At 53.9% G+C, this 225,544-nt stretch overlaps 14 protein-coding genes across 19 annotated transcripts; 8 read left to right on the top strand and 6 right to left on the bottom strand.

Moving 5' to 3' along the window:
- Nucleotides 1-1,839: 1,839 nt before the first annotated feature.
- Nucleotides 1,840-23,920, bottom strand: HAUS8 (HAUS augmin like complex subunit 8). 2 transcript variants are annotated; one of them, XM_055344268.1, is made up of 11 exons: nt 23,703-23,920; nt 19,030-19,097; nt 16,112-16,167; nt 10,145-10,226; nt 8,014-8,106; nt 7,810-7,904; nt 7,146-7,211; nt 6,881-7,039; nt 5,415-5,556; nt 3,299-3,440; nt 1,840-2,257 (listed from the first exon to the last, which is right to left on the bottom strand). In XM_055344268.1, the coding sequence occupies exons 1-11, from the start codon at nt 23,795-23,797 to the stop codon at nt 2,059-2,061; spliced, it is 1,197 nt and encodes a 398-aa protein (XP_055200243.1). In that variant the 5' UTR covers nt 23,798-23,920; the 3' UTR covers nt 1,840-2,058. The 2 variants fall into 2 exon arrangements, with proteins under 2 accessions (XP_055200243.1, XP_055200244.1); XM_055344269.1 differs by lacking the exon at nt 23,703-23,920 and adding an exon at nt 22,048-22,140.
- MYO9B (myosin IXB) lies at nt 22,412-111,545 on the top strand. Its single transcript, XM_055344267.1, is given in 42 exon segments — nt 22,412-22,507; nt 41,968-42,863; nt 69,101-69,195; nt 74,891-74,953; nt 75,386-75,485; nt 75,734-75,834; nt 77,828-77,957; nt 79,706-79,795; nt 81,514-81,630; nt 81,987-82,121; nt 83,280-83,401; nt 85,163-85,304; nt 85,581-85,785; nt 86,522-86,603; nt 89,118-89,231; nt 90,983-91,022; nt 92,101-92,223; nt 93,072-93,152; nt 94,170-94,280; nt 95,588-95,710; nt 96,939-97,088; nt 97,172-97,338; nt 97,977-98,891; nt 99,656-99,728; nt 99,923-100,047; nt 101,720-101,853; nt 102,072-102,259; nt 103,721-103,819; nt 103,939-104,112; nt 104,201-104,242; nt 104,430-104,541; nt 105,434-105,507; nt 105,954-106,146; nt 106,235-106,363; nt 106,604-106,709; nt 106,923-107,054; nt 108,118-108,241; nt 108,675-108,722; nt 109,068-109,210; nt 109,897-110,024; nt 110,145-110,255; nt 110,258-111,545. Coding segments are annotated over 41 exon segments (6,483 nt in total). The 5' UTR covers nt 22,412-22,507; nt 41,968-42,023; the 3' UTR covers nt 110,560-111,545.
- Nucleotides 111,546-112,937: 1,392 nt separating this feature from the next.
- On the top strand, nt 112,938-115,838 carry USE1 (unconventional SNARE in the ER 1). The gene is made up of 8 exons (XM_055343669.1): nt 112,938-113,086; nt 113,422-113,471; nt 113,629-113,707; nt 113,798-113,950; nt 114,446-114,458; nt 114,899-114,926; nt 115,223-115,397; nt 115,639-115,838. The coding sequence occupies exons 1-8, from the start codon at nt 112,946-112,948 to the stop codon at nt 115,819-115,821; spliced, it is 822 nt and encodes a 273-aa protein (XP_055199644.1). The 5' UTR covers nt 112,938-112,945; the 3' UTR covers nt 115,822-115,838.
- Nucleotides 115,839-116,394: 556 nt separating this feature from the next.
- OCEL1 (occludin/ELL domain containing 1) lies at nt 116,395-120,955 on the top strand. The gene is made up of 7 exons (XM_055344302.1): nt 116,395-116,461; nt 118,694-118,836; nt 119,180-119,356; nt 119,477-119,676; nt 119,902-120,067; nt 120,314-120,367; nt 120,550-120,955. The coding sequence occupies exons 1-7, from the start codon at nt 116,395-116,397 to the stop codon at nt 120,670-120,672; spliced, it is 930 nt and encodes a 309-aa protein (XP_055200277.1). The 3' UTR covers nt 120,673-120,955.
- Nucleotides 120,956-123,201: 2,246 nt separating this feature from the next.
- On the bottom strand, nt 123,202-133,138 carry NR2F6 (nuclear receptor subfamily 2 group F member 6). The gene is made up of 4 exons (XM_055343800.1): nt 132,644-133,138; nt 128,743-128,837; nt 125,198-125,785; nt 123,202-123,922 (listed from the first exon to the last, which is right to left on the bottom strand). The coding sequence occupies exons 1-4, from the start codon at nt 132,934-132,936 to the stop codon at nt 123,648-123,650; spliced, it is 1,251 nt and encodes a 416-aa protein (XP_055199775.1). The 5' UTR covers nt 132,937-133,138; the 3' UTR covers nt 123,202-123,647.
- A 3,844-nt stretch (nt 133,139-136,982) lies between these two features.
- USHBP1 (USH1 protein network component harmonin binding protein 1) lies at nt 136,983-146,165 on the bottom strand. 2 transcript variants are annotated; one of them, XM_055342649.1, is made up of 13 exons: nt 146,082-146,165; nt 145,615-145,800; nt 145,376-145,524; nt 144,724-145,162; nt 141,789-141,914; nt 141,482-141,618; nt 141,172-141,312; nt 140,523-140,696; nt 139,590-139,839; nt 138,821-139,042; nt 137,802-137,908; nt 137,490-137,690; nt 136,983-137,244 (listed from the first exon to the last, which is right to left on the bottom strand). In XM_055342649.1, exons 2-13 carry the CDS (start codon nt 145,666-145,668, stop codon nt 137,055-137,057), a joined length of 2,190 nt encoding a protein of 729 aa, XP_055198624.1. In that variant the 5' UTR covers nt 145,669-145,800; nt 146,082-146,165; the 3' UTR covers nt 136,983-137,054. The 2 variants fall into 2 exon arrangements, with proteins under 2 accessions (XP_055198624.1, XP_055198625.1); XM_055342650.1 differs by having other exon boundaries at nt 137,490-137,612; nt 145,615-146,158.
- A 2,181-nt stretch (nt 146,166-148,346) lies between these two features.
- On the top strand, nt 148,347-156,165 carry BABAM1 (BRISC and BRCA1 A complex member 1). Of its 3 annotated transcripts, XM_055344761.1 has the most exons (10): nt 148,348-148,432; nt 149,717-149,794; nt 150,163-150,516; nt 151,512-151,570; nt 152,224-152,344; nt 152,427-152,505; nt 153,265-153,289; nt 154,687-154,816; nt 155,014-155,100; nt 155,713-156,165. In XM_055344761.1, the coding sequence occupies exons 3-10, from the start codon at nt 150,214-150,216 to the stop codon at nt 155,914-155,916; spliced, it is 1,008 nt and encodes a 335-aa protein (XP_055200736.1). In that variant the 5' UTR covers nt 148,348-148,432; nt 149,717-149,794; nt 150,163-150,213; the 3' UTR covers nt 155,917-156,165. The 3 variants fall into 3 exon arrangements, with proteins under 3 accessions (XP_055200737.1, XP_055200736.1, XP_055200738.1); XM_055344762.1 differs by lacking the exon at nt 149,717-149,794 and having other exon boundaries at nt 148,347-148,432; XM_055344763.1 differs by lacking the exons at nt 148,348-148,432; nt 149,717-149,794 and adding an exon at nt 149,801-149,910.
- Nucleotides 156,166-157,580: 1,415 nt separating this feature from the next.
- On the top strand, nt 157,581-162,065 carry ANKLE1 (ankyrin repeat and LEM domain containing 1). Of its 2 annotated transcripts, XM_055344584.1 has the most exons (9): nt 157,581-157,648; nt 157,715-157,867; nt 158,147-158,252; nt 158,401-158,551; nt 158,772-159,569; nt 159,727-159,898; nt 160,197-160,356; nt 160,459-160,588; nt 160,838-162,065. In XM_055344584.1, the coding sequence occupies exons 1-9, from the start codon at nt 157,587-157,589 to the stop codon at nt 161,008-161,010; spliced, it is 1,905 nt and encodes a 634-aa protein (XP_055200559.1). In that variant the 5' UTR covers nt 157,581-157,586; the 3' UTR covers nt 161,011-162,065. The 2 variants fall into 2 exon arrangements, with proteins under 2 accessions (XP_055200559.1, XP_055200558.1); XM_055344583.1 differs by having other exon boundaries at nt 160,459-160,910.
- Nucleotides 162,066-163,887: 1,822 nt separating this feature from the next.
- ABHD8 (abhydrolase domain containing 8) lies at nt 163,888-170,842 on the bottom strand. Its single transcript, XM_055344585.1, has 5 exons — nt 170,653-170,842; nt 168,706-169,450; nt 165,988-166,158; nt 165,627-165,843; nt 163,888-164,576 (listed from the first exon to the last, which is right to left on the bottom strand). Exons 2-5 carry the CDS (start codon nt 169,440-169,442, stop codon nt 164,406-164,408), a joined length of 1,296 nt encoding a protein of 431 aa, XP_055200560.1. The 5' UTR covers nt 169,443-169,450; nt 170,653-170,842; the 3' UTR covers nt 163,888-164,405.
- A 1,771-nt stretch (nt 170,843-172,613) lies between these two features.
- On the top strand, nt 172,614-173,743 carry MRPL34 (mitochondrial ribosomal protein L34). The gene is made up of 2 exons (XM_055343962.1): nt 172,614-172,827; nt 173,046-173,743. The coding sequence occupies exons 1-2, from the start codon at nt 172,781-172,783 to the stop codon at nt 173,257-173,259; spliced, it is 261 nt and encodes an 86-aa protein (XP_055199937.1). The 5' UTR covers nt 172,614-172,780; the 3' UTR covers nt 173,260-173,743.
- A 1,029-nt stretch (nt 173,744-174,772) lies between these two features.
- Nucleotides 174,773-182,833, top strand: DDA1 (DET1 and DDB1 associated 1). The gene is made up of 5 exons (XM_055343897.1): nt 174,773-174,869; nt 179,448-179,528; nt 179,766-179,817; nt 180,672-180,733; nt 182,152-182,833. The coding sequence occupies exons 1-5, from the start codon at nt 174,867-174,869 to the stop codon at nt 182,260-182,262; spliced, it is 309 nt and encodes a 102-aa protein (XP_055199872.1). The 5' UTR covers nt 174,773-174,866; the 3' UTR covers nt 182,263-182,833.
- Nucleotides 182,834-184,824: 1,991 nt separating this feature from the next.
- On the bottom strand, nt 184,825-194,623 carry ANO8 (anoctamin 8). The gene is made up of 18 exons (XM_055343896.1): nt 194,287-194,623; nt 193,440-193,550; nt 193,179-193,311; nt 192,861-192,999; nt 192,684-192,780; nt 191,959-192,075; nt 191,745-191,872; nt 191,486-191,647; nt 191,092-191,244; nt 190,851-190,977; nt 190,675-190,730; nt 190,494-190,568; nt 188,869-189,672; nt 188,460-188,651; nt 188,215-188,346; nt 188,024-188,134; nt 186,356-187,022; nt 184,825-185,509 (listed from the first exon to the last, which is right to left on the bottom strand). Exons 1-18 carry the CDS (start codon nt 194,390-194,392, stop codon nt 185,139-185,141), a joined length of 3,681 nt encoding a protein of 1,226 aa, XP_055199871.1. The 5' UTR covers nt 194,393-194,623; the 3' UTR covers nt 184,825-185,138.
- A 1,901-nt stretch (nt 194,624-196,524) lies between these two features.
- GTPBP3 (GTP binding protein 3, mitochondrial) lies at nt 196,525-200,526 on the top strand. Its single transcript, XM_055342586.1, has 9 exons — nt 196,525-196,602; nt 196,996-197,249; nt 197,379-197,465; nt 197,554-197,756; nt 197,921-197,993; nt 198,082-198,225; nt 198,418-198,583; nt 199,112-199,390; nt 199,624-200,526. Exons 1-9 carry the CDS (start codon nt 196,550-196,552, stop codon nt 199,847-199,849), a joined length of 1,485 nt encoding a protein of 494 aa, XP_055198561.1. The 5' UTR covers nt 196,525-196,549; the 3' UTR covers nt 199,850-200,526.
- A 5,299-nt stretch (nt 200,527-205,825) lies between these two features.
- PLVAP (plasmalemma vesicle associated protein) lies at nt 205,826-217,395 on the bottom strand. Its single transcript, XM_055344845.1, has 6 exons — nt 216,933-217,395; nt 212,794-212,890; nt 211,982-212,694; nt 210,319-210,376; nt 210,088-210,169; nt 205,826-206,552 (listed from the first exon to the last, which is right to left on the bottom strand). The coding sequence occupies exons 1-6, from the start codon at nt 217,299-217,301 to the stop codon at nt 206,546-206,548; spliced, it is 1,326 nt and encodes a 441-aa protein (XP_055200820.1). The 5' UTR covers nt 217,302-217,395; the 3' UTR covers nt 205,826-206,545.
- Between the last annotated feature and the right edge of the window lie 8,149 nt (nt 217,396-225,544).

The raw sequence follows: 225,544 nt of genomic DNA, 5'->3' as shown, positions 1-225,544 counted from the left end.
TGTGAGTAGCTGCCAGATTCGATTGTCACTTAGAGTGCCCAACAAACAGCTCTCAGCTGATAAAGAGCTGCCTGGCTTACAGACAGCAGTGCCAAGGTGAAGGGACAACCACCCTATTTGGAAGGCCAGCAACGAACCAGTCTGGTGGGCTGAACTGCACATCTTTTTCTTGGCAGTAATGGAAGACTTGAACATAACAAGAGTCCCTCCATCTGGGTTTCTAGATTCAGGGGTCATGGCCAGTGGCCAAATGGCAGTGGAAAGCTGGCCTACAAAAGGGATGCCTTTGTGGGGCACAGCCCTGTGGAAATCACTAATGGGAATTTGAGGGGGGGGCATTAGAACAGGACAGACTAATGCTCATGAGAAGAAATGCCTTCCACATTTGGAAGGGAACTGAAATCGGCCCAGGGTCCTCATCCAGGGGTGGCTTCCTGGGCACAGTAACACGAGTGGATGGACGTAGGGGGTCTGCAGCAATGCAGAAAGGTGGTGAATCTCGCCATAGTCCTCTCGCACCCATGGAGGCACAAAGTGCCTACAAGAACTGTTCTGTCTGCCCACGAGACAGACAAATCCTGAAGATGGCTCGGGGCAGGTTCCCTGGTGGGACGGCCTGGATCACAGCTGGTGAGTGGTCTTGAGGACCACAGCCCTGGGGAGCTAAAATGGGCCCTGACAGGAACAGACTGGGATTCTGAGTGGGCTCCGTTTACCCGGTGATACATGAAGGCAGCCAGAATGCTGTAAACGAACCGGAACAGAACCCACAACCATTTGGATCCGAGTCACATTCTATCAGACGAGGGAACATACTGATATCTAGCCCATAATCTCCGACAACAGGAAGTGAGATTTCTGCAGGCAAACAGCTTGATAGGAAGCCAGAATGGGCATTGGAAACACTGACTGTCGAAAACTGGGAGACAGGGCCTGCAAGGCAGGAAGCATGTAACTGCTGACAGGACGGGGGTTCCTGGGAGTCCTCCCCCGCCCCGTCACAACGCTTTCTGCACATAAGTGGGGGAAAAGTGGTCAGGGGGTGGGAACAAAGTTTCTGGAACCCTGATCCAGGAGCTCCATGGGGAGCCCCAAAGTGGGCTTTGAATGGATGTGGAAACTGGAAATGTGCAGTTTGACAGGATTACAGGAGCAGTGGGGACAGAGACTAGAATGTTTCATAGGGCTTGATTGGAAGAGCTGGTGGCCGCTAGCACGTGTTTTGTGGGAACGGTTATTATGTCTCCCAGGGAGTGATTCCCTTGCCTGCCCATAGCTATAAATCCAAACCTGCTGGGGAGGCCCCAGTGAGGAGTGTAAGGGTAGGTGGGGCGCAGGGGGAAGCTGGACAGGTACAGCCCCATTTGAATGGCGTTTGCAACAGTAGCTGCATCTCTCTCACTTGGACACGTGATGGCAATGGATACTATCCCTCTCTGCGGACATTCCCCAACCCAGTGCTGTAATACAGGCTTGTAAATGGGAATCTGCCAAAGTCAATGGAGGCAGGCTACCTGGGAAGCATCAAGATGGCTGGAGCCCACACAGTGCAGACAGGGGCTGGGAGGCTGGCTGGGCTGATTTTGTGTTGTATTGGGTGTGGGGTGTCCTCCAGCAACAGTGCTGGGACTCGGCTGGGAGGGGAACTTCCACTGAAGGGTCAACTTCTAACCTGCTACAGGATAGTAAACAGAAGCACCTGAGTGACTGAAGGACATGAAATCATCTTGTAAGTGAAGTGCTCATAAGGTCTCAAAGGTCCCAAGGCTCATGACTAGTTGTTAGAAGAACTTAAGACAACATGTGTCTTCCACTGGCCTCGTACACAGAAATCAAGGCTTGAATGCAAAAGTTTTATTTTTTAACTATCAAGTGACACACTTATACAAAAAGAGCTACATTGCTAAACTAGTGTCTAAAGTGCTTGAGTTCCAAGGGTATCACACACACACTGCCTGGCACGCTTATGCCCTGAGCCAGTGGTAAGGGACAGGTTTCCTTCCGGGCAGTTTGCAGGAAGGTCCCCACTCGTGTGGGAGCCCATGGCTCGTGTATGGTTCATACTGCGTGTGGCTCATCAGTGCCTAACAGAAGCGGGGTCCTGACCTCTTCTGAAGCCTCCCCACAGGCGCCTTCTTGATTGAAGTACCACTGGTTGGAGGTTTCTAGGCCCTGGGCATCTTCCCAGACCTCCTGGTTGTCTAAAGCCGCCTCTTTACTGGCCTCAGCAGAGAGTTCCAGCACCTGGGCGAAGCTCCTGCAGAAACGACAAGACGGCTGAAGCCTTTTCGCCCTTTGTGCCCGGGAGCCAGACAGAAACAGGATGTCTCAGGCTTTGGGGTGGTGATGTGGGGAAGACGGCTGCTTCCTGGGCACACATGGGAAAGCACAGACAAGTAAGAACAGAACAAATCTGAATGGAACTCAGAGAGGCCTGCAAGAACAGGACGAGGCAGGCATGAGAGGAGATGCATTTATTCACCAAATATGTAGGGAACCCCCACACCGGGTCAGGAACCACACTGTGAATGTACGGGCAACCCTCACAGAGTAAATGGTGGTGGGGAAATACATACTAAAGGAGTGCATCTGAACCTGTGACCAGCTGAACCTGTGACCCTCTGATGCGTGTGGATTTCATTTTAGGGTACACTCACAGGAGGAGGAGATGTCATGATAGGTGGCAGCTTTTTTTTAGGAGTAACATTAAAATGTTTTAGATGTTTCGGAAAGCACGTTGAGCATTACAAAGTAAAATGACATGAGATTCTTTTAGGGAAGATGAGGAGGAAAGCCCCACAGGAAAAAAAAAAAAATCCCTGGAGGGAAACCACAACAGTTAGGTAAAGGTGCCAAGGGAGTTTGTTGGGGGAGCTGGGAATGGGGAGCACTGGGAGCTGGGGGCTGCTTCCCCGTGGCACACAGTCACAAAACCCCTCAAACTACACTGTTATGACCCATACCTTTCCTATATGTATTTTATGCTTTCAATAATAAGTTCCAAGAAGATCACCCCAAGCCCTTACCTCCAGAACACGTTTAAAGCATGAACAGATTCATCCAAGAGCACCTAAGATGCTGTTACTCTGCGGAAGTAAAGGATGGGTGACACTGGTGTCCCCTTTCTATCGTGGCTGCTTGAGAACACACACGGGGCTCTGAGCTGAGTTGAAGGTGGTTTGCCCCTGCCCTCTCCCTGCCCTAGTGGACCCTGGCACCCCCGGCTTCTTCAAACACCTGCCCGCTCTCCAGAGCAAAACATGCTGCTCCCATCTTAAAATCTTTTCTGAAATTTTACCTTCGGAGCTCCAGATCCTTCTTTTGGGTCATTTCCCTGATTTCACTCAGCAGGTCCAGGGCTTTCACGTTTTCTTCTAAACTGCTGATCCCAAGTTCTCCCAGCAGATGGCAGGTGGTCGTCAATTCTCGCTGCAAATCATCTGGAGGAGAAGGGGATGGTCAGCCAAGGGTTTCACAGTGCTCTGAGCAACGGATGCGCAAGTGGGGTGTCTGGCTAGATTTTTCTTGTTCACTAGAATGCTGGAATTGGGAAGAGCTCAAAGGCAGAGAGGGTCATGGGGGATGACATTCATGTGCTGGTCCCACCTCTGTGCCCCTGTGCTAGAGATCACGATGGCTGGAAATCCTGGGACAGGCATGTCCGCCAGCCTGGCAGCCACTGGAACAGACCTGGAAAGCCACTTTGACATCCCCAACAGAAACCAGTGGAAAAGGCCAAGGAAATGTGTACTGCAAGCAAGCTAAAAACAAGCCCATAGTCCCCACTCCCCACTCCTGGCATCTCTGTACCCCTCACCCCTAAGAGAGTATAAGGAAATACTCTTAGAGAGAGTATAAGGCATATAAGGAAATCAGCCCCTCTCCACTTTTGGCCCACACCAGGCCTATACATGCTACATGTCACAACCAGACACTGTAATATTTTGAGAACATTATTCAGATTCTTCCAAATACCCATCCTCTTATACTCCTCCCTGTGGTCTCAACTGCATCCTCCCAAAAAGACGTGTTCAGGACCTAATCTCAAGCACCTGTGAACGTGACCTTACTAGAAATGGGAGTCTTTGTAGAGGTAACTGAGTTATAGTGAGCTCTCTACCCTGGCATCCTACTAACAAGAAGGAAATTCAGAAGCAGTGATGTTCAAGGGCAAGGCCGTGGAAGACACAGGCAGACTTGAGCAATGCCACCACCAGCCAAAGACTGCCAAGAATTGCAAACAACACTGGAAGCCAGGGGAGAGACACAGAATACATTTTCCCTCAGAACCTCCAGAAAAGTCCAACTCTGCTGACACCCTGATTTTTGATTTCAGGACCCCTGCACCAAAGGGAATAAATTTCTGCTGTTTTAACCCATCCAGTCTGTCATTAATTCCAGGAGCTGCAGGACACCCCTACGCTCCCCAATCCCAACTCCTGGCAGCTCCCTATGCCACTTATCAGAGATAGAGCCCAAGAATCACAGATGCGCAGCTAACTGCAGTCATTATAAAACTGGACACCTGCACGCAGATAATCATTCCACAAGGCTCATTCTACAAGACTCCACGTGATTTGCTAATTGTTTCTTATTGGGAAAAGTTGAACTAAAAATCGTCTCTGAGATTACCAATACAGCAACAACCTATGTGGAAAGTGGTGGGGGGGGGGCGGGTCTTTGTGGGAAGTTCTGGAGGGAAAGTCCACCTGATTTTAGGTGGCGATCTTTTCCTACATCAGCCTCAAACAAATGTATTTAGATGGCTCATGAGCGCCATGCCTGGAAATAATGAGACTCTACGGGAGTTGAAAGGTTGCTTTGAGAAGATACTTGCTCTAAAGAGAATTTTAAGATCAACCATGCCTGCTGATTTCAAGTGAAGGATTAGGTGGGAACCCTATGCAAGAGAGGGATCCCATAGCTCTGCATAGAAGGCAGAACAGGGGTGGGTGACCTGGCTGACTTGGTCGGCGGAGCATGTGACTCTTGATCTTGAGTTTGTGACTTTGAGCACATACAGAGTGTAGAGATCACTTAAAAATAAAACCTTAACAAACAAACAAAAAGAAGACAGGACAGGGTGAGGATCCGCATCTCTGAAGAGACTCCCCACCTCAGGAGATTGCAGCTGCTCCCCAGGAGTATCTTTCAGCAGGGCTGGAAATTACTGGGCTGGTCCACAGACCTAGCTTCAAATCCCAGCACGGTCCTTACTCGGGGTGCAACCCTGGACAAACCACAGCTTTGCCGGCCCCTTTGCCCTCTGCCATTTGATGAGAGACACACCATCTACCTAAGAGAAGGCTGTGACAGGCCACAAATGGATAAAGGTGGCTGCACACAAGAAGCACCAACATGGACTGGCTGTTCACTGGATCTACCCTTTGCCCAGTAGCCGCCCTGTTTCCTACCTAAGAACTGCTGCCCATTCCCATCCAGGTGGACTGATTTTACAGGAAGCTCATGCCTTGTGGTATCCAGGGCCATGGCGAATGTCTTGTACTGTTCCCTAAAGCGTTCGGCCACAGCCTCGTAGGGGCTGAGCATCTCGATCTGCAGGCAAGATGGAAAGATGCGTATGAGATAAGACCCAGTTGGTCACACACTAGAAGTTCACAGTACATGAGTGGTAAAGATACAGCCCTATTCTTTCAGGATTACTAAGGAATCCTCCAGGAGGCTTCTGTGGGTGTGGGAGGTTCTCTTCTTACTCTTGGCTGCCCTCCAACGGCCCAGCTGATAGCAAGGTGGCCTAGGCCTCCGCATTAGGAACATGGCTTCCAGAACATTCCAGGGCCAGGCCCTCAACTGGGATCACACTGGACACAAGACAGCTGGGCCCTCCTGCTGCAGGGCATTGAGCTGAAATGCCTGCCCCCATAAGACCCCCTCCTTTTCCCTCATACACACTGTTAAAGTCTTCATGTGGGTTTGTAGGAACGTATTTGTTTACTTGTCTTTTTTTTCCTTCCACTGTGAGTTCTATGAGGACAGAGACCCAATCTTAGCCTAGGGCCTGGCCACTGGGTGTCCCCCCCCCACATACACACAGTATGATAGGCTGAATCATTGCCGACCCCACCTTGCCCCAATTCCTCTGCAGATGTCCCAATTCCTAGCACCTCAGAATATGACCTGACTTGGAGACAAGGTCTTTACAGAGGTAAAGTAAGTTAGGATGAAGTCATACAAGTCAGATCAGTATGACTGGTGTCCCCCTAAAAGGGGCTGGAGACAGACAAGCCCACAGGCAGAATGCCAAGTGCAGAGACACAGGGAGAAGGTGGCCCTCTACAAGCCAAGGATGGAGGCTGGGGACACATCCTTCTCTCTCGGCCCTGCTAAGGCAATGACCGCGCTGACCTCTTGGTCTCAGACATCCCACTTCCAGAACTGTGAGGAAACCCGGGCAGTCGTTTAAGCCATCCAATCTGGGGTACCTGGTATAGCAGCCCCAGTACACTCGTGCCCTGGAGGACTAGCCCCATCTCCCAATAGGCCCTTTTCAGGTGCCAGGGATTTGCTCATCCCAGTGCTGACCACATGGCACCAAGACGGCACCTCCCACCAGCACCCCAGCCTCACAGGGAGGCATGGATCACGTCATCATTATCACCTAGCACAAGTCTCAGGGGCCTGAAGGATATGTACATATGTGTGTCGAAGGGACAGGTCCCTCTGGCTGGTTAGTACTTGACATTACAGCTTCGTCCTCTTATAAACTGTCACATGCCAACACTCAGTGGTGTCAAAAGCTGGCCACAGAGTTAGAGCCAGATGGCAGTGACACCCACTGTCAACACTCCCTCTGACTCCTCCCATAGGCCCACCCCGTCTGTCCTTGGGACACAGCTCCGAGACTGCAGTCACTGCCAACCTGAGCGTCAAGGACATCTGCCAGTTCCCGCTTCCTCTGACAGAGAAGGAGTTTACGCTTTAGCTCGTGGGCCTTCTTCTGTAGCTTCTCCGTCTCTTTACACATTATTAACAAATTCCTCTCTGCCTTTTCTTCGAACAGAGCAAGACCATTCTCCATCTGTCAAGTGCACAGCAAGAGCTCAGGCTGGTGGGAACTCCATCCCCGGGGCCCACAGAGGCTGCCCTTCTCCCCACAGCGCACGTGAGCGAGGTTCTGTGGTCACCTTTACGGTCAGTAGAGTCAGAAGCAACGTTTGGGATTCCATCATTTCCATTGCCTCAGACAGGTCCTTGAGGAGGAGAAAAAGACACTTTTGGTTGACAATGAACTGGTATAAACCTAGCTCACTCTTCCGGGAGAGCAGAAGCCTAACTTTTACAAACCCTGCTTAATTCAGTAGTTTGATGTGTGTCAAGCTGCTGTTTCTATCTTCTCCTTTAGTCTTTTTGGGCGCTCTGCAAGAAGGAAGAGGATGGTCTGGCCCTGTCCTGTGGTTGGCTAGTTGAGGGCCAGGTAGGGGGCATGTATCCAATCAGCACCACACTAGAGGCAGGACTCAGGCCTCCCACTCTAGTGAGACCACAACCCCGGTGTCCTGGCCTGGCACCCAGGGCTTGGCCTAGTGTCTCCCCTAGCACAGCATTAGCAAACAAGGGCCCAAATCTCATTTTGCACATATCTCGCTTTTGTAACTATTCCTGTATGCATACTTGGGGCAACTCAAACTCTACGAATATTCTGAGAACATGTATGGTCTTGGGGTTGTCCTAAAATGCATGGCTGGCTTGCTCCATCTCAGAGCTTCGGGATCTGGGATGGCATGTGCGCAGGATGGGAACTAGGACCAGACCTGTCTAATTCAGCAGCTTCCCTTTCGATTCACTTACTGGGCTCTTTCTCTGTGAAGCAGAAAATGACATGGATTCGGTTTTCTTCGACATCGTTTTTTCTAATTGCGGAGTCTTTCTAAGCATACTTTTGTCTAAGATCGAGAAGAGCATTTTGAAAGTGAGAAGAGCACATTTAGGAAGCCCCCTGAGATGCACCATGAGTTCTAGCTGGGGAAAGCAGGAGCAAGGTGAATGACTTACCATTGATGGCCGAGAGGTCCAGGTCAGGGGGGGCCGTGCCGTGCCCTTCCAGCAATGTGGACTGCAGGTCGCCCTTTCCAACTCCACTGCTGTCTGTGGGCCCAGTGAGAACCCCCGGGGTCAGCACAGTCTGCAAGGTATTGCACGTCTATGCCGGGAAGTAGGCAACTTTTTGGTATACTACCACTTGCTTGCAAAAAGCCAGCATCTTGTGAGGCTAGCAGTACAGAAGAATGAAGTATCTCTGCAAATTCTGAGCCAGCAAGGTGAATATATTTCAGAGTAGAAGCAGAAAAGAGACACACGCTCTATAACCCAGGGATGTGAATACGCCTTGCTGCTCAGCTTCATAAAAAAACGCTGTTCTGGATAGGAGTCTGACACCTGCCACACACTTGTACTTCCTTATGCTTTTACCTTCTCTCTCCAGCAGCTTCTGGACTGTTCTTCCTTGGGGGTTCCCTTCATCTTTACCCTTTACTTAACAATGTGAAATTATGCCTTACATCACCTAAAATGGGCAGTGGGGTACCGCAGGCTTCTGCTAAGCCAGGGCTCCAGTGGGCCACAAATCAAACAAATGGCAAGCAAAATACTCTCCGTCGTGTTAATAACGAAATAGCAAGTGACTTAATGAGCACCCATGCAGCTGAGAAAATGAGTATGCGAAAATAAAGAGCGAGGCCATAGTAATGTGTAGGGCGTAGTACCCTTTGTTAGAATTTCTGAAGACTTCCAGATACACAGAAGTCTGTTAACATTCTGGATAAGAGGGTGGAAACTTGAGATGGGAGACTGGACTTTTTATTGCTAGTGCTTTTGCACTGGTTATATGTTTTGTCAAGCTAGTGTACAGCACATCCATCGAGAAAAGTAATTTCCTCTTGAGCTATACAATAGGACTCAGGCAAGCAGTCCCTGTCAATTCTCACAGTTATGTCTAAATTATGGTTTCTCAGCCTTAATGCTACTGACATTTGGGGCTGCACAATTCTCTGTGCTGGGGCTGTCCTGGGTGCTGGAGGCTGTTGAGGAGCATCCCTGACCTTACCCATCAGACATAAGTGGTATTATCTCCCCCATCAATCAAAACCACCAAGAGTTTCCAGCCATTTCTAAGTCTGAATCACCTGCAGGTGAGAACCCTGATTTTAAGATGTGGTTGACCCAATTTCTGACCCCTCTGAATTTTACAGCAGATTTCCTGGCCTGACACACAGCCTTCAACCCAACTGCATGGGGAAAGACTACAAAGCCAGCTCCAGTTCCTTGTGCTGCTTCTCAGTCATGCCTGGATCAAAGAACAGCACAGATGCTGAGCAAACATCCAAACCAGGACCAGCAATGTTCTAAACCCCAAAAACTTAACTACTAGTAGTCTGCTCTTGATTGGAGACCCTACTGATGACAAAAAGTCAATTAACACGTATTTTCCATGTTACGTATACTATAAACTGTATTCTTATAATAAAGCTAAAAAAAAGGAGAAGCGTTAAGGAAATCATAGAGAAAATACATCTACAGTACTGTTAGAAAAAACCCCTATGTGAGTAGACTCATGCAGTTCAGACCCATGTTGTCCAAGGATCAACTGGATTTCATTTTTCCCATGAGACTCACAGTTGTTGCCATCTTGAAGTGTTTCTTGTGAGCCAAAAAACAGTTTTGCTTTTTGTGAACTGCTTTCTTGCAAAAGCGCTGCCCATTATTGCTGGAGAAGTGGGCATGTGAGGGGCCGGATGGAGTTCTACTCTGGAGGAGGGGTCTTGCCATACGTCTAGGATGAGCATATTGACTACGACTGGACACCAAATACACAGGAATGATCTGAATGGCAACTCGTGAGTAAGTTTCCACCCTCCTTGTCTATATTTTCCATTTTTTGTTTTACAACGAACACATGTCTACGATCAGAAAAACTGCAGGAAAAAAAAAAAAGAAAAAAGAAAAACTGCAGGTTTTTAGATATCACTTTGGTGACAGCTTCTAGAACCATTAAGGGTTAGAAGGAAGAACAATTAACCATTAGAAGGAAGACCTAACCCAAGGTAGTGAGAGGCAGGAAGATGAGGCCTCACATGCTCTTGGAGTCCTGCCCTAGGAGTTCCACCCAGAAAATGGTCACACACACCTCTACTCCTCTGGAGCAGGTGAACTTTCCTTCCACCTTCAGGCATCTTCCCAATGGTCTTCAATGTATCTGCTGCAGAAGCCTGTTAGGGGAATACACGACCCTCAGGATTCAGGGGACAAGACCCCTCCCCTTCATGTGGCCTGCGCAGTTTGCATCTACTATTACTTTGAGGTCAGGGACAGAGTTCAAGTTCTGACGTTTAGTTATATATATGAGGAATTAATCCAAAAAGATACCATCATATGCATAGAATGTAAGGAACCCCCAAATGTTTGCAAGTGATGATTTCTGACATGGTTCCAGGTGACTGATCTTCTGCATACTTTATGGTATTTGCAGAGAATGTTACTACTTTGGTCAACAGAAAAAAACAAAGTTTTTTAAGTATCAACCTTCAAAACCTATTTAAAAAAAACCAGCAATGCATGGAGCTAGCAAGCCATTACAATAACATATATGGAAAAAGAAAACCTTATAAAGAGTAAGAATATTTCAATGTGTAGGCACTACTCCTATTTAACCACCTACTGGAGGTTTGAGTAAGAAATAGAAGGCAAACAGATTGAAAAGAAATAAAACTCTCTACTTACAGATATGGTTCACAAAGAAAATCCCAAATGCTACTAAAACTAGTAAGTAAGGGGTGACTGGGTGGCGCAGTTGGTTAAGTGCCTGACTCTTGACATTGGCTCAGGTCATGGTCTTAGGGTCGTGAGATTGAGCCCTATGTGGGGCTCCAGACCCAGCACTGAGTTCACTTGAGATTCTCCCTCTCTCCTACACTTGCATGCATGTACTCTAATAAATAAAATCTTTAAAAAAACAAACTAGTGAGTTTAGTAAGATTGCCGGATACAGGGGTCAATATAAAAAGATCACATTTTGGCACACCTGGGTGGCTCAGATGATTAAGCATCTGCCTTCAGCTCAGATCATGATCTCAGGGTCCTGGGATCGAACCCTGTGTCTGACTCCCTGCTCCATAGGGAATCTGCTTCTTCCTCTCCCTCTCCCCTCTGCTCATGCTGTCTTTCTCTGTCTCAAATGAATAAATAAAATCTTTTTTTTTAAATTTTATTTATTTACTCATGAGAGACACAGAGAGAGATAGAGAGGCAGAGACACAGGCAGAGGGAGAAGCAGACTCTACACAGGGAGCCCAACGTGGGACTCGATCCTGACACTCCAGAATCACGCCCTGGGCCAAAGGCAGGCGCTAAACCACTGAGCCACCCAGGGGTCCCATGAATAAATAAAATCTTTTTTTTTTCTTTATTTATGATAGTCACACAGAGAGAGAGAGAGAGAGAGAGAGGCAGAGACATAGACAGAGGGAGAAGCAGGCTCCATGCACCGGGAGCCCAACGTGGGATTCGATCCCAGGTCTCCAGGATCGCGCCCTGGGCCAAAGGCAGGCGCCAAACCGCTGCGCCACCCAGGGATCCCGAATAAATAAAATCTTAAAAAAAAAAATCACATTTCTGGCAATGACTAACTCTGGAAAGTACAATTTAAAGACAATATCATGTGCAATCTCTCAGCAAGAAAAAAACAAAACTATATATGGTGATAGGTGTTAACTAGACTTACTGTGGCAATCATTTTGCAACATACACAAATGCTGACTCACTATACTATATACAGTATACTATATACTATACTGTATACTTGAAACTAATATAATGTATGTCAATCATAAGTCAATTTTTAAAATTTCTTCATTTAAAAAGAAAGAAAAGACAGTATTATGTACAATAGCACTAAAAAACAGCAAATACTTAGGTATAAACCTAAGAAAATATAGGGAAGATCTACATGCTGGAAACTACAAAATGCTGATAAAAATCCAACATGATAAACTAAATGGATAGGGGTACCATGTTCAAACATGGAAAGGCTTGGTGTTTTTAGGATGTTTTTCTCCCTAAACTGATGCAAAGATTCAATACATTCAAAATCCCAGCAGAAATTTGGGTAGAAAATGGCAAGCTAAGTCTAAAACTTATGTAGAAAAGTAAAGGAACAGGGTGCTTGGGTGGCTCAGTTGGTTAAGCGTTCAACTCTTGATTTCAACTCAGGTCATGACGTCAGGATCAGGAGATCAGGCCTCGCGTCAGGATCCTCAGTGTCAGGATCCTCAGTGTCAGGATCCTCACTGAGCGTGTGGAGATTGCTTAAGATTCTCCTTCCTTGGGCAGCCTGGGTGGCTTAGCGGTTTAGCGCCGCCTTCAGCCCAGGGTGTGATCCTAGAGACCTGGGATCGAGTCCTGCATCAGGCATGGAGCCTGCTTCTCCCTCTGCCTTTGTCTCTGCCTCTCTGTTTCTTGAATAAATAAATAAAATCTTTAAAAAAAAAAAAAGATTCTCTTTCCTTCTCTTCCCTCTGTCCCTCCCCGCTCACAAGGTGTGGGCTCCCTCTCTCTCTCAAAAGGGGGGGGAGGGGAGGGGAACTAAGAGAGCCAGTTTTGGAAAAGAATAGAGTGGAAGAATTCATAAGACTATAAAGCTACAGTAATCTTGGCAGTATGGAAGTGTCCTAAGGACAGACACAGAGAACAATGGGAAAAAATGGAGTCCAGAAGTGATGCATACAAAAAAGGTCAATTGCTTTTCAACAGAGGTGATGAGATAATATTATCAGGAAAGGAAATTCATTTCAACAAACAGTACTGGCTCAAGAGGACATCCATACTCTTAAAAATGAACTTCAATTCCATCATCACACCAGATACAAAAATTGATGCAAAAGGGATCATAGATCTAAATGTAAATCTAATATTATAAGAGTCATAGAAGAAAACATGGGAGAAAATATCTGTGATCTTGGTTTAGGCAAAGATTTCTTAGATAAGACACCAAAAGCATAATCCATAAAAACAGAAATCTGTAAGGTGGACTTCATCAAAATTGAGAACTACTGCTTCTTACAAGACACTTAAAGGAAGAAAAAAACAAGCTACACCACCAGGAGGAAATATTTTAATATCACCATAAATGGTTGGTATCCAAGTTATAGAAAGAGCTCTCAAAACTCAACAATGAGAAAACAAATAACCCAATAAAAAATGGGCAAAAGATTTGAAAGAACATATCACCAAAGATACAGGAATGGCCAATAAGCACATGAAAAGATACTCAATGGGCAGCCCAGGTGGCTCATGGGTTTAGCACTGCCTTCGGCCCAGGGCCTGATCCTGAGAACCCAGGATCCAGTCCGAGTCGGGCTTCCTGCGTGGGTCCTGCTTCTCCCTCTGCCTGTGTCTCTGCCTCTCTCTCTCTCTCTCTCTCTTCTTTCTCTCTCTTATGAGTAAATAAATAAAATCTTAAAAAAAAAAAGATACTCGAGATCATTAGTTGTTATGGAAATATAAATCAAAACCACAGCAAGATACCACTTCACATTTACTAGAATGGCTTCAATCTTTAAGTACCAACTGGAACTCTCCTCTCTGGCTGGAAGGAATGTAAAGAGCTGCAGCCACTTTGGGTAACAGTTGCAATTTCCTACAAAGTCAAAAATACACTTACCCTACAATTCCTCTCTTAGAAGAAATGAGAACATGTCCTCACAGAATCCCATGCAAAAATGTTTAAGTTGGCTTTGTTCACTTTTGTCAAAATTGGGAATCAAACCAAATGTCCAGGGGCTCCTGGGTGGCTCAGTCTTCAGGTTAGCAGTGACCTTAGGCACGGGTCATGATCCCGGTGCTCCTGGGAAACCCCAGCACCGTTGGGTTTCCTGTTTCTCTCTCTGCTCCCCACCCCCATGCTTGCTCTCTCTATTGCACGTGTGCTCTAATAAATAAAATCTTAAAAAAAAAAAAAAAAAGTCCTTCACTGAGAAATGGCTAAGCACACTATGGCCCACTCACACTGTGGAATATTCTTCAGCCATCAGAAGGAACCCACACTGTGACAGGCAACCACAGGGAAGGACTTCCTCTATGCGAAAGAAGCCAGATGCTAGAGGCTGCATCCTGTGTAACACCTTTTTAATGACGTTCTACAAAAGGCAAGGCTATAGGGACAGAAATCAGATCATTGCTGGGAGGGGCTGGGGTCAGCTTCATTGGAGAACCAAGGGATCTTGGGGGTGACAGACTGTTCCATATCCTGATTGTGGTGGGTCTGTGACAGGATGCGTTTGTTTTGCCGAACTGTATGCCCAAGAGTGCCACTTAGTAAATTCTACATCAAGAAATGTTAAAAAAAGAAAATGGACAAACTCTTAGAGATTGAAAATACTATAATGTGAAGACACACAGAGGTACTGTAAACAAGTATGCAAGGCAACACTAAAATTATGAAGCATGGACTGTGATCTTTTGTTGAAGATTACTTCAACAAAATAAATCACAGGCTCAGTAGGTTCATCAAATGTCAATGTGCACCTCTCTGGTTGGGGATGCTGACAGTGGGGGACGCTGTGTTTGTGGAGGGGGCAGGAATTATATGGGAAATCTCTGGACCTTCTGCTCAATTTCATTGTGAACCTACTCTACAAAAAATTAAGTCCAGGGCACTTGGGAGGCTCAGTCGGTTAAGCATCCAACTATTAATTTAGGTTCAGGTTATGATCTCAGGGTCATGAGATCAAGTCCCACATCAGACTCCACACTTAGCATGGAGTATGTTTGAGATTCTCTCTCTCCCTCTGCCTCCCCCACCCCCTGCTCACATGTGCTCTCTCGTTCTCTAAAAAACAAAAATAATAAAAATTTAAAAATTCAAAAAATTAAATCCCCTGGAAAAAAAAATCACTCCTAAGAAGTGATATCAGTTTGTGTAAAGGTTTCCTTTTTCCTCAAGTTGGATCTTAAGTTGATTATTTTTTAAAATTTATTCATTTATTAAGTAATCTCTACACCCACTGTGGGGCTCAAACTCACGACCCAAGAGCAGCATGCTCTTCTGACTGAGCCAGCCAGGCGCCCCTTCAGTTAAACATATTATTAAGAACTTGCCATTCTGCCCTACCAGAGTAAAAGGGAGAGAGCAGAAATTAACTGTTCACTGAATTTTATCAAAAACCAAATTTGAAGGCAGCCTGAGTGGCTCAGCGGTTTAGCGCCGCCTTCAGCCCAGGGCGTGATCCTGGAGACCCGGGATCGAGTCCCACGTCAAGCTCCCTGCGTGGAGCCTGCTTCTCCCTCTGCCTGTGTCTCTGCCCCTCTCTCTCTCTGTGTCTTTCATGAATAAATAAATAAAATCTTTAAAAACAAAAACAAAAAACAAATTTGGAAAATGGAATAACACTACCTTACCACATTCTCAGTACGTACACAATGAAACAAGATACATAACTGGGTCATCTACCGAGTGTTCCTGTGAAACGCCACACAAGGCAGGTGCTCATGCTGTTAAGTGCTTCATCTCTCATCATTTTCAATGGCTGCATGATTTTCATGGTGTGGCTACAGGGAGTTCACTAAACCCTGCCTCTAATCCTGGGTGATTCAGACCTACCGTTTTTTTTCCCCCCATAGTCCTTCTTTCAAATCCCGGTGTTTTTCTTTTTTTTTTTTTAAGTTTTTTTTTTTTAATTTTATTTATTTATGATAGTCACAGAGAGAGAGAGAGAGAGAGAGAGAGGCAGAGACATATGCAGAGGGAGAAGCAGGCTCCATGCACCGGGAGCCCAACATGGGATTCGATCCCGGGTCTCCAGGATCGCGCCCTGGGCCAAAGGCAGGCGCTAAACCGCTGCGCCACCCAGGGATCCCAACCCCGGTGTTTTTCAAATGCCAGCCAAGGCCAGGGACTGTGTGCTGGGCAGCCGGCAGAAGCGCTTCAGGACAGAATCCAAAGGAATTATCAAGTTGAAAGAAATAATTTCAGGTTTTAAGAGAGATCATGTCTTTGCAAAAGGCATTCGGGACCATGCTGCACTTGGCTCGTGTGACTCGTGTCAGGATTCCAAATCTCACAGAACTCCATTCAGAACATTCAAACAAGCGTTGTTACCTTTTTGGTGGTTTTCTTATCGTACTGCAAGTAGCGGGACTCAACCACTCTTCCACCTGTGGGGAACACGCCGTTGCTTTCTAAAGAGACTGCAACAGTGGAGTGTGAGGCCCAGCACCCCCACCCTGCCATCAAGAGCCCAGTACTATGGGCCCTCCGTGATCAACAGCAGGAACACCGGAGCTGCTCTCAGATCCTGTCCTCCAGCGTCCTCGGGCACGTATGGGACACCTACTATATACGAGAACACATACGGGTTACCTATGGTTTATAAGTCCCTAGGCCAGGGACAGAGCCCCAGAGAGCTGCAGGAGCTATGATTAAGGAACGTAAGGGAATATACAAAAAGCAGAAAGTGAATTCAAGGGGCAGGGACAGGAAAAAAGACCCTTGCAGGGGGCACCTCTTTGCCACCTGCTCCTCCTCCTTTCCCAACTCACTCCCTGTGGTCAGGACCCCAACTACCCCTTCCTTTACCTGAGTCTACATATGCCCCACTCATGGTATGGGCCCTTCATACCTCTTTACTTCCCTACCTTGCTCAGGACCTCTTGGGAGACGTGTTCAACACCAAAGTCGTATACCTTGGTGACAGCCCAGCCCCAGGTCTCCCTCACTCCATGCCTGCCTCATACTAAGGGGCTTTCTCACAATGGCCCCAGTGATCACCCACAGTCGTCTGCTCTGTTCCCCCACCCCTCTCCCAGACCCTCCCTTGGACCTACCTTCTCTTCTCACTGCTCTCACACGGGGTCCATCCCTCCAGTTAGCTAGTGACCAGTAACTACTTCACTGGGAAGGCAGCAGAAGCAGCCCCAGGAGACTCTCCCACCTCAGCATGTAGCAGTCAAATTCAGGGCCATATCCTGGCCCCCACCATGTAGAGGGACATCAGAGTAGAGCCCAGCCCTCACCCCTCTCCCTCTGCCCTAGCAAACCCCACCCTCAGTTCCTCTCATCAATGGTCTTCTTGTTATTTCTCCCCCCACTACACCTGCATCCCCTACTTCTCCACTCTCCTTTACAATGCCGGCTCCTCTACCTCTACTCTCTCCTGAATTGCACTCGTCTGGACTGGCTCTCATGATCACCACTGTACCAAAGAAAAACTCCTTTCCACAAGACTGCTGAGATCTCCCTGCTCCAAAGCCCACCAAACCATTCTCAGTACCCACGGTGAACACAGCACTTGCTGGCGCCCTCCTCCCTGAAATATCCCATGTCCTCCAGGCTGGCTGCTCCGCTGGTGGCTGAGAATGGGCTGCCTTGCAGGTCCATTAGCTAGTGAAGCCTGAGCACCCCCACGTACCTCGCAGATCTCATACCCCTGAGGGACCCCCCTCTCACCTCACTGCCCCCACTCCTTCTGTTCCAGCCACCATGACCACTTTTGCTGTTGCTCCAACCAGAGGGGATACTCCTGCACCTGCCCTCCTTCCCAGCTCTGCTCAGTCCAGCATCTCCCTTGGACCAGGAAGTTATCCACGTCCTGCTGTTTTGCCCACATCATCCAACATACCCTGTGTGTCCTTACTTCTCCATCTGATGCACTGCCTGTGTCTCAGTCCACAAGCCCCGAGGGCCAGGACTTCTGTCTGTTTTGCTTGCAACTACAGCCCACCACCCAGCAGGGAGTAGGTGTTCAGCCATGCATCTAATGCATAGTTCTACACTTTTTCTAGGTACCTCCAGAGCTTAGGGCTCTTTTTAATGAAGAGACCCAGGAAGAGGCCATGGTTAATGTCATACAGATAGCTTAACAATTTGGCTAAGTGACATGGTGATTTCAACTGGATCTTCATGCCAGGATTTCATCTTTTGCTGGAGGTATGGTCACAATCCTGAGTGGAAAGGAGGTGCATCCATAGTTAATGGGCAGCATGAAGCTGGGAAAGGAGCTAGTGGTTGCTCTGAGCGAGCCCCAGGCAAGAAGAGCCAAGCCTGCTCAGTCAGCCTGTCTGAGTGGGCTAAGACAATAAGGCAGGAGGCACTTACGGGTCAGGGCCAAGACCAAGTGGGTATCCAGGGAAGAAAATCAAGACCTACCAAGGGTGGGCCACTGGATGTCCAGCAAGGGATCAGGGCAAATAACATCCCCATTTCTAAGCACGGGAAGCCATCGTGCTTTTAGCCTGATACCATCCGCAAAGGGTTCCCTCCTCTAGAAGGATCAGAGGCCTGGGATTCCCTGGACAGTTGAAAAGCAGTTTCAAGTTTCCAGAAACTAGAATGTACATATTTGTTTTAAACAGTAGTGGATTTTCCAGAGAAGCAATGTTATGACGAAGGATATAATTTGTGTTCAAGAACTAGACCACGTGTAAACATAATAGATGTTATAAGCAAGATCATCAAACAATGCTGTAACGGATGAACCTCCAGTCACTTGAACCAAAATGCTGCTCTAAGTTCTCTGAGACACGCACTGGCACACAGCATACTTGAAGAAAAATAGTTCTTTGTGTCAGAGGCTTCAGCTCCAATGAAGGAGATCCTTGAGTCTACTGCCCAAAGTGGCACTGCCAAGAGTCAAGGGAGGTTGTTAACAGTGACTCCAGACCCATAGCGGGACACCAGGTGATGTGTGGGCACCCCCGAGAAGTACCTCAGGGTGTACTCTGTAAGTACACAGAGAAGAAACCGAAGACTCTAATGTTTGCTAATGAATTCAGCTCCTGCTCTCCTCACCCATACTTCCTAGTGGTTGGTCCTGAATACAGCCTGTGACCCCCACTGCCCTGGATGACCTCCGCCAGGTCCTCTTGCACCCCTGGCTGCATGGCTGGGTGACCAGACTCAGAATCCCCCACGGTGTGACTAGAAGGAAATAAAGCCCTAGATCCCCTGCTCTGGCCTGTTTTTCTCTTCTCCAACAGCACTTAACTGAAGCTGGATCGTAAACTCAAAATTTTGCTCACCTTGTGGTCTTCTTCCTTTCACCTTAGCGCCACCACCGGGAGTACTGGGACCCCCTGAGGAAGGCTTCCTAGAAGAGGGAGATGGGGGTCTTGTTAGTGTAGTTACGTAGTTGGCTAAGCTCAGGGAAGGCAGCGAGGAGCCTGGGTTTCCTAGGGACAACTCAGTCTCAGCATCCCCAACAGCCCCCCGCCCCCACACTTATGTCTACAAGGCAGGGCCAACTTGACTGGAACAGACACACAGAGCCTCTGCCCAGCTAAATCTGAGAAGGGCCCAGAGCAAGGAGAGCGAGAAGAGCAAGCAGGTTTGCCAAGCCTTAAAGATCTCAACTTAAGTCGGGGGGGTTCATTAATTCATCAGGCATTTATGCCTACCGTATGCTCCTGGTGATGCTGAGGAACAAGAGATAGAGCTCCTTACCTGAGAGGGAAAAGCAGCATCCTCCTGTCAGGCAGTGTGAAGAGTACCCCAGACACGTAAAGAGGTGAGGGGAGATGAGAGACAAAACCCTGTTTGCTTGGGTACATGGGAAAGGGACAAGGGCAGAGGAGAATGTGGAACTAGGAACTGATCGGCCCTATGGCTTCACTGGAACCAGAGGAAGAGAGAAGGCGGCTGGGCTGGGCTGGCAGGATTCAGACTTCCCAGCTTAGGGTTTAGGCCTGTCCTTCTAGCCTACCTACTGGCAATCTTTCCCTGTAAAGGGCCAGACAGCAAATATTTTCAGCTTTGTGGGCCATGTATTCCTGCCAAGAAATAACAAATCCTGAGTGTTATTCACCCCTGAAAAGAAGTAAAATATGGATACATGCTAAAGCAGATGAATTCAAAAATATTATCCTGGGATGGGGGAACCTGGGTGGCTCAGTTGCTTAAGTATCTGACTCTTGATTTCTGCCCAAGTCATGATCTCAGGGTTGTGAGATAGAGCCTCAAGGCAGGCTCTGCCCTCGGACTTGGCTTGAGATTCTCTCCCTTAACCCCTTCCCCTGCTCGTGCACGCTCTCTCTCATAAATCAATCTTAAGGAAAAAAAAAAAAGAACCACTTAAATTAAAAAATATTATCCTGGGGGTACCTGGCTGGCTCCGTCCATGGGACATGCGACTCTTGATCTTGGGGTCATGAGTCTGAGCCCCACATTGGGGATAGCGTTTACTTAAATAAATAAATAAAATCCCTTAAAAAAAAAAAACTATCTTGGGTGAAAGAAAACAGCTAAATAAGGCCACATATTGTACGATTCCACATATCTGAAATGTCCAGAACAGGCAAAGTGAGACAGAAAACAGATTGGTGATTGTCAGGAGCAGAGGGGTGGATGAAGAACAGGGAGTGACTTCAAATGGATACAAAGTTTCCTTCTGGGCTAATGAAAATGTTCTGGAACAAGCCAGAGTTGGTGGTTGCACAGTGTGACTGTCTTAAGGCCATTAGATCCCTCACTAAAATGACGTTATATTGGGACGCCTGGGTGGCTCGGTGGTTGAGTGTCTGCCTTTAGCTCAGGGCATGATCCTGGGGTCCAGGATCGAGTCCCACATTGGGCTCCTTGAGGGAGCCTCTTCTCCCTCTGCCTGTGTCTCTGCCTCTCTGTGTCTCTCATGAATAAATAAAATCTTTAAAAATAAAAAATAAAAAAATAAATGACGTTATGTACATTTCACCCCTATTTAAGGAAAGAAAGAGCACAGACCAGTGCAATAGGAAAGAGGGAACCTTGAGGCAGGAAACTCGGGGATGCCTCCCAGGTGTCCAGTCTGAGCAACAGTGTCCCGCCACCAACAGAGGCCAGCAACTCAGGAGGAGCAGACTGAGGGGCGGGGCAGGGGCTTGAGTGCTGTATCCCTTGCCAACATCAGGACCCAAGCTCCACTGGTCACAAAGCTGTGGTCCCCTTGCTCAGCGCACTGCAGCCGTCTCCTGTGTAGCAGGTTCTGAGAACCCCAAGTGAGACCCAGGCAAGGAAGAGCAAGGCCTACCGGGTGAGTGGGCTCAGACAATCAGGCACGTGCTGGGCCATAGTGGGGAGAGGCAACCAACCAAATAAAGGCTCACTGGGTGTCGGCAGCTCTGTTTCTTCACAGAACCCTCCCAGTCCAACAAATAACCTCACTGTTGGCCTGCTTTATCCTCGTTTTCCAGACCAGGACCCAAGTGTTTGAACTGGTCACCCCTGGCAAGTCTCACCGCTGGCAAGGGACAGAACACGGATTCCCTATGGGGTCCGAGCCAGGGCTGTGGAGTCAAACCAGATGGGGGTGGTGGGTTCACTAACTACACCTGTACCAGCCTCAGGTACTAATGGCAATCTCACAGGGAGGGTAACTGACCCTGGAGAAAACACAAGTGATTTCACCTGGCCTATTAAACCTCAATTTGTACTGGCACAATAAACACCAGCCGAGTGAACAAATAAAATAAACCCGGCCCAGGAATCATGCCTGGCACCGGTAAGTGGTCAAAGTCTGTCTGTCTTGTTCTTGCTGTGTGACCCTGGACAAATGACCTTCTTTCTCTCTTTGAGTCTCCGTATCTCATTTTTAAAGGGGAAGCACAGAAAGGAGGGGTTGGCAGGATTAAAGGAGGTAACTTGAGTGGCCCAGCGCTCGTCCGCTATAAAATCGCTGCAATCGCGACAAATCACATTCGAGGGCCACGCACTGTTCTAAGGGCTTTGTAAGTTTCGCCGGCGCCCTACAAGGTTGAGCCGCGGCGACATTCTCCGGGTTTCGCGGTGGAGGAACGCGACGGCACAGAGGCTGAGCCGCTAGCCAGGGATCGCCCCGCACCCACACAGACCACTGGGGACTCGAGGTCTGGTTCCGCGCCCACGCTGCCGAGCATGCGCAGAAGCCGCCTCCCGCCCCCCAGAGCCCGGGCACCCTCGGTGGGTCCCGAAGGGGTCAGGTGCTCAATCCCCAACTCTGCCGTCCTTCTTCCTCCCCCAGTTCCCGGCCATGGCGCGGCGCACTGGGCGGCACCTCCAAAATCCAGACCCGCGGGGCCTCGACTCACCCAGCGCCGCGCCCTGAGGAATCCGCCATTTCCCGCCTTTAACTCAAAGGCCGGCTCCTCAAGCCCAGGTCCCCGCCCCTTCGCCCCGGGCCGGGCCATCCTGCGCCGCCCTAGCAGGGGTGGCCGCGGGCCTCGGGAGCGTGCCTGCGGGTGCAGCGGGCGGCCCCTGCGCGCGCGCCTCCCTGTCTTCCCCTCCCGTTTGGTTTCACCCACCAGCGGGAGGAGGCGGCGTCCCGAGCCCGTTGGGAGTGGGCGGGTCTTCGCGGCGCCCCGCCCCGCCCCGCGGCGCGCTGGCGTCACGCCCCCGCCCCGCCCCCCCGGAACCCGGAAGCGGGAGCGCGCGGGGGAGCGGCGGGCGCGGCGGGGCGGAGCGGCCCGACCAGCGGTGGGCGGTCGGGCGGGCGGGCGGCCGGGCAGGGACCCGGCCCGGGACCGGCGGCGCGCGGCGGCCGAGGCCCAGGTGAGTGGCGGCGTCCGCAGGGTTGGGGGCTCGATCTCGAGGCTCGCGTTGGCGGGTTGCCTGGTAGGGTACGGAGCTGAGGGCGAATACGGGGAGGCGCGAAGGCTGGGGTCGAGCGAGCGGGAACGAGCTGGGGGGTCGTGAAGGGGCTGCAGGAGACGGAGCGGGAGCGGGACGGTCTAGGAGAAGGGTGGTGGAACGGGCCCGGTGAGGGAGCTCGCGGATGCAGAGGGAGCAGGTCTGTGGCTTTGAGCGGCTTCTCTGAAGAGGACGTGGCTTTAGTGGTGGTTGAGGGGTCGCAGGAAACGGGGCTGGGAGGGGGAGAGGCGAGGAGGCGGGGTTGAGAGGCCCAGGCGGGGGACGTGGGGCAAGGCCGGCGGGGGGTTAGCCGGGGTGCGCCTGGGGGAAGGGGTACAGGACCGCCCTCGGCTGAAGGGGTAGTGGAATAGTGCCTGGGGCGGGGGAGGCGCCTGGGATTCTGTGGGTGCTCAGATTCTATAGGTCTGAGCCCGTCGGTGTGGTGGCCGGCGGAATGGGGAAGGGGGAGATGGGGGATGGGAGAGGAGGAGAAGCCTCGGCCACTGAGAGCCAGTTCAGAGGGGGCTGAGGACGAGAGCAAGGGACAAGAGCAGCCCGGTACAAACGTTGGGGGCAGCCCATGGGATTTTGGGGCCCCCTTCCTCTGGATTCATGTTTTCCAACTTCACTCCCCCAACCGCTGGGTAACTGGGGTGAGTCCCAGTGCCCTCTGGGCTGGTATTCTGGTATTCCAGACTAGAAAACCACACCGCTCTCCTCCTAAGACAGGGCTCTCCGGAGCCCAGGGGTTCCAGGGAGCAAGGAAAGAGCCTCCAGACCTCACGGGGGCCGGAACTGGGTTTGAGATGGGAGGGAGGGGGTGTGCACACATTCGCGTGTGCGAGGCTGTCACCACCTCCTCGGAGTTGCATCCTTGGACTTAAATGGGTAAAACGACATACAGGAAATCTGTCCCCCGGCGGCTGTGAGCTCAGCCGGGGAGAGGCAGGGCAGCCGGCAGCCACGGGGCAGCAAGCCGGCGTGCTCTCCCTTCTCCCCGCTCCGGGTGCCGTGTAGGCCAGGGGTCTTTAAGGGAAAGCCTCTCCTGCACCTCTTTGTCTGAGGTAGGAGCTGCTGGGGACATTGTGTCTTGAAGTTGGAGGGTCCCAGCTCCTACCTTCCTGAGGTGTATTCTGGTCTTGGAATCTGCAGACTTAAGGCATCCAGGAGCAGTGGGAGGCCTCGGGCAGCTGAGCTGGGAAGTTGTTCCATCGTCTGTTGGGCCCGGCTTTGGCAAGGGCCTTGCACTGGGCGGTTTTAATTGGCATTAATTTCTCTTCTTTCCTAACCGTGGGGATCCTTGTCCGGCATCTGCCAGAAGGGCCAGGGTGGGGGCCTGCATTTGTAGCTTGTTCAGGAGATGAATCCGGATAGATTGAATGTAAAGAGGGCCACAGAGAGATAACTTCTCTCTTTACTTCCAGAATGTTCTGGCCCTTCTGGAAAGTAGCTTTTGGCCCTGCTTGCTCCAGGGCACATGATCAGAGCCTGAAATCATGCCTCCTACAGACATTGAGTGTGGGCTTGCCCAGGGCAGGACACCCCTACCCCCCCCCCCCCCCCCCCACCAGTGAACAGGACTGGAATCTTCTGGGTGCATGGCCCTGGCCCTTGTCTCCCTGTACCAGGAGTGCAGCCAGGCAGGCTCTCTTGTCAGAGGTGCCCACCTCCGTCAAGTCTCTTTGTCTGTTTCTTCACCTGCTAAATAAATGGGTTGGCTTCAGTCAGCGTTTCTCAACCTTAGAACCCAAGCCCTCTTGAAAATCTTAGCATCTCTGGCACAGAGCTCCCTTGTATTTTATGCAGCCTCTGACCGGTGAATCCCGCTGCAGGATCCTGCTTTTGTTCCCATTGTATAGTTTGTATCCAAAAATGACTTTCTTTTACCATTCCTCTGTTCCTCCAGTCCTTTATCTTCTACATGGAAAATTCCACAAATTCCATGTTTGCTTTTGCACGCTATACCTGTTCACAAAGGTTCAGCTACACCTTTCTGGTGAGAAATCCCTGAGTGAGACCCCTCGCCCCCCTCAGTTCCAGGCCTCTGGCTCAGAGAAGAGGGTAGCAACTTGGGCATGTCCCCTCTCAATTTGGCTGTGTGATCTATTTTCTTTCCCCAACAGAGGCTTGTTAATTTGCCACTTCCCTTTCCTCATCTCCCCAAAGTTGTGCCTTGGGTGGGCTCAGGAGTTCAATAAAGCAAGGACTGATCCTCCTTCCAGTACTGGGAGCTGGGCCCTGGGGACAGAGATGAGCCTTCATGCCCTGGAGGAGGAACATTCTAGTGCTCTCACTGCCACAGGAATAATGAAATTCAGAGTGAGTGGTCAATGCAGCCACAGAGGTGGTGCAGGAAGTTGTGAAGACAGAATCAAGGATGACCAGTGCAAGCTTCAGGGCTTGGGGGATTCTGACAGGTTCCCTTGGAAGAGGTGGCAAGGTCCATTCAGGCCTTGATGGATATGGAGGTGTTAAATCAAACCAGGAAGAGGGAATTGCACGAGCAGATCCCTACACAGCTCTGCCCTTTATTGAGCATCCTTTGGGATGGGTGCTTTTATACCCATCTCTTTTATTCTGCCAACCAGCAGCAAGCAGCCCTGGTTCTTTTTTCAGTATGGAAACTGAAGCTCAGGCAGGTGGTGCCTCCAGAGATGGCTCCCTGGGCTTTCCCGAAAGATGAAGGATCATCAGTAACCTCAAATTGGCAAAGACCAAATTGCCAGAGCATAACTTCTCAACTGCAGCACCATCTACATTGGGGCTGGGCTTTTTTTTTTTTTTTTCTGTGGAAGCTGTCCCACGCCTTACAGGCCATCAAGCAGCATCCTGGGTCTCCACCCACTAGGCACCAATAGAATACACCCCTTGAGTCGTGACCACCAAAAAATGTCTCCAGATGTGACTGTGTGTCTCTTGGGGCGTAAGAACCACTGCTCTGTAGTGAGATCTGGTCATTGCCCAGGCTTACCTTTGCCTCAGTGGGTCTTTGGTGTTTGGTCAGTTCCCAGGGAACTGCTGCCAAGGGCAGGCATGGGGAAGAGCAGCTAGCAACTGAATCCTGCCATCTGGTCAGTTCTTAATCTAGAGTTCTGATAAAAAGAATGCACCATCAGGAAGGGATTGAGGGGGAGTTAGCATGCCCCAAGAATGGGTAGCAGAGGAGGAACAAGAGGTGAGCCAAGGCCGTCTTTGCTCACGGGAACAGCAAATGCCATTGTCTTTCTCTTTGTCTTACGACTGACCTGAATTTCTACAGGAACCGTCCCTTGTCTCAGAACAAACTGTTGCTTTTCTTCCGAGATTAGAGGTATTAGATTCTCCTCTCGAGAGCTACTTTGGAGGTGGCCCCAGATCCGTGTGGCTCTTGAAGCCACATTATCTTCTCCTGTTCGCCCTCTTGGCCCCAAGACACTGGCCTGTCCTCAAGCACAGACTGTGTAACTTTGGCTCTTCACGCGTCCTCCTCTGCTTGTTCCCCAACGAAGACATTGCTGTTTTAACTCCGTGGGAGGAAACAGCACGTTCTGGGGCCGCCCGACCCCTTCTGGACATTGCCCTCCCCCCACAACCAGTCCCCATCCACCAGCCCTTTGTGTGCCCAGCGTCCCCAACCCACTGTGCCAGGCAGCCCCTGCTCGGCCTCCCCGCGGAGCAAGACAGGCCCTTCTCTCTGCCCTCATCCGGGACGGACGGAGTAGCAGAACAAAGGGCTCTGTCTGAGCGCCACTGGGTCCCCGGCAGGCCCTGTCACTTCACCTCTTTTCAGTTTTGCCCAGAAAGGGCCTCAGAGATTAGACATGTCTCAGAAACACAGCCGGTGAGCTTGGGTTCTACTCATTTCCTCGGCGAGACTTTCTGAGCCCATGCCCGATGATAAATAAAGTAGTGATTCAAAGGTTGGGCCTGTGGGTTAGTCGAAGCAATGAATAAGCTGTCCGGGTCTGACTCACTCGTTTATGTCCCAGCTCTGCCCTGCTTCACGGGCTTATGTGTAAGAAGGGAGCCAGCTACAGGCATTTCATTACTGTCACTGCTGAGTGTAGGAGTTTCCCAGGGCCACTGGGATAAAGAACCACAGACAGTGCAGCTCAAGCAACAGAAATTTATTGTCTCATGGATCTGGAGGCCAGAAGCCCAAGATTAAGGTGTTGGCAGGGTCAGTTTCTTCTGAGGGGAGCATCTTTTCCAAGGCCTCTCTCCTTGGTGTTTAGTTGGCCGTCTTCTCCCTGTGTCTCCGGACCGTCTTCTTCTGCGTGTGTCTGTGTCCAACTCTCCTCTTGTCAGGACCCTAGTCCTGTTGAATCCAGCCCACCGTAGTAACTTCATTTTAACTCCATCACCTCTTTAACGATCCTATTTCCAAATACAGTCACATTCCACGGTGCTGGGAGGTTAGACTTCAACATAATGAATTGGGACGTGGGGGTGGGTGGGAGCCACTTCAGCCCATAACACTGGGTAAGGGACAAACTTCATTTTTATTAACAAAGAAGTTTTGGATAAACTGTTGCACCAACAGAGTTTGCTTTGTTGAGTCTTACTCATTTAAATAAACATCTTGAGGGAGGTAGGCAAGTTGGCCACATCAACTTCGGAAGCATCCCGTTAGGAATCTTCCAGATCTCGCACATGTCCTTACATTTGGGGTGCCTAGAGAGAGGTGATGACCCAGCTAGGGGAGGGGGTGGGGGAGAGGATCTCGTGGGCCTTTATAAGGGGTGTATTGGGATCCCTGGGTGGCGCAGCAGTTTAGCGCCTGCCTTTGGCCCAGGGCGCGATCCTGGAGACCCAGGATCGAATCCCACGTCGGGCTCCCAGTGCATGGAGCCTGCTTCTCCCTCTGCCTGTGTCTCTGCCTCTCTCTCTCTCTCACTGTGTGCCTATCATAAATAAATAAAATAAAATAAAAAAATTTATAAGGGGTGTATTTAGAGCCAGGCCTAGGAGACTATGCCTGCCTGGGGGCTGGCTAAGGTCTGTAATCTGGCGTACGGAGGTCTTGGTCCTCAATGTTGCCATGGTCATGGGAGGGGGATCTAAAAGCAACCCTGTTAATAAGCCAAAATGACTTTGGGACCAGCTGTTGCCTTAGGTGTTTGGACAAAAGAAGTTTCTGGAAGATCTGAAAATCATTCAGTGAAAAGTGTTAACGAGGCAGGTGCAGAGCTGGCTTTCAGGGTTACTGCGAGAACGTATGGCCCTTGCCTCTTTGCCTGGAGTGCAGATGTCAGGAGTTGTGCCCACAGAGAGGCACGCAGCGCCAGGCGAGCTTGTGACCAATCAGGGCTTGTTGGTGGAGGAAAAGACACATGAGAGCTCTCCCAGCAAGCCCTGGCAAAGGTCATCTCCCTCAAAGGCTAATGCCACTGCATCCTCACAAGTGGAGTCGGAGTGGTATATCTGCGACAGGCCTGCTGGGGCTTTGCCCCAAATCTTCCCACCTGTTTCTCTGAGCATCTCCATCCCGTCCTAGGATGGGAGGAAAGGAGGATCCTGAGGGATGATATTTGAAATGTTGCTTCTTTGGTCCCTGGGACGCCCCTGGGCCTTTTATTTCCTGGCAAGCAGGGTCTCTCGCCACAGCTTGTGAAGAAGATCGCTAGGGTCCTCAACTGTCATGTGGAGCTGTTTATCAAGTGCTATTGAGAGAGCAGGAGTCCCAAAGAAAGTGCCAGAGCTAAGCCCAGCCCATAGACCCTCAAAGAGCCATTCTCTCCCCTTGGCGGTCCCATAGGAGTCTGCCTGCTGGCTTCTCAGGGAGCAGAGATGAAGATGGAAAAGCTCTTGCTCCCTCATTCTAAATGTTACACAGTCAGGTGAACTTGGGCTTGGAATCTTGCTGATGTCTCCTGTGTCTGGGAGTCCCTGGGGACACCCTCGAGTGTGTAAATGTTGCTTTTCATATTTATTTAAATCACAGATTGTCACCCTCAGCATTAGTGATGCCTGGGCCTGGGTCATCCTCTGTGATGGGGGTTGCCCTGTGTGTTGCAGTGCATTGAACAGCATTCCTGGTCTCCACCAACTAGATGCCAGGTGCCCTCCGCCCCCTGCCCACACCCACCCCCCCAGTAGTGATAAGCCCAAAATGTCTCCAGATATCTCTTAAGTGTCCCCTTAGAGAAGAGTCAACCCTAGATTGAGAACTACTGATTTAGGGGTTCTGTGGGACCTAAGAGACTTTGTGTTCTATCATTATGTGGCTTGACTGAGATCCTAGGATGCTGCGCGCACACACGTAAATGCACCACAAGTGGGGAGGGAGAGAGGAGATAATTCACAGATGCTGAGAGGGGTCACCGTGTTTTGTACCATTTAACTCACCTGGACTTTATTCTGATGTGTTTATAAATTAGGGACCTAAATTTTAAAAAAATTTTTTTCCAAATAATTAATCCAGTGTTTCTCGAATCTCAGTACTGCCAACATCTAGGGCCAGATCATTTTCTGTAAGGGGAACTATTCTCTGGGATAGGATACTGAGCAGCATTCCAGGTCTCTACATACCCAGATGAAAGTAGCTCCCCTTCTCCTAGTCAGAACAATTAAAACTGTCTCTGGTCATTGCCAGGTGTCCCCTGGGGCCACAGTTGGCCTGGGAGAGAAGGCGGGTATGAAAGAATACTAAGCTCTAGGGCAAGAAGAGCTGGCTGAGACACTGTCAAGCCTGTGGCTGGCCCACGGGGACACTCCTGCCTCTGTGATGATGTCTGGATAGGCTGGAAGGGGAACCAGTTGGTGGCCGTCACCAAAGATGTTGTCAAGACAAAACCCTGGGCCGGGGACTGCCTGGGAGATCTCACTGGGTCCAAACATGGAACCAGATCATTATGGCAGAAACCAGGCCAGAGGGTAGGGTTTGTGGCCAGGAGGAGCCCTTCCTCAGGAGAAGACGGTGAGGCCCATGATCACAGGTGGAGGAGAGGAGAGGACTCTGGGGGCTGAGTACCCCACCCTGTACCCAGAAGTGTTAGGGGGACAGAGTGCAGCCCATGACACAGGCAGTTCAATGGGAACGAAAAATGAGGATAGGCTCTATGGTCTCATTGGTTACTAAAGGACCCAGGTCTTTAGTGGGGTGGGAACATTCTAAGGTGGACGTGGTGGTGACGGCCCACATCTGTGACCACGGCACAGACCGGCTGCTGCCTAGTGCAGTGCGAACGTGGAAACTGTGTGGTATGTGGATTCTACCTCAGTAAGTCCGAGTAAAAGGAAGGAAGAGTCTTATCAGACCAAAACGCCATCTTGACGTTAAAACCAGTGGGCCAAGGGGCCCCTGGGGGAGGCGAAGGGGATGTTGTTAAGGAAACCAGAATTAAGGGGGGCCCCCCCTCTGGGAGGCGATGTGGATTTTGAGGTGATAACAGCTCATCTGCAGAGAGCCCAGGAATGGCCAAGGGAGGAGCTGCTTTGTTCCAGGTTCCGGCTATGAAGCAGGACTTGCTCCCCAAGCCGGGTGTCCCTTGGACCCAAGTGGCCGACTCATGCTGGGCACTTAAGGAGTGGGTCCTCTCTGTCCCTTGTGGCCAGGCTGACACAGAAGCCTCCTTGGGGCCCCACTAGAGGCCCATGAGGATCCACACCACCTTTAAAAACAGAATGGAGCTCTGGGGAACCCTTCCCTTTTTTTAGGCGCCACTCAGCCAAGGTCTCAAGCAGGGCTTTTGTGTGCCGTCACTGTGGCCACCTGCAGGAAGTTCTCAAGGTGACTTTCCACCTGGGCATGATGGCAGATGGGCTGTGTGATTTGGAAAGGGGTTCCCAAAGGGCTTTCTTCTGCCCATCTAGGCCCTCTTCTCTGGGAGACTTCTGAGTCTCCATTTAGGGAGCCTACCAGTCACCGGGGAAGAACCGGAAGCATAGGTCCCCACAAGGCCTTGCGAGTTTGCTTTGCCCCTGTGACCAGAACCATCCTATGTCCCACTGGCCTGAACACATCAGTCCCCTCCCTCCCTGTCCCAGACCCCTGCTGGAGCTGTGGACCAGCAGCCCTCCCCTCCCCCACCGTGGTCCACCTGCCTCACACACAGCCTGGTTGACCCCTTCCAGATGTCATTCTCGTCCTGGTTCTCACTGCCTCCAACCAGCCCAGCTCCCCATCATACTTGCATGAAAATTGAAACTCCATCCCACGTTCACAAGGCCCCCGCAGGATCTGACCTTCCTGACCTTGGCCCCTCCCCCTCCAGCCTCGGCCCTGCTGGCCACACTGGTCCCCTTGTTCTGAGGCCAGCTCCAGCTGCCCCTGCCCTTGGCGCTTGCCGCCCTCGCCTAGGCGGCCCTCCTCAAGAGCTCGGCCCGTCTGGCCCTTCTCACTGCACAGGCCTCAGCAATGGGCCCCTTGAACACTTCCCTGCCTCCTGGATCATCCAGAATGACCACCCTGTCCTGGTCGGTTTCTGTCTCCATGGCAGCACTGCTGATGTTGGGGGCTGGATCATTCTCCATGGTGGGAGCCACCCTGTACGCTATAGGGTGTCGAGCAGCATCCTTGGTTTCCACCCTCCAGAGGCTAGTGGTGGTACCTCCCCACTTCCCCAGCAGTGACCAGAATGTCTCCAGCCATAGGCAGGTGTCCACTGGGCAGTGCACATGTGCCCTCGGGTGAGAACCACTGGTCAGATACTTTGCCAGATTTTTCTTTACACAAGCGCTATGTCGCTGTTGGAAATACTTCTCTGCTCATGGAGGGAGGTTTGGTTGCTCATGGTTGGTTTGTCATCGGGCCCTCAAAGCCAGACGCCTTTGGCCTCCTTCACTTCTACATACTCACACCCCTAGGCCTAGCATGGGGTGTGCACTGGAGAAACATTTGTTGACCAGAGAGGCATTGAAAGAAGACAGCCTGTTCTGTTTCAGAGGTGGTAGGGGTAGGGGAGGTAGTCACAGACCCCAGGGAGAAAGATCAGCCTCTAGGCCTCCGAGAGCAGCTGAACAAATGGAACGTGGTGCCCCAGTACATACCTGAGGGAGGGGCTTTCTCTAGGGCTCAGACCTGTTGGGCCAGACTGAAAGGTTTGGAGGAAAGGACTTGGCGGGGGTGGGGGGGGGCAGGAGAAAGGCAGTGGTCCTTCTCAATTGAGGCCTTGCTCAGAGCATCTGGTATCTTCAGCTCTGGACACCTGGATTAGCATCCTGGGGCTGCCATAAATGACTACCATAAACTCAGTGGCTTAAACTGTAGAAATTTATTCTCTCAAAGTTCTGGAGGCCAGAAGTCCAGAGAATCAAGGTAGCAATGGGGACTTGTTCCCTCCAAAGGATCCGGGGGTGGGAAGGGGTCCTTCCTTGCCTCTTCCAGCTTCTGGGGGCTCCAGGCATTCCTCGGCTTGTGGGCCACATCGCCCCAAGGTAAATGTTAAATTGTCCTCTAGCTCTGACCTGCCAAGCCTGAGAAACCTGCTTAGCATGTGGCTGTTTCTCAGCGTGTCCATCTTTACGATTGTTTCACGTGATCATTTCGTCTTAAAAAGTCTCCCCAGGCTCAAGGAAGCATGCATTGGAAAGTGGAAACGCGCAGAATCTTAAGTGGCGCTTCCATGATTCTGCTGTAATGCTGGCCTTCTCCTTTTAGCTTGAGAATGATTTCATCTGATAAACATGTGGCTTCAAATTATGGCCTTATATAAACGAAGCAGCTACACTACATTTTCTGGAGGCCCTGTCCGCCTTATTTTCCAGTAAATTCCGAATTATTCACCAGGCCGATAGGCAAAACCTTGCGTTTTTGAGCATAGGGCCTTGACCAGGCCTTGAGAGCAGCTCAGTCACATTTGTCCACTTACCCCCAGGGCTTAATTTTTGGTTGTGTTGTATGTACGTCCTCCCCCACCCCCCACTTTGTCTGCCCCTCCCTTCTCCAAGAACATAGGAGAAAAGCCCTGAATTTTCAAAGTGCAGAAAGTATAGAAGTGTGGTGTCGGCAAAAGCTTTTAATTTTCCAGCGTTTAGGTCTTTCAGCAGGAATTTCTCTATGGTAAAACGCACATAAGAATTAGCGTTAGTAGGGGATCCCTGGGTGGCGCAGCGGTTTAGCGCCTGCCTTTGGCCCAGGGCGCGATCCTGGAGACCCGGGATCGAATCCCACATCAGGCTCCCGGTGCATGGAGCCTGCTTCTCCCTCTGCCTATGTCTCTGCCTCTCTCTCTCTCTCACTGTGTGCCTATCATAAATAAATAAAATAAAATTAAAAAAAAAGAATTAGCGTTAGTAACATTGAGTGGATTCACAAGGTTGTACAACCCCCACCTCTATCTAGTTGTGGAATCGTTCCATCCCCCAAAATGAAACAGCATCACCATGAGCAGACCCTCCCCCTTCCCCTAGCCCCTGGCAACCACTCATCTGGTTTCTATCCTTGCATGTTCTGGACGTTTCACATCCATAGAATCATACCCTGTGTGGCCATTTGCGTCTGGCTTCTCTCACTCGGCTCAGTGTTTTCAGAGTCCACTCACATTGTAGTGGATGTCAGGCTTTGTTCCTTTTTATGGCTGAGTAATACTCCAGTGTATGGAGAGACCACATTTTATTTATGCACTCATCCTCTGATGGGCATTTTGTTTCTGCTTCTTGGCTCTTTCAGTGGGCAGTTTTAGAGTCGGCCAGTTTGGTTTCCATTTGGTGACGAGGGCATAGTTCAATTCACCCATGAAGTTCTGGGTGGATAGATCCCGTCAGTCTGGAAATGGGTTTTGCTTCCTCTTCACACACTATGAGTGCTTCAGTGAGCATCACTGGTGGGAGGGTAGAACAGTGTTATGGTTCGGGGGAAGGATGAAGACACAGGTTTTCAGGACCTGCCACCCTCAGCACAGCTGCAACCTGCCTGTGGTCACCAGTTGGCCAAGCTGTTCCCCGTCCAGGGACCTGCCGTCCCCTAGTTCCTCAGCCCCAAACCTACTTCCTTTCACTCTGGGCACAGTATGGGGATTCTTGGGGCATAAGTTTCATATCCACTTGTGACTAGGGCCTTGAAGACACAGTGTGACCAACTTCCAAGTCTCAGGCTCCATTAAGACTCAACGAGGAAGGCATACTTGGAAGCCAGAGAAAACAGCCTGGTACCTCCAAGAGAGATGTCACTGTTGAAGAACGTCCCCTGAAGCTGTGATAATTAGCAGTACGGCACCACACAGGCACCAACAGCCCAGAAGCAGACCCACTGTGTAAAATAACATAATATACTGTATTTAACAAACTGAGCAGACTCCCCGATCAGGAGAGGGGAGAAGAGTCTTTAATGAAAGAGATCATCAGGATCCCCATTTTACCTCCCACACTCTACTGGGTTGACTGGTGTCTTCCCCAAATTCATGTCTGCCTAGAACCTCAGAATGTGACCTTGGAGATATGATAAGTGAAAGATCTCAAAATGAACTTATCCTGAATCTTGTAACTGGTGTCTTGTAAGGAGACACAGAAACAGAAAATGACACTATGTGATGATGGACGAAGAGGTTGGAGTGACGCATTTACAAGCCAAGGAACACAGGGTTGCCAGAAGCTGGGGACGCATGGGACAGATTCTCCCTAAGAACCTTCAGAAGGAGCCAGCCCTGCCTGCCAACACCTTGATTTTGGACTCATCCAGAAATGTGAGACAACAAATTTCTGTTGTTTTAAGCCACCTAGTTTATACTACTTAATTACAGTGGTCTTAGGAAACTTCCTACGCCACCAAAATAATTTCCAGATGGTTAAGAGTTTAAATGTAAAGAATAAATGCAGGGAAGCAGAGGGATGCAAACCAAAAGTATTAGCTCCATGTTCATCAGACCTGGGAGAGGAATGAGCAGCAAACATGAAAGACATCACCCATGGATCCAGCTGCCTGGAAAATCCAGTATTTGTATCCAAAACTACTGTAAGTAAAAGCAAATTGCCCTTAACCCTGACAAACCATTAATACCCTTCCTATACAAAGAGCTGTTCCAAAACCATAAGCAGTAGGGAAAAAATGGGCAAAGGACACGAACAACTCAACAGAAACAGAAAAATCGTTGCTTGGGACACACAACCTTTTTAAAAGCCCCACCTGACAGTCAAAGGAATGTAAATGACAAGATGCTCTTTTGTTCCCACTAATGGCTGTGGGTTGAGAAAAATATTGACGCTTGGTGTCAGTGAGGAAGCTGGGAGGCAGGTACTCTAATACCACTCCAGACGGACCCCTCACTTGCACGGGTCTCTCAGGAAGACACTTTGGCAGAATGGATGGGGATAGGGGAGGCTTCACAGCGAGAATGCAGAGGGAATCGATCAGCCCAGTGTTGTAGTGGAAATGCTGCCACCTGTGGAACCAGGGAACTCTGGGTCTCTGCTTCTGCTGTCGGGGACCGACCATGCCCTGTGAGATTTTGCATTGAAAGCAGGGCTGTACTGGAGCTGGTGGAGGGGCTCAAGGGGCATTCTGACCTGAGGGAACAAGAACATCATCCCAGGGAAGCAATAGGGTGGGGCGGGCCCCTCATCTGGGGTGCGAATGAGGGAAAAGGTAGGAGGGGTGCCTTGGAGTAGGTGGGTGGCCAGCCCTCCAGGCCTGTGGTGAAGGCCTGGGGGGTGTCTCACAGGGATACAGCCCAGTCCAGAAGGAGTAGGCTTTCTCCAATGGGTCAGGGGCTTTGGACAGCTGCTTTCTCATTGCCTTGGAGAAGCCTGCAAGGTCTGATCTTTGATCCCTGGCCTGGTTGGGGAGTGCCTGGAGCATTTCCAGTGAGTCAGCATAAAAACCAAGAGATAGCCATGCTTAATCGGGGCCAATGGCCAGGGACTCTTGTGGGCTGGCCATGGGGTGCCCTTGAGGGGCTCTGTGCTGGGACATGCGTGTCTAGAGCAGTGCTTCCAGGGGCTCCCCTGCAGCAGCCCAGAGAATAGAGGCAAGGGGTTCTACCTGGGGCCCTCCTCATTGGCTAGTAAGAAGAGAGGGCAGCTCTGGGGACACAGCAATCAGGATGTGGTGAGGGAGGATGTGGGAGGGGGAGCAGGGAACCAGCCTTCTGGGTATTTGGGGCTGGGAGAGGTAGCTGCAGTAGGCTGGAGGTGGAGTGTGGCCCCTGGGAGTGTACAGAAGAGTGGATAGGCCTCAGGGCAGAGTCCTGGGGCAGCGGGGAGGTCCTTGCATAAGAGCAGATCCAGGTGATGCCTCCATCCCGAGGACTGCAGAGCAAGTGAGCAGAACCAGGAGAGGCCAGCGGCTAGCAGATGTGACTGGTGAGAGCTTGGTGGCAGCTTTGGGGAGAGGCATAGTGGTTTTTATGGTGTGTGTGTGGGAGATTGGATTGATGGGCAAGTGGGAGTGGGAAGGGCTGGCTCCAAATCATATGGAAGGGAGGAGGGAACCAGGCTTTACCATAGACTGGAAAAGGGTTTAATAGTGTCTTTGGCTTTAAATCACACAAACTCTTTTTTTTCTTTTTTTTAGATTTTATTTATTTATTCACGAGAGACACACAGAGAAGGCAGAGACATAAGCAGGAGAAGTAGGCTCCCCACAGGGAGCCTGATGTAGGGCTTGATCCCAGGACCCTAGGATCATGACCCGAGCCAAAGGCAGGTGCTCAACCACTGGGCCACCCAGGTGCCCCCATGTGAACTTTTTCAGTGGGAGGATCCTCCTTCAGATGAACCATTCAGGCAGCAGGGAAAGGAGAGTGTGGCACCCTGGGGAGAATGGCCAAGTGGAGGACAGGGAGTGCCCCGAGACAGAGACAGATCCAAGGCAGAGGAATTTCCCAGGATACAGAGGTGGTAGAGGTAGTAGACCCACTGGGTACTCCTGCAGGGGACCCCAAATGCTGTCCGTCCTACCCGCCCCTGCTCTTTGGTTATCCCCCCTCCTCACAGCCCTGGTGGTCAGCAGTCACTCTGAGCCAGTCTTTTCTCCTTCCTCCTGGCCTGGGGGGATGGGGCATGCATCAGCTGGTCCTATGACTGCCCACATGGCCCCCAGTCTGTGAGCACGGGAAGGTGGGGGAAGTCTCTGGAGCCCGGAACAAGATCACATTGGTGGGCTCTGATGGCTTCTCACTCAGGTCAGTGTCTCCTGGGAGGAGGAAGCAGGCGCGTCTGTGTGACCTTTCTACTACCCACATTCCTGCGTTTGGATGTGAGAGTCCAGAACCCCGAGTCCATGAGCCGGATTTCACCTCCAGAAGTTGGGGTGCACTACAAGTGCACCGTCACCCGTGTCTCTACAAGTGCAAGTCACAGAAGGGGCCGGCTCTGCCTGGAGCCCCAGCTCTGTGCATGCGTGTGTGTACATATTCGTATTAAAGTGCTGCGTATGCGCGTGTCCCTGTTTGTGCACATGCATGTGTTCTGTGCACACACATGTGTGTGTTTGTATGAAACTGCATGTACATGCATCCTGGTTTGTGCATGTGCTTTAGGATATGTGTGTGTGCGCACGCGCATGAGTGGGTGTATTCATATAAAAGCATACGTGTTGGGATCCCTGGGTGGCGCAGCGGTTTGGCGCCTGCCTTTGGCTCAGGGCGCGATCCTGGAGACCCGGGATCGAATCCCATATCGGGCTCCCGGTGCATGGAGCCTGCTTCTCCCTCTGCCTGTGTCTCTGCCTCTCTCTTTGTGGCCATCATAAATAAATAAATTAAAAAAAATTTTTTTTTAATTTTTTAAAAAAAAGCGTACATGTTCACATGTGTCCGTGTCTGCATGTGTTGAGTGCCCATGAGCCATGTGTGTGCATTTGTGTGGCTATGATGAAGTTGCATATCTATAGTTTGGGTTCTTGCATTCCTCACCTGGCTTGGAAGCAACTAAACTACCCACCTTCCACACCATGTGGTGTGTCCATGAAAGTTCAGTGATCATCTCCAGTTATGTCAGGGCACAGCCAGGTGGATGGCATCACCTGGCATCTCTGAACACCTGACACAGCTTCCCAATGGTTTCTTCGCTGTGGTGTCCAAGGAACTCAATCCCTGGGCTCAAGGGTTGGATATTTTGAGAAGAGAGCAAGGAGTCTTAAAAAGATGTTCAGGGAGATTCCTGGGTGGCTCAGTGGTTTGGCGCCTGCCTTTGGCCCAGGGCGCGGATGGCGCGATCCTGGAGTTCCAGGATTGAGTCCTGCATCAGGCTCCCAGCATGGAGCCTGCTTCTCCCTCTGCCTGTCTCTCTACCTCTCTCTATGTCTATCATGAATAAATAAATAAATAAATAAATAAATAAATAAATAAATAAATAAATAAATAAATAAATCTTTTAAAAAAAATAAAAAGATGTTCACCTGGGGGACCGGGTGGTTTCATGATCCACTTAATTTTTTTAAAAAAGCTTTATTAATTGTCACTGAAACATTATAAACACTTCTTTCAAGTGTGTGATTTGTAGCACATGCAAACACTCGTGAACCCACGACTGAGATAGTAAATACATTTGTCACTGGAAAAGTCTCCCCCGGCTCCTTTGTCAGCCCAAGCAGCCATTATCAACTTTCTGTCTCCATATGCTGCATTTTCTAGAATTACATATAAATGCAATCATACACTGTATACTCTTTTTGAAACTCTTTTGAACTCAAGGCCACCTGGCTGGGTTGGGTTAGAAGAGCATACAACTTGATTTTGGGATCATGAGTTTGAGCCCCACAGTGGGCGTAGAGATTATTTAAACGTAAGTAAATAAACTTAAAACTTTACTGAGGTGAAATTCACACAATGCAGAATTCACCATTTTAAAGTATGCAATTGAGTGGTGGTTTGTACACTGTCAGTGTTGCACAACCTCTACCTCTATGAAGCCACAGAATAATGTTATCCTCTACAGGGAACCCCCATCGCTGTTAGCAGTCACTTCCTATTACCTCCACCCCCTCCCCCAGCCATTGGCAACCACGATCTGCTTTTGTCTCTATGGATTTGCTTGTTCTGGACATTTCATTTAAGTGGGATCCTACACCATGTGGCCTTTTGTGTCTGGCTGCTTTAACACAACACAATGTTTTTGGGGTTCATCCATATTGTAGTGTATATCAGAGCTTGGTTCCTTTTTATGGCTGAGTAATATTCCATTGCATGGAAGGACTACAGTCTTCATCAGCTGATGGATACTTGGGTTGTTTCTACCTTTTGGCTGTTGTGAATTGTGCTACTGTGAATGTGCATGTACAAGGATTTCTTTAAACACCTATTTTCAGTTCTTTTAGGTCTATACCTAGAAATGGAATTGCTGTACCCCCCCCTTTTTTTTTGTCTTCTTTCACTCAGCACACAGATTCTGAGATTGTTGTGTTGTTCCATACTGTTGCAAGGATCAGAGATTGCTCCCCTCTCCTGGCTGAGCAGTGTTCCATTGTGTGGCCAGTTTGTTCATCCATTTGCAGATTGATACACATTAGAGTTGTTTCCAGCATGTAGCTCTTAGAAACAAATGCCATAGAACATTCGTGTACAGTCCCCTATAGGGACATCTGCTTCATTTTTCTTGAGTAATTCCTAGGAGGGGAACTGCTGGATCATGTGCTAGTTGTATAACTAACTTCTAAAGAAATTGCCAGTCATGTCCAAAGTATATGAGCCATGTAATCTAATATACTGTTCATGTGTCGTATCCTATGGCTGTTTGAAGACATTTAGCAACATTCATATCTGTTTATCTGCTAATCCTGCTTAAATGAATCAATGCCAAGGAAATGCTCAGAGCACTGCATAAAGATGTGTGTCCACAAAATCAGAAACCAACTGCCCATCTATAGCAAAAGGATCACATGCTTTACAATTTCTCTGTGTATAGTGACATGCTGAGAAGGCATTAAAAATCATGTTTCAGTATGTATTTTATGACATGGGGAAACATTCACAAGTGCCAACATATCACATAACAATCCAAGTTTCATATATATATATATATATATATATGTATATATATATATATATATATATATATAACATGTTAAACTAGAAGAAAATACCCCAAAATTACTTGATTTAGGAGAAAGTTTAAAAAAATATTCCCACTTCCCCCGGCCTTCCTACCTGTTGCCGCTACCTACAGCTGGCCATGTGAACTTTTAATAACAGCTTTATAATGTGTAGTTGTGTTTAGCTTCGCCCTCCCCTGCCCTCCTAATTCTGCTGTAGGACTTGGTCTCCCAGAGTCCAAATCACCTCAGCCTCTAGCAGCTCCTCACACTCCTGGTGCTGAGTCATGCTTCTGTCTACAAGCATGTCTAGTCAGCAAACTTTTTCTTTCCTTGTTTTTCTTTTCTTCAGCAAACTTTTTCTGTAAAGGATTGGAAAATAAGTACATTTGGCTTTTCTATGCCTTTAGGTTACAGTCTGTCACAACTGTTCAGATCTGGTGTTAAAACAAGCAGCCAGGGATGATATGTAAATGAATGGGCTACACACCAATAAAACTTTATTTACAAAAACAAGGAGTGGGCCTTATGTACCCTTTTCCTACCTTTTACCTTCCTGTTGAATGAACTTCTCTTCACCCTTCAGAACTCCTCTTAGATGTTGGCCACTCTCCTAAAGCATTCTGTGGCTCTCAAGGGGAATAACTTCTCCATTTACATGGTTGATACACTTTCACATTTGTTTGCATATCAGCTACTCCCGCTCAGCTTTGAACCAAAGTCTGGTTCATCTTTGTATCCTCAGCTGTGCTTAGGTGGCACCCACTGAGCCCATACAGGACCCACACTGCGTTTGTGTCTCTTACTCCAAGACACAAAATGAACTGCTGGCAGCATTGGCTTCATTTTCTCTTTTTCCTGCAATGTCTTAAGAAGCAAATGCATTTTTTTTTCAAATAAACTTTTTATTTCAGAGTCATTTTAGATCTACAGAAAAATTGTAAAGACAGCATAGAGTCTCCTATACCCTTACCGTAGCTTCCTCAAATCCTTTATTTTTTTAAGCTTTTATTTATTTACTCATGAGAGACAGAGAGAGAGAGAGCAGACTCCCTGCCGGGAGCCCAATGCGGAACTCAATCCCAGGACCCCGGGATCACGACCTGAGCCGAAGGCAGATGCCCAACCACTGAGCCATTCAGATGCCCCTGGCTTCCCCAAATCTTTTTTTTTTTTATTTTTTTAAATTTTTATTTATTTATGATAGTCACAGAGAGATAGAGAGAGGCAGAGACACAGGCAGAGGGAGAAGCAGGCTCCATGCACCGGGAGCCTGACGTGGGATTCGATCCCGGGTCTCCAGGATCGCGCCCTGGGCCAAAGGCAAGCGCCAAACCGCTGCGCCACCCAGGGATCCCCCGGCTTCCCCAAATCTTACGTTATCTTACAAACATCTTACGTTATAGGACCATGTTTGTACAACTAAAAGATGGACATTGGTACACTGCTGTGAATCAACCTCCTGATGTTATGTGGATGTCACCAGTTCTTCCATTCATGACCTCTCTCTGGTCGAGATTCTGTCCAAGGAGCCCCATTGTATTTAGTCACCATGCCTTTTCAGTCTCCTGTCTGGATGGTTCCTCAGTCTGTCTGTGTTGTTTAAGACCTTGGCAGTCTCAGGACACCTGGGTGGCTCAGTGGTAGAGCATCTGCCTTCGGCTCAGGTCATGATCCTGGGGTCCTGGGATCAGATCAAGTCCTGTATCAGGCTCTCTTCAGGGAGCCTGCTTCTCCCTCTGCCTGTGTCTCTGCCTCTCTCTGTCTCTCATGAATTAATAAATAAAATTAAAAAAAAAAAAGAAGAAGACCTTGGCAGTCTCAGGGAAGAGTGGCCAGGTGTACAGCAGGATGCCCCTGATCTGGGTCTGTCTGATGGTCTTGTCATGATTAGACTGAAGTGTGGGTTCTAGAAGCAAATGCACTCTGAACAGCTCTCCCAAACGAGTTTTTGGGGGCTCTCCTTTAGTCTTCCATGGAGTTTCAGAATCCCTGAGTTTCAGGGCAGGTTCAATCTTGCTCAACCCAACACACCTCCTGCTGCCCCTTGTGTGTTTTGGGGACATAACCAAGGCCCAAAAGGGAGCTTGAGGAGCCACTGGGGGAGGTTTTGTCAGAGAGGGGAGGCCAGGAAGGATGTGGGTTGGGAAGGGCTTAACCAAGAGATGGTCATGGCCATTGGACTTGCAAGCCTAAGAGGCTGACTGGCAGGTAGGTGGGGAGCAGGAACTGGGGCTGGGAAGGAGCACATTCCAGGGGAAGAGTCTGATCTTGGGAGGGGAAGGAGATCTGGTGAAGTCACTCTGCAACAGTCACAAACCTTAGGTTTGGTCACATTTAAGGACAGATGGAGGCTCTTCTGCCCTTCTGGCTTTTGGAGAGAGCTCTGTTAGGGGCAGGGGATTTCCTTCTGGCCGAGGGGTGGTGTCAGTGTCTCCTCCCCACCATCACTACCACTACCACCACTCTGACTGTGTCACCCCCTCCCTTCCAGCTCCAGGACACGCACCCCGAGCCCGGGAGGCATGCTGAGGCCAGGCTACCGGCAGGATGAGTGTGAACGAGGCAGGCAGCTCCGGCCGCGGGGGGCAGGCAGCCTACCACCTGCACATCTACCCGCAGCTGGCCACCAGCCAGAGCCGGGCCTCATGCCGTGTGACCGCCACCAAGGACAGCACCACTTCCGATGTCATCCAGGATGCCATCGCCAGCCTGCAGCTGGATGGCACCAAGTGCTATGTGCTGGTGGAGGTGAAGGAGACAGGTGGGGAGGAGTGGGTGCTGGATGCCAACGACTCCCCTGTGCACCGCGTGCTGCTGTGGCCACGGCGGGCGCAGGACGAGCACCCGCAGGAGGACGGCTACTACTTCCTGCTGCAGGAACGCAACGCCGATGGCACCATCAAGTACGTGCACATGCAGCTGGTGTCCCAGGCCACAGCCACCCGGCGTCTGGTGGAGCGCGGCCTCCTGCCCCGACAGGAGGCGGATTTTGACGATCTCTGCAACCTCCCTGAGCTGACTGAGGGGAACCTCTTGAAGAACCTCAAGCACCGCTTCCTGCAACAGAAGATCTACACGTACGCGGGGAGCATCCTGGTGGCCGTCAATCCCTTCAAGTTTCTCCCCATCTACAACCCCAAGTACGTGAAGATGTATGAGAATCAGCAGCTGGGCAAGCTGGAGCCACACGTGTTCGCGCTTGCCGACGTGGCCTACTATGCCATGCTCCGAAAGCGTGTCAACCAGTGCATTGTGATCTCAGGCGAGAGTGGCTCAGGCAAGACACAGAGCACCAACTTCCTGATCCACTGCCTCACCGCCCTGAGCCAGAAGGGCTATGCCAGCGGCGTTGAGAGGACCATCCTGGGCGCCGGCCCCGTGCTGGAGGTGAGCCAGGCCGCCGGCGGGAGGGGCCCTCTGCCTTAATGTGTGGGTTTTATTCTTGTTCAGGTATAGAGACACCTCTGCCCTCGAGATAGTTGGTTATACTCACAGTTCTCTAGAAACAGTAGGGGGCTCGGGGGTGCTCAGCAAGCTACACAGGGCCATGCTTGGGAAGCACCAGGGCTAGCGTGGAGGCAGGTAGACTAGAGAAAAGGTGGGCAGAGTCTGTTGTGGTTCTCATGGGAAGGAATGGGGAAACCAGTGTGTGCAGGCTTAGGATTGGCTAGATCAAATAATTCTGGGGATCTGGGACATAGGAGCTGCGCTGGTTGACTGGTACCTGGCCCTGGGGTAATCAGGGCAGGAGTTAGTGGCCCAGAGTGTGAGAGCCTGATAACAGAAGTGGTGGGGCTGTGGGCTCTGGAATGGTTGGTTTGCATGTGCAAGGCACACTCATAGGCAAGTTCTTTGCTCCCAGTGATTAGGTAGGTAGCCCTGGGAGGGGCAGTCCTTTCAAGGTCAGCCAGGTCCCCCTATATCAAAGCATAAGAATATAGGGGGAGAAAAAGGCCTGATTAATACACTCTTAATGTCTAGGAGGACAGCAATCTATACTCCCAATTCCGAGAAAGGAGAGTGGCGAGTCCAAACTGAGCAGTGGAGCCTGTAGTACAGAAGGGAGCCAGCAAAGCAGAGTGTAGCCCTGGGGGCTAGGCAGCAGTGATGCTGAGGGAGGGGGCCTCCTAGCATCACCATAAAGGCAGTGGGGGAGGAGGTGCTCTCCACCCTCTGTCCAGTGTCTCCATCAACCAAACTCCACAGAAGCCATCAATGCATCACCGTGGCTGAGCCTTCTGGATGCAGGGGCCCTGATGGTGACCACACAGCATCCCTTACTCTTGGGGGCATGGGACCAGATACATACACGTCTCAGAACATGGTCTAATTGTCATCACCTGGTGAGGCCTAGGATGATGCAGGGGCCTAGGGATTGGTGCCTATGGGTTTGGAGTCCAGGGCTCCACTCTTTTTTTTCTTCTAATTAGAATTTAGGGATAATTAAATATTTCTAAATAGTTGAGTTTTATTAAGTATAATAATATGTCACTATTATTTCTTAGAATATTTTATTATTTTTTTTTAATTTTTATTTATGTATGATAGTCACACACAGAGAGAGAGAGAGAGAGAGAGAGAGAGAGAGAGGCAGAGACACAGGCAGAGGGAGAAGCAGGCTCCATGCACCGGGAGCCCGATGTGGGATTCGATCCCGGGTCTCCAGGATCGCGCCCTGGGCCAAAGGCAGGCGCTAAACCGCTGCGCCACCCAGGGATCCCGAGAATATTTTAGATGTATAGAGATATGGAGTAGACAATACAGAGAGTGCCCTCCCCCCCCCCAACTCCCCATACTTTCTCCATTATGAACGTCTTGCATCAACGATTAGTGTGGTACATTTGTTACAATCGAATCCATTATTGACACATTATTAACTGAAGTCCATGATTTACACTGGGATTCACCCTGGATGTTGTATATTCTGTGGGTCTGGACAAAGGCGCAGTGTCACAAATGTACCATTATGCTGTCATACAGAGTAATGACACTGTCCTCAAGTCCTGGGCACCTCCTCTTCCTCCCTCCCTGGAGCCCTGGCAGCCACGCATCCTTTGACTGGCTCCATAGTTTTGTCTTTTCCCGAATGGCATAGAGTTGGATTCATCCTGGCTATAGCCTTTTTGGACCAGCTTCATTCACTTAGTAAATGTACATTTAAGTTCCTTAGTGGCATGAGAGCTCATTTTTTCAGATTGCTGGGTAACACTGCGTCATCTGGGTGTGCTGCATCTGTCCATCCACAGGACCCCAGACCATCCCTTCCATGGAGCAGTGAGGAGACCTATCCCCACCTCCAAGGTGAAGGCCTGACACAGCTACCTTGCTGTCATGCAAATTCACTGAAAGCCTATCTAGGCTATGCCTGCTGAGTACATTTCAGTTCCTCTTTCTCACTGATGATCTGTTAGATCATCAGCAAGAAATTAATTGGGGTTGTGCAGTCTGGCCCTGTGCCACCATGTATAGCCAGCCTATTTCTCCTATGTACATATAGTCGTCCTTTTTTTTTTTTTTTTTTTTTTTTTTTGTACAAACGTTTTAAAAACTTCAGAGTAATCAGCCACAGAGTGTGTTTTCCTCTTTAATGTTGTGTACCTACATGTCTCGCCTCCTTGGTTTTGATCACCTGTTACTTCTGCAAATATTCCGTGTGCACAGCTGCCATGTGCCAGGCACCATCCTGGGCCCTGGGCCCTGGGCTCTGTGGTGGCCCAAATCTCACAAAGGCCTGCTCTGGCAGAGCGGTTGCCCCAGGAACGAGGAGGCAGGCAGCAAAATAAACACCAGGCCTCAAATGCAAGCTCAGTGCCAATAAGAACAGCAGGCATGCCCAAAGAAGAAAGTTAAGGGAGCAGGAGGTGAGAGGTGTTGCTGAGCTGGGCCCAGAAGAGGTCAGGAGGACCATGCAGCGTCTAGAAGGAGGGCACAGCCAATGGAGAGCCTGGGAGGCTAGGCTGTGCCTGCCTGGAGTGTTAGAAGAAAGGTGGGGGGCCTGGAGGCCTCCAGATGGGGCCAGAGCAGAGTAAGCAACGGCCAGAACAAGAGGCAGTGGGGACAGCGAGGTGATAAGGAAGTGATGGCAGATCACTTGGGACCTTGTGAGCTCTGAGACTTGTGTGATGTGGGAGCTACAGATGATGTCCATAGAGTGATCCAACTCCGTCCCAGCTCCAGAAGTAGCCTCAACGAAGCTGCCTTGAAGCACCAATCAGAGGCCGTGGCAGGTGCTCCAGGCCAAAGCACTACAGTCCCAGATGAGATGGAGCAGGCCGTCCGTGACGGCAGAAGTTAAGTAAGTGAACAAGAGGGCAGATCCAGCATTTACCAAATCAGGTGTTTTGCCAAGTGGAGCTTTTACCCCCCACCAAACCAGGTAACTATGCCCATGCTTCATGTGGACTCTGAGCCCAGATGTCCCATCACAACACGGTGCAGAGGCAGGTTTGGCACCATGGTGCTGTTTCCTTTTCTGGCTAAGGATCATCCACGGCACCGGGATGAGGTCTGATGGTTCCTGTAACAAATTACCACAAACAGAGTGGCTTCAAACAACAGAAACCTATTCTGTCAGAGAGGTCAGTTCAGGGTGTCAACAGGGCCATGGTCCCTCTGAAGGCTCTGGGGGAGGATCCTTCCTCACCTCTTCTTCCATCTTCCAGAGGCTCTAGCATTCCTTGGCTCTGCCCCATCATTCCAATCTCTGCCTCTGGTCACGTGGCCTTCTCTTATAAAGATATCAATCACTGGGTTTAGGGCCCACCCTATCCAGGATGGCGTCATCCTAACTAACTACATCAGCGAAGACCCCATTTCCAAATAAGGCCACGTTCATAGGCGTCAGAATGTGGACAGTTTTTGGTGGCAGGTCAACCCTCAGCAAGCCTCTGTTGAGTGAGAGCTGGTGGCAACGATGCCTTCTTCCCTGAGGGCTGCCCCTGCTCAGTAGTTGTCCTGGGAGCTCCTCTGCTGAAGCTGCCCCAAGGGATTCTGGCACATTCTTTGAGGGCCATTAGTCACCCTTCTTGCCTAGTGTCTGCACCTCGTGAGTCAGATGCCTCAAACCCCGCCTGGCTGCCTCCCTCTAGCTCCGTGGTGTGAGCTGGCAAGGCCAGATTTCCCCAGCAGTGAGGAGCTGCTGGAGGGCGGTGCCCACGCTGGCTTCCAAAGCAGGCTAGAGCCAAATCCACGTCATGGCCATAAACGTGCTTCCTGGGGCAACCGCTTGGAAAGGGAGGAGACTTTTAGTTTAGAGCTGGGCTGCTCGGCCAGAGCCCCCACTGATGTCTGGGCCCAGGCCATTTCCTGGTGGAGCCGCCCCATGGACTGCATGGTCCTGAGTCCTGGCCTCCACCCACCAGATGCCAGTAGCATCACCTCCCCTCAGATGTGACAACCAAAAATGTCCCCAGGTATCACTAAGTGTTCCCTGGGGGTAGATTATTCCCCAGGTGAGAACCACTGTCTTAGAGTCACAGCTCTGGATACCATGAGACCAAGTCCTCTTTCCAGTGATGACCGTGTAGAAATTTTGCACCAAATTCCAGCCATTTCTGAGCTAAGCCAAGAGTCACTTTCTAATAACCAGAATAATTTGTTACTGTGCCTTCGGGTACAGATCCGTCAACATCCTTACAACATCTCTGCCCATTTTAAAGACAAGGGAAGAAGGTCCCAAAGAGGCGTGCTAGTGTGCAAGTGTCCTGGGGCTGCCATCACAAAGTACCACAAACAAAGGCAGGGGGGTGGGGGCGTGCTTAAAACAAACAGGAATTGATTCTGTCACAGTCCCAGAGGACAGAAGTCTGAAATCAGGTTGTGGGCAGGGTAGGTTCCTTCTGGAGGCTCTAAGGGAGCATCTGTCCCAGGCCCCTCTCCTGGCTTCTGGTGGCCACCGACAGCCCTTCAGTGTTCCTCGGCTTGTGGTAGCATCTCTCCGATCTCTGCCTCTACCTGCACATGGGCCTCTTCGCTTTGTGTCTCTGTGTCTCTAATTTCCTTCCTCATCTAAGGACACTTGTCACAGGATTTAGGGCCCACTGTAAATCCAGGATGATCTCACCTCAGGATCCTTATATTAATTGCATCCACAGAAACCTTATTTCCAAATGAGATCTTGTTCACAGGTTCCAAAGATTAGGACTTGGGCATATCTTTTAAAGGGACACCAGTCGACCCACTACAACCCAGGTTCCCCAGGCCACACTACAGGTAGCTGTGGCTGGACCATGGTGGGAACCTGGCCTGGGTCTGAGCCTAAGTTCATGGTACCTCTGTATGTCTTCATGAAAGATTTCTTCCCTTAAAAAAAAAAAAAAAAGGGCACCTGGGTGGCTCAGCAGTTGAGCACCTGCCTTTGGCTCAGGTCATGATCCTGAGGTCCTGGGATCAAGTTCCATATCCGGCTCCCCACAGGGAGCCTGCTTCTCCCTCTTCCTATGTCTGCCTCTCTCTGTGTCTCTCATGAATAAATAAATAAAATCTTAAAAAAAAAAAAAAAAAAGAAAAGAGATTTCCTCCCTTACCTTGGCCAGGGCCACAGGAGGCCAAAGATCGACATATCTTGTTAGCCTTTGGGACTTTTTCTCAGTTCCCTGAAAGGAGAAGTTGAATTGTTTTGAGGTTTGGGTGTCGCCAGGCTGCCCCCCCCTTCCTTGTGGGTTGCAGCCTCGCTGTGCAATTCTGACCAAAAAACAGGAAGGGGGCACTGTGGAAGCTAGTTCCAATCAGCTGATCTGCCTGCCCCTGCAGTTAACTGTTACTGTCACTTATTGTCACCGCTTCGCATGATGTTACTCAGCCCTGCTCTGCCATCCTGCAGCCTGGCCTCCAGACTGCCTTTAGACACGTGAGGTTTATTTGAGACTGTTGTTTTAGCAACAGAACACTGAAGGTGCACAAGGCAGGCTCCCCAGGGCAGTGAGCGGCCTGGGGTCCTCCCTCCTGTGTGCTAGGGTCCACTGCCCATCCTGGAGGCCCTCAGAGAACCTGGTGACTTTAGATGCAGAGACCGAGGCATCAGCCACGGGGCTGGCCACAGAGCATGCCTCCTCTCTGGGGGCCCACAGATCTCAGTATCAGGGCTGATAGTGTGGACCTCAAGGTTGGGGTTCTCTTTCCTGAACTGCGACAGTTGCCACCAGCAATTGCTGATGCGCACAGGGTTTTAATTTCGAAAGCAGAAATGAAACGAGGATGCTTGCTGGCCAGGCCATTTTCCCAAGCAGCCAAAGGCTGCTGTGTGCTGGGGTTCTGGACCTTTGCATAGCCACCATGGCCTGGCCAGTGCAGACAGGAGGCTGAGAGATTGTGACACCCTGAGCCACCTGCCACACACCCACAAGAGGCGAGTGACCTGGGATAGCGAGATATGGGACCAAGAGGAATCCTGGAGCTCGCTGCTGCCCCTGACTGCCTCTAGAGGTCCAGAAGGAGCCAGTCCTGGGCCTGGCATCTATGCCAACCTCAGTCCCGAGCACCAGGCCCCTAGGACCCACAAATCCAGTCTCGTGTGACCCTAGACAGCTCCCAGCCCCCCTCCACCCAGAACTACATGCCATTATCCACTTTGCCTTTATTCTCAGGAACACCTGCCCAGGCCATATCCTTCATTCCCACAACTGCATGAATCAGCCAGCCTCTGCCTGGCCAAGTGAAACCACTTGGCCAAGGTGACTAAGGTTCCAGAAGCAGGGGTTTGCCTCTGCACTTCAAATTTCTATAGAAGGGCTTTTTTGAGATATAATCCACCCATTTGAAGTATACAATTCAGTAGTATTCAGTGGATTCACAATGGTGTACAACCCTTACTTCTGTCTAGTTCCAGAATGTTCCCATCCCCTAAGGAAGAAACACCATGGGCAGTTGCTCTCTGCCCCCCTCCCCCCAGCCCCTGGCAATCCCCAGTCTGCTTGCTGTGTCTGTGGATTTGCCCATTCTGGACACTTGATGTCAGTGAGATCCTATGCTGTGTGGCCTTTTGTGCCTGGCTTCTCTCGCTCAGCACAATGCTTTTGAGGTTCACCCATATTGTAGCATGAATCACAGCTTCATTCCTTTCTATGGTTGAGTAATATTCCATCCTGTGGGTAAGACTGCACTTTGTTTCTCTTCACCTGTTGTCCCAGGACTTGGTTCCTTTGTATGGCCGAGTCTGCAGTTGGGTTTTCTCCCAAGCCATGGCCCCCTCCCTGCCCTGGCCAGGCCAGTGCTTTCCTGCCCCCCTTGGTGCCTCCCTGCCCCTCATCAGTGACAAGAGAATGGAGACAATGGGCACATGCGGAGTTGATTCCACTGGAGATTCTCAGGGTTGCCTGAGCCATGCCGATAGGAGGGAAGCAAAGTCTGGCCAGCAACCCACTTTGGATGTATGGGCCCTCCTGGGTGTGTCAAGGGCAGGGTGGGGCCAGTAGACACGCCTAGGTGGGTCTGTCTTGTCACCCACCTGTGTGTGCCTGCTGCACCTGCTAACAGGCTAGCCTGCTGGTGCTCAGGAGCAGGGCCTCCAGAAGCTGGTGGGAGCATTTGCATATGCTGTTAGGCTCCTACCCATGCCAAGGTGTCTGAGTGGGACAAGGTCAGAGGTGGCTGCACAGTGCCACCTGGAGCTGCTTCTGGCTGCTGATGCGGACTGCTGTCATGGGGGGGGGGGTAGGGGGGACCTCAGCAGAGGCAGCACAAAGACCCCCTTGACCCCAGGGCATGTTGGTCCTGAGAGGTTGTCCAGTCATGTGACCTAGCAGGCTACACAGGCAGAGGGGCCAGAAGCAGGTGGCCAACTTGTGGTTGCCTCCTGGCTGGGCCCTCCTCCCTGCCTGTTGTGTAGTTAGCCAAGGAGGGAAATTAGGCTTGCTAGGAGGCACGAGGGTTGAGAGAGGGAAAGGTAGCCAAGGACAGACCTCCAGGGGTCTACTTCAGGGCATGGACCATGCAACAGGGAGGAGGCTCAGGATGGGGAGGAAGGAGGACAGTGGCTGGTGTCACCCTCCCACGAAGGAGAGCCAGAGCGTTCACAGCAGAAGTGTTTGGGCCAGGAGTCTTTATCCAATACCTATCCATTCCCCAGATCTGAGGACCCCAAAAGCCGAGTTGCATCTGCTCTACATGAATGCAGAGGTGTTTTGAAGCAAGAGTCCTAAGTGCTTGTTCCTTTAGTCTGTTGGGAAGGTTGGCAGCTCGTAAGGGGTGGGGCCTGAGAGGGTCTAGGGCAGCAGCATGGGACACACGAGAGACATAGGCTGACCAGACAAGTCCAGGGCTGAGTCTGGCTGCACAGGCTGCCCTGGGCCTCAGGCTGGAGTCACCAGACGCTCCTGAGTTAGGGGTGAGCTGGAGTGGGCGTGCAGCTTGGGGTGGGGGTTGGGGGGGGCATGGGAGAGACTTAGAGCTCCCAAAAAGCATCCCCCACACCCTAGCTAACAGTCAGGACTTGAGCTATTCTGGGCCATCCTTGAGGCCGAGTGGCTGGAAGGTCACTGATGTGAACATCAGCCATCAACAGGGGAGGGAAATGGAGAGCCAGAGATAGAATCCTGGGCAGATGGGCATCATAGGGAGATATGGTGGTGCAGGAATGGGAGAGAAGGTGCTGGAGGCCGAGCTACCGAGAGCCCGTGAGGGAGACAGGCCCCCCTCAGGTGGCTGCATAGAGCAAGGACTCAAATCTCTGGCTGCTTCTGTCCCCAGTGTGGCCTCCCCAGCATATCTGGGGGAGTAGTTTGAAGGGCCCCGGGTTGGCAGAGCAGCCTGAAGGAAGGGAGGAGCTGAAGTCAGATGATGGAACAAAAGGGGGACAGGACACAGCAAATCACACAGGGAGCAAGTGGGTGAATAAGGCCTGTGAGGGGTTGGCTTCAGACCTTGCAGGCAGAAACGTAGAGATGAGGGCCACCGACACAGGCCGGATCACCCTCTGTAGTAAGGGCCATCCTGTCCACTGTAGGATGTTGAGCAGCATCCCTGGCCTTGACTCACCCCAAGCCAGTAGCAGCCCGTACCCCAAGTCAGGACAACCCATACCGTGGCCAGGCAACACCACGTGAGGCAGAATCACCCCCATTGAGAATAAGCTTTAGGTTGCCTGCCTGCAAGGAACAACTTCAGTATTACAGATGCTTTGTGCCTAAATAGCTTCAGAGGGTTTTTTGTTTGTTTTTTTTGGTAACATTATGCCATTGTACTTCCACATCAACCCAGCTATGTTCAGCACGGACACCCAGGGTGGCTGGCAGGCAGGGATGCAATCTCGGGCTGACTTTCTCCTCCCAGAAAGAGGAGGCCCATGCTGCTTCTTGCCCTGCCGGCAGTCAGAGCCAGGCAAACGGCCACGGCCCCCACCCCACCCCAAGACAGAAATCCCCTTACATGTTTATTGCCTCCCCAGCACACTTGGGTTTGGCCTTCCAGGCGGACTTTGAGCAATATCTCAAAATGACATTTTAAGAACTGCTTGTCGATAACCAAAAAATGCAGTTGCCCAACTCGAAGCCCCCCAGAGCCGAGTTTACCTGCTTCCTGCAGGTGTTCTTGCAGAGGAATTTAGTGAGAGCATGCGAGTGGGTTCCTGATGCAGTTAGTGCTGCTTCCTAAGCACTGGAATCTTGTCATCCCTCCATCCATTTGCCTGGTGTGACTTTCTGAACACAACGCAGGTGGTTTGGCCATGGTTTGACTCATGTCTCCTTTAAGTGGCTCCCTGACAGGAAGCACACCAGGGCCACCGTTGTGGTTTTTGCTGCTGGGTTATCTGCCCCACTTCGGCAATGTCATGACACATTTTATTATTACTTTTGGTTCTACCCTGATGCTTTTCTTTGCTTTTTTCATATAATGCTGTGGGTATTTTTTTGTTTTTGTTTTTGTTTTTTTTTAAGTATCTTTTTCCTTATTTGAAGTATAATTTCTTTTTGTACATACCAGGGATTTGGCAAACTACAGCCCACAGGTTAAATCTACCATGGCCTATTTCTATAAATAAAGTTTCATTGACACAAAGCCGTGCCCTTTCATTTACGTATCTTCTGTGGTGGCTTTCACCTTGCATTTCCATTTTTTTTTTAAAGACTTTATATATATTTATTTGAGAGAGAGTGAGAGACAGAGAAAGAAAGATCACAAGCAGGGGGGAAGGGCAGAAGGAGGAGACTCCCCACTGAGCCAGAAGCCGGATGCAGGACTTGATTCCCAGGACCCTGTGATCATGACCTGAGCTGAAGGCAGACGTCCAACCGACTGAGCCACCCAGGCGCTCCACCCTGCCTTTCACAAAGGCTGAACAGAGCCTTTGCAACAGAGGCCCTTTATCACCTGACCGTTTATAGGAACGGTTAGCTGACTTCTCATACCTGTACATTCACATAGAACATTCTGGAACTTTCCACAATTAACTTTCTTCATGCTCTCTTCTCACCTTTTGCTCAGCTCCCCATACTCAGATAGAGAAAACCAGATTCCCACCCTCATTCCAGAGACTGCTCTTGCCAACTGAAATCTTTCTACATTTTGTATCTATGCCAGGTGTAGATAGATACATGTGTTCATAAACATTTACCCACAGTGGAGTCTGTGGTATTGTGATTTATAATAAATATGTATTTGGTTTAACTTCTGTTCCTGGCACAGAACCCTAAAACCCTTAGAATTTCCTAACTGATGAGAATAATGGAGTTGTTATACTGCATTATATTAATGATGATTTTTGGAACACACCTAAGGATGGGGGCTGGTTGCCAGGGGAACCCACCATGTGATTAAAGGGTTGGAAGTTTCATCCCCATGCCCCTGACCTCTGGGGAGCCAAAGGTTGAAATCAGTCACCAATGGCCAATGATGTAATCAGCCGTGCCTATGTTATGAAGCCTCCATAGGAACACAAAAGGAGGGAGTCCAGTGAGCAAGCTTCTGCGCTGCTGAGCATGTGGAGGTGCTGGGAGGGTGGCGTACTCCGAGAGAGCATGGAGCTACCCACATACCCTGCCCTATCCATCTCCTCCATCTGGCTATTCCTGAGCTATAGCCTTTGACAAGAAGCCAGAAATGGAGTGAATAAACTGGTTTCCCAAGTTCTGTGAATCGCTCTTGCAAATAAATCAAAACCAAAGACGGGATTGTAGGAAGCTCTGACTGATAACCATTTCTCATGGATAACAACCTTTCAGTTGGCATCTAAAGCAGGGACTGTGCAGCCTTTGTGGAACTGAGCTCTTAACCTGTGCGATCTGGTACTATCTTGGGAGATAGTGTCAGAATTGAGTTGAATCGTAGGACACCCACCTGGTGTTGGAGGAGAGCTTGGTGTGGGGGGATAAAAACCCCACACATCCAAATTGGAGTCAAAACCCTAGAATCTTACAGTGGTTTGGATGGGTCAGGAAAGGAGGACTAGGATGAAGATGTTCCAGAAAGTTCAGCAGGGCCAGCTCTTCCCTGGGGCTCTGTGAGGGCTTCTTGCTGTCCTGCTCACCCACTCTGTCCTCCATGAGCAACTGGGAGTGATTTGGGTTTTTTGGTTTTTTGTTTTTTTCAGATTTTATTTATTTATTTAAGAGAGACGTGCGTATGATCAGAGAGGAGAGGTAGAGGGAGAAGCAAACTCCCCACTGAGCAGGAAGCCTGACGTGGGGCTCAGTCTCAGGACCCCAAGATCATGACCTGAGCCAAAGGCAGAAAGCCAATCAACTGAGCCACCCAGGCACCCCTAGGAGTGTTTTTATAGTCAGCATGTCTGAGCTCTGGCTGAGGGTGGCAGGGTGCTAGGGGGCCTCTGCCCAGCCTTGTATCTTCATACAGGGCCCTCAGAGGGTTTCCAACCATACCCTGGATGCTGAGACCTCCTGCACCCTGCCTGCAGAGCAACACCATCTGCCAGGGTTGTAGTGGGATGAGGACACAGAGTGAGACCCCATTGCCACCTGGGCCACCAGCTCCAGCACCAACAATCCCTGCATCTTCCAGGAGATGCTCAGGGAAGCAGCATGAAGGTGCTAGAGCTGATGGGGCCAGGCTGGAAGTGTGCACCCCATGCTAAGGCACCCCTGGAGGAAGCTTGCTAGAATCTGAAGTGTCAGATATGTGTCCAGGCAGACTCAGTGGGACTCACAGCTGGGGGATGACTCAGCCAGAGAGAGGAGCATGAGGACGAATTTCTTGCTGCCCAGGGCGGGGTCTGGCGGTGTTCCCAGCCCCAGGGCTTAATGCAGACCACCAGGTATGGGTATTCCCACATCACTACGAGGATGTCCCAAGACACAGAAAATGGGAAATGGGGAGCAGCTACCAGGAGCCACTTAGATTAGAGACAGGGAAGAGAGACAGTATTAGACAGTCAGGAGACTCAGCCCAGCTACAAAGTGGGAGGGGCTGCAGAAAGAAGAGAGGGTGTCTGGGGAAGGTACAGAGAGCATAGGAGTGCCCTATGGCCATGGGTGTCAGGGGAAGTGCCAGGGAAGGGGTGGCTGTCTGGAAGGTAGGGTTCACTGGCGCTCTCTGCCCATTCTGTGCCCTGCAGACCTGGGGCTCTCTTTCTGGTGTGCAGCATAAAAAAAGTGCAGAGTCCTGACACTGAGGGTATTTTAGACAAAAGGGGAACTTATATTTTTGGGAACGCTGTGTCTAAGAGAAAAGTGAAATTATGGGGTGTATTTTAAGCACCCAGAAAGGCTTCCTTGGAACTTACAGGAAAAGTTGATTAAAAGGCAAAGCATAGCTCAGGCCTGGGACACCCCTGCCACAGCCACCGCCCTTTCTGAAAGTTCTGGATACCGTTGCACCAGGACTAGAGAGGGCTGGGGAATGTCTGCCCATCTGTCCTCTGTATCCACCTTGCTATTTGGGGCAGGAACACAGCTGGACCAGGAGCAACCACACAACCTGGCAGCCAATTTGTTTCCTAGCAATTATTCAGGATGGAGGGACTCGGTGCCCCATCCCCAGTGTCACTGGGAAGCTGCCCTCTCAAATTTCCTCTGTGTCAATCAGCCACCAGCTGGCCACATCCAACTCCCAAGGCCAGGCCCTGCAAGACTCCAGGCCCAGAGTCCTCCATGAGGTGGACCCTTAGGGGATGCTATGTGATATCACCCCCATAAGGTAAATAACCCTTGAGAATGTACAGAGTTCATTTAGCCTTCTCTGACTGCACAGAGGTCTCCAGGGCAGCTGATTTTTTAATAGAGTTTAAGACTCCATTCTCAGCCGGGGTGATTCTACCCCGAGGGCACGTTTGACCACATCTACAAACTGACATCTAATGAGTAGAAGCCAGGGATGCTGCTCAGCATCCCCCAGTGCACAGGGCAGCCCCCTCCACAAAAAAGAATCTAGCGCCAAAATGCCAGCAGTGCCAAGGCCAAGCAATCTGCTGTAGTTCAGAAGCCTCCCAGATATGCAGTTAAAAATCTAGCTTGGGGCTCTGGAGCCATCACCTGGATAGAGCTGCTTGTCAGGGTTGCAAACATTGATTAGATGGTAAGCAGCAGGGAAGAGAGATGACAAGGACACACATGTCCACTGCGGGAACATCTTCAGTTGTGCCAAAGTGGCTGGACCAGTCCTTGCATTTCACCATGTAACTGTGTCCCCTTCCACCAGAATTGACCACTTGTGGAACTTCAGGGCCTGGAGCTGCCCTTGCCAAGACGACAGGAGCAGGACCAGGCAGCCAGCTCAGCTTGCACACACATACTGTGTGACCTGTAGCAAGTCTACCTCTCTGTTCTGCCTCCTGATCTCTAACCCCAGGACCTTTGCATGTGCTGCACCCTCCATCTAGAATGCTCTTGCCCCTGGTAATCTAGCTAAGTCCCACCCCCAGGGCCTTCTGGGAGAATCAAAGGTCCAGAATGTCATGTGGCCAGCAGAGTCACGCCGCAGAGCCAGCACAGTGTGGCTGCTGCCACCCAACATCCTGAGGCTCTGAGGGGCCATTTGGTGTTCAAGGGCCACTTGTTTGTAATAGCAAGCTGGTCTAGTTCAGCAGCGCTGTCAGCTCTGGAAGAGCAAGGAGTAAATGTGTGCTGAGATGAGGTCACAGTGACCCCAAGGTGGGGAGGAAGCCTTGTGGGGAGCCAAGGACAGCTCTCTGGTGCATGGGCAAGCTTCCACATCCATTCCAGGGTTGGGCCCATAAAGAAGATGGGAGATGCCAGGGAGGGAGCTTCAGGAGAAGCAAAGGCTAGAAGCAGGCCTGTGATGGAAAATCAAAGGGAGGATTGTGTCCACCTGAAAAAGAGGTGGCTGGAGCACTTGACCTCCCTGAGTGCTGGGGCCTTCAGATCCAGTGGTCCTCCTGGACGTGGGTCAGCATCAGTCATGGTTTCCCTAGGCCCCAATGAAGATTGAGTGACCCACCAAGGCAGGCCAGGATGTTGCTACTACTGCCCCCCTCCTTTTTTTTAAAGATTTTATTTATTTATTCATGAGAGACACAGAGAGAAAGAGAGGCAGAGATGCAGGCAGAGGAAGAAGCTGGCTCCTCTCAAGGAGCCCGATGTGGGACTCGATTCCTGGTCTCCAGGGTCACACCCTGGGCTGAAGGCGGCGCTAAACTGCTGAGCCACCAGGGCTGCCCACACTGCCCCTTTTCAAGGCAGAGTGGATATATTGGAGATTACTCAGTACAAAAAGGAATTCATCACTGACACATGCTGTAATGTGGACTAACCAGGAAAACACCATGCTGGGTGAAAGAAGCCAGACACAAAAGGCCACATAATCTGTGATCCCGTCCATGTCCCAAACAAGCAAGTCCATAGAGACAGAAAGATGAGCAATTGCCAGGGCTGAGGGAGGGGAATGACTGCTCATGGGGTGATGAAATGTTCTGAAACTAGATGGAGGCGACAGTTACACAACATGGGGAACATACCAAATGCCACTGAACTGCACATTAGAAGGGTTAAAATGGTGAATTTTGTGTTACATGAACTTTACAGTGAGAAATGCAGAGGGAAAAAAAAAAAAGAAAGAAATGCAGAGGGGCAGCCCTGGTGGCACAGCAGTTTAGCGCCGCCTGCAGCCCGGGGCGTGATACTGGAGACCCGGGATCGAGTCCCATATCGGGCTCCCTGCGTGGAGCCTGCTTCTCCCTCTGCCTGTGTCTCTGCCTCTCTCTCTCTGTGTGTGTCTCATGAATAAATAAATAAAATCTTTAAAGAAGGAAGGAAGAAGGAAGGGAGGAGGGAGGGAGGGAGGGAGGGAGGGAGGGAGGGAGGGAGGAAATGCAGAGTGGTCTGTATATATGTGGAACCCTGCCCACAGAGACCTGCCACATTGCCCTCTCTGATTTCCTCCTATAGGCCTTGCATCTTGCCACCATCAGTAACTAGAGCAGCAAGGGTTATAATAAGTACAAGTCTCAGACCAAATTCTACAGACACAATCTCTCAGCAGACAGGAGCCCAGACCTCCTAGAGCCTGGAGTTTGGTTGGCTCTGGCCTCTTTGGTGGCTTCATGTACACCTGAGTGTCCCCATCTCCCTGAGCCCCATCCCTAAAGAACAGGCCACAGGACCCTTAGTTGGACTTTCTCAAACAAGGGAGACAAATTTCTCAAAAAAGATTTTTATCCAGCCTACTTTTCCATCCATAGAAGCCCACTTTGGTTTTTTTGAGATTGTATTTATTTACTCATGAGAGAAGCAGAGACACAGGCAGAGGGAGAGCAGGCTTCCCGCAGGGAGCCCCGTGTGGGATTCGATCCTGAACCTCTGGATCATGCTCTGAGCCAAAGGCAGATGCTCAACCACTAAGCCACTCAGGTGTCCCATAGAAGCCCACTTTGAACATTCATGATGATAATTACTGAAACTCCAGATGCTGAGTGATGGTAAAATTGGCCAGAGTGGGTTGGCACTGGCCACTCCGGAAAATGTATCCTGGATTAGGCCACTGCCCTGCCTTGATAGACAGTTTTGCAAGCTGATTCTACCAGAGGCCCCATAGTCAACATTTCCAGATTTTTGGACCGTCGTGCAGTCTGTGTCTCAACTACTTTACCTTGCCCTCCTAAAGCAAAAGCAGACACAGATAATACATAAATGAATGGGTAGAGCCATGTGCCAGTAAAACTGTTTACAAAAACAAGTGCTGAGGGAGAAGCATCAGACAAACCCAAATGGAAGAACCTTCTGCAAAGTACCCAACTGGTCCTCCTCACAACTGTCCAGGTTTCGAAAACAAGGAAAGTCTGAGAAACTTGTTGTGGAGACGCCAAGGAGACAGGATGACTGAATGTGATAGAGGATCCTGGATGGGATCCTGGAACAGAAAAGGGACATTAGGGAAAAACTGAGGACATCCGAATAAAATGTGGACCTAGTTACTAATAACTTATCAATCAGTATCGGTTTGTTCGTTGTGTCAAAGGTAATGTTAACAGGGGAAACTGGGGCACCTGGGTGGCTCGGCTCATTCGTTAAGTGTCTGACTCTTGGTTTCGGCTTATGTTGTGATCTCAGGGTCCTCAGATTGAGCCCCACGTCATGCTCAGTGCAGAATCTGCTTGTGCCTCTACCTCTCCTTCTACTCCTCCCCAACTCTTTCTCTCTGTCTCTGGAATAAATAAATAAAATATTTTTTTAAAAAAATAGGGGAAACTGAATATGAGGTACACAGGAGTTTGCTGAAATAGTCTTGTAACTTTTGGTAAATCTAAAACTATTCTAAAATGGAAAGTTTATATTTTTCATAAAAAGACAGCCAGATTTGGCCTGTAGGGCATAGTTTGCAGACCTTGGGGCTTAAATAAGTTCCCACCACCTTGACAAGATGTTCACAGTAAATCTCAGGCAGGTAAGATCCTGGCAAATTAGACTTGGACCTCACACACTTCCACTAGACATACTTCAATCTTACAACAAACCCTAAAGCCATAGTTCTCATCCTTCATTGAATCAGAAGAACCCCCTGGTTTAAGAATTTAGATTCCTTGGCCTTTCCAGAAATTCTGCAGACCTGGGATGGGGCCCAAGATTCTGTATCTTTAACAAGCCCCTACAGGTCATATTTGGGGTCTCAACCCTTTCTCTCCCTCTCTCCAACCCACCAGAGCGGCATGGTTGTGGTGACCTGGTGTGGGGGAAGTGGGCACTAAAGTCTTGGCAACTCTGACTGGTTCCCTGCTACTGTAAGCAGGGAGCCTCAAGATTACAGGTTTGTCCACCCTAGGCATGGGGGGGTTGGGCTCAAAGGCAACCCCTTCCCCAGGGATGTGGAGAGAGTCTATAGTGCCTGCATAAGAGTGGAGAGAAATGTTCTGGAGACCATCCCACCCCTGGGAGCTCACATTTCCTCATGCATGCAAATGCTTGATTTCACTGCATAGAAAGTACCAAAAGCCCTTGCTATTCTCATCACTGGCACCAGAGTCCATGCAGTTTGGGAATTGGGTGGGGAGGCAGTCGTCCCCCCAAGGTGAAACTTTCCATAATGAACTGCCCACTTACAGAATGAGTCCCCTCCTCACACTGTCCTCTCAGCTCAGGAGCCCTAGAACGTGCTGTCTCCCAGGGGCATCCTGCCACATAAACACCACGCAAATCAGTTGCATAGTGTGGCTGAAAAGTCTTGCAAAAGGTGCAGGATTTCAGGAAGTCATCAAGTGACCCGGAGAATTGCTCTGACTCCCGTCACTCAGTCACACCCACAAGCAGCAGGTGAGGAAGAGAGCTAATGATGTCAGCTTGAGCTTCAGAATGAGTCTGCTCACTGCTAAATGTAAACGGATGCAATCAGCTTTGTGAAGCAAGCTGAGTTCTACCCTGTGCTTTATGAACAAGACACACTTAAACCAGAGCAGGCCAGGGAGCTAAAGATGAAAAGACGGGCCCAGGTGTGGCGGGCAGATAGAAACGAGCAGACAGACCTGCATGTCCCGTGGACACAGCCAAGGCAGAGATCAGAGCTCTGAGTGCTGCATGTGACAAAGATGATTTATCATAATACCAAAAGCATTAATTTACACTTAAGGTATAGTAGTTGGCAATATGCATGCACCAAACAGCACAGCTGCTGCCTTTACAAAGTGGAAATTATAGAAGATACTGGGAGAAACAGTCATAAACATGTACCACGAGGCTGGTTGAGTAGACAGCAAATTGGCAAGCGTGTAATATGTCCAAACCTGTGTGTTGAGACAGATCTATGGCCATATCATAAACCCTTCACTTTGATGTAAGACTAAATCTTAAAGTATTCATGGAGCATTCATAAGACTCATTTTCTCTATCAGGTCATGGGGAAAGCATCTAGAACTTCCAAAAGTAGAACTATTACAAGCAGCACTCTTAATTCAATGAAAGTAGAAATTAATTTTTTAAAGATGTATTTATTTATTTATTTATTCATTCATTCATTCATTCATGAGAGAGAGAGAGAGAGAGAGAGAGAGAGGGCGGAGACACAGGCAGAGGGAGAAGCAGGCTCCATGCCGGGAGCCTGACGCAAAACTCGATCCTGAGACTCCAGGATTGCGCCCTGGGCCAAAGGCAGGCGCCAAACCACTGAGACACCCAGGGATCCCCGAAATTAATTTTTTTAAAGACCCTTCTGTATGGAAATTTTCTTTCAAGAAGAAAATGTAAATCTCTGATAAACAATTCTTGGATGAAGGGGTATCTGTAAACCAAAATTACAGATTTTCTAAACATCAGTGACCAAAACTGTATGTTATGAGAATCCATAGGACTATGTAAAGCATGGGCAGCCTGGGTGGCTCAGCGGTTTAGTGCTGCCTTCAGCCCAGGGCGAGATCCTGGAGACCTGGGATCAAGTCCCACATCGGGCTCCTTGTGTGGAGCCCACTTCTCCCTCTGCCTGTGTGTCTCATGAATAAATAAATAAAATCTTTTTTTTTAATAAATAAAATCTTTAAAAAAAAAAGAAGAACTATGTAAAGCAGTACCAAGAGGACAATTCGTAGGCATAAGCACTTTGTATTCATAAATATGAATGAATGAAAGTGGATGAATTAATTTCCCAGCTCAAAAACCTGAGAAAAAGAACCAAGTAAATCCCAAAGAGAATGAGTTGGCTGTCAAAATGGATAAGATTAGCCCTTGGGGATCTTGAAAAATTCCTCAAATATTTTTGGTGCAGTGAGAACCAAGTAAGGCCTTCCCCCATCAAAGCTTGATCTGTTCTCTACTCTCTATGATCTGGCACATGGTTTCATTATAACCTAAACAAAAATTTAGTGAAATATCAGATACAATAAGTTGTTTCATACTTGGTTTCTTTTTCATCTTCCCCCCCTTTTTTTTTTTTTTTAAGATTCCCCGATCCCACGCCCCACACCCCAGCACAGTTTGCTTGAAACTTCGGCTCTTGGGAAGAATCATTCCGTTTCAAAGGGCCTGTTCAGGTTCCAGGACTGAAACCTTGCTGGTTTTCAGTGTTTCTGTCTGAGTCTGTGGCTAATCATTGGTGTCAGTCCAGTTAGAGTGATAGAGCCCGTTATAGACTGGGCGCATGGAGATAGGGTATAGGTAAGCATCCCATCATCACTTGGCTCTCTACAGATGCCTGCTGTCCATTCACCTGTCCATCTAACAACTGGCTGTTGAGACCCTGCTGGGTGCCCCTAAGCCCCATGGGCAACAGGAAGCAAACAGAATCCAGGCAGAGGCCAGGTGTCAGCAGGGCCCTGGAAAGCCTCCACTTCCTCATCTAAGAATTGGGAGCTCTGAGGTTGGATGTGACCCCTCCACTTCCTGCCCCACACCCACAGGCCAACTGAATCTGTCTTCCCTCCTGGACAGGCTTCCAGTGGAGGTGGGTAGTAGGAGGGTCCTGTCTGCCACCCTACAGCCACCTCCTCTCATCACCACCCCCTTCCCATCATCATCCTTGTCCTCACCTGCCGTCTTCCCTCCCTAGAACTGACCACCCTGTCCACTGCTTCCTGTGTGGCAGTTCTCTGGAAAGCACTTTAGCTATACTTTTCACTTCCCCACCTTCTGTGACCTTGCTGGCCCATCCAGCCCTTTCCTCTGTGCTTTGAGGTCCCGCTTCTCTGGGTCCCTGCTGTGCCCTGGGAGACCAGCCAGTCCAGATGACACACCCTCTTCTGTTCACCCGCCCTATGTCTGAGTGTCAGAGTCTCCTCCTACACGTGTAACTGGGAGTCCCTAGAATGGTGACAGCACGCTTGTCCTGTAAAGGACCCCGGGGTCGGTATTTTCAGCTCTGCTGCTGTAGTCTGAGAGCAAGCAGAGACAACACATAAATAGAGGTGGCTATACACCATGCAGAACTTTGTGAATGGAATTCGCAAAGGTTGAATTGCATATTCTAGGTATGTGTTGTGAAATATTATTGCAAGTTTTCTTTTTTTGAGAGTTTAAAAATGTAAAAACCATTCTTAACTCATGGACCCTACAGAAACAGGTAGCTGGCTGTAATTGGCCAACCTCGGTAGAGCCCAGAGCCCAAGACTGCCCTACCCCACCAGGTGTCAGAAGGGTGTCTCCCACACAGCCAGGTTCCATTCACGTACAGATTTTCTGTCCCTGCTTCAGGCTCTGAAGGCAGAATCGAGTCATTTTGACAAAACCCCAAATATTTATTATGTGGTTCTTCACGGGAGAAGCTGACCAGCCCCTGGCTCCCATGGTCTCACTTCATCTTTAAACAACCTGGGAAGCCAGAAGCTCTCTCCCTCATTTTAGAGAGGAATCTGAAACCTAGGAGCACTGAACACATCTGCCTTGGTCGGCCCTCCTGCAGGTCACCAGGACCCACTGAAATCCCCTGCAGACAGCCGGTTTCAAGGGCTCCTTGCCAGAAGCAGCCCTCCACCCCATGCAGGGTTATTTTTCTAGCATTTCCCCCACAGGAAAGCCCCAGGTTTGAGTGGAGGCCCCAGGGCTATTTGCTCAGCACAGGGCAAAGCAGACCGTCCCGGCGCCTTGGTCCCTGGACCACATGGGCAGAGACCCTGGCTGGGGAGCTTCTGTGTTCCCATCAGGCCCATGAGACACTTCTCAGGATGCCTCCTGCCCTGTCTGTCACCTGTGTTACCCATGGGCATAGCCTGTCTGTGGGTACAGACCGAGTGCTGTTTCACATAGCAAAGTATCCTTGAAACGTGGAGAATACTCTGGAGAAAAATCAGGCTGGTTCCAGCATGCTAATGCCAACTTCAGTTGCTCCCAGTGTCGTGTTCTCCCCCCCACCTCCCATGACTAGAATGAGCCAGCTCCTGTAGGCCAGCAACCATTGGCCTTGCAATGCTTGGCCAGCAACTATTTGGCCCCATCTTTAAGCTCCATTGCTGCCTAATTTATACTAATGTTCTTTTTCCAATGGCAGCCCGTCCCTGCAACCCCAGTCACTCCCCCCATCTCCATATGCCCAGTCTGGGCTTGGACGCGAGTGATCTGGAAGTCCCATGTGGTATGTGGTATGTGGTCTGAGGCAGGGGCAGAGGTTTCACCCAGAGGTGGCATTGCAGAGGGAGGGGCAGCATCAAGGCCCCAGAAGATGGTGGGCAGCCCACTCTGCTTGGGCCAACTGGAGGGCTCCTAGCGGTGGTGACACTCGATCATAACCAAGGAGATCCCCTGGGATGCAGGGCCTCCCCTTCAGAGTCCCACCATGCAGGGGGCTCTCTGAGGCTACAACAGTGCCAGGCACACAGCAGCCAAAAAGTAAATTGTTGTCAAGTGGATGGATGGATGGATGGACAGATAGATGGACGATGGCCAAATGATTGAGTGAATAAGACCACATGCTCCAAAGCCTCACAAACACTTGGGAAGTGGGGTCCCTGTGGCTATGAGGTCAGGAAAACAGAGAAGGCTGAACCTGCAACCAAGACAGAGCCATTAGAATGACCAGAACCTCCTTCTGAGAAAGGATAGCCACAGGTAAATCTGGGGGCAACGGAATTATCTTGGATTAGGCCACCACCTCAGCCTGGCTGGAAGGACAGCCATCTGGGGCGGTGAGGCTGGGGCACTTCTCCATAGGGGAATCCCAACTTGGGGCTCACCTGTCAACTTAAGAGTTAGGCAAGTGCATTTGCCTTTGTGAGCTCATCCCGTGGGACTTTCAGGGTCTGAAATCTGAAAGCAATACAGTTTGCCTGATGCAGTCCATCAAGGCTTGTTTGGTTTTTGTGAGGGATGCACAAGAGAGCCGATGTGAGCTCAGAAAGGGCGCAGGAGTAGTCCATCTATCTGCCTGGTCGCCGGGCCCAAGGTGAACAGCCTGAGCCAGAGCAGGCACCCCGAAAGATCCCAGGCCCACTCGCCTGAGTCCAGGCACTGAGAACAGGTCTGAAGAAGGAGCCCAGGCAGTGGGGACTGAGGAGCCAATGCATGGAGAAGGGCTGGGAGCAAGGACACTGGGTTCAGACGCAGAGTCATATCAACTGCTTGCCTTCTGTCAGACTTTAAGGAAGTCATTGGGCTTCTCTGTGCCTCAGTTTCCCCATATGAAATGGGAATAACACTCCTGTCTGTCTCTCAGAGGAGTAGAAGCAAAAAAACAAATTAAAAAACAAAAACAAAAACAAAAAGCGAGTCAGAAGCCCCATCACACCTGGTCATTCTGTGGCTACCACCATTTTTCCTTAAATGTTTACTGTGCATTTCAGCCAAGATCAGAGGCATCCTGTTGAGACAGAAAATGCATCTTCTAAAATTTCTGGCCAAGTAAGATGCTCAACCTCAATTTCTCTAAATTAAGAGAACTTTTTGAATATCCCAAAAGAAAAGCCTCAAAGACAAGGACAGGACAGTTGGAAGAAAGTCAGAGGTCCCCCAGCTCTTGTCATCCTTGGCAGGATGGGGGGACCATGCATCATCTGCCCCATCAGAGGAAGAGCAGGTGTGTTGTTTCTTCGTTTAGTTTTATCTAGAAACCTTGCCTGGAGAAGTTTAAACTATAGAGTTGTCTCTTTATGGTGTTTTTTTTTTTTTTTCTCTTCTATCATGATTTCTTTTTTTTTTTTCCAAATTGGGCAACTTATGTCAGAAATGTGTACTTTATGTTATATAAGAAGAGAAAAGTGTTTCCAAGAAATTAAAGGCCTCTCTCATTGCATTTTGCCAGTGCTGTAGGTTTTCTGGCCTAGTGGGAAGACAGCATTAACATGTAGCCTCTGCAGCTCCAATGCCAGATTATATCGCATCATGGCTGGTGCCTGGATCCCGCTTCCTCCTCCTGTCCACCCCTGGTCCCACATGATCACTGGGCACACCATCCTCCCTTGTGCTCTCATGTTCTCCGAGGCCATGCATGTACCCATCCAGCACCAGGAGCAGCTACATAATAGCTCCCCTGGCTGTGAGCGCCAGGCCAGCATTTCCTCCTCCTGGACATATAATAGCAGCAACCGGATATTTTTAGACTGGCTTTGAAAAGTCGCAGTGTGCTGAAACCGCATACCAGACGCATGAGGTCACTGCCCCCCGCCCCCCAAAGCCCAGGCTGCATGGGGCTGGTGGGCCCTCACATCCTGAAGACTTTCCCTCTTTTGGTCCCCAGGACACTAGCCCTGACTGTTTCCTTAGAAATCCCACAGAGACTTGTCCCGAGTTCAGAAGGGGGACTGCTGTGGGTCTTTGGGATGTGTGTGCACATTGCTGGGGGGCCTCTGCAAACCTGGATGCTGCAAAGGCCCCAGCACAGAAAGAGGCCTGTTCCCTGGGGAAGGAGCCCACACAGGCTCCGGCATCACTTCACCATCTGCTCATAGTTAGGCAGGCGGGCTTGCTCTCGGGGTTTATTTTAGTTTGGAGCAGGGGGAGGGCCTGGGCCTGTCCTCAGCTCAGATGGCACCCTGCGGGGTCTCGTGAGCCTTGAAGGAAAGGAGGAAATGGACCTGTTGCCTGCCGATCCCAGAGCAGAACTTCAAGAGTCCATGGGCTTTACTCCAAACAAAAAAAAACCAGTTCCAAGGCTGAACTTAGGGGAAAACAGAGATTAAACCTAGAAAGACAGTTTTCTTCTTCCCAGGACTCCTCAGGCCTATTGTGCACATGGGGGTCTTCACAACAGGATGAAGGGCCTGCAGAGCCCTTGACCACCCAACCCTGCAAACCCCTTTACCCCTTTTGCCTCCATCTGTAGATAGCAGTGCTTTTCAGCAATGCAGTCGGCTCTGGAAACATTTCTGGCTGTCACACGCCACTGGCCTCTGGCAGGTGAGCCCAGGGACGCTGCTCAGTACCCCACAGGGCCCAGAATGGCCCCAGCACAGAAATTGATCCAGCTCCTAGGATCAGGAGTGCCAAAGCTGGGGATCCAGCGCTGGGTTCTGTAGGCACTTGGGAGAACAGGCAGGCCCAGGCCTGGCCCCCAACTCTTGTCACCCAGCCACTGGCCAGTAGCTCAGTCACACACATCAGGATGTGGTCGTTCCCACTGGCAGAAGAGCCCCTGTGTTTAATCCAACTCTCCAAAGTCTTTCAAAACCTGGCAGTGCACAGGTCCTAAGGAAGTATTTGTGAAGAAGAGAAGGGGGCTCCGTGGCCACCGTCTGACTCAGGAACACACCTCCTCAGACTGGGTTCTGCCCCATGAGGCCACACAGAGCCCACTCCCCACCAAAACTACCCAGCCACCACCCTGCCCAAGCAGGTTCCCCCACTTTGTGCCACCAGGCCAAGTTGCTTCAGATCCTTCAGTGGGACTCATTCCTGGGGTCTGGAGCCCCTGGGCAGGGGGGCAGGAAGTTGCTTGTCCTGTGACCCCTTCCGCCAGCTAGAGGCCACTGTCCTGGTCCCGAGCTCTGCTGAATGGGGCCGTTTCAAAGGAAGTTTGAGGAAAAACCCCAGCAGAAGATTTTTTTTATGGGGCTTCTCCCTTCCGATGACCATACCAGAACCTCTGATCAGTGATCACCTGCATTCATTACCCTGTGGAATGAAGCTGTTAAGAAAATCCTGATCCCTCTCTGTGTCCATACATCTCCTGGTTCCTGAATCCCCTGCCAGCCTGGCCATCTCTCCCCTCCTTGCCATCATCCCTCTGCCCCATCGGATCCTCAGACACCCACATGAAGCCCCCAACCCCCTACAAACCTTGACAGTGCCACTTCCTCTCCATTACTCTCTCCATTACCCTCATGCCTCCCACACAGCCTCCCACTCAGCTCAGCCTTCTCAAACTGGAACATTATTGGCCCTTCTTGTGGCTACCAAGCTTCCCTTTCTGTGTGTGAGTGGGTTATTACCCCCTTCCCCTGCCATGTCACTCCTTCAGCCCCTGGAGCCCCAGGGGCTTGGACAGCTGAGCACCAGGCTCTGTGACTAGTTCTGTGTTTTCTCCCCACACCTGTCCAGCACCAGCACTCCCACCTCTGCCAGCATCTTTCTCCAGCACCTTCCCTGTCCTGCATTTCCCCAGGGCTTTATCATACCTTCTCCCTGTCTGTTCACCCCTCAGTGGTGTTGGGTACCTCATGGAGAAGGGACACCCCAGGAACCTGGGCAGGAAGTGTTCTTTGTCTTAATCTGGGTGGTGGGCACATAGGCCCCAGGGGGGACCCCAGAGTCACAGACTCCATGTATGGAAATGGAGTATTGGAAATAAAGCCCTGATTCATGCTGCAATGAGGATGAACCCCAAAAGCATCCTGCTGAGTGAAGGAAGCAAGACAAAAGGCCACATCATGTATGCTCCCACTTTGGTGAAATATCCCAAACTGGCAAATCCATAGCTACAGAAAGCTGCCAGTAGCTGGGGGAGGCAAGAGGGAGTATGGGGAGTGATAGCTAATGGGGATGGGGTCTCCTTTTGGGGTGATAGAAATGTTCTGGAACTAGACAGAGGAGATGGTTCCACAACACTGTGAAGGTACTAAATGCCCCTGAATTGTTTATTTCTAAATGATTAACTTTATGTCATGCTAGTTTTACCCCAATGAAAAAATTGGCAGTGAACTGGCTTGTCATCCCACAGAATTGCAGGACCCCTCTAGGATGGAATCTGTCTCCACATCTGCTCCCTCCCAACCAGCCTCAGATTCTTTGGGGGCCCAGAGCCCACAGCAGCCCAAGGCTCAGCAAACCACTTCTGGAAAGGGCCAGATAGTAAATATTTTCAGCCTTGTAAGACAGAATGTCTCTATCATGGCTACTCTGCTGTTGGCAGTATAAAAGCAGCCATGGAAGATCCATAAATGAACAGGCCTGGCTGTGTGCCAGTAAAACTTCATTTATGGACACTGAGATGTGAATAGAATTTTCATGTGTCAGGAAATATTACTCCTTTTGTTTTTTTGTGTGTGTATTTTTTTTTTTTAACAATTTACAAATGTGAAAACCACTCTTGGCTCGCCAGCAGTACAAAAATAAGCAGTGGACTGGATTTAGCCCATGGGCCAGAGTTCACCATATAAACAATTATAACTGAAAATGAATGCTGTTGATTAGCCTTTTTCATGTCTGAGACTTAAAACTTGAACCCTCACACAACCCAAACACGGAGGTAAAGAGTAAGTATGTTGGAATACACATGGGCTACACTAAGCTCTGTGTTTATCAGTCTCATCAGGGCCACTGCCTGACTTCAGGCAAGTGAATGCCCATGATGCCCAGAGGGACATGTGAGGCCCTGGGCTGCAGTGTGTAGAAATTTCATCCTCACCATCTGAAAATCTGCCTTTGATTTTCTCACAGGCTTTCGGAAATGCCAAAACGGCCCACAACAACAATTCCAGCCGATTTGGGAAGTTCATCCAGGTCAACTACCTGGAGAGTGGCATCGTGAGAGGGTGAGTTGGTGCCACTGGCCTCAGGCTAGGGTCCTGGGCATCCCTGTGAGGAGGAGCCAGCCTGGGAGCTCAGTGTGGAAATGTGGCTCTGCAGGCACTTGTGAGCCGTACAGGGAAGCAAGTGTGGTTTTATTTTAAGTCATTGATGTGAAGATCTGAGCTGTGGGTCAAAGTGGGAAGCATAGGTGTGGGAGGAGCGGGACTTCTGTCCCCAGGTCATCGAGTGTGGGCCGAGGTGCCCAAGAAGCAAGTACAACAACCTGAAGATGCATGGTGGAGCTTTCCAAGAACAGGCAAGGACACACCAACCTATGTCTTGGAATGAGGTTTCAAATTCAGTGGATCTGGGGATGCCATAGGCAGAGCTGATATAGACTGGCATTTGCCAAACATGTGCCTCTGTAGTTAGGGAAAGACGTAATACTGGGTAGCAAATTAAAGTGGTTTTCCAGGGAAGTACTGAAGGAAGGTGGGTAGGTGGGTAGGTGGGAAGAAGGTGGGTGGGTGGATAGGAAGTAGGGAGGAAGGAAGGGTTGATAGATGGATGGATGGTTGGATGTATGCATTCATTGGCTAGATGGGTGGATGGATGGATAGATTCATGAAGTAGGTAGGTGGGCAGATGGATAGATTCATAGGTTAAGTGGGTGGGTGGGTGGGTGGGTGGCTGGATAAATGGATGGATTCATGAATGGATGGATGGATGGATGAATTCATGGGTGGGTGGGTAGATGGACAGATGGGTAGATTCATGAGTTGAATGGATGGGTAGATGGATGGATTTGTGGGTGGGTGGGTAGGTACATAGATGAATAAATTTAATAGATCGGGTGGGTGGGTGGATGGACAGATTCGTTGCTAGGTGGGAAAATTCATAGATGGATGAATTTGTAGATTGATGAATTCATGGATGGGTGGATGGATGAATGGATTAGGTATATAGGTAGATGAAAAGGTGGTAACTGAATTGTGAAGTTGATTGTCTGGTAAAAGTTAAAACAGATCAGCATTTTTGTGGCAGAAATGTAATTTCCTTAGGTGGAAGCACAATTACTTCAGCTAAATATATAACGTTCAAATTGTTTTCATCACTGCGCAGTGATTGTGCTTATGAATGTCTGGCAGCTTTGTGCAATAAACTAATGTTTTCAGGAATTATCTATTTTGTCATAGTATTTAAGTCATAAGGTCATATCAGAATTCGGTGCTATAGCATTTCTTTCTCTTTAAAAAATATATATTCTCAGGATGCCTGGGTGCCTCAGAGGTTGAGCACCTGCCTTCGACCCAGGGCGTGATCCTAGAGTCCCAGGATCAAGTCCCACATCGGGCTTCCTGCATGGAGCCTGCTTCTCTTTCTGCCTATGTCTCTGCCTCTCTCTTTCTCTCTCTCTCTCTCTCTCTCTCTCTCTCTCTCTCATAAATAAATAAAAAATATTTTTTAAGGATTTTTAAAAATCATTCATTCATTCATTCAGAGAGAGAGAGGCAGAGACACAGGCAGAGGGAGAAGCACGCTCCATGCAGGGAGCCTGACGTGGGACTCAATCCCGGGTCTCCAGGACCATAGCCCGGGCTGCAGGCAGCGCTAAACTGCTGCTCCACCGGGGCTGCCCCAAAATATATATTTTTTAAGTATATATTCTGAGTAGTTACAGTTGGTTAAAAAATGTAATTGTGATTTAATACTGCATAATGTTTTGGGTATTTTGGGGGGGTATTTTTTTTTAATATACAGAAATCTTATGAATCAATAAAACTCTTTCACAGTTAAAAAAAAAAAGGCACTTTGGCACAGTCCAAGGTTACTCAAGGGGATCATACCTGCCTCTACATTCTGGTGCAAGTGTTTGCGGTGGCAGCAGGATTTACACCGGTTCCAGGTGATGCTCTGAGTAGCCCAAATGTTCCATGTGGGGAGACCCGAGCAACAGAGCTAGATGCCTGGAGAAGGCTCGGGCATTTCAGGAATGGAGAAGTCCTCGAGTGGCAGGGGATTGAATCCAGAGTATGTAGGTCTTCTGTTCATCTAACCTGACTCATGATCACTTCAAATGACAATGTATATTCAAGACACAAATAGAAATGTTGTTTTTCTCGAATCAGGATATTATTTTCTTGAATCCTTAGGCCTCTCTGCCCAGGCTCCAGCGGGCGGTGGTATGAGTGAGAAATCCCCAATAAATGGCAATTCTGCTTTGTCCCCTCAGCCCATAGACCATCCAGTGATCCCCCCATCACTCAGTGCTGCTGGGCATCTGCATAGACATGGCCACCGCTTACCCCTGTTGCAGGGCCTCTGACCAGCAGGAGTTGCCCAGAGTATCTTCTTGGGCAGATGACACAAAATCATACCCCATCTACAATCCTGGAAACTCCCTCACGGGAGCAGAGATGCCAGGAGGCTACTTCATGTTTTCCTGGGTCCAGGGATGCCTCTGCAGCCATGGGTCAGACACTGGAGCTTTGCTCTCAGCTTGCTCCTCTGTGTGGTCTCTGGTGTCCTAGGGCTCCCATAACAAAGTGCCACAAACTGGGGGGCTCAAGACAGGAGGAATTTCTTGTCTCAAAGCATTGAAGGTTGAAAGCCTGAAATCAATATGTAGGGAGGACAGCATTCCTTCCACAGCCTCCAAGAGAGGATTCTTTGTGCCCTCTGGCAGCTTCTGGTGACTCCAGGCCTTCCTTGGCTTATGGCCACATCACCCCACTCTCTGCTTCCATCATCACGTGGTCTTCTCTGCATCACTCGGTGTTCTTAGGACTTTGTCCCTGGATTTAGGGTCCACTCTGATCATGGAAGATGTTCGTATCTCCAGAGCCTTCCCTTAATTACATCTACAAAGACTCTTTTGCCATATAAAGTCACACTCACAGCTTCCAAGTGGGCATACCTTCTGGGGGCCACCGTGTGACCCAGTGTACCAGCAAGCGTTGGCCTTCAGCTAACTGGTCCAGCCTGTTCTGCCTGCCTCAGGCTCCCATCAAGCTCAGGGCCAGAGGTCCCGGGTGATTGTGTCTTACAGACCAACTTTTGAAAGTCCTCTCTGTGGCCTTGGATTCAGGAAAGGAAGTCCCACCTCAGCCCATGACCATGTGGCCTGCCCACGCTCGATGAGGAGGTACACTTCCTGTCCAGGGAGTGGTCACAGCCAGCTGGGGAAGAGCAGGCCCAGACCCAGTTCTGCTTTTGGGGAGGTGACACTTCTCAATGCCATTTCCTGTGGAGGCCAAGGGTCAGGGGCAGTCCAAGTCTTCCTCCAGTTCCCCAATTTGCAAGACCTCGTCTTCCTGTGGGTTCAGTGGCTCAGTGCCGGGGGATCCCTGGCCCCCTACAAACCCCAGTAGGGTCCTGGCATTAAGAATGATCAGGGAAGGGAAGGGGCTGTCATTGTCACATGACAGCTCAATGCCAGTAAGTGGTCGCTGTCCTCTCCACTATGCCGACACAGCACAGGGAATTGGCCACAGGTGGAGCTTCCAGCAGAAGTCTGATTCTAGAACCAGATGCGGCTTCCCTCCCTGGGAGAACAAACCAACAACAACTAAAATAGTTACTAGTTGGGGGAAGGAATAGAAAAAAAACATGGGTTTGAAAGATGAGAGGACGCAGTTCGAGTCCATGGAAACCCGCCCGTGCATGTTTTGTTTGCATGTGTCCCAGGCAAGTCTGCAGACAGGCAACTGCTGTCCTGGAGAGAGAGGCAGGTGGTGTCTAGTAAGCCCTGGACCAGGGGCCCAGGGATGTCCCCCAGGCCTACCCACCTCTACCCCTACCCTGGGTACCAGCTGCCTTTCCTATAAAACAGGATGGGTTCAGGTGAGGGGAGCCTGCAGAGCTATCCAGCTCCCACACGTGGTGGTGGTATAACCCATGAATGACCAGCCCCTCCAGCCCCACTGGGTGGGGTCCCTGCTAGGCTACTTCCCTCCTGGGGGGTCCTAGGCAGCAGGTGGCAGGTGACCTCTTCAATTTTAGGATCTCATCTTTCAGTTGGAGCCACAGTGTCCACCCCCAGGGTGAAAGGATTCAGGGCATTTAATCCCTACAAAACAGTGCTGAGAATAGTCCTTACTACTGCTAACATTGAGAGTATAGCTGTAGAGGTCCCTGGGCCCTGCCCCAGAGCCCACACAGCCTCATGGACGCCTGACCATCAAACGTCCGTCAGCTAATGAATGGGTAACACATTGTGGCATGTCTAGCCACAAAAAGGAATGAAGTTCTGATACATGCTGCAATGGGGCTGAATTTCAGAGTCACTGGGCTGAGTGACAAGGCAGACACAATATATATATACCAAAGGATTGTATTTCTTTAAAATTCTAGACAATGCAAACTAATCTATAGTGGGGCCAATCAGTGGCTGCTTGGGGTTGAGAGGCAGGGAGGGTTGACTAAGGGCCCAGGAAACTGGGTCATGGTGGTAGGCACACAGGTGCCTGCGTGTGTCACAACTCATCAGTTCACACACTTACAGCTTACTGTGCATCAGTGACAGCTTGTAAAGCTGGTGGAACAAAATAGGAAAGTACCCAGTCAAGACTCACCACGTGGGCAGCCCCAATGGCCCAACGGTTTGGCGCTGCCTTCAGCCCAGGGCCTGATCCTGGAGACCCGGGATCGAGTCTCACATCAGGCTCCCAGCATGGAGCCTGCTTCTCCCTCTGCCTGTCTCTGCCTCTCTCTCTGTGTCTGTCATGAATAAATAAATAAAATCTTAAAAAAAAAAGACTCACCACGTTGCATATATTAAGTATGTGCAGTTTATATCAATAAATAAGTTATTAAAAAAATAGAGGGGTGGCTGGATGCCCTAGTTGGTTAAGTGCCTTCTTCAGCTTAGATCTTGATCCCAGGGTCCTGGGATCAGCCCCCATGTTGGGCTCCCTCCCTGCTCAGCAGGGAGACCTCTCCCTCTGCCCCCCCACCCCCAAAGCTCACTTGGTCTCTCTCTCAAATAAATAAATAAAATCTTAAAAAAAATAAAAAATGAACCTATTATCTTGGATTTTTAATGGGAAAAGCATTTAAATGCTGAGGAGGTGGTGAATGCAAAGGGCGACCTTCCCCTGTTGTCCGTGAACACATGGGTACAATTGCCCCAGTTCCCGCTGCCTGAGGGGGGTACCCCAGGGTGCTTCTTAAGCTTCCGAACAGTGATCAACTCGTATCTGGTCCGGGGAGCAGAAGTGGCCAATCCAGTTTCCTTATTTTTATGGATGGCAGTCATAAGACAAGGCGACACTTGGGGGTGATTATATATACATGACATTTAGGGTAGTTATATTTATGACCACTTAGATTGATTGTATTTGTCACATTTAGATTGACGGTGATATTTAGGATGATTTTTTTTTTGTTTTTAAGATTTTAGTTATTTATTTGAGACAGAAAGTGTGAGAGAGAGAGCATGAGAGGGAGGGGCAAAGCAGACTCCTTGCTGAGCAGGGAGCCTGGCGCGGGGCTCCATCCCAGGACCCTGGGATCATGACCTGAGCCAAAGGCAGATGCTTAACCAATGAGCCACCCAGGTGCCCCAGGATGATTGTATTTCTAAAGGGTGATTTAGGTACCCTGTGTTTACCTTGTGTCAAAGGAAATTAATCCACAACTGGCTTTATTGTGACAAATTACGCTGTTCTAGAAAACTATCAAAATGTAACATTTTACTCATCTTCCTTTTAATAACAGGGCTGTTGTTGAAAAATACCTGCTTGAAAAGTCTCGCCTGGTCTCTCAAGAGAAGGATGAGAGGTAGGAGGAAATTTCCTCAGTGACCCACCACATCTGCCTTCTTCCCCACAAAGGAGTGAAGCAGGTGTCCTAGCCCTATGGGAGATGGTGGCCAATCTCCCAGGAGCAAGGCTGCTCTGTGGCTGCAAGCTTTGCAACTCATACCTCCTAAACCACCTTGTGTTTATTTGTGTGTCTACCCGGGCTTTTACCCAGAGTAATACCCCTCATCCCCAGACATCTCCTCACCGGAGAAGCTCACGGTTTAGTTTTCCTTTTAAGACATCATAAGAATCAACTTATTGTCTCAAATTGGTACATATTTGAGGTGTGTGGTTTTTTTTTTTTTTTCCTCCCTGGTGTGGTCCCCAAAGCAATATTAGTAGTGGTTTGAAGAGTAGCCGTTGCTTGGCCTCCAAAAATGAATTTTTTTCTCCTCCTTTTGACCCACAGGAACTACCACGTGTTTTATTATTTGTTACTTGGCGTCAGCGAGGAAGAGCGTCAAGAATTTCAGCTCAAGCAGCCTGAAGATTATTTCTACCTCAACCAGGTAAACAGCCCCGAGCCGCGGCCACAAACACTGCCTCTGTTCCCCATGGGCTGTTTACACACCAGGAGGTCAGAGGCTGTCTGCCTGGGCCCTCTGGCCCCCAGACTGACTCCAAGGAGGCGGCATAAAGGGGCCCATTCATTCCCTGTGTCCTGAGCCCTGCCCCACCAGTCCCAGCCAAAATCACTCTTGCACGCCACCCTTGCTAGCCCAGAAACGCCCAGAGTGCTCCCAACTTTGTTTTTCAGCATAACTTGAAGATCGAAGATGGAGAAGACCTGAAGCATGACTTTGAGAGACTCAAGCAGGCCATGGAGATGGTGGGCTTCCTCCCTGCCACCAAGAAGCAGTAAGTGGGCAGCCCAGCCCTCCTGCCTTCTCCCGTGTGGACACCCCTACCCTTCCCCATCTTTACCTAAGGCTACTCCCTGAGACCTGGCTAACACCCCATAGGGAACCCAGATACTAATAAGGGCAGCCCGATGGCAGCTAGCATGTGGAAAGGGACTCGTCATTAGTCACTGGGAGATGTAAAACCCCAGGGCTTTTGCCCAGCAGTGCAGATGTCCTTAATACCTGAAAATGGTTACGATGGTAAATTTTACATGATGTGTGTTTTACCACAATTAAAAATTTTTTAAATTTTTTGGAAAGCCACCCCAGGGAACTTGTCACACCTGCCCGATGAGTTCAGTATACCCAGAGGGAACCACTGCCCACTTCTGGGAGGGCACAGATCAGGCCAGCCCCCTTGGAACACTGTTGGCAGTTTCTACTAGACCTTTATGTGCCCAAAGCAATGTGTACTTGTGCTGACTTGAAGACTTGCACACGGCAGCCTCGTTATTAACAGCCCCAAAAAGTTGGGATACCCCCCCGCAAGACAAATGCTCACCAGCAGGAATTCAATAACTAAACAGCTATATATCATGCAGAGATTGGCAAACTTTCTGTGAAGGGCCAGATAGTAAAATCTTCCGCGTGGAGGGCCAAACGGTCATTGTTCCGTGTTCTGTGTTTTTTTGTTTTGTTTTGTTTTGTTTTTTAACTACCCTCTAAAAACTGAAGAGCCATTCTTGGGATCCCTGGGTGGCGCAGCGGTTTGGCACCTGCCTTTGGCCCAGGGCGCGATCCTGGAGACCCGGGATCGAATCCCACATCAGGCTCCCGGTGCATGGAGCCTGCTTCTCCCTCTGCCTGTGTCTCTGCCTCTCTCTCTCTCTGTATGACTATCGTAAATAAATTAAAAAAAAAAAATTGAAGAGCCATTCTTAGCAAAGACGCTATACAAGAATGGACTGTAGATTGCCATTCACTGGACTCCACACATAGCAGTGGTGCTCACCTGGGGCCAGCTCTAACCCCACGGGGCCACTGGCCACGTCGACAGACATTTTTGATGATCACACTGCGTGAGAGGGAGGAAGGACACTGCTTCTGGCAGCTAGTTGGCAGGGGCCAGGGATAGTGTCCCCTAGTGCACTGGACAGCCCTCCACAGCAAAAAATGATCCGGCCCCACATGTCAGCAGGGCTGAGGCTAAGAAATGCTAGGCTATAGCATTGAGTATGACCAAATTAGGACAATACATAGTAACACGCATAGCACCCCCACATCACGGTCTTCCAGTACTAGGCCAGATACAAGTACATATGATTTCATGGACATCAAATTCTCAGATAGCATTAGGACATGAGGACAGCCATTCCTCTGCAGGAGCTGGGGTGGCTTCCAGTGCCTGGAATGTTCTGTCTCTTGCTCTGAGTGCTAGTTACAAGGAGGTGTATATTTTGTGACAATTTATCAAACTCCACACTTAAGAATTTTTTGCTTTCTTTCTTTTTTTTTTTTAAGATAGATTGATTGATTGATTGATTGATTGATTCAGAGAGAGAGAGGGAGAGGGAGGCAGAGACACAGGCAGAGGGAGAAGCAGGCTCCATACAGGGAGCCTGACGTGGGACTCGATCCCAGGTCTCCAGTATCACACCACAGGCTGCAGGCGGCGCTAAACCGCTGCGCCACCAGGGCTCCCCTTTTTGCCTGTTTTTTATGCGTGGTTGGGGGATTTTTTTTTCACACACGTTAGGCTTCCATAAAAAAAATATTTAAGCACCCACGCCCCACCAAATAAATAAACAAACAAACAACCCCCAGGTGAGCCATTGGTCTACAAAGTCACATTCCACAGAGGGTCTGCAACAGTGAGATTGGACCTTTTTTAAATGTCATGTGTCCGACTGAACTTGGCTGGTTGTACAAATTCAGCCCAACTGGCTGGAAGATTCTGTTGCCTTATGATTCTGAAAACCACTCCAACCTAGGCTCCTTTGCTCTCACAGGATTTTTTCCGTCCTCTCAGCCATCCTGTACTTGGGCAACGTCACGTACAAGAAGAGAGCTACAGGCCGAGACGAAGGCCTGGAGGTCGGGCCCCCCGAGGTGCTGGACACGCTGTCACAGCTCCTGAAGGTACTGCCCTTTGCACCCAGCCTCCGTGGCCAGCAAGGACCCAGAACCTCCTGCCTTGGCCACACTTCAATAAACCAGGGCCTTTCTGCCTGCTTCCACACTGCTGCCCCACCCCACCCCACCCCACCACCACCACCATCTGTGCAACACCTCTTCCTTGTTTCTCTTTTTCTGTCTTTTCTTTAAATTGAGGTATAATCGTCATACAGTATTATGTTTCAACATTACAAACATAACAATCCGGTATTCGTATGTATTGCAAAATGATGACTACAGTAAGTCCCGTTAACATCTGTCACCACACATGATTACAGAATCAGTTTTTTCTAGTGAAGAGAACTTTAAAGATCTACCCTCTTAGTGACTTTCATTTATGCCACCCAGTATTCTTAACTAAAGTTCCCCTGCTAGACATTACATTTTCAGGACTTCTTTATTTTATAACTGGAAGTTCATTCCTTCTGAACCTCTTTATTACCCAGCTTACCAATCCCTGTCTCCTGACCCTGGCAACCACCAATTTGTTCTCTGTATCTGTCAAGCTTAGTTTAGTTTGGGGGGGTTTGGGGTTTTTTTTTCTAGGTGGATTTTTTTTGTTGTTTTTTTTTTGTTGTTGTTGTTGTTGTTGTTTTTCAGATTCCACATACAAGTGAGATCATACAGTATTTGTTTTACTCTGTCTTACTCTTGTCTGATTTATTTCACTTAGCGTAATGCCCTCAAGGGCATCCCATCCCTTCCTCATTTCTGAAGGACTCCTTCCTGAGCATGGCTGCCTCCCCTCTCAGCCCCTCATGTGAAAGGCCCTTCAAAACCATACTTTGATCAGCGAGATCATTTGCTCTTTGAACCTGCCATCCCCTTATCCACTGGCACTCAACCCCTAGGGGCACTGGGCAGTGTCTGGAGGCATTTGTGACTTGTCACAACTCCGAGGGGCTACTGTCCTCTAGTGCATGAGGCCAGGGATTCTGCTTAACATCATATAATGCACCGAACAGATTCCCCAAAGCAAAGAATGATCCAGCCCCCAGTGGTGCCATATCTGAGAAGTCCTGCCCTCATCTTTTTTTTTTTTTTAAGGTTTTATTTATTTATTCATGAGAGACACAGAGAGGCAGAGACACAGGCAGAGGGAGAAGCAGACTCCCTGCGGGGAGCCTGATGTAGGACTTGAGGACCCTGGGATCACAACATGAGCCAAAGCCAGATGCTCAACCACCGAGCCACTCAAGAGCCCTCATCTTTCTGTTTCCTAAGTTTACATTGCATCTATGGCTTTTCTTAAGGAATATGTGCCTGGTTGCAAGGGTCCAGCTTCTGTTGTGTTCATGTGGATGAGTATACACATCTGCCAGGAGTTTGGGGCAGCTTCCCCTGCCCCTACTCTGACTACTTGTAGCTTGTGGAGGGGGCTTGGCAGTTAGGAAGGAACAGGCCAGGAACCTACTCTAACAGCAACATCCATAAAGGCAGGCAGCACATAGACCCACAGTGACACCCAGGTCTATGTGGCCATACTCCCAGGCCATTGACCGAGCCAGTGGGTATGATCACTGGGAGACATACTGAGCATAACACTCATCACAGGGTGGGCTTTAGACCCATATCCTGGTGCAGCTGCTGGAGGTCCTCTTCTCACCTTCCTCAGGCTTCAGGCCTTAGCTCAGTGATGTGAGGAACACCCCCCCCCCCAGTAACCCTTCTCTCCCCTCCCCCCTTTCTCTCCCTCCTTGACCTTGACACAGGTGAAGCGAGAAATCTTGGTGGAGGTCCTGACCAAAAGAAAAACGGTGACAGCCAATGACAAACTCATCCTTCCCTACAGTCTCAGCGAGGTGAGTACTGCCCTAGGCTCTTTCAGGGCACCGGGGTGGGGTGGGGGCTCCAGAAGCAGCCGGCCTGGATAGTCTTCTTCCTGTCTTTAAAGAACTGTGACAGTATCTCTTGTCTTCACATGAGCTCAGGCACAGCACAGAGCAGCTCTTACAACACACTTGAGCCCTAGGGCCAGAACTTGAGGCCACATGTGTTTCCATGCCAGTTGTCATTAGCAGAGGATGGCCACTTGCAGCCCACAGGCCAAATCCAGCCCACTGCCTGCTTTTGTAAATAAAGTTTTATTGACATACAGCCACACTTTTTTTTTTTTAATATTGTAGGTTTCCTACTGTATTGGCAGAACCAAGCCATGATGCCAAAGACCATCTGGCCCTTCAAGTTTGTTGACCCCCCCAGGCTAGAGTATGACCTTTACAACCATTAAGTGGGTCCCTGAATCTTGACAAGTTGCCTCTCTTTGGCCCCAGCCTGGATGTTTTCCTTGTGATGTGTTTTTCTTGCGTTTCTACATCTCAAGAGCAATATGACTTGCAGCTGGCAACTTGGATGGCCTCAGGAAAATACCTAGCCATGGGCTGGGTGGGGATTTATGGAATTTTAGTTAGTGGTAGAAGCTGCTTGGGTATCTTAAACAGGTACCATGGACATTCTGAGCTCCCATAGGCAAAGGTCCCCTGCAGTGTTCTGTAAAAGTTGCCACAGGATACCTGAAACCCCAACAGCCTGGCTGTCCCTTAGGGGCGTGATGCCGAAGAAAAGATACCAGGTGTGGGGCTTTAAATCCCTTGCGGCCCCATTTCCACAACCTTCCGGGAAAGGCAAAACCAGAAGATGTGTTCTAGATCTTAATTATAGCCAAGTGCATCTGTCACAATATATCTGAGGACATAAAAACAATTTATTATATGTAAATTAACCTCTATAAGCCTTTTTTTTTTTTAGGTTTTATTATTTCTTTATTTGAGAGAGAGTGAGAGAGCACAAAGCAGGCAGGAGGGGCAGAGGGAGAAGCAGAGTCCTCTTGATCCCAGGACCCTGGGATCATGCCTGAGCCGAAGGCAGACACTTAACCAACTGAGCCACCCAGGTGCCCCCGTTTTTGTTTTGTTTTGTTTAAGATTTTACTTATTCACAAGAGACACACACACAGAGAGAGGTAGAGACATAGGCAGAGGGAGAAGCTGACTCCCAGCGGGAAGCCTGACTGGGACTCAATCCGGGACTCCAGGATCACGCGCTGAAGTGAAGGCAGATACTCAACCACTGAGCCACCCAGGGATCCCCTTTTTTGTTTGTTTCTTTAATTTAAAAGCTGTTACTGCTTTTATGTACACGATGGCATCTCCACAATGCTCCCAGAACCGTAAGGGACCTGGCTTTCAACCCAGTTTGTCCTCCTGGCTAGTTCTCCCCATGTGCTGACCGGTGCCCTCTCTAAACCCGTGTTCCATCCTCAGTGGGCCCCATGTTGCTCGGAGGAGCAGGCCGGCTGGTGAGAAAGACTTTGCTAACCTTAGGCTGCCAAGTCCAGGCTGCATAGTTCATGTTCCGATGTGTCGGGGCATTCCAAGCTGAAGGTGATGTGCAGAGTGAGAGCGGCCATGTCCAGTGAGCTGGGGGTTTAAACACACCCTCGAATTTCCCGTGAGTACAGACCTCTGGGTACTGCAGCACACCTTGCCAAGGTGTGACGCTCCCCATCCTATGCCCACAGGCTATCACTGCCCGTGACTCCATGGCCAAGTCACTGTACAGTGCTCTCTTCGACTGGATCGTGCTGCGGATCAACCACGCCCTCCTCAACAAGAAAGACATGGAAGAGTCTGTATCGGTGAGAGCCCCTACCCCTGCCTGCTCCACCAAGCAGAGCTGGGGAAGACCAGGCCCTTAGGGTCACACATCCTTGGCAGGTGGCCTGTGACATCGGGAGCCAAGGTGGCTGTGGTTGGTGTCACCAAAGAGGCCAGTTTCTCCAAGGGGCAGGCCCAGGGAACAGGATGGGGTGTAGTCAATACCCCATCCTGTGCGTAGTGAACACACAGCATATTATAGATTCCATAATTTGCATATTATAGATTCCAAGGCAGTGGCAGCAGAGCGTTCAGCAGAGCACAGAGCCCTCACAACCAAACGGCTCACTTCCACGGAAGGACCCACCAATAATAACTGTTTTCTCCGTATTCCCAGTGCTTGTCCATTGGGGTCCTCGACATATTCGGATTTGAAGACTTCGAGCGGAACAGTTTTGAGCAGTTCTGCATCAACTATGCCAACGAGCAGCTTCAGTATTATTTCAACCAGCACATTTTCAAACTAGAACAGGTAAAGAAATGCCATCTTGTTGCCCATGCACCCTGAGAGAGTATGGAATGACCCCAGCCCTGGACTCTTTCTCTATGGAAGAGAAAGTCTGGGAGACCTCTGCCCGGCCTTGGATGAGGCAAACACTAGGCTTATTTTTGTCCCCGGGTCAATCTTGTACCTTCTTTCTGCTCAAATGTGAAAATCCATCCGATGGGAGAGAAATGGAGCTGCCTCATAAGGATTTGCTTTGGCAAACCGTTTTAATAATCTGTCTCCTGTGTCTCTTTGCTACACACTCAGCCATCTTTACCCATGTGTTATTCTTCACATTGATGATCTAGGCAGAAAAAAAAAATGATAGGCTTATATAAATATCTAGCTGATTTTACTATTAAACTTTCCTTCTGGCTGCTGAGTAACTCAGTGCGGACCGCATTGAGTTACTGTGGCAGTGGTGAGACACAGCAGATGACAAACACATCGTGCAAAAGGGAAAGAATATAAAATGCCTCATTGATAATTTTTTTTTATTGATCATACATTGACAAGATCCTATTTTGAATATATTAGGTTAAATTAAGTGTTTTATTAAAGTTAATTTCACTTGTTTCTTTTTACCTTTTTTAACTGAAAATTTGGAGTTAGGCAGGTCGCTCGCACTACATGGCATTATATCACACATTATTGGACATTGCAGTTCTAGAGCAGGGGACGGCAGATGGCAGCTAACAGGTCCAATCCCACCCCACAACCTGTTTTTGTAAATAAACCTTTACTGGCACATGGCCACGCCCACTTGCCTACGTATCATCTGCGGCCTCTTTCCTGCTATGACAGCAGAATCATGAGAAGACTCTTTCTAGCTCATAAAGCTTAATGTATTTATTATCTGGCCCTTGACAGAGAAAGTTTGCTGGCCCCCGGGACATGTTAAGTGTGGTTTTAAGCATCTCGTGTGACAGATATTTAAGCATATACATTCTTGTTTCTTGTTATTAATAATTTTATGTAATTATGAATATATTTCCACTGATATATCAATATGTATTGGTATTTACAGATGCATGTATAAATATGTATGTGCATACATAAATATGTTTATATAGACACATGGTGTGTAAATATTAGCATAGCCCTGAGGTAGTGAAATTACCAGCTAACCCCCAAACCCTGCAGGAGGAGTACCAGAGCGAAGGGATCTCGTGGCACAACATTGACTACACAGATAATGTCGGCTGCATCCATCTCATCAGCAAGAAGCCCACCGGGCTCTTCTATCTGCTGGACGAAGAGAGCAAGTGAGTGTCCGTGGCCCAGTGCCCCCCACAAACCTGATTCCCCAGCCCCCAGAGCCTCGCCCTGAAGCCACACCATCCCCAAGAACTTCTGCGTTTGTCACGCTCATTTGGCCACTAATCCTGACCTCACATTAGCAAAGTGCATGTAGCATTTATCAAGGAGATATTAACACGTGCGATAAATCTGGATCATGCATACCTTGGAGCTGTTAAGAAACTAGGGGCCCAAGTCTCGAAACTAGGCATGAGGTTGGTGCATGCTTGCAAAGGGCAACACATGGAATCAGAGACCCAGACACCAGACTTCCTGCTAAGCCTGGCACCCCTCGTCCATAGGACACCGTGAAGGCTAGAAGAGGTGTTGCTAAAGTGCCTCATGCTTGGCCACCCTGCGGCAGTTACTGAAATTCACTCACCAAATTTATTTCCTGTGGCTCCTGTAATAAATGACCACAAAGCACAGGCAGCTTAAAATAACAAATGTATTCTCTCATGGTCCTAGAGGCCCAAAGTGGAAAATCAGTATCACTAGGCTGAAATCAAAGTGTGGGCAGAGCTGCACTCCCTCTAGAGGATGATCCTTCCTTGCGTCTTCCAGCTGCTGGGGGACCCTAGCATTCCATGGCGTGTGGCTACATCACCCCAGTCTCTGCCCTCTGTGTGCACATCGCCATCTCTTCTGTCTCTGTCTCATCTCCTCTTATAAAGATTCCAATCCACTGGATCAGTGTCTACCCCCCAACTCCATAACTTCATCTTTACTAATTATATTCATAAAGACCCTATTTCTGAATCCGGTCACTTTCACAGGTTCTCGGGGTCAGCACACAGAAACCTCTTTCTATCAACAACCTTTTTTCAGCCCCTTGTCTGCTTCTAAAGTCCTGGGAGGGGGCTGGGTTGAATCAGGCTCACCTCCTGCCTCAGACCCAGGCCCATGGACACATCCGTTCATAGCTGGGATCCAGGGAGAGAATGTTCAGATAAGAGAACGGTCAGGGTGCTAGGAAGGACTAAATCATCACTTCCAGGAAACCCAGAACTGGATCCCGAGGAAGAATATGAGGCATGGCCAGGCTGAGCAGGGTTGGATCTGTCTTTGTTTAAAATCTAGCTATTTTGGTTCTTTGTAGATTTTTTTTTTTAATTTGCATTGATTTGGATTTTCTAAAATAGCACATTAAAATGGTATTTATCCCAATGACTGAATGAGCAGGTTCCTCGTTCCACACCATTTCCCCAGCCCTGGAAGCAGCATGCTTCGTAGCTACAGCTTCTGCCCTCCCCCCCACACCCCATCCCCATTAAGCTGTAGAGCCTGGCATTGGGATTCAGAGGCAAATTGCTCTGTGTGTATTGGTGGTGAGGCTGGGCAGAGAGACAGGGTGTGCCAAAGCCAACTGCAGCATTTCCTTCCTGGGAGGCAGAAATAGCCAGGTACAACGGGTCCCTTATTCGGCCCTCCTCATATCCCGGTCCCATCCTCATCTCCCGGTCCCTCCCTGTAACAGGGGAGCTAGGGCAAGACCCCCTCCAAGACACAGCGTCCAGATACACACAGACCTGAAACTAGGAGTCATGCCTTCCTGGGATTATTCCCGGGAGCTGCCCACAGTGGGCCCCGGGCCCAGTCTTGCCCGTGCCAGATGTTTGCATTGGCCACGAGGGCCCGGGCTTCATCCACCAAGGGCCTATGACCGGATGCTGAGCAAGTGGTCGCCGCTGTTCCTGCAGCTAAAAGTTCCAAACCCTCTTCCCCAGCTTCCCCCATGCCACGAGCCAGACCCTGCTGGCCAAGTTCAAGCAGCAGCACGAAGACAACAGGTACTTCCTCGGCACCCCCGTCATGGAGCCAGCATTCATCATTCAGCACTTCGCAGGGAAAGTGAAATATCAGATCAAGGTATGTGTGTTCCGTTGCCATCATCAGTCCAGGGTGGGAGGCAGGAAAGGCAGGAAAGGTAGATGCCCCCAAGGCCCCTTACCTCCAGCCATCCCTTTTACTAATGGCCCTCAGACCCAGCCCTACATCTCTGGCTCTTACTATCGAAGACCCTAGGGATGGGACCCCCCTCTGTGTTGTTGAGATGGGTCCCACCCCCCAGCAGCCGTTGCGTGCTGGCTCCCAGGACCTTGGCAGTCACTGGCAAGTGACCACCCACCTCCGTTCCCCCACCAGGACTTCCGAGAAAAGAACATGGACTACATGCGGCCAGACATCGTGGCCCTCCTGCGGGGCAGCGACAGCTCCTATGTGCGGGAGCTCATTGGCATGGATCCTGTGGCCGTGTTCCGCTGGGCCGTGCTCCGGGCCGCCATCCGGGCCATGGCCGTGCTCCGGGAGGCCGGGCAACTGCGGGCCGAGAGGGCCGAGAAGGCTGCAGGTATGGGGCCCACTTGTCACCATCAAGGGGGAATACTAAGTCCACTTTAAAGCATATATTTCTGTAGCATTTAGCACCTTCACCGTGTCACGTAACTACCACCTGTCTCACTCCAGAACTTTGATCATCCCAAACAGAATTTCTGTACCAGGGTATATAATATACTCTCCTCATCCTCACAAGGCAGAAAGACATGCTCCTGTGTTTCTATAAAGATAGTCTGAGGGCAGCCCCGGTGGCTTGGCGGTTTAGTACCGCCTTCGGCCCAGAGCCTGATCCTGGAGACCCGGGACTGAGTCAGCACAGGCTCCCTGCTTGGAGCCTGCTTCTCCCTCTACCTGTGTCTCTGCCTCTCTCTCTCTCTCTCTCTGTCTCTCATTAATAAATAAATAAAATCTTAAAAAAAAAAAAAGATAGCCTGAAGCCCAGAACAACTGAGTGACTGTCCACAGGAGCTTGGCTCCAGATACCAGCCACGGGGCTCCATTTTACCAAGGGCCTTCATTAAAAGCAGGACCAAGGAGATAAAGCCTTCATGAAAAGTAGGAATAAATAGTGCTGCTTAGGGAGGAATTGAACACTTCATAGTTCCTGGCTGTGTCCAAATGTGAGCATCAGACTTTTGGTATGTTTTTTTAATGAGTTCAAGTCAGGATCAAAGCCTCTGTGGCAAAGACAAAGCCTCCAAGACCCCAGGCAACCCTCGCCTCCAACTCCATGTGCTCTGTGTCCACAGCCGGTATGGGCAGCCCTGGCACCCACGGTCACCTAGGAGACCTGCAGAGAGGATCCAGCACCCCATCAGAAAAACTGTACCGGTGAGCGAGACCTTGATTTGTCCAAACCAAGGCTGGTAGACAGCAGTATTGTTTAAAATAATGCCAGAAATCCTACACCCTTGAACCAGGTTGGGGTTGACCTGAATAAGGAACCCGGCAACCACTTGAATCCAAAGGACCCAGAAACAAATGGCATCTGGTTGCCGCTTTTCTGCACACAGAAGGCAGGCCTCAGTGCATCATCTGCTTTAGGGAGATGCTGGACGGCTCACTTTACAAAGGATTCTTTTCAGGGCCATTGGCAGGTGAGGCCAAGGAGCCACTAACTAGTTGCACCGAGCAACAGGCTTAATTTAAGAGCACTTTCTCCCTTAGCCTGGGCAGAGTGGTCCGAGAACAGATAGGCTGAGTTACTTTATTTGCTGTCGGAGATAAAATATGCCTCGTTGCACACAATATGATGAGGGTATTTTGTGGCCACCCTGGCAATGACCAAGGGCCTTCTACATATCCCTGTTTGCCCTGGGTATGAAAGTGGGCAGCATGTGCCACACTGGACACACATCCAAGGCAGTGACAAAGCTAGAGGAGGGACACTTCTGATATCTTGAGAGGGCCAGACAGGCTGTATTAAAAAGGGACCAGCTGAGACAGACAGGCCAGGCAAGGTATGTTCACAGTTGGGGAGGCACATGCCAATGCTCCGTGGCAGCCAAGTTCCCAGCTTCTTCCTCAGTACCCCAGATTCCCAAGGAGCAAGTTAGTAAATATTTAAACTTGAAAAGGTCATTTTATTTTTGAGCCCTTCATAGTAAAAACTTCAAGAGATTCATAAACATTGTATATATGGCGGTATAGTGTTAGCACCTAGGTAAGTGACCATCCATAAGTGATTTCATGTGTCGTTTCCCTGTTTTTTAAGAGGTGCATTTTTTTTAAATCCGCTTTTTCACCCAAAAAGGGGCAAGAGAAAAAGAAAGCATCTCTTGATTTGCTTGTGTATTCCCACCCTACAAGGACTGAATGTGGACCTGGAGCCACATTGGCTGGAGTGATGTCAGTCTCCCCAGGGCCTGGCCCCTAGGCTGCGGGTCCCACTCCAGGAGCGTGTTTAGTTTATACAGATTCTCCCTTTCAGCTGCTCAATGCTAGATTTCTCATTTGACGGCTCTGAGGAGTTCGATATTAACGCTTTTGAGGACATCATTGCTTTCTATGAAAGCAAGAAGTAAGTAGAAGCAAGGGCCTTCGAACCCAAGACCAGGGAGGCACATCAAGAGGAGCTGCCAAACCCCAGGCGCTCAGCGTGGCGTCCAGGGCCAGGAGCGGGAGACAGCAGGCTGGGGACACCAGGGCCCACTGGGCCAGGGGCGGCGGGTGTGTGTTGAAGTCATAGGCCTTGTTCAGAGCTCCGGCCGCTGTGCTGACCGCTCAGGGTATGGAGGTGAAACATGACCCTTCTGTTGTCTTTGCTCTGTGCCTCCCTGGAGGGCGAGGGAGCAGAGGTAAGTGAGGGTCTCCAGGCCCTGGGCATGGTGCATGGACACAGATGAGGGGCTGCCGATCGGGGTCTTTCCAGGCCACCTGCCCTGAGCTTAAACATGTATTTGAAATAATACATGAATGAGCGTTTTTTAAAAAGAAACACACAAACCAGAACCTCCCGTCTCACCCTACAGTCCCTGCTGCCTCAATTCCAGAAGTTCCATAAGGACATTTGTCATCTAGACATCCTTCATGAATAGTCCCTTCCATAGCATCTGATTTTTATCTCTGATCCATTCTTGTTCTCACACATTAGTGCCAAAGTTTGGGCTTAGAGCGTATGCTCAGCCTTGGGACCCACAGTGATCAAACAAAAGGCAGTGAAGGAGATTGCATTATTTGGGGTAAAGCTCTCCTTCCATAAGGTCTCCTACCCTCACTGCTGAGCTAGGTCACCCTCTGTGTGAGCATCCCTCACGCTGTAGGGTGTTGAGCAGCATCCTGGCCTCACCCCACCCGATGCCAGTAGCACCCTCCCCACCCAGTAATGACAACCAAAAATGTATCCAGACATCGTCTGGAGGGTAGCATCATCTTGGTTGAGGACCACTGTGTGAATTCCCATCCATTCCTCCTGAGGCCTTTCTAGAAGCCAACAAGGAGATGGACACGTGGCCACAGAATCAACCAGAAAAACTGATGAGCTACTCCCACATGTACCCTCGGGTCTAGCCCTCAATGCTTGTTATAATAGAGTCCAGAAGGCTGTTCTATATGAGGCCTTTTTGGTGATCTGTGATGCTGTGTTGCAAACCCCATTCTGCAGAAGCCTCCCTGGCCCTCCCTGAGAAAAGGGGAGCCTCCGTGGGGTGGTCAGTCACTCTCAGCTGAACCCCCTCTCAGTCCAGAAGGGAGAGACAGCAGGCGTGCAGACTCTCCAGCTGCATGTTTTGGCTCCAGTGGCCTGGGGATGGTCCCGACCGTGCTGGGGACCCCAAGGTGGCGGGCCTGCTGCTCTAACTTGGTCTTCTCCCTGTCACTGCACCCCCTACCCCACCCCACTCTCAGCGATTTGCATGACCAAATCATCAAGACCATCAAAGGATTGCCCTGGCAGGGTGAGGACCCCCGTAGGCTTCTCCAGTCCCTCAGTCGGCTCCAGAAACCCCGCACCTTCATCCTGTGAGTCCCCCCAAGGCTGTGGCACCTCCCCCCAACCCCCCCGCAACAAGTGCAACGACCGCCTCCCCGGCTCCCAGGACCCTGGCTGCGGGCTTCCCATAATGCTGAATTGGCTGCTACAAACGTGCTGTCTTGTGGTTCCATTCTTATGCCAACCTTTGCTAAATGGCCCTCATAACACTCCTGCCCCAGTGTCTGCCCTGTGGCCCAAATCCTTGCCAGCTCCCCAGTGGCCAGCACGGCTTCACAGGAACGCTCCTTCCACAAAGCATCTCTTTTTCTGTCCCTAAACATGCAGAGCAAGGCTTGCTTCACCACTACCATCCCTACTCCTTGCCACTGTGAGCTTATAAAGAAGCTGTCGAAAGTAGGGCATCCAATTTCTTGCACATCCGTGGCCCTGCTTTGTGTGGACGGCAGTGCGATATGGTGGGAAGGGCCCAGAAGCCACACAAACCAGGTTTGGACCTGGTCTCACTCTCGCTAACTTATCATGTGGCCTGAGTGCTCTGAGCTTTCCAGCTTCTGTCTGCAAAGCGAGGGTGATGACTTGCATCGCACCTGGCGGGCAGCAGCCTTGGCCAATGGGGCACTCGTAGCCACTCAGGGCTCAGGCCGGCCAAGAGCAAAGCTTACGTCCACAAGAGAACGGTTTTCAAATTCATTTTTATTATGCCTTATTCATCTTCACGTGGATTAAGATAGAACATGACAGGGCACCTGGGTGGCTCAGTTGGTTAAGCATCTGCCTTCAGCTCAGGCAGGGTCCTGGGATCGAGCCCCACATTGGGCTCCCTGCTCGGCAGGAAACCTGCTTCTCCTTCTCCCTCTGCCCCTCCCCTCTGTTCCTGCTCTCTCTTTCGTATTCTCTCTTAAAAATAAATAAATAAAATTGTCAAAAAAAAAAAGAAAAAGGATGAAACATGACACACATAGAACCTCACAACTAAGCATCTTGCTGATCTGTGGGGCACTATTTCCTCAGCTGGTTTTTGTAGATTTTTTATTGTTTTTTGGGGTTTTTTTTAAGATTGTATTTATTTGAGAGAAAACAGAAGCAGGGTAGAGGGAGAGAATCCAAGGAGACTCCCCTCTGAGTGCGGAGCCCGACATGGGGCTGGATCTCACAATCCATGAGATCATGACTTGAGCTGAAAGCAAAGGGTCCGTTGCTTAACCAACTGAGCCACCCAGGCGCCCCTCCTCAGCTGGTTTTAAAAATGAGCCAAGCTGCAAGTTTTTTAAAAAATTTTTTCTTTTGTCTGCAAGATTCCATAGTGTCTGAGAACGAGGGCCATGCCCCCCTCCCTTGCCCACAAGATCGGCTTTTGTCTTTTCCTTTGCACCAGCGTGAGTCCAAAATGTACTCCTACCTGAGCCCCATTTCAGTTCCTTACGGGGCAAGATCCGCCCCCTGCACAGACGCACCTTCTGCCCTGCCGATTACCAGCGGCCCCTCCTGCTCCCTGGACACCCGAGCGGCCCCGAGCGAGATGCTCCTGCCACCTCCAGGGCAGCTGCTGGCCAGTGAAGCTCATGTGCAGTCACAGAAGCACCCCACGTGTGCATGGGGTGGACCCGCCCAGGCCTCGGAGAGGCGGTGCGGCGGCCTCGTTGCACTTGTGCGCGCCCCAACTCTGCTTTCTCTGCTCTCGCTCCATCTAACCCGCGAGGCAAGGCTTTGCTGAACTAACCCAGATCCAGACACCATGTTCTTTCTGTTCACAAAACCGTTTTTAATATTTTGACAGGAAAAGTAAAGGTATCAAACAAAAGCAGCTCATTCCAAAGGTAAACGTTCGCGACACCGCCCGAGGCCGCCTTGCTTTTTGCCCAACTTGAGAGCGCCTGGCTCAACTTGCTTTCTGGAAAATAGGGGGCCAAGGGTGTTGGTGGAGGGAGGCACTCTTAACATCTCTAGCTTTGTAGCTCCTCCCTCTTCCTTCCATCGCCCTCTACCCCCACTCCCCTCCAAAAATAATTTCTCTGATCAAAAAGCTTTGTAGGTGTCTTGGGGTTTCCTGGAAGCGGGGTGTGTGGTGGGGATATTTGCACAAGCATGTTGACAGGAGTTTCCCAGGAGGAAGCAGGCTGGGTCAGGGGGAGGACTGAGCCAGGAGGTGGGCTTGGCCCAGTCCCACAGGAGTGTGAACAGCACCAAAGAGCTTCTCCCATCCAGAGGCAACAGGACCCTTCGGTCCTCTCCCCCTTTAAGGTCCTTAGTTACCTACCATTTCTGGAGGGCAGAATGGAATGCAGCACCTCCCGGGTGTTTCTGGGAGGCTGGGAGAGGAAGTCCCACCAGAAAGGTGGCAACTGTGTGTTGCCAGTAGCCAAGATCCCAGTAGGTGGCCTTGGGGAAAGTGCACCCAGCCTGTCTATCTCCACGTACAGTGTACAGACAGATCATGAATTTGCAATAGTGAGAAAAAACCTCTCAGTCTGGCCAACAGATGACCAGTGCTAGTTCCTCTGGTGAGCTGATACTAAGGATTGGCACACATTGGAAGGCCCACCGGATAAGCTCATGCAGAAGTGCCGAGGACTTGGCACTCCTGAAGCTGTGCAGGAGGAAGGTGGCCCCCTGGAGCTTTCGGGCTTCTGGGCACTCAAGCTACAGAAGAGGCCATAATCAGGCCTCCCAGGGCTGGTGGTGCCATGTGCCAGGCACAGCTCAGGCTCAACTCCAGGGTCACCCCTGCCTCCTGCCCAGCCCACCACCCCCTGCCTCTAGCAACACTGTCCCAAGACGGATCCTAAGAGCTGTCGCACCCAGCAGCATAATCCTGGCTCCGGGGCATCTATGAGGCCTCCTAGTGCCCTCTGGTACCCCAGGAGGGCAGGCCAGACCCCCATGTGTCTGTCGTAGAACCTGCTGGATTCCAAGTCCCTGAAGCTCATCATCAGCATGACTCTTCACGATCGAACCACCAAGTCCCTGCTGCACCTACACAAGAAAAAGAAGCCGCCAAGCATCAGTGCCCAGTTCCAGGTAGGCAGCCTGGGGAGCCCAGGGCAGGTGCTGAACTCGACCTGATGCTCTCGTAACTTGGCCACAACAAACCCAACAAATGGCTATTCTAGGGCTCCTGACCTTGGCATTGTTTGCCATCTGGGACTGGATGATTCTCCGTGGCGGAAGCCATCTTGTGTGTTATGGGATGTACAGTAGCATCCTCCAATTCTGACACCCAAAAATGTCTCCAGACATTGCCACATGTTCAGGATGGGTAGGGGTAGAATCACTCCTGTTGTGAACCAGTAGTTAAAGTAGCAGGTTAGCGCCTTAAGGCAGCCACTGAACTGTGTTGTTTGGGCTTGTTTCCCTTTTCCCCTGGCTGCCGGGAAGCTCAGAGGCACTTTTTTTAAGGGGCCCAACGGCTGCTGCTGACCCTTACTTACCAATCCTTTTTTTTTGTCCTCTTCCTCTTTGCTCACTCTGAGTCTTTTGTGACCACTTTGGCTTTTTTTTTTAATTCCCTAACCTGGGAGCTCCTACAAATTTTTGTACAGAGCAGGCCAAAGACCAAAATCATGGCATCTGTGCTGCTTCTGAGGCTGACCAGCATTTTAAATCCCCAGAAGGCATTTATCTGGTCCCACCCCACATTCCCACTGAGACAAAGGGCTGAGAGAGCCTGGGAAGATTATCAGTCAGCTCTGAGGACCCAACAGATCTCTTTGGGGCTCCCAGAGATAGCACAGCCTCCAGTCAGAATGTCCAGCTACAGCCTCCCGCATCCTGCGTCAGTGCCAACGCCAGTGAGTGACTGGGTCTCCTCCCACTGAACGGCCTGCCTCTGGGGGTCCCATCTCAAAACCTTCTCCCTGTTTCCCCAGACGTCCCTTAACAAGCTCCTGGAGGCACTGGGAAAGGCAGAGCCTTTCTTTATCCGCTGCATCCGCTCCAATGCCGAGAAGGTAAGTGGCTCCCATGTCTTGGGGAGGTGGAGCCCAAGGTCTGGCTGCTCAGCAGGGGGTGCTCCTGTGTTGCTGTGCCCCTTGGAGGGCCAGGAAATGTCTCAGGGAACCAAGTGTTCACACAGGTTCTGGGAACTGTAAATGGTGTGCCATGGCCAGTCCCAGGTAGAGGGGGGTTGGCAGGAGGCAGTTAGGGCAGCTGGGTGGCCAAGCAAGAGCAGGGACATCACTTGAAACCTGGAGGAGCCCTAGGAAGGATAGGTCAAGCATGCTCTTTGGTGCATCCCCACATGGGCCAGTGCAGAAAATGTACCAGAAGGGAGGGGCTGAGGTCATGCAGCAGAGGCATAGATCCTACTGTTCATTTGATCTGAATATTTCTGGAAAGACTCATGGAGCATCAGTGGGTGCCCCAATGGCGGGCTCAGTCCTTACTGCTAAGTTTCCTTTGCCTGAGGCGTTCACTGGCTCTTCTGCGCCCTTGGAGACTTTGCTGGGGGCTGTTCAGGATTGGGCCTGCCCGCTTCATCTCTCCTTTTCCCATTTCCCTGGCCTTCCGCTACTCCTAGGAAGCTCTATCAAAATCCAGAACCCAGCTTCTCCCTGCCAGTTTCTGTAGCTTCTGTCCTCCTGGGCAAGGAGCTGGATTCCTCCTCTGGGCCTTCACCTGGCTGTTTCCTGCCCATTCCTTCCTCAAAACTCGGCCCAGGGGGGCCCTGGCATTGTCTGACCCATTCACATATGTACCTGGCTTCCACCTCCAGACCCTGTTCTCCTCTTGGCCAAATCCCTAGTTATTTACCCCAGGGCCTGGCACAGAGTGTGAGCTCAGCTCAGGTTTTGATCAGAGCCCTTAAGAACTAATTATTTGCAGCAAATTATCTTAAATTAAGCAGTAAGAAATGTCCTGGGTCTTCCAGACACCAGGGAATAGAGCAGATCAGATGCCACATTTTTCCAGAAGAGATAAATACCTTAAGCACTGCACATGTCTTGATCGCTCATACCCCGTTTCAGAAAGAGCTGTGTTTCGACGAGGAGCTGGTGCTGCAGCAGTTGCGCTACACAGGCATGCTGGAGACGGTGCGGATCCGGAGGTCAGGCTACAGTGCCAAGTACACGTTCCAGGTAGGTGGCACAAGCATGACTGTCGTCACATGGCAGAGGGCCAGTCACCTCCCTCTTTCAGAGAGAGCACTTCTCTGGAACGGGAACCCAGGGGATTACTTTACACCAGGGTTTCTCCACCCTAGCACTGTTGGCATTTATACCAGATTATTCTCTGTCATGGGGGAGTCCGGGGGAGGCAAGATTCCTCAGCAGAGGTGGCTGGGCCCTGGCCAAGCCTGGAAGGATACAGAGGGGTCAGCCCAAGCTGGGAAGAGGGAATTGCACGAGCAGATCGCTGTACAGCTCTGCCCTCTGTTGAGCATCTTCGGTGACGGATGCTTTTATACCTATCTCTTGTGTTCTGTCAATCAGCAGCAAGCGGGCCGAGCTCCTCTTTTGCCAGGGAGGTGATGACTTCAGAGATGGCTCCCTGGGGTTTTTAGAAATGCAAAGGATCATCAGTAACCTCAAATTAGTGAAGACCAAACAGCTAGCGCAGTTTCTCAGCTGCAGCACCATTGACACTAGGGGCTGCCCGGTCATTCTTTCTGTGCGGGCTGCCTTGTGCGTTGTGGGATGTTGAGCAGCATCCCTGATCTCCGCCCACTCAATGCCAGGAGCACCCACCCCTCCCAAGTTGGGAGAATCCTGGATGTCTCCAGACATCACCAGACACCCCCAATGGTAAGCCGGCCTGGGTTGAGAACCCCTGGCTCATGCCGTGAACTGGCATCACCTGTGTGAGCCCTGGGCCTGAAGCCACAGATGGTGGCACCGGTGGCACCTGGTCCCCAATCCAGCTGTACCAGGACACGGCCTCGGGGTCATGGCTTCATCATTGCATGCCTCCCTTTTTCTCATCCACAGAATGGAAATAGCACCTCTCTGACCCTGCATAAATAGAAAAAGCGAAATCACAGAAATGGGAGGACATGCTGGTGTATTTCACTAATGCTTGGTTCTTAAAAATTTGAATTAACTGTTTACTTAAAAGCTGCATGTGTCCAGCTATGATTCAGCTCTAATGAGCCATAGAGCCTGAGCTCCCCCACCAAAGGCAGCCCTGTTTCCTGGCCACCCCCCAAAACTGCCAGTACCGATAGGCCCTTAAGAGCCACTCGCGAAGTGCCTGGAAGACCCAATACTCTGTGTGTGGTGGTCTTTCTCAAGGTTTAAGTCCTTTCAGAGAGTCTGAGATTTTATCTTTGTTGGTGCCATTCTGGCTCTGGAAACTTGGCTTGACTAGGGAATCGCTGGAGCACCATATCCTCATGGGTGGCGGAAATCTCAACAGAGATTCTCTTTTCTTGGCCAAAATCACCCAGGATTTCACAGAGCAGTTCCAAGTGCTGCTGCCCAAGAATGCCCAGCCCTGCAGGGAGGTCATCTCTGCCCTGCTGGAAAAGATGGACGTCGACAAGAGGAACTACCAGATCGGGAAGACCAAGGTCAGGGCTCCCGCACCTCAGGGGGCCACAAACCCATACCCTACCTACCGCTGCACGTAGGGTCCTCCCATGGCCCAACGTCCCGAGCTACATGCCGAAAGACAGAGGGCTGTGCTGAGGAAGTGTCTTTCTTGGGGCCCAGCACATTCTTTCTTCCCAGAAAGCACAGAAGTGCTTCTAAGGGGTGAGGCTTGGGCATCACGCTGGTTCCTGGCTTCCTCACACATAGCCTAGGGTTACTGCAGGATGTCTGGTACCATTTGCTAGCTCTTAATGTCTGGCAGAAGGCTTCCTTTCAGACACCATCTACCACCTCTACGTATGTGCTGATTGCTTCTTATGGTTGGGGCACCAGCTGCTGTCCTTGTCCAATAAGCGCTAAAGTCAACTCCTGTTAGGGCTTCATCTGATATGGAAACCCCCCTCACCATTCTCCAACAAGCTAATCCTAGAGTTACCATGTGACCCGGCAATTCCGTTCCTGGGTATGGACCCCGAAGAACTGAAAATAAAGCATTCAAACAAATCCTTATACTTGAATGTCCATAGCGGCACTAGCCACAACAGCCAGAAGGCAGAAACAGCCCATATGTCCATCAGCTGATGAATGGATTAAAAACCTGTGGTCTGTTGGGATCCCTGTGTGGCTCAGCGGTTTAGCGCCACCTTCGGCCCAGGGTGTGATCCTGGAGTCCTGGGATCAAGTCCCACATTGGGCTGCTTGCATGGAGCCTGCTTCTCCGCCTGCCTGTGTCTCTGCCTCTCTCTCTCTCTCTCTCTCTGTGTGTGTCTAGCATGAATAAATAAATAAGACCTTAAACTGGGCCATTCACATAATGTGATGAGCGAAAAGCATGACACAGAAGCCTGCATAGTGTATGATCCTATGTATATGAAACGTTCAGGAAAGATCCACAGAGAGCAGATCAGTGGTTACCAGGGGCTGGGGAGTGACTGCTCATGGGGATGGGTCTCTCTTCAGGGTGATGGAAATGTGTTGGAGCTAGTGTTGTTTGCACAATGTTGTGAATGTACCAAATGCCCTGATCTATTTGTGTTAAAATGGTTAACTTCACATTACTAGAATTCTCTCAATATATTAAAAAAACAAAAAAACAAAAAACCTCCCCTTGGTCTGGTCAGGCAACACACCAGCTTGGTCTGTGCACTTACGGGGCATAGGGATTCTGGGGGCTGCACTGACCCCTCCTGTGCCCACACCCCCTAGGTTTTCCTGAAGGAAACAGAGCGGCAAGCCTTGCAGGAGACGCTGCATCGGGAGGTCGTACGGAAGATCCTGCTCCTCCAGAGCTGGTTCCGAATGGTGCTGGAACGCCGGCACTTCCTGCAGATGAGGCAGGCAGCCATCACCATCCAGGTACTAAGGAGGCCCTGCAGGACCAGGGACGGGGCAGCCGGGGTCACACATGCCCAGTCCCTGACTGCCCACTGCACCCCCAGGCCTGCTGGCGATCCTACCGCGTCCGGCGGGCATTGGAGAGGACGCAGGCTGCCGTGTACATCCAGGCTGCATGGAGGGGCTACCAGCAGCGGATGGCCTACCGGCGCCGGAGACAGAGCATCATCCGCCTACAGAGCCTCTGCCGGGGTCACCTTCAGCGCAAGAGGTGAGCAGAGCAAGGCCCCACCTCCCATCCCTCCCCCAGCACCCCTGGCCCCAGGAGCTGCCTGAGATGCCACCTGGCCAGTAGAGCCATCTGGGCACATGATGCCCCAAAGAGACGTTCCAGGGCTGGTGGGCAACACCTGTAGATGAAGGCTGAGGTCACTGTTGCCAGGACTTGCTCTCTGGCAGGGACCCCTCCCCACTTCACTGAATCCACGCACCCTGAGCCCATTGATGAAACACTTGGCTTCAGAGTTGGAGGGTTCAGGCTGCTAAGTAAGACCAGCCCATAGCGGATTCCCCTCACCCCATGCTTATATGTAAAGCTCAGGCATCTACCCAGCCAGCGACCCCCAAAGAAATTCAGGAGTTTCTTAACAGTTCCCTCTCACAGCAAGGAGACTTAGGGCAGAGGTGGCCATGACAATAAATAGCCATTTCTTGTATCTCCCTTTTCTAGCTGAGGCATTTCTGCTTTTCCAGAACCATCCCTGAGGGCCAGGGTCACCCCACTTGGCAGGACAGAGCCTAACTGCCAGCCCGCGGGTAGCACAGGGGGTCCCCGATGCCCTAAGTGGATTCTGGAGGTGGCAGTCATGTTTGTTGCTGAACCTACCTGCTTTCCTCTTCTCACACCAGCTTCAGCCAGATGGTCGCAGAGAAGCAGAAGGCTGGAGAGGAGAAGGAAGCCCAGCAAGCCTTAAGGGAAGAAACAGCAGAGGGCGGGCCAGGCCAGGCGGCCAAGCAGGAACAGGTGCCCAGGCAGGACCCAGAACCATCAGAGGACAGGGAGCATTTGGCGTTGGAACCCGAGGTGTGGCCAAATGATGAGCCCCTGGCAGAGAGCTCCCAACCAGAGAAGGAGGTCCCCAGCCCAGAGAAGGCTCTCCTGCCCCAGAAAAATGCAGCTGAAAGTCACGAGAAAGTGCCCAGCAGCCGAGAGAAGCGTGAGTCACGGCGGCAGAGAGGGCTGGAGCACGTGAAGCTCCAAAACAAACACATACAGTCCTGCAAGGAAGAGAGCGCTCTCAGAGAACCTTCTGAAAGGACTGTACCAGAGCAAGAGGAGAGCCTCCCGGAAGACAGAAAGGAGAACAGAGAAGATGAAACTCCTTCAGACTTGGGGACAGAAACAGAGAATGCTTCCAAGAAACAACCCGAGGAGCCACTGCAGGCCATGCCAGCCAGCCAGCTCTCAGGAGAAACCCTGAAGATGCCCCAGGGCGGGGACCCAACGCCTGGCCACGTGGAACGGCCAACCAGCCTTGCCTTGGACAGTACGGTCAGCGTGCCCACCCCCAGCACCACCCCTGAGACCCCCAAGGACAAGAGCAAGCTGGGTGGTGACCTGAGGACACAGGACAGGCCTGAGAGCCCTGGAAGCTCCAGCCAGATCCAGCGGTACCGGGACCCAGACTCTGAGCGGCTGGCCAGCGCCGTGGAGCTATGGCGGGGCAAGAAGCTGATGACTGCTGCTTCTAGCACCATGCTGAGCCAGTCCCTGGACCTCAGCGAGCGGCATCGGGCTGTGGGGGCTGCTCTCACACCTACAGAGTAAGCCCCGGGCCCTCCTTTGTCTGAACACCGTGGTGCCCAGCTGTGTTGGGCAGGTAGGGTGGAGGGACGCACAGAGGCCTGCCTGGCAGCAGGACCAGGGCAGTGCCACGTGTCCCAGAAACACGCGAGTGGCTCTGTGCCTGGGAGCCAACACCAGGCATGTGGGAGCCCCGAGGAGGGAGGGAAGAAGCAGCAGGAAAAAGTGAAGATTTGGCATCTGCTGGGAGCTGCAGAGCTTGGTGGCAGCTGGGACCCTGAGTCTTCCTCCTCTCCCCCCCACAGCCCCCAAATGAGCTATGTTTACACAAAAATCCCTGGCTTTGTGGGAGGCAGCCCTCGGGGCGACATCCCACTTCCCGGCCTGCCTGGGTCTCCCTGGGTCTCCATTTTCTCATCAGAAAATAGGGGTGGTTACTGGTTACCCTCACCCAGGAATTGAAGAAGGGGCCCAGCTCTTGACACTTTGCCTGACCCTTAGTTAGCTACACACCAGTGACTCCAAGTCCCCAGCCCCTCCTCCCAGAGGCCTGTGCGGCCAGACGCAGAAAGAGCTGGAGAAAGATGCAGGCCTTCTGCTAGGCCGGGCTTTCTCGGCCTCGCACGCCGACGCTTGTGGCCAATTTGTTCTCTGGGCTGGGCTGTCACGTGCCCTGTGGAGCGTGGAGCAACATCCCTGGCCTCCTCCCACCCGAGTCAGGACAACTAAAAATGTCTCCTAACTCACTCTTGGAAATAAAAGCCACCTTTCTGTGATCTCGCAGGGACAGACGCATTTCCTTATCCACGAGCGACGTCTCCAAGCTCCTCCCATCCCCATCCCAGACCAAGATTCAGGTAAAGCTTTAGGCTGCAGCTCCCACCCCTCCAGGTCCAAACCCTCTTCCACCCCGGCTGCCCTGGCTCTCCCCAAAGTGCAGCTTAAAAAAGAAGGGAAGTTGGTGGATGGATGGTGTGGTGGGCAAAGCACCCCTGCTTTCCCTCCAGCAAGTCCCGCCGTCCTCTGCTTACCCAGCCCTGTTCTCTGGCAGCCTTCTACGGAAACCGTGGACGGGGAGCCCAGCAGCAAGAAGCTGGCCGTCCAGAAAAAGAAGTCAGGCGACACATCTGCCGGCACAGACTCCGGGTTGTCCCCAGGTGCCCAGGCCGACTCTAAGTAAGTGTGAGCTTTGCTTTGGGAGGTGGCTCAGGTGACCAGAGAGAGGCTGCCCAGGGTCCCTGCCAGGGCCTCCCGTCTCAGGACGATCTGGTCTCCTAAACTGATGGCATTTATGAAGCGCAGTCGGCAGGTGTCTGCCTGGGCTAGGAGGAGAGATCCCTCACGGAGCCCAGGTCATGACCTCCTCACGTGCGGTGTGGCTGCGTGCCAGCCTAATGATTCCCACTAAGGTGAGAGCCAATCTGGGTCACTTCCTCTGGGGCCACAGGTAGACAGTTTCCATTTGGCTTTTTATGGTATCGAAACCAGCTCCCTGCTTCCCCCTACCTCTGGAGATGTTCCTGGGTCCATGGCTAGAAGGAACTGGGCCAAGGCTCTGTCCCCAGAAGCCCCTGCAGAAATGCTCCAGGTGGTTCCATCACAGAACAGAGAGCATGGGCCGTGGGACAGGGGAGCTTTGAATGCAGGGACTGGAGGCTGAGGAAGGTCCAGAACAGGCTGGCAGAGGGAGGCAGAGAGCCCACCACTACAGAGACACCCCACCACCAAAACAGAGCACCTCAGACCAGGGGGGCTTCCAACAACCCTCTCCTGGTCCCAGGGGGCCAGGAGTCCAAAATCAGGATGTGGGCAAGGCCACCTGCTCGGAAGGCTCTAGGGAAGGGTCCTCCGTGCCTCTTCCGGTTCCTGGGGGCTCCAGGCATCCTCAGCTGTGGCTGCATCACCCTAGTCTCTGTCTCCATCTTCACGTGACTTTCCTCTTTCCTGTGTGTTTTCTCTTTCTCTCTTATAAGGATGCTTGAACCCAGATTTGAGGCCCATCTGGGTAACCCAGGATGACCTCATCTTGAGGTCTTAGTGCGTTTGGGCTGCTGTAACAAAGCCACCACAGGCTACGTGGCTTAAACTATGGACATGTCTTCTGGGGGCTAGAAGTTCAAGATCGAGGCACCAGCAGATGTAGTATGTGGTGGGGGCCACTTCCTGGTTCACAGAGGGCAACTCACGGGGGCGTCACATGGCAGGAAGGGCAAGGGCCCCTTTTGTAAGGGTTCTAGTCCTTTTTTCTTTTTAAGATTTTACTTATTAAGAGAGAGAGCGCGAGAGAGCACAAGCAGAGGGAGGGGGAGAGAGAGAAGCAGACTCCCCACTGAGCAGGGAGCCTGATGGGGGCTGGATCTCAAGACCCCGAGATCATGACCTGAGCCCAAGGCAGACGCTTAACTGACTGACCCACCCAGGCGCCCCTGCAAGACCTTTTCCCCAAATAAGGTCGCACTCATGGGTCCTGAGCATTAGCACATGGACACATCTTTTGTGGGGCGCACCATTCGTTGCACGATTTGGCATTTGTTCCTTCTGATTTCCTTTCCTAATACTTGGGCCCGTAAAAACACATAAGCAGGCAGAGGGTAGTTTTACTTCTTTTTTTTTTTTTTTTTTTTTTTAAGATAATAAGGTCATGCTGTGATATCTGCTCTGCATCTTGCTTTTTCACCTGACTCCCTGTCAGTTCACACATATGAATCTCATTTTTAGTAGCATTTCTTTCTAGTGATAACCAAGACAAGAGTTATTTTTCTTTTTATAGTAAGACCACCTTTTCTTCAGCCTTGCTTCTGTTGTCACTTCCTGAGGCTTAAAGGAAACCCCTTACTTTCTCCTACAGATCCACTTTTAAAAGACTTTTCTTGCATAAGAATAAGGATAAAAAATCTAGCCTGGAGGGTGTGGAGGAAGCTGAGAACACAGTACCCGGGCATACCATGCTGGAAGCCGCCACCACCAAAAAGAATCTAGAAGGTTGGTCCCAGGCAGCCTTGGGGACTGAGGGTGGAATGAGCCACCAGGGTCCCTGGGGACGGGTTCTGGGCACAGGGCCTCGGGGCTGATTGGTCCCCCCACTGGGGTGCTTTTTGTCTGCAGCCCCCAGTTAAAGCAGGGCAGGGTCCTGGTCCTCTGTGTGTGTGACCCTTGCCTCCCCTAGAACCCACCTCACTGGCTATTCCTTCTCTGTCCAGCCTCTAGCCACCAGCACCGCCACCCAGCAGGTGAGAAGCATGCCAAGGAGCCAGGAGGCAAAGGGAAGAAAAACCGCAACCTTAAGATTGGCAAAATCACAGTGTCAGAGAAATGGCGGGAGTCAGTGTTCCGCAAGATCACCAATGCCAATGAGCTCAAGTACTTGGATGAGTTTCTGCTCAACAAGGTGGGTCTTCTGAGGGCAACTATGAGGCTGGGGGAACATGCAGAGTCAGGCCGGGGCATCCCCAGAAGGGTTTTCATCACCCGGCAGTTTCTGGAACCCTCGGCATGCCGGGAAGAGACAGTCCAGATGCACAGTTCCAACACAGAAAATTCCAGAAACCAGATGCTTATTATTAAACTTGACATTAGCTCCTTTACTGTAAAATTCTACCTGGGCTCACCTAAGAACATCTGTAGCCTATATTCATGTTGCTCCTCGTGGACATTTACCTTTCGTGTGAAAAGTCAGTGGGTGTTGGAGCCCCTGGCTGGCTCACTTGGTAGAGCACATGACTCTTGACCTTGGGGTCATGAGTTCAATCTCCATGTTGGGCATAAAGCTTACTTAAAAAAGGTGGGGGGGGGGGGAATCCCAGGGTGGCTCAGCGGATCCATACCTGCCTTTGGCCCAGGGCGTGATCCTGGAGTCCCGGGATCGAGTCCCACTTCTGGCTCCCTGCGTGGAGCCTGCTTCTCCCTCTGCCTGTGTCTCTGTCTCTCTTCTTTTTCTGTGTCTATCATGAATAAATAAATAAAATCTTAAAAAAAAAAAAAGTTCAGTGGGTCTGATTACAGGGACTGCACAGAACACGTGGAACAGTGTTACATCCAGAGTGCCTACTTCTGGGACATACCTGTCCTGAGAGCCTCAGGCGAGGGGGTGTAGCCTGGGCCAGAGTCCTCTCCTGCAGAGGTGTGTGCACTTGTGCGTGCAGGTGGGCACCAGGCAAATGAGTTTTATCTGGCAGTACCTGCCCAGGAAGTTCAAAATCTAGTGTTTGAAGACACTTTCTCTGTTATCTCTCAGCACCCTTAGGGGTAATTGCCCCACTTTCATCCTTGAAATGGAAGTGCTTGCAGCCAGGAGGGCGCCGGACATACCTGCATCCCCCAGTGGCCTCACTGTGGCCATCAACTTATTTTGCTTCAAATACACTTTTACAAAATGCATTGGGTCTCAGAGCAGATGCTGATTAAGCACTTGTTGTATATGGTGGCCGTGAATCCGTAACCATGACATGCATCTGGGGCGTGGCTCAGTGTCGGCACCTGTGTAGGGTGGAAGGAGGGGCCCGGGCTAGACCACTGGTTTTCAGTCAGGGATGATTGTGTTCCAGGGGACCGTTGCTACATCTGCAGACATCTTTGGCTGTCATGAGTGGGGAGTGCTACTGGCATCTGGTGGGTGGAGGCCAGGGATGCTGTTCAACACCCGCCCCTAGCGTAATCCAGCCCCAGATGCTGGGTGTTTAGTTTAAACCTGGACTGAAAGGATTGGAAAGACTAGGATTGGCCAGAGGGCCTGGATTTTTTTGCTGGGATCGTAGAGGAGTGAGGGAAGGACCTGGAATGGAGCAGAGCAACAACCAATCAGATGCCAAGCCTCAGGTAACTCCACATCAGGGCATCTCTTTTTCTCCAGATAAATGATCTGCGTTCTCAGAAGACTCCCACCGAGAGCTTATTTATCGAAGCCACTGAGAAGTTCAGGAGCAACCTCAAAACCATGTACTCTGTCCCCGTACGTGCAGCCCCCAGCCCTGGGGAGGGCCCCTGTGGGGATTCCTGAGCCTTCTTCAGGGCACCCCCCCACACCCCACCGCTGTCTGTCCCACCGGGGTCACACCTGCATCCCCACAGAACGGGAAGATCCACGTCGGCTACAAGGACCTGATGGAGAACTACCAGATTGTGGTGAACAACCTGGCAGTAGAGCGGGGTGAAAAGGACACCAACCTGGTCCTCAACCTCTTCCAGTCGCTGCTTGACGAGTTCACCCGCGGGCACACCAAGAACGACTTCGAGCCGCCCAAGGTTGGTGGTGCCGCCTCAGGGACGGTGCGCGGGGAGGCAGGGGTGCTCCCAGGGCCGATCCAGACTTCACTTCTGTGCTCCCTCACAGCAGAGCAAAGCTCAGAAGAAGAAGCGGAAGCAGGATCGCGCTGTGAGTATTTGTGCGTGTGTGTGTGAGCGTGTGTGAGCGTGTTTGCCTGCTCGGCCATACGGAGCCCTAATGGTGACCACGCACCTCAGCCCTGAGATGCCACGTGCTATGATCACACTGAGTAGCCGCGTGGTAAGACCGTGGAGGGTCCCCCTGGCCACTCAACACCCTCCCCTGTGGCCCCCAGGCCCAGCACCACAACGGGCACGTGTTCGTCAGCTACCAGGTGAGCATCCCACAGTCGTGTGAGCAGTGCCTCTCATACATCTGGCTCATGGACAAGGCCCTGCTCTGCAGCGGTGAGTGCCCGCCCCCCTCCAGCATTCCCTAACTCCCCCACCACTTCCCCTCATACCCCACTACCCTCCACCAAACCTCCTAACCCTTCACCATGTCCCCAACCCCTCCCTGTGCACCTGGGCCTTCATGTGAGCCACAGAGTGGAACTTTCTGGAACACTTCCCTGGCCATGCCTCACCCTCTCAGTCCTCCCACCATCACCCTGGGGTAAATCCCGATTCTCAGCCAGCCCTGAGGCCCCCACCCTCCTCTGCAGCCTGCCCTCCACATGACCCCCCCTTGGCAGGCTACCCCATGTCCCACCTCCCAGCTTAGGAACCCACTGCTTCTGCTGCCTGCACCACTAGCACCTCTCCAGACCCCCAGAGTCCCCCCCTCATGTGGCAGGCAAGGCCAGGCACCCCCATAGGAGCCCTGAGACACAGACAAAGTCCAGGATGACCCAGCTGGCAGGAGGGTCTAGCCCTGGGCCAGCTCAGTCAGGTCTCTGGCAGTTGTGTTTTCCCTCCGTGATCAGCCCCCCTGTCTTCTGCCCGGGTCTCCTATCTCCTCAGTCCTCGTGTAAGGAGCAACCTATCCGCCTGTGTCCGTCACAGATACTCCTGAGACCAGGACACTTGGTGCCCCCTCTTTTTTGGTCTCAGCTAACTTTCTCTCTCAAGTATGGCTCCCCAAACCCCTGCTCCTGTCCCATTGGCCGGGCTCTAAGGCCACTAACAGTCACCAGCTGTGAACATCTGCCCATGTGGCTTCCTGTCGTGGGAATCAAGGCAGAAATTCTTAGACTCAAGTTCAGAAGCCAGTCAGCGGATCCCTGGCTGATAGGGCAGGTGGCCCCAGGGACCTGGGGCCCTTGATGCACCATCTGTGACACCCCCCATGACCTCCTAGTGTGCAAGATGACCTGCCACAAGAAGTGTGTGCACAAGATTCAGACCTACTGTTCCTACACATGCGGGAGAAAGGTGAGCCCCTGCAGGGCCAGGAACCTCCCCAGAACACCTGGGTGAGGCCATCCTAAGCCATAGGGGGAGAAGGTGTGCTTGGTGCAAAGCCAAGGTTAGGTGTCAGGTAGGAGCAGGGAGCTGGCAGGAGGGGCTGGTCTGGTGTCAGCAGAGCACACTCTGGCTCTGTCAGAGACCCCTGGAGTCCCCCGAGACAGGACTGGGCTTCTGTGTGCATCTCAGACCTCCAGCCCTGCTCCTCCCTCCTCCAGAGGGAGGGAAGCACAAGGGAGGAGGGTCCCAAGCACTGGGGCTGCAGCAAGAGCAGGACCATCTGCCCTGCGGGAGCTGTGGGGAACCCCTGCCCGGCGATCAACAAGCTCACCTTCCCAGGCAGCCGCCCCCAGCAGCCTGCAGGGAGGGATGGAGCCCACACGGGAGGCCTGACCCCACCTCTGGTGTTGCAGAGCGAGCCCGGTGCCGAGCCAGGCCACTTCGGCGTGTGCGTGGACAGCCTGACCAGTGACAAGGCCTCAGTCCCCATCGTGCTGGAGAAGCTTCTAGAACATGTGGAGATGCATGGCCTATACACCGAGGGCCTCTACCGCAAGTCAGGCGCCGCCAACCGCACTCGGGAGCTAAGACAGGCACTGCAGACAGGTGGGTGTCGAGGGTGGGTGGGCACCGTGGGGGCGCGGGCACGGCCCCCCTGCCTGTCCTCACCAGCCCCGCCCTGGCCTCCACACAGACCCCACAGCCGTCAAGCTGGAGAACTTCCCCATCCATGCCATCACCGGCGTGCTCAAGCAGTGGCTTCGAGAGCTGCCCGAGCCCCTCATGACTTTTGCCCAGTACGGCGACTTCCTCCGAGCTGTAGGTGAGTCTCGGCAGCAGCGAGGGTGGGCAGGTGGGCAGGGTCGGGGTTCGAACCACAGGTGCTCACTGTGGCCGGTCCGAGAGGTGCAGGTGCCTAGTCTGGGGCAGGGCCAGGACCCCCGTGGGGCTCTGCATCTTGTCACACACCCAGCCCAGCCCCCACTCAGTGGGAGGCTCCCGGGCACCCTGGGAACGTGTCAGGGCCAGGCCCACGGGGAACTGACGCGCTGGGCCCTCCTAGAGCTGCCAGAGAAGCAGGAGCAGCTGGCTGCCATCTACGCCGTCCTGGAGCACCTGCCTGAGGCCAACCACAACTCTCTGGAGCGGCTCATCTTCCACCTCGTCAAGCAAGTGCCTGCTGCCTGCTCTCCCTGGGGTGGGGGTCCCCATCAAGAGCCCCGCTGCAGTGTTCCCTGGGTCCCTCAGGTGGGGGGCCCCCAGACTCTTCTGTGTGCCTCTCGTGCCCCTCTCCCAGCTCCAGGGTGTGGTGCCACAACCCCAGGGCTCTGGCCTCGGTCCAGGAGCTTCCTGGCCACCCCTAACTGCCGCTCACCACGCAGGGTGGCCCTGCTTGAAGACGTGAACCGTATGTCACCCAGCGCTCTAGCCATCATCTTCGCACCCTGCCTCCTGCGCTGCCCCGACAACTCAGACCCACTGACCAGCATGAAGGATGTCCTCAAGGTCACCACGTGAGTGCTGGGTGCCAGGGCTCCCCACCCCATGTCTCCTTCAGCGGCCAGGGCATCACTGCCAAGTGTGTTTGAGGCTGAAGAACTTGGGGAAAAAGGAGGAAGCCCTCCTCTCCAGTCGCAGGGTGCGGGGCAGACAGTAAAGCCCCATGTTCTTGGCCTCTGGCAGCAGTGAGAACTGTCGGGAAAGAGGCAGCTGTCTGGGGGTCCCTTCTGCCCCCTGCGCCGTCTTCAAAAGTTTTCAGAGTTCTTCAGAAGAACTCAGAAGGAAGTCGTCAGACTAATGGGACATTATTCAGGCTTCGAGTTGTAAAAAGAAGAACCTGTCACCCTAGGTTGTTTCTTGTGCGGCCCTGACACTACCCAGGTAGCGGCGTGGTGATGACAGATTTCCTTCCAGCCTCTTCCAGCACATTCTTTGCTCCCATTTTTTCTTATGTGGGTGTGATGATGGAAAACCTGAATTGTGACTGCCTCTCCTGGGCTGAGCTGCCGCACACCCTTAGCACTCACAGTGCACCTGCTGGAGCCCCCGGGGGCTCAGTGCCTGCAGCCCCTGCAACCTGTCGCCCAGGCTCCCTGTTCATACTCCTGCGTGAGGCAGGATGACTGTGAGGGATTGGTTCACTTTGATCCAAGATGCCAGACTTCTTCCTTCAAACCAGGAGCCTTGGGATCCCTGGGTGGCGCAGCGGTTTAGCGCCTGCCTTTGGCCCAGGGCCGATCCTGGAGACCCAGGATCGAATCCCACGTCGGGCTTCTGGTGTATGGAGCCTGCTTCTCCCTCTGCCTGTGTCTCTGCCTCTCTCTCTCACTGGGTGCCTATCATAAAAAAAAAAAAAAAAAAAACAGGAGCCTTGTTGAGACAGGGACTCAGGCTCGGAAAGGTGGCACAAGCCACATGAGGTCACACGGTGAGCTGGCACAGAGATGAGGGCCACCGCCCATGGCTGTGTCTGCAGCCCTGTGTGGCCTCTATCTGGGTCTCCAGCTAGGGCCTCTCTAGACCCCAGGCCCCAACACCGCCATCCTGGGGGCAGTAACTGAGTCCCCTTCTCCGCAGCTGCGTGGAAATGCTGATCAAAGAACAGATGAGGAAGTACAAGGTGAAGATGGAGGAGATTAACCAGCTGGAAGCTGCGGAGAGCATCGCCTTCCGCAGGCTCTCCCTCCTGCGACAGAACGCTGTAAGCACGCTGGGTGGGGCGTGGTCAGGGGCCTGGCTGGGGCGGTGGGGCGAGGTCTCACTTTTCCACCCCTTGAGCTCCCAGCCCACCCTTGGCCACAAGCCTTCCTGCCAGGGGCCTCATGGGAGCACGGTTGGGGGCCAGTTCCCCCACTCAGCTCAATGACCGCCTTCTTCGCTCAGCCTCTTGCCAACCAGCCCTCAAAGGGCAGCAGGGGACCTGTCATCCACTTGGTGATGTTCACATCATCCTCCACCCACACCTCCAGGGAAAGTGGCCATACGGTGGGGGTGGGGGCTTGGGGAGGCAAGTCCTGGTTCCCCTGGGAGGGCCCTGTCCTTATCCCTACAGTCAGATGTGGCTTGGTGCCCGTGACATGCCTGGGTGGTGGTCATGGCCCTGGGTGGTTACCCTCTGTTCGTCTCTTCCCCAGCCATGGCCTCTCAAACTGGGGTTCTCGTCTCCCTATGAGGGGGTCCTGGTATGTACATGTTCCGTGGGCCCACCCTGCATGACTCCGGGTGCGGTGCATGCTGGGTTCCCTCCGTGCCCATGGTCTCATAGGATAGACCGAGCACGTGCTAACCTTCTGGAAGTGCATGCTGGGGGAGGCCCACTGCTGCTGACCACCTGTGCGGAGGATGACTAATCAGCTGAGCACCAGCCACGCGGCCCCCATGTGATCCTTGGAACAGCCTCACTAAATCCACCTTCCACATCAGAACTAACCTCTCCCAGAGCTGTTCACACCCGACTCTCCCCTCCTGAGAGCACCGGCCCCACCCACCCGGAGGGGCCAGCCAGACCTGCCACTTCTCTGTTGTAGATCAAGAGCCCCAAGGCCCGAGGAAGCAGTGCTGGCAGCCTGGAGGAGCTGGGGGTGCTGCCAGAAGAAGAAGTGCCCAGCGGTGATGAGGACCGTGAGAAGGAGATCCTCATTGAGCGGATCCAGTCCATCAAAGAGGAGAAGCAAGTGTCTCTGCCCCCTTTCTGCCCTCAGCTGTGCCATCTAGCCCCCATCCCCAGGCCCCTCTGCAGAGCAGACCTGGCTGTTAGGAGGCTGACGGGCTAGATTCCTTCCCGTCATCCAGTACCTCCCTCATGGGGTGCTACTGTCCTAAAATGCAGCCTAGGGCTCTGTTTAAACCCCATGCTTGACCATGGGAAGCCACGTGGTCCACAGGGAAAGAAGGGGCAGCAGAGGGATAATGCCCAAACTTTGTCTTAAAGTTGGTCTTAACTAGGGTAAACAACGAATCTGTCATCTGGTCAAGATGTGACTGTGAGTAGGGCTGCCACTAACATTATGCCAGTAGAACAGGTGTGACCTGGGCCACCTGGCCACCCCAGTCCTAGGAACAGGGTAGAGGACTCCCTCCGGGCAGAGGGAATAGCACTTGCAAAGGCCCTGAGGCAAAAACATATCACTAGCTGAGTATAGGGCGAGGTGGATGGCTTCCCTCAGCAGCCTGACACATTGCTCCTCGGAGTTTCTCTGGGCCAGATGTGATTTGGGGATGGGTACTAAGGGCAGGGCCTCCCACCCAGGACCAGGAAGTTCCTATTCTTTCCCCTGCTGGCCCCGCACTATTGTTGGGTGGTCTTTGACCTTGGGAACAGCCTTGGACACCGTGACACCCTCCCCCTACCCCCAGGGAGGACATCACCTATCGGCTGCCGGAGCTGGACCCTCGGGGCTCCGATGAGGAAAACCTGGACTCTGAAACGTCAGCCAGCACTGAGAGCCTGTTGGAAGAGCGGGCCGGGCGGGGGGCCTCCGAAGGTCAGTATTAAGGCAGCGTCTGCTTTGCTCCTTCCCATGTTCACCACCGGCAGGCCCTGGGGCAAGGGTCCGTCTCCTGGCCCCGAAGCTGCAGTAACCCTGCCGTCTGTCTCTCAAAAGGGCCCCCCGCGCCTGCTCTCCCCAGCCCCGGCGCGCCTGCCCTGAGCCCCCTCCCCGTGGCAGCCGCCCCTCCACGACGAAGGCCGTCGTCCTTCGTGACGGTCAGAGTGAAGACCCCCGGCGGACCCCCATCATGCCCACAACCAACATCAAGCTCCCACCCGGCCTGCCCTCCCACCTCCCTGGCCGGGCACCGGGTGCCCAGGAGGCTGCTGCCCCAGTGAGGCGCCGAGAGCCGCCTGCCCGCCGCCCGGACCAGGTACACTCTGTGTATATCACACCCAGCACTCACCTGCCCGTGCAGGGCATCCGGGAGCCCCTGGATGAGGACAGCCGGCTTCCTGGGGCCAAGCGGAGGTACTCAGATCCCCCAACCTACTGCCTGCCCCCCACTTCGGGCCAGGCCAATGGCTGAGGACCACCCAGTGCCAGAGCTGGTCACTGAGCTGAAGAGCCAGCATCTGGCTGAGAAGGATCCCAAATGAAAAACTCCAAGACAATGTGAGGTGGGCACTAGCCCCAATTGCAGAGTCCTAAGCAGGGAGAGGCCACCCAAGGCTCAGCCTACCCACATCATATAGATGCGCCCACTCAGATCACCAAATCATGGTGGGCAGCCTGGCATTGGCATCCCCCACCTCTTTTTTTGTTTTTATGGTAACTGTTTCTTTGTGCGCGGTTTACATAACTTTAAACTGTTAACAGCCTTAACCAGAGACCAAATTGTTTTTTATACATGTATGTACAAACTTTTATATTAACGCCCTGCATCTCCCTTATAACCCGGACATGAGTCTTCAGAGCAAAGCCTGCACAGCTGCCACATGTCAGAGGCCCGGACCTGCACGAGGACGGCTTGGGGCCCAGGGTCTGAGGGCCAGGACCTTGCCCAAGGGATCTGGACACTTGGGGCACATGACTGCCCCCAAGTCTTTCTCAGACTCATCCTCTGCCCGGCTGGCAGCCACCTGGCTGGCATGCCTTGGAAGGAGTATTGGGGCCCCTCTGGGGTTCAAGGCTGGTGACTGGAGTCAGGACACAAGGTGGTAGGCAGCCTCCACCTGCAGCACCACAGACCTCACATCCGAGGGACACTTGAATGTGGCCATCACTCTTCTGTCCACCATGCCCTGGACTCAGGAGGCTGGAGGAGGCCGCCCTCGGCACACTGCCCACTCCACGTGGCAAACAGGAGCCGCGACTCAGGACCACTCACAGGCAGGGAGGGCAAGGTTGTACATTCCTACTGGACAACAGTGACAGCCTGGGGCTCTCCGGAGTTGGGCTTCCCCTCTCTTAGGCTTGGCTCACTCCCCAGACACATGGCCACAGGTCTGGGATGAGAGGTGGGTGCCCCGGGTGCCCCGCAAGCCGTGCAAAATAAAAAGTGCCTAAAAGGTATTTGTGTGCAGTTCCTCTCAGACTGGTTCAGAGTCAGTTGTGGGAGGAGGGGCTGGCAGGTGGGGGGGGGTCCACCCTGTGGCCTCAGCCAAGACAGATGCAGGGCAAGGGGCTATGTCCCTTGTCTGGGAGGACCTGCCTTGACACCCCCCGCCCCCAGCAAACACTGCTGTTGGAATTTCACATTACTCCTCACTCTGGAGTGGTGTGCTTCCTGGAGGTGCTTATTTATTAATCTGGAAATGGGGCCAGGGGTGGGGGTGGGGGGACTGCCTCCTGTTGCCATGTTTTAGCACCCACCCTATCCCTACTTAAGACTTAAATGTCAGCTAAAAGGGTCATCTCATTATGAAGAGATCAGTTCCCATTGGACCCCCAAAGCCAGAAGGTACACACCCCATCCCCACCCCCACCATCCCCTCTCAGACCAACTCCCAGTCTGCAATAAGATGGGCAGCTGTGGGAACTTGCTGGCAGGTGGGGCCCATGGGGCTGGCGGGGGGTGGACAGTGAAGAACCCTAGTCCATGTGACACACGAGAAAGAGCTGGGAGGCTTGTCCGAGGCCACATATTTGGGATGGGGCAGGGCTGGGATTCAGAGCCTGCCCCAGCTGCCTCTAGTGCCCTATTTCATTCACCCTGGGTTTAGTCTCCTACATAGTATTTTGCGAGGACACCAAGCCCACTGGTGTGACCAGGACACAGGTGACGTCAGGGGTGGAAGATGGATGAGTGCTGCGTGCCAGCCAAGCTCCAGTACCTCTGACGTTCCAATCCCTACCCTGCCCTCCGCAGGCCAAGGGGTGCAGGGAGGTCACAGGATGGGCCTTGACTGCCTGAGGACCCAGGTGGGGTTCTTTCCATGGGGGTCTGACTGTCCCACCTCTCACCCCGAGAGCTAATGTCCCCCCTTGAGGCAGGCTTTGTCACACTGTGCCTTTCCCAAAGAAGGAACCGGGCCCAGAAAATAAACTTCCTCAGGGCCACTGCGGTGGGGGGGATGGAGTCGGTGTCAGGGCCGGAAGCTCATAACCGTAAACTCTGGATGGGCCCCTAAGCCTCGGATTCCTGCATCCCAGGCCCGTACCCAGGCAAGAACCGGGTAGGGCTGCCGGGGTACGGAAGAGCTCGGCGTGCGAAGAACCGAGCAGGAGACGGCGTGAGGGACGAATGGACCGGGTCCGTCTAACCCCTCCGGACGGGTTAAGACGCTTGAGAGGGAAAAAACGCCATTTAGTCTCGAGTAGATACGGACAGTACAGCGCCTCTCCCTAAAACAACACATTAGTCCCCCCCGCCCCCAAAAAACACGTTAGTTCCGCCCCCAAGACGAAACAGCGAACGAGTGGCGGACGCGCCCGGAAGAGGCCCAAAGAGGGCACTTCCGCCCTTCTCCAAGATGGCGCCGGCGGAAGGGGCAGGGTACGGCCGGGAGATGATGGCAGCGTCGAGGCTGGAGCTGAACCTAGTGCGGTTGCTGTGCCGCTGCGAGGCGATGGCAGCGGAGAAGCGGGACCCGGAAGAGTGGCGTCTGGAGAAGGTGAGGGAAATCTGCACTGTCAAGTGGAGCTTGACTTCCGGGGGGTGGCCTCCGCGGTAGCGGCCACCGGGCCCCGCTCCCCCGGCCCAACAACCGCTCTGGCCACGCCCCTTCCGGTCGGTCCGCCACGTCCACCTGCAGCGCCTGCCCCATTCCCTAGGGTTCATCTGGCCCCGCCCCCTTGACGCGTGTCTCCTCCCCTTTCGGCCCCGCCCCCATCCTGGCCCCGCCCCTTGTTGGCCCTGACAACACTCCACCATTCCCCCTTTGGGCAGGAGAGGGAGGAGTGGAAGGGTATGGGGGACCAGGCTGACACCCCCACTTTCCCTTCCCAGTACGTGGGAGCCCTTGAGGACATGCTGCAGGCCCTGAAAGCCCAAGCAAGGTGAGTGCAGGTGGCTACAGGGGCTTCAAATCTGGGATGGGAATCAGGGCCAGGGCCAGCTCCTGTTGGGGAATCCCTGGGCCCCAGCCCCTGCCGAGATCCTTCCGGGAACTAGAGACAGTGGGCAGGTTTTCTTTTTCCTCTTCTCACCTTCCAGCAAACCAGCCTCTGAGGTGATCAATGAATATTCCCGCAAGGTGGATTTCCTGAAGGGGATGCTGCAGGCAGAGAAGCTGGTGAGCAGGGGTGCTCTACTTCCTCAGCCCTCATCACACTCACCTGCCCTGGACCTGCCCCTCCGGTGACCCCTCTTCCCCCTTCTGCAGACCTCTGCCTCAGAGAAGGCACTAGCCAACCAGTTCCTGGCCCCTGGCCGCGTACCAACCACAGCCAGGGAGCGGGTGCCTGCCACGAAGACGGTGCACCTGCAGTCACGGGCACGATACACTAGCGAAATGAGGAATGAGCTGCTAGGCACGGTAGGGCTGCCTTCCTCCCTGGTCCCTGGGAACCCTCTGGTCAGGGACAGTTTAGTGCCTGGGTGTGGCCAGAACAACAAATGCTGGTAGGCATAGGGACCCTAGGGAGCCCAACAGCCTCTGCCCTGGGCCATCAAGAAAGGCCGAGCCAGGACTTTGCTAGATAGATAGGAGTTTGGTCCGAGGCAAAAATGGCACCTGTCTAGTTGGCACCCCAGAGTTGGCCCAGAGCATCAGATGAGTTTGCCACAGTTACATGACTTTATCTCATCTTGCCACAAATAGACAAGTTTTTCCATCTGCAAAATAGGACGGCAAGTATCTTTTTGAGCCTTTTATGTGGATCAGCTAAACCCTTCAAAATATGAAGAAACTGAGATCCTGAGGTCATGGGAATTGCCGGCGGGGTTGTGGGGGCGGAGTCTGAGAGCAGAAAGGATAGTTTGGGGTGCAGGACAAGGCAGGTGACTTCATGGCTCTCTCTTTTTCCCATAGGATTCTGCTGGAGGTGAGTCACCCTGAGTAAAACAGGACTTGAGGCTTAATTGTCACGCTGCCTCACATCCTGCGCCTGGCTCCCCTGGGGTCTCCCACAGCCCAGGGAGTGTAGCCCCAGGGGCGTCACCTAGGTGTGCCTGATGGGGATGCCAGGACAGAGGAGCTGGCCCCCAGAGGGAAGAAAACTGGATACCCCCAGGCCGCAGGGCCAAGGGTAAGCCAACAGAGGGGGCCTGGGGCCTGGGGGAGCCCAGATAGGAGTGAGGGAAACTGCTTAGAAGAGAGGACTTTTGAGCTAGAGCTTTGAAGCATGATCAGGAGCTCACTGGGAAGCAGATAAGACAGGAAACGACATGATGAGTAGCAGACACATCACAAGCAACCATCAGGAAGCTGGGAAACAGGAAACCAATCTTCTCCTTCTTCCTGCTTGGCCTTTTTTGCTTCCAGAGCCCAAGCTGGATGTGAGGAAGAGAACGTGAGTGTCTTCAGCCCTTGGGGGGGGGGGGGCATGGGGATGGGGAGGGTGGGGCGGGATGAACCTGGGACCACTGAGGCACCAAACCATGAAGGCCCCCACAAGCATCTAAATCACTGATCAGAAGCCACTTCTGGGGATGCTCTTCCAAAAAGCCAAAGTGAAGAAGGGGAAACGGAATCCTACGCAGGGCAGGGGCTGGAGCCATAACCTCTGGGCTCCCTGGGAATGTGTTGGTCTCTTCCCACTCCTCCACCCTGTCTCCTGCCCACCCGTCCACCTCTGTGTGAGGTCAGCGGGGTGGCAGGGCCCAGATCAGGGGATGAGAAACAATCAGCAGCCGAGCTAGACGTCGTCCTGCAGCGGCATCAGGACCTCCAGGAGAAGCTGGCGGAGGAGATGCTGGGCCTGGCCAGGAGCCTCAAGAGCAACACGCTGGCCGCCCAGAGCGTCATTAAGAAGGACAACCAGGTGTGAGGGCCGGGGGAACTTCCTAGCCTCTGCCCCGGGACACCAGAGAAGGCTCCCCAGCAGAGGGGCCTCGTGTCCAGGGCTCTCTTGGATGATAGAAGTTTGAAAGAAGGCAGACGTGGACCCCCCAGCAGAGAACATAGTACTAGCAAGGGTCAAGAGGAGCAGACTTGCCCCCAGGCGGCAGGGAGAGGCCACACTTGGCCATAGTCCCATTGACACCTCCCCACCTCGCCCACAGACCCTGTCACACTCCCTCAAGATGGCTGACCAGAACCTGGAGAAGCTGAAGACCGAATCGGAGCGGCTGGAGCAGCACACACAGAAGTCGGTCAACTGGCTGCTCTGGGCCATGCTTATTATCGTCTGCTTCATCTTCATCAGCATGATCCTCTTCATTCGCATCATGCCCAAACTCAAATAAAGACCTGTGCTGGCCCAGCTTGTCTAGCCTCTGTCTGCCCTCCACCCGTGTCCAGGGCTGCCCTTTGGGCTGGACAACAATATGGAGGCTCTTTGCAGGTTCCTGAGAGCCACGGGGAACGCATGACCAGGAGAGAAAGGTCAGTATGGGAGGAGTAGTGACCCAGCAACACCCCCCACTTCAGTCCCTCCGTGGTACCTACCCCACACTGAAAAAGGCCAGGTTCCAAGAAGCCACAGGAGCCCCCGGCTTGTAGGGTCAGAGCCAGGTGCCTTCAGCCTGTCTGGTCGCGGTGAAGCCCGGAGGGTGGGAGGGGAATGGGGCTACCTCTGGACGTCAGCCTGGAGGAGAGAGCATCAGTGCTGGGCCTTGCTTGCGACTGAAGGTGAGAATTCAGAGACAGGACTTAGTCCAGCCACAACCTGAGCTCTCAGGAAACTAGAGAGCCTTCACCAAGCCATTCAACAAACACACAAGGGTCTGTGGGAACTCTGCCCTGCCAAGGACATAGCCTGATCATTTCAGGTGAGAACTGCGTGGGCACTACTCCAGAGTTGGACCCTGGAAGAGGTCATGGAGTGGGAGTCCCAGGAGAACCATCAGTCCTGGGCTCTGCTCACCCTCCCTCCAGATGTCAAAGGTGAAGCCTGTGAAGGAGGTGACCAAGGGAGCTCAGTGAGAGAGTCTGGGCAGGTAACAGGTGCACTAGGATGTTTGTCCCAGGCCTGTGAGAGTGGCCACCGTGGGGATATACATGGAAGTACCCAGGTGGAGGGTCAACGTCAACATGGGTGTAAAAACACCAACTAAAGTTTTTTATAAGCTCTAGTGGCAACTTGCAAAAAATAGATCTTAAGGGGCACCTGGCGGGCTCAGTCTGTAGAGGATGCAACTCTTGGTGTCAGGGTTGTAAGTTCGAGCTCCACTTTGGGTATAGAGCTTACCTAAAGTCTTTGGGAAAAAAAAATCCATCTTAAGAAGGCTCACACAAGATGCAGAAATGGTTTGATAGGAAGTTTGTTAATAGCCACATTCATGCATCAGGAAGCAAAATCAGAGGGTAAAATCGTACTTTGTACTGTAGAGTATCCGTTACTCAATATCCCTCAATAAACAATAAGCAAAAAAATAAATAAAATTTTTAAAAAATAATAATAAGCAATGATAGATATTGCCCTCATTTAACTGCAGAATCTCAAGCCAAAGACAGCACTCAATTTAATGAACAAATACTGGCAATCCTGCCACCAAAGACAGGAGGGTGGAGGGGGATGCCCACAGAATCCACCCAACTCCCCCAGAGGTTTAACATCGTCTGGAAGTGCTGGTCAATTCAACTAGACAAGAAAGAATTGAGATTTAAAAATGAGGACAGGGATGGGATCCCTGGGTGGCACAGCGGTTTGGCGCCTGCCTTTGGCCCAGGGCGCGATCCTGGAGACCCGGGATCGAATCCCACGTCAGGCTCCCGGTGCACGGAGCCTGCTTCTCCCTCTGCCTGTGTCTCTGCCTCTCTCTCTCTCTCTGTATGACTATCGTAAATAAAAAAATAAAAAAAATAAATTTAAAAAAAATAAAAAATAAATAAAAATGAGGACAGGGCAGCCCGGGTGGCTCAGCGGTATAGCGTCACCTTCGGCCTAGGGTGTGGTCCTGGAGACCCAAGATCGAGTCCCATGTCGGGCTCCCTGCATGGAGCCTGCTTCTCCCTCTGCCTCTGTCTCTGCCTCTCTCTCTGTCTCTCATGAATAAATAAGTAAAATCTATAAAATATATATAAATAAATAATTTTTAAAAATGAGGAGAAAGGCAAAGTTAATTTGCAGATGATAGGACTATATGAAAAACTCAAAGTAACTAAAAAAAAGCTATTTAAACCAGAGAATTTAGTAAAACAGCAAGGGCTTAATGAATATTTAGTTTCCTTCATGCGGGGAAAAAAAAAGCTGCAAAATGTATGGGACGATCTCACCTATAGTAGTAAAAGAAGAGATACACTACTTGGTTAAACTACATCCTTGGTATACAAAGAGCTCCCAGAAATCAACAAGAAAAAAAATGTGCAGGAAAAGAAAAACATATCGTCTTTGAACTTTTTCTCTCACCAGATTAGTTAAGATGTAAAACTTCTTGTGGGAAACCGTAATAGCCCTGGAGTTAGAAAAGTGGGGGACTGCCTGGGTGGCTCAGCAGTTGAGCATCTGCCTTTGGCCCAGGGCATGATCCTGGAGACCCAGGATGGAGTCCCACATGGGGTTCCCTGCATGGAGCCTGCTTCTCCCTCTGCCTGTGTTTCTGCCTCTCTCTCTGTGTCTCTCATGAATAAATAAATAAAATCTTTAAAAAATTTTAAAAAGTGGGACAACCAGAGTTTCTCTCATATTTTTAAAATATAGTTTTTGGGGATCCCTGGGTGGCTCAGCGGTTTAGCGCCTGCCTTTGGCCCAGGGCGCGATCCTGAAGTCCCGGGACAGAGTCCCGCGTCGGGCTCCCTGCATGGAGCCTGCTTCTCCCTCTGCCTGTGTCTCTGCCTCTCTCTCCCCCTATGTCTATCATGAATAAATAAATAATCTTAAAAAAATAAAATATAATTTTTGAGTAAATAGATAAGTACAAGTTTTTTTTAATAAATTTATTTTTTATTGGTGTTCAATTTGCCAACATACAGAATAACACCCAGTGCTCATGCCGTCAAGTGCCCCCCTCAGTGCCCGCCACCCGATAAGTACAAGTTTGCTAAAACCACTGGTTTTTCAGGCCAAAAAAACAAAAACAAACACTGAGGGTCAGAGAAGGTGAGCGGCCAGCTCCAAGCACCAGCAGGTCAGGTTCCCACTTCCCTTACCGCGGGGTGCCGCCCCCTCCCCGCCAGCCCCGCCCAGCCGCGCTAGGCCCCGCCCCACCCTGTGGAGCGACCCCGCCAGTTGGGTCCAACCTTTGAAGTTAAAGCACAACCTGGACTCGGGCGCGTCTCTGGGAGCGGACCCAGGTTCGGAGACCCGGACGCTGGGACAGGTAACCCCGGACGGGAGCCGTCCGTGCGGCCGGCAGCTGGGGCGGAGGTCCCGGGGGGCTTCCCGGGGGTGGTGTCCGCGGGCTTCACGCGCCCTAAGCAGGCGAGGCTGCAGCAGCGCGGGGGTTAACTGGAGGCGGGGCCCACCCGGGATGCGCGCTGACGTCACGGGCGTAGCGCCTTTCCGGGTTGCGCCGCCGGGGGCGGGCTGCTGTGTGAGCCAATCGGGTGCGTGTATGCAAATGACGGAGTGGGCGGTGGCGGCCGGTGCGCGGCTCCGGGGTCCGTCCCCCGGTGCTCCCGCGGCCCCGCCCGCCCCAGGCGCGCGCCTCTCCGGCTCCGCAGGCCGCTCGCCGACCGCCCCCGCCACGCGCGGGCCACGGCGCCCCCCGCAGGACCAGCTCGCCGCCCCGGGGACGCCCCACCGGCGCCTCGCCGAAGCCGATGCCCACCCGGGAGCCGCCCAAGCCCCGCGGCCACCGTGGGGACCTGCAGACCCGCCCGCCCGGCCCTGGGCCCCCGGTGAGTCGGGGCAGGAGGGCGCCCAGGTGTGGGGGGCCGTGGCTTCCCCACCCTGGTTACCGAGGGGGCGGCACCCCGCGGCAAGGCAAGTGGGGAACCTGATTCCTGCGGCACCTGCAGCGACTGGTGCCCCCAGGCCGGGAAGCCAGCGCCCCCCGCGCTCTGTGCGAGCCTCAACTAGGAGCCCCCAGGGCAAGGCCCAAGAAGATTGTATTTGAGGATGAGCTGCCCTCCCGGGCCCTCTTGAGCACCAGGAAGCCTATCGAAGCCATCCCCAGGGGGCACACGCCAAGGCCCCAGCCAGTGCCCGACTATGAGCTGTGAGTGTCCCCCCACTTTGTTCCTGATGCCTGGGAACAGGGAAGGGGCATAGAGGCTGGGGTTCGACAAATGTATAAGAGTTTACCGAATAGTAAAAAGAGAAAAGGGGCTTTTGGGGCCGGGAGTCCAACATGGGCAAAGTAAAACAAATTAAACTGATTAAACTGATTGGGGGAAGGGTCGGGCTCTTCCCACTCCCGCTCTGACCCACTTGAACCCCGCAGGAAGTACCCACAAGTGAGCAGTGAGAGGGAACGCAGCCGCTACGCTGCGGTGTTCCAGGACCAGTACACAGAGTTCTTGGAGCTCCAGCAGGAGGTGGGCTCGGCCCTGGCAAAACTCCAGCAGCTGGAGACCTTGCTGAACTCACTGCCCAGGCCCCGAAGCCAGGTCAGCCCCAGCAGACACCCCTGGCCCACAGCCCTTCCAGGTGGTGGACCCTGGGCTCCGGGACCCCCTCTGGGTCCAGGTCTCTGGGCCCCTTCCTCTTCTGGGCTGGTTGGGCACCACAGCATAGTAACCAGGGTCAGCCCTGGAAGTCTGCACCCCCGGGTCACTTTGTCTGAGCCTCAGTTTCCCCATCCATCCTTGAGTTCAGAATCCTCTGAGCACCCCCAACCCCTTCTCTACTCACAGAAGGAAGCCAACGTTGCCGCCCGCGTCTGGAGGGAATTTGAGAAGAAGCAGACGGTGAGTTGTGCCCCCGAGCCCCACAGGCCCGCCTTTGCACACCCCATCCTCCCAAGAGGCTCAGTGAGCCCAGTTTCAAGGAGAGGAAACTGAGGTCCAAAGAGGAAGATGTGAAGGGTTGAGCCTCCGAGGGCCAGAGGCCAAAGCACCACAAGGACTCTCCCGGGTCTTGCCCTGCCCAGGACCCCAGCTTCCTGGACAAGCAGGCTCGCTGCCACTACCTGAAGGGCAAACTCAGGCACCTCAAGATGCAGATCCAGAAGTTCGATGAGCAAGGAGACTGCGAGGGCTCTGTGTACTTCTGAGCGCCCTGGAGGACAGGCGGAAGGACACCACGGGGTGGCCCCCTTGCCCTGTACTTGCCTCTCTTACTACCTCCTGGCTCTAGCTCCTTCTGTTACCCCTTCCTGGGGTAGCTTTGGCAAATGCCTCAGCCTTTGAGACCCAGCTCGAATGGCACCTCCTCCAGGAAGCCTTCCCAGAACCTCCACAGGGACCACTGGCCCTGAGCCCAGATCTCAGCCCATCCCCTGGAAGCAGGTCTTGCCTGAGTCTGTGTCTCGGTGCAGTAAATATTTATGAAATGCCTACTGTGTACAGCCGCTTAACACTCCTGATTTCACTCAGTTGGCACCAAAAAGTTGTTCTTCCATCTAATGGAGTTAAAAATCAAAATTCCAGGAAAGCGACTTATCCACACAGGGTGTGAACTCTGGTCTGTCCAGAGGGCCCCCTCTCCACCAAGAGCCATCATGTGACCTGGATGCTGAGGGGCCGACATCCAGCATTACTTGCTCAGCCAGGCTTGGGCTGGGGGAGCTCCAGGGCCCAACAGTTTCCAGTAACCGGGGCACCTGGGTGGCTGTCAGTTGAGCATCTGACTTTTTTTTTTAAGGAGATAGTGTACCTGCTTCAAGATTTTATTTATTCATGAGAGACACAGAGAGAGAGGCAGAGACATACGCAGAGGGAGAAGCAGGCTTCCCCCAGGGAGCCCGATGCAAGACTTGACCCCAGGACTCCAGGATCCCACCCTGAGCCGAAGGCAGACACAACCGCTGAGCCACCCAGGCATCCTGAGCATCTGACTCTTGATTTCGGTTTGAGTCATGGTCTCGGGCCCCAGGCTCTGCTGAGAGTCCACTTCTCCCTCTCCCTCTGCCCCTCCCCCTGCTGACAAGCGTGTGCTCTCTCTTTCTCTAAAATAACTAAATAAATCTTTTTTCAAGTTTCCAGCAACAGGACTGTAGAGGATCCTCCCTAGTCTTGCTCAGTGGGCATCACGCAAAATTCATGTGACATAATGCTGGGGACCTCCTGAAGGGGTCAGACTCAGCCCAGGGGCCCTGCTGGAGTCCCTGAGGCCCACCCAGATAAATGAGCCCTTAAAAATCTCCACTTCTGGGATGCCTGGGTGGCTCTGCACTCAGGCCTAGACAGGCATCCAAGTCTCTGGCCTGGGGACTGGACAGCAGGACAGACAGGATGGTCTGCTCAGTTCCCAGATGTGCTAGGAATCTAAGAGGTCATCACTGTCCCACCCAATTGGAGGGGACATACATTTGCTTCCCCAGAGGACACTGTGGAAGGTGCTGACTCAGGGCAGTCTGCATTCCAATGGGAGCCCAGTATCCTCTCAATCCCATTCCTACTTTAGGCCCTGCTGGGGGGCAGAGCACACCCCTGAGACCCTCCTATTCATTCCACAGGAAGTGGATTCAAATGCCCAGTCTTCCCTCTCAGGCCTCTTCCAAGATGGACATGGAAGAGGCTGGGTGCTCATGGGGAACATTTTGGAGGGTTAAGGGCTGAGCACAGGCCAGCCTGTGGGGCAATACCTGAGTTCTGTCCCATAGATGCCTTTCCCATCAGAGACGCCAGGATGGTGGGGCCCTGCCTCCCCCCAAATCAACTTAATTGGGTCCCCATTTCAGCTGATCCTTAGCTGTCCTTACCTGTCCCACAGTCCAGATCCCAATCTCTGAAATGGGAGGTTTTATTAGTTACATGTGAGAGGAAACCAAACAGGCTCAGGCACAAAAGGGTAAATCTGGGATCATGAGACTGAAGCACCCAAAGGTTTTGGATATGACAGGCTCCAGGGACTCCAAAGGCATCCTGGGAAGTTGGTCTACCTATTTTGACTCCTTTTTATTTTATATATCTGTCAGAGAGCAAGTGAGCACACACACAAGCGGGGGGGGGGGGGCAGGCAGGCAGAGGGAAAGGGAGAAGCAGGCTCCCACCTGAGCAAGGAACCCCATGCCAGACTCCATCCCAGGACCCTGGGATCACGACCCGAGCCGAAGCCAGATGCTCAGTCAGCTGAGCCAGCCAGGCGCCCCTTGGCTCTGTTTTCAGCTCCATCCTCCTAGTTCCAGATCCCGCCGAGTCTCAGTGGCCAGCTCTGGGCTGCGTGCCCTCCCTGAACCCATCCCTGTGGCCAAGGGAATGGAGGGCTGTGTCTGGGGTGAGATCATGTGGCAAGAACTACACGGAATGTTTCTCCAGAGGACACTGGGGCCCAGACACCATGATCAAGGGCTGACCAAAGGGAATAGGGTGTTTGGTCCGGGGCACGTGTGCATCTATGAGGCTCACCGTCATAGCCCAGAGCTTGAACCTGAACCTGAGCCATCTGCAGGATGCCACCCACCCCTGCAGACTCACTAGCTGACTGCAGGGCCCCCTCCCTGCCCCCAGCCGTTTCCCCACAAAAGCAGCAAGGCAGGCTGTTGTGTGAGGTTGTGGGTGTTCCAGATGGCTGGGGGTGGGCAGCCATGGTAGGGTGCCCCCCCCATCCTGCCCTCCCCTCACAAAGATGATGGGGGCCGTGCAGGTAGGAAACGTCTTTATTATTGGCCTTGATTCATTCCTCATGTAGTGTCCATGGATTACGTGTCCAGAGGATCTGCCTGGCAAATACTACCCCTGCCTGGCTGCAGCTGCCCCTCGAGCCCAGACACCAGGCCTTTGTCTGTCACACAAGGGAAGCCAACCCCACCATCCCAAGAGCTTACGCTTGGGGTGCCCGGCTCCAGGCTGCCCCAGAAATGAACTGGACCATCGGTCCCTCCCCCTCTATTTTGGCCAGGAGTCCTGGGGAGGCCGAGGCTGGAGTCTGGACAAGCACTCTCTTTTTGGTTTCATGATCATTTAAAAAACAGAGAAGACAAACATTTCACAGTCTTTAAAAAATAGTAGGAGTCTGGTGAGAGAAGCCAAGGTCCTCCACTCGGGGGGGCCCCCCGTGAGGCCGACACATCCAGGTCCCGTGGGGTCACTGGCCTGAGCCATAGGGCCAGTTGAAGGTACTTCCCGACAGCAGCATGTCTCGGATCAGCGTCTCAATGGGCGTCTTGCCCACCAGGCGCATGAAGAACAGCTGGGAGATGAGGGAGGCAGGGACTGCGCGCAGGGCGGGGAGTCGCAGCAGCAGGCGACCGAAACGCTGGGGCTGGGACGGGTACTGAGCCCGCACGTACTCAGTAAGGGCCACCTGTGCCTTTTCCTGCAGGCTTTCCACATGTGCTGGGTCCGAGAGGCCGCAGGCATCTGGGGAGACAGGGCAGGGTCAGGAGGGTGGGGGAGGTGGGAGGACACCAAGCCCCCCACTCAGGGCTCCGGGTGCTGGGAAATGGAGTCCTGAGGCACAAATGGGGTCCTCTCAGGCAGTGTCAGTCCTCGAGAGACTGAGGTGGCCCCAACTGAGGATAGTGACACAAGAGTGTGGACACTGGTGTCTCCAGGACAGGGGAGCCCCAGCTGAGGCCTTGGGCAAGGTGACAAGTTCTAATCAAGCTCAAGGGGAAGAGGAACTAGGGAGGGGACTCGAGGAGTAAGGCAAAGCCAGAGGGGGTGTTCAGCCAGAGTGGCCTGGAGTGGGAGACCCATGAAGGGTGGGGCAGAAGAAGAATCTTCTGGGGGCAAGAGGCACAAAGCCGCACTTATCAAGTGAAAGCCACCTCTCAGAGTGGCCTGCGTCTCATTCCTGCATCCCTGGCCCCAAGAAGACCCCTAGTGGGATCTGGAACCTTCCAGATGCAGAACCAGCTGCGCCACCAGTCTCTGGAGTGAGGTAGGGCATTCAGTGGCTAGGTGGTTAACTAAAGACTAGGAAGGTCCTGGCCGGCCCCGCCCACAGCGGGAGGGACTCCAAGACCCGCCCCTGCCCCGTCCCACGCGGCCCAGCTGCCAGAAGGCTAACTAGGGGGCGTTTGGGGAGCCCTGGGTCAAAAGTCTGGGGGCCCAGGAATCAGGGAGTGGAAAGCTCAAGGGGGGCCAGAACCAGGTGTCAGGGTATCCCCGCCTGGCAGGCGTCTGTAACTGCGCAGTAAGCAGGAAGGCCTGAGTCGGCAGAGGAGGGTCAGGGGTGTTGGGGAAGACGAAGATGGGGGACCAGGTGGTCAGGGACCTCCCCTCCCTCATCCTCCGCCTCTCGATCTGCTCACTGAGCACCAAGGGCACCCTGATGAGGGGGTAGAGGCTGGGGTCTCAGGAAGCCTGGGAATCCGGGAGAGAGGCTGTTGGGTGACCTGAGCCACGCGTCCAGGCCCAGCTGTGGGTCTGGAGAGCAGGGCTCAGGGTTCTTAGGGAGCCCTGGGATCAGGCGTTGGGGGCATCAGGGCGTCACACCGCCTGTCTCTCCTCCACTGGCCCCGCAGCAGCGCCAGGCCCGCAGGCTGAGGGTCAGGGAGGGGGGGTCCTCTGGGGGCCGGGGTCAGGGTCCAGGTCGCCCCCCACCGCCACCCCCATCCCGCCCCCGCGTCCTGGGAGACAGACACACACGGACACGGACACGGACACGGACACACGCGCGGCGCATCTCACCGGGCGTGAAGAGCGCGATGGCCTTGAGGCAGCCGTACTCGGCCGAGTCGACCTGCAGGCGGCCCAGCTTGTCCACCTGCTCCTGGAAGGCGCGCACCTGGTCCATGAAGGCCACGGCGCGCTCGGCGGCCATGGGCGCGGCGTGCAGCCCGGCGGCGGCCAGCAGCGGCGCCGTGTGCAGGGGCAGCGCCGCCTGCGCCGCGTTCAGCACGAAGAGCTCGCTCCAGCTGAGGCGCAGCAGCGCCACCTGGTCGGCCACCGGCAGCTCGGGGAAGAAGGGCGCGTGGCGCGCCCACTCCACGGTGCTGAAGAGCAGCCGCGCCGCCAGCTCGCACACGTTGTCGATGCCCAGCACCGCGCCCGCCGCGCCGCCCCCCGCGCCGAACGCGCCCGCCGCGCCCGCCCCGAAGCGCCCGGCCGCCGCGGGGTAGGGCTCGGCGCGCAGCAGCTGCGCGATCAGCTCCGACACCGGCTGCCCCGGGAAGAGGTCTCCGCCCGCCGCCGCCGCCAGCGCCGAGCCCGGGGGGCTGCCCGAGGACGCGGCCACGGCGCCCGGCAGCGAGTGCGGGATGCGGCCGCGCTGCACCGCTGGGGGGCGGAAGGGGGACGCGGAGGGGGCGGGGGAAGGGGGCAGGCGGGTGACGAACACGGGGTGCGGGACAGGGATTGAGGGACACGGGGAGAGACACCAGAGAGGAGCGAGGGAGGTGGCAGGGAGAGGGAGGGACGGAACAAGGGGGAAAGTGGGTAGGCGTGGGGGGGGGGCAGGTGGAGGGAAGAAAGGGGGGGAAGATAAAGTCATCACAGGGTCACTCAGCCCCTCCCCCAAAGGCTCCCCACACGCAGCCTTTCCCTGGTCCCCCAACCCCCCCCATGCGTGCACAGAGGATTGGGGGACCTGCAAGGACCTGCAGGCCCCACCCTGCTCTGCCCTGTGCCCCAGCGGAAGGCCATTTCCAGCCACCAGTCCCACCCTGCTTCTTGCAGAGGAGCATAGGGGGTGGGATGGGACCCTTGGGTGAAGACTAATTTAATTCGCACCTGGCCCCCTCCCTCTGGACGATGTGAGCTCCACTCAGCAGCCATGGAGGCCTGACCTGTCAATCATGCCCCCATCTGCCCATCATGGAGATCTCAGAGCTGACCATAGGGCCAGGGAGGGGTCACTTTCATTCTGCTGGGGCGGAGGGCGGCCCTGGCCAGCCTAGCCTTGAAGCAAGTGATCTCTCCTACAGAGATGGGATCTTTTCTCTAGCTCCCGGCCTCATCCCACCCCCAGATCACAGCTCCAGAGGGACCCCAGAGCTGGGAGTGGAATCCCAGCCTATAATAGGTGCTCAATAAACATTAACTCCCATCAGTAGCCTTGCCTGTTAAAGGAGAGCACCCACTGCTGGCTTCCCAGGATTCAGGTGAATAGGAAGAAGGAAACTGAGGCACACAGAGCAGGGGTAGCCACAGGTTTACCTGACCTGTGCCAAGGGTGGTTGGGCTGAGGGCAAGACAGAAACTAACTAATGATCTTTAATGAATTGGCATGCCCCATCTCATCTTCATGAACTCCTGGTCAACCGGCCATAGAATGAATGGGGAACAGAATGTGGGTGGAAGTCAGGGCCTGAACAGGTTAGTGGGGGCTTTAGGTTCGAGGCTCCTTGTCTCAGAACCAACTGTCAAAGATCAGATCCCAGCTCAACTCCCCGGCCACAGCCCCGCCAGGGTTGGGTGGAGGACCTATTCCTTCCGCCTTTGCTCACTCAGTCCTAAACCCTATCCCCACCATTCATCCATCACCCAGCCATGTTCCTACCTCAGCGCCTTTGCACTCACTGTTCCTGCTTCCTGAGATCCCCTCCCCCAGCTCTTCCTCTTTATCCAGCCCAACCTGTGTGGGTTCAAGTCCCAACTCTAGTGCTCTCTGACCTGGCAAATGGCTTCACCTCTGCATTCTGTGCTCAATGTCCTCATCTGTAAGATGCAGGTAGTAATGACAGTGATGACACCAATCACTAAATTAATGAGAATCTAACCTACTTAGAACAGCACTAGGCATAGAGGAAGGGCTCAATGGGTAGTAGTAATTCAAGCCAAGAACATGTATTAAGCACCTTCTATGTTCTAGGCCCTGGACTAGTCACTGGGTATGTGTCAGAAAACAAGACAAACGCAAGTCCCTTCCCCCAGGGAGTGGACATCCTGGTGGGGGAGCAAGTAGATAGTGCAAAATAAAGGGGGATGGTGAAGAGTAATCAGGAGGGCTTCTCTGAGGAGGTGTTCTTTGAGCAAACCTTAAAGGAGGTAAGGGATGCTTGGGTGGCTCAGTTGGTTAAGCATCTAACTCTTGATTTCAGCTCAGATTATGATCTCAGTGTTGTGTGATTGAGTCCTGTGTTGGTCTCCACACTGGGCATGAAGCCTGCTTAAGACTCTCTCCCCCTCCCCTGCAGTCCCTCCCTCCACCTCTTTAAAAAAAAAAAAAAAGGTAAGGAAGCCATGCAGGTATGAGGTAAGAATGTTCCAAGAAGAGGGAACAGTCTGTGCAAAGGCCCTGACGTAGGACTGTGCTTGGGGCATGAGCTGTGATTATTTCCCACTCCTGACACTTTGGAGAGCTGAAGTACATCAGGACTTCAGGTCATGGACAAGCAGAAGCAAAGGTTGTGGAGGGCGAGTCATCCCCGGACTTGAAAGGACAAGAGAGTAGTCGGGCAGTTTTAAGAGAGAGACCGAGCAGCCACTGCCAGCTTCTTTCACAGAGGCCAGCAGAGAGGAAACTAACTTTAGAGCAGGAGAGACCTAAGATGCAGGGAAGAACTGCCAACCTGCTCCTGGGGAGGCCGGCAGAGACAGGAGCCCAGCATGGGGTTCTCAGCCAGTGAGCCAGGTCCTGCTCCCAAGCCCACCAGGCTCCACGTGGAAGTCTCTGGGTTCCAACTGAATTCTAAGAGTGAATTCTAGAGCTTGGTAGAGCTCTAGGCCCAGCTGCCCGGCACGTGTCCACTCAAGTCCCCAGGGCAGAAACAAGGGGCTGGGCCTCCCTCTGGCTCCCAGTGCCCAGGGTCAGGCGGAAGGGTAAGCTGCCCTTTGCCTTAATCGGGCAAGTTCCTGCCTTGGACAAACACAAAGCAGGGGGTGGAGGATGGAAGAAAGCAATCAAAAAAAAAAAAAAAAAAAAAAACCCATCCTTGTTCAGTGTTGGCCAGGCTAAGGGGCACAGGGGTCACTGAGGTGTCAGGGCCAAGGAACCTGACTCTGAGGCCAGGGGCCCTGTCGGGAAGGGGCTGAGGGGCAGAAGAGTCCTGACATGGGCCTGAATCAGGGTGTCCCCTGCATCCCCAGCTCCACCGCAGCCACCAGGTGACTATGGATAATTGGATTCCTCCAGCCTGGGGCCAGACTGAGGCCCACGAGATTGTGGGATCGGTGGTAACGAGGTTAGCAGGCGCCAGGCCCCACCCTCCTCGGCTCCCAGACCCCCAAGAAACGGAGTGAAGGCGAAGGCTGTTTGCTCGCCCTGTGCCTGCCCCACGCCAGCAGGTACTCACCCTCCTTCCTCATGCCCACCCGGAAGCACTTCTTCAGGCGGCAGTATTGGCACTGGTTCCGGTGATGCTGGTCGATCTGGCAGTCACGGTTGGACCTACAGGCACGCAAGGGGTCACCGTGACACCCACATCCTGCCCCCTGAGCCACCCTATAAGTCACCTTTGAAGGCCGCACCTGAGAAACATCCATGGCCCCTACCCCGGGCTGGGCAGGTACCCTCCCCAAGGGGCACAGGGGCTAAGCCTGCAGGTCTGCAAAGGGGAAGAGGACAATGGACGGTGGGGACGAATGGAGTCTGCGGCAGAGTACATTAGCACGCCAGGGAGGGTATGTTGGGACTGGGTTTTGAAGGATGAACAGAAGTTCAGAAGAGCTCCCTACTCAGTGGGTAGTCCGCTTCTCCCTCTCGCCTTTCCTCCCCCTCCTCCCTGCACCTGTGGCACGCGCTCTGTCAAATAAATAAATAAAATCTTAAAAAAAAAAAAAAGTTGCCCTGAACAGAGAGGCAATTCCACGCAGAGAGCACGAGGTGAGCTGTAAAGTTGGAAACGTGCAAATATGAAAGCCTCAATGGTCTCATTTTACTTGGTCATTGCTGGGCCGAGGGTGAGGTCTTTGTCCCAAGGGCAATGTGAGAACAGCAAAGGTACACGCTCAGGGAGCCGGGCTTCGGGAGTTACCTAAGAGGCTTGGGGCCAGGCCAGGGCCTATCCTCTACGGTCACAGTAGGGCCGGGGTATTATCACCCCACACAGGACCACCACCAATGAACAAATGAATGAACAAACCCCTGTGCCCCCTTTAAGACCTCAGACCTATGTCCCCTACTCTGGGAAGACCTTCCAGACTCCTAAGTGAGCCAAAGAAGCTTCCCCTGGGTGGCCCTCAGGGATCACTGCCTCTTGCAGGGATGGGACAGGGCGCCCCGCCCTGCAGGACACGGAGCTCCCCATCCAGGGGCAGCCCCCAGCCGGCAGGTTCAGGCCCTCGTGCTTCACATTTCTCCAGCGCTCCTTCCCCCCGGCCCCTGCCCCTGCCCCTGTGCTCCCTCGGTGTCTCTCCACCCCAGCCTCGAGGCTCTCCGAGGCCCGGCCCCGAGGACAGAGAGACACCCCCAGCGTCCCAGCTGGGCCACCAAGAGGGTACCCAGAGACAGCGTAAAACACTCGATGCAGTTAAAATCTCAACACCTCTCAGCCGCAGACACTCAGCCCCAGCCCTGCGGTGGCAACTTCTCCACTGAGACTCAGTTTCCGCATCTGGAAAGGGGAGGCCAGATGCCGGTTCTCTGTGGGATGCACTGGGCCTGGGGGGACCTGAGGGGCTTTCGGGGAGGGCAGCAGAACCCAAGCCCAAGCTGGGAGCAGGGGTCTCAACGGCAGGCTCAGGACAGCGGAGACCCTGGGGATCTCCAAGGGCCCAGGTCCCACAGCGCCAGCCTCGCAGCCCAGGCCGCTGTCCCCTGCCCAGCCCGAGCCCCCAGGAAGAGGCCCCGCTAGGGTGGAGGGAGTTCAGGCAGAACCAGAACAAAGCCCAGCAGGCAGGCAGTGGGAGGGTCCTGGGCAGCCGGGTGGAAAGAGCCAGGCCTGGGGCAGGCAGGCAGGCAGGCAAGGGCCCAGCTCCGGGCCCCTGACCTGGGGCGGGGGGCGGCGGGGGGGGGGGGTTCCTGGAACCTCCTGCCTCGACTTCCCCAGCTGTGGATTTGGGAACAGATCTCCTGTCCCTCCAGATGGGGAAAAAGTAAGTTCCACCTGTTATCCCACCTAAAGAGCACATGCTTTGCCTAACCCTATGGTCCAACGCAGCCTCCTCCCTGGGCTTCTGGCCTCCGGTCCAATTTGATCACTTGCCCTCCCTTGCTCATGTACCCTCCTCGGCTCCCTGTCATCCTCAGTCTAGGACTTCAGATCCACTGGGTTCCAGGTCCTCCCAGGCCTGGGTGGTCTCATCTTACCACACTGCTCCCCTAACCTGCCACTGAGCCTTTGCCTGGGCCACGCTCTCTACAGGAGTGCCCTTCACCTCCTCTACCTGCCAAACCCCTCCTGCTTCAAGGCCTACTTCCCATGGACCTCCTCCAGGCAGCCCTCCCTGAACCTCGCGCAGGGCCAGCCCCGCTCTCCCCGGGGACTCCAGACCCATCCTTCCCTCTGGCACAGCCCAGACTCCACAGGCAGGCAGCATCTGTGTCTCACTGTGTCTCCTCCAGACTGGGAGGGCGCCGGGATTGGACTGGGGTCTCTCGGGGCGGGGGGGGGGGGGGGGCTGGCCTCCCCGGCTAGGCCCTGTGGGGACTTTGCGGAACCAATCTGAGGCTCAGAAGGGGCAGTGATTTCACCAGGTCCCACAGTGCAGAGCTTCTGCGGCGAACGACCTGCCGGCCCCAAACAGCACCCCCCTCTCCTGTCTTGTAGCTCCCTGCTCCCTTCAGAGGCCCCTGAGACCCCAGAACCACCTAAGCTCCTCCCTTGCCCTCCCCAAAGACCCGGCCAGAGAGCAGGCAGCTATTCCAGCAACAAGAATGAGGCCAAAGTCTGGTGGCCCAGTTACCACTGGAGGAGGGAGCAGGCCAGCTCTCCCACACACACAGCTACCCCAGACCAGGCCCTGACCGCAGACCCGGGGCCAAACTCCAGCCTCTGGTGCCCGGTGCCCCGCCCTGTGGCCTCACCAACAAGCCCGCCATCAGCTGCCCTCTCCCTGGGGACACCCTGAACCAGGACTCAGCCGCTCCCCTCTTCCCAACCCCAGTTCCCCTTGCTAAGCCCCAACTGGGGCAGGGTCTCTCTCTGGGGGCCCCGGGGCCTTGCCAGGACCTCTCTGGGCCTCAGTTTTTCCTATCTGGAAAATGGGACTCTCCAGACTGACTCTGCAGAGCCTGTACACGTTCATGTTGGGGTGCAGGGCAGGAGGTCGGCAAGGAAGCAAAAGGACACTCGCGGAGGACTGGTGGGAAAGGGGGCCCTGGGCTAGACACCCCAGCCCAGCATCAACCCCTCAACCGGAGGAAACTAGGAAGGCCACACCCTGTCAGTGGGGCCTCCAACCTAGGAGGGCCCGGGGCTCCTTCTTTGGAAACATTCACCCCCCACCCCGACGGGCCGACCGAAGTTTCAGGGATTTTCCAGGAGCCCTAGGTCTGCGCCCACTCCTGATGGGGGCAGGGTTGGAGCAGCCGAGGTGTGGTCAAATCCAGGCGCCCTCCCAGCCCTCCCAACGGCGGTTTCCAGTGACCCAAGGCCCAGGGTGAGCCCAGGGTTGGGGGGGAGGGGGGCAGCTCCCCGCTGATGGGCAAGCCCGGCTCCCCCCACAGCAGGGCTACCCATGCGAAAGAGGCCGGAGGCCGCCCACTGCCACCCCTGCCTCGCTCCCGCCGCCGCCGCTGCCGCCTCGGTGGCCAGGGCGACTTTGGAAGTGATATTTGACCCCAAGGGCGCGCCGTATCGATCCGCGCGGCCGCAGACAATGGCCCCTGGACGCTGCGAGCCTCGCAGTCCAAGTTCCACGTTCGATTCCCGCAGGGTCCCCTGCGCGCCGAGATCCCCAGGAGAAGGGATGCCCTGAGGTTAGGGCCCCACCCCTGACAGCACCCCCAACCCCTCCCTGCGCGGAGACGACCCCTCCCGGGAGAAAAGGAAGGGAGGGAGAAGGAGCAAGGAACTGGGGCGGAAGCCGCCAGGGACCACCTGACGGGGGGGACCTGCATCGATACAGCGCCGACTGTATACACAATCCCAGGAGTGGAAGGGAGGGGGGCGGAGGGGAGCTGTGCCCCTACCTCGGAGGGGGGAGTGGAGGCCTGGAGAAGGTCAGCGCCAGGCCCAAGGTGACCGAGCAGGTCAGAGGCCCGGCCCAAGGCGGGCCCGGTGCACAGCGGCCGTGCGCGGATAGGGGGCTCACCGGCAGGTGTAGCTGAGGTTGCGGCGGATGCTCCGCTTGAAGAAGCTCTTGCAGCCCTCGCAGGTGAAGACGCCGTAGTGCTTGCCGCTCGACTTGTCCCCGCACACCACGCAGTCCACCTGCAGCCCCGGCCGCTCCTCGTCGCCCGGCTCGGCGTCGCTGGCGGCGCCGGGGGGTGAGGCCGAGTCTTCCTCGGCCGCGCGCGGGTAGCCGCCAGCCTTGTCCACGCCGTTCGTGTCGCCGCCACCGCCGCCGCCGCCGGGGCCGCCCCAGCCGCCGGTCACCATGGCCATAGCCCCAGGGCAGCGGGGCCGGGGCGCCCCCTCCGCGCTCCTCCCTCCGGGCACCCCTCTCGGCCCGGGGGGACCCTACCCGGCGCGCATCCGGGCCCGGCGCGCGGGGGGCACCGGCTGCACCCCCCAAAAAAGTTTTGCAGCAACTTCCTGCGGCCGGTCCGCGCGCCCGGGCAGAACTGGTCGGGCCGGTTCCAGGCCAACTTTCCCACGCGTGCGCGGGGCCGGGCCTGGGGGCGGGAGGGGGGGCGCGCTAGAGGCGCGAGCCGGGGGCCCCGGGGACTCGCGCCCCGCCGCCCTGGGGCCCCGGCGGGGGCGCGCGGGCCATGGCCCGGCCCAGGCTGCGCAGGGGGCGCCCTCTGGCCTGGCCGCCGCGGGGCCGGGGGCTGCGGCCAACTTAGCGGGCCGCCATCCGAGCGCGGGAGGCCGGGGGGAAAGTTTGGCCGCAAGTTACGCGGCCGCCCGCGGCGCGGGGGAGGGGCGGCGGGCGCGCGCCGGGGCCGGTCGCCGCGCCCCCCGGCTCCCCCGGGCCCCCAGGCGGCCGCTCGGGGCCTGCGAGGCTGCGGGCCGGCGCTTCCCGAGCTGCCGCCCCCTCTGCGGCCGCGCCTGCCCGGCCTGGGCCTGCGCCTGGGCCCGAGCCTGGCTCTCGCCGCCGCCGCCGACCCCGCGCGCCGGCCTCGCGCTGCGGCCGGTTTGACACACAACGTTCCATTCGCGGGGCGGGCGGGGGGCGGGGGCGGGGGCAGGGGCGCGCGCCGCGGGCTGGGGGCGGGCGCTCGTTGCCCCGGCGACGGCCACCCTTATAAGGGCATGGGTGGCCTCGCTCGGCGCCCGGCGCCCGGGCCGGCGGGAGGGGCGAGGGCGGAGCACGGGGCCGCTCGGCCTGACCCTCCCCCCCTCCATCCCCCCACTGCCCCCGCCCTCGCCCGACTCCAGCCTTAACCCCTGCCGGGCCGCGGCGGGAGCCCGGGCCGCCGCTGCCCTCTGCCCTTCCGCAGCCTGCACAAGATGTCTCTCCGAGGCCCTCCCCTCCGCCTCCGGCCTTGGACGATGCCTCGCTCAACCGCCCTCGAGGCGCACCTCGGAACCCTACCCCTGCATTCCCTGCAAAAGCAATAATGGGGGCCGGTTGCACCCGGGGGGCACGCCCCTGCGCAGTACACACACACACACACACACACACACACACACACACACACCCTGGGGCATTTCTTTGCACAGTTGCATGATGGATTGTGTTTGCTTCCTCTTCCAGAAAGTCGCCGCGTCCGACCCTCACCCCACCCTTTCTCAGCTCGGGCTAACACCTGGTGCTGGAAATCTCCAGGGCCAAGGGATGTTGTGGTCTGTGGCCGGCGGGGGTGCGAGGTCAGGGGCCCCCTCGCCAGAATTTTAGGCCTCTGGGGGCAGGGCACCCACCCGCCCAGCTAGGCTCCAGGCAGCAGGAATGCCCACCATCCCTACTGGGGCCTGCCCCCCTTTCCTCTCTCATTTCCTTTTCTTTCTGTGCTTCACATAAAGGGCTTGGCCAGGCCACCGGCTGGACTGCAGATGTCTCTTCCAGGCTCCCAGGAGCCTCTCAGTTGCCGCTGGCTTACAGCTTCCCCTGCCCCCCTCACTCACTGGGGACTACCAGCATTTATTAAGTGACATTTGTTTGTCACCACACACAGACACACACACACACACACACACACACACACACACACATCCCGCCCAGGCAGCACTGGGCTGGGCAAGCCTGAGCTTCTAGCTCTGGGCCTGTTAACGTTTAACCAGCTGGAAAAGCCCTTCCTATGGTGACCTTTCACCTTGGAGTCCCGCAGGTCCGGTGTTGGGCCTTATCTCCTGCCCTGCCCTAGGCCCCGGGCCCAGAACTGGACACCAGGGCACGTGGCTGGGCCTCTGAGAGCTGCCAGCAGGAAAAACAGTGCCCTCTGCCCCCACAGGCCCTCCCCTTGCAGAAAGAGGCCTTGGGAAAAGGCATGTCCTCCAGATTACATCTGAGGGAGCAGATATACCTTGGCTTCGGTGGGGGGGAGCTGGGAGATCTGGGAAATCTTGGAGATCATGCAACATTTAAAAGGCGACCAAGGTAACGTAAAAGCCAGGTACAATGCACCCAGCCTGGGCCTCTGGGGCCCCCAGGGAAAGTCTGGCTGGGTGCAAGTTGGAGGAGTCTTTAGCAAGTGGAGGAAGCCAAAAGACTGTGGTTAGACATGAGCAAGGACTTTCTGTCGGACTGACTAGAGTGGAATTCCCAGCCCTGTAAGTCCTGCTGGAGATGGGGGTCTGGATGGTTAGAGAGGACCATTTTGTTCTGGGATTGCCTGGAAATGTTCTGGAGGTTCTGGCTGGTTATTTGGGGTTGAGGACAGCGGTCCCAGGTCTCTGGTCTGCACTTTCCAGCATTCTTGGGCAGGGGAGAAGGAAGGCATCTTGGGAGACCAGGTTCAGGGAAGGGAGTCAAGGGGACCTGAGAGTGGAGGGGCAGGGACCTGGGGCTTGAGGGACACCAGTTGCGGGGTACTATGGCCGGTTTGGAGGCAAGGGGAAATATCCTAGAACCTCCGGTAGGTCCCACCCCTCGAGGGCGGCCCTGCCCCCTTCCCCAAGCGCCAAGGCCCCGAGCCCCCTGGGGCCCTCCTGGGCTGGGGGGGTGGGGGTCGAAGTCCTGCCCTGCCCCCTTGACCCCTGCCCGCGGCCCCGCGGTGACATTTGACCTTGTGGCGGCTGCAGACCGGGGACAAAGAGCCCTGGGCCCATCTGCCGAGGGGGCACCCGTGGGAACGGCCAGACCCCGCTCCCGGCGGCCTGGGAAGCGGCCCCTGCCCCCCTCCGACAGCGCAAACTCTTCCCCACCCTTTTGCAGGTGACCTTGTCTCCTTCTGCGGACTGGGGAGACTGGTGGGACTTGGGGGGCCTGAAGTCACTCTTGCATTCTTGGCAAGAGGAGATAAGGTCAGTTCCCCTGACCCTCCTCAGCACCTTGCCCTCCTCAGTTTCTCTGCTTTCTTCAAAGCTGGCCTTTGTCCAGCGAGATTGCACCGACCGAAGGTCACCAGCCCCCACGATCTCTAAGGAGTTGTGCGTCAGTAGGACCAGGTCGAGTCCTGGGGCCCGCCCTGCAGCAGGCAGCCACCGCGCACACCTGCACAGGTGTGGGCTGGAAACCACCCCGCACCACCACCACCAGGCTGGGGATGAAAACCTTTCTAATCCCCGTCTTGGATTTCAGCCATCACCCAGGAGGCAAGCGCCAACCGGGTCCCACCCGGTCCCCCTTTCCGGAAGGTGTGGCTTACACAAATGACATGCTAATCAGTTGCCTGCTATTAACCTAACACTAACTAACGGCTCGGAAGCCCGGCCAGGAAAAGCTGGAATTTAGCCCGGTCAGGTCCAGACCCTCAGGCCCCAATGGGCCTCCCTGCCCGTGAGCGCGATCTATTAGTTGCTCATTGCCCCGGAGTCACCACTTGCAGGTTCTTACCTTTGCTTCCCCACCCACCCAGCGTCCTTGACCTTGGCTCCATATTCTTTGAATGCAAGTTACAAAGGCCTCTGATTCCTCCTCTCCTCCACCTCCAGCTGGGAAGCCATTGCAGATTGCTTTTCCAGCTAATTTTCCACACCCTGAACCATTAGGCCTTCAGTTTTCCTCCTGGTATATGGGTATTTTCCTGTTGGGAGCAGCTACCAGGCCAAATCCAGCAGCTCCCTGTGACGGGGATGGGCAAGGGAAGGTGTGTCCTATCCCTCTGGACCCCTTCCAGGGCCTCGGGAGGCAGATGAGTGTTGGAATTTCGGTTCTGGCCAAATAACCTCACTGACCCCAAATCCTTCAGCCAGCCCCAGATTTGGCATGAGCTCTGGCACGATCCCGCTGACATATCACAGTCACATGCCACATGGTGCCAGGCCGGAGACAGGAGGCCTGTCTCAAATGCCCAGCCACCCCTCCATCAGCTCCCAGACACCCAGATGCAACAGCCCCCATCCCACCCAACAGGTCCCAACATTCAAGGTCACACATGATATAACATCACTCCAGGACGGTTTATGATGTGGCCCGCCATAAAACTGTCCGGCACATCCAGAAACAGCCAGGATGGGGCCTACAGAAAGGTCTCCCCCAGCCTGGGAGGCCGGTGGGGTGGTCTGGGCCCCCCCAGTGCCCTTGCGGTGGCTTCTAGCACCTCCAGCTCCTCTGCCTGTCGAGCCTCCATTAATGCCACCTGCTGCTCCAGCTTCCTCTGTTGCTCTTCCTGCTTCCTGTGGGCACCTCGGAAGGCCAGGACCAGGGCACTGGAGGAGGGTGGAGGGGGGATGGGGCCGAGCCGGGAAACAGCCTCCCATCCCACCTTCGTCAGGAGCTATGTATTCCCAGCCCCAGACAGGAACTCTTTGAATCTTCCTGGGGTTCCATCCGGTAAAGGGGCAGTATGGGATGGATGGAACTTGCCACCCACCTTACAGTGGTGGGGGGGAGGCTGAGGCTCAGAGAAAGCCAGGACACTCACTTCTGAAGTCACCAGAAGAGGGGGACCCACCTGTGAGCCTTGCATAAGTCCCTGTTCAGCTCAGCACTCTGAGCACATCTGGCTCGCCCCTTCTGAGCCACGTGTTCTAGTTCCTCCCGCAGAGACCGCAGCTGCTCCCGCAGGCCCAGGGCCCTGGTGCAAGGGTGGGGAGAGAGGAGCTTGTGGCCGTAGCCAATCCTTCCCATCTCCCGCAACGCCATGTGAACACACCTGTACACAGAAGTGCAGCCAACCCTCCGCTGCACACAGTGCCCCCACGGATTCTCATGTATACCCCCCGCCCCGCCCATCCATCCCCCAGCCCAGGGCCGAGACACACACCGGTTAAGTGATGCTGCCAGTTCCTGGGCTAGAGTCTCCGGGCCCTGCACTTTGCCCACCTGGCCTCCATCAATGCCCCTGCCACCCCTGCGGAGAGCAGGAGGGCCCTGTGGGAGGCAGAAGGGAGGGAAGTGACATTGGCCTAGGTGGAGTGTGGACTCAGCCCAAGCTGGACATGGAAGTCACCCAGACAGTGGCGGCCACAGCCCCTGCCCTCACAGAGCCCCCAGTCTGGTGAGATACCCCAAGAAAGGTAAAATGACTCCCAAACCAGAGAAATAAATAACAGGGGATCTCATCTGGAGGCAGGCAATGACTTGCAAGAGATCATGGGCTTAATCAGACAAAGAGGTAAGTGACCAGTGTTCTTGGCAGGGGCACAGCATCTACAAAGGTGTGAAGGTGGGAGAGATGATTTAGAGGAGGGTTCCAGAAGCTGCTGAAGGCTTTAAGCAGAGGGCAGTCTTGATGAGATAGGAAAAGGCAAAAGGAAAGGCCTCAGGGAGAATGCTCGAGCCAAAATTTAGGAAGAGATGAAGCCTGGGCTTGGGCTATTGGGGAGGAGATGCTGGAGTGGGACTAAGGAGGAGGCACAGGTTTGAGTGGAAGACACTAAAACTCCTTGGGGCTTACTGGGCTTGATACCCTCAGAGAAAAAAACCCCAAGTACAGGTATGAACTTTGACAGGCAGTTTAACCATTCAACTCATTTCTTTGTGGGTTTTTTTTTTTTAAGATTTTGTTTATTCATGAGAGACACACAGAGAGAGGCAGAGACATAGACAGAGGGAGAAGCAGGTTCCCTGCAGTGAGCCCAATGCAGGACTTGATCCCAGGACCCCGGGATCACGCCCTGAGCCAAAGGCAGACACTCAACCACTGAGCCACCCAGGTGCCCCAAACTCATTTCTTCATGCAGAAATGCCAACTGTGGCTCCAAGGGGGCTGTGATTGACGACCAGGGCCACAGACCTGCTAGTATACTGCTAGCCCCACCAGGCCCAGGAAGGGCCACTCACCTGAGACAACTCCTCTTCGTCTCCACTGCTCCTGCCTCCACTGCTGTCCCCACTGCTACTGTTGGCCCCACCCGTCCGGAGCTGTGCCCGCTCCCACCGCAGCTGCTCTAGCAGGAGCACGTGGGCTGGGCCCTGGGCTCGGAGGGCAGCCTCTCGAAGCTCCAGACCCCGCTTCTCCCGCCGTACCAACTGGAGCCGCAGCATCAGGTCAGCCAGAGTCTCCTAAGAGACCAAGGAGTGGGCAGAGAATTTGGGCCTCTAGGATCTGGGGAAACTGAGGCCCCAGGAGGTACCCAGTGAGGACTGGTCAGGCAAGAACTCAAACCTTCACCATGATCTTGTATGATGAGAATTATCGTCTCCTAAAAATGACAGCTGTAGAAATGGCAGTTCAGAGAGTACCAATATCTTAGACAAGATCAAGTAACATCTCAGTGGAAGGGTCTGGAGTTTCTCCAGCTCTAGAACCTCAGGTCTTTCATGCCAGGGTATAAACCTCAGATTATGTCCCCTGCCTCCATCTCCTTTCCACAGGCAGGAAATTTTGGAAAGCCAGATCCAGAATCTTATGAGAAATTGAATTCCGGAAGACAAACTCCTCTTCAACCCTCAAAATCCCAGTTCCAATTCTCCTCCCTCCAGGAAGTCTGCCCCCAGCCAAGTAGAACTCTCCTTTGTTACTCAGTTGCCCAAACACATCCCTCTCAGCCTCAGCAAAGGGTTTTGTCCCACCAGAAAGACTAACACAGTGACCACTGCCCATATGTACCCGTGTGGCTGCCAAGTCTCGCTGGATCTGCATTTTCTCCAACCGGGGTAGGGCCGGGCCAGGCTGGGTCCCCAGAATGGCCTGCACCAGAGCTTCTGCATGGGGCACAGTGGGCATGGGTGCCAAAGTTGGGCCCGGTTTTGGGGGAATCTTCACCAGAGCACGGCGCTCCCGGAGACGCTGGATATAGCCCCAGAGCTGGGTAGCCACCTCCTGTGGTGTGGGCCGATCCACACTACTGCCCTCAGGGCTACAGGAAACAGAAGAGGGGTCTAATGTCAACACTGGTGGCCATAGTCGTGTTAACCTCATGCCAACTCTGGTAGGCTCTATCAACTTCCATCTTACTGACCATGATGGATTCTATGCCATCTGTGGTGAGTGCTATCATACCAACATGGTGGACTCCATAATATAAACCCCAATGGGCACCATCATTCATCAAGACAACATAGTGAACACCAACACATCAACGCTTACTGTTGCTCACGCCGTCATGGTGGAAGCCATCACACCAACTCAGTAGGTGCTATCACTTATGGCAACACAGTGGATGCCACCACACGATGGGCACCACTGCTCAGCTGGCCAACCCAGTTTGGCAACATCATGTTAACTCAATGTGTACCAACATCAGGCCAACCCCATTAAACACCATCATGCCAGTTCTAATCAGTGGGCACCATCATCCATCTTCATGCCAACCCTGGTGGATACTATACCAATTGCAATGGCTGTCAGCCACCATGTCAACTTTGCTGAGTAGCAGTCAGACAATTCTAGTCAGGCCTCATGCCCATGAACCATGGAGCATCCTACACCAACCCTGCTGGGGCTCAGCCATGCCAAACCCCAATGTGGAGGTGTGGGAGCCCCATTCTCTAACAAGGACCCCACTCACTGGCCCTCCCAGTTCTCAGCTTCCCAGGGTACCTTGGCCGTGTATCCCGTGGTGTCTCTCCATCCATGGCAGCCTCCTCTTGTGCCAACAGCCTCTGAGCTTCCTTCTCAGCTGCCTCCAGGTCACCCGTAGGGGCTTCCTCTCTTGCTCCTGAGTCTGCCTCCAGGAGAGTGAGCAGGACTCCATATGCCTCCTCACAGTGCTCACTGTGAGACACCGATTCTGAGTGCTCTGGGACACCCAGCTCCATCTCATGGTGTGGGTGACATACCCACTTGCTCTGCGATCCTTCACTTCCTCCCCCACCTCCACCCGTGGGAGCTTGTAAACTCCTTCAGCACCCTTGGGCTAAAACTGCCTTAAAAGAATTTCTCTGGAGATGCCTGGGTGGCTCAGTGGTTGAGTGTCTGCCTTCAGCTCAGGGCATGATCCCAGGGTCCTGGGATTGAGTCCTGCATCAGGCTTCCCTCGAGGAGCCTGCTTCTCCCTCTGCCTATGTCTCTGCCTCTCTCTGTGTCTCTCATGAATAAAAAATAATCTTTAAAAAAATAATTTCTCTGGTTGGAAAGGGATTTCCTGCAAGGGCCCTGACTCTCGCTGCAGATCATCCTCTGAGCTGGCACATCCTCAGAGTACTCATTCCCTTCCAAGCTGGCAATGTCACGGGTGGGATGCACTCACCTGTATTGCAAAGCCAGACGCAGTGCTGTGGCTTCAGCCTCCCGCTGGCCCAGCTGCATGCTGAGGCCTTCACACCGGCCCTTGTACCCCTGCAGCACAGCTGAGAGCAGACGGTTGAAACATTTGAGTTTCTCGATGCTCCTGCCTCAGAAGTTCGGGAAGAGGGAAAATGAGAGGCACCGTAGGGTAGGTGGGACCCAGCTGACTTCCACCCTCCTCCCCACTCCACTCCAGCTCCAGACTCTCAGGTTTAGAGCCCAGCACGGGGAGGCACCAGTGCCCTTACGAGCTCAGCATTTATGGCTCTTACGCCTGGAGCTGTTCCATCTGAGCTTCCATGACGTGTATCCCTGGGGTGGGGGGTTGAGTGGGAAGAGGTCCAAGCATCTGAGTGCTGGAATCACTCCGGAGGCGTCGGAGCAGGGGATGAGTCAGAGAGAAGGGGTCCTGCCAGAGAAAGGTGATTTGATTTGCCCAGATTGTCACTGAAGAGCCTAGTGTCATGGGTTTAAGCCTCTTCTAATCCCTGAAGCTACCGGACTGTAGGACCAGGATTTGAGTCCCATCACCCAGAATCCTAAATCTCAGGATCGTGGTTTTAAGCTTCCTGTACTCACCTGAGTCCCCCAGGGCTCCTCATCTACCCCAGAACTGCTGGAGCCGCTGCCTGAGCCACCTGCTTGGCCATGGGAGGGAGGTGGGAAAGATTCCAGCCTCAGCAGCGAATCCTGCAGCTCCTGGACCTGGGGTGGGGGTGGGGAAGGAAGATGGAGTAGGTCAGGCCTGGGAGCTCCAACCACCCACCAACCCTCCATCAGACCTGCTCCTGAGACAGTCACAAGGCCCCAGCTGAAAAGCAGGAACCCAGCTACTGCCTGCCCCCTCCGAACTCCTCACTATTCAGCCTTGGGCAATTCACTTAGCCACTTAAGAATCTTCTATCTTTATTTATTTATTTTTTAAAAGATTTTATTTATTTATTCATGAGAGACACAGAGAGAGACAGAGACACAGTCAGAGGGAGAGGCAGGCTCCCTGCTGGGAGCCTGATGTGGGGCTCGATCCTGAGTCTCCAGGAGCATGCCCTGGGCGGAAGATAGGTGCTAAACCGCTGAGCCGCCCAGGGACCCCCATCTTCTATCTTTAAACATATAAAATGGCCAGTTGGTACAGGAAAAGGTGCTCAACATCACTAATCATCAGGGAAATGCAAGTCACAACCACAATGAGATATCATCTTATACCTATTAGAATAGCTACTGTCAAAAAGATGTTGGGGTGCCTGGGTGGCTCAGTTGGTTAAGCGTCTAACTCTTGGTTTTAGCTCAGGTCATGACCTCATGGGTTATGGGATCAAACATTGTGCTCAGTGAGGAGTCTGCTTGAAGATTCTCTCCCTCTGCCCCTCCCCCCACTCATGGACACATGTGCTTGGTCTCTCTCTAAAATAAATAAATCTTAAAAAAAAAAAGAAGCACAAGTGTTGGGGAGGATGTGGAGAAGAGGAAACCCTCATGCACCGTTGGCGGGATTGTAAATTGGTGCACCCATTTATGCAAAACCACAGAGTGCATCCTCAAAACTTGAGAATAGAACCATCACACGATTCAGCTATTCCACTTCTGGGTATTTACATGAAGGAAATGAAAAAAGAGTAGCTCAAAAAGATATCCGCACCCCTATGTTCACTGCGGCATTACTTGCAATAACCAAGACACTTAGGAAGCAACCTAAGTGATCATCAGTGGATGAATTGCTAAAGAAGATCTGGTGTATAGACAATGGAATGTTATTTGGCCTTAAAAAAGGAGAAAAAAATAATAATAAATAAATTTAAAAAAAAAGAAGGAGGGACACCTAGCTGGTTTAGTCGGTGGAGCCTCTGACGTTTAATCTCAGGGTGATGAGTTCGAGTCTCACATTGTGTGTACAGACTACTTAAAAAATAAAATCTCTTGGGATCCTTGGGTGGCACAATGGTTTAGCACCTGCCTTTGGCCCAGGGCGTGATCCTGGAAACCCGGGATCGAATCCCACATCGGGCTCCCGGTGCATGGAGCCTGCTTCTCCCTCTGCCTGTGTCTCTGCCTCTCTCTCTCTCTATGACTATCATAAATAAATAAAAATTTAAAAAATAAAAAAATAAAATAAAAAATAAAATCTCTTAAAAAAGAGAGAGAAGGAAATCCTGCCATTTGTAATAACATGGATAAACCTTGAGAGCTTTGTGCTAAGCAAAATAAGTCAGAGAAAAGCAAGCACACCATGACCTCACTTATATTTGGGATCTAAGATAAAACAAAATGAAAAATTGAACTCACAGTTATAGAGAACAGAGCGGTGGGTGCCAGAGGCGGTGGGGATGAGGAGAGGAATGTGGGTGGGGGTGAGGAGAGGAATGTGGAGCAGGGATCATCTTTCCCAGCCAGGAAGTGGGCCCCATCCCTCAGGCTGGGCTCTGGTGGCCCCATATCTTGCCACCTTGTCCTGCCCAAGATGAGGGCCTGTTCCCCCATCTCCTTCAGCCACATGGCTTTAGATTCCATCCACATGTTAAAGAGGTCGGGATGTGTTTCTCTTGTCCTGACATCTCCCCTGAGCTCTGGATTCTGACCCCAGAACTGTGTCTTTGATGGTCCTACATGGGTGGCTCAGGGGGTTCTTGAACTCATTAGGGTCCCAACAGCTCCTGGTCCTGCATTTCTGGCTCCCAGTCCCGCAGGCCCCCAGACCAGGACTTGTCCTCAACCCTTCTCTGGCTTTCACACCCAAACCTGCCAGCTCCACCTTCGACACCACCCAGAATCTGCCCACTTTGTGCCACCTCCACAGTTTCCACCATCTGGTGTCTGGACCAGTGCCTCGTGGATCCGCCGGCTGTTCCTCCCATGCCTACCAGAGGGCGCCTGTGACGCCGGCACCAGGTCCCGCCCCTTTCTGCCAAGGGGTGGGGGGACTCCCAGGAGCCCACCAAGCTCAGGGCCAAAGCCCAACTCCCAGAAGCCCACAGACCATGTAAATCTGCCCCCATCACCAACCTGCCCTCCCCTCACCCCCACACTGGCTTGCTCACTGTTCCCTGACTCACACTCCCACCACTGGAAGGGAGCTCCTTCTCCGCCTGGCATGCTCTTTCCCCAGATCCGTGCATGGCTCCTCCCTCACCTCCTGGCTCAAGTGTCACCTCCTCAAGGGGCATGTCTGACCACCTTATCTAAGAAGGCAAGGCACCTTTGTTCAGGGCTCTGCAGCAGTCAACGCTCCATAAAAGTTTTTCTCTTTCTTTTTTTAGATTTTATTTATTTATTCAGAGGAGACACAGAGAGAGGGGTAGGCTCCCTGTGGGGAACCTGATGCGGGACTCGATCTCAGGACCCTGGGATCATGACCTGAGTCAAAGGCTCAACTCAAGTCAACCACTGAGCCACCCAGGCGTCCCTCCGTAAGAGTTTTTCTAATGAACAAACAATGGAAGGTTGCCTATGCCAGGCCCGCCTCCCCCTTAGGCAGAGAACCCTCAGAGGTAGAGCACAATAAGTCGGAGACCCTCACCTCTCTCTGCAGCATCTCCTTCTCCCCCTGGATGGCCTGCAGGGAGGCCTGTGTGCGAATCAGCTCCTCCTCTCGGCTGCCCAAGGCCAATCGTAGCCAGTCATTCCTCTCTGCCAGGCTGGCTGCCTCCCTCTGGCAACCACTTGCCCCCTCCTGCTCCAAGCAGGGCCTTGGTCCCACCTCACTTCTGTCCTCTGCCTCCCCGGGCCCAGGACAGCTGGAGGGCCGGCGGCGCCAGGCAGCCGCCGCCGCCTCCAGGGAGCTCAGAGCATGCTGGAGAACCTGAAACACGTCAGAGGCTTCAGGCCTGGGGGGGACAGTCTCCCCATCCTGTGGAGCTACATCTGTGGCCTGGTGGCCTTCCTCTGCAGGCTTGCGGGGTCCCTCGGGAGATGGGGCCAGTCCTCTGCTAGAGTGCCCCTCAGCCTCTTTGTTGGTCCTGTGGTGAAGTGAGAGACAGAAGCTTCTGGAAATGGGGTCATCTGGGGTGGCTGGCTCACAGAGGGTGCATTATCCGGGGCCTTGAAAGTTGGGCAAGGAGGGCAGTGGGAAGCTACGGCGTGTGTGTGAGCAAGGGAGGAACACAGGTAGATCTATGGGGAGGAAAGACACACCAGGGCTGGAGTGGGAGCCCGGACAGAGTGGGCCTTACCTGTTCCCCAGGCCCTGCCCACTGGCCTCTGCCTCTGGCCCCTGCAGCCTCGGCTTGCAGCTCTCCTGAGATGGCACAGGGCCCAGCTCAGAGCTCCCGCTGGCTGCCTCAGCCTCCTCTGAACTCTCCACCACGGGATCCAGCTCCCCCTGAAAATGACCCACAGGGCCAAGCTCCGAGCCAGGCCGGGGGGTGAGTGACCCCAAAGAGCTGGATGCGGCAGGGAAGGGGGCACTTACAGGTGGCGCATGCCTCCCTCGCCGGCTTCGGGGTCGCGTGGCCCGGGCACTCATTGCTGTCCAGAATTCAGTCCTCTGATTCTTCTTCTGAAAGCCACAGCCTGATCGCGGCTCTTGTCTTTGTTGGTCTGGGCGAATGACAGCCTTAATACCTTCTTCTATGAAATGAGCATCGATCTCCTCCCACTGGGAGGGATCTTGAATTACCAATGTTGAGCTGGCACATTTGAATACCCCTCCTGACAGGCAGCTCACTACCTACCAAATTTGTTCCTACCTCCCCTTGTCTTTTGCCTCCTTTATTTTTCACTACCTCTGTGCTCCCCTCGGTCCCCAATCTGGACCTGGCTTGAGGACTTCAGGAATCACCTCTCCTCCCCAGGGTCCTCTTGAGTCAGAGGCCCCAATCTTGGGGTTGGGTCCCCTCAGCCTGCTCTAATGCTACTCCTCTGTACCTCTAGGAATACCTTGGTCAGCAGGTATCCCTGGACACTCTTGGGGTAGCTCTGGCCACTGCTTGCTTAGGCCCTGGGCTGGCCAAGGCTGGCTTGGGAGAGGCCGGGAAACAGGAAGCCCCCTCCCCTGGTCATGTGACTTGTTATTGTGCTATTTCCTCCTCAAGGACATCAGCTTCCTCCAGTCCCGGTGGGACACACATGTCCAGCTCCTGAGCTGTTGGTCCTTCCTTGCCCCAGCCTCCAATCTCATGTCTCTTCCACCTCTGAGCCTCAGTTTCCTTATCTGTAAAATGGGGGGGGCTTTAATTATAGGATCTGTCTACAGTGTCATGGGAATTTTAACAAGCAATTTGCACATGACCGAGCACCATCCAAGAACTGAATTGTAACACACCACTCTTGTTCGGTGCCTCTCCAGCTCCCATCTCTGCTTCCTCTGCCAGCTGCTGTTTTTCCTGGATTCCTCAGGGTGCAGATCGCCCCTACATCCTGCCCATTTTTCCTGCATCCATCTCTAAAGGGCCTCCTCATTTCCCTCCATAACAGCCCAACCCTCTCCCCTCTACTTGGATGCCAGCCCCTCTCTCTCCCTGGACTCTACAGCCACCCACCCCTTGACTCCCTTCTCCACCCAGGCCCCAGAGACAGAGACCTCATTGTTCACCTCTTCTGCTCACACACCCTCCATGACTCCCCATTGCCCTTGGGAAACATTTCAAGCTCTTCTACTCGGCATTCGAGGCCCTTAAAAATTATGCCCGCTGTCTGTACCCACGTATACTCCATGCTTTAGCCACGATGACCCCTCTGTGAACAGGTGAAGGTTCACAATTCTCACATCCCAGGGCCTTTGGTTATGCTGTAACCCTTTCCTTGTTTCTGCACTTGGCTTATTTTTTATTTATTATTTTTTAAAGATTTTATTTATTCATGAGAGACACACAGAGAAGCAGAGGCATAGGGAGAGGGAGAAGCAGGCTCCCTGCCGGGAGCCGGATGCAGGACTCAATCCCAGGATCCCTCGGGATCACGACCTGAGCTGAAGGCAGCCGCTCATCCACTGAGCCTCCCAGGTGCCCCTGCACTTGGTTTAAACTGCGCAGAGCCTGGAGTAGCCTGAATCTTCCTCATTCCGCTGACAGACACAGGAGGCTGAATCTTCCTGCTTCTGCGACCCCAAAACTGGTAAGGAAATAAGTTGCAATTCTCTGACTTGCGGGCACCCGGGCACATTGAAATCTACACTCTTAGCCTCTGCTCCAGCCATTTTTTTTTTAAGATTTTATTTATTTATTCATGAGAGACACAGAGGCAGAAACAAGGCGGAGGGAGAAGTAGGCTCCCCGCGGAGAGCCTGATGTGAAACTTGATCCCAGCATCCTGGGACCACCACCTGAGCTGAAGGCAGATGCTCAACCACTGAGCCACCCAGGCGCTCCTGCTCCAGCCATATTAACCTCTTAAAGGCTCCATCACTCCAAGGCTCTTGCAAGCCTCAGGACCTTTGCCAAGGCGATTCCTTCTTTCTGGAATGCCTTTCATATTGTTTTTCTAGCAAGTTCTTCATTCTTGTAGACTTAGCTTGCATAGCTCCTCCTGGCTGTCGGTGACCAAGAACCTGGCTCCTGAGGGCTGGTTTAGTTGATCCTTTTACACGTAAAGAAACTGAGGCGGCTCAGAGTGGGTTTTATTTTTTATTTTTTATTTTTTCAGCGTTTTAATGGCTAGGGGGTAAGAGAAGAAGTGCGCGTGAAGAAGAAAAGGTGGTTTGAAATAGTTTGGGCTTAGTATTTTGGGGGGTTTGCAAATATATGCAAAATAAGGGGCAGAATTAAATAACTGGGCAGGGCCTGGGGCGTGGGCCACTCCCACCTCAGCGCACAAAAACCCACCCCTCGCCGAGGGCCAGGTCGGCTCCACCAATCATCAATTAGCCCTACCTCTTCGTCTAAATCCCGCCCAAGTCACTCGTATTCAGTTAATCACATTGCAAGTGAGGCCTTCTCCATCCCTTTGAGCCTAGTCCATAGAAAAGTCCACTCCACTAGGCCTCGTCCCAGCCTATCAGGGCAAAAGCGCTGACCACTGAACCCTGATTTGGCCAGAAACATCAAAGCCCTGGCACGTCTTGCTTTAACCAATCACACTTCAAACCCCACCCCCTAGCGCTGTCCCAGCCTATCAGCTTCCAAGGCTCTCCAGCCTTTTCCCCCGCCCCGTTCAGTTATCCGCTTGCCTTACGGCTTGCTGAACTACATTTCCCAGGAGGCTTCGCGGCCGCGCCGCACCACTTCCGGGCTGCGAAAGATGGCGGCTTCCTAGTCAGTTCTCCGCTGAGTTGGAGGGAGGCTCAGCCTACGGTGAGAGGTGGTTGGGTGGTTGCGGTCCTGTCCCTAGAGGTCCAGCCCCTAGCCTTCCCGGAGTCTTCCGCTTTCAGCTCTGGTTTCTCCTGCAGGCTAACCTCCATCCCTCTTGAAACATGGTCTTCCTTAGAGATCGAGGGGATTGCAAGCCACTCAGACCATCCTCCGCAGCCCACACCCAATCCCCGAGAGGAAAACTGTGGGCGTCCCATCTTTCCTCAATGGGACTTTTAACAGCTAGATTCGTGCCCTTCTGCGCAGACAACCCCTGGGCAACCCAGTGCCCACTGCGGGGAATCCTAGAGCTAATTAGTCTTATGTTGTCTTTTAAGCAATCTGTGCACCCGAGGAGGGGCTCGAACTCACAACCCCAAAATCAAGAGTGGTACGCTCTACCGACTGAGCCAGCCAGGCACCCCGGCGAATTACTCTGTTAACCTTCACACTAAAACTGTCAGTTACTTTACCCGCAAAGGGAGGTTGGTTTGGGAATAGCAGAGAACTGCAATTTAGGACACACAAGCTGTAGCAAAGCATTAGGCAAGTCCTGAACGAAGGAGGGGAGTTGGGAGGGGCATAAACCTAAAGTCTATTGGAATACTTTGGGAATTTGAAGTTTAGTGGCTTTCCACTGGTTGAGCTGTGACTGTCTGTCATTGGCTGCGCTGTTGCCAGGCAAGGAGAAACTCTTTCCTTTTCTTGCTAGGTTAGTATAGTCTTCTTTCTTTCTTTCTTTCTTTCTTTTTTTTTTTTAAGATTTTATTTATTTATTCATGAGAGACACAAAGAAAGAGAGCACGTGGCAGAGACACAGGCAGAGGGAGAAGCAGGCTCCATGCAGGGAGCCCGATGTGGGACTCGATCTTGGGTCTCCAGGATCAGGTCCTGGGCTGAAGGCAGCGCTAACCCGCTGTGCCACCCGGGCTGCCCTATAGTCTTTTTCTGTTGGGAATGCAAGATCTATCTTCCCGTGGGGGTCTGCGGTTGTGGTAGGAAGTGAGAGCTTCCCCTTTTGGCCTCCCTCCTCCATTTTTTATTTTATTTTAAAATTTTATTTATTTATTCGTGAGAGACACACAGAGAGAGAGAGAGAGAGAGAGAGAGAGAGGGAGAGAGGCAGAGACACAAGCAGAGGGAGAAGCAGGCTCCATGCAGGGAGCCCAACGTGAGACTTGATCCCGGATTTCCGGGAACATGCCCTGGACTGAAGGCAGCACTAAACCGCTGAGCCACCCAGGCTGCCCTCCCTCCTCCATTTTAAATGAGGTGTCCTTTATTCAGTTTCCTACAGGCATAGCTGGTTCCAGGTGCACAGAGGTCTAGCTGCTGGGTTTTCTGAGTGAGCATCACTTCAAGCAGGTATTCTTTCCCGTCTTGGAGGCAAAAGGCTCCTGGCAGCTGCTGACTTCCATCCTCCCAGCTCTGCAACTCTAACGAGTCCCTCTTCCCTAACAGCGCTATTGGAAGCCCCACAGGTGCCCCTCACTGACCTGTATTGGGTCATGCCCCATGTCTGAGCCAGTCCTGGTGGCCAGTCTTGTTCATTGGCCAAGGAAAGGGGGGGGGGTAGCTCTATAGAAAAAATGGGAGACTTTAAGTCAGAGGGGGTGCCAGGCACCTGTTCTGCAGATGTGGAAACTGAGGCCTGGAAAGGATTGATTTTTACAACCATTACGCAGTTCATGCCCTGTCCTGCACAGTAACCAAATGTTTTTAAAACCCTTAAGGGGAGGATCCTGGCTTCTCCCAACCCTGCTCCATCCAGCCACTTAGGGGCCATGGAGGTGGCGGAGCCCAACAGCCCCACCGAGGAAGAGGAGGAGGAGGAGGAGGAAGAAGAGGAAGAGGAGCAGTCAGCTGAGCCCAGGCCCCGCACACGTTCCAACCCTGAGGGGGCTGAGGACCGGGCACTGGGGGCCCAGGCCAGTGTGGGCAGCCGCAGCGAGGGTGAGGGTGAGGCGGCCAGTGCTGATGATGGGACCCCCAACCCTCCAGGAGCTGGCCCCAAGCCCTGGCAGGTGCCCCCAACAGCCCCCGAAGTCCAGGTGCGGACACCGAGGGTCAACTGTCCAGAGAAGGTGGTAAGTGAGGGGCTTGGCCTGTGACTGTGAAGGATGTTAGAGAACCTTAAAGTTTAACACTCTTGCTTTTTTTTGGGATTCACCCTGCAGTCACTTCCTATGCGTTTTCTGGGGTTACCACCACAAATTACCACAAACTGAGTGGCTTAGAACAACAGAAATTGATTCTCTCACTGTTCTGGAGGCCAGTAGTCTGAAATCAAGGTATGGGCAAGACCATGGTCCTTCTGAAGGCTATAGGGAGAGATCCTTCCTCACCCTTTCCAGCCCTTGGGGGCTCCATGCATTCTTTGGCTTGCGGCCTCATCACCCCAGTTTCTGCCTCCTCCTCTTCGCACGGCCTTCCCACCTGTGTCTCTGAATCTTCTTTCTCTTATAAGGACATTTGCCATTGAATCAGATCTCAAATCATTTATTTGAGATCAAGAGAAAGAGTGTGGGTAAGGGGAAGGGCAGAGATAGGGAGAGAGAATATTAGGCAGACTCCCTGCTGATAGGGGAGTCCAATGGAGGGCTGGATCTCATGACCCTGAGACCATGACCGAGCTGAAATCAAGAGTCAGATGCTCCTGTCAACCCAGCCACCCAGATACCCCTGGATCAGGATATTTATCTTATCTCAAGATCTGTATCTTAGTTCCATGAGCAAATACCGTGATTCAAAAAGAAGGCACATTCTGAGGTTCTGGGTGAGCATATCTGGGTGGGGGCTGGGGCATAGTTCAATCCACTCCACCTTTTTCTTGTTCTGTGTCAGACATCCTCTGGTTCCTTTATTCTCTCATAAACCTGGACTCCATGTCTAGTGTTCTTTTCCCTGAACCACTGTCTTCAAAAGTAGGTTGCTTGGCTGGGAAGTGGGGGTCATCCCACCACCTTTTCAGGCAGAAGTGCTAGGAGAAGGGCTGCCAGAGCGCAGCAGGGGCTGGTGTTGATGTCTAGTCGCTAGGTTCTTCCACTCACGGTGCCCTTGCCTCCCTCCAACCTTCTTGCAGATCATCTGCCTGGACCTGTCAGAGGAAATGTCCCTTTCAAAGCTGGAGTCATTCAATGGGTAAGAGGAACATCTGGGGGCTTGAATAATGCAGCCACGGCTTGGGGTGGGTGGGAGGAAGGCAGCTCAAACAACTCAGGGCTGTCCCTCTTTCTGAGACTCATAGCAGCTTGGCCTGGCCTGGGGCCTGGTGCTGTCAGAGAGTAGTGATGGCAACCAAGCATGATAACAGCTGTAACCCCCCAGGGCTCTCTTCCAAGCCTTTGAGAGCTACCATGTGACACCCATGGCACAGCAATAACTCAGAAACTCCTAAGAAGTGAAGTGACTTTCCCAAGGTCTCAGAGCGGGGACTCAGACCCAGGCCTAGCTGACCCTGAAGCCCCTGCCCTGAGCTGCTGGGACTCTGGGGTTGGTGACCAGGCTTGGATAGGGTCCAAGGGGATGCCGAGGACAAGCCCGTCTTCCCCTCGCTGCCACCCGTAGCCATCTGTGGCTCTGTGAAGGCCTGGGGGAGACCCAGGCTGGCCAGAGGAACTCACTTGGAGAGGCCAGAGGCTGGAGAGAGGTGGCTGTGGACTCTGCCACCTGCCTGCTGCATGGCCTGGGCCTCCAGTGCCTAGTGGAGGGCTCCCCAGGATTGGCAGCTGAGGAGACGGCCTCCAGACTAGGAGGCCTTGCCTTAACCACCCCCTCCTTCTGTGCCTCCCCAGCTCCAAAACCAATGCCCTCAATGTCTCCCAGAAGATGATTGAGATGTTTGTGCGGACAAAACACAAGATCGACAAGAGCCATGAGTTCGCGCTGGTGGTGGTGAATGATGACATCGCCTGGGTGAGGTTGGGGCAGGGCCTGGGTGCCTCGGGGCTCCCTAGGGGCAAGGAGGCACCTTGCTGAGATTTGTGCTTCCCTGCAGCTGTCCGGCCTGACCTCTGATCCCCGGGAGCTCTGCAGCTGCCTCTATGACCTAGAGACGGCTTCCTGCTCCACCTTCAGTATCCTTTCAGGCAGGGGTGCCCTTAGAGGGGCCTGGGCTGTTCTTCTGGTCTTGGAACCCCTGAAGCCTGAGCTGTGGGGGGCTGGCTGAGACTGGCTCAGCTCCAGATCGCAGTTCTGCTGTGACAAGCTTAGGCAAGTCACCTCTTTGAACCTGTTTCTTCATCTGTAAAAGGAGAGGCATGAAACCTCTTTCCTCAGGGGGTTGCTGTTAAGATAAAGTCAATACAAAAGCCAAACCAACTGATTTGGACCCTAGATGGCAAAACCACACACATGGGGAGCTTTCTATACAGGGCCAAGTATACAGTTTGTGCTCAATAAATGGTGATATGTGACTGGAAAGTCACAGTCACTTCTACAGCCCCTGTAACCTGGGCACAGCACATTTTATGCTAGTTTGAACACAAAAGGCTCATGTAAAGCCCCAAACTTAGAAAATGATCCTTGTGCATTAGGAAACAAGGCTGAGTGTCAGGAGGCAGGCTCTTCCATTGTGAGGGCAGCTGCCCTGTCTGTGAGTCAGGAAGAGTTTTCAGGGCATCCAGTGCTGGCCTCCTGTTTTCTGATTTGTGCTGAGGGAGCACAGGCTCAGACAGGGCAAGCAACTGGGCCAGCGTCACCCAGCACATCTGCACGGTGGTACCCGGCACTAGGCATGAAGGCGCCCAGGCCCTCCTGACATCAGGATGAGGGAAGCCACCCGCTGCTTCCCACCCATGCTCTGCCACCAGCCTTCTCCTTAGCATCCCTGCCAGATCTGGAAGGTCTCTTCAGCCTCATGTAAGTACTGCCTTCCCCGCACTTCGCCTTCCATGTTAGTCCCATGGTGGCCCTGAGGTCCCCCATTCTGTGTTTTTTTGTTTTTTTTTTTTAAGATTTTATTTATTTATTCATGAGAGACACAGAGAGACAGACACACAGGCACAGGCAGAGGAAGAAGCAGGCTCCATGCAGGGAGCCCAATGTGGGACTCCATCCCGGGTCTCCAGGATCACACCCTGGGCTGAAGGCGGCACTAAACCGCTGGGCCACCAGGGTTGCCCCACTCCATGGTTTTAACCCACAGGGCAGCACATGTTTTCTGTGAAGGGCCGGACAGTAAATATTTTCGGCTCTGCAGGCCACGTGGTCTGGGTCACGATGACTGGATTCTGCCCAAGTGGTCTGAAAGCAGTCCCAAAGCCTACCCACATGTGTGGTCGTGTCTCAATAAAACGTAATGTCATGAACACTGAAATTCTAATTTCATGTCATTTCCACAAGTCACAAAACTTCTTTTGATTTTTCTCCCCAGCCATGTTAAAAATATAAAAACCATCCTGAGCTTACAGGCCCTTAATAGTCCAAAAACCCCTGTTTTGACCTGCCTCCTCATGGTGGATGCGGATCTTGTGTTGCCTTTTCCATCGTGGTTAACCTGGAACAAGTGTCCTGGCAAAGTTTGCAAGTGAATGCATCCTGTAAATTCCCAATGGAAGACATGCTGGATCAAAGGGGTGCATATTTTTGATCTGCTCGAGTTTACCAGAGCACTTTCCAAGGAAACTAACTCTGTGTGCTCCCCACCGACACTGGGGCCCTTCCCACTGCTGAAGGTTCCTCTTGTCTGAGAGTGGCAAGCGGGCCCTGGTACTGTCACCGTGCTTTCTTTGACTTGTAAGCCACTCAGTATTCTGGCATTGATTTGTCCATTTGTCCCGTTTGCCTATTTTTCTAGCGAGGTGTCAGCTTTTTTCTTACTGATGATCAGATTTGCTTTTCATATATTAAAGACTCTAGCGCTCTGTCTGCCTAATACCCTCTGCTGGTATGAGATCCAGCCGTGGCTACTTAGGGACCTGGGTGCTAACTTAGCAGATAGGATTGGGTAGACTGTTCTGGCCTGGTGGGACAGGTCCAGCTCAGGTCAATGATTGGGGGATGTTCAGGATGGAGGGAGTGGTCAGAGTGGACTCCAGCTTTGGAGTCAGCAAAGTCTCCCTGATAGAGCAGGAGAGGTCAGGAGGAAGGGTGAGGCTGTGGAGGCACTCAGGGCAGAGGGATCAGCATGCGGGGAGGCTCAGAGGCAGCAGTGAACTTGGGCTTTGGATGCCCAAGGAGGGCCCGAGCTCTCCGAGGGTGACGAGAGGCAGATCTCAGGAGTGTGCTCTGACCTGTCCCCCACCTTTGCTACGCAGCCAGCAGAAGACTGAGCTGCCAGTCACTGAGAATGTGCAGACAATTCCACCCCCATACGTGGTCCGCACCATCCTTGTCTATAGCCGTCCGCCCTGCCAGCCCCAGTTCTCCCTGACGGAGCCCATGAAGGTGAGTGAGGCCCAAGAAAGGGAGGGATATCTGCAGCCAGCAGCATCATGGTTAGACACCAGGAGGAACTTCCTGATTACAAGAACTGGGGTGCCTGTGGATAGGTTCCCATAGTCCCAAATCAGACGCCAGGGAATCACAGGCATGGGGGTATGGGGTGATTCAATCCCCGAAGGCTGGTGTTCTTCCCCCCACAGAAAATGTTCCAGTGCCCCTACTTCTTCTTCGACGTTGTTTACATCCACAATGGCGCTGACGAGAAGGAAGAGGAAATGAGCTGGAAGGTCAGAGGCTGCTGTGTGTGGGGGTGGCAGGGGGTATAGGTGGGGTGTCTCTGAATGCATCTCCGTGCTGCATGCAATGCCCGGTGCCCTGGCCTTGCTGGATCATGGTCCATAGGTCCCTCAACAACCATTTCCACCTGTCTGCTGTGAGCTGGTAGGGGCTTCTCTCCATTTGCCTTTGCCCTTGCAGCATGCTTCCCTCCCTGCCTCCCCAGGCCCTATTGGTCCTTCACATCCTAGCCCTGACCTTGATTAGGCCACTTACCTCTGAGCCTCAGTCTACTGTGAAGAGGGGGAGTTGAAATGGGCTCCTACTCATACTTCAGCACCCAAACCAAAAGGCTCTGATCCTTGGGGATCACTAGCATGGGAGCCGGGGGAAGCCAGCCTCTAACTGTCTCTCCAAACTAGGGTCTCCAGAACTGAGACCTCTTGGGTCTACCACCAGGTGGGTGGCAAGGAATATGTGCTGAGTGTGGGAATGTTTTCTTTCTGGGAAACTCCTCTCCAGGCTTCAGAACCCATCCCTGATGCCCCCTCCTCTGGGAAGCCTTCCAGGGGCAGAGAGGGATCTATCAGGGGAATCCTGATAGCCCCTCCCTGGCCCCACAGGACATGTTTGCCTTCATGGGCAGCCTGGATACCAAGGGTACCAGCTACAAGTATGAGGTGGCGCTAGCCGGGCCAGCCCTTGAGCTGCACAACTGTATGGCCAAGCTGCTGGCTCACCCACTGCAGCGGCCCTGCCAGAGTCATGCCTCCTACAGCCTGCTGGAGGAGGACGATGAAGCCACTGAGGTTGAAGCCACCGTCTGAACCATCCCTGTGCGTCTCCGCCTTCCCGTGCAGTGAAGGCCTGGGCTTGGAGAATGGGTCTCAAAGTAGGCTGTGTGGCACCTTGGTAGGGAGGGTTCCAGGAGGCTCCTGGGGACTCTGGGCACTCATTCCGCGTGTTTTCCAGCCCTCCTCCCACTAGCAGTTTGTCCACTGTAAGTTTTGTTCTCCCCTGTGTGACTTTTGTCATCAAAATAAAAATCTGAGAATCCCTAACCCAGGTCCACAACAGTTACCTTGTGTTAATTTGGATCTTTTTGATTACAAGTGACAAACTTACCCACTGAACAGAAAAGAGAATCATTTGGTTTTTGTGAAACCAAAAGAGTGATAAAAAGTGAAGTGGGGTTTCCCTGGGTGGCTCAGCGCTTTAGGGCCTGCCTTCCGCCCAGGGTGTGATCCTGGAGTCCCGGGATCGAGTCCCACATTGGGCTCCCTGCATGGAGCCTGCTTCTCAACTCTGCCTGTGTCCCTGCCTCTGTGTGTGTGTGTGTGTGTGTGTGTGTGTCTCTCATGAATAAATACATAAAATAAAAAATTATAAATAAAAAAATAAAAAGTGAAGTTTTAGGGTTGGCTATATTCAGTTGTTCAGACAATAATGCCGTTGGGGTGGGCTGAAATATCTTGCAATGATTGGTGTTCAATGTGCCCTGCTTTTCTCCCAGACCACGGAAAGGGCTGTGACCCCTCCCCAGACTACAGCCCAGGTGAAGAGAGGGCTCCCAACATTTCCTCCCAACTGGCCTTGCCTGGGTGGGGTAACCTTACATTGGTCCAATCCCGGGCCAGAGCTGTGGGATGCTCTAATTGGCCAGGACTTGATCAAGCCTCTCTTCTGGGAAGGGACTATTGGTCTTTCAGGAAATCATATGGGTTTGCCCCAGAGGAGGGGAGACCAGAGACAGATACAACAGGTCTACCACTCAACTATCTTCCTGGATAATGAGCGATTGTGAAAAAAAGTTTAGCGGTTAGGTTCTCGTACAACAGGAACAGCTTTTGTGGAGCAACAGCTTTTCCTCCCTATGAACATTTATTGGGCACCTATGTGCCAGGCCCCTGTGGTGAAACTCGTTCAATTTCACATCAGCCTGGGTCTATCCTCCCATCGTGCAGATGGGAAAATGAAGGCCCCCAGCGGCCCAGCGCTCCAAAGTAATGAGCCCCCGTTTCCCCGGGGAGTGATAGATAATCAGCGACACAGGGATGGAGACGAGAGCTGTTCACTGGAGCCTTACATAGTTCCGAGGCCGTGCGCGTCCAGGGAGGCGGCCTGGGCAGGACGTTCCGGGAGACCTGCTGCCCGATGCGCACCTCCGCACCCAGGACGCGGTTCCGCCCCGCCCATCAGGGGAGTTCGCGTTTCCCCGCTTTGACACGAGATAACGGCACGCCCGGCGGCCTCCACCCGCCCGGTGTTTATCGGCGGCCGCAGCCCCGGCTTGAGCGCCACTCGGCGTCACGGGCCCCGGAGGCACCAGAGCTCCCGACCCCGCCGCGGACGCCCCTGCGGCGGAGGTCGGCTCGGCGGACCCCGCGTGGCGCCGGCCCGCGCAGACCCGAGGCAGGGGAGGGGCGGCGCGTGCGCACCAGGGCGCGGCGGGAAGTTGGAAGCGGGCGGGCGAGGCCGCGGGGCTGCGGGGCGCGGCATGGACGCGGGGGCCGGCCTGGCGCAGCGGCTTCGGGCGGCGCTGCGGGAGGAGCAGCCGCGGTGAGGGCGCCCACCGGGCGGGGCCGGGCGGAGGCCCGGGGCCCCCTCTGACGTCCCCGTCCGCAGGGCCGTGGAGGAGCTGCTGAGCCGCGGCGCCGACCCCAACCGGCTGCTCGCGGATGGCGCGGCAGCCATGCACCTGGCCGCGGGAGCCCGGCACCCGCGCGGCCTGCGCTGCCTCGAAGCCCTGCTGCGCCGCGGCGGGGACGCCAACGCTCGGTGAGGCTGGGCCTGGGCCCGGGGCGGTGAGCCGCGCGGGGGAGGGGGCTCCCGAGCCCGAGGGCGAGGCCTGGGAGGCTTGGAGAGGGCGGCCCACAGCCCGGGGGCGGTTCCTGGCCTTCCAGGGGGCGCGGGGCTAGAGGTTGGAGTCTGGCCGAGGGCGCAGAGGCTAGGATCCAAGGTTGGGGTACCCGGCTGGGGGATGGCGATGGGTTCCGGGGCGCGGAGGCAGAGATCACATTCCCTCTAACGCTGGCCGCTCCTCCCCTCCTGTCCCAGATCGGTGGAGGCGCTGACGCCGCTGCACGTGGCTGCCGCCTGGGGCTGTCGCCGTGGCCTGGAGCTACTGCTGGGCCATGGAGCCGACCCCGCGCTGCGCGACCAGGTGGGAGCCCAGCGCGGGCAGGGGCCGGGCAGATCTGGAATGAGGAAGGGGGGAGAGCGAGCGAGGGAGGGAGGGAGGGAGGGAGGGCGGCAAGGAGGGAAGGAGGGAGGAGGGAGGAGGGGGCCCCCTGCTGACCGCGCCGCCGCAGGACGGACTGCGGCCGCTGGACCTGGCCGAGCAGCAGGGACACCGGGATTGCGCGCACGTCCTTCGCGAGTTCCGGAGGCAGAGGCGGACCAGGACCTCGACCCCGACCGGGGCAGAGAGGGAGGAGCCTGAGCCTGAGCCCGAGCCTGGCGGTGAGGGGGACCTGCGCGTCCTCGGGGACTCAACCTCTCATCCACTGTTGCGCGTCCCTCTCTGGTTCTGTCTCACATACGGTGTCTCCTGCAAGCTGTCTCCGACTTTCCCTCCTCCCTGCGACTCCAGCTGCCTCCTCCTGTCTGATCCAACCTCCATCTCTGACTCTGGCTCTCTTCACCCCTCCTGTCTGACCCTCACTCTCATCCCTTACTTCAGGCCCAGACCCCTGGGGAAAGGGACTGGACACCAGCCGCTCTGCACCTCCCTGTGTGACACCAGATTCCACAGCAGTGGGCAGAAGTGATGGCAGGGACATGTGCCTGGAGGCCAGCCCCAGACTGTCCAGCCTGAGATTGCTGGATAGCCTCCTTGTCCAGCCTGAGATTGCTGACAGTGATAGCAGCTTGGAGTCCCCCCCAGGCCAATGGGACTGCAGCTCAGATACGTCCTTTGTCACCGCGATTGAAGCCTCTGGAACTGAAGACCCAGCCCTGCACACCTCCTCGGGGGCTGGGTCATTACCCAGGGCCGAGCAGGGACTCCTGCCTGATATTCGATCTTCCCAGAGGATGCCAAGGTCTCCAGGTACCCCACAGCCAGTGCATCGAGCCGCCATGGCAGACAGGGAGGCAGAACTAAATACCCGTCTTCGGTCTTTGACTCTGACCTCTCCAGATGCCTCCCCCACCCCCGTAAACGTCCCTGTTGGAAGCCCTGCCCAAAGCCCTCCTCTGGAACCACTGCCTGGACTCCCTGACTCCCCCTCCCTAAAAGATGAAGAGGTGTCCCTTGACAGTGATGTGGCTAATCTCTGGCTGACAGAGGATGAAGTAAGCTCCACAGGTGACAGGGACTCTGTCCCCTCTTGCTGGTGCCCTCCGGTCCCTGCCATGTCTGACCTGGAGCTGTTGCGAGGGCTCCAAGCACTTGGTGAGAGCTTGGGCCCCATCACACCCTTCACTCGGCCATACCACCTCCGACGGCTGGAAGAAGCCCACCAAGAAGCTGCTCCTGGTTAGTCTGTTCAGGGCATCCCGTGTCTAAGGAGCCTCCAGGAATTCCTGGGACTTCTGTCTCTTAGTCCTACCTGCTTTATTTGTCTCTGGGAACAGCCCCTTCTGTCTGCCTTGACTCAGTCCTCACTGCACCCCCACCCCAACCCTGGGCTCAGACTTTTCAGGGCACAGCCCAGAGCTGGCCGAAGCCCTGCGGACAGGCTGTATCCCAGATGCCCAGGCAGATGAGGATATGCTTACCCAGCAGTTTGAGCGTCCAGATCCCAAGAGAAGGTGGCGGGAGGGGCTCATAAAGTCCAGTTTCACGTATCTACTGATGGACCCGAGGTACTTGGGGCAGGGATGACCTGGAGGTGGGAGCTGGAAAATTCTGGGATTGGTTCTTATTTGCTTTGTATCTTTAAAAGGGGGACTGGCCCTATCTGGTCATCAGCTTCTTTATCTATATCTATAAAAGGTTGTTTAGACCTAGTTCAAGCTGAGTCCTTGGGAAGCACCCACCAGTCTCTCTGCCTTACCAAATGGGGATCACTGGACATAGATTCAAGTTGCTCTGGGAACTTAGAAACTGTCTCCCAGGCAACTCTCATCACTTCTTCCTCTCTGAGCAATTCCCTTCATCCAGGGAGACTCAGGACCTGCCAGCTCGAGCCTTCTCACTGACCCAGGCTGAATGCCTTCGGACCTTTGTTCGTGCCATCTTCTACGTGGGGAAAGGGACACGGGCCCGGCCAGATTTCCACCTCAGGGAGGCCCTCAGGCTCCGTCGGCGGCCAGGAAAGCAGGTGTGAGGTTAAGGATCAGGGTCATGACGGGCACCTGGGCCATGGGGAGGTGAAAGAAGAAGGGATCAGAGGGCAGTCCCCTAACCCACCCTGGCCACCTAGGCCTGCCCCAAAGTGCGTCAGATCTTGGAGATTTGGGCCAGTGGTCGTGGTGTTGTCTCCCTGCATTGCTTCCAACACGTGATTGCTGTGGAGGCTTATACTCGAGAGGCGTGTCTTGTGGATGCTCTAGGTAAGTGCCTGGCTTGTGGGGTGGGGTGGGATCACATGTGGGGCACTTCATCTACTGATTACCTCACCCCTTTCCTCTCAGAGCTGTTTATTTATTCATCCAATGAGCAATCATTGAGCACCAACTATGTACCTGCACACGTACATATTCTGCTCTATTGGTTTGTCCCTGCTTACGAGCGATATGCAGTGGGTTTGCAGTCACATCTGCCAGGGGTTTCCAAGGATGTCTGACTCTTAATCTTTCCAGGGATCCAGACGCTGACCAACCAGAAACAAGGACATTACTATGGAGTAGTTGCGAACTGGCCAGCCACCCGGCGCCGTCGCTTGGGGGTGCATCTGTTGCACCGTGCCCTCCTTGTCTTCTTGGCTGAGGGTGAGCGAGAGCTGCGGCCCCAGGACATCCAGGCACGTGGCTGAGTACTGGGGAGTTGGCCATCCAGCCTAGGTAGAGATCAGGGTGTTTGAATGTTTCAGCCGCCCCATGCTGACAGCAGCCGCCCATCTCCAGAAGGCTGCCAGGGGCAGTGGGCTGTGGGGGTGACAGGGAGGCGGGTAGCAGGGTGGATCTTCCCCTCAAGCTGTGGGAGGACTTTGTTACAGATAGAACTGTTGGAGCTTCCTGTCATGAGTGAACAAGTAGGGAACCAGAGGATCTTTGGAACATTCCAGTGCTTCAGAACATGCTAGTGCTTTGGCAGCTTGGTCCTGTCTGTGGAGTCTACTTTTATCTCCCAGACACAGGGGACTCACATGTGGGATGGGCTGGGGGAATCAGCCAAACTCAAGAGCCAGATTTCTCTGCTTCCCAGCTCTGGGACCTCAGACCAATAACTTGTCTCTCTGAGGCTTAGTTTCCTTTTTTGTACAATGGAGACAGCGACAAGTCCTACCTCAGCGGGTCATTGTGGAGATGGGGATAAATGAAGGTGTGAAATACATTGTGTGGCTCAGAGCCCTGCAGGTGGAAAGTCTCTGGGGAAAGGGAGGTGCCGTGATGCTGTTGAGAGGCCAACTGTGTGTGGTGACGTGTGGGCAGAACCGGGGAGGTCGGCTGGGGTGTGGGCGAGCCCTCCTCAGGATAGCAATGCAACTCGGGTCTCTGTTGCTTCTCTGAAACTGTTTCTTCCGCTGTAAAATGCAATAAATAACAGTGACTTCCTGGTGATGCTATGCAATTTCAGACTTCACATATGTTAAGAACTTTAGTAAATGCCAAGCTGCCATCCTGGTGAAGTGTTGATGGGATCATTTTATTTTCTGGAAGTTGCTTCTTCAAAGCCTTTAGTGTATTTAGAGTTGGGAGGATCTGTCGCCTCATTGGGTTGACCATCTGCCCATCATCGTGGCTCAGCGAACCAAGTCCTGTGGGGGTGGGATGTGACCTGGGCAAAGGTTCCCCCTGCCTCAGTTCCTCCAGGTTGAGCCCCTGGCTACTCTTGTGGACTAGCAGGTATGGTAATTAGGGGGCAGGCCTCTGGAGTGCATCTGGGCTTTTATTTATTTATTTATTTATTTATTTATTTATTTATTTATTTATTTTAAATTTTTATTTATTTATGATAGTCACACACACAGAGAGAGAGAGAGAGAGAGAGGCAGAGACACAGGCAGAGGGAGAAGCAGGCTCCATGCACCGGGAGCCCGACGTGGGATTCGATCCCGGGTCTCCAGGATCGCGCCCTGGGCCAAAGGCAGGCGCCAAACCACTGCGCCACCCAGGGATCCCACTTATTTATTTATTTTTTAAAAATATATTTATTTATTTAGGGACAGCTCAGGTGTGGGGGTTGGGAGTGGCAGAGGGAGAGAGGATCTCAAGAGGACTGCTGAGCGGAGCCAGCACAGGGCTTGAACCCATGGCCCTGAGATCATGACCTGAGCAGAAATGAAGAGTCCGTCACTTAACCAGCTGATCCACCCGGGCGCCCCTGGGCTCTACCATTTAACCCAACTGAAGAAACTTCTCTGAACTTTCCTTTCCTCATGTATAAGACCGGAAGGCTTCCCAGCCACCAAGTCTCTAGATAAAGTGATAGCAATTTAAAAGTGTGCCATATGCCCAGGAATTCACAAGTCACTGGTAGAGAATCCAGAGACACCCCCGCCTCCAAAGACCCAAAAGAGATGAGATTCAGGGATCCCTGGGTGGCGCAGCGGTTTGGCGCCTGCCTTTGGCCCAGGGCGCGATCCTGGAGACCCGGGATCGAATCCCACGTCGGGCTCCCGGTGCATGGAGCCTGCTTCTCCCTCTGCCTGTATCTCTGCCTCTCTCTCTCTCTCTCTCTCTCTCTCTCTCTCTCTCTGTGTGTGACTATCATAAATAAATAAATAAATAAAATTAAAAAAAAAGAGAGATGAGATTCATCTAATAGGACTTCCCAGTGTGCACCCTACTGACCTTTGAGGCCAAATTATTCTTTGCGGTAGGGCCCATCCTGTGCATTGTAAGGTATGAGGGCAGCATCCCTGGTGCTCCACCTGCTAGGTGCCAGTGGACTCCACTCACTTACCCCCACCCCTACCCCTGGCTGAGGTAATTTAAAAAAAGTCTCTGGAATTTGCTAGTGGAAAACAGCACCCCCAGAGAACTCAAGTCTAAACTAAAGGTGGGCTTACAAACCAGTGGGGAAACGACCAAAGATGCAGTAACTAAAGAGACTATGCTCCCTTCCCTCTGTTCACACAAGCCACAGGTGTACCTCGAGATACATACATTAATAAATATACAGGAGAAGGAGCATGGCTGCAGGGCAGAAAATCCTTCTGCAGAACATGAAAAGACTGATTTGTTGGCTTAAAAAAAAGAGCCAAAAACAACAACAACAACCCACCAGTCTTCATGACAAAATCGATCTTCAACCAAGTTGAAAGATAAAATGGGATAGTAAGAGGTACCAACTTGCTGAGTGGCATGGGATAGAAGGGATTCAATGAACCGATGGTGCCAGGCACTTGGCACAGGGCTTCGTATACAGGTGGCACTCAATTATAGCCTCTCCAACCCATGCAACCTCTACTGATCCTCATCTTAACCGCTGTATGAACCTCAGTTGGACGGCTTCCTGCCTTCCAGGGACAGGAGCTCGCCATCTGCCTCTGCTCCGGGAATCCTGCCCAAGCAGCCCCTGTGTTCCGAGGGAGGGAGCGCGAACTCGGAAGCGAGCCTGGCCGGCCAACGCCCTCACTTGGCGAGTCAGCCCTGAGGGGGTGGCGCCCGCATCAGCCCGGGCTGCAGGTGGGGAAACAGGCTCACGACGGCCCTGCCCTGCGGTCACCCAGCACAGGTGCGGAGACTCAGATTGTCACTTCTTTTTATTGAGTTACAAGTTGAGATGTGCAGGTTCGGTGGCGCCAGCCCCCCATCCCTCCCCCCGCTTGGGCAACAATAGCTCCCAGCGCCAAGAACTGGGGGGTGGGGAGGGGCTCGGGCAATGAGGCAGGGCCGCTAGGGTCCCAGGATCAAGCACGGCTGACACGGAAGACAGAGCGGGGTGGGGGGGCCTGCCTCGGCCGTGGCGTTGAGAGGCAGGGGCTTCTGTACAAGGTCATCCTCCACGGGGGTTCCGGCCCCGGCCCCGGCCCCAACACACCGATGGGTCCGGCAGGATGGAAGCGGAGAGCGGTGTGTATCCACTGGGGGCTCCCGAGAATGCCGTGCCCTACCCAGCTGGCCTGGGGGCGTCCCCCTGGCCTGACTCCGCCCACCGGAGCGAACAGCCCGCCCGGGTGGTCCGCGCTGCGGCCGTGGGGCGGCTCCTGGCTTCCTCCTGCTGCTCCTCGGCTCACCAAGCGATGCCCGGCCGGCCCAGCGGCTACTTCTTCTCTTCCAGGGGCGCGGGCAGGGGCTCGGGCAGGGCCTTGGGCGAGGGCTCGGGCTCCCAGAGCAGGAATTCGTGGAGCAGCGTGTTGACCGTCTCCGGACACTCCAGCATCACCATGTGGCTGCCTTCATCAATGAGCTTCAGGAAGGCCAGGAGCAGGATCTGGGGGGAGGGGGGAGGGCGGATGGGAAGGCACAGGTTTAGGGTGGCAAAGGCAGAATGGTGCCGTGGGGGGCCAGGCTGCCCTGGGATACCCAAGCCCATCCACACCAGACCTGCAGCTTTAGGAAGTCCCTCCTGTGGTCTACCCTTCATTCCTCTACTTCCACCCAAGGGGGAGCTGGAGGACAGCCTGTTGCCCCAGTGGAGCTCAACTCAATATTCATTCAACATTTATGACGTGACTACAATATATCCAGAGCAGGATTTCTCAACCTATTGACATATAGGGCAGGATCATCATTGGGGGGGCAGAGGGGGGGCACTGCCCGTTGTACTGTGGGATGTTGAGCAGCACCCCTGGCCTTGACCCACTAGATGCCAGTAGCAGTGTCCCATGCCCCCCACCGCACAGTGTGATAACTTAAAATGTCTTCAGACCTTGATGGATATCCCTAGGGAGCAAATCTCACCACTGGGTGAGAACCACTGAGACAGAGAGGAAGACAAGGTCTCTCATGCCAGGGTTCTTGACCTTGGCATTACTGACATTTGGAGTGGGAACATCCTTTGCTGTGGAGCCATTCTGTTCATTAAAGGATGTTGAGCGGCATCCCTGGCATCCACCCACTATATACCAGAAGCCCCTCCCCCCCATTCGTGAAAACCAAAAAAAGTCTGCAGATATTTCCAATGTCCCCTGGGGGTTAGAATCCCTGCTGGTTAAGAACTACTGGTCCAGAGCTATTCCAAGTGCTGCGGATCCCAAGACACTTTCTTGGTAGTCTCTGATCTAAAGATCCTCTGACCCACCCTCTCCCAGAATTATGTAGTGTCCCTGATCACTTACACAAATCCCAGCTGTGAAGAGCACCTTTGATGTACAATGGGGAAAGCACAGAATCCTAATACCCGTTCAGGGCAGCCCCACATTCTGGATTCCACTCTCAATCTAAGCTTTCCCTTCCCTGGGGCTGGAGCACCAGCGGAATCCTCCAGGGGTGCATGAGCAGGGGACTTGGGGGGTGTGGTGGCTCAGGTGCCAAGCCCTACCTCGGCCATGCGCTGGTCTTCCTCCACGGGCACAAACTTGTCGTGCATGCCATGAACGAGCAGGACGGGCACAGTGAGCTCAGCATGGTAGACCTCGTCACCTTCAGGCCAGTACTGGCCACTCATCATGGCTCGCAGAACGAAGGATGACACATTGAACGCATTGCCTTCCTTCAGCAGCTGCTTCTCTTTGGCTCCTTGGCGGGCGAAGCCAGCCCTGGTGGTGGGGAGGCACTCCTGGAGCCCTCGTGCCAGCTTGGCCACCAGGGGTGCCCCCAATACCTGTCCCAGCAGCAATACAGCCTCCCCTCCCACCCAACTCAGGGAGATGCCAGGGTCCGCCAGGGCTGGGGTGACTCACTTGAGAAAGCTCCAAGCCAGGCAAGGTGACAGGCAGTGCAGGACACATGTGGGCATGTTGAAGATGGAACAGAAGCTGGGTTCCAATGCCGTGGGGCCCCCGCCATTGATCATGATTACCTTGTGCACCAGGTCTGGGTACTCATGTGCCAGGAACGTGCAGAAGGAGACACTGCCGGTGGGTAGTGGGTGACGGGAGGGTTGAAGGGTGGTGGTCAGCAGGATACAGGCAGTGAGGGAGTTAATGCCCTCCCCTCACCCAGAGACAGGTCCTTGAGAGCCAATATCCTTCCCCTGGAGCCAGAACAGGCACCAGATGGGAGTGAGGGATGGGTGGGGCATCTTGAGTGCCCCCAAATATAAGACTGTATATGTTGAGAGTGAATTTTTTTCCTTCTTTTTGGAGAGAAGATCCAAATCCAGAACTTTCATCAGATCCTCAAAGCTGCTATGATCCCCAAAGGGGTAAGAATTACTTATTGTCATTGTTAAGAAAGCAATCCAATCACACTGTGACTCTGGTTTCTCAGAGAACGTCCTTATTTCCTACGCATCCCTTCCCCATAAAGATCCTCTGTCTCTGGCCTCTGGACATGGCACATCAGCCTGCCTTATGCAGGGCAGAAAGGTGCAGCCTGAAGAGCACCCAGGGTCCAGCTCCTCAGTCCTTCTAAAGCTGGGTTCATTTGGCAAACGGCCTGTGCTGCTAGCCATTTGGTTTATCTAAACTAAGTTTATCATTTGGTAAATTTGTTTTTTTTTTAATTTTTTAAAATTTTTATTTATTTATGATAGTCACATGAGAGAGAGAGAGAGAGAGAGAGAGAGAGAGGCAGAGACATAGGCAGAGGGAGAAGCAGGCTCCATGCACCGGGAGCCCGACGTGGGATTCGATCCCGGGTCTCCAGGATCGCGCCCTGGGCCAAAGGCAGGCGCTAAACCACTGCGCCACCCAGGGATCCCTCATTTGGTAAATTTGTAAATTATTTAGTAAATAAAGTTTTATTGGAAGACAGCCACACCCATTTGTTTACAATTATGGCTGCTTTTTTGCTATGACAGTAGAGTTGTGAAGCTCCAACAGAGACGACCATATGTCCTAGAAACCTCAAATATTTAGTACCTGGCCCATTAAGAAAAAAATTTGCCAGGCAGCCCGGGTGGCTCAGCAGTTTAGCGCCTGCCTTCAGCCCAGGGCGTGATCCTGAAGACCCGGGAATCAAGTCCCACATCAGGCTCCCTACATGGAGCCTGCTTCTCCCTCTGCCTGTGTCTCTGCCTCTCTCTCTCTCTCTCTCTCTCCCGCTTTGTGTCTCTCATGAATAAATAAATAGAATCTTTAAAAAAAATGCATTTGTAAAAAAGAAAAAATTTGCCAACCCTGGCTGTAAAGAGGGACAGGATACAAGCAGGAGTCCGGTGGACTTAACTGTACCAGTGACTCCCTAGGTGCCCTTGGACAGATTGCTTAACCTCCCTGAACTTCCGTTTCCACATCTGTGAAATGGTAACTGGGCTGTCCTCATAGCATTGTTATGGGGTCACAGGAACTACCACAGATAGGTGCCCATTTAATTGAAGGAAACATTTAGCATAAGCATCTACTTTTGGGGGTGTTCTCATATGAACAAAGAGGAGCTATGTTAGTACCCAGCCTGGCTTCCTTTCAGAAATATATGTAACATTTCTTTCTCTTGTCTAATTGCATGGGCTACACTGCTAAAACAGTGGTTCTCAAAGTAGCTGGCTCAGGGACACCTGATTTGGCTCAGTGGTTGAGTGTCTGTTTTTGGCCCAGGGCATGATCCTGGAGTCCTGGAATTGAGTCCCACATCAGGCTTCCTGCAGGGAGTCTGCTTCTCCCTCTGCCTATGTCTCTGCCTCTCTCTGTGTCTCTCATGAATAAATAAATATTTAAAAAATATTAAAAAATAAAGCATTAAAAAAAAAGTAGCTGACTGATCAGATCCTGCCTTTCTTCCTGGGTCAAAGAGAGAATGGTACCAGTTGGCAATGGTCAGGCACCCAGGCACAGAGTCTTCAAAGCAGTGGGCACTCACCTAAATGCTAAATGGTATTATCTATCACCCTTTTAAGGGGGAGTGAATTAGAGTAACCAGTGTCCTTGTAAAAAGACTTTACAGGATTCTAATTAGCCCTTCCTTGGAGGCCTTGGTATCTCCAGAACAAGTGATTTTTTAACTTAAAAGACAGTGGTTCTCAGCCAGGTATGATTCTGACTGGCAGGGAACCTAGAGCAGTATCTGAAGATACTTCTCTCCTCTCCTCTCTCTCTCTCTCTCTCTCTCTCTCTCTCTCTCTCTCTCTCCAGGGAACCTAGAGCAGTATCTGAAGATACTTCTCTCTCTCTCTCTTTTTTTTTTTTTTTTGAGGATACTTTTGATTATTGTGACCATCACTAGGTCATTGTGCCAGCAGCAACCGGTGGGTACAGGCTAGGGATGCTGCTCAACATCCTAGAGTGCACAGGAAAGCCCCTCACAGAGAGGAATGACCTAACCCAAAATTTCAGTAGTGTCGGGGCTGAGAAACACTGCTTTAAAATGGTATGAAACAATGGCAGAGGTGGCGGGAATCCCTATCTTGTTACAGATGTTAATGAGAGTGTTCAAAGAGAGAAATCAGTGATGGCAAGTGGGTGTCCAGTCCCTGCCACCTGCCACCCCTCACCCTCACCCCCACCCCAGCATTGGCTTACCCGTAGGAATGCCCAATGAGCACGTTTCGCTTCTTGGCATAACGCTTGAAGATGGCACGCATGTCCTCTGCCAGCGCATAGAAGGTGTAGGCTGCGGCCACCTGGGGTGCCGAGCTGGCCCCGTGACCGGCCAGATCGGGTGCCACCACCTCATAGCCCAGGCGCACAAAGAAGTCCAGCTGCTCCTTCCAGATGGCCAGGGAGCCGCCAACGCCGTGGATGAAAAAGAGCACCACGTCGGCCTGGGCACCTTTGCAGCTCGTGATGCGCTTCTCACAGTCAATGTGGATGGTGCGCTTGGGGCGCCGGGCTCGCCGCCGCCGGCCACCACTGCCACTTCCAGCGCTGCCTGAGCCCGAGCGGCCATCGCTGCCCGCTGGGTCAGCCAGCTCCACCTCTAGGGCGGCCGGTGGCTCGCCAGAGCCATTCTGCCCATGCAGGAGGTCAGCTCGAGGTGCCCGGCCCAGGTTCTCCACCAGTAACCGCCCGTTGCGGTACACGGTAATTCGGCGCTGGCAGCGGACCAGGCCAGACCGGTCCCCGTGGGCAGCATCTGGAAGTGGTGGTGGATTAGGCGACGGAGCAGGCCCAGCATGCTTCACCCGCAGCACACGGCCAGGCTTGACCTCCACAAACGTGTAGCCATCACTGGACTCGACGCTCTCCAGCGGCCCCACAGCGTTGGGTGGTGTGCCTAGCAGGCAGCAGAAGATCCCGTCCGTCACCCCAGTCAGCATGGTGTGTCCTGCAAGTAGTGCCACAGTCATCTCAGGGGCCATCTAATAAATGAGGAGCCCTCCACCCCCACAGCACCCAATCCCTGCACCTGGGTCAGGTGAGCTGCACCAGGGGGGCGCCTTCTGGGCTCCAAGTTTTTGGAGGGCCAGAGCCAGCCAAGCACAGTATTTTGTCTAGCCAGTGCCTGCATGCTGGTCGGCCACCCTCCTAGCTTATCCTAGAGAGAATGACCTGGCTATGGCTGACCCCAAGAGGTGTCCATAGGGAAGGTGGTATAGTCAAGCACTGCTTCGTGGAGGAGGAGACATTGTGGCATATGAGGACCCCCTCCAGTTCCAGGTTATAGCTGCGATGGCTTTCATAACCCACGTATTCATCCATCCATCCATCCATCCATCCATCATCCATTCATGCACATTCTCATTAACTTACTTTCACCAAATGGGCACATTCTGACTGCCTCTGAAGGCATCTGGGAAGGTGCAGATTCCAATGAGCCCCCATCCCAGGTCTGGGAACCTGGCTCCTGAAAGGTGAGGCCCTGGGCAAGGGGGTTAGGGACTGAGTTCCAGAAGGCCTTGTCCAGCTCCGCAAGACCCAGACTGGATCAATAACACAGACGGACAAGCGGAAGCCCAGACTATCTGTACCCATGTCGGTACCCTGACTTCCGGGGGTCTGACACACAATCCCCAAAGGTGGAGATGAGGATGGAGAAGGTAAAGCCCCCCTTGGGGGCCCCTCCAGGCCTCTATCCTGCTCCCTGGGCCACCCCCCCCGTGTCCATGGCAACCACAGGCAGTTACATAACTCAAGGGGGATACCCGTGCAGCGCACCCCCATTGTCTAGGGCCTGGAGATGGGACCGACCCCTCCCCCGTCCCCATCCTGGGCGCCCTGGGGATGAGACACGCCGAAGGCACGGCCAGGCCCGTACTCGGTGATACAGGGGAGGCAGGTCGCGCCCCCCCACTCCAGTGGAATCCCAGCCCCGGATTGCGGAGGGGGACGCAGATGCGCCACGCCAGGTCCCCTCCCCAGAGCCACATCCCTGCCTCTCCGGTGCTAGGAAGCCTCGCGGCGGGGGTCGCAGCCTCTGGGGCTCCGCGGCTTCCTAAGCGCCGGAGCACTGGCTTTGTGCACACCCCCTTCCTAAGTGGAAGCCCCAGGGACCTCGATGCCCCCCGCCGGAGCCCACTCCCCGCTCACCTCATCGAGGGCCCCGTAGCCCGGGGCAGGGCGGAGGGGTCCCGGGCGGGGAAGCCAGCGTCCGCCTGCGGCGCCGTTTTACATGGTGGCACGGGGTCGAACCAGCCGCGTCTACGCGGGCAGGCTCGGGCCCAAGGCGGTCAGCGCGGGGGCATCCCGCGGCCGCCGAGAGAGCCGGCCCTTTAAGTCTCTCCCCGGGGGGAGGGGTCGTATGCCGACGGATGGGCGTCTAGACCAATCAAAGCCGAGAAGTGTCCTGGCCTAGTTAGACTGCAAATCCTAGGGGGAGCTCCGGGATGGAGGCGGGCTCAGGGAACAACGGCCCCACCCCCTCAGAGGCTTGCCGAGGTGGAGGGAGGGATTGGGCCTGGCCCAGGGCCGAGAAGGGGTCCCAGACGGGTCTGCGGAGCCCTGGGGGGAGAGCAGCCGGAGCCCCTTACTGCGAATGGGATCCCCCTCGTCTAGCCCCTGCCTCCGACCTGCTTTGTGCCCTCCAAACCGGGACCCCAAAATCCTGTCTGTGCTGACCTTTCCGTTCTAGAGACTCCCAGATCTTTCCAATTTCTGGTGGGGAAACTGAGGCTCATAAAGGCCACAAGGTCACAAGGCAAGGTCGGGGCGGGGGCGGGGGGTGGGGGGCTGCGGGGCAGAGGCGGAACTTCAAACCACGGCTGTGTGGTATCAAGTCCTGGAAGTCGTTACTCGTTAAACCTTTAAACGGACGACTTGAAGCTATGAGTAATTAGGGAACTGGAGTTTCCCAGATCGGCCAGTCTAACCGGTGACTCTGTGGTGTCAGCCGGAGTCAGAGATCCCAAGGTTCGAATCCAGCTTCTGCCCTTCGTTGATAGTGACCTTGGCCAAACCCCTTCTCCGAGACTCCACTTATTCACTCTGTGAAATTGATCCCTTCGTGAATTTGCTATGCAGGTAAAAACACCCGGCGCAATAAGTGCTCAATACATCACTGGCGTTATTATCGTCCTGGTTTAGTGGTATAATGCTGTACTGGGTTTGCTAAGTGATGGTGCAGGTAGGATGGGCTTCAGAGGACAAGGGGTTAACCGTTCCTTGCCCACTCCCAACTCCTGGAATTTGCTGCCAGAGCTGGATTAGGTCCCACCTCCCACTCTTGCCCACTCAGGGTGCTCCTGGAAGACTACAGTTGATTCATGCAGAAACCACCCCCCACCCCCCGCCCTCCAAGTTGGGAGATTCTGGGGCCCCTGCAGAGACTCAGCCTCAAGCCTGGCAGCCCTGAGGGCCCCCCAGACTTTTGGGGGAGTCTGGGGAGAATCGTAGGGTTGGGTCATAGGGAGGGATGGGGCTGGGGGAGAGGAAAAAAATCCGAGGATTTTAAAAGATGAATAAAGAATCAGGCATAGGAGGGTGTGGCTGAAATTTAGTGTGTGTGTGTATAGAGGGCTTCATACGCTTGCCAGAGGAGCTGAATATCTTCCCTGGGGCAACGAGGAGCTGTAGAGGCGGTGAGAGGGGGGAAGGGGCTCTGAGTATTAGAAACATTTTTCTAGAGCTCGAGTGGAGGTACCACCAAGGGCAAGCTTGCAACACATGAGGTTTAGATTGAGAAACCGAATCCCCGAGAGAAGCAGGGACCACCCCAAGGACATCCAGGCAACCCCGACTCAGGTCTCCTGGGCTCCCCGCCAAGGAGCAGAGACTTGGCTGGGCCCAGAGAAGAGCTGCCAGCCAGCTGTGTGCCATCTGCCTGCCGCCTGCTGGGGGAAGGAGGCTCGACCCAGCCGTTTCCTGAGGCTGCCACCAGCTGCGCCACGGTCACCTCCGGGCACCCTCTGCCGGTCGGCAGGAGAAGGAACCACAGTTCCCAGCGGACCTGGGGACACAACGTCTTCTACGCACGCGCATGCCTAAAGGGTGTCGTTCGCCTGCCACCTGCTGGCCGGCGTGAGGACCTACACGCCCTTGCGGAGAAGGACGCTCCCGCCGATGCGACGCAGGCGCAGAACGACCACTCCTGGAGGACCCCGCGGCCACGCGGACTCGATGTAGGACAAACTACATTTCCCAGGAGTTTTCGTTAACGCAGCTGCGGAGCCTATTCTCTTTGGAATAGCTGGCGCGAGGACGTCGCGCCCGGCGGCCGGACATGGCTCTCCTGATGGGATCCGTAGGTCGCCAGTTGGGTCGCGTCGGGTGAGTCCCCACGGGGACCCTTCCCCAAATCCGGGAACAAGGGCGGTGTCGGGGGCTGGTGTCTGCTGTTGACCGACAACACGACTTGCCAACGCCTCGCGCCTTTGCTCCGTCCCGGCACGGGCGGGGGCGCCGAGGCTCCAAGAGGTTAGGGTTAGGGACCGAGCGCCCCCTTTGACCTTTCTCGCCGTCTCTCCGCCCTGCCCCCGTGCCCGCAGGTGGCTCCAGCCCCGGGCCTGGCCCGGGCTTCCCGACGCCTGGGGACTCCTCGCCACACAGCAGAACCGGGGTAAGGCGCGTGGCAACGAGTATCAGCCGAGCAACATCAAGCGCAAGCACAAACACGGCTGGATCCGGCGCCTGAGCACGCCAGCCGGCGTCCAGGTCATCCTTCGCCGCATGCTCAAAGGCCGCAAGTCGCTGAGCCACTGAGGAGCGCGAAGCTGCCGGCGGGACCCTACCCCGCCCCCCACGGCCCCGCCCCACTGGAGCATTTCTCCTTCCTGGAACCTCTCCTGCTCTTGTTTTTGTGGGGAGCTGGGACAACTCAGACATGAGCGCTCCTCGAACTGGGGAGAAGTCTAGGGTTGTACCGAAAGTAGAAGCAGGAGCTCAGACCTTGCCGAGTCTCTTTCTACGATACTGAATTAGGAAGAATTCCGGACATACAGTAGTGGTCACCAGTGAACCCCGTGGATTCTGTTCACGGCTCTCACCACCAGTTACCCACAACCCACCTGCGCCCTCCTGTGTTATTTGAGAGCAGATCTCAGACATGGGGTTATTTCTTAAGTATTTCAGAATGCGTCTCTCCAAGAAAAGGGCTCTTAAAGACATAATCACAAAACTTTACACACCTAAAAAAAGTGCTTAAGAATTCCTTAATATCATTGCCTAATAAATGTTGAAATTTCCATTTTTTCTTATTTACGTCATTACTTTTCACAGGTCTGGGGGTCTTGTGGGGAGTTGGGGTGTGAATCCCCCTGCTCCTTGGAGATGGGTTGTGTGACCTTGAGCAAGGCCTTGGCCCTCTGAGGCTCATTTAGCTCCTATGAAATGAGGTGCTTATTTCCCCTTGGCCGCATTGTTGGAATAATAATACCCAGTAGCTTCCACTTAGAACTTTTGAGTGCTTCCTATGTACTGGGTGCTGGGTCCTTGTCTGACCTTGCTGTCTTCAAACTTAAAGGCAGTTTGGAGACCAAGTAGTCAGGGCTGAGAGGAGGATTGTGAGGGCCATGGGAGCCCAGAGGAAGTTTGGCTTGGCTTGGATTTGGAAGAACGTAGTTACAGAAGGCTTCCTGGAAGCGGTTAGCAGGACCTGGGAGGGCCCAAAGGGAGAAAGGATTAGATCCAGGGGTCAGGATAAAAGGTGGATGAGAAAGGCCCGGAGGGTCCCAAAATTCGGGGCCAAAGGAATGAGACTGGGTCCTTAGGTGGCTGGGGAGCCACAGGGGCATATGAACAAGAGAATCTGGGCTGTCAATTCAAAGAGGAAGCAGCAAGTACAGAGCAGCTTAGATATGCCGAAACCTAGGGTTCGGATTCTGCGGAGGATGCTGGGAGTGTTGCGGTAGGTCCCTCTCTTCCGGGGCTGCTGTGCAAATTGCATGACACACCATATGAAAAAGTGAAGTAAACACTAGAAAAAGAAGAGACCTGCGGAACTCCCGGAGTTGTGGACTACAAGTCCCAAGAGGCCTCGGGGACAGGGCCTCCGCCCACTTCCGGATTTTGCTGCTTTCGCTTCCAATTCCCGGGCGGGGTTTTGCTTCCTCAACCGAACTTGACCACAAAGGAGGAGGTGGGGTGGCCAATGGACGCGTGACTTACGGGATCTGGCCAATGGGAGTGCGCAGAGGCCGCTACTTTGGAGGCGGGGCTAGAAGGCAGGCCAATGAGGGGGGGCGGCGGCGCCATCAGTGTGCGCTGTGCCGTGGCTGGAAGTTACTGTGCGGCGGCGGCTAAGAAGGCGGCTGTGGTGGCGGCGGCGGCGGCTGAGGCGGTGGCTGAGGCAGCGACGGAGGAAACAGAAGATGGTGAGAGAGGCTGCCGGGCCCGTACTTCCCCTCCCTTCGACAAAATGGCGCCGCGGGCCCACCCGCCTCTAGTAATCCCTGAAGCCCCTCACCTCCCTGCCCGGCCCCCTCAGGCCCCGCCCCGCCCCTCGCTCTGCCCTATAACCTTCAACCTTGGGACCCTGCTGTGAGCTTCCTGCTGACCCCGCCCCGGCTCCTCTCTCCGACCCCTGACCCCATCTAGGCTTCCAGGCCCTGACAATCCATTCATTTCCGGGTCGCTGGTCCCCCGGAAATCGGTGGGGGTGGGGACGGGGTCCCCCGAGACCCCCGTTTCAGGCCTAGTCCTTGGCTTACCCGGCCTGGGTCTCTCCAGTTCAGGAGGGTTTGGGAGCCCGGGCTGGGCGTTGGGGCGGGGGAGGGGGCTTGACATTGTGACATGTGGGGCTTTGTCGCCAAAGGAAGTGCGACATCACAGACTGCCCAGGTCCCCCAGAGCCCTGATCCCACCCCCAGGATTCCCGGCCCTGACCTGCCCCGAGGACAGAGTAACTTCATCTCTCGGGTCCCCAGCCCTCTTCCCTGTTAAATGGAGGTAGCAGTAGTCCAGACCTCATAGGGTTGTGACAATTCAGAGAACCGATGTCATAAAGGGCTTAGGACAGTGAACGCTCAACAGATGAGCTGGGTGACTTGGGGCCTGGGGCATCTTCTCCCATCTGGCTTCCCATCTTGAAGTGGGAATAATGCCAGCGGTTTGGGCCATTTACTCATCCTGGGGTTTGTCTCTAATGATTCTTTGGGGTTCTGTCCCCCAACCTGTAAAGTGTGGGATATCAGACTTGTGCCCAAGGCCCCCCCCATCCCCCACTACTTGGCATCCCCAGGACTGACGGGTGATGCAAGCTTTTGTCAGGGCAGGTCAAAACGCCATTGTCGCTGGACCCAGAGTCCCAGCCCACAATCCAGAGCTCATGGGATGTGGTGGGGGATAGGCAAAAGAAGGAGATAGGAAAGTGGGTTCTGAGCCTGGGGGTCCCCAGGCCTGGGTGTTGTCCTTGATTCACTGCTGCAACTTCATCCCCCATGTCCAGTCTGTAAGAAGTTCTAATGGCTTTGCCTCTCGAATGCATTATGAATTCATCCACAGTTGTGTGCCCTGCTCCAGGCACTGCCACCTTCTGCTTGGATGCCTCTCCCAGCCACCTCCTGATCTCCTTACCTCCATCCTGCCCTGTTGGCAGTCTGTAATTCACCTGGAACGAGAGGGAGCTTGTAATTTAAAATACAAATCTCATTATACAACTTTCCAGCATATAAGATACTCTAAGGGCTTCTTGTAACCCAGATGAAACCCCAGCTTCCCCTTCAGTCCCCAAGACCCCTGTCTACCTTTGTGACCTCATCTCTACCCTCTTCACTCCTCCCTCTCCAAGCTTCAGCCATACGGGCCTTGTTATCATGTCCTCACACTGCTAAGTCCCTTCCACCGCAGGCCCTTTGCACCTGCTGCTTCTTTTTTTTTTTTTAATTTTTATTTATTTATGATAGTCACAGAGAGATAGAGAGAGGCAGAGACACAGGCAGAGGGAGAAGCAGGCTCCATGCACAGGGAGCCCGACGTGGGATTCGATCCCGGGTCTCCAGGATCGCGCCCTGGGCCAAAGGCAGGCGCCAAACCACTGCGCCACCCAGGGATCCCTGCTGCTTCTTCTGCCTGGAATGTTCTTCCTGTGAACATCACCTTCTCGGAGGATCCCCTCCTGACTTCAGGAGGCCCTTTGTGTCTCCTCTCTTGACACACCTTTTCTTTTCATCCCCCTTTGATTGGATCGCTTATGGGCTGCCTGCCCCAGGGATGGCACACACATGTTCAGTGAGTGTTTGCTGAGGCTGTGGACAGCTTCTGGGCCTAGCTGTGGCTAGGATTTGTCTGGCTGGAGTGAGGATTCCTTCCCTGTGTCCAAGGCCTTGTTTTCCTGCTTAGTTGACAGGAAGTACTAGTCATACTGTCTTCATTCATTTATTCAGCACAAACGCATTGATGTAACAGCTGGCCTTCCAGGGAGCTCTCTGAGAAGCTCTTTCCAGGCTGGGAGGCCACTTCCCCCAGGTCATACAGCCAGTGAGGGGCCCGGCCAGGATTGAGTGTGGGCTTGGGGCTTCCATACCTCTCACTCCATATGAGCCCTGCCAGGGGTCCAGCATTGAGACAGCCCTGCCCTGCCCTCAGGGAGCAGTCAGTCCAGCAAGGGAGGTGGATGTGTCAACAGATGACCTCGCTGGGGTGTGATCTTGGCTCTGGCAGAGGTCCCCAAGGTGTGGAGAGAGGAAAGAGGCAGAGGGGGATTTTGAGCTGGATGGAGCGGCTGGTGGGTGTTTCCCACATGGGGAGAGGAGGGGCATTCTGGGAGGAAGGCACAGCACCAGCAGAGACTAGGGGGTTTGTGGCAGGAGAACAGCATAGGCCAAGTTGAGCCAGACCTGTGGAGGGCTTTGACAGGGACGGGAGCCTCTCTTCACCATTCAGGGCTCAGTGCCTGCATCACTGCCTCTGGGCAGCCCTTCCTGACCCTCCAAATCAGCCACATCTTTCCCCAGTGCTGTCCTGGGTCTCGCATATCACCTCACGGCACCCTGTCTTCATAGCCACTCTGTAGTCACTGTACAGCTCTTTAATGCGCACCTGTGTCCTTGTGTACTAGATGCTTCCCAGGGCCAAGAACCACTCTTGTGGCTGGTGCCAGGCCTGACACGTAGTTGGAGCCTGAGGAAAACCTTGCGGGCTGGATGAAGCTGGCCCCATAGTCTGGGGTGGAGTTGGGGCAAGGGTCCTGAGATGAAGGAGGCAAGTTAGAGGGGTTTTGAGCTGGCTCCAGAGTGGTAGGTCTGTAGGTCTTCTTCGAGGGCTGGGCCCTGCAGAGGTGGGGACACCTGCTTCTGCTTGCCCTAGAGGCTGGTGGGAGGGATCATCTGAACAGCTGCTTCCCTGAGGTTGCCTAGCTTGGGCTCAGGTATGGGGATGGGTCTCCCAGAGCAGGGTTAATGTAGCCTGCAGGGGCTCTGGGCCTTTGGTTTTCAGGCAGGGAAACTGAGGCACTGGCATGGCATGTAACACAAAGAGCTTGGCTTCTTGAGGTTGGGTGAACTTGGGTCTGTCTACTTCCTTGTTTTCTTGTTGGGGCCGGGTGACCTCAGACAAGTACCATGTGACCCTTCTAAGGCCTCAATTTCCTCATCTTTATTATGCGGTGACTTCAGCCCTTGGCGGGCCATTTGGGGAACCCCTCCCTAGCTGCCCCACTCCAGGCCTGATGACAGCGTTGCCCTCCTGTTCTGCTGAGAAGTCACTCCCTATCCCAGGCTCTCAGCCATCATTCCTCTCTGAGCATCCTCAGGCTCTAGTGCCTCAGTCTCTTGAGGTGGACATAGCTCTCATTGACCTTATTGCCCCTATCTTATGGCTGAGAGTCCCATCCTATGCAGAGTCGGAGCCTTTCCCCTCCAGAATCCTTGCCCTTTTTTGCCCAGCTCATGCCGGAGTATCAGTGCAAAAGGACTTTTGACGAGTCAGGGCTGTGAATGAAGTCAGTTGCTGGCTCCTGGCAGCCTTGTGGATCTGCAGAATCTGGCCTTCCCCTTGAGAGGCCAGGCTCCGCACATGGACAGGGCATGCTCCCCTTCATGGAGTGGCCTCTGGGTCATGCGCCCCAGGAGCAGCCCCTGAGCTGACCCCTGTTCACAGACCTGTTTGCTTTGGTCTACACAGCATTGTATAAAAAGCCCAGCCAACTTGGAAAACCTGGTGACGGCACATTAAGACTTGGATTTCTGAGTTTTCTTACGACTTGGGAGTTCAGTTGACCCTGGGCTCCAGTTACTGTAGAGCCGCAGCCTGTGTCCTGGCCACTCTCTCCCCTTTACCGAAGGTCCTGCTCCCTGTTTATTCATCACTCTGGCTCACAGGGTTTTTAAGGATAGATGAGTTTTTCCCATTCTAGATCCAGGCCAAGGTGGATAAATGGAAAAGAAACCAGGAGTTTATTTTATTTTATTTTAAAGATTTTATTTATTTATTAATGAGAGACACAGAGAGAGAGGCAGAGACGCAGGCAGAGGGAGAAGCAGGCTCCACGCAGGGAGCCCGACGCAGGACTTGATCCTGGGTCTCCAGGATCATACTTTAGCTGAAGGCGGTGCTAAACCGCTGAGCCACCAGGGCCGCCTGAAACCAGGAGTTTAAGATTCAGCAGGCATAGAGGCTGAGTCCAGGTCCAGCTTCCCACCCTGCTGCTTGTTCTTGACTTTGAACAAATGGTCTGTCCTCTCTGAGCCTCAGTTTTCCCGCCTCTCGCCTGGTTACAGGGCTGTTGGAAGGACCCCAAAAGAGAATGCTCACTTCTCCCAGGGCCCTCTAACTTTTTTCTGGTCGCCACGGCATGCACATCAGGTAGCCAGCTTAAGGGTAGCATTCTGGAAAACTTAACAGAAGAACACAAAGATGGAAACTGGAAGTCACCCAGAAGCCCAGTCTCATGAGTACTCCAGGGGTGACCTGAACTGTGCCTGGTCTCACTTACCATATTCCCTGTCTTCTAGGCAGATTTTTTGAAAGGACTGCCTGTCTACAACAAAAGCAATTTTAGTCGATTTCATGCTGACTCTGTGTGCAAAGCTTCGGTGAGTGCGTGCTCCGGGCACTGGAAGCGGTTGGGGAGCTGCCAGAGGGAAAGGGGTGATGGGCACAGCCCATTGGGGTCTCGCGGGGAGCAGAGACTGGTCGTTAAGCTAGGTGCCGCCCAACGTCTTTGCACATTGTTCTATCTTCATTGGAGGGTGGGTGCCCAGTTGAAGGGTGAGGGGGCCCCAGTCAGCCTGCATGCTCTCCTAACCCATGTCTCCCCAATTCTCCTGCAGAACCGGCGTCCTTCAGTCTACCTGCCCACCCGGGAATACCCATCTGAACAGAGTAAGTGGCCTCTATGAGTCTGTCTCAGCCTGGCTGCTGAGGGGAGGGGCCGCAGGAAGGCAGCATAGGTGGTGACCTATGGGATGCCACTCAGCTCCCAGCTCCGGGGAGTAGTGGGAAGCCTGGCTTTCTCTGGAACTGTCCTAATCTCCACATGCTGGGATCCACGTCCAGCCCCCAAGAGGGCCCTCATTTGCCCTTATCTGCTGCTCACCAGCCCTTTCCCCTTCCTCTCCCATAAGTTTGGGTGTCCCCTACCAGCACCACATCACAGACCCCGAGATGGGTACTGTGGGGAGGGATCCCACCCAGACTGGGGCAGGCAACTCAGGGACGTAGAGGCGACCAGGTAGAGGGACCTGCAGAGAAAGGCCCAGAACCTGCAGCGCAAGAGGAGCTTAATTAAGGTTATCGTGGTTGTGTTTTATTTAATTGCGAAGAAGAATCTACCTGAACCCTGCATGGTGGGTTCTGTGGTCCCTGGGGCCCAGCTGTACAGATCTGTGTTCCTGGTCTGCCTGGACCTGTGTGCTGGGGCTCATTTCCCTACCCAGGGGTGGTATCCCACTTGTGGCAGAAGGTTCGATCTCTCCCTAGAAAGCAAGGGCCCAGATGGAGTAGCCGGCTCGGTTCCCTGGTAGTAACTATGTATTTGGGAGCAAAAACACTAGGCTTCCCAAAAACCTGTGTGTGTGGGATGCAGACTTGGGGTCCCAGCAAAGCCACCCAGAGTAGAGGTGGGCAGGAGACCTGGGAGGGGTGAGCACCTGTCCTGGTAGGAGCAATGCAGGCCAGGGTGGGGGCTGGGTCACCTGCAGCCTCTGCCTGTAACTTTCTCTGCCTTTTCTCCTCAGTCATCGTGACAGAAAAGACAAACATCCTTTTGCGCTACCTACATCAGCAATGGGACAAAAAGGTAAGACACATGGGGTCAGGTGGTAGAGCTCATGGGGACGGTAGTGGCCAGCAGCGGGTTTTTTTTTTTTTTTTTAATTATTTGTCCGTTTTTATTTTTTATTTTTTTTTAATTTTTTTTTAATTTTTATTTTATGATAGTCACTGAGAGAGAGAGAGAGGCAGAGACACAGGCAGAGGGAGAAGCAGGCTCCATGCACCAGGAGCCCGATATGGGATTCGATCCCGGGTCTCCAGGATCGCGCCCTGGGCCAAAGGCAGGCGCCAAACCGCTGCGCCACCCAGGGATCCCGCAGCGGGGGTTTAAGTGGGGGAAGGACACAGGTGGCTGGGGGACCAGGTGTCTGGTAGCTGAATCAGAGTTTGCCAGGTCAGCCAGGGGAGGGAAGAGCATTTCAGAGGAGTGGATGGCTGCGTGGAGGCTGTAGGGTTCTGGTGCTCAGGGACAGGCAGAGGCTTGTCAGGGAGTGCCAAGGTCTGGGTACCACGGAGGCCTGGCTCCCCACAGCCTGCCAGAGCGGCCCTGGCAGCAGATAGACCGCATTATTACCTAGAGTCACTGTTCAGTGCTGAAATGTACACATGGTTAAACTTTAGGGGATACGAGCAGGCGTAGTTGCGGTGAGAAGCTGCACCCCCACTCCCCTGAGGCTTCCTTTCTGACACAGGACTTTTTTTAAAAAAGATTTTATTTATTTGAGAGAGCATGTGAGAGACAGAGCACGAGTGGAGGGGGAGGGGCAGAGGGAGAGGGAGAAGCAGGCTCCCTGCTGAGCCCCGATGTGGGGCTCTATCCTAGGATCTTCGGATCATGACCTGAGCCGAAGGCAGACACTTAACTGACTCAGCTACCCAGGAGCCCCCAATTTTTCTTTTTCTTGAATGAAGATGTTCATGTGTTGTTCTGCATCATAGTCGGTTTGGGGATTTTTTTTTTGCCTAACATTGAACATGAGACAGAGACCTGCTCTGGGCCAGGCTGGAGGGGGACCCCATGACGAAGTGACTGCTCAGAAAATCTGAAGCTACTTAGCCCACCCAGTCCTCCTACCCCACAGACCTTACTTCCCACCTTGGAAAGGAGAGTTCCCCACCCAGGCCCACTTTCCTATTCTGCAGCAATGCACGTCTCCCCTGGGTGGCTCCTGAGTTCTCTCTGCACCCCCTGGCTGGGCAGCTTGCTTCCCTAGGTGTTTTGGATGGGGTGTGGGTCGTTGCCAGCGGTGGTGACTTCTCACGGTGCCCAGGAAGTGCCTGGCAGTCCCAGTCTGGCGGCCCCTCAGACTGTGGCTGGGCAGGGAAGTCTGGCGGGCAGGAGGGACCCTGGATTGACTGCCCTGCTCCAGGCCCAGACACAGGATTTCAGGAGCTCACTCCAGTGAAGACTTAACACCCCCTCTCCTTTCCCGTGCCTCTCAGAACGCCGCAAAGAAGAGAGACCAGGAGCAAGTGGACCTTGAGGGTGAGAGCTCTGCACCCCCCCGCAAGGTCGCACGGACCGATAGCCCGGACATGCATGAGGACACTTAAGACTCTCACTCCCCAACAGGCGCCTCCTGTCTTGTCTGCTCCTCGCCCGCCCGCCTTGTGTAAGCGCCCCCTGCCCTGCCCCTACCGGCCCACCCACACCTGACCATCCATACCACTTCCAACCTCATAGGAGCCGATGTATTTATTTTCCTTGAGTTTTTATTTATGCTGTAAAATGTACCAAGCGATGGTTAAAGGGGACGTCAGACCCAGTAGTGTGATGTTGGTAGATGCTTTTTAAAAAACATTGTTATTCACAAACCCCACTACCCAGAACCCCCTTTTATTCCCCCACCCCCCTCCAATTCTCCTCCGGAAAAACCAGAGCGTGTCTGCAAGGGTCTAGAGCCAGGGCCCTGCTGTGGCCCAGCAGCATGGGTGGGAGCCTTTCTCCCTGCTCCTGCTCTCCAGTCCGGGCCTTAAAGACTTGCCTGGGACCTATTCTGTGCCCAGGCTTTGCTCTGAATGTGTGCCAGGGGGAGAAGTCGGCATTTCCGGATCTTTCTCTTAAGTCATTTTATCATGGACTAGTGCGTGCTCCGTGTCCACCCCAATAAAAGGATCTTTCCTACTCGACCTCGCGTCTTTGCTCCGTGTGCCTCAGCCCCAGAGGACGGAGCCACTGAGAGTCGACTTGTCATCACCAAGAGGAGCCAAGAGGGGCCCCCACGTGCCAGGGCCCTGGGACCCACTGGATTCTCTCATGGGCCTGCCATGGCCACCTCGCTCAGAGCCAAGACCTGTCTGGACCCACCCCCATGCCTCACCTGGCAAGGTGTCCCAAAGGACCAGGACACCCCTGAGAGATGGTCCATGTCGCCAAGGACATAACTGTGGTCAACATGCGCCCTGGATGCCTTGGGTCAGGGTGGCATGCCCACCAGCCACTGTGGAGACAGCCCAGGTGGCCTGGCCTCAAGTGCACCTGATTCAGAGACGAGGTGCACAGAGCTGCAAGGAACACCCAGCCCAGGGGCTGTGTCGGTCAGCGAGTTCCACAGCCACTCGTGGGCTGTCAGCTAGGCTGAGTTGGGCCTGAGCTTGGAGACCTAGGGGGCGTTCAGGCTCCAGGCAGAAGGTTTGAGGCTTTGAACACTGGGCCTGGGGCCAGGGGGAGCTGTTTCTCCCTCTGCACCAGTCTCAAGTGGGGGCCATGTCTGGGAGCTGAGTGTTGTGGCTTTTTGGGGAGATGAGTGGTTGGGCTATGGAGCTGGAAGGAATACCAGGCCTTAGGGGGCATCCACCCCAGATTATCACTGTGGAGGGTGCTGAATGAGCCAGACTGCTCCAGAATGGGCCACCCATTGCCTCCCAGGTGGAAGGTTCTAGGGTTCACCACCTAGGTGTGCCCTGGGGCCAAGGAGCTTTTCCTCCTAGCTCTGGGTGGCTTTTATACCTCTGTTGAGTCCTTTCAGTCACAAATACAAGCTGACCTGGGTGGTGCTCTGGTGGGCTGAGTCCCCAGAGGCGCTCAGACGCCTTGGAATCTCCAGCCCCAGGGCTTGGTCTGATGCTAGGCAGGCATGTGGTGTTGCTAATTATTAGCTTCAAAGGCCACAGGACCATGGGAACAGGTGGCACTGCTGCCCTTGCCTCTCGCCCTGGTTCCCCCGAGAGACTGGGTTCGTCTCCTGTCAGCATAATCCGTGGCTCAGGCAGTGGTCCCAGAGCCAGGGACCACCGAGGTCTCCTGAGTGCGGGCTCCTCAGCCAGCCTTTGCCCACTTTTCCTGCCTTTGGGACCGCCCCTTATTCCTCTGCTCCTTCAGACACCAAACTCTGCCTTCCCACACCTCTGTGCCTTTGCACAGGCTGCTCTCCTGCCTCCGGTGAACCCTGGTTTCTCTTTCACAACCCTCCAAAGTGCCCCTTCCTCACACTGGCTCCCCCAGGACCCCCCAGCCACCTGGCAGGGCCCACTAGGCTCGGAGCCTTTGGCTGTGGACACGCTTGAGGATGGGAGGGGCTGCACCCCCCACCACCACCACACAAGGTAGAAGTAGAGTCCCAGCAACTGGGTCTGACAGCAACCCCCACGGTAGGGTGTCACGGCCGCTCCCCAATGCCATCCCTGCAAGTGCCATCCCCTCAACATACAGACGTGGGTGCCAGGTGCCTTCTGATTTTCATATACCCCAAGTTCTTTCCACCGCATGTGGCTCCTCATGGCAGCCGGGGAGGCAGTTAGGCTGGAAAGTGGGGCCAACAGGACTGTATCACTCCTGTCACCCTACAGGGCCAAGGCCAACTCAGGACCCAGGCCTGGCACCCAAACTGCTGAGTCTGTTCAACACTTTGAGATTTCTTCCTTTGTCTAGGAGGCTGAAGCCAGGGCCTGAGGCTCTGCAGCTCCTCCCAGGGCCCCCAAATCTGGGCCAACTCAGAGTTGGTGCAGTCTGGAGTTTTCCATCTGTGGCCTCAAGACCCAGTTCTTAGGAGGAGGCCCCCAAGGGTCACGGGATGGGAGGGGCACCCACCCTAGGCCTGCTAGGTCCCTGGAAAGCCAGCACCAACTACAGGTCACTGGGCCCCCTGATCCCCCTTCCACTGCTCTGTCCTCGGGCACTGTTGAAATATACTTTTTATTGCATTTCTGCCGTTTTACAAAAATATGACAAAATAAATTAAAAACAAATAAATAATCGCCTATTCTGTGTTTTCTGTTGGTTTTTCGGGGGGGTTTCCTTTCGTTTCCCCCATCCCGGTTGGAAGGAAAACGGCAGATAGGGGAGGCCCGGCCCCCGGCCCCGCCCCAGGAGGGGGCAGCCAACACTGGGGGGCCGTCGGGCCGAAGCGCGTTTTCTGGGTGGCGGCCGCCGCCCGTCCCCGGTCCCCGGTCCCCGGACTGGTATTGCATATGAGAACAGGAAGGCGGAGCTAGTGCCAGCCGCTGGGCCAGCACACGGCCTGGGGGCTGGGGCTGGGGCTGGGCGAGGGCGCCGGGGGCTCCGGGGACTCGGAGGTGGGCGGCGGGGGGAGGCTGTAGAAGCTGGCGTCCCCCGGCAGGGGCTGCGGGGCGGGCGGGGGCCCCGCGAGGGCGCAGGGCGGGCACTCGGCGGCGGCGGGGGCGGGGGCCTGGCGGGGGGCGGCGCCCTCGCCCCCGCAGCCCCAGGGCCCGTCCCACTGCCAGCAGCCTGCGGGCGGCGTCGGGGGCCGGGGCAGCGGCGTTGGCGGCGGCGGCGGCGGCGCGGGGCTCCGGCTGCGGCGGGTGCGGAGGGCAGGGGCGCCCACGGGGGCCAGCGCTGTCCCTGCGGAGGCGAGAGGGGCCGTTCCGGGGGGGTGCCGCCCCCGCCGCCGGACCCCGCTCGGACCCTGCCCGCGCTCCCTCCCGGGCTTCCAGGCACATCGAGGGCCTTATTGCTTCTGATCAGTGACAAGGGGTGGGCGTCTTCTGGTGCGTCCCCTGCCTCTGGGCACTGGGCCCCTCCCCGTCATGGGGAGAAGGACGGTCTGAGGAAGTCCCTCTGATATCTGACCTGTGTCCCTGGTGCTGCAGCTGCCACCTCGGGCTCCCAGGGGAGTTAGTTGCTGGAGCCTGGGGCTGGGTGGGGCTGGGGTTGGGACTGGCAAGGTAGGGGTGGGGGTGGGGAGGAGCATGAGACTGGCACCTCTGCTGAGCACAGATGTGGGTGTGGCCTGTGGCCAAGCACCCCGAGCTCCCGGAGTGGGCAGCTCCAGCCCTGACCTCCAAGGAAGGCCTCCTCAAACAGCTGGGCTGCAGGTAGGGACTTGCATAGAGGCCTGGGGGGTCCAGTCCCCCCAGAGTGAGCTGGGTGTGGGGTCTTATAGGAACAGGAGAGGCTGGGCCAGGTGGTGAATGAAGAAGCCTCCTTCATCTCTCCTGGCCCCAGAGCAGGGTGGGCAGGGTGCCCTGGGAGAGGCACTGGGACAGGGGGCTTTGGCTCTCAGGGGTCCTGGAGACACTGGGCAGGCTTGGACTGAGAGGCTCCACATACCACATACCCAGGTTCCCAACCGGTACCAGAGACCGGGCCTCCTCTGTCCCCTGCAGCCCCTCTCCCCAGGCCTGGCCACCCCACCCCTTCCCACAGAGCTGGGCCCAGAGTCCCCACCCCCGAGTTAAAGCTTGTGACCTGAGCCTTCCTCTTCAGGCCGGGGGGCGTCCGGCTCCTCAGCCGCAGCCTCGTCCACCGGCCCACTCCGCTGGGCTCGGCCTCCTCCACCGCCGGGGGTCCCGTCCAGCCGGGCCTGCCCGCCTGCCCCGTTGGACCCGGTGTCAGCCCGGGCCCCGCCGAAAGGGAAGAGCTTGCTGGCGTGGAAGGCCTTGGGTGGTGAGTGGCTGCGCTCTGGGTCCCGCCGGGTCTCAGGCGACTTGAGGAACTTGAAGCTGAGGAAGGCTGGCAGGCGGGTGTCGCTACCCGTGGGTGACTGGGCAGGGGGTGGCCGGGCGGCAGGGCCGGCCCCCGCACTGGCCAGTGAGGACGTGGCCCCCGACGACAGGAACTTGCCCTGCAGCGGGATGATCTGCTTCAGCTTCATGACGTTGTTAGGTGCCAGCAAGGACCCCGGGCGCTTGGGCCGCTCCTGCCCATGGCTACCTGCCCCACCGCCCTTGGCCTTGGTGGAGGCCTTCTCGGGGGCAGCGGGGTCCAGCCCTGAGCCTTCGGCCCGAGTCTCCTCCCGGCCACTGGCATCGCGCTCTCGCCGGGCATGGTGCTCCGCGTGGCGCTGGCGCTCCTCCTCCTCCCGCCGCCGCCGCTGCTGCTGCTGGTAGCGGTGCTGGGCCTGGCGTTCGTGTCTCTGTGGGCAGAACAGAGCCATTACAGGGACCGGGCAGAAAATGCGTATGAGCTGAGCAGGTGCCAGCTGCGTGTGAGCTGAGCAGGTGCCAGCTGGGGCCCCCACACCCCCGCTGGTGCTCTCTGTAGCAGGGAGGAGAGAGCCAAACACCTTTTGGGCACCAGCTGCATTCCTGACCCACACTGGGGCTCTCTGTGCAAGTGGTGAGAGATCTAACCACTTATTGGGTCCCATGTGCATCCCTGGAACCGCCCTGGGGCTCTCCAAGGAAGCAGGGAGACATCTAACCACTTATTAGGCACCGACTGCATTCCTGGATCTGTGCCAGTGCTTTCTGAGAATTTAGAAAGCGAACATTACTGGCCACCAACTCTGTCCCCCGCCATGTGCCAGACACTGTCTTAACAACTGGGAGAGCAGTAAACACGTATCGGGCCTCAACAGTTCTCTGCGTTCTGGAGACCCAGCGATAGAATCACGACTGACACAGACCAGAGTCCATGCTGGCCAGTCTAGGAGCCACATGTGGCTTTGTCAGTGTTGATTTAAATCATTAAAATAAAATAAGAATTGCGTTTCGCAGTTGTACCAAGCCCATGTCAAGCGCCCGCCAGCCACCTGTAGTGAGGGGCCACGCGAGCAGCGCGGAGACACATTCCGTCATCGTGGAGAGCGCCGCCTGGCGCTGCTGAGCTCCTTGGCCCACTCCGCAGCTTTCCGAGGAATGTGGCAGAAGCTGGGCTTCTAGGAAGCATCAGCTGTGTCCCTGGCCCCAAACAGGGCACCGCCAGTGAGCTGGCGATGACTAAAGGCCCACAAGTGCCAGCTTGGTGCTGGATGCCACCAGGGATTCCGGGAGGGACCGGCCTGTTCGGAGTGCTAATTATTACACTGGGCTCTGCACCTCTTCCCTGCTGCTAGGAAGCGGGCTGCCAGCCAGGCAGGCCGGAGGAGCCCCACCGAGGGAAGGCGTGAACCGAGCCCAGCCCCCGCCAGCGTACCTTGAAGGCCTCCCGCCGCTGGTACTCCAGCTTGGCCATCTCCTCGGCCACCCAGCCTGGGATGTCGGGGATGGCCACGTGGATGAGGTACTTGAGGAGCAGCGCGAAGTGCTGAGGCGACAGAGGAGGAGGCTGCAGGCTCGGGGACGCCCTGCCGCGCCCCAGCTCCTCCACCCAGCCACCGGCCCCACCTCGAGCACCACCACGGACACGATGGCCGCCTCAGGGCTGAGCCAGGGGAAGAGGCGCTGCAGCTGCCCACACTGGCCGATCAGGTAACAGTTGACCACAATCGCCAGGACGCCCATGGCCTCCATCACCTTCTGCAGGGGAACACGGGGGTGGGGCGCTCAGGTGGGGTCCGCCTCCCCTTCCTGGGCCTCCCGCCCCTCCCCGGCACACCCTGACTCCCTTTGGGCCTCGGCCGTCCCCACACCTGCCACTGGCCGATGCTCTCGACCCGCTGCCCGAAGGGCCGCTGCAGCCCCGTGCACAGCTTGAGGGCGTCGCTCCGGATCTCGATGAGGTTGTTGACCAGGGCGCACAGAGCAGCCAGGGGGAAGGCAGACGAGAAGAGCACAACATAGCCGAACTGCACGAACATCTCCTGATAGTCCTGGAACGTGTCCTGCAGGCGGGTGCCTGGGTGTGGCCTTGGGCCCTCCGTTGGACCAGGCTGCCTCCTTCCTTAGACTACCTTCTTCTCTCAAGCCCACCTCCCTCTGATTATGCTGAATGGACCCAGAGCGCCCCCTCCAGCAAGCTTCCAGCCCCCTAGCTCCACCCTCAGACTGCCTGCCCTGCCCTCAGAGGGCCGGGCCTTGATCCTCAGATGCCCTCCTCACCTCGTACTTCTTCATACAGCTCTCAAGCTCGGCCTGGGTGAGCTGCGGCGAGTGGTCCTCCTCGGGCGGATCAATCCAAGATGACCGATTCTGCCGCCGCTGCCTCCGGCCCGAGTCTCCCGAGCCCGGCTCTGGGTCTGGGCCCCCATCTGGCCCCTGGTCACGGCCCTCGCCCCCAGCCCGGCGGAGCAGGACGGCCGGAGGCTCCCGCTCAGGACTGCCGGGAGCCCCTTCGGCCTCATCGTCGTCTTCGGCCAGTGTGAACACTCCCGGCTCCAGCCCCTTCTCCACCATCGTGGGGCTCCCCTCCTCCAGGAGGGCCTCCGGGCCAGGCCGCCGCCGCCCAGCCCCTCGTTCAGCAAAGCTGACTTTCTTCAGCCTGAGCCCGCAGTCCAGGAGGCCACTCTCCTCACCCTCCTCCTCGTCATCTTCCTCATCCTCCTCCTCCTCCTCCTCCTCTTCCTCTTCCTCCTTGCCCCCTCGAGGGACATCCCCCACCTCCCCACCTTCCCCTGCAGGCCGCCGCTCCACTGTGGCCTCCTCCTCCTCCTCAGGTGCCCCACAACCCCCACTGAGACACCTGCGGCCCCCACTGCCACCACCACCACCACCCTCTTCAGCCTGGGGTTCCAGGTGGCGGGGCGCAGGGCGCTGGAGGCTCAGCAGGCCAAGCAGGGCACGGGCCAGCTCCCAGGCTGCCTGCAGGCCGAGCTCGCCTCGGCCCAGCCGGCGGTACAGGTGAGGCTGCAGGACCTCGCGCACATTCTGCAGGAACTGGCGGGTGATCAGCAGAGTGGCCAGCATCTGGGGGCAGGAAGGGGGAGGAGAGAGGCCACGTGGGGCGCGGGCGGGGCCCGGGGCACCGGGGCGGGCTGCTGGCACTGGGCACCCGCCCTCCGGGAGCAAGTTTCCAGATACATGCCCTGAAGCCAGGAGCTAATTCCAGCCCTTTAGTTGTCCCCGGACGGACGTGGAGGCCCCAGCACTCAACCCTGGCAGCCTCTACCACCATTCATCTGCCACAAACCATAGCCCAGTGGGCCACAGCGTTCCTAGCCAACCTCCTGCAGTTGCAGCGCATGTTGCAGGGAGGCCTACTGTGGGATCCCCTGCTTGCAGCCCTGCCCAGGAGCTCAGCTGGTACCCAGGGCCTCGAGAGGCCCCTGCCATCTGTACCCCATCAGCAGGGCCCCGGCGCCTTGGAACATGCACCCGAGGCTCAGGCAGCGTGAGGCCCCAAGCACAGCCACACTGCCCGCCCTGGCGAGGCCTGCAGGCCTGCCGTCTGCCCATACTTTGGCCCGGGCCATGAGCAGGAGGCCCCGGAGGGAGAGGAGGAGCAGGTGGAACCGCAGGGCCGCGAGCGGGACCAGCACCGCCCGAAGCTGCCGCTCGAGGCTCTGGGACAGGGACAGGACGAGCAGGAGCTGTGGAGGGACCGACGGACAGGTGGACGGACAGATGGGGGGACGACAGGCAGAGAGAGGACACACGGACGGACGGACAGAGAGAGAAGGATGGAGGGTGCGGGGGAGGGGCTGGAGAGCCCGTGGACCCCTTGGGCCAAGTCCGGCCCCCCACTGGCCGCCACTGGGGGGCACTGCCTTGGGCTGGGGGGATCTCACCTCTTTCAAGCGCTCCATGTCCTTGAGGTAGAAGCCAATGTAGAAGAGGCTCAGGTAGGAGTTGACAAACTGGAACTGTGGGAAGTAAGCAGGTGGGCAATCGCTCTGCTGCCTGGTCCCCAGGAGCCCCTCCCATGCCCCCTGCAGCCTCCCTGCTGCCTGCCTGTTGGTCACCGCTCACCAGGACGACTTTGATGATGAGGTGCTTCTCGTAGGCGCTCTCCAGCCGGTAATTCTCTGGGGGCCGAAGGGGTGAGTGAGGAGGTGGCCCAGGCCCCCTGAAAGCAGCAGGGGGCCCTGTAGGGCAGTAGGGACCTCCCTCCCCAGGGCAGCAGGACCTCCCCTGGCAGGGCATACCCATGTCGTTGAGCCAGATGGCGAGCTTCTTATAGCCCTCAGCACTTGCGCTGACCAGCAGGGCCAGCACAACCTTGGGCAGGAAACGGGCAAGACGGGGCAGCCCCTTCACGCTCAGCACCAACTCCTGCAGGGGCAGGGGGTTCACAGGTCACCCTGGCATCGGGCTTAGCTCAGAGTGGACCTGGGCAGGTGGCTGCCAGGTCAAGGACCAAGGCCAGGGCTGGGGGCTGGAGGTCACCTGCAGTTGGAAGCAGCCCAGCATGAGCAGAAACACGCAGGCCAGGCAGGTGAGGCATAACGGGAGACTCACAAGCAGCTGGAAAAGCAGCCGCTTCCAGGGTGGGTAGTAGAACTCCTCAGCCCGAGTCACAGGGCTGATGCGCCGGATGCCCTGGCAGAGGGTGGGGGTGGGGCTCAGCAGGAGGCCAGAGGGGCTGCCCCTGCCCATCCCCCACCTTCCCAGTCCTCTGAATTCAATTTCCTCCCACCACGCCTTTGCTTCTGTGGTGCCCACATCTAGTACACCTTTCCCAGTCCCTCAAATGCAATTTCCCACAATCTCTGCCCCTGCAGCGTCCCCCATCTCCACCTCTCACTCTTGGAGTCCGTGGACTCAGATACACCCAACTGACCCTGAACTGGGGTCGTGGCTCCTCCACAGCTTCTCCAGGTGAGTCCAGCGTCCCCCATTTGTAGGCCAGCTCTGCCCCCCTCCGTTTCCACTCCTCCAAGAACAGAGTCGACCAGACCACGTTGAAGAGGGCAAAAACCACACACGAAACATCCCGGCTTGTCTGGGGACGGCAGAAGGCTGAGCTGTTGGCCAAGCTGGCCCAGGGAGGAGGGAGGTGTCTCAGGTACCCCAGCCCCTGCCCAGCCCACTCCCAGCACCTGATCAGCCTCCGTAAATGTGTACAGGACGGAGCCAAAAACAGCTGGGTATACCATCGCTGATGTGTAGAAACCCAGCCAGGCAAAGTACATGGCAATCTTCACTCCAAAGTAGTCGCAGATCTCATCTGCCAGGGGCACAGTCAGGGGGTCCTGGTCAGCCCTGCCCGCTTCCTGAGACTCCCGCACCCCCCACCACCACCTGGGGCCACACCTAAAGGCTGGTTTTCACACACAGCTTGCACCCATGACTTCATGAGGCGGTTCAGGATGCGCTGCTCATGGACCGGGAACACCTGCTGGATGATCCCGCGGGCTGCCAGCTCAGGGACTGTGGGGCGATAAGAGCAGGACCTTGGCCGAAACCCAAGTCACAGTTTTTCCCTGCCTTTCAATCTTCAGAAGCTCTTCCCAGGGGAGGAGTTCTGAGTGGGCAGGATGTCTGGTTCTCTTCAGAATTGGGAGGTGCAGAGGCAGGCAGGAGGGGGTGCAGGAATCCACCCGGAGGGTGAGGTCCTAGGGTGGAACCTTGTATTTAAATAAAGCCATCGGCCTCAGTTCACTGCTGCGAACGTCTGAGGAATGGTGCTAAATTGGCATCAGAAGGTGAACTTGCAGCAGCTGCTTTCTGGGAGAGGAAACTGAGGCCCAGGGCCACACCTCACAAGGCATGGAGTGCTGTCCATGGTCCTGCCCCTGCCTCATCCCAGACCCAGAGAAAGGTTTCTCTTGGACACGCCTCCCGGGAGCTAAGCCCCACCCCTACCCTAAGGCCACACCCTCTCACCGCATTGATTGATGTCTCCGGGCCCCACCCAATTCTTCCCTAGCCTTTGGGCGGTTGCCTCTAGGCCCCGCCCCCTCGCGCCCGATAGGCTGCACTCTAAGAGCCCCACCCAACTCCCCACGTGTGATTGGAGGCTGGTCCCGCCCACTTACTGATTGGCTGGTCCTCCAGGAAGCGCACGTTGTGCAGCGCCTCGCCCTGCTTTGCGCGTAGGTTCTGTAGCCAGAAGCGGATGATGCTCTGGCGTTCCTGCGGGGGACAGGGCTTGAGCACAGGGAGCAGCAGCCCAAGGGCTAGGGATGCGCACTGGGAGCCAGAGCTGGCCGCACCTGGGAGGTGAAGAAGCGCAGCTCACTCTCCACGTTCTCGTAGATGAAGTCCTCCTCGCAGGAGAAGCCGCGGGTGCCCCCGCCAAACTCGGCCTTCACTGCTTTGCGCAAACCGAGCTCGTCGGCTCCTCGAAGTAGGCTGCCGGGAAGACACGGAGCTGGGGTCACGGGGAGACCCCTGGCTCATGTCCTGGAGCTAGGGTTGGTGTACCTGGCGGCCACCTGGGACAAATGCAGGGCGCTAGACCTTGCAGTTGGTTCTTGAAGGGCGGGGAGCTGGGTAGCAGGGTCAGCGAGAGGCCAGGGACAGAGACTCGCCTCTCGTATGTGGCGGTGACGAAGAAGGCATAGGCACGCGTGTGGCGGTGGTGGCGGACTTGCACGATGAGCTCGGGGATGCCCACGCGGATGTGGTTCAGCAGCCATAGCAGCGTGTGGTCATCAGTCGTGTCTGCCAAGGGGCACAGGGACTGATGGCTCTTGCCACAAGGGGTCCGAGGCCTCTCACAGACTCCTACTCAGGGGAGCCCAGCTCAGGGGAGCCCATCTGGGCAGCGGGCAGGCGGCGGGCACAGGTACCTGGAAAGGTCATCAGCACGTCGCAGTTCTCCGTAGGCACTGTCTTCATCCACGCCTTGTGTGACACCAGATAGCGACCAGCCTGCAGCAGCCGCTTCCCAAAAAGCTTATCTAGGGGGCAGGCGGGGCAGGGCCCAGGTCAGGCCACTCCCAGACCAGGACCCCAGCCTCCAGTTCAGTCATTCCCGCCCTAGCCCCTGCTCACACACTCAGTCTGGCGTTCAAGGACCTGCAAGCTTTGGCCTTGGCTTGTTTCCTTCCCTCCTCGTCCTTGCAACCAGCCAGGAACGCCCTTCCCCCAGGTCCTCCCTTACAAATCTTACTCATTCTTGAGGCCCAGCTCCGCCTCCAAAACCACAATCGATGGGGCGCTCACTAGCAGCCCTGAGCACTTCACCACATCATGTCAGCGCGTCCTCATAGCTGGGCGCGGTTCTTACCCCCATTTCACAGGTGAGGAAACTGAGGACCGGGGCGTTTAAGTCACGCACCCAAGGTCACACAGGCGAGCTGGGATTCGAACCCAGGACCGTAGGATTCTGTATCCTCTGCGGAGAGGCTCTCTCAAGCGCATCCCTGCCGGGCTGCGATCTGGTAGCCCAGGGGGTGATTGAGCTCAGCCCGGGCCAGGGTTCTCGGAGGGGCGTGTCCGCGTCTCTGCGCGGGGACCCCTGCCCCCTGCGCCGTCCCAGCCGCGCCGGCCTCGCCGCAGCCGCAGTGCCGGGAGAAGCCGGCCCCTCGACAGGACTCTAGGCCCGGGACGGCTGACCCCAATCCCACTCCCCGTCCGGCCGCCGCGCACCACAGGCACCTGCAGCGCTGTCAGATCCGGCCGCCGCACACATACCCAGAACTCCAGACGCCGGGGCTGCAGGCTCGCCCTCAGGCGGGGGCCTCTTGCCACGCTCGCCCTCCAGGGACGTGCCCCCGGCGCTGGAGGTGGCTTCGGCCATGGCGAGGGCAGGTCAGGTCAGGGGCTGCGGGCGGCCCGAGCGCCGGGGGGCCGCGGGCTCATCGGGCCGGTGCAGCCGGCGGAGCGCGCTGGAGGTGGAGACAAAGGCCGCGCCCGCCCGCGCCGGCCGCCGTCCCCGCGTGCCCGAGCGCTGCTTGTCGTCTCCGCCCGCGCGGAACCTCGATTCTCCTCCTCGTCCCCGCGCACGTCGCTCTTGGGTTCTCGACTCCGCCCGTGTTGTTTTCTGGATTTCATTCTCGCCCGCCCACTTCGTTTTCTGGTGCCCGTCTCCGCCCGCACCAAAGATGCATTCTCCTCCGTGTCCCCGCCCGCGGTCTAATTCTGGGTCTCGCCGCCGCCCGCCCCAGGCCCCAGATTCACCCCCTCGGAGCCTTAGTTTCCCCATCTGCACAGGCGCGGTTTGGAATCTTGAGTTGGGCCTAATTTTGACTACGTTCATGACTTGGGAAGGGGTGGGCCCGGGCCGGGGAGACTCCAGGCAGCAGTAACTTCACCGCAGCTAGAATACGAATTAATAGTTACAGCAAGTCCTGCCCTCAGGGCCTTAGCATGTGCCGGTCAGCTCCTTAGGGCACTCGTCACACCTTCTCCGTCCACCTCTCAGGACGAAACGTCCTCAGAGAGGACCCGAGAGAGCTGCCAATTTTAGCAAATAAAAGTACACTCCTCCCAGTTAAACGTGAATTTCAACAAACGAATACACTTTTAGTGGGATGTAGTTATGCCAAAACCTTATTCACTGTTTATCTGAAATTCACATTGAGGGATCCCTGGGTGGCGCAGCGGTTTGGCGCCTGCCTTTGGCTCAGGGCGCGATCCTGGAGACCCGGGATCGAATCCCATATCGGGCTCCCGGTGCATGGAGCCTGCTTCTCCCTCTGCCTGTGTCTCTGCCTCTCTCTCTCTCTCTGACTATCATAAATAAATAAATTAAAAAAAAATTGAAATTCACATTGAACTGGACGTCCTGTATAGGTTCATCTGCACCCAGACCCCTGCCTGTCCTGCGCAGGCACTTCGGGTAGGCCGGGGGCCCAGCGAGGGCAGGGGCCCCTCCTGGTTCGTAGCGCACACAGTAGGCACCTGATGTGTACTTGTGACAGAGGGAACAACTCGGGGAAGGCGAGTGTCCGCGTTCGTCACTCTGACAAATGAAAAAGTCGAGCGGGTCGAGGCAGGCATCCGAACTCCAGCGGGTCGGACGGACAGATTCTTCCCCAAATGCAAGTGCGTCGCCCGCCCGCTCCGTCCGAGAACCAGAACCAGAGAACCGTCCGTGCGACCGCGGCCGGCGGAGACCCAGCCCCGCCAGCGCCTAGAATTCAGCCCTCAGCGCTTTATCCCGCTCGCCAGCGCTGTCCTGGGTTAACCTGAGAGGAATCCTTGAGACTCCCCTTTCTGGCCTTCGGGGAGCCCGGCCCGGAGGACCGGACACTCGGCTCCGCGGGGCAGGCCCGGGCCAGGAAAGCCCAACGGGGCAGAGAGCGTGATGCTGGGGGGTTCCAGAAAGGCGTCCTGTCGGGGGAGGGGGGCGCCTAGAGCTGGGGCCTGAGGACGAGTTGGTCCGAAGAAGGGATTCCGAGGAGCGAACGGCGGGAGGCAAGGATGGGGGAGGGGAGAAACAGTTCTGGGCACACAGGTAGGCATCTTCCCAGGAATTTGGACAAGGTTTGGCCGGGGCCGGGGCGTGGGCTCCCCGGAACTCGTCCCTCTCCGCCCCTGAGTTGTTCTTGCTCCGCCTAAAGCTGCGGAGTGGCCGGATGTTAAATACGGGGCTCGCACCCTCGCCTCCGTGTGATTCCCACGGCCCTGGGCCAAGCCCGGTTCTTCCTCCCACCCTCCATTTCCGGTGTCTGGGATACCCGCGCTTCCTTGGGTCCCAAAAATTGGGTCTAATGTTGCCGGGGGAACGCCATTTCGCTGCACCCCCGCGTGGCCTCCCCCCGCCTCTTTCCCTGTCGCCAGCCAATAGGAACGGAGATCTTCAGTGGGTGGGCCGTACGCCTCCTGAAGGGCCCAATGACGATCGAGCGTCTCTCAGCGCTCCACCAGTCACGCCGCGGAGTGGGCGGGTCCTCCTGCCAGGACTAGAAGCCACCCAGGCAGAGCGGGTAGGCGGGTCGCTGGTTGTGAATCCATGTGGCGGGGGTTGTGGAGCCTAGTAGCCCGGGGCGCACGTGGGCCTCGCAGGTGGGACGGTACAGGGAAAGGGTGTGACAACGTGGGGGTGCCTGCTTGGGCTCCGAACCCTTTCCCTGGGGTCTGTGGGCCCAGTTCCCTGCGGCAGGATCACCTTTCGCATTTTTCCAAGCCCGATCCGTTCATCCCCCGCCGCAGAGCCGACATCTGGGTCACCTGTTGGCCTCAGAGTACCCGTTCGGGTCACATTCTAACACCAGCCTCCGCCCCCTCACAATGTATCCATCCCCCTGTCGCAGGCCCACATCTGGGTCACCCTCTGGCCTCAGGCGCCCCTCTGCCCATCCCCCAGCCGCAGAGCCTCCCCCGGGGCATCTCCCCACTCCCTGTCCACCTGCTCTCTGCCAAAGAGCCTCCCAGAGGCACTGACCCCCTCCTCTGCAGTCCCAGGTCGTGCACGCGCCAGGGCAGCGGCGCCCCGGTCCCCGGAGCCGGGGCCACCATCTTCGCGCTGAGCTCCGGGCAAGGCCGCTGCGGCATCGCGGTGATCCGGACCAGCGGCCCCGCCAGCGGCCACGCCCTCCGGAGCCTCACGGCGCCCCGGGACTTGCCCCCGGCTCGCAGCGCCTGCCTGCGCCTGCTCAGCCATCCCCATTCCAGGGAGCCGTTGGACCGCGCGCTGGTGCTCTGGTTCCCAGGTGAGGGGCTCCAGATCCTGAACCTGCTGTTGCTCTCCTGACCCAGTTTACACACACAGACACACACACACCCGCCCGGCGTTGGCGTTTGCCTGGCCGCACTCCTCGACTCCCATCTCGCCACACCAGGTCCCCAAAGTTTCACGGGTGAGGACTGCGCGGAATTCCACGTGCATGGAGGCTCGGCGGTGGTGAGTGGCGTCCTGCAGGCCCTGGGTGAGTCTGCAGCCTTGGGCTCGAAGTCTGGCTCTGCCAGGGGACCCCGTGAGGGCCAGGGAGCTCAGGACCCAGTACCTTCCCGCAGGCAGTGTGCCAGGGCTGCGGCCGGCCGAGGCCGGTGAGTTCACCAGGCGGGCATTCGCTCACGGAAAGCTGAGCCTGACCGAGGTGGAGGGGCTGGCGGATCTCATTCATGCAGAAACCGAGGCGCAGCGGCGGCAGGCACTGAGGCAGCTGGACGGGGAACTGGGCCACCTCTGCCATGGCTGGGCCAAGACTCTCACCAAGGCAAGCCCCCTCTGCACCCATTCTCCTCTTAGAGACCCCACCTGCCATTCTGTGTGTGAGAACTTCCTGTGCCTGAGCCTCCAGTCTGGTCCCTTAGGTCAGGCTGGACCTGGGTTCTTGAACGACCACACCTCCACCTCCCTCCCTACCCCCCCCTCCACCAGGCTCTGGCTCATGTGGAGGCCTATATCGATTTTGGTGAGGATGACAACCTGGAGGAGGGTGTCCTCGAGCGAGGTGAGTCCTCCTAAGGGTTGGGGACACCTGGCATCTTGGCCCTATGAAGCTCCCACATCCTTTCCCCTCTGCTTTCTTCCATCCACAGCCAACAGCCAAGTACGGGAGCTGGAGCTGGCGCTGAGCGCACATCTTCGAGATGCCAGGCGCGGGCAGAGGCTTCGTTCAGGAGCGCACATAGTGGTCACAGGCCCCCCCAACGCCGGCAAGAGCAGCCTGGTGAACCTACTCAGTGCGTGGGAGGCGGGCGGAGGCGGGGCCTAGTGTCGGGGGCGGGGCAGGGAACTGGGGTGCTGCTCAGGTATGAGGGAGGGGCCTCGAGGACGGAAGCGCAGTCCAGCCGGGAGGTGGAGCCTGGGGGAGGGGCTCCGTCGCCTCTGCCCCGCCCCCTTGGTGATAACCCCTACTCCCCACTCCATCCTAGGCCGGAAGCCTGTGTCCATAGTGTCGCCGGAGCCGGGGACCACCCGCGACGTGCTGGAGACCCCCGTGGACCTGGCTGGGTTCCCCGCGCTGCTGAGCGACACGGCGGGGTTGCGGGAGGGCGCGGGGCCGGTGGAGCAGGAGGGCGTGCGGCGCGCCCGCCAGAGGTAGGCCTGCAGGGTGGTGGGATGGGGAGACAGAGCCCTTCCGTTCCCGTTTCTCCTTGCTGCATTTATTTTGGGTCCTTCTCAAATCACGAAAGGCTGCTAAGCTCCCTCGAGCGGGGACTCTGATATGGGGAGAACAACTGTTAAAATTAAGCCTCTGGGACGCCTGTGTGGCTCAGCGGTTGAGCCTCTGCCTTTGGCTCAGGTCGTGATCCAGGAGTCCAGGGAGTCCCGCATCGGGCCAGGGGTCTACTTCTCCCTCTGCCCGTGTCTCTGCCTCTCTCTGGGTGTCTCTCGTGAATAAAGAAATAAAATCTTTTTAAAAAGAATTAAAAAATAAATAAATAAATAAATAAATAAATAAAGTGAAATTCAGCCTCTGCTCCTGTCCCTCCCCTCTTGCCCCGCCCCATATACTACACCCCGCTCCGCCCTCACCTACCCTGCCCTTCCGCCCTCCTCAATCTTCATGCCCTTAATTACTCAACTCTGGGGTCAATGCCCTGTTGGTTCTCCCTGTTCCCCCAGGCTGGAGCAGGCTGATCTCATTCTGGCCGTGTTAGATGCTACGGACCTGGCCTCTCTGTCCAGCCGCAGCTTCCTGGACACCGTTGTCGTCCCCGCGGGAGCTGGGAGCCCCAGTGAGAACAGCCAGCGCCTCCTGCTGGTGCTGAACAAATCGGATTTACTGCCTCGAGGGGGCCCAGACCTCAGTCCCCACCTGCCTCCGCATCTGCTGCTGTCCTGCTTGACCGGAGAGGGATTGGAAGACCTCCTGGAGGCGCTGAGGAAGGAGCTGGCTGAAGTGTGAGCCGCCCTCCCCGCCCCCCCCCCCCCCCCGCGCCCCTCCGCCCGTCCCTCCGCCCATCCCTGCCCTGCAGCCTGCCTCAGCCCGCCTTCAAGTCAGGGCTGAGCCACTGGCCTTGGATGCCTACCTGCCCCCAGGCTCGTTTTCTGTACCTACAGAGTGCAAGTGAGCACCCCCCCTTCCAGTGGTAGTTGTGAAAGGTGAGAAAGACTGCATGGTTTGTCCCTTGCAGGTGTGGGGACCCGTCTACAGGCCCACCACTTCTGACGCGGGCAAGGCACCAGCATCATCTCCAGGGCTGCCTGGATGCTCTCAGCCACTACAAGCAGACAAAAGACCTAGCCCTGGCTGCTGAGGCGCTGCGACTCGCCCGTGGCCACCTGGCCCGCATCACTGGTGGAGGGGACACTGAGGAGATCCTGGACATCATCTTCCGGGACTTCTGTGTGGGCAAGTGAGAGGACCACTGAAGCTCTCAGCCAGAAGCCCTGAGGCATGTGGGCACAGCTTAGGCCAAGTGAGAATTTCATCCCATGGGGAAAGACCTTGTCCCCAGAATGATGAGCAAAGCGGCTGCCTTCAGAAGTGGTGAGCTCCCTGTTGCTGGCAGTAAGTAAGCTACAGCCAGCCACATTCCCTTGTGGGGACATGCTAGGGGTTCAAGCCCTGGATGGAACTGAACGGAGGTCCCTTTGGGTGTCCGATGCTGGAGGGAGTAGGAGTGGATGGTTGGATGGGGGTGGGGTCTTTGGGAGGGCCTCAGGGGTCTTTGTTTTGTAGTTCTTAATTTATTTTGCAAATACCAAAGGAACAGACAAAATTCAGGTGATTCAGAAATGCCTAAACATGGCAATCTCCCTCCCATCCCTTGGGGGTCACGGCTTAACTTGTGTACTTCCAGGATTTTCTCTGCTCTTTTACATACTTGTGTACACACCTATAAAATATGTTTTGTCGGGCACCTGGGTGGCTCAGTGATTGAGCATCTGTCTTGGGCTCAGGTTGTGATCCCCGGGTCCTGGGATCGAGTTCTGTATCAGGCTCCCCGCAGGGAGCCTGCTTGTCCCTCTGCCTGTATCTCTGCCTCTCTCTGGATGTCTCTCATGAATAAATAAATAAAATCTTAAAAAATATATATGTTTTGTCTTATATTTTGTACATAAGTTGTGTATTGCTCTGCAAGTTGTCATTCTCTTTTTTAGTATTAATCTTGAAGCTTTGCCTCTTTTTTTTTTTTTTTAATTTTTATTTATTTATGATAGCCACACACAGAGAGAGAGAGAGAGGCAGAGACACAGGCAGAGGGAGAAGCAGGCTCCATGCACCAGGAGCCCGACGTGGGATTCGATCCCGGGTCTCCAGGATTGCGCCCTGGGCCAAAGGCAGGCGCCAAACCGCTGCGCCACCCAGGGATCCCGAAGCTTTGCCTCTTAATATTTAAAAGAGCCTTGCAAGATCCTGGGTCCCAATGCCCTCCAAGCTTATGCATTCATTCCCTCCGTAACTATCAAGCACCTGCTGTGTGCTAGAACTACACGCATGATTTTATTGGGTTTTCATAACAGCACAACACAAAGAGTATTTTCTTTTAGTTTTACAGATGGGGAAACTAATGCTCAGAGACTTAGTTACTTGCTGGACATCCCCACCTTTGGGATTTGCACATAGGTTTGTTTGGACTTCTTTTTTTTTTCTTTTATTTACGATAGTCACAGAGAGAGAGAGAGAGAGAGGCAGAGACACAGGCAGAGGGAGAAGCAGGCTCCATGCACCGGGAGCCTGACATGGGATTCGATCCCGGGTCTCCAGGATCGCGCCCTGGGCCAAAGGCAGGCGCCAAACCGCTGCGCCACCCAGGGATCCCTTAAATTCCACATTTGAGTGAAATCGTGTGGTATTTGTCTTTCTCTGACAAATTCGCTTAGCATTATACTCTATAGCTCCAACCGCGTTGTTCTTGCAAATGGCAAGATTTCGTTCTTTTTTGTGGCTGAATAACATTCCATTGTATATATGTAACATCTTATTTATCCATTCATCTGTTAATGGACACTTGGGCTGCTTCTATGATTTGGCTATTGTAGATAATACTGCTGCCAATGTGGGGGTGCATGTGTCCCTTTGAATTAGTGTTGAGGTCTTGGATTCTGAGACTCACAGGGGCCTGCTATGTTGGTGGCACACCAGCAGAGGGCGCCTTGCTCTAACAAAAGGAGGTCCAGGCAGGGGTTGGGAGGGCGCCCCCCCATCAAAGCTCTGGCCTTCTAAGGACCCTGGGAGACAGGTTTCCACACCACGTGGCAGCAGGTAAATGTTTAACTTCCCTTGCCACGGGTAGAAACAGTCTTTTTTTTTTTTTTTTTTTTAATTTATTTATGATAGTCACACAGAGAGAGAGAGAGAGAGAGAGAAGCTGAGATACAGGCAGAGGGAGAAGCAGGCTCCATGCACCGGGAGCCCGACGTGGGATTCGATCCCGGATCTCCAGGATCGTGCCCTGGGCCAAAGGCAGGCGCCAAACCGCTGCACCACCCAGGGATCCCGGGTAGAAACAGTCTTAAATAGATTCAGGATCCCTTCCAGAATCAGAGAGTCCTATCTCAGGTGATGGAAAATAGAAGCTCTCAGGTTTTAGGGAACACCTGAGCAAAGGCTGGGAGGTATCCAGGGCCGATGGAGAATATGAAGAGAGTTTTCAGGAAGCATCTAGAATTCCCCACCACCCAACCAAAGCCCCACCCCCACCCCCCCCACCGCCCGTGTCTTCACGGACTTCATGGCAATCTGTCACTATTGGTTTGTTTTCTTCTTCAGCACCTAGGGCTGCCCGAGCATGGGGGACTCAAGGAGGGAAAGGATCACTCATGGGCTGAGTCCACGAGTATTGCTATTATGTCTATTTTTCGGGACTACAGATACCCAGAGAAGAGAAACAATGCCATAGGAGGGTGTCCAGATGTCCTCCATGCTGGGAGGGACCAGAGGGCTCCCAGGAGGGGTAAGTGGGGTCCGGGTCGAGAGAGAGAAGTTCTTGGGAAAGGATGCCTGGGCCCCACCCCCCCTCTCCCAGGCCCTGGCACACAGCTGGACTGAGGTCCTTGGCTACAGTCCCTTTTTTCCAAGAAGGGTGAGGTGGTTTGTGGGAAGCAGCCATAGGGGTTATTTATAGAGGTCACAGGAAATCCCTAAAGAGTCACAACCTCATCGGCTGGCTGAGCCACAGGGTCAGGGAGGGGGTCTGTGGATTGCTCCCCGACAGGGAAGTCCCTGCTGCCCTGCTCCTAGGGGAGCCACCAACTTGGGGGAGTCAGAGTTATATATGGTAGGTCTGTAGGAAGAGAGGGATGGAGCTGGGGATTCCCCCAGGGGGAGGAAGGGCTATACTTGGGGCAATCAGGAGGGCTGCCTGGAGGTGGGATCTCTGAGGGAGGGCCTTGGAGGAAGAAGAAAAAGGCATTTTAGTCTGAGAGCACAAATTAAGAGATAATCTTTAGAATTAAAGGTCCAGGGCAGGGGCGCCTAGGTGGCTAAGTCGGTTAAGCCTCTGCCTTTGGCTCAGGTCATGATCCTAGAGTCCTGGGATGAGCCCCATGTCATCTGATCATCTGGCTCCCTGATCAGCAGGGAGTCTATTTCTTCTTCTCCGTCTGCCCTTCCCTCTGCTCCTTCTCTCTCTCTCTCTCTCTCTCTCTCTCTCTCTATCTCTCTCTCTCTCTCACTGTCTCTCAAATAAATAAAATCTTTTTCAAAAAAATATTTTATTTATTTATTCATGAGAGACACAGAGAGAAGGCAGAGACAGGTAGAGGGAGAAATAGGCTCCTCGCAGGGAGCCCGATGTGGGACTAGATCCTGGAACTCCAGAATCATGCCCTGAGCTAAAGGGAGATGCTTGGGGCGGCCTGGGTGGCTCAGTGGTTTAGCGCCACCTTCAGCCCAGGGCATGATCCTGGAGACCCGGGATCGAGTCCCATGTCGGGCTCCCTGCATGGAGCCTGCTTCTCCCTCTGCCTGTGTCTTGACCTTTCTCTCTCTCTGTCTCTCATGAATAAATAAGTAAAATCTTAAAAAAAAAAAAAAAGAAGATCCAGGGCTGCTGAGTCAAGAACTTCCCTGGAAGTGGGAGTGGGGGTCGGGGACAGGGACACAAGAGAGCTGAGGAACCGGACTTTGTTCCCAGGGTAATGGGGAGCCACAGAGAATAGAGGGACATGGTCAGATCTCATGATGGAAAGGTGTCCCTGGACCAGCAGGGCTGGGCGTGGGGACCAGCTGGAGGGACGATATCCTGGGATGCTCTGGATGGGAGAGAACGAAAAATCAGGCCCGTGCACATGTGTCCAGAAAGTTTAGAACGATTATTTCTCAAATGAGAAAATGGAGGCTGAGACCAACTGAGTCAAGATTTAAATCCAGGGATGTCTGGCTCCAGAACCCAAAACTCAGACATCCTGTGGTGGCTGTGACTGGCTGGTGTCATCATCGTCTCCAGTCTCCAGCTGCCCAGGCAGTAGGCTTAGGGTCAGGGACGTCCTCACTTCCTTGGGGCCTCCAGACTGGCCCGTCTGGGCGGCCTGGCCTGGCTGACCCCCCTGCCCCGGCTTGGCGGGGCCCCAGCCGAGTGTTTCCTGCAGCAGGCGTCTCTCACCCGAGTTTCCGTATCCAGGAAATATCGCTCCTTTGTCCCTCCTGACTAGCCTGCCTTAAGCGTGGCTTTGCCAGCCCTGGCTCCTGGTGACTCATCCCCCTCCCTGTCTAGGGTCCCAGGGGGGTATGGACTGGGAGGGAATCAAGGCTGGGGCAGTGGGGATGGTGGGGGCTCGGGGGAGGTCAGGAGGGTGGAGGCAGCAAATGACAAGCTGAGATTCTAGAGCACAATTTTTAGGCCGCTTTCCTACTGATGACCATTTGCTTTGTTTCCTGAAGTTTTTCTTTTTAGGGATAAAATCCTAGAAATGGGGTTGCTGAGTCAATTAAATGTCACCAAACTAATTTCCAGAAGGGCCGTGATGAGATTTACATTTCTTGGGGTCCTGTAAGAAAATGCCTTTTCTCTACATCTTCACCAGCAGTAGGTACTATGGCTTTTTAAACCTTTTTTTTTTTTTTACCTCCTGTCTGGTGGGTACCATGGGATTTCCCTGTATTCCTCTAATGTACTTTTTCCTGTTTTCCCCACAAATTTAATGGTCAATCTGTTAAAGCACTCCCCAACTGGGCCCTTTCTGACATCCTGGTGCCCTTTCTGACATCCCATCTTGCCACAAAACAAGACAAAACAAATGGCCTGAGCCAGTAGTGATACTGTTCCTGAAGCCATTTTGGAGAGGAATTCCTCCTACGGTCGTGCCTCAGCAACTCTTGTCAGTACCTGGGGGAAATCTTCGCAAATCTTAGGAAGATGAAGCCACAGATGGATAACCTGTTTTTTTGTTTGTTTTTTTGTTTTTTTAGAAACTGCTTTTAAGTATCTGCTATTTTATTACTTTATTATTTTATTTTCATTTTTATTTATTTTAAATGCCCGCTACTTTATTTTTTTTTAATTTTTTTATTTATTTATGATAGTCTCAGAGAGAGAGAGAGGCAGAGACACAGGCAGAGGGAGAAGCAGGCTCCATGCACTGGGAGCCCGATGTGGGATTTGATCCCGGGTCTCCAGGATCGCGCCCTGGGCCAAAGGCAGGCACCAAACCGCTGCGCCGCCCAGGGATCCCCAAATGCCCGCTACTTTAAAGAAACACTAAATTGACAACAAAGTTGTCACAATGTGGGACTTTTGAGCCACTTGGTGAAACCCTCACTGACTAGGGTTCTTGCCATTTCTCTTCACGTACAGAGATGCCTCTAGATGCCTCTACTTTGAGGGAAGCTGATGTCGCCATAGGCTTGTCTTGGTTGCAGGCTCTTCTGGCCTGGGGACAGGCTGGGAGGTCAGGGTGTGGGGTGTGGGCTCCTAGCTTGCAGTCTTTTCTCATAGCATCATTAGGTGGTAACTTTTCAAAGCAGAAATCACCACTCTGGGGACACGAGGGTCAGTGGTTGAATGTCTACCTTTGATTCAGGTCATGATCCCCGGGGTCCTGGGATCCAGTCCTGCATCGGGCTCCCGACATGCAGCCTGCTTCTCCCTCTGCCTGTGTCTCTGCCTTTCTCTATGTCTCTCATGAATAAATAAATAAAAACTTAAAAACAAACAAACAAACAAAGAAAACAACAAAGGGTAGCCAGGGTGGCTCAGTGGTTTAGTGCCCCCTTTGGCCCAGGGTGTGATCCTGGAGACCGGGGATCGAGTCCTGCTTTGGGCTCCTTGCATAGAGCCTGCTCTCCCTCTGCCTGTGTCTCTGCCTCTCTCTGTGTCTCTCATGAATAAATAAATCAAATCTTTAAAAAAAGAAAAAGAAAAAAAAGAAATCACCACTCTGGAATCTTTGAAAGGATTCAGTAATATTTATTTAGTGCCACTAGCATTTATATGGGCCACAGGCCGGGCTAGGTGTGGACGGGAGGGAGGGACTCTGATGGGGCCTGTGGGTGACATTGGCCCTGGGCTCAGGTGCGGCCTGGCAGGGGAGCCAGGAGACTGTCCCTGAGGGGACGGAGGCTAATGTCTCCCGTTCCTGCTTCACTAGGCCTGACACCCTGGGGGTGAGGAGTCAGAAGAGGAGAAAACTGGAGGGCGGTGTGGCAAGGGCACAGAGGTGGCAGATGGGTATGGTGCTGCGGTCGCCTGGGCCCGAGTGCGTGGGAGGGTGTGACATCGGGCAAGGGCTGGGCGGAGGTGTGCATGTGCGGGTATGTGACGTCGGCACTGCATCTGTGGGTGACATCCTCCCTGTGTCTGTGTGGCACCACTGCCGCGTTCTTGTGTGATGCCATCGCCTGGTCTGTGTGATGTCACTGCATCTTCGTGTGACGCCACTGAGGTATCGCTGTCTCAGGTGAGAGATCAGGCGGGCAGGTGTGGGCCGGTGAGAAGGTGTTGGGGGTGCGGTGGGGTGGAGGGGAGGACGAGTGTGGGGTCCGGGCCGTGGGTGTGTGCGGGAGTCGGTGCGGTGGCCCCAGCTGCTCGTGTGCCCGGGGCGTCTCGCTGCGCGGAGTCCGCAGACTGGCCAGTCGGGGCCGCACCTCGGTCCTCAGGGGCCAGAGCCTCGTCAGCCACTAGGGCAGGAAGGAGATGGTAACACAATAGTCAGACAGACAGACAGACGGAAGGACGAACCTTGCCTGGGCCCACCTCCTCCCACCGCAGGCCCCTTCTTGCTACCAAGGACTCTTGGGCTCTTTCGGGGTTCAGCCTTCCCATGAGACTCGGACCTGCTGAACCTCTCTGGGAGGGGGGGACTGAGACGTGGGCCTCCTCATTAGACAGATCAAGAGCCAGCGGTCAGAGAGGCCACCTTCCGGCGCCGGGCCTCTGCTGCATTTTACCTTTGCTTCCCAAGGCCGGTGGGATCCTGGGAGTCTGCCCCAAAGCCCCTGTCTACACCCCTACCCCTCAGACAGGGCCTCGGGTCTCCCTCCTTTGTCTCCGCAGCACCCCCCAGGGCCAGCCCCTCACTCATTCCCAGGAGGGTTTTTCCAAGGGGCCTGCCCCTCTCCACACACTCTCCCTGGTTCCCCTGTGCCCTGGAGACCAAGCCAGATCCTTTCTACCCGGCATTCAAGGCTCCACCCACTCTGTCCCTACCAGTCCTCTTCATGAGAAACTCAAACCCTGCCACAAAGTCCCCCCAGATCTCGAGAGGCGTGGCTTCACTTCACCCCTCCCCCTGCCTTCGCAGGAGCCATCCTGCTGTCTGGGATGCCCTTCCCCCTCCTTGGCCTAGCAAAGGTTCTCGTGAGGGGTCAGGGGTTGGCTCAAACGCTGTTTCCTGGTCTGGGAGGAGGGGGCCTCAGCCAAGTGCTGCTTCCGCTGGCCCCCTCCCTTCCTTCCCCGGCTCTTCCCTGGGGCCAAGCCGCCTCACGTTCCTTGGCTGCCTCTGGCCCCCCTCCCTGGCTCCAGCTTGACCAGGATTCACCAGGCTCCCGGCCAGCCCTGACTTACATTCTTCGCCAGCTCCTGCCCACCAGCCTGCAAGGCAGGGGGGTCCCTGGCTCCAGGCCCATCATCACATGCCTGGAGCAGCACAGTGGGCTTCGACCCCCCAACAGTGACCAGAGCAGGCCTGTGAACACCTGGGTCCCGTCCTGTCCTCCTCGGCTCACCACTGTCCCGGGGCTCCCCAGGTTTTCCCTGCTGCCACTGGCCCCGCCCGATCTGAGCCCCCTGCACCCCCTCCCTTCCTACTCAGACACCATGCCCCCCCCCCCCCACCGCCAGACACACCAGCCTCCTCTCCCCAGGCCTTGGCATAGGCTGTGCTCTCTGCCTGGTTCACTCTTTGGGGGACCCCCCCACCCCTGTGGTTCCTCCCTCACCTCCTCCTGTTCTCTGCCCCAACTTCACCCTCGTTCAGGGCAGAGAAGCCTCCCTGGCCCCTCACGCCGCCAAGGGGCCCTGTGACAGCAGCTCATTCATCTGGTTGGTCCTCCGATTGCCCCCCAGCTAGACTGGGAGCCCCACAAGGGCAGCGGCTTCTGTGCCTATTCGTCCCGAGTCCTCCTCACCCAGCAGCTGCTCCAGACACACGGGTTGTGTAAACGAACCGAATCACAATAGTGATGGCCATGAACTTGAGCCACACTCGCTGTGTGCCCGGCCCGGCTGGGAGCCAGGGCTGGACTTCCATCCTCAACCTTCCACACTGTACCTTTTGCCCCTAAACCAGACTTCCAATGTGTCTTCACATCAACCGTGTGTGTCCCTGTCGCTGTCTGGGTTTAACTTAAATAAATCCATAGCCAGAGGACACAGTTTTACCGGGTAAAAAGGAAAACTAGTACATTTGCCATCAGGAGAAAACGACTTAAAGATGTCCAGCAAAAAAGCGAGACGTGATTGGCGTGGGCTAACCCGCGAGTGGCTGGCCTCGCTGGGGCTCCAAGCCAGAGCTGATGGGCCCTTTCTTTTGGGACCATGAACCAAGGCTGGAGCCCAGGGAGCCGGAGGCCCTTCCTGAGACCCTGCAGAGAGGCTGCGGGAGGGGCCCTGCTTAAGTACTCATTGTTTTCTCGGTAGAGGGATGTCTTTTGGGGTAAACAATCTCAAGAGCTTCCCCTTTCTCTGCTGGGATGGGCCTGGGCTGGGAGCCTGGCTCTGGCCCTGACTCAGTGACGCAGGACCCCAGGCTGGTCACTTCCCTGGGGCCTCAGTTCCCTCCTCTGAGAAGTGGGGATAAGAATAGAACCTTCTTCCTTGCCATGATGGCATTGGGCCAAGATGGAGAGAGGAAAACTGCTTGGAGCAGGGTCTTCTCTCCACCCTCTGGCTTCTCTCTCAGTGAGCTGCTGGGGGGTGGGTGGGGGTGAGGGATTTCTCCCAGACAGAGCCATCCGGAGTGAAGGGACAAGTTCCGCAAGGAGGTGAGCTCCCTGTCAGAGGGGCTATGTAAGAAGAGGCAGAGTGGAAATGGAGCTGGAAGTAGAGGACCCCTGGGATTTGAAGACAGACCTCTGGAAGTCTGTTTGTCCCCAAAGCCTACATTTAAGGCTAAAACAGACCAGGGGGATAATAGCGTTGCTGGCAGAGCCCTGTTTGGCATAGGCTTGGGGTCGGAGGGATGTGACTTAAAATCCCAGGTGTCTCTTTGAGCCCTGAGTCCCAAACTGTGAATGGCAGTGCTCATCCCAGACTCCTTGGCCAGCGATGTGATCCTGAACCCCTGAACTGGGAGCATGGCCACCACCTGGGAGGGAGCACAGGATGTTCTTGGGGCGGTGGCCTGAGTCACCTTCCCTGTGATGCACATGCCGTGCTCTGGGAGGTGGCGGGGGAGGGGTGGTGGTGGGTGTTGGTGGTACTGGCACCGAGTTCTGAACTGGGTGTCCGAGTCCTGAACTGGGTGTCCGCTGACGGGTGCCCTGGTGCGCCCTGCTGCAACCCCCGGCCCCTTGGTTTAGGCATTTGTGGACAGCACTTTACAGTTAGCAAAGAGTTTCTGTGCCCTTGATTTCGGAGACCTCCATTTTTGTAGAGGTAGAAAGAGAGGCTCAGAGGGGAGGGGTGAGAGGCCCAGGGTCTTCAGCTGTCCCTCCTCCCTTCCACTGCTCCAGCCACCCTCCCCAGCCACATCCTCCAGCACAAAGGCCTCCTCCCCACCAAAGCCCTCTCTTGCCTGCCTGGACTCCAATAGCCTGGGTTCTTGTCTCCAGCTCTGCACTCCCCAGCTGGGTGATCTGGGCCATGATGCACACCCTCTCCGTGCCTCACTTATTTAGTCTGGAAAGCGCCAATAACAGTGGCTTGCCCACTGATTAGGGTTATGAGCATTGGGTGAGTTAATCTTGCAGAGTGAGTTCAACTGTGAACTCACAGTAAGCACCTCATAGTTGCAGGCTCTTGGTCTCTCTCTCTCTCTTTTTTTGTGGCTCCTTCATTGTTTCTCTCACCCCCTATTCAGGGAGTTTAATGAACGGATCTGTGTGGGTCTTGGTCACTGTGTGTCCCCAGGACCCAGCCTAGGGCCTGGTATACAGCAGGCACTCAATTAAGGAAGCAGCAAGTGGGAGATGAGCCTCCCTTCCCCCTTAGTCCTGTTCCCAGCCTCCTCTGAAGCCCTGAGACTGAACCATCTCAGTCTGCCCAGTGTCTCACCTGGATGGGGCTACAGCATTGGCTGCAGGGGGCCTCTGGGACTCCAGGATCCTTCTCTTGAATTCCTCCAGGCCAGCTGGGTCTGCCGCGAGAGGGACGAGTCAGCTCCAACCAACTGCCCCAACCCTGGGCTAGGGATGGGCTGGCAGCCCCTATAGCAGGGCTGAGACGGGGTAAGAAGTAGAAAGGACCATCCCGACCCCCTTCCTGGCCCTGCCTTCTGTTACTCACCAATGGGCTGGGGGTTGGGGGCAGGGCCCGCAGGTCTTGGTATAGGTATCGGCTGTGACTGTGGGAGGAAAGATGGAGAGAGGTTGGCAGAAGCTGGGACCCCTGTACCAGAGTGCCAGGGAGGCTCCCCTCCTCCATGCTCTTCAATACCTGAGTCTGAGCTCCTTCCAGGGCAGATACTGGAGAAAGACACCCACACTAATGGATGTACAACCACCTGCACCCACCTCCCCACAAAGGACTGGGGACCCCAGGGACTGGCTTTCCTTGGAAGGCCACCCAGAGACTCTGCCGTGACCTGCTCCAGTCTCCGCTATAGTCTTAGTTCCAACCCAGTCCCAATTCATGACCCCAACAGAGTCCACCCACCCAACACCCAGCACACCCCCCTTCGAGGTTGAAGCTGACCCACTCTGTAAACCAGCTGCCTTCCCTCCCACAACCCTGTGCCTGAAATCCAAAACCAGCTCTAAACTCAATCACCCGACATCTAATCCCTACATGAAAACAGAACCTTCCTTAGAATCAAACCCCGACCTAAACCCAATCCTAATGACAAACCTGATTTAACTATAACTTTATATCTAAGTCTGACCCAACGCATTCCTTAGACCTGGCTGCTATGAAAAATGCACCCCCATCCTCCTTCCCGCCGCCCAGCCCTGGGCTCCACCATGGCCACCCATAAACACCTTCCCAGCACCACGCTCATCCCAACTCAGCCTTAGACCCTAGCCTCTACCCCATATGGAACCCCAAACCAGCCCCACCCCAAGATCAGCATCTGTACAGTTTCTTCTCAACACCCAGCCCTGACCCTCACCCTGTCCCAGGTTCCCTACCCTAACTCAGGGTCACCCAATCCTTCATTTCAAATATATCCCGACGTCAGCCCAATTTCATCCATTTCTCAGCCAGCCGCCCTAAACCAAAACCAACTTCAACTGCTAACCCGTGGTCAACACCAATCCCAATCCTAATGCCCATGAAATTCTAAGTTCACCTTTGGCCCCAAACTTCTAATCATCTCTAGACCCACCAGCCACCTACACTCACCTGAGCTTCGACTCCAGCTTTGGTGCTTCTACACAACCCAACTGCAGAGCCACTGACATCCTACACCCAAAGCTAGACTCACCGGCCACCCTGCATGTGACCCCTGATCTACCTTTCAAGCTTTCCTCACAATCCAAACTCAACACAACCCTGGTTCTAAGACTGATGTAATCTTCAATGGAGCCCTAACTCCAACTCAAACCGACTCTGAACACAGCATTCCCAAGAACTCACCTTGATACAAACACAGACTCTGCTCCACACCAAGCCTTCCTCTAGACCAGCCTTAATCTTCAGTCTAACTGCCAACGTAAGCCTTCAACTCAGACACATCCCAACCCTGACACGAACACTCCACGAATCACCAGTCCTCACCCTGAATGAATTTTGAGGCCCACCAGCCACCCCAAACTCAATCTCAATCCTTAATCCTCTCTCAGTGTCATTGCAAACTCCATCCCAATCCTATGTCAGTGAAACTCTCAAGTGAGTTAACTCACCAGACCTAGACTGGGAAGCCCAACTCAAACCCAAGTTAGACATCACCACCAACATGGCCCCCAGACCCGACTCCAATGCAACCTGAATTCAGGGCCCTCTCGCCCACCTTGGCCTTGATGCAGGTGTCCAAGGCGGAGTTGCTGACGGCCAGCTGCATTCTGAGCTGCTCTGCGTCCCGCTTCTTCTCCTCCAGCTCCTTCGCCAGGCTGTCTCTCTCCTTCCGCAGCGTTGCCTTCTCCTCCAGAGCTAGCTGTGTCTGCCGGGCGCATTCAGCCTGGAGCTTGGCCTCCCGAGCCTGGGCCTCCTTCTCCAACTTCTCCTTGGCCTCCTGACTTGCCTTCAGGGCCTGCTCAACCTCCAGCTTCTGGCGCTGGATGTCCGCGTTCTCGCGGGCCACACGCTCTATGCCAGCCCGCAGGCTCCGGGCCAGCTCCTCCACCTTGGTGCTCATGAGGGTGGGCATGTGGTCGCAGCTTCTCCGGATGGAGGTTATTTCTGAGCCCAGAGGATGGTACAGATTATAGCTCATGGTGTCCAGGGTCCGTGGGATAATGGAGTCCCTCCAGAGGTTACGCAGCTCCGTCTCAAACTTGTCCTTGTCCAGCGGGAGGCAGAGGGTCTGCACCTTTTGCAAGCGATCCTCAGCCAGCTGTCGCTCCTGCCGCTGCTGCTCCCGGGCCTTGCCACACTCGGCCAGCTGCTCCTCCACCACGCGCTTGCTCAGCACCAGCGCCTCCTTGTCTTTAGTGCACACTTGCTTCTCCTTTGCCACCTCCATTTCCAGCGTCTTGGCCTTCTGGTTCAGCATGAGGAAAAGGGCTACAGGTACAGGATAATAAATCTCAGGAAGGTTGTGGGTAGCCAAGACACCGGGTGGGGAATCTACCACCCTTGCTCCCTAACACCCAGACCACTCACCATTACAGCTCTTGTTGGTCTCCTTAAGTTGTTCTTGGCACTGCTTTTCACTCAAGATAATGGCCACCATGTACCGCTGGTTGTTCATGTAGACCACCTAACCGGATGGGACACAGGTCAGAGCTCACAGTCTGCCCCCTGCGGGTCCCCTTGCTCCTGGTTAGCCCAGACCCTCTGGGCTGAGGGATCCGATTCCACATCCAGGTGGCCTGGGTTGGCCCAGTTCACAAGGGCATAGCTCCTTTATAGGGGATGCTGGCTGGATCTTCAAAAGTTGTTACAGTTAGGGGCATCTGGGTGGCCCAGTTGGTTAAGTGTCTGCCTTTAGCTCAGGTCATGATCTCCAGGTCCTGGGATCAAGTCCTGCCTTGAGCTCCCTGCTCAGTGGGGAGTCTGCTTCTCCTTCTCCCTCTGCCCCTCTCACTGCTCATGCTCTCTCTCTCTCTCATAAACAAAAAAAAATTTTTTAAGTTGTTATAGTTAATACTATTTGGCAATGATAAAGAAGAAAGCACTGATACACACTACAACTTGGATGAACCTTGAAAACATTAATTCACATTTGTGGCCAATGACTTTTTGACAACAATGCTGTTACGAACTGAATTGTGCCCCCCTCATTCATGTGTTGAAGTCTGGACCCCCAGGACCGCAGAATGTGAGAGTATTTGGAGATAGGGTCTTTAAAGACGGGATTAAATTAACATGAGGTCATGAGGGGGGCTCTAATCCAGGATGATTGGTGTCCTTATAAGAGGGAATTTGGACACCCAGAAATGCACAGAGGGAAGATGATGTGAAGACACAGTGAGAAGGTGGCTATCTACAAGGCAAGGAGGGAGGCCTGGAACAGACTCTTCCTTCCTAACCCTCCAAAGGAACTCACATCTTGACCTCGTGTGTGTGCAAAAACAAATTTCTATTGTTCAAACCACCCAATTTGTGGCAGCCCTAGAAAATTAGGCAAAATCATTCCATGGGGGAAAAAGTCTTTTTTTTCTTTTTGGAAAAAGTCTTTTCAACAAATGGTGCTGGCACAGCTGGATCTCCACATGTTAAGCAATGAATTTGGACCCTTACCTCACACCACATGTAAATATTAACTCAAAATGGCTCAACGACCCAAATGTAAGAGCTAAAGTCATAGAACTCTTTAGAAGAAAACATAGGTGTTAACTCTGCATGACCTTGGATTTGGCAATAGTTTCTTAGATGTGATACCAAAAACACAAAGAGAAAAACTAATCAATTGGACTTTGTTAAAATTAAAAACTTTTGTGCTTTAAAATATTCTTTTTTTAAAAAAGATTTTATTTATTTATTCATGAGAGACCCAGAGAAAGGCAGAGACATAGGCAGAGGGAGAAGCAGGCTCCTAGTGGGGAGCCTGATGTGGAACTCAATCCCAGGACCCTGGGACCATGACCCTAGTCAAAGGCAGACATTCAACCACTGAGCCACCCAGGTGTACCTAAAGAATTCTACCAAGAAAGGGAAAAGACTGTTAAATCACTGTGTTGTAGACCTGAAATTGATGTAATGTTGTGTGTCAACTATACTTCAGTTAAAAAAAAAGTAGAAAGGGAAAAGACAACCCATAGATGGGAGAAAATATTTCCAGAGAATGTATCTGATGATAGGATTAGTATCTAGAATATACAAAAGTAAACTCTTATGGATCAATAGTAAAAAGATAACTTAATTGAAAAAATGGGCCAAGTATCTGAAATATTCCTTCAAAGAAGATACACATGTGGTTGACGGGCACATCAAAGAATATTCACCATCATTAGTCATCAGGGAAATGCAAACAAAAACCACCATGAGATTCCGCCTTCCAACCAGGAGGATGGTTATAAATGAAATGGAAAACAAAAACAGAGAGTAACACGCATTGGTGAGGCTGTAGAGAAATGAGAAATTCCAGGTAGTACTGGTTGGAATATAAAAATGGGGCAGTGGGGGATCCCTGGGTGGCTCGGCGGTTTAGTGCCTGCCTTTGGCCCAGGGCGCGATCCTGGAGTCCCGGGATCGAGTCCCACGTCGGGCTCCCTGCATGGAGCCTGCTTCTCCCTCTGCCTGTGTCTCTGCCTCTCTCTCTCTATCATGAATAAATAAATAAATAAATCTTTAAAAGAAAATGGGGCAGTGGTTTTGGAAACAGTCTGGCAGTTCCACAAAATGTCACACATAGAATTACCATGTGACCCAGCAATTCCACTTTTGGGTATATACCCAAGAGAAATTGAAGCATAGGTCCACATGAAGACTTTTATATGCATGTTTATAATAGCACTAGTCACAATCACCCAAAGGTGGAAACAACCCAAGCATCCATCAACAGGGGAACGGACAAAATGTGGTCCATCCACAGAATGGAATATTACTCAGCCATAACAAGGAACGAAGGAAGCCCTGACACACACTACAACATGGGTGAGCCTTCCAGACATCATGTTGAGTGATAGAAGCCAGACACAAAAGGACACCTGTTGTAGGATCCCATTTATACAAAACATCCAGAACACAGAAGGACACCTTATGACCCCATTTATACGAAAATTCATAGAGACAGAAATCAGTGGTTGCCAGGGGCTGGGGGAGGGGGCAGGATGGGGAAATGACCACTCATGGAGACAGGGCTTCTTTTTTAGAGCAATGAAATGTTCTAAAACCAATTGTGATGATCACCCAGCTCTGTGAAGGTGCTACAAATGATTGAACCATACACTCTTAATGGATGAGCTGTAGAGCATCTGAATTGTATCTCAATAAAGCTGTTTTCATTTTTTAAATTTTAAAATATTTTTTAAATATATTCGAGAGAGAGAGACACACAGAGAGAGGCAAAGACACAAGCAGAGGGAGAGGCAGGCTCCATGCAGGGAGCCAGATGTGGGACTCGATCCCGGGACTCCAGGATCATGCCCTGGGCTGAAGGTGGGCGCCAAACCGCTGAGCAACCTGGGCGTCCCAATAAAGCTATTTCTAAAGGAAGTTCTTACAATTCGACAAGGTGTGTTTTCCAAACTGTGGAACAGAATCCTCTGCAGAAATATTGCAAGTAAAGCGATGAAGAATGCAGTGGGTTGGCCTTTCTGCCATTCCTTGTCCTTATACCTTTGGAAGCTGGCCCTATGCTCATGACCCCGGGGTTAGGGGGAAGGCAGAAATAGCTCTGGAAGTTCTAGTGATTTTTGTTCTCAAAAAGCCACAGAAGAGGAAGATCTGTAGGTTTCAACAAAATGAGTTGGATCCAAACATGAGATGAGAAAGAGGCTTTCTTCCTGTAGGAGGAAGTGAAAAAAGGAATGAGGCCTGGGACCTCGTTTTTTTTTGTTTGTTTTTGGAAGATTTTATTTATTTATTCATGAGAGACACAGAGAGAGAGAGACACAGAGACACAGGCAGAGCCAGAAGCAGACTCTATGCAGGGAGCCTGATGTGGGACTCGATCTCCGGACTCCAGGATCACACCCTGACCCGAAGGCAGGCACTCAACCGCTGAGCCACCCAGGCATCCCAATGATGAAATATTTCTAAAATGCACACCCAGCATAAGGCAGATAGAAGCTATTCGTACTTCTTACTGAGTAAGAACCAAAGACTCTGATTTTTTATTTAGCCAGCTCTTATTCATAGCTGGTATGTGCCGGCACATTCTGAGCACGTTATGCATATTAAATCACGGGCCCACAGTGATGCCAATCCACAGTCAGTTAAACTTAAGTTCCAGATAAATAAAGAGTAAATTATTTTAGGATGAGTGTGTCCTCAGGGTACCTGGGTGGCTCAGTGGTTGAGCATCTGCCTTCAGCTCAGGTTGTGATCCGGGGTCCTGGGATCAAGACCCACATCAAGTTCCCCACAGGGAGCCTGCTTCTCCCTCTACCTACGTCTCTGCCACTCTCTGTGTCGCTCATGAATAAATAAATAAATAAGTAAAGGTAAATGTGTCCCCAATATTGTGTGGGAAATACTTGTACTAACACAATAAGCATTGCTTATCCACATGGGCTCCTCACATGCAATATAGAGCCTGTGACTGTCTCTGGCTCATGGACGAGGGAACCGAAGCTTGGATGGATGATGTGACCAGCCCAGAGTTCCCAGGGTGAGCGTCCGGCCTGAGGCCTTACCCGGTCAGCCTGGCACTGGCGGAAGCTGGCGTTGATCCGGTCCAGGTCGCGGCGGGCATTCAGCAGCAGTTGCATGATGGTCTCCTTGGCGCGGGAGGTGAGGTTGAGCTCCTTGGACAGGTTGGCCTGGGAGGCCGTGAGCCCCACGACCTGGCTGTACAGGCCCTCGGCCCGGCGCTCTGTGGCCTGCAGGTTGGATTCTGTGCTCACATGCACGTTGCCGTAGACCATGAAGAGGACGAGGCCCAGGATGATGAGAAACTGGATGAGCGACACGAAAAGGAAAAAGTAGCGCAGGTAGTACCAGCAGCCCCGGGGGCTGCCCCCTGCCCGCGCGTAGGCTCCTCCGTGCTCCACCGGCAGGCCCATCTCGCCCGACCGCTGCCTGGTCACCCACGCTGCTCAGCCCTGCGGCCTGCTCTGGGTGGCGGCAGCTGCCCCTCTGCACCCTGCACCGAGGGGGGGAGTGTTTATATTACTCCTCTTAATACTTCCTCTGCCTGGCTCCTTCCTGACCGGGAGGAAATGAGGGCTGTGGGTTATCACAACACTCCCACCCTGGCTGTGAAGGGAGGGGCTGCGGCGGTGCTTCTGGCCTTCTGGTAGCCACTGGGTGGGGCACCAGCTGGGTGGCAGCGCTTGCTCGGCCACCCCGAGCCTCAGTTTCTCCCCTGCCCTTGCTCTGTGTCAAGTGCAGTTCTCGGCACTGGCTGCATAGTATCTCCTGTCGTGGCCCCTGTCTCATGGAGAAGGAAACTGAGGCACAGGGAGGCAAAGGGACTGTGGTGAGTCTCCCACCGGTGGTTCGCAGAGCTGGCCTTACCTCCTGGTGGACTAGCTACAGATGTGTGGCCACCTTGTGAGCTAAGTCAGGTGGAGCGCTTGGCCCAGAGCCAGGCACGCGGTAGGTGTGCATTCGTGGGGCTCTTCACAGAGGGCGGATGCATGGGTGGCAGTGGCCGAGGCCCCCTGGGCTGTCTGCCCACCCGTTGCCCTGTTCGAAAAGGTGCTGTGTTAAGTACTCCTCGAACAGCAGCATAAGCAGCGGTGAACTTGGAGCTGAGACAGCAGGCTTGGCCCAAGGGAGCTCAAGGGAGGGGCTTCTCCTGTCTGTTCTCAGTTTCCCCTTCTGTGAGATGGGTATCCCTGTGGGATCCCTTGGTTACAGGGCCAGGGAGGGGGGTTTTAAGAAAGGGCTTGCTGTTTTGTTATTACTAGCATTTCCTCCTGGAAGTGTTATTTCTGGGCTCTGTGCGATGGTGAGTGGGAAGTGCCAGATAGGTGGGGGGTTGAGCTTCACTAGGGGTCAGCCCTTGGGGTGGGCAAGAGGGGGATTTGAGGACCAAGGAGCAAAGGATTTTGTGTGCCCTCCTGGCTATCCCCCCAGAACCAGGAACTCCAGGAAAACCCTCCATGCTGGTTGAGGTGTCAGCGTCAGACCTGATGAAGGGACCCTCAGGGAGACAGAGTGGGACACAGCCCCTAGTTCCTTGGGGTCAAGGCTGGTAGGAGGGAGGGATGGGGGCTGATGGCAAAGAGGCCAGCGTGTGGAGAGGATGCTGGACAAAAACACCATTGCTGTACGCTGCTTTGGGGGGCTCAGTAGGGTGAAGGGTGCCTTGTGGAGAACCATCCCCCCATCATCCAGGTTAATGGAGTGGGGGGTAGTCGACATCAGAGAGGGGGTCCTCCAGGATGGTGTTCATCAAAGAGGCAGGAGTTGAGCTGGGAAGGAGGAAGTTCCCAGGGGTAGGCAGGAAACCCCAGTCTGACCTTTGGCCTTTGCAGCTACCCAGTGATTCCTGATTCCGGACCCTTCCCAGAGCCTAGCTAGGGGGAGGAGGGTTGGGGGCTGCAAGTGGTGCCCAACCAGCTATTTCTCTGGGTTGGCCAGGCCCACCCAGAGTCCCCTTGAGCAGAATGGGAGGAGGACATCTTCCATCTTTGCTAATGGGGGCCATGTAGGCAGAGTGACTATGTGGTTTTAATTTAGGCTCTGGAGTTAAGTTCTGGCTGTGCCACCTATCACCATGTGTCCTCAGACAAGTGATTTTCCTTCCTTAAGTCTCAGTTTTCTCCCGTCTAAAGTGGAGGCAACATAGCCAGTCATGAAATACTTGTCACAGTGTCTATCACTGTGACAGACAGTAACCCCTTAATAAATGGGGTTACTTTAATAAATGGGGGTACTTTTTTAAGGCACGAGAGGCAGGATCATGTGCAGCCTCTGATGCCAGGTTGTGAAATTGATATGTAGGGGAGGGACACTGCCTCCAAGTAGTGGTCCTTGAGGTCTGTGGGAGCAACGAGTAGAAAAGAGCATGATAGGTGTACAGCCTGGGTAAGGTGGGTCCAGTGGGGATGCTTAGACATGGGGGCAGTGCCTGGGTCAATACCAGTAGGTGTGACAGTCTTGGTGTATAATTAAGATCCTATCTATTCTCCGTGATATATTGAAAATGTTGCATACATGTATATGAACATGATATCTGTTGTCAAGGAAAAAGAAAGGCAACCATAATTTCCCAGAAAATTAAAAAGCCACCCTAGATCCAATGGTACAGTTTTGAGTAATTGTCACAGTGTAAGAAAATTTTTTAATTAATTAATTAAAATATTTTATTTATTTATTCATGAGAAACACACAGAGAGAGGCAGTGACATAGGCAGAGGGAGAAGCAGGCTTCCTGCGGGGAGCCCTATGTGGGACTAGATCCTGGGACTCCAGGATTATGCCCTGAGCCAAAGGCAGATGCTCAACTGCTGAGCTACCCAGGCGTCCCTATTTATTTATTCTTAAAAGATTTACTTATTTATTTGAGAGAGAGAGAGAGAGAGAGAGAGAGAGAGAGAGAGAGAATATAGAGGGAGAAGCTGACTCCCTGCCGAGCAGGGAGCATGATATGTGGCTTGATTCCAAGACCCTGAGATCATGGCCTGAGCTAAAGGCAAATGCTCAACTGACCAAGCCACCCAGGTGGCCCTGTTCTTTTAATTTTTAAATTACTTAATTAATTAATTTGAGAAAGAGAGAGAGAGAGCTTATTTGTGTGAGTGGGGTGGAGGGGCAGAGGGAGAGGGAGACAGAAAGAATCTTTTTTCTTTTTGTTTTTTTTTTAAGATTTTATTTATTTATTCATGAGAGACATAGTGAGAGGGGCAAAGACCTAAGGGAGGGAGGGAGAAGCAGGCTCACTGTGGGGAGCTTGATGCAGAACTCCATCCCAGGACCCCAGGATCATAACCGGAGCCAAAGGCAGATAGATGCTCAACCACTGAGCCACCCAGCTACCCCATACAGAGAGAATCTTAAGCAGGCTCCATGTGTGAGGCTCAATCTCATGACCCTGAGATCATGACCTGAGCCAAAATCAACAGTCAGGGGGATCCCTGGGTGGCTCAGCGGTTTGGCGCCTGCCTTTGGCCCAGGGTGCAATCCTGGGGTTCCGGGATCGAGTCCCACGTTGGGCTCCCGGCATGGAGCCTGCTTCTCCCTCTTCCTGTGTCTCTGCCTCTCTCTCTCTCTCTCTCTCTCTCTCTCTCTGTCTCTCTCTCCCTCTCTCTGTCTATCACGAATAAATAAATAAATCTTAAAAAGAAATCAAGAGTCAGACGTTTAACCATCCGAGCCATCCAGGTGCTCTAGAAACAGAGTTTTAAATATACACACTGATGTCATTTGTATCAAGCTCAAAGACAATATTTTTTTTAAAAGATTTTATTTATTTATTCATGAGTGACACAGAGAGAGGCCGAGACATAGGCAGAGGGAGAAGCAGGCTTCCTGCGGGAGCCTGACAGGGGACTGGATCCCAGGACTCCTGGATCACAACCTGAGCGAAAGACAGACGTTCAACCACTGAGCCACCCAGGTGCCCCTCAAAAACAGTATTCTATCTTTTTTTTGTAATTTGACCTCACATCTTTGATTTGCAATGTTTCTTTTCTGAATAGTTTGTTTTATTAGCTAGGTCTTTTTAAGTGGAAAGAGGAATGATGAAACTTCCTGTTTTTACTCAACATTATGTCTTCAAGACTTATTGATTGCTTTTGCCCGAGGCTTAGGTTTTCATCACATACGTTACCATAGTAACTATCAATGGGCAATTTAGATTGTTTCTAAATTTTTTGTTTCAGTGAACAAAATAAGATTTGATATCCAAATCCCCACAAATGAAACTGCTGGGTCCCGAAGCAGTCACATCTTCTATTTTGACAGCTAGTCAACAATTTGTCCTCCAGAGGTAGTTTCCACTGACACTCCTGCCAGCAGTGTCTAAAATCTCTAAAAACAGACTCTTTGAACATATTTGCCTGTGTCCCTGTCCAGAAAACCCCAGAGGGAGGAAATAAGTGACATATCTTTGGATTCTTATGAGGTTAAATGCATTGGTCCTGATGGGAGCATTTGGTTTTTTCCTGAAAACAATTTGTCATGTTCACAGGAAATTTTGTGCATGAACCCCTCTGAATTCCCTTGGAGGGTCACCACAAAATCTGGCTTTGATTTTAAATTTCTGTTTGTTTGCTTTCTAAGTTATTTTTATCTATTTTTTTTTAAGATTTTATTTATTTATTCATGAGAGAGACACAGAGAGAGGCAGAGTCACAGGCAGAGGGAGAAGCAGGCTCCCTGCAGGGAGCTGGACTCAGACCCCAAGACCCAGGGATCATGATCTGAGCCAAAGGCAGACACTCAACCCCTGAGCCACCCAGGCGTCCCTGTTAGTTTTCTAAATTAAAAACAATCAATTTGATTTTATGTGTTTGTTTGGGCACAGAAGGGAAAAGTGTTATGAGGAAGTCAGCTTCGTGTCATTACCTAAAACTGACACTGAAATTCTCAAGGAGACACAGGATTTTTAAAAACCCTCACAGAGGGGTGCCTGTGTGGTTCAGCAGGTTAAGTGTTCACCTTCAGTTAAGTGTCCGCCTTTGGCTCAGGTCCTGACCTCAGGGTCCTGGAATGGAGCCTCACCTCTGCTCCCTGCTGTGTCGGGAGTCGGCCCCTCCCCTCCGCCCTCCCTCATGCTTGCTCTCTCTCTAAAATAAATAAATACAATCTTAAATTTTTCTTTAAAGATTTTATTTATTTATTCGAGAGAGAGAGAGAGAGAGAGAGAGAGAGAGAGAGAGAGGCAGAGACACAGGCAGAGGGAGAAGCAGGCTCCATGCAGGGAGCCTGATGCGGGACTCGATCCTGGGACTTCAGGATCACACTCCGGGCTGAAGGCGGTGCTAAACCGCTGAGCCACCAGGACTGCCCTAATCTTAAAATTTTTTATTTTTAAAGATTTTATTTAGGGACACTTGGGTGGCTCAGTGGTTGAGCGTCTGTCTTGGGCCCAGGTTGTGATCCTGAGTCCTGGGCTTGAGTCCCACATCCGGCTCCCTGCAGGGAGCCTGCTTCTCCCTCTGCCTGTGTCTCTGCCTCTCTCTCTCTCTCTCATGAATAAATAAATAAGATCTTCTAAAAAAATAAAGATTTTATTTATCCATTTGAGTGAGAGAGAAAGAGGGAGAGCACAAGCGAGAGAGGGAGGGAGGGACAGAGGGAGACAGACTCTCCGCTGAGCTGAGCAGGGAAGTGTGGGGTCTCCATCCCAGGACTCTGGGATCATGACCTGAACTCAAGGCAGATGCTTAAGTGACTGAGCCACCCCAGTTGCCCCAAATAAATAAAATCTTAAAAAGAACTCCCTCTCCAAACCAGAACTCTCACAGAACTTTAGGGAAGTCCTTAAGTGATATTTCCGGTGAAAGAAAAATTTCAGCGAAGTCCAAAAAACCATCCATTTTTATATCAATGTGTTTGGTTAAATTCAAATGAAATCACGTTTTGAGCTTTTGGAGGTGTCAGAGATGTTACTGTCTGGCAAAAGCCCCCTACTTTCTTGCTTGGGGTTGGGGGTGTGGGTGGGGTCAGGCTGCTGCTGTGGTGCTCCCTGCCTACAGCTGCACCAGGCTTCCCTTTTCTGTCCCCCCCCCGCCCCCCGCCCCTCCACTGTCAGGGCAGCCACGGGTCGGGGTGGGGTGGGGGTGGTGGTGGTGGTGGTGGTGGTCCAAGGTAACAAGGATGGGGAAACCAAGGCAGGGGCCTAGGAGGTTGTGCTGGGGATAGGGGTGGAGACAGATAAACAGAGACAGAGACTCAGTGACAGAGAGACAGAGACTTTGAGTAGTAATTAAAGTGGGAGGCAGAATGGAGTAAGGGCCTGCCAAAGGCTGGGGGTGAGGAGGCAGGTCCCACCAAGGAGCACTATTTACTTCCCTGAGCAGCTGAGGGAGCCTCAGAGCAAATGGGGATGAGGCACCTGGGCTTCTTCTCCCTAGGTCACCCTCAGTCTGCACCCACTCCCTGTCCTATGGCCTCCCTGGGAGTTCAAAGCCCTCAGCCTGTGTCCTCTCTATTTTTCCAGTTCTTTCTGACACCAGATCTAACTGTCCCCTTCCTGCTCACACACCTGCCTTGGCTCCTTATTTCCCTCCAACCTCGAAACGGATTTTCAGAGGTCCGGTGGCATGGCCAAGGTGAAACCACCCGAGTGAGTGGAGAACAATGATAATGTGTGAGGTCCCATTTACAACCCTGAGCCCTGCTCTTTGACCCTGGAATCCCACAGCTGCACAGTGAAGGGGTGTTAAGTCAGACAAAGCAAAGTCAATCTCCTGGTCTCCAGCTCTGGCTGGCTGCAGAAGAAGCCACTTCCTGCTCACTTCAGGATTGGGGGTGAAGGTGGTGGTGGGGTTTGATTTCAGTCCCACCCTTAGTCTCTCAAGCTCTGAGCCCTTGGGAAGCAACGGGGTGTGCAAGGTGGGGCGACCCCTGGTGGCTGTTAGCAGAACTAAGCGGTTAGACCTCCCCGCCGCCTCGCTTCTCCTTGAGCCTTGACCTTCCAGTTGTCCCTCCAGGTGAGCCCCTCCCAGGTAAAGACCCAGATCTGGTACCTCCAAGCCCCAGGCCGGTAGGGGGGGATAATGAGCAGGACTGGATGAGGTGGGGGAAAGAGTTCCAATGGCTTCCACCCTGCCTCAGACACCAGCCACTTAGGAATTTTTAGAAACAGATTTTAATTATTTTAAAGGTAATACATGTGCATGATTTTAAATGCAAACTTTACAAAATGATATACAAATATGAGACTGCACCCACCCACCCCACCCCACTCTCACCCCTGTAGTTCCTGCCCCAGGGGCCCCGGCTGTGGCCAATGTTTCCTTCAGAGACACTGGGGTAAAGGTGTCTTCCATCCCTGCATTTTAGCAAATGCACACAAATGGTCACTTTACTGCTTTTTACATTAATGTTGTCAGAGGAGATTTGCTTTGGCACCTTTGACATATTGTATCTGTGTTCCACCACATGGATGGATGGACACTCATGGAAACAGTCACCAACTGGAGGACATTGAGGTGGTTTCCAATTTTTTGTAATTACCAAGATATGATAATAAATGTCCTCATTCTCTTCCCTACCCTTACCCTTTGTCTCATTTTTGAAAGTCAACTTTTAATTTTGGAATAATTTTAGATTTACAGAAAAGTCACAAAGATAGTACAGAGTCCCTGAATGGCCCGCACCCAACTTCTTCTGTGGCTAAGCTATTTTACACTATGGTTCACTCGTCAAAATGAAGAAACTAACCGTAGGACATTAAATTAACTAATTCTAGATTTTAGTTTTTATTTTTTAAAAGATTGTATTTATTTATTCATGAGAGACACACAGAGAGAGGCAGAGAAACAGACAGAGAGAGAAGCAGGCTCCCTGCAGGGAGCCCGATGTGGGACTCAGTCTGGTGAATTCAGGATCATGCCCTGGGTTGAAGGCAGGGGCTAAACCGCTGAGTCACTCAGGCTTCCTAATTCTAGATTTTATTGGATCTTCTCACTAAATGTTTTTCTATGGCAGGATCCAACCCAGGGTTCTGCATTGTATTTGGTCCATTATTCTTTCTTTCTTTCTTTCTTTCTTTCTTTCTTTCTTCTTTCTTCTTCTTCTTTCTTCTTCTTTCTTTCTCCTTCCTTCTTCTTCCTTCCTTCTTTCTTTCTTTCTTTCTTTTTCTTTCTTTCTTCTCTTTCAAGATTTTATTTATTTTAGAGAGAGAACAAGAGGGAGCAGAGGGAGAGGGACAAGTTGACTCTGTCCTGAGCGCAGAGCCCCATGTGAGGCTAGCTCTCACAACACTGAGATCATGACCTGAGCTGAAACCAACAGTTGAATGGTTAACGGACTGAGCCACCCACCCATAAATAAATGAAAATTTATTTATTTTTAAGTAGCCTCCGTGCCCTACATGGGGTTTGAATTCACAACTTGAGATCAAGAGTTGCACACTCCATGGACTAAGGCAGCCAGGAATCCCTGGTTCATCATTTTGTACACATGTAAATATAGTTGTAAAAAATTTCTAGAAGGGGAATTGATGGATCAAAAGATTCATGCATTTTTAATTTTGAGAGGTTCTAGAAAATTGCCCTTCCAAGTGGTTGTACCAATGAGCAGTCTCACCAGCACCATGTGGGATTATTTATTTCTCCACAGCAGTGCCAGCCCAAAGTACTTTGTAATTTGTTTTTGTTTTTATCTTTGCCAGACTAATGGGTACAGA

Source organism: Nyctereutes procyonoides, unplaced genomic scaffold (genome assembly GCF_905146905.1).
Source record: "Nyctereutes procyonoides isolate TBG_1078 unplaced genomic scaffold, NYPRO_anot_genome, whole genome shotgun sequence".
Classification (NCBI taxonomy): domain Eukaryota; kingdom Metazoa; phylum Chordata; class Mammalia; order Carnivora; family Canidae; genus Nyctereutes; species Nyctereutes procyonoides.
This window is presented reverse-complemented; position numbering and strand designations above follow the sequence as displayed.

Excerpts from the sequence above, each read along its gene's own strand:
- HAUS8 (XM_055344268.1), bottom strand. The coding sequence starts at position 23,797 with ATGGAACAACTTCCCAGCTCAGCTGCCCGAGGCCTCCCACTGCTCCTG. Across the intron at positions 19,098-23,702 it reads CCAGAATACACCTCAGGAAG|GAAGCCTTCCTCAGGGGGTC; the intron begins GTAGGAGCTGGG and ends TCCCTCTTCTAG. Across the intron at positions 16,168-19,029 it reads GAAAGGAAGAAGACCACAAG|GTGGAAGAGTGGTTGAGTCC; the intron begins GTGAGCAAAATT and ends TGTTCCCCACAG.
- USE1 (XM_055343669.1), top strand. The coding sequence starts at position 112,946 with ATGGCGCCGGCGGAAGGGGCAGGGTACGGCCGGGAGATGATGGCAGCG. Across the intron at positions 113,708-113,797 it reads TGCTGCAGGCAGAGAAGCTG|ACCTCTGCCTCAGAGAAGGC; the intron begins GTGAGCAGGGGT and ends CCCCTTCTGCAG. Across the intron at positions 115,398-115,638 it reads TCATTAAGAAGGACAACCAG|ACCCTGTCACACTCCCTCAA; the intron begins GTGTGAGGGCCG and ends CCTCGCCCACAG.
- OCEL1 (XM_055344302.1), top strand. The coding sequence starts at position 116,395 with ATGGAGTGGGAGTCCCAGGAGAACCATCAGTCCTGGGCTCTGCTCACC. Across the intron at positions 118,837-119,179 it reads AGACCCGGACGCTGGGACAG|GCCGCTCGCCGACCGCCCCC; the intron begins GTAACCCCGGAC and ends CCGGCTCCGCAG. Across the intron at positions 119,677-119,901 it reads CCAGTGCCCGACTATGAGCT|GAAGTACCCACAAGTGAGCA; the intron begins GTGAGTGTCCCC and ends TGAACCCCGCAG.
- NR2F6 (XM_055343800.1), bottom strand. The coding sequence starts at position 132,936 with ATGGCCATGGTGACCGGCGGCTGGGGCGGCCCCGGCGGCGGCGGCGGT. Across the intron at positions 128,838-132,643 it reads AACCTCAGCTACACCTGCCG|GTCCAACCGTGACTGCCAGA; the intron begins GTGAGCCCCCTA and ends GCGTGCCTGTAG. Across the intron at positions 123,923-125,197 it reads CATCGCGCTCTTCACGCCCG|ATGCCTGCGGCCTCTCGGAC; the intron begins GTGAGATGCGCC and ends CTGTCTCCCCAG.
- USHBP1 (XM_055342649.1), bottom strand. The coding sequence starts at position 145,668 with ATGAGTGCCCGGGCCACGCGACCCCGAAGCCGGCGAGGGAGGCATGCG. Across the intron at positions 141,313-141,481 it reads CAGATGGAACAGCTCCAGGC|GAGCATCGAGAAACTCAAAT; the intron begins GTAAGAGCCATA and ends CTTCTGAGGCAG. Across the intron at positions 137,245-137,489 it reads GACTTATGCAAGGCTCACAG|TGCCCTGGTCCTGGCCTTCC; the intron begins GTGGGTCCCCCT and ends ACCCTCCTCCAG.
- BABAM1 (XM_055344762.1), top strand. The coding sequence starts at position 150,214 with ATGGAGGTGGCGGAGCCCAACAGCCCCACCGAGGAAGAGGAGGAGGAG. Across the intron at positions 153,290-154,686 it reads GAAGGTCTCTTCAGCCTCAT|CCAGCAGAAGACTGAGCTGC; the intron begins GTAAGTACTGCC and ends TTTGCTACGCAG. Across the intron at positions 154,817-155,013 it reads CCCTGACGGAGCCCATGAAG|AAAATGTTCCAGTGCCCCTA; the intron begins GTGAGTGAGGCC and ends TTCCCCCCACAG.
- ANKLE1 (XM_055344583.1), top strand. The coding sequence starts at position 157,587 with ATGGACGCGGGGGCCGGCCTGGCGCAGCGGCTTCGGGCGGCGCTGCGG. Across the intron at positions 158,552-158,771 it reads GCCTGAGCCCGAGCCTGGCG|GCCCAGACCCCTGGGGAAAG; the intron begins GTGAGGGGGACC and ends CCCTTACTTCAG. Across the intron at positions 159,899-160,196 it reads TATCTACTGATGGACCCGAG|GGAGACTCAGGACCTGCCAG; the intron begins GTACTTGGGGCA and ends CCCTTCATCCAG.
- ABHD8 (XM_055344585.1), bottom strand. The coding sequence starts at position 169,442 with ATGCTGACTGGGGTGACGGACGGGATCTTCTGCTGCCTGCTAGGCACA. Across the intron at positions 165,844-165,987 it reads CTGGCTTGGAGCTTTCTCAA|GGCTGGCTTCGCCCGCCAAG; the intron begins GTGAGTCACCCC and ends CCCCACCACCAG. Across the intron at positions 164,577-165,626 it reads AAGACCAGCGCATGGCCGAG|ATCCTGCTCCTGGCCTTCCT; the intron begins GTAGGGCTTGGC and ends CCCTCCCCCCAG.
- MRPL34 (XM_055343962.1), top strand. The coding sequence starts at position 172,781 with ATGGCTCTCCTGATGGGATCCGTAGGTCGCCAGTTGGGTCGCGTCGG. Across the intron at positions 172,828-173,045 it reads CGCCAGTTGGGTCGCGTCGG|GTGGCTCCAGCCCCGGGCCT; the intron begins GTGAGTCCCCAC and ends CCGTGCCCGCAG.
- DDA1 (XM_055343897.1), top strand. Across the intron at positions 179,818-180,671 it reads GGAATACCCATCTGAACAGA|TCATCGTGACAGAAAAGACA; the intron begins GTAAGTGGCCTC and ends TTTTCTCCTCAG. Across the intron at positions 180,734-182,151 it reads ATCAGCAATGGGACAAAAAG|AACGCCGCAAAGAAGAGAGA; the intron begins GTAAGACACATG and ends CGTGCCTCTCAG.
- ANO8 (XM_055343896.1), bottom strand. The coding sequence starts at position 194,392 with ATGGCCGAAGCCACCTCCAGCGCCGGGGGCACGTCCCTGGAGGGCGAG. Across the intron at positions 193,000-193,178 it reads GTCACCGCCACATACGAGAG|CCTACTTCGAGGAGCCGACG; the intron begins GCGAGTCTCTGT and ends TCTTCCCGGCAG. Across the intron at positions 191,648-191,744 it reads CATTTACGGAGGCTGATCAG|ACAAGCCGGGATGTTTCGTG; the intron begins GTGCTGGGAGTG and ends TGCCGTCCCCAG.
- GTPBP3 (XM_055342586.1), top strand. The coding sequence starts at position 196,550 with ATGTGGCGGGGGTTGTGGAGCCTAGTAGCCCGGGGCGCACGTGGGCCT. Across the intron at positions 196,603-196,995 it reads GGCGCACGTGGGCCTCGCAG|TCCCAGGTCGTGCACGCGCC; the intron begins GTGGGACGGTAC and ends CCTCCTCTGCAG. Across the intron at positions 197,466-197,553 it reads TGGCGTCCTGCAGGCCCTGG|GCAGTGTGCCAGGGCTGCGG; the intron begins GTGAGTCTGCAG and ends ACCTTCCCGCAG.
- PLVAP (XM_055344845.1), bottom strand. The coding sequence starts at position 217,301 with ATGGGCCTGCCGGTGGAGCACGGAGGAGCCTACGCGCGGGCAGGGGGC. Across the intron at positions 212,891-216,932 it reads GCCAGTGCCAGGCTGACCGG|GTGGTCTACATGAACAACCA; the intron begins GTAAGGCCTCAG and ends CCATCCGGTTAG. Across the intron at positions 210,170-210,318 it reads CCCCAACCCCCAGCCCATTG|ACCCAGCTGGCCTGGAGGAA; the intron begins GTGAGTAACAGA and ends CTCTCGCGGCAG.